Here is a 250,426-nt window from a genome sequence, read left to right as displayed (position 1 = left end):
CGCAATTTTAATTAATACTTCGAGGTACGTTTCCATTTTGTTTCAAAACAAAGAAATCGACGTACGAAAATAATCGAATTCCTTTCACGCTTTTCCATCAAGAGATGACCGAAGGAATCTACCGGAAATTAATCGGAATAGTTGCAAAAAAAAAAAATAGGGAATTAAGAGATTAGCAATCGTGGATCGAAACAAAAAGAATCGCTCGGTTCAGAATCCTTCGTTTTTGTGTGGTCACCAACTAAGAAGAGACATATAATCGACACATAATCGATATTCAATCACGACGACATGTTCGCCGTGAAACAGGCGGTTGGATCGCGTGATTCGAAAAATCCCACAGCTGAATTTTTTTCTCGAGTCTTGATCTTTCGCTTCCTATCCCGTCCGATTTCGTTTGCAAGAAAAACGTGTCAAATGAATGAATAAGAATAACAAAACCAATTTGTTCTAAATCGTTGGTATTTTGAAATCAACTTTTGATAAACTTTAAATTGAAATTAAATTAAGCTTCTTTTCTTTCATCACTGCGAATATTACATATTTGGAAATAATACGACTAATTAAAAAGTTGAACGATTCGAGTCTCCATTTCCACTGTTGCCCCGAAACGATAATAAATCCGAAAAATTTATCCTCTTCCATTGCCAATGATAGAGTCGAATCCGCTATTATCTCAGAAGATGCAAAATTGGTCTCATTTACTCGTAAAAACGTGCGCGCGACTCGACGAGAGGGGATCTCGTGTCGGCGAGGAATTTGAAAAGGCGCGTTCTCAAAGGCGCGTGGAGGCGCACGGGGAACCTCTTGATTGTATCTTCTTTTGTTACAAAGAGAGCAACCGTGTTCAAGTATTCTGTGAACGGAATCTATCGGGGGGAAGGAAATTTTTCCACCGAGACAGGCGCGGCCTCCAACCTACGGAAACTTTCACGGAATAAATTCTGTATCCATCCTCGAGACACCTTTCACTCCCGAAGATTGCCACGAACGCGGGGGGGAACACTTATTCCGTGTCTCGCTTCGTTACCGTTCCATGGCCCGTGGCAAACAGCATTTACCCAAATTGCGATTTATCGATCGTAAATTAATCGTGTGCGTCTTCCTCTGTGCACACGTGTCCATCCACTTTCTCCTGGAAGAATTCGTGTTTCGTTCGCGAGAAAGAAGAGTTGGAGGGAGATCTTCAAGAAGAGTGATGAACGAATAGTTTTAACGAAACGGTATTCGATTATAATTCGATTGAAACTGGAATGAATTCGATATTTCGATTGATAATAAAATTTAGTCAATCTTGAGCGAAGAATTGGAAAGATTTATATCCAAATTGCAAATCATCGCGATTAATAAAACGCGTCATCTCCGCATCATTTTCTTTTAAAATATGAGATCGTGTAATTGTTTTGATAATGATAAAATTCGATGGTTAAAAATTTAATAACTCTGATTGGTCTTCGATGAATCAACGGGGTGATAGAAATTTATTTATTATCGTAATTTATTTTCGAAATTTATATACGAAAAAATATAAAAATATAATCCTCGACACTGATTAAAGAAAATAACCACCACCATGATCATCCATGATCCAAGGATAGAAAAGATTTTGTTCTTCTTTTTCACAAAAGCCACAAGTATCGAAGGGAGGAAAACGAGAAAGGAATACTTGCAAAAATTAAAAATTAAAAATAATGTTTATTTAATCGTAGATAATAATAATCGTCGTCACATCTCGAAAACGAATGTCCTGTAAGGATCGTGGCGTGCGAAAGTCAAGAGGGGTGGGGAAAGACTAGAGGGGGTGGGATATCGTGGAAGCAAACAAAGCAAAGCGCATTTTCCAACTCGTCTTCCAGCCTCCCGCTCCAACCCTGCCTCCGTTTACGTTAAATCAAGCAATCAGCTAAAGTGCACCGCGTCGGTGGTTTCCACGAGAATGCCGATTCAACCGGATTAACTTTAATCCGAAGACGTCGATACCGCTATTCTTCCAAACGAGTCGAGAACGCGTCCCTTTCCACGAGACTTATAATATCGTTCACCTCGGCGGATGAAACTCGCCAAGGTACGCGTGACGTGTCTTTTTTCCCTTTCTTTCTCTTTTTCCTTTTTCTTTTCTTTCGATCCTTAAAAATATCCCGGAATTCGACGAGTGCGTCGAGGTCAACGAGTGAGAAAGAGATCACGAACGAACGAAAGGAAAAGAGGGAGAGTTCTCGTTGGATCGGATCCTCGAGATGTTGGTAAAGAATATGTGGTAAGGTTATAGAGATTGCACGATGAGAGGATGATAGAGTAAACAGTGAGATATAGGTAATTGGAAAATAGAAATGTTGGTGTTAGATTATTTGAGTTTTATCTTATTTTGTTACGTGTTATCGAGATCCCAAGATTCGAGATTAAATATCGTTATTGAAAAGTGTCCATCATTTTTTTTTTTAATGAAATCTATAGTTTACCAAATTTAAAAATTTTTCACTTAGTTTAAGAATCATTGCAAGATCGAGATAATCGTTATTTTTACGTGCTGTCAAATCTTCAAATTTTCTCATTCGCAAAATCGAAATTAAGAATACCGTGCGATGAAATTTTTATTTCGTTGTAGTCTCGATTAATTCCACTTGATATCCGGTTTTCTCATATATTAAACCGAGAATGTGAAATTTGTATCATTCATATAGATAGAAATAGACGTTCTTCCAGCATCCTGCTTTGCAATCGGATAGGAAGTGTTTACCGAAATCGAGTTGAATTTTCTTAACTTTTCATTAAAAAAAGAAAAATCATCGTTTTCCCACCAAATGTCGGTCAATGATCAACCCGTCCCTCCTCGGTGTCGATATTTTCACGGCCACCAACCTTAAATGCCAATTACTCAACTCCGCGAGCTCTTCCCTTGATGAAGACTCAAGTCCACCATTATCATCCCAAACGTTGCGCGAAATCTACGTAAACGTTCCCGTTTCTCTCTCTCTCTCTCTCTCTCTCTCTCTGCTCGACATCCATTACAATATTAAAAAAGAAGGTGGGAAGAAAGGAAGGAGAGAAAAGAAGAGGTAGGGGAGAGAAACGCACGGTCCAAGCGAGCGAGAAAGGAACTTGGAGAAATTAGAAAACCGCAGAACCGACAGACGAAACACAGGAAACAAACCGAGGCGATGGTTATCCCCTCCCTCCTCTGGGAAAAAGTTATCAGAGCACGTGAGAGAGAGGCAGAGGAATTTTCCACCCAAAGATCGGATCCAGACCGATTCATCGAGCCAAGTCTTCTTCTGGTCAAGTCCAGCCTCTTCTCACGAGGAAGAGAGAAAGTTGGAAAAACGGGGCCAGGCCAATAAATCCAGCCACCTTCAGCCAATGTCAACTGTGACAACCGATCCATCCCCGAGCATCCTGGGCCGGGTTCGAATCGAGCCGAAGGAGGGGGAAGAAGAAGTCTCTGGTGGAGTGGAGAGGTGCGGCTCAATGGCGAGGAAAGAAACGAGGAGAGAGGAGGGTGATAGCCGGTAGCACCGACAAAGCTGCGGTTTCCAATTTAGTAGCGCCACTTTATATACAGTTGGGCAAGGCTCAAACAGGAGGGACGGAAGAGGATGGTGAGGCCGTCCAATGCGGGAGGGGGTTGGTGGAAAAAGAGTGGCGAACAGACGAGGGACAGGGGGAGGGGTGAGGAAAGTGGTGGAACTTGTAAGGCGACGATGAAAGCCGGCAGCTTGAATGGCTCCCCGTGCCTTCGTCCTGATTGCCGTACGAATGTCTCGTCGCTTTCCATGGGTCATTGCTGCTTCCGCTGCTTGTGAAAGGAAAGGCGATGCGCCCCCCCCCCCCTCTTTGTTGACTCGCCCCAACCCAACTCGTGACGGTGGCTAAACGTTGCGCGTTTCCGGCCATTTGATATTTTATTATACAACGTTGCTCGCTGTTTATACGCTATCGATTGATTTTAGAGGTTTAGGAAGGAGGGGGAGGGAGGGGGAGGGTGAAGGGAAGGCTGCTCTTCCAGATATTAAAATTGTGTCGTGATTTAAGACATCCAGAATGGATTTTCTTAAATTCTTGGATCGAAAGTAGGATCGATTAGAAAGAGATTCGAGAGATTGAATCTGAATTAGAAAGAGGCAGAAAATGGTATCTAGACGTATAAATACACGTTTATTTGTTCCATTCTTGTTTTTAAGAGCAGCCAATAATACTTGGAATCAATAAGATTATTAAGGTTGAAAAGTGATTTACTGCCTCTTTTCTCCTCTTATATATATTTGTCCTATGGAGAATTATTAAAACGGGGGGGGGGGGGGGGGAATTTTAAAATCCAAAGAAACATTTGAACGATTTTTAATCACGTTTTGAAAGTTCGTCAATTAAATAGTAGCGCAAAGAAGTATCGAGCGAAAGGAGAGCATAATCGCTTGATAAACTCCCGTAAACGTCACATCCAAAATGGCTGCTCTTCACGCTCCACAGCGTTTAATTTTCCACCATCCTTTTATGCATACGGTATAAGAATATCAAAGGGGAAGAGATGAAAGTTATTAGAAACTTCTTCGAGAGGAAGAAGTAATTATAAGGATGGTTTAAAGCCGCGTGATCTCCCGTTTCGATGACTGTTCCCTGATATCTGCTGAAATTGCTGGAATGTAATCCAAAACTCGTGTACTGCATCCATTTCTCGCGTATGGAGAGAGAGAGAGAGAGAGAGAGGATAAGCTCTCTTGTGGACATTCGGATGTTGGAAAATCGACAGTATATTTCCATATTTCCTGAATTATATTCGCCGGATCGTGGAACTTGTGGAAAGTCAAGGCGACCTTAACTCCTTTTCATCGACGAGACACGCGTATCAAACGGAATTTAATTAATTAGGTAAACAAGAATTTTCATTCGTACGGCGCATTAATCCAGAGAAGGGTTAACCGGGATAACTGGTCGGCGAGCCGGTTTCAAAGCGACTTCGCGATGCGAGGAATGCTGTTCGGGATTTTCGCATACGTGGATCTTTGTTTGCGAAGGGGAAAAAGAAAAAATTAATTTCGTTGACTACTGAATTTCGGAGCGTTAGGGTCACCTCGTGAAATTAAATTTGAGATTAAATTCGTTATAGAACGGATGCGGAATTTTTAATTTAAAAGTTTAGGGAAACTGTGGAAGGAGGGAATGTTTTTGATATCTAGAAATTGGATATATAGAAACGAAGATTTGAAAATGTCAAAAATTGCAATTTCGTTGCAATCCGGCTTTCGACGATATTGAAGATTAAATTTAGAATGTAATTGTGTTTTAAAAAGTTTTGAAAAGAAAAGAAAAAGTAAACATACCTTTTATTCGAAAATTGGAAAAAGCATATTTTTAAAATCTAGAAATTTAGAGAAATCCTGATATTCACAACTCCTGCTTCCTCTTCTAAACATAAAATTTTGAAAATTCGATGATACGAGAATTTCTTCTTATCGAAGAAAATTCGATCGAAAAGCTGTTAAAAGGGAGATGCGTTTGCTTATGAATCGAACCAGCTCCAGCATAGGCGATAGAAGGGAACCTGTTTTCCCGGGACCATTATCAATAGAAAATCAAGCAAAGTAACTCGGTAAAAACAAGAGGGAAGGAGGCTCTGTCTATGTACACATTGGAAATTAACCAAAGTAAGCTATCATAACCACGTACCGTTTAGTATAGTTTACAGACACCCGATACAAAGCGTAATAAATACCCTTTGCTTCAGACAGGAAGTTAAATATTAATTAACGCAGCTGCGCTAATGGACCTTTGAATATAAACGAAAAGCCTAGAATCTGGTATCGTCACATCACACGCGCTTTCTTTCATTTCCACCGTGTCAAGTGCACGCGCTAAATGTTCCGTCTTCTTGCCGTCCTTTTCCAAAAAATTTTCCAAAATGTCTCACGCTCTCAACAATTAAATACAATACGAAATTCTCATAATTGAAATCAAACACGTATCTATCTATACATTATTTCTAATCTATGGTGTAAAATAAAATTACAAAGTTAAAGTTAAGAGTTGTGATGCACAGTTGAGAAATTGCATAGCGGATAATAGATGATAAAACGAGAATATTTTACTAAAAAAGAAGAAATATCAGGACGGTGTTCTTCTTCTCTGCTGTTTTTATCCGATCAAGGAAAAAGAAAAAAATAATTCGATACAATAATAGAAATAAAAGTTTTATCAGAAAATTTGACAGAAACAATTTGTTCCCGAAGCGAAGATTGGCGATAGGCTTACTTTACACGGTAACCTCGAAACAAAGATGGTGAAAGAGGGAAAGGGTGAAAAAGCTGGTTTGGAAGAAAGAAACGGGGGAAAAAGTTGGACTTCTCCGTGGGCTAACTTGATTTAAAAACACAAAGAATTCCCCTCGCTCGGGAAATAGACGAAGACGTGTTTTTCCCCGAGAAAACTCTCTCGTCCGCCTCCATCAGCGGCCGGTCCACCCTTTCGCCACCCTTCTTCTCCCCCACTTCCGGTTTTCCCCAACGTTCGCCCTTTTCTCCGAGTTCGAACCACCTCCTCGATACTTGGAGCACGCTTTCGCACCTTGCGACCGACTCCCAAGTTTTCCCGACCCTCTTTGAAACCTTGTTCGCTTCGAGCCACGTGGCGAAGAAAGGGTTCACGGCGGCATTTAATTCGTCGCATCATTCAACCGCGATTAAAGCGAGCAATAGTCAAGGTGAAACGTTTGGAAAACGTCTTTTATAGATTACTTTATCTAAGGATCCTTTTGCATGGGATTCTATCGACAAAATTAATGGATTTCTTTTATTTATTCAAGTGATTTCGAGAGGGTTATACAGATAAAAATCTGTTCGTGAGTATGTAACATTTTCAAATCCTTGATATCATTGGAGGATCGAAATTAGTCATAAGTTTTCTTTTCAAATTTTCCAATTCATAAAATATCTTTCTTTCGAAAACATTAATATCGAAGGATTATTTCACATCGAAGATTAAAAAATAATTCTTTGAGACTTTTATTTTAAATAAATCGTACAATTATTCAAATTACCAATTTCCTGCAACGAATACCTATCCAACTTCCATCGGGAACATCCTGCCCACTTTCACGGCAGTAAACAGCAACGTGTCCAGGCTGAAACACGATTAATGGAAACTTTCCTGGGAGAAACGGTTATTCATAGGATGGCAAATGTACGGAACGTGAGACAGGAACGAGGGTGGTGGCGTCGTAAAGTGGCATTCATCTGGGCCTATATGGCCAGACATCGGCCGATTGCAACGTCTGCGACCGGTTCTCCTATTCACGTACGGCTCATATTTAGGCAATAAAGTCAATCGATAAGATAACAGCAAATATACACGAACAGATCCAGAAAAATGAAGAATCTCCATTTTGCTTTATCTCGATTCTGTTTCCATTCTTCTTTTTTCTTTTTTTTTCTTTTTTTTTTTTCTTTTTTTTACCTACGAAACGATTTGCATCGAATGATGCAAGGTGATGACTCGATTGATGAATTCGAAGGAAATTTATGTGGATACAGTGGGGATTAAGAAGTTGAACGATTGGTTTAAGCTGGAAAAGTGACGTTTGATTAATCTTCGATCGAGCAAAGTGGGGAAAAAAAAAAGATCGATGTCCTATGAAGAAAGCCATTAAATTAATTGTAAATCAATTCGTTGCGTTATTAGGCAAGATTCAAATTATGGTTTGTATGTAAATTTAATCATTGAAATTGTTTACATTGCTCGCCTAAAACACGATACGAATAAATTGAAAGGATAAATTAATGAAACATAATGTTCGTATCGAATAACATTTGAATTTTATCGTAAAATTAATGCTATTGCTCATAATACGATATATGATCCATCTGCGAATTTCGAAATTCGAATTGAAAAACAAATCGTGTAATTTTAAAAATCCCTTTTGTTGGATTTTTTCAATAGAGATTATGAACGAAATATCTGTCCAAGTGTTTTTCATCTCTTCAACATTGTTGAAGATAAAAGTTGAATTTCGTAATTTTCGTAATTTAATATTTCAATATAAAAAATTTATTTATCCGCCATACAATTGCAACTCGTTCATAAGATGTCCAATTCACAGAATAATTTACAATCGAGCTAAAATTAAATGACTGACGCAATACCAATAATAACAATGATAACGACATGTCAATATGCCAATTTCGTCCTGTTTCCTCGAAACGTCATTCTCTTCGGAAAGATGGAAGCGATAGATAAAATAAGAAGGAATTCCGTTCGTAACGAAGCGTTAAACGACTTCCTTTCGGTCGATAAGTGACTTCTGTGATCGATTCTCTTCCGACTCATCGCTGCCATTATCTTCGATCAAGCACGGAATTCGGCCATCCCTTCATTCCCTCGACACCGTCGTTTCGTTTATATAAGGGAAGAATAAAAATAAAGGGTAAAATTTTCAATACGTTTCTTTTTATTAGTTGAATTACCTAGAATTTAAATATTTCGAATCGATACTTCTAAATATATAGAATCGAAATTTTAAATTTCAGCCAAAGTATAGATTTTACAAAGAACGAAGAGGAGGATATTAAAAGATCGCAGGCTATAAGAGTGTTTAATATTGAATCATCATTTCGGAAAATTGAAATTATGAAGCTGCAGACTCGTAGCGCAAAAGCTCGAACCTAAAAGCCCCGATCTTCGAAGATTAAAGCGAAGGAAAAATCTGAAGCTTAAAACTTCTAATCCCCAAAGTTTACGATGTTGAAAATTTAAGTCGAAAATGTTGCTCTTACCAAGCAAGTCATTTGTTTGAAGCAGTTACGCGATACAATTTGAGAAAACCGAGAATACACATTTTCGTTTCCCATTTCCGCCATTATCGTCGATCTTCCACGGATATTTTGGACGCCAAAGCTGTCGTGAACGATGGTTACTCACGTGAAACAATCCGAAAATCTACATAAATTTGGTCAATGATCACATTTACGTCATCGTTAATGGTAAGACGAGTTAGTTTAATGTCACTTGCAATATCTAGCTCGATTTTCGATATATTAAAAAATGATTCAAATAAAAATTAAATGGTTTCAAGAGTACAATACAATGTAATTACTTTTTTCTTAAGGTAAATGCGTAGAGATGATATGAAAGTTAACTTTCTTTTTTTAAATAGAACTATATACTTTTTAATATATAAATATGTGTAATACAATATTCTCCATAAAAAAGTATTAGACCATTTATATCAAAAGATTATTAGTTTCAGAGATATTTAATTATAATTAATTATCCAATAAACTAATAATTTTTTGATGTATATGATATAATACTTTTGTATAGAGAATGCTGAAATACATAAACTCATATATTAAAAAGCATATAATATCATTTAAAAAAATAAAGTTTACCTCCATGCATCTCTTATGCGTCAAGCCACAGAAAAATGAATTATATTAGAATATAGTACACTTGAAACCATATAACTTTTATTCGAAACATTTTTTAATATTATAAAAAATAAGCGAAACCTATATATTCCTCTATTCCTACATATTCCTAATATTCCTAATATTCCTGTATACTCTAATCCCATACTCCTTAATCCCATTAGAATTAAGTAAAATGTCAAAAAATGATAATATGGCAGAATAAAAAGGTAAGTATGAGGTAAGTATAAGGTAAGTATAAGTACATCAAATTTAAGAAAATTTCACATGCTACCTCTTCTAGAATTATATTCTCCTAATACAAAGTCGAAAAATTTGACAAAAATTTCCGTCTTTGAATTCCTGAAAAATTTCACGTGCTACCTCCTGTCCAATTATATTCTCCTAATACAAAGTCGAAAAATTTGACAAAAATTTCCGTCTTTGAATTCCTGAAAAATTTCACGTGCTACCTCCTGTCCAATTATATTCTCCTAATACAAAGTCGAAAAATTTGACAAAAATTTCCGTCTTTGAATTCCTGAAAAATTTCACGTGCTACCTCCTGTCCAATTATATTCTCCTAATACAAAGTCGAAAAATTTGACAAAAATTTCCGTCTTTGAATTCCTGAAAAATTTCACGTGCTACCTCCTGTCCAATTATTCTCCTAATACAAAGTCGAAAAATTTGACAAAAATTTTCATCTTTGAATTCCTGAAAAATTTCACGTGCTACCTCCTGTCCAATTATATTCTCCTAATACAAAGTCGAAAAATTTGACAAAAATTTTCATCTTTGAATTCCTGAAAAATTTCACGTGCTACCTCTTGTCCAATTATATTCTCCTAATACAAAGTCGAAAATTTGGTATTAGAGATTTTTGACCAAAATTACGACTTTTTATTAGGAGAATATGATAACTAAGGAGGTGGCACGATATCTTTTTGTAAATTATAATTAAATTTTATATACTTACCTGTGATATACTTACCTTCTTTTATACTTACCTCTCGTAGTCTTCATTTATTTTTTTAATAGTTTTTCAACAGTTTTCTTAAATCTAATAATACTTACCTCTTAATACTTACCATTTTTATATAGACTCTTTTTTGTTGAAAGATTTGACAAAAATTTCTATCTTTGAATTCCTGAAAAATTTCACGTGCTACCTCTTGTCCAATTATATTCTCCTAATACAAAGTCGAAAAATTTGACAAAAATTTCCATCTTTGAAAACCTGAAAAATTTCACGTGCTACCTCCTGTCCAATTATATTCTCCTAATACAAAGTCGAAAATTTGGTATTAGAGATTTTTGACCAAAATTACGACTTTTTATTAGGAGAATATGATAACTAAGGAGGTGGCACTCGAAATTTCTTTTAACAATCAATATTTCAAAGAATCTGGTTAAAATTTTCGACTTTTCATTAGGAGAATATGATAATTAAGGAGGTGGCACGATATCTTTTTGTAAATTATAATTAAATTTTATATACTTACCTGTGATATACTCACCTTTTTTTATACTTACCTCTCGTAGATTTCATTTATTTTTTTTAATAGTTTTTCAATAGTTTTCTTAAATCTAATAATACTTACCTCACAATACTTACCATTTTTGTACATACTCTTTTTTGTTGGAAGATTTGACAAAAATTTCCCTCTTTGAATTCCTGAAAAATTTCACGTGCTACCTCCCGTCCAATTATATTCTCCTAATACAAAGTCGAAAAATTTGACAAAAATTTTCATCTTTGAATTCCTGAAAAATTTCACGTGCTACCTCCTGTCCAATTATATTCTCCTAATACAAAGTCGAAAAATTTGACAAAAATTTCGATCTACCAATTCCTGAAAAATTTCACGTGCTACCTCCAGTCCAATTATATTCTCCTAATACAAAGTCGAAAATTTGGTATTAGAGATTTTTGACTAAAATTACGACTTTTTATTAGGAGAATATGATAACTAAGGAGGTGGCACTCGAAATTTCTTTTAACAAATCAATATTTGAAAGAATCTGGTTAAAAATTTGATTTTTCATTAGGAGAATATGATAACTCAGGAGGTGGCAGCAGAAATTCTTAAAATTCAATTTTTCAAAAATTTTGGCTAAAATTTTCGACATTGTATAAGGAGAATATAACTTGACAGGAGGTCGTACGAAAAATTTTTCCAAGAATTTCGGCAGTTCCTGGAAATGACGTCATATTCTGGGAAATTTCTAAAATTCTTGGAAATGACGTCAAATTCTTGGAAATTTCGGAATCTCTGAAAATTGTTAGTTTTACAATTTCTAACTAAAATTTTCGACTTTGTATCAGGAGAATATAACTTGACAGGAGGTCGTTCGAGAAATTTTTCCAAGAATTTCGGCAGTTCCTGGAAATGACGTCATATTCTTGGAAATTTCTAAAATTCCTAGAAATGACGTCAAATTCTTGGAAATTTCGGAATCTCTAAAAATTGTTAGTTTAGCAATTTTTAACTAAAATTTTCGACTTTGTATCAGGAGAATATAACTTGACAGGAGGTCGTTCGAGAAATTTTTCCAAGAATTTCGGCAGTTCCTGGAAATGACGTCATATTCTTGGAAATTTCTAAAATTCTTGGAAATGACGTCAAATTCTTGGAAATTTCGGAATCTCTGAAAATTGTTAGTTTTACAATTTCTAACTAAAATTTTCGACTTTGTATCAGGAGAATATAACTTGACAGGAGGTCGTTCGAGAAATTTTTCCAAGAATTTCGGCAGTTCCTGGAAATGACGTCATATTCTTGGAAATTTCTAAAATTCCTAGAAATGACGTCAAATTCTTGGAAATTTCGGAATCTCTAAAAATTGTTAGTTTTAGCAATTTCTAACTAAAATTTTGGACTTTGTATCAGGAGAATATAACTTGACAGGAGGTCGTTCGAGAAATTTTTCCAAGAATTTCGGCAGTTCCTGGAAATGACGTCATATTCTTGGAAATTTCTAAAATTCCTAGAAATGACGTCAAATTCTTGGAAATTTCGGAATCTCTAAAAATTATTAGTTTAGCAATTTCTAACTAAAATTTTCGACTTTGTATCAGGAGAATATAACTTGACAGGAGGTCGTTCGAGAAATTTTTCCAAGAATTTCGGCAGTTCCTGGAAATGACGTCATATTCTTGGAAATTTCTAAAATTCTTGGAAATGACGTCAAATTCTTGGAAATTTCGGAATCTCTGAAAATTGTTAGTTTTACAATTTCTAACTAAAATTTTCGACTTTGTATCAGGAGAATATAACTTGACAGGAGGTCGTTCGAGAAATTTTTCCAAGAATTTCGGCAGTTCCTGGAAATGACGTCATATTCTTGGAAATTTCTAAAATTCCTAGAAATGACGTCAAATTCTTGGAAATTTCGGAATCTCTAAAAATTATTAGTTTAGCAATTTCTAACTAAAATTTTGGACTTTGTATCAGGAGAATATAACTTGACAGGAGGTCGTTCGAGAAATTTTTCCAAGAATTTCGGCAGTTCCTGGAAATGACGTCATATTCTTGGAAATTTCTAAAATTCCTAGAAATGACGTCAAATTCTTGGAAATTTCGGAACCTCTAAAAATTGTTAGTTTTACAATTTCTAACTAAAATTTTCGACTTTGTATCAGGAGATTATAACTTGACAGGAGGTCGTTCGAGAAATTTTTCCAAGAATTTCGGCAGTTCCTGGAAATGACGTCATATTCTTGGAAATTTCTAAAATTCCTAGAAATGACGAAAATTCTTGGAAATTTCGGAATCTCTAAAAATTATTAGTTTAGCAATTTCTAACTAAAATTTTCGACTTTGTATCAGGAGAATATAACTTGACAGGAGGTCTTTCGAGAAATTTTTCCAAGAATTTCGGCAGTTCCTGGAAATGATGTCATATTCTTGGAAATTTCTAAAATTCTTGGAAATGACGTCAAATTCTTGGAAATTTCGGTATCTCTAAAAATTATTAGTTTAGCAATTTCTAACTAAAATTTTCGACTTTGTATCAGGAGAATATAACTTGACAGGAGGTCGTTCGAGAAATTTTTCCAAGAATTTCGGCAGTTCCTGGAAATGACGTCATATTCTTGGAAATTTCTAAAATTCTTGAAAATGACGTCAAATTCTTGGAAATTTCGGAATCTCTGAAAATTGTTAATTTTACAATTTCTAACTAAAATTTTCGATTTTGTATCAGGAGAATATAACTTGACAGGAGGTCGTTCGAGAAATTTTTCCAAGAATTTCGGCAGTTCTTGGAAATGACGTCATATTCTTGGAAATTTCTAAAATTCCTAGAAATGACGTCAAATTCTTGGAAATTTCAGAATCTCTAAAAATTATTAGTTTAGCAATTTCTAACTAAAATTTTCGACTTTGTATCAGGAGAATATAATTTGACAGGAGGTCGTTCGAGAAATTTTTCCAAGAATTTCGGCAGTTCCTGGAAATGACGTCATATTCTTGGAAATTTCTAAAATTCCTAGAAATGACGTCAAATTCTTGGAAATTTCGGAATCTCTAAAAATTGTTAGTTTTAGCAATTTCTAACTAAAATTTTCGACTTTGTATCAGGAGAATATAATTTGACAGGAGGTCGTTCGAGAAATTTTTCCAAGAATTTCGGCAGTTCCTGGAAATGACGTCATATTCTTGGAAATTTCTAAAATTCTTGGAAATGACGTCAAATTCTTGGAAATTTCGGAATCTCTGAAAATTGTTAATTTTACAATTTCTAACTAAAATTTTCGATTTTGTATCAGGAGAATATAACTTGACAGGAGGTCGTTCGAGAAATTTTTCCAAGAATTTCGGCAGTTCCTGGAAATGACGTCATATTCTTGGAAATTTCTAAAATTCCTAGAAATGACGTCAAATTCTTGGAAATTTCGGAATCTCTAGAAATTGTTAGTTTTAGCAATTTCTAACTGAAATTTTCGACTTTGTATCAGGAGAATATAACTTGACAGGAGGTCGTTCGAGAAATTTTTCCAAGAATTTCGGCAGTTCCTGGAAATGACGTCATATTCTTGGAAATTTCTAAAATTCTTGGAAATGACGTCAAATTCTTGGAAATTTCGGAACCTCTAAAAATTGTTAGTTTTACAATTTCTAACTAAAATTTTCGACTTTGTATCAGGAGAATATAACTTGACAGGAGGTCGTTCGAGAAATTTTTCCAAGAATTTCGGCAGTTCCTGGAAATGACGTCATATTCTTGGAAATTTCTAAAATTCCTAGAAATGACGTCAAATTCTTGGAAATTTCGGAATCTCTAAAAATTGTTAGTTTTACAATTTCTAACTAAAATTTTCGACTTTGTTTCAGGAGAATATAACTTGAGAGGAGGTCGTTCGAGAAATTTTTCCAAGAATTTCGGCAGTTCTTGGAAATGACGTCATATTCTTGGAAATTTCTAAAATTCTTGGAAATGACGTCAAATTCTTGGAAATTTCGGAATCTCTAAAAATTGTTAGTTTTACAATTTCTAACTAAAATTTTCGATTTTGTTTCAGGAGAATATAACTTGACAGGAGGTCGTTCGAGAAATTTTTCCAAGAATTTCGGCAGTTCCTGGAAATGACGTCATATTCTTGGAAATTTCTAAAATTCAAATTCTTGGAAATTTTTAAAATTTTTGAAAATGGCGTGAAATTCTTGGAAATTTCGAAATTTCTATTAATTATTAGTTTTGCAAGTTCTAACTATTAATTTCGACTTTTTATTAAGAGAATATGATGTGTAAATTTGTGGCACGCAATATTTTTCTTAAGAATTAATTTTTTGCAAATATTCTGGTTCAAATTTTCGATTTTTTATTAGGAGAATATGATAATTAAGAAGGTGGCATGCAAAATTTTTTTTAAAATTCTATTTTTCAAAGATTCTGGCTAAAATTTTCGATTTTTCATTAGGAGAATATGATGTGTAAAGAAGTGGCAGAAGAAATTTTTCTTAAAATTCAATTTTTTAATGATTCTGGCTAATATTTTCGATTTTTCATTAAGAGAGTATTGTAACTAAGGAGGTGAGACAGGAAATTTTTCGTGATATTCAATTTTTCAATGATTTTAGCTAAAATTTTCGAGTTTTTATTAACAGAATATGTTGTGTAAAGAGGCACTCGAAATTTTTCTATCTCCAGAAAATTGATGCCAGTGTGTTGATCACTCAATACCTTTAAACGGCTGAGAATCATCCGATTTCAAGGGAAAGAACTCTGTCAACTGTCCAGACAAAGGTGTATCTTGGAACGAGTCAATCCTACGTTTTTCCTTCGATCCTTGCCCTCTTCCGTTTCTATTCCCATTCCCTCTTACCTCTTTGCTTTTTCGTGCTAAAGGAATACTTTGCGACAAGTTGACGAATACCTCAATACTCGTTATCATTGGGTGCTTTGTAAAAAGATGTGATGTCATCGAATGGAATAAATTCGAAACGAGATATTACCAGATCATTTATTAAGTTCGCTTTGTATGAATTAAAATTTTTATTAGGCCGTGAAATATATATGAAATATGTATAGTCTTAAGGATTAAATAACGGAGTACTTTAATCCTCTAGAATCGAATATAAAGTAAATCCTAGCATTTCTAGAATCGAATGATTTGCATTATTTTTTTCGTGATAAATTGTTTTAATATCGAAAAATATTGAAGAGAATTGTTTAATTGTTTAATCGACGTGTAGCCTTAAATATTTCCCACGCAAAGATAATTAGATAATTTAGATAATTTTATAAAAAAAAAGATCACGTTTAATTAATTCGAGTCCCTAAAGATTAATCGATTATCGTAGAATTATTGTATAAATATTTGTTGTTGATCTTTCCCAGTAAGTAAAATATTTTTCGATTCAAGAACAATCTAACTTGTTCCGTTCCATGCATTCAAAATAACTGATTTACCGATACGAGAAGTTTTTACGAAGTTGAAAGAGAAGAGGGGTTGGAAAGTTGTTTCGATGAAGCTGGAGATAGTGTATGGAACACCTTTCACACTCGCTAGTAAATGACCATCCATCAATCGCTATTTCCGCAAGTTCTCGGTTAGCCATCGATCCCTTCATATACATAGACCCATCGTCCTATCACCGTATGTCCCTCGTGTCTAAGGCAACATCGGCAAGATAGCTTTACCAACATGTCCATCGACGTGTCCACGGCAAGAAAACACGTGTCTCCCTCTCTCTCTCTATCTCTCTCTCTCCTCTCGTCTCTCTCTTCTCTTTTGTACATCGTGTCGTCTCGATGCCTTTTTCATATTCAGTTTGCTAAACATTGTATGTTAAGAAAACGTGCACCTCGTTCTACCTTTAACGCTTTCTTGCCTCTACCTTTCGACTTTTAGAATGACGTCCACTGAAAATCAAGGAAATATCAAGGAACGTGAGTAAAATTTGCAGATTTATGTAAAAAAAAAAAAATAATAAAATTGTTAAAGTAGATAAAGATTTACTTTATTCTTCAAATATCACAATACGCAATATACTTTGAATATTTGAATATTTTATAGTTTCCTATATATAATTTTTGTATTAATTTTTTTATCTATCATACCATCATCTTACGTCCGATATTGATTAAAATAAAATATCTTTTCTTGGACAAAGTCATAAAGAATCTCTGTCTACTTGTTTCTTTTATTCCCTGAAGAAGAAGAAGAAGAAGAAAGAAAAAGAAGAAAAAAAAGATCTATTCTCAACACAACAATTCTCTTCCTCGAGACACCCTTCCCATCCAAATCAATTCCGCAAACGAGCGCCTCCGCAACAAACACTCCACAACCACACCTAAATATACGATTCAACCGACAATGGAAACCAAGCATCGACTTATCCACCCCCTCCTCCCTTCAACGACCACATCCCCGCAATCTCTCGGCGTGATACGAAGCGTGGAGGCAAACGGCAAGAAGCGAGATTGATGGCTCGGCCGGAAGTCTCCGCCGTCCCGGTTCCAGTGGCATTAAGTCGGCCTCGAGTCGCCCTTGGCATTTATATTCATCGGCAAGTTTGACTGCGGAATGGAGGTTTCCACGTACTCCTCGGCCAACCTCGAACGAAGATATCGGAAACGGGGGAGGCGGGGCCCATAATGGAATAGGCAAATCCTCGCCCCCATTCCTCCGCCCGTTGGCGAACGTCCACTCCAAGTTATAGCTCGGCTTTTATTTCCCTTACCATCGATCTCCATAAACTTGTGAAACGAGTTCCTTCGGCCGACCTCCTTCGAAATCGTTCCACCAACGCGAAACTGTTCGGTCCACGTTTAATTGCGTCTCCGTTCCATCCCTACGAATCTCTATAAATACGAATTTCAGAAATCGGTTGCTGTTCGTTTTTGGTATTGGTCGATTCGAGGATCGTCGAAAATGAAAATTTGGATTGAAAAGATACAAACAAAAGGGGAAAGTTACACGGAAGTTAATTTGGAAAGTGTTTTTGGTTTGGAAACGTTCGATAACAATTTGAACGGTTTTCGAAAACACGTGGTTCTCAAGGTATATGCAGTATTTTGCAGAGTTATAAATAGCAAGAATGGAAGGGAGGTATAGGTGAAGGTGTAACCAGAAGGTGAAACGCGATGGAATTCAGTATCTACGATACTGACCAGTATCTATGATAATGGGGACGGCCTGATAAAGTGTCTTTGATCAGGCGATACGTGTGTGTGCCAGTAAATAAATTCGAAATATCAATTTTAAAAAAAATATATTCCACGGCATTTTCAATAGAAAATAGATCGGTCCACGCATCCATATCGATTTTCTTATCGGATGCCGCGTTTCCATCTAATATCTACTAATATTAACGTGCATTATTCAACGACAAGTAACGAAACACCCGCAATTCCATTTGCCACCCGATCGAATGACGCGAATTTTCCCCGCGGTATGTATTGTTGGAAAGCGTGAAAGCACGCGTAAAAGACGAGGACGCCGGCGAATCCGAGAACTTTGCTCCGCTGCAAATCGACTTGTCACGAAATCCTATTGCCGCCCCCTGCATGTTTCCAGCGTTCTTCTCGTTTTCTTCTACCCCCCCACCTCCCCGTGAAACCCGATAAAACCTCGTTCGACGGCGTGCTCAAATTTTCGAGACGCTTAGCCCCGTGATCCTTGGCCCCGGATCAATCGGATTTTTCGTCCAACAAATTCGCTTTTACTCACCGTGATTATTATACTCGAGCATGCATACACGATAGAAATATGTTGAGATACGTATTTAAGATAAGGGTAAAGAATATTATACTTTTATATTATATGTATACGATTGGTTCGTTTTGAAGTTGGTTCGTTTCATTCCGATAACTCAATTAATAATAACTCAAAAAATAATAAAGAGGAAATCTATCGCGAAATCTATCGAGAATGTTTCAACTCGATAGCTCAATCGGTTGTCGAGATATGAACATTCCAAAGTTTCCATGGTAAGTAAGACAGCAGCAAAGATTACGAATGTGTCTACGATGATCTATTCCTGGAAATTATACGTTCGTATTACGTTCTTCCAGGAATCGTGGTATTTGTTGGGATAGGAAAAGGTGAAAGGAAGTACGAGCAAGAGATCCAGATCAATAACAAGGACGAAGATGGTAAACGATTAAAAATTACCTTTTTCTTTGCACGACGATATCTCAGGAACCGGAAGTCGTATCGAGATAAATCAAAAAAGATTTTAAAGAGGAAGGTTCCGCGCTTCTAACGATCGCCCACTCGTTGTTCGAGAGTTACTATCTTCGGAGTTACAGCGAGTTCAAAGTTTTTCGTAATTTTGATTGAGAATTTTAATTGAGTTTTAGGATTAATTTACGTGGCGATTGTATTTAAGGATAATTTAATCCACGAATATGTTAAAAAAGATACGCATTTTCATAAGAATTCGTTATGCGCGTATGAGAATATATTTTTATTTCCGTGACTGAGTAAAGAATAATGAATATTTCAAAGATAACGTTCTGTCATTAACCTCTTACGTGACTGGTTCGCAACTATCGCGTTACAAAAAAAAAGGAGGGGAATAATTAGAAGAAAAAAAGTAGATGAAGACGAGTTACGTGCTCCTTTTTTTAAAGGAAATACAATTTTCAATTATACCGTAATTCATAATTGAATTCGAATTTAATCTTTACCTCTCTTTCATTATTTTTCATTATTTCTTCTCTCAGATGATTTTTCACATTCTGTCAAGGATCTTAAATCTAAGATATATAACGTAAATGTACATGCAATACTTTCCTTTAAAACTCTTTCGCCAGATATATCTCCATTATAAACGACTATAAGCGCTAATAAAATCTCCCGCGAGAGAAGTTCGAACAAGAGAGTGAAATAATCGGTGAAGTTAAAAGTTTCAATTACAAGTGGAGGATCCTCGAAGGCCTCGAGTTGCATTTATAGTTCGGTAAAACCTAGACACGGTGTCAGATCCAAATGGGTTTTTCACGAGATATCGTGATGAAAATTCATAGGGGTGCAGGGTGGAATCTGCGTTACACGTCTGGGACGCGATGCAAAACGCGTGACGTGCGAAACGATGCTGGGAGCAAAAAGGGTTAAAGAAGGAACGTGACTTTTTTCCTTTGTGCAGGTTGCACGGGTATCGCGCAAGAATGCGCTTTAAAATTCAAATTCCCGTGAACCTGTCGCGAGCCTGTCCCCAGGAAAAACTAAAAGGAACTGTCGCGTTGCAAATAATGGAAAATAATATACCGTTTTACCTTCGCGAGGCTCCTTATCGCGAAAGCGTAATAAAAAGCATTATACTATCGTTTAAAAGTTTAGAATCACTTCTTTTAACATCCACGCCTCGTAAACGGCGAAGATATAAAAAATTTTTTAACTCGCTTTAACATTTATTTCCTTTATCCTTTAACATTTTATCGATATTCTCTACACACATACACCGTGTGAATTGTTGAGTCGTTATCGGGAATGTTTTCAGAAAATTGGACCGAACACCGATGAAATTATCTTTCTGAGATTGCTTTTGCGAAAAGTAGAACGTTATATCGTTCGAACGAAATATCGTTTTCTTCTTTCCATTCTTATTTTCGAATAATTTCAAATAATAAATATGATAATGGATAAATGTTATTTCAACAAATATTTGTAAGTAAAACAAATCATTCGTAGTCATTAACAATTTAAATCGACAAAAGATTCGCTTCATTTCGTTTTAATTATTATTAAAGGTATATAATCTTCTTCGCTTTCTTCGCTCTTAGAAAAGAAGAAAAGGAGAAGAAGAAGGATTTTCTAAGGAAGAGAGAAGAAACATCGTAACGTAATCAACGATGCAGAAGAAGATAGGTTCCTCGGGAAGGCAATAATGAAGGTTGGCTTTAATTGAATCCTTCCCAGGAAGTCCATAGAAGGCGTTAAACAAACTATCGGCATTCTAGCCACGTGGGAGTACGCGTTCGATGCTGGATCCACAATAAATCCTTTTCTTTCCTCGCGCAACCCACCCTTCCATCTTCCACCTTCCTCCATCTTTCTCTCCTCGAGCTTTTTTGTTTTGCCTTGCCAGCCTGTATCCGGCTGAGCTGCGACTGCCGGTTTCCGGTCTGAAATTTCCGGCTTTGCTTAAGAGCTAATAGCACAGCCAGGCGAGCTACGTTTTCCCTCCCCTACAACTGATCTATCTATCTATCCTTTCGATTCCTTGACGGATAATCGTTCTCCCGGCGCAATTAATCCCATCTTCGATCCACGAATTTCTGGGGAGGAGGGGGGAGAGGAAAAATCACCGACATTCGTCTCGTAAGAATTTTTAAGAATTGGATGTGACGGGTCGAAGAGATTTTTGAAAAAGGCGAAGCTCTAAAGTTGAAGAATGATCTCTTGACGATGGAATAAAATTGTCGAAGAGAATGAAATTCTGATTTGTATTGATTCTTAATTCGTTCAAATTTTTTTTTTTTTTTATTCTAAAACATGAAAAATATCGTTTTTTCGAAAATGTAGAAAGAAACTATCGAGGATAATTTAAACTCGTTTAAGAATTGAAACAAATTTTCTTTTACGATCGCGGTAGTTAATGGCTTCAAAAGTGCGGCGCGGCTAAGAGAAAACTTGTGTTTTCTTGAATCAAACTTTAAATTTTGATTCAAGACGAACAATTAAACTTTAAGTAAACTGAAGAAGTTGAGAAGCATTAAACAATAATTTCATCGAATAATCCTTTTATTCGAATAGAAGAATTCCCCTTCTAAATGAAACGTCCTGAATATCGTAATCCTGCCTGGATTAATTTCGAAACAACAGAATACAATAGTAATTGATACACTATCTCCCCCTTCGATATTATCGAAATCATCGAAATTATCGAACGCGATAGACATCTCGCGTTCAAGGACGTGAGAGACAAGGAGGAAGCCGAGGAGGAGGCAAAAGTGGATGGAGGCCAAGTTCGTTTGAATATTCGAACGCAACGGCGTCGATCAATAAATAGACGCAATTCCTAGAGAGGTATTCCTGCGGGAATTCCCTTCCAATCCAATCCTTCCTATCCATTACCGATTTCTATTCAAAACCACGTTCGACGAAACCCCCCTCCCCATCTCGCAACCGAAATGCACACGTGGCTCTTGTGTACCTGTCATTAGTGAATGCTAATGTCATTGTCACGTTCGACGTTGATCCCCGCCTACGGACAAATCTCGCCTTCCACCGCGAAACGATACCGAATCCCGATACCGTGTAATTTAATCATTCGCTAGATTCGTGGCAACGTGTAATTAACCTTCAAATAATATTATTGGGTCACGAGCGGGGTTCCAACTGATCGCGTTTGATACCGAGTTCTATATTTAAAAGCGGTGAGAATCGGTCTGATTGGTTCTCGTCTTCGCGCGCGAAATATGGAGATCGATATAATTAAGCCTTGGCTTAATGTTAAATGTTTATTTTTTATTTCTAATTTTTAGGAAAACAATATCTTTTCTTTTCTTTTTTTTTTTTTCCACCATGGCATCGTATCGATTGAATAGGTTATATAGTAGCCACGCTCGATAATAGTACGATAAATACATATGAGGATTAAGAAAAAAAAAAAAAAACAGGAAATATCATAATTTTGATTAATGAGATTACGGACATTAATCACATTCGGTGTGACCAAAAATTTATTCCAAATTTGCTCACCGTTTCCTAGACTAAAATAATATCCCTCGAGAAGAGTAAGTGACGAATAAGTAAAATTGACGAATTAAAAAGTAACTTTACACGAATATTAATCACACTATGAAAACGTCTGTGTATTCCACACGATAAATCGTATATACCTCCGAGGTATCTCAAGTTCCTCGAGATCACCCCTTTTTTGCACCAATCGACGCGAAAATAAAATATATATATATTTAAAAAAAAAAAAAAACGCAAGGAAAACTCTTCGTTCGTTAAAAATCAGAAAAGAAGAGATCGTAATTTCACGACAAATATTACGTCCAACCACCTTCCACCCCAATCAGCCCAGTTGCCCTAATCGATCCTCAGGAGCGGCCCTGTTGCCCAGCTTTCTTCCTCCCCCTCCCGATCAAGAGTCGTTCGTCCTGCAAACACGCCGAGACGAGGACAAATAGCATTTGCGAGGAGCCTCCATCTTCCTCGAGGATCTTCGATTCCGCTGATTCTTTTCCCGACCGGTGATCACAGCCCCGATATCACAGTCCTCCTCGTCGTGCCTCGCCGGCGTATCGTGCCACCGATCCACCTCGTCCGTTCTCGTGAATCTCTCGATGGTGGCCGGTTTCCAGTTCTGTTTCGTCACAAAGTGATCCAACGGATCGAGATACTCGATCTCTTGCTTCGTCTCCACGGTCTCCAAATGGGACTCGTTCTCCTCCTTCGCGAAATCGAATAGGCCGGCCATGTCCAACGTCACGTTCGTGTACGAGTCCAACAGATTCAGCTGCATCGAGTTGAGGACAACCTCGCCGGGTGGATACCTGTCCCCGTAACAATTTCGTAGGCATTCCTCGAACGTTCTGAATCGGAACGAGCTGTAATTCCAGGTGATGTCGACCACGGGTAGGACTTGGTCGGTTCTCACGAACGTGGACGAGTGTTCCGCGATGTCGCTCTCGTTCGAATCCCTCTTTTCTACCTCGAAAGGGATCGAGGTTAGAGCGTGGTTCTGTATCAGATTCGGGGAGGATGAAACGGTTCTCAGGTTGGTCAACAATATCTTGGAATTGGAGCTGGCGACGTTGAATGCCGTCCGGTCTTTGGGATACTGTTGCAGCATCTTGTCGGCCTCTTCGGACGGGGTGCTGGTGGCGTAGTAGTGGAAGATCGTGCACAGCTTCTTTGGATCTGCCTGCACAAGTTTATTCTGATAAATACACGCGTAGAATTTATTTGTCACGTTTTATATACGTCCCCAATGTTTGTTCGTTTCGTTATTCGAGGAAAATAGTACGTGTTCATGATTATAAAGCATGATTATAATAGAGAAAATTAACGAATTGTTGCGAGAATTTTAAATATATATAAATTTTGCTGTTGGACAAATTGTCGTGGAAAATCCCTAAGTCGTTTCAAAATTCGTGACAACGACGAGCAAAAGGAAAAACGCGAAAGGAAAGCGTAATAATAACCTCAAAAAGGATATTCGAACTACGAATCACACTTTCCTGGGAAATTAGAAAGAAGGAATACCGTATATACTGCGTGAGTTACGTACGATTAACATTTGGAGTTGAATGATGAGGGGAAATATGAGGATTACAGTGGCGAGGAGGGCGCAGATGCTTTCCATGATGAAGCTGACAAATCTTCCGTTTCTCTATGAAAATCCTAAGATCTCGACCGGTTTCTCAAACCGGGACGTCTTCATCGCTTCACAGCTTTCAACGTCGATGGAATTCATTGTTAGTTGTGCACTTTTTTTTTTCCTTTTTTTTTTTTTCTATTAATTATACAAAAATCCGTGGAACACCTGGTGCCATCGGACACCACGCGATACGAGATCGATTTTTTACAACGCGATACGAGACGAGAAAAAACCGTCATTTGTTTATGGAAATCTCGTTCGAATCGAGAACGAAGAATTTTGTAACCTCTCCGGACGTTTCGTTGACGTTTGTGAATTTAATACGGTACGTATATGGTGGAGTATCGTACGTTTTACGTTAAAAAATAAATCGATAATCGAATGAACGTTTGGAAAGGGAGGAGCAAGAAGAAAAAAAAAGGGGGAATATATTATAACGCGAGGAAGAACGGTGGACGGTAATAATTTTGATGAAAACACAGAATAAATAGCAACGATGTTCTGATAATATTGAAAAACGGTGATCACGGATGGATATCGGTGATTCACGAGGAAAAATTTCATTGCATTTCCATACGCGAGGGAAGAGAGGAATTTGTTTTTCTTTCTTTTTCCCCTCTCGCGTAGAATGTACTTGTACACTATGCTAATCTATGCCACGCTTTAATATCGCTTTGTGGGCTCCAACTTTGAAAAAACATTCCCCTCGTTCGTTCGTGAAAAACAGTCGAATATTGCGATTTCAGTAAGTATAAAGACATTTCAAAGTCTTTTGAAATTTCACCTTTACACCTCGTTCTCAATCTTTTCGAATCGATGTATTTTGTTTCATGACCCTATGCACGGACAATTATACTGTATAATTCCAACGTAACACAACATAAATCTCATCGACATCAATTTCACCACATCCCCTCGTTTCATTTCCTTTATTCATTTCCCCTATTTATTGCACGGTTATTCCTATTTCCATACACGTAGAATAAACAGAAGCGTTAAGCGTCAATCAGAGTGGAGTAATTTGAAGCGGTCCTCGCAGAGGATGGTGGAATCTCGGTGGCGCGTCAACCTCGAGCCCAGCCCATAATAGGATGCAATTTAGAAACGGTCGAAACAGACAATACCGCGTCCTTCGAAGCGTAAATCATCCACCACGGCGCGGGAACGAGGGTTGGCCGGGATTGGAGAACGGGTTAAAATGGAGGGTGGAGAGTGCATATCTTAATTACAATATTCCCACGAGCTGAGCACAGGAGTCTTGCCCGGTTGGCCGACCAACTTGGCCTTTCCGACCAGCCTCTAGGAATTTAATTAATTTGCCAGTGGCAAGCAGCCTTGCTCCTTGTCGCCGTTCTGAAATATTGTATCCTTCCCACCCTTTAAAACCCACCACCCCTCGAGTGCCTACGTGCCATCGCTTTTGCCTCACCTTTCTGTCTCTGTTTATTCTGTCCTCTCCCTCCTTCTCTCTTTCTCTCTTCCCTTTTTCTCTCTTCCCCCAACCACTTGGAGCCGAGCTCGTGTTCTTGCAACGCAACACGAGCACCCCTTAATTGTTCGGATATCATTGAATTTTATCCGGATATCGACGCGAGAAACTGGCGACGTGATACGAGACCTCCTTGGTTTCTCCTTGGAATTGGATATCTGCGAAACATTTTGCTTTTTTTTTATCATTGCTTTGATTTCTTTGTTATTTTTGTGTATGTGTGTGTGCGTGTGTGTGTGTGAGACTTTTGTTTCTTTTTCATGATGGATGGAAAGAAAATTTAAAGAAAAAAATCTTTTTAAAATAAACGAAAAATCTTAATTTTTTCTTCTGAAAATGCCATACGTTTCTGTAAACAATAATTGAGATCTAGATTATGATGCACATAATATACATATAATACACATTATGATATTTGATGAAACGAATCTATTTATATAAACTCTACAAATTTCCATTTAGAATCGAATATTATTTAATTTTTTTTTTTTTTCATTAATTTCTTGCACAATTTTCTTTTTTTTTTTTTTTTGTAAAATTCAAATAAATTCTTACAAAGATCATCAAAAATTTTAATAATCCTTAAATGTCTTTAAAATTCGCTGAAAAAAAGAAAATGGTTAATAAGCTTTCTTAACTGTTCCGTTAAAAAAGTTTATTCGGATAGCAGATAACGGGAAATTAAATAGGAATTCTATTTCATGTATAAAACGTGTAGAATGAAACGTTGTTAAACATTGTTCCTTTAGAATTAACATTACGTGAGAACCGAGTATAAGTCCACTGGTACTCAAGTGCTTTTTCTTTATTCAATCTAAACGTATCACCGGATCTATATCATCCAAATAATTATCATCCCTATTTTTGATCGTCTATATATATCATTATGATTTTAAAATTATTATATTCTTTCCATTATTTTTAACAAACTTAAACTATCATTGATTAAAAAAATAAAAATTTAATTTTGACGTTCGTAATTAATTAACGATTACTTCGAAATTATTATTTAAAATCAATGAAAAGATAAAAATTCATTTCAATTTCGATTATCGAACTGAATTTGAAATTTACTTTGAAAATGGAAATCAATGAAATTTATGAAAGTAAATTTTTAATTGAAATAGAATTGCTAGTCCGATTTAAATATTTTTAATGAAAAATATATAAAATTTAGGCCTATAGGAATTTTAAAATATTAATTAGAATTTTTTTAAAAAATATTCTATCTCTTCGATAAAATTCCAAAATCAAATACACGTATCCCAAAGGCATTAGTGAACCAATCGGTTGCTCGCTAATTAATAAATTTCCAGCGAATTTTTTTTTTTTCTTCGATTTGGATTGTGCATCCCTTGTTCGATATTCACCTATAACAACAGTGTATAACAAGTTTCGTGGCGTATTACGAAATAATTAATATCTCGAAAATGAAGTTACGCACCTATTAATAAATGAACTCTTATAGGAGAAATTCTTTCGATTTTACAACTAAATTCGCATAAATGCGTACGATTTAAAAATATCAAAAAACTCTTTTTACATTTCAAATATTATTTACTTAATTTAAGGTGTTATTTACGCAAATGAATTAACTAAACTTTATATACGATGTAACTTCAGCTTTTGAAGCTTTGAAAATTCGAGTTTTATTCACAACCAGTAATCATAATTCTATCAATTCTTCATTCCACCTGAGAGAATAGAGTAAACGAAAGACACGGAAAATAAAAGGATATCGAAAAGACCGATTAATTTCTCGGTTAATGCATCGATCATCGTTACGTCAATTTCAGATTATCTTGAGAAGACAAAACTTTCTTTCTTTTTCTACGAGATGGCCAAAACAGAATTCGAGAAAAAACAAGTCATTTAGTCGGGGTTCGAAAAAACTGGAGGTCCTGAAAGGGCTTAATCGAAGAAAGAATAGATCCGTGGATGGGCGAGAAACGACGAAAGATGGATGAAGAAAAAACGGCAACGAGCGAGGACGAAGGTGGCCATCCGCCTCATCTGCCGTTGAAAAGGTGAAAATCTTGATTTGAGTGAGCGCTTTAGATCGGGCGCGGTCCGGAAAACTCGTAAAAAAGCACCAAGAGAACGGGAGAAAATCCTTTGGCAAAGCCATTAACGATGATTTCTCCTAAGCCATCGAATCCCTCTTTCTTCCGTCAGTGTCTTCCAGTGTCAACTCCATTCCTCCAGGACTGGTCAAAGCGGCACCATTGACGTGTCGTGAAAAAGAAAGAGAGAATGGAAGAAAAAAATGAAGAGGACTGGGATGGAGAATGACGAAACTACTGACAACGAAGTAACGAAATAAGGGACTATGAAAGAAATGCAAAAGAAAAGATTAAAATATAGAAAAGAAGTGTTTCTATCAAGTGCTTCATTATCAATCGAGTTGATAAATGAAATGTATATAATTGTATGTATGGAAAATTTACATCATCGTTTATTGATTTATTTAACATATATATTACGTATATTTAATATTCGATGAAAATTACGATTTAAGCGATAAGTCGATTCTATATCAGGAACAGTCTTGTAATTGTATCATAAACAAGGTATCAGAAACATCTAATATTTAATGAGACGATGATTGCAGAAATTATATTTAATTCAATCAAAAAAATTGTTAAAATTGACAAATTTTAATAGACAGATTCATATTGATCAAGTTGAATTATTTACAAATTAAAAATTATATTCGTACTATAGCATAATGAAAATATTATCAATTTATGAGATTTTTTTATAAAATTGAATTTAAATATTTTAAATAAATAGACTATGTTAAGATTTTTAATTATAAATTAATAATTAATAATAGATTAAATAATAAGATATAATGCAAGACAATAAAATTAATCAAATATCAAAAGCGTATTTTGAGTGTATAAATTTTGAAGAATATATTTTGAAATATAAACAAAGAAAGCAAATAACAAGGAGAAAAGAAATAAAGTAGAAATAAAATAAAAATATTAAAATCAGCATCATCTTCAAAATGTCATAAATGAAATACATAGAAATATAAAGAAATTAGTGGAAAAAAAAAAAAGATAAAATAAGAATTGAAGATCAGCGCCATCTCTCGATTATTTTCAGAAGATTTTTAACATTGAACAGATAAGATATCAATTAAATATTGTTTCATTATATCTTTTTTAAAATTATAATATGTCTATATCTTATTCTAAATCAGATTAGTAATATTGAGAATAACATTAAAAATGTAAAGATAAAAAATATATTAAATGTTAAATCTATTCTGAACTTCATCTCACTTATTATTGTCTTCCGATAACAATTCAATGTTCTAATCTTCTCCTATGAAATACTTATTTTATCAATATTTTTGTAAATAAAAGATTCTAGCTCCCAATGTTTAACAAGGAAACATAACAAAAATTATCAATTATAACTTAATAATAATATGTAACACAATAACTTAATGTTAATTGACAATTTCGAGACGAAATATCTTTGTATTATAGAATCTATAAAAATCTTTTTTCATTTTTTTTTAATTATTCCGATCGTTTTATAATAATTGTATCAAGGCTAGGAATAAAAGTATTGAAACAAGAACTTCGAAATATATTTTCGAATGGAATCTAAATATATATATATATATATATATTCATATTATTCTACACAGGAATGTAGGTATAATAAAAAATGAGTGAAAATAAGAGAAAATAAAAGGCATTTTTTATAACTGATAAAGTTTTTACTAAATATCAAAAATATATCAACGAAACAATTAAATAACAATTTTAAAAAAAACATCTTCTAAATGATTTTTACTTTTCACAGCTTAATTTTATCCAATTGAAAATAAATAATATTAGCAAATTTCAATTAACCCTGAATGTAAATATTTCAACATACATCAGTTTAACTACTAAAATTAATATATTATATAAATTGGAATTTGTAACAAATAATAAAAAGAACATCTTGATTTAAATCGAATAGCAATTCATAAAAATAGTTATCATTTTGTAAGAATGTAATTATTATTACAGAATAACTAACAATACAAAAGTAGACGTAGCACTTATTTGCTGTGGCAATTATTTATATCAATAAAATATTTAATGATATTAAATATACTAAAATTAAAAAAAATTACTTTTTCAACTTTAAAATTTCAAATATAAAAATATTTCTAAAAAATAAGAATAATCCCAATGAAAAATAAAATTAAATTATTCCATTTACTAATTGAGAAATTTATAAGTATTATAAATATTTAATTGTATAGTATTTTATTGCTATGGTACACTTAAAATAAATTACATCATAACATCAGCCACAACATCTAACATATTATTGTATAATTAATTAGTATTCATTGTTCGATTTACAAGATGTTTTGTCTCAATCACACTGTTAACAATAACATGCCCAAACGATCGACGATCAGGCTTGACAACACAATTTAAAGGTAACTTTTACATTTTACTGTGTTCGTCCCGCGTCTACATATTGTCTTGTAAGTTACACAGTAAAATGAATGTTTACGCTGCGCGTTTATAACATAATATTAGCCATTGTAAATGATCTATATAAGAATATAAAAAAGTAAGGTCAGAAAAACACAACGAATGGTTTTTCTAACTAGTACGCATTCATCACAATTCTCAAACACACCCCAAATGTTGTGTCTCAATTACCATACTTGAATAATGTGTATTATAAAATTTCATGTATTACTGCAATATATGATCAAAAGAAATGCCTCTGTTTACGACCACGTATAGTAATTCCTGAGATATTAAAATATTATTGTACTGAAACATGATCTTAATAGTATAGACTCTATATGCTGCAACTTGCAGAATATTAATTTTATCTATTGGCAGCAAATATTAAATTAAACTTATATGTATGTTGAGATACTACTTTAAAAGTAGTTTACAAATATTATTCTTTCTTGTATACATTTATCTTGTACGCTATCTAATACCAAATTGACAAACAAAAATATTTTATTAAAAACAAAAATACTGTTCAATTGGTATATATATTACCAATCATTGAATACTTTTTTTCTGTAAATCGACTATCTTTATCATGAATTACTTCGTGTTTAAGCAGTTCGCTTTATAGTAGAAATTTCTACAAAGCCATATCACTTGCATTGTGAGTGCAATTAGCGCCTTATACGTAAATTCAATGAATTTACGTAAAGGAATGCATAAAGATATTTCATTATTTTTTATTGAACAACCCAAAAAATCTGTATTTTTCAGTTTGTAATGTATAATATAGTGATGTAATAACATCACTATATGCATCTCTGTGTTATTACAATGATACTTACATCTAAGACCTCATGTACGCATAATCGTGTTCACGTAAAGGAACGAATGTTTCTTTGATTGACTGTGGTGATGCCCAACGAAGGGCATAATGAGGACCACCAGCTTTATCATTTGTTCCAGACATTCGACTACCACCAAATGGTTGCTGGCCAACAACCGAACCTGTCGATTTATCATTAACGTAAAAATTACCAGCTGTATATTTAAATTCCTCAAGAGCTCTTCTCGCCCATTTTCTAAAAAATAATAAAATTTAATAAAATATAATATAAATATATTAAAACAAATTAGAATATTTACTCGTCTTGTGAAAATATCGATCCAGTTAAAGCATAAGGTGTTGATGATTCTACCAATTTCATCGTTTCGTCGAGATTTGAATCTTTATAAACATATATTGTTAATACAGGACCAAATATTTCTTCAGTCATTATCTTATCTTTAGGATTTTTTGTGACTACTATTGTTGGATCAATAAAATATCCAATCCTAATGAAAAAGATTAAAAAGAATTAAAAACGACATAAAGATATATATTTCATAAAATATATAAAATAGCTAAAAATAAAACATACGAATCATCATATTTTCCACCACCAATAATTTCTAAATTTGATGATTTTTTAGCATGTTCGATATAACTAGAAATTCTTTTAAACGCGATAGCATCTATAACAGCTCCGGTGAACACGGTAAAATCTCTGACATCGCCAATTTTAAGCGTGTCACGAATCGATAGAAGACCTTCCTTTATCTAGATAGTAACATTTAAAATTAAAAAACTTTACTTAAAAAAATTGAAATTGAAATTAAAATAATACGATATTTCTACCTGTGGCCATAATGATTCTGGAACGTACATTCTACTGCAAGCTGAACATTTTTGACCATTAAATTCAAAAGCGCTTTTTATGGTCCCATTAACAACTGATTCCACATCAGCGCTTGCATGCACAAAATGATAATTTTTGCCACCACATTCGCCTATTAATTTAGGATAGTTTTTATACTTTCCTAAATTTTTACCAACTTGTATCCATAAACGATTAAATGTTGGAACTGATCCAGTAAAATTAATTCCAGATAAATAAGGTGAAGCAGTTATGGTATCTCCAAAAACAGGACCTTCACATGGAATAAAATTGACTACACCTGGTGGTACACCAGCTTCTTTACATATCTTAAATATCCACCAATTAGAAAGTAAAGCTGTATCAGATGGCTTCCATAATACTGCATTACCCTACAAATATTTGATACAAAATTTTTATATATATGTTTATTATTAAACGTTTGTTGTACTTTAATTTGCAATATATATAAATTACTTATTTAATAAAACGCATAAAAATGAAATAATTAAAAAAAAAATGCAAACCATTAAAGCAGGTGTATAGCTAAGATTACCACCAATGGCAGTAAAGTTGAATGGTGATACTGCTGCAACAAAACCATCCATTCCTCTATATCTCATTGAATTTAGTGTTTCTTTAGAATTGGGTGAAATTGGTTGATATTTCATAGCTTCCTTAGCAAAATATCCATGCATTCTAAAAAAATCAATTAATTCTGCTGCACTATCAATTTCTGCTTGAATAACAGTTTTGCTCTGCCCAAGCATTGTAGCAGCATTTAATTGCTGTCTGTATTTTGTTGCCATCAAATCAGCTGCTCTTAACCAGATTTCTAAACGTTTCTCAAATGGATATTTTTCCCATTCACGTTGAGCTTTTACAGAAACATCTATTGCTTTTTTGACTAGATCAGCTGTTGCCCAATAATATTTTGCAATTTTTACTTTATGATTGTGTGGCTAAAACATATATCATAATTATATAACCATTAATCATATTATTATTTTGTCTATTTTGTAATCATTACATCGAACTTACCATAACTTGATATCTACATAAATCTGTTTTAATTTCTTCATTTCCAATAACCAAAGGTACTTCTTCACATTCATTACTCATTTTATCCAAAACCTTCTCTAATTCAGCCCTTTCTGGACTGCCTTTCTTATAACTAAGAATAGGTTCATTTTCCAAAGGAAATTCAATAGTATTTGATACTGGTATTATTGTCCCTAAACATCTTGTACTAACTCTGTTTATAAAAATATTAAATATATTATTTCCAATAATAATAATAATAAAAAATTAGATTTATTTTAAAATTAAAAACTTTTTTTAATCATTTTCATATAACTTATTTAAATATTCATAATATTTACAAATGTTCATATATGTTTAAATTTACTGATACAATAAAGATTATGAGAGAAAACACATATTAGCTTTTATGCTTAACTTGATATCATTTGTAAATATTTATCTATGTACTTTGTAGTAAGAGTTAAATCTATAATGCTATCTTTAATATATTAAGATTTTCATAAAAAATTTTCTTCTGTTTTAAAATAATAATAATAATAATAATAATAAATCATTATTCATAATAATTAATAATAAAACAAAAATAAATGATAAAGATAACAAAAAATGATAAATATAATACAGAAATATTAATTTTTATAATTATAATTATAATTATAATTATTTATTTTTATATGAATTATAATTTTTTAATTTAAAATTTTTAAATTTAATCATAAAATAATAAAAATTTATCCTTTATTAAATCTTTATTTAAAAAATATGAAGAATATATCACAAAAATAAAAAAAATTATTTTCAGAAAAAGAAAGATTCTTTTAACTTGCTTATATACCCCAACCAACACCATAGTTAGAATATTATGTAACACAATCTCAATGACCCATGTTATTAGTTATCATTGTATTACTAATTAAGCAAAAGAAAACTTGATAATAGAAATTGCTCTAATTGAATGAAATTAATGAAACTATAAAATAATTAAACAGATGAAATGAAATAAATCAATATAAAGATATGCTCGTGTTAATCATACAAAGGTTTCAAAGTAGAAATGTGTAATTTTCAATAATACGAACATTTTTTTAATATATCATGAAATGTTTTATTTTCATATTTGTTCGTATAAATTAATAAATATTTTTATTTCAAAAAATTATATCAAATTTTGAATTGAAACAAAATGAATAAAAATAATAAGAAAATAAGAAAATTATCATTGACAAGTATTTAGTCAACGCACAAAATTTCGCTGTAAAATTTGTAAGTAAGCGGTAAAATACATTCGTTATAGCAGATATACTGTCTGCTCCATGCATATGTATTGGTCTGTAAAAATATATTTCAAGGACACACATATATGTATAACGAATAAAAATATTACTTTATACACTGTTAATATATGATATAGTTCTTATATGAATATTTATAAATAATTTTATAAGAATCATTTTCAATAAAATGATTATAATCAATGCTTAGTTATATCATGTGTGATTATTTATATTGCTGATAAAATAAAATTAAAATTACAAAATATATGACAATAAGAAGATTTTTTGTAAATTTATATGTTCTGATATGTTAATTTGTCTAATCAGTATAGTTGATATTAAAAATCAAAAATAATTAATAAAATTGTAATCAAAACTTAACAAAATATACTTTTATTTAAAATAATTATTCAATATTATATTAAAATATTGAAAAATGATTTGCAAAAATAAATAAATAGATAAAAATATATTATCAGAAATTCTAATGGATGAACTATCAAAGAACACCTTTCACGTCCATTTTATAGTGGAAAATTCCAATGGAACCCGTAAAGTACTCTATCCTTTTCATAAACAAAGAGGTATGCGAACAGAGAAGATTAGACAAAGAAAACGAATCGGAGGACCAATAACACACCAATAAACTGACATCTACATATAAGCGCGCCCCTTCGTTTATATGATCGTTGCTACATAGTGTGTATGTCAATGCGTGAAAATAATCAATATATTATATTAGAATTTATATATATGCAATAAAGAAAAAAAACACTAACTATGAAATTTCGTTTCATCTATGTATATATACATATACATATTTCGCTAATCGTTTCACATTTAGCTACTCACTTTTGATTGTTAACTATTAATGCTTGACGGCAAAGATTCAACATTGTTTTTTTTTTCTTTTAATTTATATCTCTTGATAACTTTTTACATGAACACCTTTACCTTCGTCGTGTAAACTTTGAAAAACTATCAATAAAACTTATTCACTATAATCACCGTATAGACTGATCAGGATGCTGACCTGTCGAAACTACGAAAGTCGACAGTGGCAACCATCGAGCAAATAGTAAGCCAAACCTCCCCCCATATATACCCCACCCTCCAACAATTCGACTATATTCGAAACAGGGCCGTAATAATAATTCCGGAAAGTAGGACATCATTTAATTTTTGAATAAAAATATAATATAGCTATAAAAACATCAAAATATAAATTATAGATTAAATTATAGATTAAATCAAAATTAAATGATTTAATTAAAATTATAAATTAGTTAAGTGATTAACTAATAGATATTAATAAGATATTTTATTCGAAATTATTTTATAATGTTGAATCATATTAAAATAAATATGATTTTTTTATAAATATGAATTTATAAAAAAGTAAAATTTAATTATTTTGATTTATCAAAACGATTTTTTAAATGTTTATGTAAATATTTTATGGAATAGAGTATGAAATTTAAGGAAATAAAATAAATTTATTATTTCCATTCCTTTTTTTCTTATTTTCACTTAATATATATTATTTAAAATCTTCAAAAATTTGAAAAATAAAATATATGAAATAATATACCTCAAATATAACATTATTATCAATATATGAAATATTATAAAATATTATCAATTAATATATCAAACATTACCAAATATAAAATATATCATTGTGTAAAAAATTATACAAAAATAGATTTCATACTTTAAAATATAATATATTGCAAAAATTATCTTATAAAAATATCCTTACAATCAAAATGTTCAAATACATTACATAAAACTTATTCATAATTAAATGATTCATTGCATATTATAAAATGTAATGTAATCTCTTTTTTTAATTACTATAAATATAAAGATATCATGAAATTATTAGTGAAATAAAAGAATAATTCAATTTGTACAAATCATATTAATTTAATATTGCAATTATCTAAAATTACATAAGATATTGTCAGCAAGTAAACTCTTTTTAATTATCTTCTTGCTGCATTTGTAATTCACGCAATAATTGTGCTCTTTGTTTTTCTAATTCGTCTTCTGAAAGTTCATGATGCTCAGCATTTTCTGTTACTGATCCTTCACTATGAGCAGAAGCTCTTCTATGCTTTTCTTCTTTACGTTTTCTTTCCGGTGATTCTTCAGACGATGGAAGTCTCGAATGTGATCGCTAAATATAAAAAAGATTATATAGGATGTTGATATTTAATAATTATTTACTTTTAGAGAATTGATTCTATAAGCCAAAACAAATGTAAAAATTAATATAAAAAAATATCAGTTTAAAATTATTTTTTAAATTATAAATAAAGTTTATATATTTTTCTATTTTTAGCCTCTAAAATCAATCCAAAGGACGAATATATTATTCATATTATATATATTTTTTATATATTATTCATATTATATATAATTTTTATATTAAATTCAAATTTTAAATAACATAAATTTTAAATTTAAAAAACAATTATATTATAATAATATTATTTAAACTTACAGAATGACTACGACCTCTCTTCTTTTTACTCTTCTTTTTTTTTGACTTTCTAGTATCAGATTCAGAACTATCCGATTTACTAGGAATACTCGGTGATCGTGACTTATGTCTTTTTTTTTTCAAACCTTTATCACTACCTTCAGATTCCTAATAAACAAAAACATAATTTTGTACAACAAATATTCAAATTGTAAAAACATAATATAATATAATATATTTACACTGTGTGATCGTGATCGTGATTTTCGTTTCACTTTTTTTGTCTTTTTTTTTTTACTTCTGATGTGATGATGACTACAACTTTCTTCAAGTTCATGTTGATATTCTTTAAAAATTCTAACTCTTTCGCTTTCTAATGTTATTGCTTTGAAATCTGGTTCTTCTTCAATCTTATTTCTTATATCTTCCCATATCATTTGATAATCGACATTGAGAGTTTTTAGTAAATTTTTGAAACCAGTTTCTAATTTTTTAAATTTCCTAGTTTCTTCCTTTACACGTTCTTTTTCTCGGGCTTCAGCTTTTTCGAGTAACAAATTATATGTTAATTTTACATTGCCTGCATCTAATGTTGCAGATTTTCGATCTTCACATACAACAGTAGCAAACTCTTCAAAAGTAGTATTAACTTGCACTTCAAAATTTTTATCTTTTAGAATTTCTCTTATAATCTTCTTTTCGTCGTGAAATCTAGATTTTAAATCTTCAACATAAAATTTAAAAAGATCTAAAGGAGTTGATCCAGATTGTCCAAGCATAGCTGAAAATCTTAAATCAGCTGATAACATTGGGTACAATTCTACCCATAATGACATTGATGTTAATTTTCCTTGTTCATGAAGCTCATCCAATAAACTCTGTGAAATAATTATTTTTATTTAGAAAAAAATTACTTATAAATGTAATAAAAAGAATGTGTATAAAAAGAATTTCAAAATTTTGTATAACTTACTATAAATGCATCTCTATTTTTTCTTTCTTGTCGTTTTCTACGTTTTTTTTCATGTTCTTTTTCTTCTTCTTCATCTTTTTCTAATTGACGTATATGATTTTCAAAAACAAGCAATGCATCTTCTTTATCCATTTCTAATAAGTCTGCATCTTCTGCAAAAGCTGCATGTTGTAAAAGTAATGCTTGTGCCTCTTGCCAAGTAGTTCTATATGTAACATCAGTCATAGTATCTAAAACTTGAGCTAATCTTTTAGTATTTCTTTTCTTTAGTTGTTTTGCTTCTTCTTTTTCACGTTTAGCCAAATTAAAAATAACATCTTCATAAATGTCTCGACGATCTGAATCGCCTACAGCTCTCCACACTTCTAAATTACCAAACATTTCTTCACATTTGTAATATTTTGTTATACTTGTCATTCTATCATTTTCTAACAAAAATTGTTCCAAATCTTCCTTAGCTTTTTTCAATCTATTTTATAATTGAATAATTGTCATTGTTTTTTTTTTTTAATATATTTAATTGTTAACTTCATATAATATTACACAATGTTACTTACCTTAATCTTTCTTGCTCGCGTTCTTCTTTAAGTTTCTGTGTCTTATATGCATTGAATGCTTGTTTACGTTCATTTAATTTTTTCATTTGTGGATATCTAGGATCACTTTGAATTAATTTTACTGCTTGTTCCCATGTAGCATTTGATGGTACATCTCTTTCTCTTAATAATTCTTTAAATGCTTCAATTGCTTCTTTCTTATCTTTAAATTGCATTTTAGGTTCTGGAGTACTGGTGCGACTATCATTTGCTGATCCTTTTGCAGAATTGCTATCTTCATCTGGTTTTGCAGGTGGAGTAGGAATGTTTATTGCTGCAAGAGTTGCTGCCATTGCTTGTTCAATTGCAGACTTTCCTCCTGGTTCTGGTGTACTAGTTTGAGATGTATTTGCAATTGTAACATTTGGAGATAAATGTTGGATACCTGCAGGAACTATACTAAAAAAACAAAATGATAATTACATTTCAAACTTTTACTTTCTTCACTATTTTATGAAATTTTTTTTAAAATAAATAAAAATTTTACTAACGTATTTGTAGCACTTGCAACAACTGCTGCAGCTGCAGCTGCAGCTTCTTCAGCTGCAATTCTTGCTTTTAATTCTTCTAATTCTGTAGGAATAGTCCACCTAGATTCTTTAGTTGTTACATTATGATAATATACTTTTCCATTCTCTGATTTATATTCTTTCCAAGGGCATTGTGATAAAAGCAATTCACTTGGTGTTTTTAATTCATCTGGTTTTTCCCACAAAGATTGTTTTGTAACACTATTATAATAATACGTTCTTCCATCAGGAGCTTTATGTTCAGTCCAATCAGTCTTTTTTTCTGTTGCTGTAATAGGTTGAACATTTGATGTGGCTTCACTTGTTATAGGTGCTGGAGGTGGAATCCCTGGTGCTGTTATTTGAGGAGGTGCAGCTAAAATATAAATAATTATAGAATAAACATAGAATAATATGAAATAAAAAGCATATAGCTTTTAAAAATTGAATAAATATTCTTTCAAAGATATTGACCTATAACTCCAGCTTCAGGTGGAGGAGCAGCAGTAATTGGAAAACTGAAGCCTGGTGGAGGTATAGAAAACTGTGGAGGCATTATACCAGGTGGACCAGGTGGTAAACTAGGAGGAGGTATGAAAGGTGCAGTGGGCATAATAGGTGGTACAAAACTAGAAGCAATATTTGGAGTTGCTGGTGGAAATCCAGGTACTGCAGCAGGTGGAGGTATACCGTCATTTGAAGCCTGTAAGATATTACAATGTATATGTATAATGAGTTACATTCAAAATGAATTTTAAAATTTCTGAAAAAATATATATATTTTATAAATTATGTAAATTATAAAATTTATAATTTTTTTTTAAGTACTTTTTTTACAAATTTAAAACAATTTTTTATATATCATTAAATTCAAAATTATAATGATTTTTATATTTTTATATTTTTAATAAATATAAAATAAATATTTTTAACAAAATTATAATAATTTTAGTTTATAAATAAATTATTAATTTATATAAATTTTCTCTCTTTAAAACTAATACTAAGGTTAATAATTTAATATGTAAGATTAATTATTTTCATTTTATGTTTAATAATACCATACCATTTTTTAAAGAATAAAAGTATTCTTGTTTTAAATCAAATCATTGAAAATAGAATTATTGTAATTTTTTAAATTACAATAAATTAAAGTACGCAACAGTATCCTACTTCACATGTAAACTATGCTTACTAACTATATATTTATACGCAACACAATACATACAGAAACTGAATTTATATATATAGTGATTATCAATATTGACATATATGCATTAAAAATTACTATATAAAATTATATTGTAATTATATAATTATATATTTTAATTCAATAATTTGGTTTAATTTATATTTTTAATATCTAGTAAAAATACTACTAAAAAAAAATTAAAAATTTTTATAAATTATATGTTCACTCTCTATTATATATTTTATTTTAAGTCTGATTAAAATGATTTTCATATTTATATATGTATATTTTTTTTTCATTTTAATTGACTTAAAAAACTAAATAAATTTAAAAACAAATAAAATTTTATATAAAAATTATAAACTAAATACAAAATAAACTGATTTAAATATATTTATTCAAAAATAATTTCTGACAGTTCAATCTATCTACATTAACATCAATGACAATAACTGTACTACGTTATATATGTAATAGTTCTCATACAAAATTTTTAATATATCGTAATAAAAACGTATTATTTTGAAGCATTAAAGTGTTTTATATTTGTGTTTTATAATCGATGATTCATATATTTTTAAAATATGTTTTTTCAAACAATATAGAATAATGCTTTTAATTTTATTTAATTTTTGACATTTCTCAAGTTTAGTCCCAACCTTATTCCACGTAAACACGTCTATGGAAATTTATATAATTCAATAATAACGACACGATATCATAAAATTTTATCAAAATGTTTAAAAAATTTAAAGATAAACTTGCAGAAGAAATGAAACAATCGCCTGCCAGATTACAAGCAAGCATGCAACAACTAGCACAGGTTTGACATTTCATTTAAAATTAAAATAAATTATATAGAATATTTTAAAATTTACTTTATAAAATTAAATTAGTATATTTTTATTAAAAATAATATTTTTTAATAATTATATATACAAAATGTATTTTTATAAAAACAAAATATAAAAGTTTTATTAATGTAATCAAAATAAAATTTACATATGCATATATATTTTATATATTAACAAATGTATTTAATTTAGGCAGTTGTATCACCTGCTTTATCCAATAGTTCGGTACAAGAATTATCTGCATCTAATGACAATTTTAGTTTAACAGAAGAAGGAGATGGTAAGTTTTAATTTATTTTTTTTTTTTAAATTTAAACAAATTTTTATAAGAATTAATTGTTAATTTACAGAAACTCCTAAAAATAGTCCTGTCAAACATGGTTTTCAAAATGTAGATTTAATATCACCTATATCAAATTCCATAGGTATTTCAAGAAGATCATCAATTAGTAGTATTACTAGTGATACTTCATCTCTTTTTCCAATTTATGAAAGTCCTGCTAATTTATATCATTTACAGGTATTGTAAAATATCTTTAATTATAAAAGTAATAATTTAAAAGATGATTAATTAATGATTAGTATGTTAAATGTAATTGTAATTAATTATTAATTTTTTTTTTTTGTAGTCTGATATGGATCAATCTGCTAGTGAAATAGATGAAAATATAAATTCACAATTAGACAAAGTTACAAAAGATCAAATATATTCAGCATATCGAAAAGTACAAGCAAAATATCATAAATATCGTGGAAGATATACTGATTTAGCAACACATTATAAGGAATTAGAAAGGATAAAAAACAAATTAGAATCTGTTTTAGTAGAAACTCAAGATAAAGTATTAAGAAGAATAGCTGATTTAAAAGAACAATGTCAGTTAGAACAACAAGCAAAAGCTCATTTAGAAGAAGCATTGAGAAATGATATTGAAGAAAAAGATCATATAATTAATACATTAAATACAAAGGTAGTATTAAAAAAAATTAATAATTATTATATGCCATATTGTAATATTATATTCATTGCAGATTAAACTTTTGCAAACAACTGGACCAAATTTAGAAGCATTATCAGATACTGATCATAAAACAAATTTAAAAGATAATCTTATTGATCTAAGTACTGGATCATCAATTATTTCTGATGATCCAATCAATACTTTATTAGTCGAAAATACACAGTTAAAAGATAAATTAAAAAAATTAGAAAATGTTGTTCTCAAGTATAAGGAATCTTTGAAACGAAATAAAGAAAAATTTACTGAAGTATTAACAGAAAAAAATACATTAGAATCTGATTATGAAACATTAAAAATTTCATATGCAGAGAAAAATAAAGAATTAAATTATGCATGTACAGAAATTAAAAATTTAACAGATCAAATGGTTATTTTGAAAAAACGTGAAGAAGAATCTGTAATATCTTTAGCTGAAAATAAACTTTCAATACATAGAGAATTGGAAGATAAAGAAGAACAAATTAAAAAACTACAATTAGATTTGAAACATATGACAGAATCCAAAGAAAATTTAACTGAAATCATTAATAAATATAAATTCGAATTAGAAAAATTAAAACTAACATATAATATTCAAAATTCAGATTTAGAAAAAAAAGAAGTCATACAAGATATTTCAAATGGAAAATCAGAAGCTTTAAAATCAGTAGAACAAGAAATGCAACAAAAATTAATTAATTTGGAGGAAAAAATAGGCTTAAAATATCATGAAGAAGATTGTAATAAAGAAAATATAGAAAAAAGCACAAAAGTATATGATACTGAAATATGTCAAAATTTAAAATCTAAATTAGATGAAAAAGAAATTGAATTTCAAGAGATGAAAAATAAATTAGAAGAATTACAAAAGCTTACTAAAAAATATCAAACAGATAAAGAAGATTTGTATATTGAATTTTCTAACTACAAACTAAAATGTACAGAACTTCAAAATGAACAAGATGCACAAAGAATCATTGCTGAAGAAAAAACAAAAGAAGCAGAAACAACAATTGAAAAATTACAAGCCACTATACAAAGTCTTGATAAAGAATTAGAAAATATGAGAAATGCTTTAATTGATAGAGATAAAGTATGTGAAAATTATAATGCTAAAATACATGAATATGCAACAATGTTGGAAAAAATGAAAGAAAAATTATTAATCCAAGAAGCTGAAATGAAAATTCTTAAAGAAAAAATACAGGACAATACAGAAACAATTAAATTAAACTATGAATTAGAAAATAAAAATACTGAGTTATTAGGAGTATGTAAAGAACTTGAATCCTGTAAATCTACTATTTCTGATCTTAACAACAAACTTCAAACAAATAGTTCTAATATTGGTTTACTTTATGAAGAAAAAAATAATTTAATTAAAAATATTTTAAATTATAAAATTTTTGCTAAAAAATTAAAAGAAGATAATATATATATTAAAAGCAATATAATGAAATATTTTACAGAAGTCAATAATGAAATTTCTATCTTAAAAAATGAATTTGATGCTTTTTTAAAAACAAATAATATTATTCAAAATAATGTAGATTTCCAAATTAAATTGAAAGAATTTGAAGAACTTAAACAAAAATATGACCAATTACAAACTGAGTTAAAAGATACTATATGTTTAAAATCTAATTTAGAAATAAATTTGGAAAAATATAATAAGCAATTAAATGATATGTCCATAAAATTGGCGCAACAATGCGAAATTGATTTAAAAAATCGTAAACTTATAGCTGAAATTGATAATCTCAATTTCAAATTATATGATTTAAGAAATTTACCCGAACAAGTGAAATTATTAATGATAGAATCTAAATCTTTACAAGAAGAACTTAATAATGTCAATACTATGAATCAATTACTTTCAAATGAAATATATGATTTAAAAAATAAACTTCAGAAGGCAAATAATACTATAAAAAAATTAGAAGAATTGGAACAGAAATATATAGAAACCACAAAAACAGTTACATTATTAAAATCTGAAAACTCTAACTGCAATAAATTAGAAGAAAAAATAAATACTTTACAATTAGAAATTAAAGTTTTACATGAAAATTTACTTGAAAAAGAAGTAAAAATAAATACTTTAAATGAGGAATTGGAAAATAAAGAAAGCTGTTTAATTAATTTAAAAATTAAAGATGAAAATCATGAAAAAGAAATTATTGAACTTACAAATTCAAATAAAACTATACAACAAACAATACAAAACAAACTTTGTCAATTAAAAAAATTAAAAACTATCAAACAACAACAAGATATTACAATTCAAAATCTAAATGATGAAATTAATGAAATAAAAACTTTAAATATTAAATTATTAGAACAAGTAAAAACTTTGGAAAATGAAATGAATATGTTAAAATCTGAAAACTGCCAAATAGAAATATTAAAAAATAATAATGCAACTATTAGTTTTGAATTAGAACAATTAAAATTAATTCAAAATGAAATGAATTTAGAAAATAAAGATTTAAAAGATAAACAAAATGAATTTTTAAAGCATAATCAAGAATTAAGTGAATCTAATGAAAAATTAAAAGAAAAAATTACAAATTACGAAAAATATAATCAACAATTACAAAATGAAAATAAACAATTAGAAAAAGAAATTGAATCATATAAAATTTCTTTAAATGAACAAAAACAGCATATAGAAAACTTAAAAAATCAAATTGTATTATTAAATTCGGAATTACAATGTAACAATGAAAAATTGAATTTCCAAATCAAGGAATTAACATCACATAAAAAAAAAATAGAAGAGACTAAAGAATATCTAACAAAAGAAAATGAAAACTTACATAATGAAATAGATAAGTTAAATTTAACTTTAAAAAATAATAATGAAATAGAAGAAAAAAATAAAGAACTTTTAATGAAATTAGAATTTTCAAACGAAGAAGTTAAAAGATTAAAAGTTGTTGAAGAAGAAATTAATAATTTAAATTTAGAAATAAACAATTTAAATATAGTAAAAGCTAATTTAGAAGAGACACAATTTCAAAATAATGAATTAATTATTGAAAACCTATCTTTGAAAAATAAAACTACGGAATTGGAAAATGTAAATACAAAACTTCAATCTTATGTAAATAATTTAGAATCTAAGGTTTCCAATTTAAATCAAATAGAATGTGAAAATAATGAATTAAAAAATAAACTTGATACATTAACAACTACAAATAAGGAATTATTATTTGAAATACAGAATGAAAACATAGAAAAAAAACAATTAACTAAAGAAATAGATGAATTAAAAGTTATAATAGATGAAAAAGTAGCAGAATTAAAATTATTAGATACAAAAAATATGGAATTATTGAAAGAAATTGAGAGATTAAAATTTTCAACCACTGAAGAAGAAACAATGGCAGAAACAAAAAAATCAACAAATACAGTCAAACATTTAAAAGAAACAATTACTGAGTTACAAAATGAAATAAAAGTTCTTAGAGAATCAAATATTGCATTGAATGAAGAGATAAAAAATATAAATAGTAATAAAGTTGTAGATGACTTTTCCATACAAAAAAATGATAAATTAGAAGAAGAAAATAAAAAATTAGAAGCACAACTAGATGAAGCATTAATAACATTCCAAGCAAAAGAATTAGAAATGCAATTTATTAGTAATGAATTGAAAAATCAAGTAGATAATTTGAAACAAGAATTGAAAATAAATGAAGAAGAACAAAGTATGAGATTAAAACAATTAGTTAAGGAATTTCAAGCACAATTGCATGATAAGGAAGAAGAGCTACATGCTGCCTTAGAAAAACGTTTTGGTAAATTAAAAATTTATTCTATATTCAAAATTATATTTTTAATTATCTGATTAATAAGAATTCTATAATGATGGTAAATAAATTATATAATTAATATAATTATGACTATATAAAATTATTAATATATAATATATAAATATTATGCTATATTACTTTATTATATTATAAATAATAACATAAATAATAATATATTTCTTGTTTAGATCGCCAACAAAATTATGAATCAAATCTTATACAACAATACAAAGAACAATTAAAAGATTTTCAAATAGAATTGACAGCTAAATCTGAACAAATTGAGAATTTAATTTTAGAAAATAAAAATTTGATGTCACAAAAAGCAAAAGATATAAATCAGTTAATGGAAAAGATTACAATAATGAAGAAAGATCATACAGATGAAATTAAAGAAATAGAAAAAAAATGGAAATCAGTTATACAACAAAAAACTAATATATTGGAAGCAAAGCATGAGGAAGAAATTAATGAATTAACGCGAGAATGGCGAAATGAAAGAAGGGTTGGTTGAAATAAAATAATAAAAATATATAATATTTGATAATATCATGTTTTATATTTTATATTTTATCCACTTTAAAATTTCTTTTGTTTTTTGCTATTTATTTCAACATTATATATTACTTTTTTAATTTTCTATAACTTTATTTATATTTTTATTTATTTTTATTTATTTTTTTCCAGCCTGATATACAAACTGATTTAGTTGATAAGGTAAAATCTTTTACTCAATTTGTTTCATTCAATTAATTATATTTTAATATTGTAATATTGTAATATTGTTTCTTAATATGTAATTTAATTAAAATAAGGAACAAAAAATTAATTAATTAAAAATGAAATTTTATTTAGGAATTAGAAAGCACTTCACAAGTTGCAATGGCAGCTGTACAATCAAATACTGGTTCTTTCCACACACTTCAACAAACTCTAACAGCTCAAAGACGAGAATTAGCTGAACTTCGAAAATTAATGAAGTTAAGACATGATACATTAGAAGATTCAACAGAAATTGAATATCTCAGAAACATTTTATTTGAATACATGATGGGAAGAGAAACAATGGTGCTTGCTAGAGTGATTGCTGCAGTTGTCAAATTTGATCAAGAACAAACAGCAAAAATACTTAAAAAAGAAGAAGATAAGATGACATTGGTAAAAAATTTTTAAAATAAATCAAATTAAAAAACATTAATCTAAAGATTTATCTTTTTGAAAAAATATATTAAATTCAATAAAGACAAATTATTTTATTAATAAATATTTAAATGAAATTAATTTTTAAAAAATTTTTTTATCGATTTTGAATATTACATATTCAAGAAGTTTGATGTAAACTTTTATAAATATCTTATATGTGATTTTCTTATTTTAAATTTTAATCTTTTGATGTTTCAGCTTGGTTCTCTAGGTCTCACATAGTGCAAAATACTATATCTTTAAAAATTGTGTAAGTACTTTTGTATATTAGGTTGTAAGTATCTTGTATTTATTTATAGAATATATATTTTAAAAAGATCTATTCTGTCAATATAATATATGTTAAAGAAAAATATTGTAAAAAATTTTACAGAATTTACAGGTAAAAACATTAGATATGATTACTTTACTTCTTATTATATTTTATATATATACATATATATATATATAAAATTTTATTATAATAGAATTATAAATATTAATTGTTTGTCAATAAGCATGCTATTACTTATTAACTTTTATAACCATTTATAATAGAATAAAAAAATTATTGTTATAAGGTTGTTATAACTTTATAAATATTTTTTTTCTTATAATTTTTTATATAATAAAATGCAAACATGTCAAAAGTATATAATATTTTATAAATAGTTTAATTTGAAATATTTAATTTTATTATAAATAAGAATATCTTTAAAAATAATATTTGTATTGTACATAAATTATGTAATTAATAAATATTAATAAATAAAGTTAATTTAAAAATTAATAATAATAAATTTAATGTCAATTTTATTACAATTTTTTTTACAATTTTTAGAATATATATTATATTATACACTGTATACACACTATGCTAATTGGATATTTTGTACTCTTGCTTTAAAATAATCTATTTGATCAGAAACTGAAATTGACTTTTCAAGAAAAGTATTCTCATTTCCATTAGATGTAAATAGATGTGTACCTTTTTTTCCTAAAAGTATTCTTAAGGCTTTATTTCTTTTTGATAATTTTTCATAATATTCTATACCACCTTTAATATATTTATCATTAAGTGCAACCATTTTTTCATTGAGTTGGAGTTCTCTATAATAATGTTGTACATTACTTATTAATAACCAGAAAAAACCACTTGTAAATGTAGCAACACTCATACAAAAAATATTTTTGCCTCTTTGTTTCTTGGTAACATTTAATACTAAATACAGCAATTCATATATTATTATTCCCACTAATATATCTATAGATATATTAAATATTTTATATAACAAATAATTTTCTGTAACTGTTAAAATTTTACGAGCCATTAAAAATTTTTGGGCATCTTCTGAAAGTATTAATGATTTTTGAAATTCTTTATTAATTTCTGGATTCCAATCAACTTGTATATTTCGAAATGTTATGGCTTGTTCTGACATATTCTTAATATCATCATATTCAAAATTTATTGGAATTCCAATTATAGCACCATATTTTAAATTTGTTGTTCCAGCATGAAACATATTTATATCATAAACATTGAAAAGTTTAATTTTTTCACTTGTTGATTTTGGTATATGTAAATCATTTATTACTTCTTGAAATTTTTGTTGAATATCTTTTCGAACTGGTATTTCATTATTATTAAAACTATTATATAATTTGGTAAAATTAATAATTTTATATTCAACAAAATTCTTAATATTTTTTTTGTTTTTTTATACTTACTCATATCTACTTCTAAATTTCCTATAATAATCTAAAAACCAAGTTTGTGGAAGTGCTTGTGTAGATACAACAACAGATGCTATAACAACTTCTAAAAATTTTTTCATTATAAAATAGTTGATCTTTCACAGATTCTGAAATTAAAAAAATGAAATAATTGGTTTATAAATAAAAAATACAATAAATTATTATATTTATATATATATTTACACAAAAAATTTATAAATAAAAAAAGAATAAGTGAAATATATAATTAATTAATTCATAATTAAGAAAACCTTAGAATTAATTTTTATTTTATTTGTATTTAATATAACCTAAATATATCTAATGCAAAATTTTATATAACATTACATAATATATATAAAATAACAATTGATATAATAATAGAATATTTATAAAAGCTACAATATAATTTTTATAAAATATGCATAATAATAAAGTTCAAAAAAATTCGAATACGCACAATTTGAATTTAATTAGAAAATAATTCTTACATTATGATATAACAATTATATCATTTACGCTTTAATTTTTGTTGGCAACTATAAATAAAAATTAGAAATATGAAATTATATTTCTAAGAATTTATAAAAAAAATATTAATTTGTATCTTTATAATTATGTAAGTACTTAAATAACAAATAACAAATATTTAAATAAATATTTTTAACATATTAATAACATAGTGTATGCACATATATTTCACATTAATATATTATAGAAACTATTAAATAATGAAACTCTAATTTAATTTCATGTGTAAATTGTACATATATTAACATTGCTTACATGTATTATTTTGAATATTTATAATCCAATAGCAAGAACTGTTATATATTCAATACAAATATGAATTTACTAATAATTCCGTTGTGAATAAAAAAAAATTTAAACATGAATTTCAAGAACAGTTTGTTTTCTATGTTATTCAGTTTATGTTTCTTCGAGATGGATACCGGTACGTGTGTTATTTCACAATCTACGAGTGCACAACGAAAATTTTACCAATGGATACTCAAATGGATAAACGGACTGCATGCGCATGTTGATGAAGAAATGCGCGATATTCGACATTCTACAAAACTAGATGTATCAATATTAGCTACCTTTTTACAAGCGATCGGATTTAAATTGCTTTCGTTTGAAAAGTATAATGATCCACTTATCTTTAAAAAAAATGAAAATAATATGAAAATAGAACCTGAACAAGGAATTCTTAAAGTTGCAATCGAATGTGATATATCAAATATGAAAGCAGTGTTAGAATTAGGAGGAATTACATGTCAATGTCCTAATTCTGATCATATTAAGGATGCATCTTTTTGGACAATTAGTGGTACCGAACCTACTGGAAGTATCGTATGTTTTTAAAACATCTATTATAATTTTGATTTAATTTAATTATTATCTAAAAAATTTTCACTTTTGAAAATCAGTTTATAAAATTAAATTATAAACTTATAAGAATAATAAATTTTAAAATTAGAACATTCTGTAAAATATCTTAATATTCTTTTCAGGATAATATTGCACAAAAAGTAGAAGAAACTGGTAGTAATCTATTGCCTCGTTTATCAAAAGACGTTACACGAGTTTTGCGTGATGTATCATATAAATTATTTGATACAATCGTATACGAGCCGGATGTTAATCGCAATACAGATATAAATTTAAATAATTCACGCACAAATAATATATCTTACGAACGAAGAACTGCTCAGGATACTTCAAAAAAAAATGTTACGCGAAGTCATACACAACCGGAAATATGTTTTCGTACAAACAATATCAATTTAAATGTAAATATTTTATTTGTGATATTAAAATTTTTTTTTACTAATAATTTTGCAATATTAGAGTATTTTTGAGGATCAAAGTAAGAATACGAATCTCGAATCATCTGTAAGTCACACTACTTCTCAAAAAGGACCTATTCTTCAACGTCAAAAAACATGGGATATCGAAACCGGCAGTTTAGATGGAGAACCACGACCATCACCACCAAAACTCACGAGTTCTCCTGCTATACTTACTGAATTATCTAAGTCTTTAGGACAAATTTCCTTACAAAGCGAAATTGAGAATCCTAAAAATGTGACTGAATATATTTTAAGAGCACAACAAAACTTAGAAAAAGCTCTTAATGTTTTATTAATTAATAAACCGAAGACATCGATCGATTTATCGCCTTTTCAAGGTGATTATAATATATTAGATAAATATAATTTGGAAACAATAACTCTTTTTTAGATAATTATTAATAGATTTGTTTATCTTTATATTAGATAATGATGCTGCATCTGTAAAATCAGCACCGGCAAATACAGCTGCTATTATTAGTCCTTACAAATCAACTCGACCAAATTCAAATATCAAGTCTTTATCAAAATTAAGTCACGAGCAAAAAATAATTTCGGGAAATTTAGCACAAACCCCAAAAATTCAACCAACACTTTCTAAACCTCTTACTCGAAGAAATTTAAAACTTGAACAAGAGAATTCAAAATCCAAGGTTCGCCGTAATAGTTTTTATATTCCCTCACCTGCTAATTCTAATACTTCATTGCTAAAACCTTCAGACACAGGAAAAAAATTTTTGGAAAGCGGAAGATACAGCATGAGTAAAATAAATCTTACAATCAATTCTGATCTATCGAATAGGTATAAATGATGTTATTTATTTGTGTGAACTGATATATGATAGTTAAGCCGTATATCCTATTTTTTTTAAATTGCAGAAATTTAATAAGAACAAAAAAATTTACATCTCCCGAGCAAAAAAATAGTGCTTCATCAAATTTGGAAACGCTTAATACAACAAATAATCGTATTTCGATGATTAAACCACCTACAAAAATTTCAAAAACAACACCTATTAAAATAAAATCAATAAAATCGACAAACATAAATTCAGGAACTATAAAAAAATAAAATAAAAAAAATCAAGAATTAGTCTTATGAAATAATAAATTCTTTTTTTTTCATTTATATTATTTAATAGACAATTAGATAATTTTAATTTTATATTTACATCATTTTAAACGAAGATTTATTCAGATATTTTATTACTTTAGAATATTTAATTACTTTATAATATCTAAAAATATATATTGTTTCAAATAATTAAAGTATTTTATTTTTTAAAAAGAAATATTTTTTATACAAAGTAATTATTTATCTGAAATTTGTATTATTAAGTACTTTGAAAATGGCGGGCTTAAACATGCCATCTTGAAATATTGTAGATTATTTAGAATATCACAATTATATACCTAGTTAATTCAGAAATTTGATTCGGTATATGAAATATACGTATATATTAGAACTTTCACGTGATGTATTTAATATAATTGTAAATTTATAAACAGAAATTAATAGCAAGTAATTATGAAAAACATATTAAACATATCATTTTGATCGATAGTGATTTTTTGAAATTTTGTTTTTTTATTTGAATATTCTCTATATTGTGTTAATCGAAAAATATTTGGTATATTTCTATGTCAGTACTATAGTTGGACAATTGTGATTGGAGCATGCGCTGATATTCGTTTCTTTAGCTCTGAACGTGAAGTCGGCAGTAATCATTGTTCATGATTAGTTACATTACTGTGTAAGACTGTAGTGGCATGGTTTCAAGAGATTTCGTGATATGTGTATCGTGTGCGCGTACTGATGTATATTTAAATGCGCGGGACATTGAGACAAACTTTATACATAACATTTATTCTCTTTTTGATTGATAAATCGAGGAACTTGTTAACAAAAGCTTTTACTTGCTTATAAGACACTACGAAATTACATTTGTATACATATATATCATATATATACATACACATACATTTGTGCATGTGTATATACATACATGGTATCGTGTTTCATCGTTTCACGTTATACCCAATACTGGATATAAACATTTTTCAAGAATGATAGGTGTGTCAGTATATCAGGTATGTGAAATGAATAAAAATGATATTACATTGTTAAATGATATTACATTATAATGAGTATACTACGGTCTATGTTAGGAAAGAGTTATAATTATTACAACTAAATCAAACATCTGGATAGTTGTATGATTACAGGTGTATTATTTTGTATGAAATTTTTAAATCTATTTTATAATTCATATATATAAGTGATTTTAATGATCTAAATAAGACAATATATTTTAATCTTATATCGCGAAATTTTCGTTCATGGCAGCAAGTCGACATAATGGCGTCAATGCTCCCTTCGACTATAGATAACTGGATCTTACATTCCCTACCTTGCATGTCGCAATAAAACATTAAACGTGCCACGTGACCTTCTTCAATCACGCGGTATGTTCTAAAAGCCGGATTTGAACCTGCGCCTTGTAAAAGTTTTATTGCAATATATGACAAGTGGAAGAATAATCTGAAGATAAAATATTTGTAAATAATGCATATAGTAATGTTATACTTCACGTTTACAACATTAGATATAATAATAGTAACTTTATATTTATATTCAAATTTTTTGCGATAAAATATTAAATATTAATATGTCATTTTGAATTAAATATGAACTATGTGTAGGAATTTATAAATATAATTTTTGTAGATAATTTATTATTCACAGTAATATATTTTAAGATTATATATATTATAATATTTTTTAGTATCATAGTATATATAATATATTTTAATATTATAATATATATAATACTAAAATATATTATAACTTATACTATATAACCTTATTACATTATATATATATATATATTATTGTATATAAGAATATTATATTCTTGAATATTATATAAGTATTATTATTATAGTTTTTATGAAATAATTACATTATTTATATATTATACAACAATTATTGAATTATTGAATGTAAAAATAAATATGTTCATGATAATTATATATTATGATTATAATAATTCAATTTAAATTAATTAATTTTATTTCCAATTATTATATATTTTGAAAAATAACTTTGCAAATAATATTACATTTTTAATAATATATAGTTATTTAATTTATTTATATTATCAGTGTAATATATATACTAAAAAAAGTTTTTTTTTCAGGCAAATGTATGCTAGCATTAATAGCATATTATCAACACACCCGTTGCAGTTAAAGAATTAAAGAAGAAGTAAGCTTCAAAACTTACTTAAGATCCTGGGTGTGATTTTATTACATCTGACATAAAATGGCAGAGGAGTGCAATGATGTTAAATCTGCCGGTCCATCTTCACCAAGAAGTCCACAAAATAATAGTACAGGAGGAAAAAGCAGTCCTCATTCACCTAGACAACCAAGGCGTGTGAAGCTAACACAACAGCAATTGGACAGCATGACAAAGGACGAGCTAGCAGCCAAGTGGCATGAACAGGACTTATATGTGGAGTGTCTAGAGGCCCAGGCGGCAGCCCAGGAAGGTACTGAGATCACTTGAGTGAGACCATCTCACTCACCACATTTCTTAAGCGAATTTATGAATGCCAGAACACAACGGTTTCTTGTATGAAACAAGACTCTTATAGGGACGTTAAGATTAGGGATTAAGCATATTATTAGTACTGTGTTTAGGATAATAATAATAATTAATAATTAATAATAATAATAATAATAATAATAAAAATAAGTTTTTTATAAGTTCTAAAATTGAAAATTTTTCATTAAATAAGCAATATAATAATATAGATGAAATTTTTTAAAAATATTTTTTATCTATAAATAAATTATAGTTGTAGAAAATTTATGTATATATAAAGTAACATGCTATATATAAAGCATTGAATAGATCAATTTGGTAATAGACTCTAGTTAAAGGCTAGTGATATAGTAATATTGTAATATTTTGAAAACTACATTTGTGATGTGTAGTGTGGGCAATTAAATTAATGCCAATATGTACAGTGTTTGAAATTTTTTGGTGAGCAGAAGTGATGTGCGGTCATGTACACTGCATATACAAAAAATTTAATATAATATTATGCAAGTAATGCATAATTTTATTATTTGGTGTTAAGTTGCGCTACTATTGATATTAAAAATCACTTAATGCTAAAAGCAAAGTGCATATTGAAAAAAAGTGATATTGTGTGACAAGAAGAGATGACAATTTTCTGAATGTGTTTATTATAAATATATATAAATCATTTCTTTTACTCTAAGCACACACAGCTTACTGTTGATATGACCTCTTAAGTGACCGTGCGGTGTGCCACGTATAATTCTACAGTGTAGTAAAACACACTGCCAGATGCAGGACAGTGCGTGTGTGTTTGTGTGTACGTTGGATATCGAGTTTCCACTTTGCGAGGATTGAATGAAATACAACATCCTTGCTGGCTTTGAATATACCACTCAGAAGAGTAAAAACAGAGGTCCTATGTCATCCTTTGGCCCACAAAACTCTGTGCCAGGGGTGCGTGAATCTAAGTCTTGGTGAAGTACGAAACCTTTAATTGATGCAGTTATGATCTGAAATTCCAGCTGCTTTTTCCAATCCTAACAATTCTTATCCCAATCTACAATCTTTAATATCATTTTATATATATAGATATATCTGATAAAATTGAACAATTTTAATTATGTTCCTAGACAAACCATCCCTGTTTATTCCCATTATGAACGCAATTCATGCATGCATTTGTACCTGCACCATAACTTCCTGATGTCCAATCTGAAAAAAATACAAACCTGATCAAATAAGGCCAGGAGGTCATCTTGTGACAACATCTGTGTCTGCAACAAATAGTCTATCTATTTTCATGGAAGAAAAATAACGTCCACTCTTGGTCTCGGTGGAAGCACAGAGAATCTCACAAATGGCACGATGCAACGACTCCAAACTCAAAGTATGCGCTAATTAAAAATGTCAGTTGTCAGGCAATCAATGTCACATACATATAAGAACATATTTTATTTATGCGCACTTAGGGCAAAACAGTATGTAGTAGATTTTCACCACTATGCTTTATTTCACCAAGAATATACAATTGTGAAGTATCAAAAAAAAAAAAAAAAAGAAAGCTGTACAGAGTAGTCTGTACTATTATTCTAAATGTACATATATTTTAAGGTTTCAAGCTTTCTATGTGTCTCATAAATTTGCATATTTGCTATTAATTAAATAAATTATTAAAAATGAAAGATACATTATAAAAAAAATATAAAAGAAATCTTAAATTAGTAATTAGTTATAAAAACATAATTAAAATTTTTTAATAAATATCATTAATTTTATAAACTGATAACATCATAAAAAATAAAATCATAAAAATATTTTAAGTTAAAGTTATATTTTAAATTAAACAGATATATCTTCTTCAAATTCGAATAATCAATAATTTTTTTTAAGATTTTCATATGTCAACATACTTTTGTTACATATTTTTATATCTATTCATTATGATTAAATTATACATATATTTATGTACAATTTAATTTTATACTAATAATGATTAGAATAAATATAAAACAAATTAACGAAACACATAGATAGCTTTAAACAATAAAGTTTCAATTAAAAAAGAAAATGATATAACTATTTTTTTAGGTGACCTATCTTCATTGAGAGAATCTGAAAGCAAATACAGGCAACAACATGCAGAAGCATCTCATAGAGAGAAGATTTTAGTTAGAAGACTTGCTTCTAAAGAACAAGAATTACAAGAATATATTGTATGTAAATTTTATAGTTTTTCATAGATAAAATTTAATAAATAAAATCGGAAATTTTAATATATAATTTTTTTTTAGAATCAAATTGCCGAAATGAAAGCTGCTCATGCTCCGTCCGCTGTGGCATTAAGATCTGCTCTACTAGATCCTGCTGTTAATATTTTAATTCAGAAATTAAGACAAGAACTTGTTACAACTAAAGCTAAATTAGAGGACACTCAGAATGAGCTTAGTGCCTGGAAATTTACACCTGATAGGTAAATAATAATTTATATTTTTTAATAGAAATAAATAATAAATTGAGATTCTAATGTTTTCATAAATTAATTTTTTTTATAGCAATACAGGTAAAAGATTAATGGCAAAATGTAGATTGTTATATCAAGAAAATGAAGAATTAGGTCGTATGATCGCTAGTGGACGAATTGCTAAATTAGAAGGAGATCTTGCACTTCAAAGAAGTTTTAGTGAAGAAATGAAAAAATCACAATCAGGTTTTTATATTCTTTTTATTCATATATTAAATATGTTATATTTAAATTAATAAATATTTATAATAATAAATATTTTTTTTATATATTTTTGTTATAGAATTGGATGAATTTTTACAAGATTTAGATGAAGATGTCGAAGGAATGCAGAGCACAATTTATTTCTTACAACAAGAATTACGTAAAGCTCGTGAATCAGTAACATTATTACAGCAAGAAAATGTAGCATTGAAAGCAAATTCAAGTGAAAATAATTTAACAAATGGTTTGTCTCCTCATACACCACCAATTAAAAAAGAGGAATCAGAGGAAAATTCAATTTCAGAAACAAAGACTTTAAAATCTATAGAAGATAGTGATGTGTGCAAAGGTGCTAGGACTCCACCGTTATCATCGCAACGATCGCCGTGTGAGTTTTCAAATACTGAAAGAACAGAACGAATTGAACGAAAACCTAATCAAGCGGATCATAATGATGAAAGCTCAAGTGATTCGGCTGCTTTGATAATCAAAGTTGAGAATGAGGAATTAAGTGATAGGGAAGAAGAACATGAAGAAAATCGAAATAATAAAAGGATATTGCGAAGCAAAAGTCATAATAGAAATAACAATAAAACTAATGGGGAAGAGATGCTAACTAGAATAACTAGGGGTAGGGATAGGACCAAAAGGGACAAAAGTGCACCAGGTAGTGATGATGAAAGGACACATAAAAAAAAGAGAAGAGAGAGTATTCTTTCTCTTGATTATAATGAAGCTGATGATGATGCGTTAGTTTTAACTAATGGTGAGACGCTTCAAAGTGATCCAGAATGAACAATTTTCTAGAACAATTTTATACACAAACACTTGTTATATACAAATAAGGCTTAACGTGACTTAATATACAACATAAGTTGAATATAATATTTCATATTTAAAAGTTATAATACACTCACATCACGATAAATATTTCTAATGATTTTATATAATTTTTCGTAATATAAATTTGTAAATATATTTCATATTTGAATATTTTGAAGTCACGTTAATGCCGAAAAAATTGCACTTGATTACATATGATATGTTCACAAAATAATGTGGCGTTGGAATAAAGGGGTAGATAGTTAAAACTATATTTCTTTTTTCTTGCAATGAAATCGCATTAAATTCTTCAATAAGTATTCGTTATAAAAAATGCTTCAATGTTTTTAATGGCTTTTTTGTAAATTCGTTAAAACATTGATAGTAGTTCATCTTGTTAGATTTTTTGAAACAATTATAAGAAATATAAATAACAATAAAGTAATAATTAGGGCTATGCCTTTTCTTTATTATGTAAATACACAAATGTTAATATCTGGTACACGACGACGCACATACATAGATTTATATATGATTATGTGCGCAATAATTTGTATGTATGTACTATTTTTTTCATTGTGAGACATGCGTGTCAAAATTCGTTATTACATAAAATGTGCTTTTAATTATGTATAATAAAATTGAGGTCTATTTGTTAGATTTATTAAATACCTGTAAATTATATGAAATATAAAACAACATTAATTTCAGTAAAACTTGTAGATTAATCTTTTAGATTACAGAATATCATAATTATATATATTTTTTTTCAAAGACAAATATATAAAGTATTTACATTATTCTTTTAATTATTTATATAAAAAACATTTTTAATTGATTTCTTTGTAAAAATTAATTTTTCATTTTAATCCTTTTATAATTTTAGTGTGTAATATTCAATGAGTATATGTATGTTCTATTTGGAATATAATTTTTAAAAAACTATCCATGATTAAAATATAATTAATGCATAATTCAATTTGATATATCTATATAAAAATTTACTATTATTATTATTATATAATGTATAATTTATCAATTAAAAATTATTTTCTAACCTAGAAAAAAATAACAATACGTGATAGGTTTAACTCATCAATTTTTACAATTAAATATATCTAAAAATTAAATTAAAAATAAAATGAAATTATTTTTTTAATGTTATGTAAAATATCTTTAGTTTATTAATTGAATTATAAAAAGAGATAATAGTTATTAAATTTATTATTATAGTATTCATTTTTTTTTAATTATAAGAATATCTCATTAAAGATGCAGAGAATATTAATTAAAGAATTATTATTTTAGTATTTTATTCCCAATAGAAGAAACTGTGATGTAATAATTGCTATTTGTATATATGTAGTTAGTAGCCAAGCCATTTTTCGGCATTACTCGCATTTGCTTAAATGCATTCGTAAAGGTGCATAGTATAACTATAATTGCATATTGCTCTTACATTTTAGAATTTTGTGATATTAATATATAAGAATAATTTGATTTATTCGCATTTCAACAATGTTTGCAGTAAGACGTATTCTATTTTCTAATACAGTGTAAGTTTACGTTATTTTTCATTTATAATTATCATATATTGATATTATATAATTTCTAACCTATCATTCGTTTTTTCTTGTTATTAATATTAAATTTAATATTAAAATTTTTATTCGTATGATAATTGTAGATTTAATCGCTTATTAAAATCGTAAATATTATATATTTATATAAAAGATTAATATATATACTTGAAAATATAATAATGAAATTAAACTTTTGAACATATGATATAAATTTGTTTCTGATTATTTAATATAATATATATATGTATAATTCAATTTATGATCATTTTATGATCATTTATATTGAATTCAAGATACTATTTATATAATAATAGTTGTTAATCAAAAATTTATTAATGATATTCAAAATACATATATGATGCATCTGTCAAATTTGATAATATCGAATTATGTATAAAAAATTATAATTTTTTAAAAAAATATTGTTGAATAATATTCAATCATATTGTTAAATTATTTAAATTAATTATGATTATAAAAAAATCAATATAAATTTAGTTTGACCTTTGATATATAGATATATTAGATAAGTATCTTGTCAATATGACATTTGAATATCAGTATTTTTGAGATTCATATATATATATAATAAAACATATAATAAATATATGTTATATATGTTTTATATATATATATATTGCATATAATAAAACAACTATTAGTTGTTTTTTAATGTAAAAGATACAAAAATTATATAAGTTAAAAAATAAAAAAATAAATAATATAATGAATTATTATATATTATATTATAAATAATATTTATATTAATAATAAAAACAAAATTTTATGGATGTAATATTTTTTAAAAACTTAAATATACAAAATTTGTATATTTTATTTTTTTTATTTAATATTAATTATCATTATTAAAAATCAAACTTTTTTGTTTGTGTTTTAAAAACAGTTCTAATATTTATTTTTTATTTTTAGCAAAGATACATTTGTAAGAATTAAACATACACTTCCTGATTTACCATATGACTACAAAGCTTTGGAACCTATTATTTCCGCCGAAATTATGCAACTTCATCATTCAAAGCACCACGCGACTTATGTGAATAATTTAAATGCTGCCGAAGAAAAAATGAAAGAAGCTGTTGCCAAAGGTGATGTTAATACACAAGTTACATTAAGTTCTGCTATTAAATTTAATGGTGGTGGTCATTTGAATCATTCGATTTTTTGGAGCAATCTTTCCCCAAATGGCGGTAAACCAGACGGTAAATAGATTATTTGGATAAGATTAAAAATTGTTATATTATAATATATTTAATATTAATTTTATAAAGCGCATTTTATTACAGCTGCACTTCTCAAACAGATCGAAAAAGATTTTGGTAGCTTAGAGGAAATGAAAAAACGATTATCTGAAAATACCGTTGCAATTCAAGGGTCTGGTTGGGGTTGGCTTGGATATTGTCAAAAATCAAAATCTTTAAGCATAGCTACTTGTGCTAATCAAGACCCTTTGCAAGCTACAACTGGTTTAATACCACTTTTTGGTATTGATGTTTGGGAACACGCGTATTATTTACAATATAAAAATGTTCGACCCGATTATGTTAAAGCTATCTTTGATATCGTGAATTGGAATGATGTGAATTCTCGTTATAAGAAAGCTATTGGATCTTAGAGAATGAATATAATAGCATCAAAACTGATTTTTATTTAGTATGTGAATGTTTTTAAAAAATTAATTCCATATTTTTTATGTTTGCATTTGTCTTAAAAAGACATTTGTGATTTTGTACACATATTGTTTATATTGTACACATATCTAAATAAATATCTAAATATGTAATTTGAATAGTAATAAAATATACTAAAATATTATTGTTGTTTTAAAATAAAATAAAAAGTAATTAAATTTTTTTAAGAATTTAAGAAGTACTTCAATAAATGAAAAACAAAAAAATATCATTAATATATTTTATTAATTTAATTATTTCAAAAAATTATTGTTATATATAAAAAATAATATAAAACAATATTATAAAATATTAACTTTATATTTTTTAATTGTATATTAATTAATAAACCAATATATTAATAATACCAATATTAAATTGAAAAATTTTCGCGCTTAAATCGAAATGCGCTATTCAAATTACCATATATCGATTACTATCATATTGTAATGGGATCTGTTTTTATTTCATCAATTTATCAATAAACAGTACGTATTGAAAATCATGAACTATTATATTATTTTGTGAAAAGATATTAATGTTACATAATTAGTTGTTTGTACAAGCGAATGCTAAGAAAGAAGAAAAGATTTAACCCGCGCCTTTAATAATCGATTGGTTCAAATCGAATCGCATCACTTCGCGTCGCAACGTGTTCACACTATGTATCAAGGAACATCACGGAACTAGAACCAGTATGGCCGGAGGACCTCAGCTGTTTTCACGTCACTGCTTACATATCTAGTGAGTTAAACACATTCTTGTCATTTTAAGCATTCGCATTAATAGCTCATTCATTATAAACACATGAATATGACATTATCATTATAATCATTTTAAACTCATTGCAATATGTTATATATTGCGAATCTTTGACATTATCTATGCCATAAATTAATTCTTTAGTTTCTGTGTGCTTTGTTATTTAGAGTATACAGTAGTTATGTGTAATATTAGTCAGACAGCTATTTATTAAACTTTTTCAATGTTGTATTCTTTTAGTTTATTTAATGGTTTATTGTTAACATGGTAGTTTTATTATCGTGATAGTTCGAAAATATATTATATGAGAAATTATCTGAATTTTGTAACAGTTTTGATCGTCTATTAGTAGAATAAGCTTAAGATTCCTTAATATATATATATATATATATATATACATTTGATATTTAAAATAAAATTTCTTGTAAATATTTCATTACATAAAGATTTTGACATGAAATTTTTATCAGAAATTGAATTTTTTTTTATTATTTCTATAATATATTTTTTTATCACATTAACGAGAGTGTAAAAAAAAAATTAGTTCTATTTATTTTTAAGATACTTATGTGAATATTATATAAAAATTGAATGATATGCAGTATATAAACATAATTTTCTGTAATTTATTTCAAAACTAAATTGAGAAGTGAATCAAGAAATACGTTTACACAATGTTAGTGCATTACTAGAAATATTAATCGAAGATGGCGCTTTTGCCAAAATCAACATGATTTGTTTCTATCACAAAATTCATAAAACACAAAATCATCATATATTAAATTTTTATATAAATATATTGTATTATTATGAGAAAATTATACTATCTCTAAAGAAAGTTATTTTCAAAATTAAATTATATTTCGCAGAAAATTAATATTGAAAAGATAATGGAGTATAAATTAAATCTTTTTGGTGAATAAGTTCATTATAGACATGTATAATAGAAATAAATCAAAAATATATATTAATAAATTGATAGAATTCGAAATATAAATACTATATTGGTCTTCAGCAATCTAATCATGAAAAAGTTAAAATATTTAATAAATTTTTTTAAACATTTTTTATTTTTTTATATTTTTCTTAAATTATTTTTTTTAACACAAAAATATATTTTTTTGAAATACTTCAAGATAATATATTTAATATTGGAAAAGGAAAAAAAGAAATCTCGTATTTATAGAATCTGATGTTTTTGCTTTTTAATTAAAGAAATAGTTTAATAAATTTAATAAAGATAAGAAAATTTTTATTTTCCTCAATTAATAATTGATTTTATTAAGAATGATATGGATAAAAATATTAAGATTCTGTATTTAAAAATTCTGCTATTTAATTCACTATTATATTAATATCATAACACATATACAAAAGCAAAATTATTATTTTTCTTTAATTCTTATATATATATCTTTAAATATTATATATATATATCTTTTTTTGATTTGCACATAGATTGTCAGATATTAATTGTCATTATGTGTGTGCGTGTATTCATATGTATATGTAAGTGATTGTGCATATGTAAATAAAAATATGATTTCTTTATGTTATAATTTAATATGCATTAATTAAAAATATAATTTGATATAATGAGATTATAACGAAATTAATAATATGAAGACTGATACATAAAATTATGATATTGAATATTAAAAATGGAATATGTATTTATATATTCGTTAGAATTGATATTAAATAATTTGAAATTTGTAGAATCTATTTTGTTATATTAAAGATACTACATTTATAATACACAAAATATTAAATCACTTTTTGATAAAATAAAAGAAAACAAAATATGATGAATAATAAGTAATGAAAATTTGGATTATAATTATATAATAACAAATTATAAAATTTTAGTAAAACAACCACATTTCAAGAACCTTATGAAATAATATTATATAAAATTATTTAATATTATAAAAAAAAAATTTTATCAGATAATTTCGAAATAATATTAAAATATTTATTTTAATATAACATAAAAATATAAAATAATATTTCTTTTGATTAAAAAAAAATTGTTAACCAAAATAAGAATTTTCTTTATCAAAACATTTAAATCAATAAAATAATATAGATTTAAATTTAAAATTTTTAATTAAAAATTATATAATAATAGATAATAAATATATAATAGATGCATTGCATATCTATATTTTTAAATTTTCTCGATCGTATTAATAATTTAGCTATTATATCTATAAAACAAATAACAAATATACTTTCGGAAATGACTGTCGTGAATAGAAAGTGCAATTGTAACAAATTCGATCAGATCGATAATAACAGATAGCGAAAAATTTGTGATAAAATTTGAAATAAAAATACGTGGGTGCTATTGCCGACATTGTGGATATCTTTACTTATTGATTGCTCTGTAGAAATTGGCCGGCGCCGCCCGCGTCGCATCGGTCGATCGTCGCGTCGGCGTTGACGTCACTGTCCGTACCTATTGATTTTCTCCTCTAGACGCGATGCGATTGGTCCATAAACGGAGAAAGCGAACATATACGACCCTGGACCACGATGTCGATCGGCGTGCGCATAGCCGCCATATTATTTTCAACCACCTACCACTGTATTACCGGTTTCGATTCTAGTCCACTTTTCGAGGGCGAATTCCTATCGGGCAACCATATGCGCATACCTTCGTTGACTTCAGATCGATCATTCAAATATTTTTAATCGTAGATGCTTTTGCCATTTCATCGTCTTATATTGGAACGTCTAATCGGAAGATTTGATAGATTCGATAAAATTAGATAGACTCAAATATTATATTTTTCATATTGAATACATACATAAATGTAGTATGAAATACTTGATATAAACTGTAAAGGAATAGATTCCATAGCAATTTCTTGCAACTATTTCTCGTTTCCGAAATTGTATTTTATTGAATGCTTTTTTTGATAAAGAATTTTTTTTTAATATCATTGGTTAAATAATAGATAATTTTTTTCTTCAATTTTTTTATTTTATTCTTTAGAAATAGATAAATTAAATTTCTTTAATTTTTTTATTTAAGATTGATTATGAATTTTTACAAATATAATATTTTTCTGAATTGTTTACATTTTAGATATAATTTATAATTTAAATGAAAAATAACATTTTGTGCAACAATTTGATAAATGAAACATTATTAATGTATTTTTTGTTATTACATTGAAATGAAGATTTTGAATTTTAACACAATTAGCTAATAGTTAACAATATTATATTTTTGTAATTAATAAACTAACATTAAATGAGATTTCACATCTTTGAATATATGGTTTAATTTAATCACTTAAAAGTTATCCACTGCCCGATATGCTATTGCAGTGATTTTTTGAAATCTAATATTTCATGTTACTAATGATAATTAGAATTAATATTTTTAAAATCAATTTATTTTAATTACGAAAATATTTTTAGCATTAAGCATAAAATTATATAAAAAAGAAAATTAAAATAATTGCATTTTGGAAAAAATGTTATAACCATGGACTTATTTTTCTTTTTATTTCGATATTAATTTTCAGATTCATAATTATCTAGTATTCACAAATGGGATATTATAATTAATATGAATAGTTCTGTTTTTTTCAGGCAACAAATTATGAAAAATTAGGCAGATCTATTATTATATTAAATAAATTGCAATACAATTTTTTATTAGACATAAACTTTGATTCGAAATGAACTCGATTTATGTAATACAAACTCTTTTTCTAATTCTATTGTTCTTAGAAAGATCTTTAAAATTCTTAAGCAAAACCTATATAATATCAAGTATCATTTCAATGCCAAACGAGCAGAAATTTGATATGTAGTTTATGAAAGCGTGGGTTTGGCTACATATATATATATATATATATATATATATATGGGGTTGACTATATATATATATATAGTATAATGTCATTGATGGCAAAACTCATTTGGCGAAAACCTTCGTTTTATTTTCATGTTATGTATAATATGTTTCATATTATAATATTGCATTATTGTAAGATTATATGTTTGAAAATAATTTTAATACATCAAATTTTTGATACAAATAAAGAAGATAAGTAGATAGTAGTGTAATTCAAGTATAAAATAATATCGATTGCATTGAATTTATTGAAAATAAATTTCATTTCAAATATCGATAGATTTTTAGAATTTATTAATCTCTATTTCTATCTGTAGTATATATAAATAAATAGATAATATTAGATAATAGATAAATAATTATAATAAGAGATGAATATATAACATTTGTATTTCAGCTTATGTTTTATTTTTAACAGTTAATATGTATACTTTAATTATAAAGTTAAAATAATATAATTGTCTCTTTTTCTAAATTAAATAATAATCAAATATTTTATTTATAATTTATAATTTATTAGTTTTTTTAAATTTTAATATATATATATATATATATATATATATATTATAACAATAGAATATATAATTTGAAGACATTTAAAAATAAATGCTTTCAAAAAATAGTATTTTTAAATATTTAATTTAAGTATTTTTTGTAAGAATATTACAATTTTAATTATCTATTAAATTTAAGAAGATTATGATATAAATATAATTAAATATTTTATGCTTTGAATTGATATTTTCAGTTTATTTATTTATTTATTTATTTTTTTTTTTGAATAGTTTGAATTGCTTGTCATCCTTTTATTTGATAAAATGTAAGCGATCAAATTATTTAATTGTACAAAAAATTATAGAAGTATCAATTAAAGATATACCAATTATTCATAAAATGAGATATTTATATCAAAAGAACTTCATTCACATTTTAAATTTACAACCTATCTATAATTTTTTATTTCAGAGTACTCAAATAAACTCGAAGTCGCGTAAAAAATTCCCCTGAGAACACTCTTGTGCAAATAATCGATAGCATTTTCTTAATGTCATTTAATGACTATGTCTATAAAGTGTTATGTTTTATAAATTTCTTCTTATTGAATTATATATTACGATACATACATAGCTTAGGAAAACAATATTATTTCATGAAACAGAAATGAAAACAAAGATTAATCTATAAAATATATATTTTTCAAAATTTTTTTTATTCAAAAATGTAAAAAGAAAAAAGAATTAAATTCTTATATTTTGATAAAAAAAAATATTATTCTAATCATAAAAGTCAAATCAAATATTATTAATTAACAACTGAACGCGGTTTAGTGATAAAAGCAAATTAGAAAAACTAATTTTAATGAATCTCTTTAATCCTTAGATACTACAAGTTTAGACTGCGTTAACAAGGTCTTGTTTCCAATTTAGAAATCGCGTTCAGTTAAGAGAATTGTAATTTTACGTCAACAAAGTCTCTGGTTGCATTCTAAATATTCCACGCACATCTATAAAAAAGCTAAATTTTCAATCCTTCCTTCTTATACAAGATCATAAAAAATATCAATTCATTGGTGATTCAAATAGAAAAAAATCGATAAAACTTATATAAACATTGATGAGAATCTTTTTAGAATATAGAAGATGATTTATAATAATGAATGTTGATTTGTTTTATAGTTTTATAGTTGATAATTTCAATTAGAATTATTGTGCGAATGTCTTTTGATAAAGCATATTATTATTTCTTATTGTTCAGAGATATTTTGATAAATGAGTGATAAATGAATCTTATTATAAAAAAAAAAAAAGAAGAAAAAAGTTAAAAAATTAGTAAATTGTGTTTTTTAGATTTTATTATTGTCATAATTATCTATAATAATTTTTAATTAAAATTAGAGACAAATTTTTCAAATTTTCTTATTAATTTATTAATATGAGCAATATATTTTCTTCACGTAATTATTCAGAATAATTTTATGTATAAACATTATATGTTCATTGTTTCTATATAACATTCGAAATAACTTATTTATCAACAACTTTAAAATATCATATAAAATATTTATTCATAAAAATAAAATATAATTTTATTTAAAAAAAAATATATAATTGTACTCTGTAGTTGCATTGCAACTATGAAAACTATAAAAACGTACGAAAAATAAACATCACAACTATTCAGTTTTTTTTTATTTATTTTTTATATTCAAAGAAAATCGCAGTATTTGAATCATATGACTTGCATATGAGTTAAAAAAGAAAAGGAGGATAAAATTGTATGTCTGTTTCTACAAAATACTACTATTTGGAGTTTTTTTTTTTAGGAAGTTTCTAAAACTTTTCTTGTAAAAGTCATTTTATTAAATAGAACGACTTAAAATTCGAGCCACTGCCCCGGAAAAAAGAGCAAGATTCAAAGAAGTTAGCCAAAAGGAATAAATTAGAATCGGGGCAAGCCGAAGGGCTCAAAGGACACCCAATGGTAGGGGTATCGTAATTATCAGGTGACCGACACATGGCGCCGACGCGGTAACTCGGCCATCGGCTAATGGACGCCATGGGGGTAAGTGCGCAAGCGCTTCGGATTTGTTCGTCACTCGACGACCGACCGCCGACCGGAGGTGTCGCAGTGAGTCGTTCTCGAGCAGCAGGGTGGTTCGACAGTAAAGTGAGTGTATGTGTGTATGGGTGCGCGCGCGTTCATGCTCAGCCGTGAGCAATACAACCGTGTGGATGAATGCATTATAATGTCCGCGTATATATCCATTAAAAATTTCGAGGATCATCAAAATATAATCAATCCACTAACTGTTGTAATAGTGACCGTCGATTCGTGAGACTCGTGAGTGTCTTGATCGTTTCCACTGATTCAAAGTTTCATATTAAATATCGTCTGCTATTAGCGATTGTCATCGTTCTGCCAATTATCTAAATCAACAGTGAACATTTGAAGATTTCAAAAAAAGTCAACAGTTTACGGTTATTTCTAGCAGGAAACTAAAGGTAAGAACTATAAAAAGGTTTTCATCACAACGATCGATCGTGAAAATTTATATATATGCAATGGATGTTCTTTTATATACGTCCTGAGTTTTTGAATCAATGATTAGTTTTTACTTATACATTAAGAATTATTTGTACACAGAATATATTAGAAATATTCGTTAATAAATTACTTTCGCTACACAAATATCATTATATGACGACATTTTAGATAGCATATATGTATTTTATATGCTTAAATCTAAATTTCTGTGAAATGAATATTGCGTGTATAGCTGTTATGGTCTCGAATCTAGTACGGAAAGTTGAGAAATCGATAGTTATAATGTAGTAGAAATCGATGTATGTTGAAGTATTAGATAAATATATGGATATCATATTAAAATGATAATTCGATAAATATCGAGACATCAATTTTAATTAGTTAAAAGTAGGAACAAAAAGAGGAAGATTCATTTACTTTTATTACGAACATTTCACTTCTATTACGAAATTTGAGGTTACGTTGGGTGGGGAACGATGTTAATCTAATTGGAGATCGAAATGGATATTATAACGTCAATCATATTCAAATCAATTTTAGATGAACAAATTATAATAGATTCGAGTATTGGAATTAATAGAAAACTGAAATTTCGAATAGAGTTGCTGTATAACATGAACTCCGTGTTATTGATTGCACGGTGACTATGTTTTTACGTTCATCTCAGGAATATGGTTTTAGTAGTGTACATTTTCCTGAAATTGCATTATGTACTCTATTTCTGATGTTAATGCCTATATTTTTTTCAATATTTTCAATTCTTTTTTTTCAACTTCCGCGTAATAAAATTGTAAATCAAATAGCTATATGAGAAAAAGATTTTTCGATAATATATTATAATAAATTTTTTAATAATATATGTGTATAAGATACGTATAATCTGAAAATTGAAACACAAATAATGATTTATAATGCCAGAAATGGAATTAATCAATTACTAATTTTAAATTAATTAATTAATTATTACTTAAATTTATTATTTAATGTTAATTTAAAATTATTTTCTTTATTTTTGATTCTTTTGTTTATTAATGTTTAATCTAAATTTAGTTTAATAGTAATATAGATTTAGATCTATTTTCGTCATTTAACGTCAATCGATAATTGAGTAAAGAAGTTTAATATTAATTACTAACCTGCTGATTATTGCGTTTCACTACACAAACAAAGTTGAAATTTTCTCGTTGCTACTTTTCAGTAATTTTTAGAAACGTAAAGAATATTATAATTGTATCGAAATTATGTTTTTAAAATATGCAATTTAAAATATATAAATATCTTTATTTTTCATATAGTATTAATATTAATAGTATTAATATTTTTTTAACAAAGAATTCTGGCTTATTACATGCTACAGCAAAAAAGAATATTCAGAATTTTCAATAGATGATTTTTAGATACTTTTATATATTATTCAAAACAATTATTATTTATTCAAATAATTTGAATTTTCAATAAATACATATAAGAATAAAAATAGTATATACAAAATTAATATTTTATATTTAATAATATTAATTCTAAGTAATAATAATTGTATATTTTAATTAATTAATTATGAAAGCTGATTTCATACATTCAGTAATATTTATTCATAATATTCATTGTATCTTTTGAATTATTAAAAAATTAAATATATATTCGTGATATTATGCATTAGTATTCATAAAGTCAAATATATAACCTATTCATAATTTTTACAAAAATTTATATTTTTTTTAATTTCTAATCAAATAATTAAATTCGTTATACATATTAGAAAACAAAAAATTGAATTCTAAAAAAAATATATACATATAAGAAAAATTAAGAATTACAACGACTTAAACCGTAGATTGTAAAATCAAGTGAATCAGTGCAATGCTTATAGAGACATTTCAAGTGATTTGTGTCAATGGGTAGTCAGACGATAATTACAGTCTTTTCAATGTTTGACCGTGATTGATATCGATAAAAATGATATTTTTATTCTTATATTAAGAATATTATTAGATATTATTAGATATTTTATCCATTAAATTATAATGTTTATTCTTAATAATTTGTTTTCTTATATTATCATTTTTCATGTACAGCGAAATAGCTATTTCATTTAAATATTTTAAATTCAAACTATTGTATCATGACTATTTGAAATAATTATTAAAGTCAAAATGTATCATGACTTTGACTTTGTTTTTAAAATCTCTTAAAATTTAAAATTTAACTATAAAATTTTTGAATTGAATCTTTTTAATTTTTAGGTTAAAATTAAAAATTGATAATGAAAATTTATAGTTTTTTTTCTTTTATTTTTAATTGATATTTTTATAATCTAAACACGAATTTGTTTTGATGAACTCATTTACAGAAATGTAATTTTTTTTTTTATAAAAACTGTTACTTTTGCAATCATTGACATAATCTAATTTTAAATAGAATTGTTTCAAATTGATGACTTTTTTTTCGATTGAAATGTCACTTTCATTTATTCTTCGCATGAGATAATAGCAGAAAAATTTCCATCGAAATCCATCTTTAAAATATTATTGAAGAATCCTTTTGAAAGAAACTTTTACTATTTACACTTTTATATATTATAAACTTATGAATAATTAAATAAAAAAATAGATTAAATGAATTTTATTAGTTATTTTATTACTATTAAAAGATTAATTCTTAGAGAAAATAAAAAATTATTAATATATGTAAAATATTCAAAATATATTTATTGAAACTAAATAATAAAATAAAATTAAAACAATTTTTTAACAGTACATTAAAAACATTTACAGTATATCCTTGATTATATATGAGAATATATATTTTATGATTGTAAATAGATTAAAAATTCTTGTAAATAGATTAGTTTATTTTATATTTTAAGCAGAAAACATTTTGGTTTAAAAACAAATTTTAAAATAAAAGTTATATAGTTATTCGATTTTCATCAATTTTTATTAGAAAATTGATTAGTATCATAAAATATTTGATTAGATAAACTTGAATGATTTGAGAAGCAAAATTTTTATTTTTAAGTTTAATATAAATTCTTTTATGCTATAAAATTAATTTATGTTATATAATTATTCTCTTTCTGAAATAATTTCAATCAATAATTATTATCAATCAATAATTGATTGAAAAAGTATGAAGAATTTTAATGAAAATAATTTTAATTTCTCGTAAGAATAAATGAAATTAAACTTATAACTTTATTATAACTTTTACTATTGTAACTTTTATAGTTATAACTTTTACTATTATCTTTTCACAGACTATATTCCTAGAATTTATATAAATTATAATCTTATTGTTCAAGAGAATCTTTCTTTCTTTTTGTTATAATTCTATCATTTCATTCTTCTTTAATCATTTGTTCTGTTTAATGGTGTATTATCGAATAATATTATTTCGTTACAATTAATCAACAAGCATGCGGCTACTAGTGAATGGAATCTACTCTCGTGTTATTCTCCTTCCGCGTTGCCAGTCTCGCTAACGATGTTTCTTTATATTTCCACAGAAAGAAACGAGGAAAAAGTTAATCGCCAGCACCGCCGCCGTCGTGACCCGACGCTGAATTAAAAACGTAAAGAAAATGTCGTCGGTAAAGGTGGCGGTGAGGGTACGACCCTTCAATAATCGAGAAATCTCCCGCGAGGCACAATGCATCATCGAAATGTCCGGCAGCACTACTTGTAAGTATAATAAATCCTTGTCTATTGTTATCTTTTTACGTCGATGTTCACTCAAATTCTGTTTCTTTTCTCGATTTTGATATCATACCCTGATTATTATTTTTGATTTTTTCTTTTTTTTTTCTATTATAACAAGAATTATTAATATATATTATATTCGATAAAATAAACTTGTACTTATTCATTCGTTATTTGATTCGTTGTCCAATTGTCATCGTAATTGTGCACATTTAATGTAAATTTCTTATATATGTTTGAAATTTATAATACTTACATATTTGTCAGAAAATTGATTCGGCAGAAATAGTGAGGCGAAAATTCTTAATTCTCAATTGTGAAACTTTTCTATTCGATATTCGATACAATTTTTCATATAAATTCGATTGAATTGTTCACAAATTGAAATTGAGGAATTTTAGTTTTTTAAGTTTAAAATGTAAATAGATTGAAAAAAATTTAATATATAAATAATATAATAAATTCTTCAAGTGCGTTGACATCGTATCAATTCATCAATATAATAATTTTTGCAAAATTTAGAAAATTCTAAGGAATAATTTTATTTTTTGTCAATTTTTACATTGAAATTTTTTACTATTATTTTTTGTAGATATTGATTAAGAATAAAATCTATTGACATTATTTTATATAACTTAAGGACTTGAAAATAAAAGAAGAACGAATATTATAACTTATTTTTGCATTACCAATTTCCTGTTTTACGTGTTATAGCGATATTGAACCCCAAAGCACCACCGGGCAGCAAAGATTCGGTCAAGAGCTTCAATTACGATTATTCCTATTTTTCCATGGATGTAAGTACCTTTTATCGGGCAATATTCTTTTATTGAATATCGATAAAAAAATCAACTACTTATATTACCATTTGTTTTATCTTTGCTTTAAGAAAAAATATGTTATGAATACAGTTCACAATTAACAAAATCGATTATTTGATAAGTTTCTTACACTTAGTTAAAATTAGTAATCAATAAGATTAGAAATCGCTTTAAAAACAAATTTAATTTATATTTCTGTCTAATTATTTATATATATGTATTTACACAAATATTAATTATATAATATTAATTAAACAAATAATACATTAATTAATATTACTCATCAATAATTAACTATCATTTTTGAAAACAATTATTACTGTTTCAAATGATATCAGTTTAATTTTTAATAGAGTTAAAATTAATAGTAAGAAAACATAATATGAATGGACTATTTTCTCAATTACAGCCAAATGACGTAAATTATTCTTCACAACTTATGGTCTATAAGGATATCGGTGAAGAAATGTTGGAACATGCCTTCGAAGGTAAGTATGGAAGATTTCTGATCATCTATGGAGATTGATCAAGAATTTCTCAAATACTTTAGACATTATATACCCAAATTGTCGCATACCGCGGAATTTATGTCTAGGAACTGACACATATGTTTACATGCCATCGAGATAGGAATTAGTTGTTCGAATTCTCACACATACTTGACACATATTTACGAAATATGAATATATGTTATCGTACAAAGGATTGAACATATTATTTCATAATTTTTCTATTTGATTTAGGAAATAATAATTGAAATAAAAATTTTATTATATTATTATTTTGCAATACTCAAAAGTATGTATGATTCAAAAATACATGAAATCTTAGTAAATTTAAATATTTATATAAATAAATAAATAAGAATATTTAATTTTTGAACGAAAAAGAATTTCATTTTTAATTTGAAATAATCTTATTTGCACACAGGTTACAATGTCTGTATATTCGCATACGGACAAACTGGTGCAGGTAAATCGTATACTATGATGGGCAAACAAGAAGAGGGTCAAGAAGGAATAATACCTCAAATTTGCAAGGATCTTTTTAGAAAAATCAGTCGCAATTCAAATGAGTGCCTGAAATATTCAGTAGAAGTCAGTTATATGGAAATATACTGCGAAAGGGTACGGGATCTCTTGAATCCTAAGAACAAAGGAAATCTTCGGGTAAGAGAACACCCTCTACTTGGACCGTATGTTGAGGACTTGTCGAAATTGGCGGTGATGTCCTATCAAGACATTCATGATCTTATCGATGAAGGCAACAAAGCAAGGTACGTATATAAATGTAATAAAATTAATACTTAGTCATTAAAATTAATATCTTATAATTTTAATGAATATAATATATTACAATTATTTTCTAATTTTATTTTATTTTATTTTATTTTTTTTTTTTTGTTTCAGAACGGTAGCAGCTACAAATATGAATGAAACGTCTAGCAGATCTCACGCTGTATTTACGATATTTTTTACACAACAAAAACAAGACTCTGCGACTGGATTAGTGACAGAAAAAGTTAGCAAAATTTCGCTCGTCGATTTAGCAGGTTCCGAAAGGGCTGATTCTACTGGTGCAAAAGGTACAAGATTAAAAGAAGGTGCCAATATTAACAAAAGTTTAACAACCCTTGGAAAAGTCATCAGTGCTCTAGCTGAAATTGTAAGCATATATTTTTATCTTCTATATTTTATAATCTATATCTATTTTTTTATACTGTATATTTTTTTCTCTATAACTTTCTCTATAAGATTTATATTTATATTAATTTATATTAAAATATAAATTATTAATTAAAATATATTCTAAAAATGGGAGAAGGGGGAAAGAGTGGTGAGCATTATATGAAACATTTGCGTGACTAATAAATATTGTGTTCATGTTGAGTAATGAAAATATCATATGAAAATTGTACGATTTTATTCTTTCAAAGTTGTTTAGATATTTTAAAAATTTAACATTAACGAAATTCATCTTCTGTTTATTCAATTACTTTTACTATGGATTTATAGGCGGTAAGTTTACATATCCATGATCGATTTTATCTCATTTAGATATTAAATTAATAGTAATAATTACATAATATTTATTACTTATTTATATTTTTAAATATAGTGAATATTAATTATTTACATTTCTTTTTATAAAAAAAACAATAAATTATAAAGTATTAATTTTTTATCCTTCTAGGCGACTAAAAAGAAAAAGAAGGCTGATTTTATCCCTTATAGAGATTCTGTTCTAACGTGGCTATTGAGGGAGAATCTAGGAGGTAATTCTAAAACAGCGATGATTGCGGCAGTGAGTCCAGCAGACATCAATTACGATGAAACTCTTTCTACTTTACGGTATAATTATTAATTACTCTTTTAATTTTTTATTTTTATTAAGCTATTAAAAATTGTTACAATAATATATTCAAGTGAAATAAAATTGTTTATAATGTAAAGTTTTTTAAAAAATATCGTTTTTTAAAACTTTCGTGAATATGAATAAATTCATTTTCTTTATAAATAAATTTTTATAAAAAATTATATTTATAACTATTTTTATTACTTTTATATTTATTTCTATATTAATTCTACTTATTATTATTATTTTGATAAACTACAGATACGCAGACAGAGCGAAACAAATAGTTTGCAAGGCTGTTGTTAATGAAGACGCAAACGCAAAACTTATCAGGGAACTTAAAGAAGAGATTCAGAAGCTGCGAGAATTGCTGAAACAAGAGGGTATTGATGTGCAAGAAGGTGAGCCAATTTTTCCCTTAAATATAAATATAATAAAAGTTAAGTATCAGAGAATGACATACTTTTTTCCTACATATATTTATATATATATATATATATGTAAGAAAAAAGAATGTCTCGTATATATATATATGTATATGTATAATATTCTATGATAGACATATACAAAAAAAATTATTAATAATCAAATTGAAGGTTTAATAATTTAAAGGTTGTTCACATTTTTTTATATTTTCTGACATTTCTATAATAAAGATATTATATATTTTATATTGATATTTTTATAAAAAGTAGACAATTTATTAAAAAGAAAATAAATAAATAATAATATTAATTATGTACTAATTACTTTAATTACTAATTAAATAATGATTAATATAAATTATAAAAATAGTTATTATATTCTTTTTAATGGATCATTAACTTTTTTCTGTATAAAAAAAAAAGAAAAGAAAAGAAAAATCTACAATTTAATAAAATATTATACAATAATCATAGGAATAATTCTTTCCTATAAATATATATGTATATATTAAATATATATTCCTGTAAATATATATTTCCTATATTGTAAATATTTTAGCAAAATTATTTATATGAAAGAAGAAAGACATATTACCCTAATATAGGAAAAATAATGGAGAAATAATGATGAAATTTAAAAGAAAAAATAGAAAGAAACAAAAGAGAATAGAAAGGAAAAAGCAAATTGTAAAAAAAGTAGTGCGCGGTAGAAAAGCCACTATTTACATAGTATATTTTTTTTCTTTGTTTCCCCTGTGCTTGACGTAGGGCCAGATGGTAAAGTCACATATGAAAAGAAAGAATCTAGTAAGTAAAATTACCGACAATCCACACAGCGAAAAGTCTTATAAAAGCCAGACAATCGATCACTCTTCTACGCCTATTCTTTGAACGTCCGCTTAATTCACGGCCAAGTGCATAATGCGTGTCATCTATCTATCTATATCTATCTCTCTGTGTTTTTATCGATTTCCGACAAAATTCTCTTTTTACATTTGCTTCGCGAAACGCATTCTATTTTTTCCTTTGACATATGTATTTAACCCTGTGATAACCAGCGCCTAATAATTATTCATTGTTTTTTGTCTCTTGTAGGCGGCATAATTAGCGGCTTTTAGAATCAAACGCAATGTTTCTCAAGAAAGAATTAAAAGAAAAAAAAAAAAAAAATGAATTGAAGAGAAAGGATATATCGAGATACGATAAGAACATCTTTTAAAATCCAACATTAACAAAATATAATCGAGTCATTAGTAGATATTTTTACCTTTTAATATGCAGCAAACAATACTTTGTTATAATTAATTGTTTATTATATTATTATCATTTTAGATTATAGAAAAAACGAATTATTCAGAATTAGAAAAAAATCGATTTTGATTGGAAATTTGTTCAAAAATTATTATTATTTTTCTTAAGATAAAATTATAAGAAAAAAATCTTTTAAAAAATAATTAATTGAATAATTTGATCAAAATCGATTTATTATCATCATATATTTAGAAAAATCTTATTAGTGTTTCGAAATAATTAAAAAATATATATATATATATATATTTATTCTGCGTCGAGCGTCCACATACGAACTTAGACTTTATAGTTTTCATTGTCAAAATTCCTCTTCAGTAAAACATGTGTTATCTGCCTCGCTTATTATCCACTTAGATCCATCACTTTATTTCCGAATTAGCCGAAAGAAATTGCATGGCACTCGACAATGGACAACTTGTACGCATCTCGGACGCAGTGACACGAGCACCGTTTATTAAACATATCGAACAAGTTTAATAATATCACAAAAATTAAATAATAATATTTGACTGAGTGCTGCGCTTGATTTGTATAAATATATAGATTTTCGTTTATACATATATTGTAAAAATATTTTTCACGTGTAGAAAATATTTGTAGAAAGAATATTCAATTTTATTATTAGAAATTTTATATTAAATTCCATCTCTAATTTTTTTCAAAATGGATCTTCATTTTATATGTTCATCAAAAGATGGATGAGAAAACGGATTTTTCAACGTCTTTGTGAAATTAAATCCTGATATTTAAGAGAGAGAACAAGATTTATAACAATTTTGTATTTTTTAAATGTGGCTTGATTGCTATGCGATATTAACAACAGCTTTTATTTATGAAGGAAAGAATCTAAATTACATGTTCTACTTCCTTTTTTCTCTAAGGAATATTTTTCGCCGTGAAACATTCTTAAAAAATTTTCTCTTTCACTTAATGCCACTGCTTTAGTTATGGCTTTTGATGTTTCCGAGACGCGTGTTACGTTTCTGGCTGATTCGTCATTTTGATTTTTATTATCATATTCCTAATTTCTTATGCAATTCTGTGCTCTTCACAGGAGACGAAATTGTTCGAGTAGTCAAACGTGAGGACGATGCGAAGGAAACTCGACCTAGAATCCCGTCTCACACCACATCGACTATCGCTGAAGAAGCAGTAGATCAGTTGCAAGCTTCGGAAAAACTTATAGCTGGTAAAGAAGATATCACTTTCTTTTTTCATTAAAAGAAATAATAAGAATTGAAAACGAAAATATCTATTTTCTCCTTATTAGAACTGAATGAAACATGGGAAGAGAAGTTGAAACGAACCGAGCTGATTCGTTTGCAACGTGAAGCAGTGTTCGCTGAAATGGGAGTTGCTGTGAAAGAAGATGGTGTTACTGTTGGTGTGTTCTCTCCAAAAAAGACCCCTCATTTGGTGAATCTAAACGAGGATCCTATGATGTCTGAATGTTTGATTTATTACATCAAGGATGGCTTTACGCGTATCGGTAGTGCCGAAGCTAACATACCACAAGATATTCAGCTGTGTGGTCCTCATATATTAAGTGAACACTGCGTTTTCGAGAATCATGAGAGTATTATTACCTTAATGCCCAAAAAAGGGGCTTTAATTTATGTAAATGGACGCGAAGTCACTGAGCCGGTTATTTTGAAAACTGGATCTCGTGTTATTTTAGGAAAGAATCATGTGTTCAGATTCAATCATCCTGATCAAGGTATGTAGATTAAAATATTTTAATCTTTTTCACTCAATAGCATTCGTGTATTGATATTCATATTTGATATTCTGTAGCATTCACAGATGGGCAAATATTGGTCTCAATACTTTATAATAATTTTTACTAACTTTAATAAAATAAATATTTTATTGTTTTTATAGTTCGCGAACGAAGAGAAAAAGGATCTCCCGTTGAAACTCCTGGAAATGGAGAGACAGTTGACTGGAACTTTGCACAGATCGAATTGTTAGAAAAACAAGGAATCGATTTAAAGGCTGAAATGGAGAAAAGACTATTAGTTCTGGAAGAACAATTCCGTAAAGAAAAGGAAGAAGCAGATCAATTGTTTGAAGAACAAAGAAAAGTAAGTATAACTATTAATATTCTATAAATTAGCAGATATTCTATATAAGTATTTGTATTTTAATTTTTACATAGAGTTACGAAGCTCGAATAGATGCACTACAAAGACAAGTGGAGGAACAAAGCATGACAATGTCCATGTACAGCAGTTATACACCTGAAGATTTCAATAATATTGAAGAGGATATTTTCGGTAAGTAGATATATTGAATGATTTTTAAAATTATGATAAAATTATGATTTTTAAAATTATGATATATATTTTTCTTTCTTCTATTTTCTTATGATTATTAAAACTAATGTAACAATATAATTACATAAAATAAGGATTGTGGTTTGAAATGTTATAATTTCAAGTTATAATGATCTTTAACTGAACATTTCTCATAATTCTCATTTCTCATAAATGTATGAATGAATTACGATTATAGATAATTATAAATCTTTCGTTAAAAAATTTGAATTTGTAATGGGTTCATCTAAATCTTATATCCTAAACTTTTTTAGACAAATCCGATTAAAGGGAACACAGATTCCCATCATAATTTCAGCTTCATTCCATTACAAATTCTATCATTGTACGGATCTGTATGAGACGATCAGATGATGGTATGTAACGAATTATTATTTAATATAATATATTTTCTGAATGTACATTCATTATTCTATTTTATTTTAACTTATTAACTTGCGATGCACGCATGTAGTTAACCGATTAATATCACTATATTTTTTTTAATTTTATCGTTTTTAAAATTTTTATTTTTTTCCTTTTTCTTGAAAAAGATCGAATTGTTTACAATTTCGAAATATGTTTTTAGAAAAATCGCTTATTGCAAAATAAAATAGAAATGGTGTATCATCTGATCGTGGACAGAACGCCAGTGGTTTCTTTTAACGAAGGAACCGATATCCACGAAATGCTTGGCTTCTCTGACTGTTTTGCCTCGTAATGGCTTGCATTTCAGTCAACCCCTTGTTTGACGCAGAGAGCAACTGGACCGAGAGAGAATTCCAGCTGGCCGCTTGGGCCTTTCGCAAGTGGAAATATCATCAATTCACAAGTCTTCGAGATGATCTCTGGGGCAACGCTATATTCCTCAAAGAAGCTAACGCTATTTCTGTCGAACTCAAAAAGAAGGTACATTAGTGATTCATTCTCTGATGCATGAATGAATGAAAATCCACCTTTTATGTGATTCTTCTTTGATCATGAATCATCAATATTCATATTTTGCATCTTATCTATTTATCTATCTTTTGCATCGTATCTATTTTTTTAAAAGAAATTACGAGCATTTACTCAATCAATTCCGTGAAAAAAGGATTTATAAAATATTAAGAAATAAATTCTTTAATCGAATATTAGCAATAATATTGAATTAAATCATTAAAATTTTCAAAATTTTTGTTTTTTGAAATTTGACACTTGATGGACTTTTGCGTACCGCCTTTTTGATGTTCTAAAAATCAAAGAAAGATTATTTTGAAAATAATATTATGTATTCTACTTCTGTTTCTTTATCTTTTGTTGATTTAATTTTTAAATTATGTATTCATCGTTGATTTTTTTTAAGTCTCATTGTTATTCATTTTGCAATAATTTAATATATAATTTATCATTTCGTTGCTTATTTTTTTTTCATATATATTCTTATATTTATTTCAGATAATAAAAATTTTTTTAATTTATATTTTATATGTCATGTATTCTTCATAGGTACAATTCCAGTTTACTTTACTCACGGATACGCTTTATTCACCACTTCCACCGGATCTTTTGCCTGCTGTGGATGATGTTTTGGAAGAAGAGGAAAGACCGTTCCCACGTACTATAGTTGCTGTAGAGGTTCAAGATACAAAGAATGGCGCAACACATTATTGGACACTTGATAAACTTAGGTTTGTAATTACACATTTTATTTTAAATAAACCACCAGGTACTAAAAATGATAATTGTTTTCATAATCTCATTTTCTTTTTTCTAATATTTGAATGCGCTAAAAATAAAATGTTAGTTCCTTTATCGGTTTCTTTATTCTCGATTTTGCAATCAGAATATAGGTATGTTCAAACTATTTTAAATATTTGTTATGTGGAAAATAAAGATGGTCGATTAGAAGACCGATAAAGGTGCGGAATTGCGGATCGAGATATCATCGCTTTTAATCAGACGTGTGCTTGGATGAAAGCGCATAGGGACACTCGCGCAAATAATACATGTTAACTTGTAGACAGCGCTTGGAGTTGATGCGACACGTGTACAACGAGGACTCGAGCTCCAGCACTCCGGAGGCCAAAGAGGATATTTTCCAATGTCTAACAGCCTACTCTAATCCGAAGTTCTCACTCGCAAATCTTTTGCCTTCGAGGTTGGTGCTCGAACGCGTGAGACTCTTTCCTCTTTATCGTCACACGCTTCTCGCCCATCCTCTATTACTGTCAAATCTTTTATATACGGATATTTGTAAAATGTTGGTCTTAATTTTGTCTTATCACCGGATCTCTTTTATCTCAGTACACTATCTATTGATTTAAACAATTTCTCTCTTTCTTCCCCCTTCTCTGATTTTCTTTGACTTTTTCCTTTCTTTGACTGAACAAAATATATTCTGCTTTGCAACTGTGCTGGATTCAACAAAAACATAATATGGATTAAAAAACTGCATGATCAAACGTGTTTAGTTTGTTTAATATTAATGAATGAAACGGAATTAACCCTTCCATCTTGCAAAATTTTAAAATGGAATAATTTTTTTTTTTTAGTTTAGTTTTATTTCTATTGTTTTTTCTCCTTTTTTTTCTTTTAGTTAAGTTTCATTTAGTTCTTTTAATTTAAATTTTATCATATTAGTAATTGAAATTAGAGATATAATTTGTATAATACATATTAATTGAAAAATTTTGATTACGATTTTTATTAAAATAATAAACATTAAAATAGAAATCTAATTGAAGGGTTTAACTCCTGTACACGTTTTAATTGTGTCTCGCTGAACACGTGCGCTCCTCGCGGCTGAAATATTTTCACATTTTCGCTTCATAACTTCATTGTGCACATATCACTACAAATTACACAAAATATCATAGTTGAATAATTTTGACAAAATCACATAAAAAATTTTAGCTATTTGAACATATATTTTTATCTAGATACTCTATGAAAATATAGGTACATTAGGAATTTATGAAATATTATTATTAATATTTCAACGTTATTTTTTATATTAATTAGATTTGCATTTTTATGATATAATAAAAATGAGATGTAGAAATTCTCATATATGTACCTTTATTTAAACATCTTAAAAGTTTTTTATACGAATACATTCAAATGCACACCATTCATACGGTGTAGAATTATGTACGGAGTGTCCTTCACTGTGCTTCTCGACAATGTTTGACAATTATATCTTTATCTATAATTAAAAAATAAATGAAAGAATTAACAACGAGGATTCGATATTTTTATTTTTATATAGACAAAAACTGGAATTGATGCGTGAAATGTATCACAATGAAGCAGAATTATCTCCAACATCTCCAGATTTCAATATTGAATCCATAACCGGAGGTGATCCATTCTACGATCGTTTCCCTTGGTTCCGAATGGTTGGCAGGTTCGTGTTTTTCAAAATTATTATTATTATTTTGGAAAAAAATTATTACGAAAAATTATATTTTAATAATTCTTTGAGAAAAAAATCTTATTTAATTAATGAAAATATCTTTATATCTTTGTGGATCTTTTTTTTTTTATAAAAAGAAATATCAATTAGATTTCATTTTATTTTTAAAATCAGATTAAAAAATTAATAAAATTACTGTTTATCGCCATAGGTCCTTTATATATCTAAGCAATCTTATGTATCCTGTACCACTAATTCATAAAGTTGCAATAGTAAACGAAAAAGGAGATGTAAAAGGCTACTTGCGTGTGACTGTGCAAGCTGTTGTTGGTACGTAATCAGTGTCTGTATATCTTTTTTCTTATTAATTCTTATCTCAAGTTTATTTAATTCTCGAATTTATTTTCTTTGATGAAGAAAATTATTTATTTTTTATATTATATCATTAAGACAGGAAAACATTTTTAGTATGTATATTATAATTTAAAAAAAAAAAGATTCTGGCGTAGGATTTTCGTAACGAATCCTTGTTCTAGAAGAGGAAAACAATGAATATTCAAGTGGTGTCAGACAATCAGCTAGAATTTCCTTCGAAGATGACTTATTTGGCAATAATCAAAAGCAGAATAAACGCAACATCCTATTGACTCAGACTCTTGAGAAGAATCGACAGATCTTGTTGCATGAAGAACGTGTTGTAGAAGGTCATAACGAACAAAAGGAAATTAAAGATGAGGATGATATTGGTGATGCAGACAGCGGTAGAGGCGACAGTTCAGTTTCCAGCGATATGAAAGAAGAAGATTTGCCAGATCACTTACAACTCGGTTCCGAATTCACATTCAGGGTTACTGTGTTGCAAGCAATGGGTATTTCTACCGAATATGCTGACATTTTTTGTCAATTTAAGTATGTTTAATTTTATAATATATTAATAAAGATATTTTAAGTAAATTCATGATAGATAATTGATATATAATATAATATTTTATATATAGTTTCTTGCATCGACATGATGAAGCATTTTCAACGGAACCGGTTAAAAATACAGGAAAGGGTAATTCTCCTGGATTTTATCATGTACAAAATGTAAGTTAAATTTAAATTGAAAAATATTTAATATAAGATATTTTAATTATATTATATCTATTTTCCTTTTAATATTTATCATTTAGATTACGGTTACGGTAACAAAGTCATTTTTGGAATATTTAAAAACTCAGCCGATTGTCTTCGAAGTTTTTGGACATTATCAACAACATCCTTTGCATAAAGATGCCAAACTTGAATAGTAAGTATAAAACAAATCTTATTAAATATATATATTAATTTCAAATTATTATCACTTTTATTTCATACGTAAACTAACAAAATAAACTTATTTTATAGTGTAAGACAACCACCCAAGAGAATGCTTCCACCATCTATACCAATCAGCCAACCTGTACGTTCACCGAAATTTGGTAGCGTTTTACCATCTCCCAGTACATCACATGTACATGCGAAATACGATGTATTAGTTTGGTTCGAGATTTGCGAATTAGCGCCAAATGGTGAATACGTGCCCTCCGTGGTCGACCATAGTGATGATCTACCATGCCGTGGATTATTTTTGCTGCATCAAGGAATTCAACGTCGTATTCGAATTACTATTGTTCACGAACCAGCTTCTGAATTGCGATGGAAAGATGTTAGAGAGTTGGTTGTAGGGCGTATTAGAAACACTCCAGAACCAGAAGAAGAAGACAATGATTCGTCGGTACTCTCATTAGGTCTATTTCCTGGTGAATATTTAGAAGTACCCGGTGATGATAGATGCATGTTCAGATTTGAAGCAGCATGGGATAGTTCTCTTCATAATTCAGCCTTATTAAATAGAGTCACAGCATATGGAGAACAAATCTTTATGACCATTTCTGCATATCTCGAGGTATGTTTACCTTTTAATTGTATATAACTTAAAGGATTTATTCTCTAATTTATTACTATTATGATTTCTTATAGTTGGAAAATTGTGGAAGGCCGGCAATCATCACAAAAGACTTAAGCATGATTATTTATGGCAGAGACGCTAGAGTAGGACCACGTTCTCTAAAACATCTGTTCAGCGGAAGTTATCGCAATCAGGAAGCGAATAGGCTCAGTGGTGTTTACGAGTTGGTCCTGCGTCGTTCTTCGGAAGCAGGTAGCCCAGGTTTGTCTTGCTACCCTTAGCGTAGACCCCTCTTGAACCCTTCCCTCCTTCTGATATAATAGTCGCATTTTTGAAAATATTTCATTTTAAAAATTGCTATAGTACATAATTACTTAATCATTAATTATGATACTCGCAATGACTATTATATCATATTAACAAATTGGCAGTTTTCTTTATTATTTTTAAATTTAAATTTTTGAAAAGAAAAAAGAAAATTTTCAAAATCGACCGAAATGAAACATTCATTTTTTTTCTAACATTTTCTTTCATTCAGTACCTACCCCACTTTTGCAATTATTTTTTAGGTGTTCAGAGGCGACAACGTCGTGTATTAGATACCAGTTCTACATATGTTAGAGGAGAAGAAAATCTTCATGGATGGAGACCTCGAGGAGATAGTTTAATATTCGATCATCAATGGGAATTAGAAAAATTGACGAGATTAGAAGAAGTGGGGAAAGTAAGACATACATTACTATTACGAGAAAAACTTGGTATTGACAAAGTATCATTCTGCAATAAAATATCACATGATTTCACCAAAAGTGAAAAGGTAAAACTGTTTTATGATTCTTTCAATCTTAATTTTTATTAAATAATTGTTTAAGAAAATGTTAAAGATCAAACAAACGAAATTTTATTTATTATATCCAGGACGTTTGTAATATGATGGCGAAGGCAACAAACGAAACGCATGCTAGTCCGGTGAAATTGAAGCGTTCAACAAGTAAAGACATTTATGAACCTTGGGAGATGTCCGAAAGAGAAAAAGAATTAGCCTTGAAATGTATCAAACTTATTCAAGGTCGAATTCCAAATAAAGAACCCATTCTATTGTCCGATGTTTCACCTGGAGAAGATATGGCTGATATGTCGACATCCATGATGTCTTCGGTGATATCATCTTCGTCTCAAGAGTCAGTATACGAGAGAGCTAGTGATTACTTAGAGCAGGTAACCCTCCCCGCATGCCTGAGTGCTCCTGCTAGTAGCGGTTGTCCACGCTTCGTCGCATCATCGTACCTTGATGGCAAAAATAGATATTTATTTTTCGAAATTTAAAAAAAAATGATACTCTCTTTCTTCATTCACATTATAATCGAGTTGTATAACGTAAAATTTAATGCTAGTGAATTAAAAATGCTAAATTAAAAATTAAATATTAGTAATTTAACATAAAAAAAAAATTCGAGATATATCTTAAAAATAAAGAGTGAAGATAGCGAGGATTCAATTCAACTTGAAAGGCGATTTTGATCTTTTATATATGAATTTTAATAAATTCTCAATTTGTCTTCAAAATCAAAATTTAATTCACGTTCGCTTTTGAGAGTGATCAATAATCATTTGTCGCAAGTTCGGAGTAGCTTTGCTGAGTGAAAGTCGCGCTTCTAGCGCAATCAGCTTTTAAGAATCGCTTTTTGTCCATTTTGAAACATATTGATAAACGACGACTCGAAACTTTCGAGTCTAAGACAACCGCCAGTACAATTGGACACACGGTCAAGGTGATGCTGGAGTGTTACTTGCAGGCCGCTGGTATTATAGTATGGAGCAAGTCTAAGTCGTGCATCCTTAGGTTAAGTTCACCGGAAAGAGCTAGACTGCAGGAACTGCAGGAAAGTATATTAGCCAGTGAATCTGCTAGCCAATCATGTACTATTGCACCGGCTCCATTGGGTTCATCTTCTCCATCAAAGGAGAATTTAGTTCTCTACGTTCCAGAAGTCGAAGAAATACGTATCAGTCCAGTTATTGCTAGGAAAGGATATTTGAATGTTCTCGAGCACAAGACTAATGGTTGGAAGAAACGTTGGGTGGTATGCAAATTTTAAATAAATCATATATTTGTTTATTTCTAAAATTAATTATTATTAAAAATATTGTCATTTATTAGGCTGTGCGACGACCATATGTTTTAATCTTTCGAGAAGAAAAAGATCCAGTGGAAAGAGCTCTTATTAATTTAGCTACTGCTCAAGTTGAATATTCTGAAGATCAATTAGCTATGGTAAAAGTACCAAATACTTTCAGGTAAATTATTAATTATAAAATTATTCTTGGATGTAATTTATATTAGACACAAAAACTCATTATCACATTAGTATTATCTTTTGACAGTGTTGTTACAAAACATCGAGGATATTTATTGCAAACATTAGGAGACAAAGAGGTTTATGACTGGCTATATGCTATTAATCCTCTTCTTGCTGGTCAAATCAGGTAGGTTTATAATTTCAAATCATATTTAATATTAAAAATAGTTAGTTATTCTAAAGAAAAAGATTATTATTAACAAAATGTATTTAACAAATTTCATAGGTCAAAACTAGCGCGCAAAGGTCCGATGGCTACAAATTTGAATAATGCTTCACCTGTTGGTCTAGTTCCGCCAATAGATCAACAATCGAACCAAAATAAGTGAGTGGGCGACACGTTGGCCGAGGTAACGAGCGTCATTGCAAAAGCCTCTGAAAAGATGCTCTGCTGGTCACACTCGGCCTTCGAGTCCCATGATCTCTGTAGCTTTCGATTTTCGGTAGTCTTTGATTATTAAATCATTTCGAAAATGTACTAACGATTGACTACCAGCTTCGATAGCCGCCGATTAATATCTCATGACATCTAATTTAACTTTACTCGTCAGTCTTTTTACTCCTGACGATTGAATAGAAAAATGAAAATGAAAAAATTTTTTGAACATAAGGGCATGTTTGCCTTTCGATAAAAAAAAAAACAAAGAAAAAAAATGATTATACGTGTTCGAACTATATTGAAATTATTACTTTTGGAATCGCAAACTCTTTTTCCATAATCTCTCCGTTCATTTTGAATCACTTAGAAATGTATATAACGTTGATGAGACTCTACGAGCTTGCGATATTTATCTTACAATATATTCGAATTTTTCGATATTAGTCGGTCATACGAAGCGATTCTCTTTTAAGTGTGGAACGCATACAATGAAGAGTAACATATTTATGCCTAAATAAAAAATTCCTAAGACGATCATAGAAAATGAGGCAACAGATACACATTGTAGGTATACTCATTAAAGAGAAGATGTGGCGCGAGAGAAAGCAAGAAAGAGAGGGAGAGAACGAGAAGAAAAAAAAGGGCGATGTAACAAGAATTTCTGCGTGTTCATGACTGAGAAAAAGAAAGGAAGAAAGAAAAAGAAGGAAAAGAAAGAAAAAGGAAAAGAGATGACGAAGGGTGTGGATTATTTCGAACGAATTCTAAACAGTAATCGTTGAATAATAAATTGTTAGTAATTCGTTTATGTAATTATGTTTGTCTATTACGATCGTTATCGAAATAATCCTTTCTCCTCTTGTTTCGTGTTGTCATAATATTTACATTTTGCGCCTCGATTAATAAATATTTAACTCAAAATAAGATAACTGAAACCGAAACGAGTTTTGCAAATTCAAATTTTTATTCTTATTATATATAGGCTAGTATTCGAGCATAGGAATCGAAGAAAACTTTTTTCTGTTTCAACAGAGAAAGTTCTTAAATAACAATAATACGAATGATTTGCAGTATTATTTAGACAAAATGATAAGTCAAATATACTTTTAATTCAGTACAAATATCTATTAAAAATTTTTATGTCAGTATTAATTGCCGGCATAATCCCCATTATCGTTTAAGAAATTTTTCTTGAACGACTTCAACTGCATTCCAATTTTTCTACTATTCAAGCGAGATCTCAAAAACGATTATTAGCATATTCTGTTAAATAACAGATAAAGTGAAAAGTTTATAAATCTCGAAGCGGATTATTTTCTCAATCGTTTGTATGCAGTGGCTTACAAAAAAGTGAGCCCTGCTTCTGTTACCGTTTTTGATTACTAACTGTTGTAAAATCATAGTTTTATTTTGTTAATCATGTCATTTATAATTATCTATTGATAAAGAACAAAAAGCCATACTTGAATATATCATATGCATTCGGCGCTTTTAACCCTTTGAAGCAAAAATTTAGATAAAATGAATGAATATTATTAATCATTATCTTTTTTTGAATATATGAATTTTATTGCTAATTATATTTATAAATATAATTTATTCATTTTAATTTATATATTATATTTTAATAATAATTAATCATTAAATTATAATTCAAGAAACAGGCTGATTACTTATTTTTAATATGAAACATTTAATTAACATTGCCAAATATATATGTATATTTCACAATCGAAAATTTCTCCATACATAGTTACAAAATAACTCACAATATAATAATTATTTAGCACTGTATTATTAGGGGTGGTAATTATTCATTGTAATTATTTATTTATTAGAAAAAAATGTTAATTTAATTAAATTATATAACTATTACTAAAATAAATAAGGTTAATATATGATGCTATCATGACTATGTTTTTTTCGTTTCAGAACACCCCTAAAATTAAATTTAATTATATATTTATTTTATCGAAAAAAACTTCAATTCGATAATTTTAAATATTGTTAAAGTGACTTTATTAAGTAAACATATTTTATTGTTTCTAAAGAAGTGCAATGTTGATTAATTTTTAAAATTATTTTTCATTTTTTAAATTATATAAAAAACAATATTGTGCAATATTGAAGTTTTTTAATTAAATTCTTCTTTTTTATCAAAAAATAACATTTAGTATTATTAAATTGTTATTTGTGTCTGATAATACATCAAAGAGATACTAATAACGCAGAAACTATTATTTAAAATAGGAATAGTAGAAGGTATCTATGTATCATAAATGTAAAAGATAAATACAAAAGATGTAATATTCATAATATAACTCTCTTGGCAAAGTAAGCACATTAAAAATCTGAATTGAAGGTGAACTATGTATTACTATTTTCTAAGATATTCATTATATATTTAAAGAATAACTGTACTTTAATACAGACTTAGGATTAAAATAAAAGATTTACAAAATGTGCTTTTTCACAACAAAACAAAAATAAGCCATGCATAATTAAGATATTTTCTTTTTTTTTAATTTGTACGAAAAATCTATGAATTGTACAAGAACATAATATTTATATGTACGTATAATATATTTATAAATATTACTTATAATATGTGTAGCATTTATATTTTAGCATGTTATTTATGCATAATTTATTTGTTATACTATATACGACAAACTATGTAAGTAAAATGAAGCAAAAAAAAAAAATATTGCTTCAGGGGGTTAAAATCATAATTATTATTACGAAAGAAAAAAGAAATTGAATATTAAATATAAAAGAGACGAATTATAAAAAAATGGTCGAAAAAAAGAAGTCGAAAGTGAAAAAAGAAAAATGATGAGCGTTGCAAATAAACATACAAAACGCATCAATAAGATTAGTAATCATTGTTGTTATTAAAAGTCAAAATACAGAATTAAAGAGAAAAGGAAGAATTAAAAAGGAGAGAATGAAGAAGTGCGCACGAGAGAGAGAAAGAGAGAATGAGTGCGAAAGGATAGCGCGAAAGAATATGTTTGCTTATATCTTATACAGATAAAGTATATTATATAAATATATAAATAAATTTAATATTAACATAAACATTTTATCAAATGTCGATGATCATCTGAAGGCATATGAAAAAAGCTAACGATGATTTGATCTGTACCAAGTATGTAAGTTCATGTACTTGTTTATAAGATAACTAAAAACTCAATTACAAAAACGTTTCCGTTTTCGATCGTTTGCTATGAAAAAAACATGCATCGATGCTGTAACTTGTATTTATTATTATTATTATTATAATTATTCGATTTTCGCTAGGCTCACTGTAAGTGGTAACGTGTAATAAATCGGTCAATAAAAAGCTTACATGCTTAAAAATTTTTTTTTTATGATGTATTCCTGTTTTAAATTTAATATTTAAAGTAAAATTTCCTTTGTGGAAAATAAAAAATAAACTAGTATTTTTAATTAATTTTATTTAATCATTAAAAAACCCTGTACATTACAAATGAATTCATCAAAATAATTCCTAAATCTTTTTTTATCTCTATAATCATGTTTCGAATGAAAATTCATATTTTCAGTTAACTTTGTAAAAGCATCAGCTAATCTCTTTACAACTTGTTGATCTGATTGAGTAGATAAGATATTTTGTACAATTCGATTATATTCGTCCGGATAACATCGTATCAAATAATAAAGCGATGTACATACATTTGATATAAAATTCGAATCAATATGATGTGTTAATATAACAGTAATTAGTAACTGTAAAAAAAAGTATTAATTATAATAAAATTATATGATATTTAATTCTAATATTATAAAATTCAAAAACATTTAAGAATCTTACATTTAAAAATGGTGCCATTATTTGACTTTTTGGACAATTATCTTGAATATTTTGAAAAATTCGTTTTGTTAATATTTCAATTATATTACAACATAACATTGATACTTCTTGACCAAATGAAAATAAACCTAATTCTATTGATGCTAAAAGTGGTTGCAATAGTTCAGATGATAAATCAAGTACTTTTTGAGGACCATGTTTACAAAGAGACATTATCATTTGAAAATAGCTATAAGAAATTTTGATTTAAAATAATAATTTAATACAAGAATATTTTGAGACAATAATAATGACTATATATAACTTACTGTAAACATAAACATGGAAATTTTAATAAATCTGTAGTCATCATAGGCATAATTATAGTCAAACCATGCAAAAACACTGTTTTATCCTGCAATATATTCTCGCATAAAAGATTAGTTAAAAGCTTCATTAGTAACAAAATATCCTGATAACTATCTTCTTCTGCAGTTGAATCTATAGTTAAACGATTGATGTTACAACGCGTATAATTTTGTATTGCACTTAAATATATTTCAGATATTTGAATAACTTCAGTCTGGACAAATAAATATGTTTAAAATTATAATAGCAATATTATTTTACATGAATTATTAAAATAAAATATTTAAATTGAAAATGATCTTACTTCAGTAAGTCCACGAAGAACTGGTTCTGGTCCATTTGTACATTCAAAAAGTAATTCTAAGATTAATTGTACTATATCTTGATAATTATGATATAAAGATATTAAATTTGGTAATTCGCGTAATACAGATTGCATGTATTGATAGAGTAATCCTATTTCAGATCCTCGTGCACCTTGTGATACTCCTATAATATTAAAATATAACATTATAAGAATGCATTATATATATATATATATTATTTTATTATATATATATATAATCTTCTTATATTTTAAAATATCAAACATTAAATATTGATTAAAATTTACCAATGAAATATTCTAGAATATCTATAATTTGAATTTTAATCTCTTCTTGATGATAACACTGCAAAAAATTTTCATTAGAGGTAATTTGTTTGAATTTATTTAACAGTGGTTGCAAAGTCTGTATCCAATAAGATTGATCAATCTTATTCTGAACAGTAATAGCAACTTGAATTATTGCTTGCATTAAACCTCTTTTGACTACTTGTGGAAAGTCATGTTGTCCTTTTGTAGCTAAATTTATAATATGTCCAAATCGTTCAGACTTCAATACATAATTGGCTCTAAAATATATATATATATACATATATATGTGTGTGTATATAAGTGTGTTATAAAATGATATATACAAAACATAATAATTTTTTTTTATCAAACATGACATTACTTTTTTGGGCCACTAACGAGTGATATCAAGAGCTTTATAGTTTCATCCATTACTGCTGGTTCACTTTTAAAAGCATTAATATTAAATTCTATTTTTTCTAAAAGAAAATTCGTAGCCCACGATGCACCAGGAGTATTATCTCCAAAAGTATGTAAAAATGTAAGAGATATTTCAAGATAATGATATTCTATTGATAAAAGATAATGTAAAGACCATTTATTCAGAAACCAGATTATGGTACAACTTAATTCTGGACTTAATATACTGTTTGATAAAACAGACATTGCAGCTTTTTCTATGGCACATAGACGAAAAATACTTGCAACTAAACGAATTACATGATCTACTGATTCTATAGAAATATCGATAGGTGACGAAACATTTTCTGATGATGCTAAAAATTGTAGTGTAAGATTCATATCGACTTTTCCTTGCTGTACCTACAAAATAATCGTATATTATTTTTTATATAAATATGTTATTACGTTAAATAAAATATTAACTATGTTAAATTATATTAACTATATCAAATAATCATTATAAAACAAAAATTTCAACTTATATTACATATGTTCTATTCTTTTCATTTTATTTACACACCTGTTCCATATCATATGTCATTATTTCAGTAGGTATTAAAGCAAGTTCACCATCAGATTCCATGCAAAGTATATTACCTATCATGAGTACTAACCAATGTATATCTTCATATAATCTAGGTAAAGAATCATTTTTCATTGTATTAAATGATTCAACCTGTTCCACTAATTTATTTAAGTTTTCACGTAATTTAAAAATACGATCTTCAATTAATTGTGCCAATAATGGAAGAGTATAATTTGGAATTTGTCTACCAAAAATTCCTAAAATCAAATATATATTTTATAAAAATTTATATGTATATAAATATGTATAATTTTATATATGCATGCATAGGTACACACATGTAAAAATTTACCAATTATTTGTAAATGTTCTTTAAATTTATCTTTATCAGCAATTTCATTATCCAATTCTTCTTTTTCAAGATCTTTATCTTCAATAGTTCTTATACCTTCTGGAGGTGATAAATGACATCGAAGATATATACTAAATATTTGAATAAAAGTTTGTTTAAAAAATTCTGAAGAGAATAAATCTTTCTCAGATAAGATATACAACCATGTATCAAACAAAGCATCCAAAGCTTCAGTATATAAACATTCACCAATACTTAACTATAACAAATAAAACAATTTTATTAGTAATTGTTTAATAATCCTTTATTTTTTCATAGCAATAAAAAATATTTACTTACTGATTCTTCCTGTGCTGCATTTTCTAAAAACATATAAGTCAATCGTGACATTTGCTCCAAAAATGTTTTCAACATATCACTAGGTAAAGAACAAAATTTTTTTCGAAAAGATGTAAAAAGTTTTTTGATAATATTAGCAATTCCACTTGCTTCTTCATCAATAATATTAATGCTTGTGATAAATTTTAAAAATCTTTCCATATAATTAGTAAAATATTGCATTTCTATTTCTTTAAATTGCATTTCTGAACTACTCAAATTTGCCATTTGAATTAAACAAGTTCTTACATGATGAGCTAATTGTGGATTTTCTCGTATTTTCCAATATAATGTAAACATTAAATCTAATACAGCAGGAACTAACATTACATCTTGCCAATCTTTATCTATTTCTAAAGGTACACAATTTAATGATTCACGAACATCTTCTAGCACATCTTGTGCAATGGAATTAAGGAATTAAAAATCATAGTAAAAGAAATAATCTAAAAATGTCTTAAAAAATATAGAATATAATTTTTTTTATGAAAAGGATATTTGTATATTTTAATTGAACAAATGTCCATGTAAATATATTTTCCAAAATTGGGAGTAATTGTTTTAAAAATGTTATACTATCTTCTTGTAAATCTTTTTTTATTAATTCATCAACTACTCCAATACAAAACTTAAATATTCTTTTCAAATCACCAGTTTGAAATATTTTTTTTTCAATGAAATGTGTTTCCCATGTTAAACCTATATTTGTAGACTTGAAATTGATTACATATTCTTGAATTATAGCAGAAATAAGGTTGCATCCCAGAAGTTTCTAAAAATATTAATAAATAATACAACATATAATATTATAAAAGAATATAAATTTAACTGATTTTATTTACTCTTGGTAAATCACCAGTCATTATTAAATTTTCAACTTGTCCTAATATGGTATGTCGTGCTTGTCCAGAGTCATTTACACTACCTCTTTTAATTATAATTGCAATAACTTGCAAGATACATCCTTTGACATATGGAGGCAAATTTGGTTTGTTTATAACATAATTTAATAGATAATCTCTTACTGAAGAAATATTTGTTTGTGATAGTGAAGGCCATTCTCGTATTAATGCTATCTTTATTAAACCAACTGCTTCAAATATAATATAATCATTTGTATTAGATTCCAAAATTTGATTACAAAGTTCATAAGGAGATTTAAGTTTTCTAAAATTTAAAAAAACTTCCTCTGCAGAATGACGTTGTTCTGTTGAAATTAAATTTGGTGGTGCCTAAAAAATTATTAAAGTAATTATAAATATAATTATAAATATAAACACAATTATTAAATATTTTAAATAAAAATATATATATATTTTCCTAAACATAATGAAAGATATAAATAAGCATTTTTTAATAATTTTAAATTCAAATAAAATTATATTCTTAAATTATATTATTTATTAAATCAAAATATATATGAAAACATTTTGTATTATTTATATAATTCATTTTATTTACATATAATATAAATTATATATATTTACATATAATATATATATTTACATTATATAATATATAAAAATATATTAATAAAATTTCATAATAATAAAGTTAATTATAAGAATTATAATTAACAATAATATTTAATTACGTATGTTATGCTTATGTTTCAAAAAAATTTTATATTAAACACATGTACTTGCATTAAATATTTTTTAACATTTAAATACAATATTTATATATATAATCTTTTAAAAATTTAATGAATACATTTATTTATAACCTTCGAAAAAATTGTTTTATTGAATGTATACTTACCAATATTATTTGTGCAGCTTTTTCTAATTCATTTATTAACTGTTCTGCCATTTGTTCAAAAATATTAAAATTTTATAAAATAAAATAATGTTTGTAAACAAATTTGTACAAAAAACAACATTCGTTTAGTACTTCAGTCTGGCACAATTCTCACTAATATAAAACTTACTCAAGCGAATGTATTAAATTGAAATTATTGCGCATGTCTTTAATTTGAAAGTTTACTGTTTAATATATATAATAATTGTATACTGTGTGTAATATCTTCATGAAACTTTAGAAGGATTTAAAGGTTAAAATAAACATAAAAATGTCGGTTAAGACTCTGTTAATTTATAAGGAATTGAAGTTTGCATTAAATAAAATGAGAAATGCAACGACAATATAATAGAGACAAATCGATCTCACTTTATTTCCGACTTAATCCTATAAACTGATTCATGCTTAATTCTGTAAACTAATTCATAATATAAAGTCAATTAGTTATGTGTAAGTTATAAAAAATTTTTATATCAAGTATTTATATTTTATTTTTCATATAAATATAATATATTTATTTTTCTGAATTCTGATTTATTACTTGTAATGTAGAATTAATTTAAAAATATATAAGATAAAGCATATTTAAAAAAAAAAAATTAATTAAAAATACATTAAATTACAAAGAATAATGAATGTACATAATAATTTGTAATAGAATTTTTATTTATAATTTATAGTTTATAATCATTTTTTTATATTTTTAATAAACATACATATTATGAAATAATAACTATAAGATATATGTTACCATACATAATACAATAATATACAAAAGTTATTTACAATATCGATCTGCTTTCATTTTGCTTCTTCTATCTAATAAAGCTTCATGCAAATTTCCTTCACGTTTTGCTTTTTCTAATTTAGAATTATCCTCTTTACTTATTTTTAATTTTTTATCTTGGAACTTCTGAAATTTCTTTCTAAAATATTGTATTATTTTTTATTTTAATACTTATTAAAAATAAATTCTTATGATACTTTTTTTTGTGTTGTATAACTTACACATAATTCACTTCAACATCATGAAGAGAACCCTGTTCTTCTTTTGGAATATCTTTGTTTGGATCATGTGTCTTTTGTGTTATACTTCTTACAGTACAAAACTCAGAAGATCCAGCAGTCCTACTTTGACAAATAATATCATCTTCATCTGTAACTGACATGAAACAATTGTTGCTATTCAAAATAGCAAGTTTGTTATCCTAAAAGAATCAGATTTTTTTATAAAATATATAAAAAATATATAAACATTTGAAATCATAAAAAGATTATATTTTTGTTTTAGCATAAACAAATTAAATTATAAAATAAATCAAATTAAATTAAATAGATAATTATATAAATTAATAATGTATTCATTTATATATATTAAATACTTAATTATAATATCTATGTACAAAAAACTTAATTAACTTAAATTTACTTTATTTTTAATAATTTTATAGAAAAAATTCAATATGTATTTTATTACATTGTGACAAACATTTACATTGAATAATTACCTGAAATATTGGTTCCCACTGTTCAATCATACCTACTGCATCACTTCTTCCAACAACAATACCTTTTTTATCAACACCTAAATATTTTCCATAACCAGATTTCAATGCAACTTTAGTTTCACCTATTGGAAAAGCTGTTAAAATCTCTTCTGGTGAAGGTCCTTCACCTTCATTATGAGGTGCACCTAAAGTAAATAATCCATTATCTAAAGCTTTCATGTAAATATGATTTCCAAATTCAATTGCTACAGTTCCTGTGACTTCTGACACTTGTGTAGTTTTCCACCAACCACCTATAACATTTACGTATAATTTCATAATAATGATATAAAAATATATATATAATATTATGATAAATACCATGAATTATAGTATCTTTATCTTCTGAAGTAATAATATGTTCCTTCTCTTGTTTTTTCAATTTTCGTTTTTTTGTTCTATAAAAAAATAGACAAAAAATTATTTTGTAAATATTGAAATAAATAGGTTAAGTGATATTTATTTATACCTTTTTTTTTCACCTTTCAAAACAAGTTTTCCAGATCTCACTTTATCATATTCTGACATTTTTGCCTTTTTTTTATTTGAATGTAATTTAAGCTTATTAATAATTTTCTAGTTTCAACTATTGTATATAAAATAACAAAATATTTTCATAAATCAAAAAAATTATATTAAATTGTATTATATATACAATTACATACACAAAATTATATATGCAAATATTGCATATAATATACTAAATAATAATATTAATTTAAATTATAACGATTATATTAATGTCACTTTCATATTTTATATTTACCTTCAGACGAACGAAGAAAACAAATATCTAAAATTATATTTTTTACTAGTTATATTTCTTATCTGTATGTTTCCATAGTGTTTCCTAAAATTATAGTAATTAATCGTTCGCTGTGCAAATTTATTTTTTATTAAAATTTATTTATTTATTTATTTGAAATAATTTATGAATTAAATTTATTTTTCACACAATTATACAAATTTTTAATATTAATATTTATTTTACATATGTAATTGTTATTTCTAAAGAAAATAAATTAAATAACAATATATATATATTTATGCAATTTATAGAAGTAAAAGTATAAAAATTGGTATATATTGATAAATATTCAGATTTATCATATGCATAAAATATTATTTCTGAAGTAATTACATAAATAATGAATTGTAAGATACAATTTCAAATATAAGGTGTAATGATTTATACATTACATTAGTGTTTTTTTTAATTTTAAAACTTATTATAATTTATACATTTATAAATGTTATATCATTTACTATATATACATTTGAAATCATAAAAAATAAAAATATTAAATATTATTATTTATATATTTTAATACTAAAAATTACAATATTACAATGAGTCATATTCAAGCGCACAATATAAAAGTGCAAATGCGATATTTTTTAGAGATTCGATTCACATACATATTAAATATGCAGAATATAAAATTCAGTTTGGTTGTTATATTTTAAATAGAATATAAATATATAATTCTTTTTATTAAAATTGAGATTAAAAACGAAGATCATTTCATAAATATCAGATCAAAACATCATACTATCGGGATGTTACAAAATTCGTAAAAATATATGTATACATATTTTATAGATATTATTTTATGAGCATTATAAAATAAAATTAAAACATTTTTATGAAAATTACGATCTATATATGGTAAAATTACATACAAGACTTGAAATATAATTTTATTTTATTCAGTAAGTACCGAATCAGAAAATTAAATTGTGGCACATTTCGAAATGTAATAGTAATAGTAGTAATGACAAATATACTTCATTTTGATTATATAAAAGTTGAATTAGAGTAAATAGAAAAGAATTATATTTGGTTTTATATTGCATTATATTGAATAATTGATTTTGATCAATATTAGGAAATTTCTTGTTAATATTTGACAAATGTAGCATTAAAATATTTTAAATGGAATATTAAGTTTAATATGAAATTCATTCATATATTGTCACAATTTTTAAATTTGAAAATGTTTGCAAATATTTAAATATATATATGTTATGTTAAGATTTTATATAATTATATTAAAAATTTTATAAAAAATTTAAATCAATAAATTAAATAAAAACATATTGTAAATAGTCTTATTTTTTATAGATATTTTTTTTTTGTTACAAAAAAATTGTTACATAAAAATACCTTAATTAAAAAGTTGATTGAATATTATAATTTAATATTTAATAGTAATTTTTTAAATTTTGAATATATTTTTCTTTTTATTGTGATATTATTAATCACAAATGAATTTTTGATATTAATAATATAAATCTTCCTCTTAGTAGAGGAATGAAAATAAGATAAAATAAACTCTTTTTTATTTTGTTTCTTACTTTTTAAAACAAGGTATTCATGACATAAAATTTTTGTTATAGAAGGCACCATATTCGATATCGATATTTTATTTCCAATATTGATCGATATCAAATGTGAACCTTACTTATTGTGCAGTATTATAATCTTATAAAAATCAATTATTGGTACGTCTAGGAATTGGATACCGAAGTACTAAAACGCTGTCTGCTGATATAATTGGTAATACATTGTCACAATGATGATTTACTAAATGACTAACACTATCGAAAACGCGATCTTTTGTGCGAACCTAGAATTGAAATAAATCATATATATTCTTATATTCTTTCCTTTATAAATATATATAAAATTTTTCATAATATTAATTTTCGAAATGCTTACTATGCCTTCTGGATCAATTAGTAATAAATGTTTTGGTGTACTATTATTCATACCAGTAAGAACATATTGTCCAGGCGAACCTTGAGATTCTCTCACTAAAAAGTCACCATCCTATCAAATAGATATAAAGAAATATTATATATTATTGTAATATTTTATAATATAATAATATTATAATATTATATAATACAATATAAATACAAATATTAATACAAAAAAAAAGTTTATTTGATATTTACTCTTGTTAGCATTGATTCTGCTTCAGCACGACTAACGCTACCATGAAACCATATTTCTTGTTTTAATTGTTGCTTTTGAGAATGTGGACTTAATTTATTCATATCTGATATTGCAGAACTGAATGGTTCTATAAAATAATATTCTATATAATATAAACTTATACTATACATTTGAATAGATAAACATATTATATTTTAAATTCCTTACGCATATCAAACACATCGAAAAGTGATGTTTGATCACGTTGACTTTCTCTGGTAGCTGCTATAACACTATCATTTACATAGTTATGTTCAGGAGGAATATTGAAATTTGTTGAAGTTCCATCAGAATTCAGATCAATTAAGTTACCAGTTTCTACAGTTATATCATAAATCATAATAATAATAAAATACATCATAAATTATAATAAAATATAGAAAAATAAATATTACCTGCCCATTGTTGATGATGTCTATCAGAATTGATAGAAAATGTATCATGTAAACCAGAATTTTGTACATTGCTTCGTGACACATGATTTTGAACAGAATGATGATGTTTCAAATTGGGTAAAGTTGATGCTGAAGTTGGTAAAGGTGGAACTGGTGGAGGACCAATATCTGGTGGTACTTTACCTGGCAGATCATTATAATAATCTCTGTCTGCTTCTCGTATACCATTTAATATAGGACTATATCATAAAAAAAGAATATATTAAATAAATTATAAGATAAGATTAATTTTATAACAATTATTTACTATTCATAATTACTGTAATGAAGCTGGTTTTGTAAGAAATTCTTTAAATCGTAATTCAAAAGCTTGTCCAATAGTAGATATAACATCTTGTGCTAGTCCTCCACCACATTCTAATACATAACAAGCACGCCATTCTTGCATATTTTTAGCAACATATGCAACAAAATCCAATATTTCCTACCAAAAAACATAATAATTAATTTATACTTTGTAATTATAATATAATTAATAATTAATAATTGTTAAAATAAATAAAAAATTAATGCTATATTATATATAATTTACCGTATCTCCACCTGAAGCAAAAGATATACGTGGCATTTCATGTTTGGCAATAATATGTCCATTTTCTATATTAGTCAAAGCTAAACTGCAGCTACTAATAGTTAAATTTATTGTAGCACCTGTATGTTCCATGCGAGGTTTATCTGCTATTGCTCTTAACACTTTCCTATCCACCTTTAAATTTAAATTATTAAGAGTTCTAAATTACAATTATAAAAATAAATAATAATTTTAATAATAAAATTAATAATGAATACCCTTCTTTTTTTATCTGCAGATTTTAAACCAGCTGCTTCACAAACTCTGTTTATACATTCTCTAAAAAAATATTAATACAATATAATATATGAATTTATTATATATAAAATTTTCCTACATAGAATAAATATAATTTAAAAATATTTTAAAAACTTACTTGGCAACACAAGATCTTGTTTCAAAATCTAAACTTTTCATAGATGTATATACTTCTAAACATCCTATATACTGAAAATCATATAATATAATAATATTTATCATTTATAAAATTAGTTATAGAATTATTCATTATAAAACATATTTATTATAGAAAAATGAAAACTTACTTTAACAGTATAAGTAATTCCTTCTTTACTCACTAAATGATCAGGGTGTAACCATCCTCTAGCTGGTTTACTTATAAAACTACTACCTCCAGTTGCCATTTCTAAATTCTATACACATATGTATACATTATAACTATAACATAAATATTTTAGATATTATATAAACCATTCAGTTTTTAATTTTCTTAATTTGTTATAATTAAATATAGAAATAATATAGAAAGAATTATTTCAAGCATATGTATGCATGTAATTTTTATTCAAAGTTAATACTGAAATCAATATATCTTTTCAATTAAAAAATGTAAATATATTATATATTGCAAATTTTTGTTATTTATAATACTTGTTATTTTTTAATACTTTAAAATTATAGCAATTTGACAACAATTATTATATAATATAAAAAATATAAATAACATTATTTTATATCAAACTTGAATTAAAATATATTTGTAATAATTAAATATGAATAATTAAAAAATTTGATTAATTAATTAAATAAAAAAAATTTTTATTACTGTACATATGATTTACCAGGAAATGAGATCATACCTTACAAACGATTACTGGAATCATATGTCTACAATGCAATATTTTACTGATTATGCATACATTTTACTGATTATTTTGTAAAAATCTTTTAATCACTATATAAATTTAAAAATATTAAAATAAATCCGTATTGGTTAGCATTTCTTGCTATACCAAACTTAAAAGATATATTTACTACCTTACAAAATTCCATTAATGCTAAACATAAATTACCGATAATTTAACTATGAAATTTCCTTTATCACCGACTGAACTAATCTACTGGACACAAACAACATACAAAATAGTTTTAACTTCAATGCATTTTTTTATCTCATGCTTCAGAAACACTAAGCTCTCTTACATTTCGTGTCATTCTTTATTACCGACATTACCGATTCAATTCAAAATAAGATAATAACATTAATAATAATTCGAAATGAAACTTATAAAATTATAAATAAGAAATAGAATAAATATTTTATTATTTAAAATAGATCGAATATGATTTGTTAAGATTTTAATTAATAGGCAAAAAAAAAACAATAAAATCAATTAGATATAGGATTTGTTTCTTAAGTGTATCAATTTTACAGAACAAAATAGACAAGGGAAATAAATAGTGGAAAAAGGAGAGAGATAGGGTAAAATTTCGGATATTTTCATTTTTAGAGTAAATGAAATAAAAATATAAATAAAGAGAATAAATAGGAGAAGGATAGAAATAAGATAATAATTGATAGTCAACTCCATCTCTTGATAAAGGATATCTTTTCAAAGAATTATCTTTTTAAAAATACTCAACAGATGGTAGTGATTTTTAATTCTTATTCCATTTTATTTTTATTTTTGAAAAAATATCTTTTATATTCAAGAGATGGCGCTGATTATTAATTCTTATTCTATCATTTCCTTTTCTTATCTATATTTGAATTTCATTTATACTCTAAAGATGGTGCTGATTTCTTAATTTTTACTATATCTCTGTTTCTGTTCATTCTCTCATTATTTATTCTTTTTATATTTATTTTATAAAATTTATGCGTGTGAAAGATGATTCTAATATTTGATTAAATTTTATTATTTTTTTTGTCTAACTTATTGATTAAAAATCTTAACAGAGTTTATCCAATTCAATTTTTTACATATATATAGATATGTATTTTTGTATTTTTATATGTTATTAATTTTATTTCAAAAAAATATAAATTTATATACAAAATTATAAATTTTAATTTAAAAAGAATAAAAATATTTATATTGCATAAATAAATATTTAATTTTATTTTATATATCATATTTTTATTTAAGAACATTAAAATATTTTTAAGAAAAGAAAAGAAATTTTAGTATATATTTATTATATATAAGATATATCATAACATTTTAGGCAATGTTTAATCATGTTAAATATGATTTTTTTATTTATTTTTATTAATAAAAACAATAATTTTGAATATAAAATAAAAAATAGGTTAGGTTTAAAAGAGAAGATGTATGTAACTTGTTAATATTGTGAATTCTAAAGTTTCATACTGGAAAGTCATGTATGTAGATATTTGTTTCATTGAAGTGATAATTTTATAATGAATCATTTTTATTATTTATTAATATATAGATATTTGTATATTATTTTATAAAAATACTATGAAAAGAATAAAACTAAAATTAAAAAACCCAAATCCATTATTTGAATGTTGGTTAGAAGAATGGAGAAAAGAAGCTGCATCCAGAAATTCCGATTTGCAATATCATTTTTCGAAAGCACTCGCTGCGCTGAAAAAATATCCCCTGCCATTAAAGTCTGGAAAAGATTGTATAATATTGCAACATTTTGGAAAAAAATTATGTTCGATGTTAGATAGAAAACTCGAAGAATACAAAGCTCAGAATTCAGATTTAATAAATGATTATACTTGTGAATATTGCAACCACAAGGAACAAAATATAGTTAAAAGAAAATGTAAAGTTCAAACAACTACAGATGAAGATTTTGTACATCAACGAGTAAATATATTTATATATTTTTTAAATATAAATATAATTAAATAAATTTATACATTAATAAGGTAAACTTAATTCATCTTTTATTTTAAGACAGAATTAATAACATTTAATAATATAAATTTATTGTCATGGAATATAGAAAATTATGCTGTTTTATTGATTTTATATAAGAAATTTCAAGATTCTTGTTCAGGTATATTTTAAAAAATATTTTTAATTTTTGCATAAATAATTTTTTATTTATAAATAATATACTTATATTTTATTTAATGTTAAAATTTCTTAGAATATGTTACTGAAATAGATTTATTATCTGAAATAGAAGAATTATGTGGTTTTGCAACAAAGACTTCAATTTTAGATTTAGTTGAAAAAAATTTAATTTCCATGATATCTGATCATGAACCAATTAGGTAATGATGATTATCGAATTTGTATATAACATAAATTATTAACTATTAAAAACAATATAATTTGTTTAGGTATAATCTTACAGAACATGGTATAAATGTTTCAAGAAAGATATGTGAAGTTACAAGCATTGATGCAAAATCAATAAATTCTTTTGAAGTATTAAGTAAAATTCAAACATTTTTAGAGACATTGATTATAGAAAATTTAGGACTTCCAACAAATAATTCGGATGAAAATATTGAAAGGGAATGTTCTAAAGATATACAAAATAAAGATTTAAATTTAGAACTTCCAACAAATAAACTAAATATTGATAATACTAAAGTACAAAAAGAATGTTCTAAAAGTACACAGGATAAGGACTCAAATAAATTTTCAAAAATATATAAATCCAAATCTGCAGAATGTATTATTATAGAAAATCATGAAGAGAAATCTGATAAGAATTTTGAAAAGCAAATATCTAAAAGAAATAATGATCTTGTAGAAAATATACAAGAAAAAACAAAAAATTTACAAGATAAAAATCATGTGGATAATTTAGAAAATAAAACAGATTCTATTGATAATTTTCAAAAAAACGTTTATTTAGAATCAAGCAAATTTGATATAATATTATTAGTAGATACTCAAGAAACTTCTGGGTATGTTTCATTTTATTGAATTCTAATTTAATAAAAAAATTAATAAAAAAATTTAAAGATATGATTTTAATAATTTTAATATAGTGGTAAGACAAAACCTCAACATGATGATACTATAAAGGAACTAACACAACTTGATGTATTATTTGAAATACGTCATTTAAAAGTTGGTGATTTTGCATGGATTGCTAGATGTAGAAGAAAAAAAATTGAGTTAATTTTACCTTATATAGTGGAAAGAAAACGGATAGATGATTTGAGTGCAAGTATTATAGATGGAAGATTTCATGAACAGAAAGTAATATTATAATGAAATTATATTTATATTTACATATTTTTATATTATTTATAATTAAATATAAAATTATCTTATATAGTACAGACTAAAACAATCTGGAATTACAAATCTCATCTATATAATAGAGGATCATGAGAAGAGCCAAAGATTGGCAATACCATATTCATCTTTGATGCAAGCTTCTATTAATACTCTGATACAAGATGATTTTTCTCTAAAATATACTAAGAACCATAAAGACTCTATGTTTTATTTATCATCATTAACTAGAATTTTAATTAAAACTTTTAAAGTAATATTTCTTTTACAGATTCTGATATTTTAATTTATTTATTAATTTAATTTTAATTATCTCAAAGAAAAAACTTTTCTAGGACAAGAATTTAATAGGTTGCAAAAAAGAAATTATTAAAGAAACAAATGTTAAATTACTTCCTTCAAATATTTCAAATAACATTTATAATCTCATGGAATTTGAGGAATTTAATAAAGCAGCATCTAAACACAAGGTATATAAATGCATATCAAATTTATATGATATATATTTCTCTGATAATTATATTGAAATATTAAATTTTTTAGGTGTTTAAAATAAATGAAATGTTTATCCGCCAATTATTACAATTAAAAGGAATGTCTGTAGATAAAGCTTTAGCAATTGTAGAACATTATCCAACTCCACGATTGCTAATTGATGCTTTACATAACCCTGACTGCAATGGAGAATTGTTATTAGCAAATATTCAATTTGGTAATAGAAAACGTCTTATAGGATCAGCAATTAGTAAAACAATTTATCAATTATATACAAAAAAACATTTTAATTAATGAATGAAATTTTATATAAATAGAACAATTATTAAATATTCTCTAATTTATGTCTGTTTTACATTTTTTTAATTTTTATTATTAACTTTTAATAAGTTGACTTATCAATTATACCAGTCTTTTTTGCGAAATTTATTGTATGTTAAACAATAAATACTTATTTTTTATTTTAGTTTTTTTACAAATATTTTATCTATCATTTGTTTTATTTAAAAATATTTATAGATATATGAATTTCTAATATTATTCTTTATAACATATCAATCTTAATTAGAATAACATCTATTTATTGAGGATACATAAGTAACTTAAGTAATGTGCATGAAATTAATATTAACACATATGTAGTATAAATATAATTGATATCGATTAAATAATTTTTTTATAGTAGTAAGAATTTCATTTACATATATAATAAAATCGCTTTTACAATTAGGAAGCGAAATATCAAATTGTTGATAAATTATAATATTAGAACATATGAATACATATTTTCGTATGTATGAGTAATGAAAATTACTCTCTTAATGATAAAAACATCATGAAATATGACATACATGTTTTAATTGTCTTGAAATTAAAAAATTATAAATTATTAGCTCTCATTTATATTATTATTATAGTGACATATTTTTATTAATTTTACGTACTATTCCGAAACTTTCAATTTTCATTTCGTATAATCCCGCTGCTGTTAATATACATGGTTTATTGGATCTAATTTGCATTATATGAAGCACTTTTTGAACTTTCATTGGTATTTTGTACCATTCAGAATCATATCTATAGTGAAATTCATAAATTTAGACTATTTTCAGCTTTCTTTATTATATAAATATAATATAAAAAACTTACATTTTATCAGCCAATTTTGAGCTTTGATTGAGTAACATTTCTCCAGGTAGACTAATAGCATATAAATGAAATTGTTGAGCCATAACGTAAATAATAGCCCTGATAGCTTCTTCAGGTCGATCTAAAAATACAACTATCTAAAAAATAAAGGTATTAATATATTTATTGTCATTTTTTTAATAATTATTCATTCAAATAATTTTATTACAAAATATAAATCTGAAAAATCTCTTATTGTAAAAAAAATAAATATAATAAATGTATTCTTACTTCAACACACGTCACGCTAATAATCATTATATTTAATCCCATCTGGATCAAATATAAATTTCTACAACACTTCTCGAGTACATCGTAAAGTCTTGAAATGAGACAAATAAAACTTTTAGTTTGAATTAAATTATTTGTTATTAATTATTAATTTTAAATAATTGGTACAGACTGAAGACATTTATAATGCATTATCACGCATTGTTTGAATTCTTCGTATTCAATGCTGCTTATGTTAGGTCCATTTTTTTCAATGGTATGAATTTTTGTTAATTTTTGAATCTGATATCTGTATGTATTTATAATAACATTATTATTTAAAATTATCAACATTAATAATATCTAACATTAATAAATACAGGTATATTCAAGTTATAAAAGAGATATAAGTTATATATTTATTTTTTCATTATACGTTGTTTAATACCACGTTGAATAATATTTACCCACATGCTGCAAACAATCCACAAGCATGGTAAATAATAGAAATGTATAACGAATCTACTGAGATTATTATTATCACAATAATAGCCGCAGAACAAGATAAATGCACATACACAATATAAAAATATTCATAATTGTCTAGAATTATGTAATTAACATTAAATATATTTTGTCGTGGTCGGGTTTCATTTAACGGTAAAATAATATCCAGAATGGGATTACATAAAGGAAGAGAGAGAAATATTACGAGAAAAGTTAATAAACTTTCTGAAAGAAATATTTTTGTTATTGTATATTGAATTAATATTATGTAAAATACGTATGAGAAATTACTCCTATGATCACTTACTCCTGTACAGGAGTGCAAGTTTACTACCATATTGAGTAAATTTGTCTAGCATGATTAATTCTTCTTTTGATTCTAATGATTTCCAATCTTGCGCCAAAGAGTAAAATAATTTTTTAAACTATAATATATTTAATTATTATGTATATATAATTGCAAATTTTTTCTATAAAATGATTTTTTTACCTGCATTTTGTTAGAATAGATGTTTAATATTTTTATCATGCTGATAATTACTGTAATTACTTGAGGTATATTCTGAATGATGTTATCGAAATCCTTATTACTTATAGCCTCCCATAATTGTATAGACTATCAAATCGTGAATTCCAATCGTGTAACAATATTACCTGATTATTTGCTTTATTTAAAGATTGTTAATTGCGAGATATTTTCTCACATTACTTTTTCTTATTTTTTTATTCATTAATTAATAATTATTAAAAAATGATATAATATGTTTGTCTTACCGTTGGACAAAGAAAGCTCATGCAAACGGAGATTATCATGATTATTATAATTATACTAATATTATTATTTTGATACGGATTTATTCCACAGATCGTTAAATATAATTTGAGCGTTTTATAATATGCAATATCGAATGCGTTATATTCTTGTTCGTTGTTTTTCTGTAACACTGAACATTGTCATTTAGATTAAAAATTTTATTTAATCATTTACAAAAAAAAGATAACTGTTTAATATTGAGAAAAATTATATATCATAATAAAATAAAATATTTCAACTCAATTCCAATGCGATTTCTCGAACGAATAAAATGTTTATAATATCGAATAGCTAAAGTTACCATAAAAATTATGATATACTATTCATTTTTCTCTTACTATTTAGATTTACGAATTTTTGAAACAGGAAAACTATTCAGGAAATCTATTGCAATTAATGTGGCAGCACACTGTTGATAAAACTGTTTCGATAAAAAGTTTCGTCTAAGCTCTTTTTTATAGAACCATAGAAAATAGGAATTATTGAAATTTGTTCCATGTACACTCAAATTATTTACATTTATAATTAATTCAACATTCCGTATCGATGAAAACGTGCAATTTTCATTGTACAGGTATGTATTAAGATATCGTTTTTAAAGTATGATATTATTACTTCGTAGATAAGAAAATAATAGCAGTGTCTAAGGCTCAATCAATCAATTGTGTTGGAAATCAATGACTGTGATTACTTTAAAATATTGATCTCGATAATTGAAATATAATGTTAGCGAAAATTTTTCAATCAAAATCTTTGAAGTCTTTTGAATTTTTAAACAAAAACTATGTAATACGTTTTCATTCAAGATAAATTTCATTTACTGTGTGGTAGATATTCGTGTTATACATTGTTATATATAAACTAAACTATTATGACAATAGTATGATAATAGATATAAAAATAAAACATTATAATTGATAATTGCAAATCAATGTTGTTGTTGAGAAACTCAAATAATATTCGAAAATATGTGCAAAAAATATTCCAAAGAAGATCCTTCAAAAAAGTTTTTAAAGGACGTGAAAAATATATCAAATAAAAATTGTACTTATTGAGAAAAATATTATAAAATGTGAATTATATATCTATATATAATAATTTTTTCAATTTTAATTTAAAAAATTTTTGGAAAAAAGAAAATAAAACAAGAATGTTATTATCTTGTAAGAATAATTACATAATGATTTTAATTAAATTATATTCATTTAACATATATTTGGGTAAGTTTGTAATACAATTTATTATAATTTATTATTAAAATACTATCCATATCGTATAGAAAATATGATTAAATAACTTTAAAAAAAATCATTTTAACTTTTCAACAATATATATATTAACAATACATATTTGTTCTACTATTCTTGATCAATCTAGATACAAAATGAAGTCATGAACTAAATATTTTCGACGTATTATGTATACTCATTTCTTTAGTGACATTAACATCGTGAAATATGACATGCAAGTTTTAAACGTCTTAAAATAAAAATGATCGTATAAATGTTAATAAATATAAAGTTATAAGTAATAATTCTATAATTATTACATACTATTCCGAAATTTTCCATATTCATTTCGTACAATCCGCCCGCTGTCAATGAACACGGCTTTTTACTCCTTATTTGCATCATGTGGAGTACTTTCTGAATTTTTACTGGTATTCCATACCATGTAGAGCTATATCTGTTATATTATATCAAAAAAAGTAAAAGAAAAAAGATTATACATATATGATTATACATCTACAATTGTATGTATACATACGTAAACACATACATATTATTTGCCAATTCTGTACAATGATCCAAAAGTACCTGTCCAGGTAAACTAATTACAAACAAATGAAATTGCTCAGCTCCAAGAAATACAGCAGTTCTAATCGCTTCTTCCGGTCTATCTAGATTTACGACTGTCTGAAAAATAAAACTATTCATTAGATAAGATTTTTTTCTTATTCTTTAATTTCTTTTCGTTCTCTTTAGATTTTTTTCTTTACTTGGACAGCTGTCACGCTTATACCCATCATATTTAATCCAACCTGAATTAAATAACTATTTCGACTGCTCTCGTTCAGAATATTATAAAACCTCAAAATGTGACGAAAAAAACTAATTAGTCGGGTTCAAGAAGAAGTATTTGACAATATATTAATTAATATGAATTGTGTATAATTTGAGAAATACAAACTGAATGGCTTTATCGTGAGTGGTTATGCAATTTTTAAGCTGTTCATACGTGTAATTTTCTGAAATAATTCTGTCATTGAATAGATTCGGATATCTGGTCGCTTCTTGAACTTTATACCTGTATGTGTACGATAAGATTTAGAAAAAGTAAATATAAATTTAAATAGAGATTAGTGGATATTACGTTATTTACCCACACATCGCAAACATTCCGCTGCTGTGATGAATTATAATCATGTACAATGAATCTATAGTAACTATGATCATCACAACAATGACAGATCCCCAAGCTAACTGCAAATATATGTAAAAAAAATAGTCATTATGGTTAAAGATCAAATAATTAACTCTAAATAATTGCTGTCTCGATCGAGTTTCGTTTAATGGATGAACAATATCCAGAAGAGGAAAGATCAGTGGTACGAGTAAAAATAATACCATGAAGGATAACAATGTATCTGAAAAGATAAAAGATAAAAGATCCACTTATTTGCCGATTTTTTTTTCTAAATTACATAAATAACTAAGAATCAAGAGAGAAAAGATTAAAATGCAAAAACTTACTTCGATACAACTGTGCCATTTTACTACCTTTTATGGTGATTTCTTCGAGAACATGAAATTGATTATTTAACTCAAACTTTTCCCATTCTTTTGTTATAAATTCAAACAATTTTTTAAACTATAACGCAATACATGTTCAGTTAAGATGTGAATTTGAAACACTTAAAAAAAATTAAGTTGAATGATATTAATTTCACGTACATTTTCTCTGTTGAAATGAATATTCAGAAGTTTAACGACACTCGTTGCAGCCGCGATCAAATGGGGCAGACACTCGATCACTGCGTCCATATTTTTATCACATAATGACGTGTATAATTCTAATGACTAATGAATTCCAGGTCCCGATCGTTTAACAACATTACCTGATTACTTACTTTATTTCGTAGAATTCATTCAATTTAATTTTTACGTTTCACCTAAAGAATATTTCTAAACTATTCAATATAACATTCTTACCGTTGGAATAAGAATGCCAGAAATACTAGTCACCATTGCAATTACAATAATATTTCTGAATCCGTCTCTTTGGCGTGGATCTTGTCCCAAAAATTTCATGTATTTCTCGAGCAGTTTATAATAAGGAATATCAAATATATTGGTACATTTATTTCTGGTCTTCTGAAATACTGAATAACTTAAATTTAAATATATTTTTAAAAGTTATTTAATTTGTTGACATATTTCAGATGTATTTCAAAAAAGTGATTGGTGTAATATTAAAAGTGAAAATTTTCATTTATAAAAAGTTAAATATCTTAATCTTTTCTAGGTATAAATTTTATCTTCTTCTCTTACCGTCCATATTTTCAGGTATGCAACTGATACAGAAACGATATCGTATCAAGAGGATGAACGTCTTTCTTTTCGAAATGAAAGAAATCAATTTGATGAATGCAATTATACTAGACATTTGATGATATATGACTCGATGCGTGTAACCAGTTATTAAGCATAATTTTGAATCTTATACGACAAGTACGCATCATTACCCATTTAAATTAATCGACGTTGGGTATAATTGTATCGTAGATAAGAAAATGATAGTTCTCTACGGTTATATTGGCGTCTGCCACTTATACTGAAAATCGAACATCTATGATTATCCTGAAATATTGATTGCTATGGCTGCGCTATACAATATGGCATTCGTTAAACAATTGGTAACAGACAAAAAGATTTTCAAATTACTGTGTATTGAAATTATTAAATTCTAAAAGAAAAAAAAAAATCATTGTATCTCTGCTTGCAATGTGTTTCAATAATATTAACTTTTTCTACTTCTAGGTGTGGACTCTCTTTGTCAAAATCAGTGGAACATTGTTATTTGCGAAATGTGGATAATATAGAGAGTTTTATAAAAATATTTGTAAAATATATTTATCCTCATTCACGTTGTTGTATCATTTTTCCTTGTTAAAATTTTACAATTTTATTCGTGGTTCTTTATTAATGGAATGAAAAAATTTTGTGAAAAAAATGATAATTATTTTGGTAAGATCAACAGATCAATTTTTTATCCAAAAAATTTGAAGATTGGAGATTCCTGAGGTAATTTCAAGCAACATTTTTCTTTGCAACAACATTGTTAATTATATTTATTACTATTCACATCCTTATTTAATTTGGATAAAAAATATAATATATTTAATCGTAATATATTTTCGATATAAATAACGTAGAATTTCATTATTTCAGCGACATTATCATTGTGAAATACGACATGCACGTTTTAAACGTCTTGAAAAGAAAAAGATTGTAAGTAATAATTGATATAATAGAATTATTTTAATTTTATATTCATACGTACTATTCCGAAATTTTCTATGTTCATTTCATACAATCCTCCTGCCGACAACGTACATAATTTCTTACTTCTTATTTGCATTACGTAGAGTACTTTTTGAATCCGTACAGGTGCTCTATACCATATGGAACTGTATCTGTTATAATATCATTACATTAATACTTGTTACTGTTAGAATAATTTGATATTTATATTTTTGCATGGAATGAACACGTACATATTATTTGAAAACTCAGAGCAATGATCCAAGAGTACTTGTCCAGGTAAACTGAGTACGAATAAATGGAATTGATTAGCCCCGCAGAATACAGCGCTTCTAATTGCTTCCTCTGGTCTATCCAAATTTACGACTGCCTGTAAAATATTGTACGTATATTGATAATATTTTCTAGATTGTTTGATTTTATTGATTAAATTGATTTTTACTTGAACAGCTGTCGCGCTTATGGCCAACATATTTAATCCAACTTGAATAAGATAACTGTTTCGATTACTTTCATTCAGAATATTATAGAACCTCAAAATTATAACGTATGAATGAATTAGTTATTATTTTTACATTATTATTTGAAACGTGCATTTTATTGTTATTTGATAAATACAAACTGGATAGCTTCATCGTGCGTGATCACGCAATTCTTGATTTGTTCGTATGTGTAATTATTTGAAACAATTTCATTGAGTGATTTCGCATTTCTTGTTACTTTTTGTACTTGGTATCTTTACAAAAATAGACATACAATAATGAGTACTTATAATGAGAATTATTAGATTATTCATGCATTTGTATATTTTGTTTTAGCTTGATTACCCGCAAACTGTAAATAATCCGCTGCAATGATGAATTATAAGAATCAATAACGAATCTACGGCAACTATGGTTACTACAACCATGATTGATCCCCAAGCAAGTTGCAAATATACATAGAAAAAATAATTGTCATCGTTAAAAAATAAATAATTAACTTTCAGCAGTTGTTGCCGTGGTCGAGTTTCATTTAATGGAAGAACGATGTCCAATATGGGAGAAAGTAATGGAATCAATAGGAACAATACTAGAGCTGTCAATAATGCACCTAAAAAATATATATGATGATTTATGAGCAAAACATTACTAAGGAAAATTCGTTATTTAATTATACTAATTAGAAACTAATCAATTGATCAACATTCTTAATTTCGGAATCAAAAGTATATTCTAAATTTTCAGAAACTAAATAATTAATCTTAATAAATCTGATTCTGGCATAATTGACAAATTAAAAATCTAGAAAACTATAATATACTTCGGTATAATTGCGCCATTTTGTTTCCTTGTATAACAGTATTATCAAGAATGTGCAATTCATTATTTAATTTCAGCTTGTCCCATTCACTTGCCACAAATTGAAATAATTTATCAAACTAGAAAAAATATATTATTCTAAAAAAATTCTTTTGTATAATTAAAAAATTACTTACGTTTTCTCTATAGAAATATATATTCAATATTTTAACGGCGCTAATGGTAGCTGCGATAAAATGTGGTAGACCCTCGATCACTGCGTCCATATTCTTGTCACATAACGATGTGTATAATTCTATTGACTAACGATTACAAATTTCAATTGTTTAACGTTACCTTTATTTCATTACGTAGAATTCACTCGTTTTAGTTTCTTCATTTTTATAAAAGATTTCCTTACCGTTGGAACAATATTGCTTGAAATACTAATCACCACCACTGTTACTATACAATTTCTGAATTTACTCTTTAAACGCGGATCTTGTCCCAAAAGTTGAAAATATTTCTCGACCATTTTATAGTAAGGAATGTCAAATATTTCGGGATACTGTCTTTCGGTTTTCTGAAATACTGAGTAACTTGAATTTAAATTCATATCATAAAAGTTACTCTTTACCGAACTATTTTAAATATAACGAAAAAAAATGATATTAACATAATATCAATGTATTTTTAATTTGTAAAAAGTTAAATATTTCAATCGTGATATAAATTATATTTGTTCCTCTTACTATCCATATTTCCAGTATTTATTGTAGAAACAATCGTCGTTTCAAAGGGATGAATCTTCTTCCTTCGAGAATGGAAGAAATCAATCTGATAAATGTAATTAAATTCGACATTTGATGATACTCTATGTATCTAACTGTATATATAATTTTTAAGTATAATTTCGACTCGTTTCCTTATACGACAGGTATACATTATTGCATACTTAATCGACATTGTGCGACAATTGTATTATAGATAAGAAAATGACAATTTCACGGTTGTATTGATGCCTGCCACTTATGTTGAAAATCGAACATGTATTATTATCCTGAAATATTGATTGCTATGGCTGCAATATGGCATTCGCTAAACATTCGGTGATAGAGAAAAGATTTTCAAATTACTGTGTACTGAAAATTATTAAATTCTAAAAAAATCATCTCTAAGTAGTAGTGTTCCAATAATACTAATTTCTTCGACTTCCAAATATGAGTTCTCTTTGTTGGATTCAATGGAATATTGTTATTTGTAAAATGTGGATAGTATAGGTAACAAAAAGTATTACAAAAGTATTTCTAAAACTATCATTTCTCATCTTGTTAAAATTTGAAAATTCTATTTTAGGTTCATCATAAGTGAAACGAATTTTATGAAATGTTGGTCAATTCGTTATTTTGATATGATTTTCTTATGGTAAGATATAATCTTTTTTTATACGTTGAAATATTATAGCATTTTGTTTTATTCATATGATTTTGATAAAGTCATTTATATTATTTAACAATATAATACTAATATATACTATATTATTATTTAACAATATAATAACTATGTTATTACTATTATTCACATCCTTTGGATTTATTTACTTTGGATAGAAAATATAATATATTTACTCGTAATATATTTTAGATAACGTAGACTCATTATTTCAGCGACATTATCATTGTGAAATACGACATGCACGTTTTAAACGTCTTGAAAAGAAAAAGATTGTAAGTAATAATTGATATAATACAATTATTTTAATTTTATATTCATACGTACTATTCCGAAATTTTCTATGTTCATTTCATACAATCCTCCTGCCGACAACGTACATAATTTCTTACTTCTTATTTGCATTACGTAGAGTACTTTTTGAATCCGCACAGGTGCTCTATACCATATGGAACTGTATCTGTTATAATATCATTACATTAATACTTGTTACTGTTAGAATAATTTGATATTTATATTTTTGCATGGAATGAACACGTACATATTATTTGAAAACTCAGAGCAATGATCCAAGAGTACTTGTCCAGGTAAACTGAGTACGAATAAATGGAATTGATTAGCCCCGCAGAATACAGCGCTTCTAATTGCTTCCTCTGGTCTATCCAAATTTACGACTGCCTGTAAAATATTGTACGTATATTGATAATATTTTCTAGATTGTTTGATTTTATTGATTAAATTGATTTTTACTTGAACAGCTGTCGCGCTTATGGCCAACATATTTAATCCAACTTGAATAAGATAACTGTTTCGATTACTTTCATTCAGAATATTATAGAACCTCAAAATTATAACGTATGAATGAATTAGTTATTTTTACATTATTATTTGAAACGTGTATTTTATTGTTATTTGATAAATACAAACTGGATGGCTTCATCGTGCATGATCACGCAATTCTTGATTTGTTCGTACGTATAATTATTTAAAACAGTTCCATTAAACGATTTCGCATTCTTTATTACTTTTTGCACTTGGTATCTGTATTTATAATGAGAAATATTTTTTAAAAAAAAATATAACATTATTTATATATTTATATGTTTTTTGTAGCATGATCATATTTACCCGCAAACTGTAAATAATCCGCTGCAGTGATGAATTATAAGAATCAATAATGAATCTACGGCAACTGAAGTCACCACAACTATAATTGATCCCCAAGCAAGTTGCAAATATACGTAGAAAAAATAATCGTCATCGTTAAAAAATAAATAATTAACTTTGAGAAGTTGTTGTCGCGATCGAGTTTCATTTAGTGGAAGAAATACATCTAATGTAGGAGAAATTAATGGAATCAATAAGAACAATACTAAAGCTGTTAATAGTGCACCTAAAAAGTATATACTTAATAATTTACAAAATTTACAAGATATTAATAAAAATGGTGTTATTTAATAATTATGCTAGTTAAAAGCAAAATTCATCAACTTCGAATTAAAAATTATTAATTAATTCTAATTCAATATCAAACATGTATCTAATTTTTTCAAAGTAATTTGTCAGAAATTAAATAATTAAACTTGACAGCATTTACGATCAATTTTGCTTCTGGTACAATTCACAAATTAAAAATCTAGAAAATTATAATGTACTGCGATATAAGTGCGCTGTTTTGTTTCCTCGTATGATAGTTTTATCGAGAACATGCAATTCATTATTTAATTTCAGCTTGTCCCACTCATTTGTCACAAATTGAAATAATTTATCGAACTAGAAAATAATATATTTTTTGAAAAAATATATTATTCTAAAAAAATTCTTTTGTATAATTAAAAAATTACTTACGTTTTCTCTATAGAAATATATATTTAATATTTTTACAGCGCTAATGGTAGCTGCGATGAAATGTGGCAAACCCTCGATCACTGCGTCCATATTCTTGTCACATAACGACGTATATAACTCTATTGACTAATGATTACAAGTTTCAATTGTTTAACGTTACCTTTATTATGTAGAATTCACTCGATTCACTTTCACACTCATTTCTATAAAATGTTCAACGTGATTTCCTTACCGTTGGAACAATATTGCCTGAAATACTAATCACCACCACTGTTACTATAAAATTTCTGAATTCATTCTTTAAACGCGGATCTTGTCCCAAAAGTTGAAAATATTTCTCGACCATTTTATAATAAGGAATGTCAAATATATCGGGACACTGTCTTCCGGTTTTCTGAAATACTAAATGTCTTAAATTTAAATTAATTTCACTATAATTCGTAATTGAGTTATTTTAAATGTCAGAAGTATAATTAATATAAAATTAATAACGTTATTTAAAACAATAATTAGGAAACTAAAAAAAAAAAAAAAAAAAAAGAAACAAAATTATTTTGTTATATTCTGCTCTGTTTTTTTTTCTTACTATTCATATTTCTAAGTTCATAACTTGAAACTAATCTGAAAGACTGAATGTTATTTTTTTTCTTTAAGTCAATTTGACGAATGTAAATCTAAAATTATGTTTCGATGATTCGATAGTATACGGTAGTATATAATTGTAGAATAGCAATATCGATAATAACATATAAGTATGTAAAATTGCAGAAATAACATATGACTGCAAATCAGTCACTTATCAATTCATATTATAGAATAATTTTTAAACTATGACATTGTCTACAGACTCTGTATTGCAGACAAGAAAATAGCTTGATAATTGATGTCCGGCAGTTAACTTTGGAAAGAAGATCTATGATTATACTAAAATATTGATTACGCTTGTTACAGTATGAAGTTTACTACTACGTACAATGACAGAAGATTTTCCAATAATTTTCCACTTAAATTTGACGAACGAATTCTTAAAAAATAAATTTATTCGCAGTATGTATTTGTTCTCGGTGTTTTCAATAACAATATCTACTGCCGATGATTCTCATTTCGTTTCGAAGAAAATGTATATAAACTTTGTTCTTTCAGATTTCGTTAAAATTATTAATTATAATATATTTTTATGATAATATTCAATCTCATGAAAATTCAATTATAATTAATCAATATCAATAATATTAAAATATTAAATTCGAGAATATGATTGTTATAAATATATTCAACATATAAATGATTATACTAAATACATACATATTATTTTCAAATTCAGCAGAAAGATCCAGAAGTATCTGTCCAGGTAAGCTAAATAGAAATAATTGAAATTGATTAACTTAAACAAAATAAAAAATTCTGTATTGCTTGTTCCAGGTTTATTTAAATTTTAATATAATAATAAACCGTTAGCTGAAAAATCAAGAAATTGATTATACAGAAGTTTTTTTTTTCCAACTTCTATCGATTATCATTTACAGAATTGTCTTTACTTGAACAGCTGTCGAATTTATGCGAAACATAATAGTTAATCCAACCTTAATCAGGTAACTACTTTTACTACTGTCATTTATAATGTTGTAGAACCTCAAAATGGAACGAAATAATGTTAGTCATTAATAATTAAATGATAATGTATTTTATTATTTTTGTATACGAACCATATGGCTTCGTTATGCGTAATCACGCAATCCTTGAATTTTTTATAAGTATAACTTGTGGAAATAATTTCGTCAATCGAAGAATTTGATTTTGTTGTTGCTTTTTTGATTTGATATTTATATTTAATTACAATAATTTAAGACAGAATAAGAGAAATGATTTCAAAGCATTTACATGAAATTTTGTTGTAGAAATATGTTCAAAATGTACATTCAATAAAATGCAAAATATCCAAAGAAAAATATTGATTATAGTATTTAAAATTGCAATGGATAATATATATAATTTTATAAAACTTTATGGATCAATATTTACTTTATATCATTTTGATTAAAATAAAAAAAATTTTTTCCTAATTCACTGAAAGTGGAATGACGCTATGAAATATTAGTCAATTCATTATTTTCGTAAGATCTGTAATATCCTTTATACATTACAATATTACAATATTTTATTCATTTGCAACATTTGTCTTTTTGATAAAGTTTTTTATACTATTTAATATTAATAATGTACATGTTAATTATTTCTACTACTATTCGTATCCTCAATTAATCTGGACAGAGAGTATAATAAGATTTAGTTGTATATTTTCCAAATATCGTAGAATCATTATTTCAACGACATTATCATCGTGAAGTATGACATACACGTTTTAAAAGTCTTGAAATAAAATTAAATAATAATTAACAAAATATGTATTATTATAATATTTTTATCATATATTACATACTATTCCGAAGTTTTCGATATTCATATCATACAATCCACCTGCAGTTAATGCACATAATTTTTTACTTCTTATTTGCATCATATAAAGCATTTTCTGAATTTCCAATGATGTTCCATACCACGTGGAACCATATCTGTTTTAATATCGGTCAAACAATAAATTCGAGTTACCGATTATTATAATTATTTAGTATATTAAATACATACATAGCATTTGCAAAATCAGCACAATGATCCAAAAGCATTTGTCCAGGTAGACTGAGCAAAAATAAATGAAATTGATTAGCTCCAAAAAATACAGCACTTCTAATTGCTACATCCGGTCTGTCTAAATTTATAACTGTCTGAAAGATAAAAGTAATTAATTAAATAAAACTTTCTACAGTTTGTATGTATCGTTATATATTATAATTATATTTACTTGAACGGCTGTCGTACTCATACCCAACATATTTAATCCAACCTGAATTAAGTAACTATACTGACAGTTTTCATTCAAAATATTATAAAACCTCGAAGTGCAATGAAAAAAGCAATTTAATGCGATAATTATTTGCTAGTATATCATAGTTTAATATTAATTAATGAATACGCACTCTATAACTTCGTTATGCATGATTACACAAGCTCTAAATTTTTCATACGACGTTCGTTCTCGTTCGTTCTCAGAAAACGCATCTTTAGAAATTAAATTCGAATTCATCGTTGCTTCTAAAACTTGGACTCTGTATTTATGAAAAAATTGACAGCGAAAATCACGAGATTTATCATAAGAAGATTTGTACTATTTCGAATAATTTTATGTTTATTTGCATTACGATATATACCCACACACCGCAAACAATCCGCTATTAAAATGGATTATAAGAATGTAGAACCAGTCAGCAGCGATAATTGTCAGTACGACAATAATTGATCCCCAAGCTAATTGTAAGTATACGTAAAAAAAATAGTTATCAGTGTCGAAAATGATATAGTTAACTCTGAGTAGTTGTTGTCGAGATCGAGTTTGATTTAATGGATGAACAATGTCCAGAATAGGAGAAACTAATGGAACTAGCAAGAACAAAATTAGAAAAGAAAATAAGGTATCTGGAAAAAGACAGGTTTATTTTTGTAAAATTTGAACGAAAACAATTAAGTTCGAAAATAAAGATAATAATAATACTTACTTCGATACAATTGTGCCATTCTTTTGCCTTGCATGATTGTTTCATCAAGAGCACTCAATTCATATGTTGATTTTAGTTGTTGCCATTTTTTTGTCACAAAATGAAGCAATATGTCATACTATGAAATAATATGATTTACAATCATTTATTTTATAGAAATTTGTGGAAAAATAATAAATTCACCTACATTTTGTCTGTTGAAATGTAAATTTAATAATTTAACGGCACTAATTGAAGATGCAATAAAATGCGGTATACACTCAATCACACCGTCCATATCCTTGTTACGTAACGATGTATATAATTCAAGCGTCTAATAATTCAATTTATAACATTATTTGATTATTTATTTTATCTCATAGAATTTATTTTATTTCGTCTCATTCTTTTTTTTAGAATATTATTTGTATTTTTCTTACCGTTGGAATGATAATACTTGCAATACTAATTACCAATATAAATACAATAATATTTCTAGATTCCTTTTTTTGGCGTGGATCTTGTCCCAAAAATCGTATGTATTTCTCCATCATTTTATAATAAGGAATATCATATATTTCATTATGCTGTTTTTTAATTTTCTGAAATACTGAAAGTTCTAAAGGTAAATTTAAAATATTATTTATCATTAAATTGTTCCAAATACAAATGAAAATGATTAATATAACATTAATGTTACAATATTCAAAGCAAGATAAATTTCTTTTTTAATCTTAATCTTCAATGCTATTTTTTCTTACTATCCATGACAGCAACGTTGCAACTTGTACGACCAGTATGAAGTAAACGTCTTTAAATGAATCTATGGTGATCTAAATCTATGCGTATTTTTCTTTCTAAAACTGTAAAAATCAATCTGACGAATGCAATTGAACACGATACTTGGTGTTACTGAAAATGACTACGAATCATTCACTTACTTGACACATATAGATTAAAGTATAATTTTCCAGACGAGGGAACAATTGTTTCGTACATAAGAAAATTCTTTTTCCAATAACTTTACGGCATCCGTTTATGCAATAAAATTAAGATATATGATTGTCTTGAAATATTGATTTATATTTAGTAGCTTCAATAAGGTTCGATAGTAATTCGATAATAAACCGAAGATTATCATATCACTGTATTGAATTCTTATAAATTCTAAAAATATCTTTGTATTTCTGTTTGTAACATTTTGTAGTAAATGCAATTGTATCCGACTTCTAACTAAGAATTTTTGTAACTAAAGAAAGTATCTAAGATAATTATTTTTAGAATATAAATACTTATTGTAACTTTACAAAAATGATAATTGTTTGATTTGATCTACTTAACGCTTTTATCGTCTATTCTTTCATCTTAATTGAAACAGTGAATATATTTGCGACACAAAGTGAAGTTTTGGTAAGATATTTAATCTTTCGTTTAAATACAACATATAACAAATGTAATTTGATAGTTTTATTCTTATATTCAATAATATAATTTAAACTATTCAATACATACATCTATATTAGCAATATACAATCATATTTATTTTGTTCTAAAAATTTTTGTTAAATCTGAATGTGACTTGATGTTTTACATGGATAATATTATTTCAACGACAATATCATAGTGATGTATGACATGCACGTTTTTAGAGCCTCGAAATAAATATAATAATAATTAATATTTGTTAATACATATTATTATATATATTATATATTGCAATACATACTGTTCCAAAGTTCTCCATATTCATTTCGTATAATCCACATGCCGTTAATGAACATGGCTTGTTACATCTTATTTGCATCACATAAAACATTTTTTGAACTTCTATTGGCATATTATACCATGCGGACATAAATCTGTCATAATATCAACAGAGTTATATTTGTATCCTTAATCATTTACATTCTATATAAGAAGTACATGCAGTACATACATATTACTTGTTAGATTAGAATAATGATTCAAAAGTATTTGTCCAGGTATACTAAGAATAAATAAATGAAATTGGGCAGCTATAAGAAATACAGTGCTTTTAATTGCCACCTCCAATTTATCTAAATTTAAAACTATCTGAAAAATAAAACTATTCATTAGATAAAATCTTTTCTTATCTCTTTTTGATTTTTCAGATTGGTCTTTACTTGTACAGCTGACATGCTTGTTCCTATTATATTTGATCCAACTAAAAAGAAATAAGTATTTCGACTGCTCTCATCTAAAATATCGAAAAACCTAAAAATATTATGAAAAAAATTAGATATATTCAATAATTAATTTATAACTTGTTATTCTTAATTATTTAATAAATACGAACTGAATAGCTTCATTGTGTACGATTAAACAATTTTTAAATTGTTCGTATATACGTATATTGGAAAAAGCTTCTTCGGTAAATATTTTTTGAATCTGATATCTAATGAAAGCAAGAAAATGATTAAAATTTGTATAATATTAAACACGAGAAGATTAATAATGTGTTTCTTATAATAATATTTACCCACATACTGTAAACATTCCACTATTATGATGAATTATAAGAATATACAACCAATCAAAAATAATTATGATTATCACACAAACAAATGAGCTCCAAACTAATTGAAAGTATACGTAAAAATAATAATCTTCGTGGTTGAAGATCAGGTAATTAACTTTATATAATTGTTGTCTTGGTCGAGTTTCATTTAAAGGATAAACAATGTCCAAAATAGGAAAAATTAATGGTACAGAAAAGAAAATTACCATAGCGACCAATAATGTATCTGAAAAGTATACATAGTATACTTTATTATTATATAGATTATATTCAAAAAATAAAAATATTTTAAATAGATAAATACATTTGGATTTCAAAAATGATATCGTACTTCGATATATTTGTGCCATTTTATTGCCTTGCATGACGATTTCTTCCAAGACTCGTATTTCATTGTTTAATTTCAACTGATGCCATTGTTTTGCCACAAATGTAAATAATTTTTTGAACTATAAAATATAATATTTTATACTAAATACGATATTTATATAATTAGATATTTGTTTTTCAAGTTGGATTAAATATGCTGGATATTCACATACGTTTTCACTGTTGTTATATATATTTTGTAGTTTAAACATAGCAACTACGCATACACCTAAAGGCGGTAAGCATTCAAGCATAGCATCTATATTTTTTGCACATAATGATGTGTATATTGCGAATATCTAATGAATTTCATTTCGATTATTTAATAAAATTACCTTATTATTTTATTACATGCATTTTTTCAAATTCATTTTTCTTATTATTTTTTCTAAAATATTCAATATTGTTTTCTTACCAATGGCAGAGTAACGCTTATAATGGAAATCACCACTAAAATTATAATAGTATTTCTAAGTGGATATAATCCTGATAATGTTAACCATTTCTTCAATGATTTGTAATAAGGAATCTCAAATATATCAAGACACTGTCCTCCATATATCTGAAATACTAAATGCTGTAAATTCAGATTATTTTTCGAAAAAATCATTTCTTATAATATGTTTATATATAATATAAATATATATTGAAATAATATAAAAATACAACAAATATAACATTGAATGTGATTCAATGTTTTTTCTTACTATGCACATTTGCAGTATTGTAAAATTATAGAAACACTTGTTCCAAAAGCAATATTTTCTTGAATATCCTTCTTTTCAGAGAGGAAGAGATCAATCTGATAAATGCAGTTACATTCAATGTACGATAATGTTCGATATGTGTAACAATAGGTATTACGAATAATTGCAAATCATTTCCTTGTAAGACACATATGTATTATTGTACCCTTATTAAATTAACTTATGCAACAATTGTTTCGTAGATAAGAAAATGACTGTTCGAAACAGCTGTCATTTATGCTTAAAATCGAAGATCCATGATTACCTTGAAATATTGATTGCCTTACTTGCAATATGGTGTTTACTAAACGGCCAGTGATAGAGAGAAAGTTTTCAAATTACTATATATTGAAAATTATTAAATTCTAAAAAAATCGTATTTCTGTGTTCAATAATACTAATTGCTTGGATTTTTAACTACGAATTCTCTTTTTCAGAATCAGTGAAACATTGTTGTTTGCGAAATATAAATAATACATATAATTTTATAAAACATTGTCAGATCAACATTCACTTTACATCATTTTAATTTGCTAAGATAAAAAAAATTCTTTTTGTAGTTTACTGAAAGTGGAATGGCGTTATGAAATGTTCGTAGTCAATTCGTTATTTTGGTAAGATCTATAATATTTTTTATACATTACAATATTACAGCATTTCGTTTTATTTCTGTGTTTCATAAAATTTGTTATGATGCTTTAATATTGACAATACATATTAATTATTTTTACTATTATTCGTATTCTCATTAATATGGATAAGAAATATAATAGATTTAGTTGTGTACAGTATAGTTTTCCGTAATATCGTAGAATCATTATTTCAATGACATTATCATCGTGAAGTATGATATACACGTTTTAAAAGTCTTGAAATAAAAATTAAATAATAATTAACAAAATATGTATTATTATAATATCATTATCATATATACATACTATTCCGAAGTTTTCGATATTCATATCATACAATCCACCTGCAGTTAATGCACATAATTTTTTACTTCTTATTTGCATCATATAAAGCATTTTCTGAATTTCCAATGATGTTCCATACCACGTAGAATCATATCTATTTTAATATTAATCAAATATTAAATTCGAGTTATTTTAAATTATAAAATTTTTATGATTATTTAGTACATATACAATAAATACATACATAATATTTGCAAAATCAGCACAATGATCCAAAAGTACTTGTCCAGGTAGACTGAGCAAAAACAAATGAAACTGATCGGCAGCAAAAAATACAGCACTTCTAATTGCTACATCCGGTCTGTCTAAATTTATAACTGTCTGAAAGATAAAAGTAATTAATTAAATAAAACTTTCTACAGTTTGTATGTATCGTTATTTATATATATATATATATATTATATTATATTTACTTGAACGGCTGTCGTACTCATACCCAACATATTTAATCCAACTTGAATTAAGTAACTATACTGACAGCTTTCATTCAAAATATTGTAAAACCTGAAAGTGTAATGAAAAAAACAATTTAATGCGATAATTATTTGCTAGTATATCATAGTTTAATATTAATTAATGAATACGCACTCTATAACTTCGTTATGCATGATTACACAAGCTCTAAATTTTTCATATGACGAGTTCTCAGAAAACGCATCTTTAGAAACTAAATTCGAATTCATCGTTGCTTCTAAAACTTGGACTCTGTATTTATGAAAAAATTGGCAGCGAAAATCACGAGATTTATCATAAGAAGATTTGTACTATTTCGAATATTTTACGTTTATTTGCATTACGATATATACCCACACACCGCAAACAATCCGCTATTAAAATGGATTATAAGAATATAGAACCAATCAGCAGCGATTATAGTCAGTACGAGAATAATTGATCCCCAAGCTAATTGTAAGTATACGTAAAAAAAATAGTCATTAGTGTCAAAAATGATGTAATTAACTCTAAGTAGTTGTTGTCGAAATCGAGTTTGATTTAATGGATGAACAATGTCCAGAATAGGAGAAACTAATGGAACTAGCAAGAACAAAATTAGAAAAGAAAATAAGGTATCTGGAAAAAGACAGGTTTATTTTTGTAAAATTTGAACGAAAACAATTAAGTTCGAAAATAAAGATAATAATAATACTTACTTCGATACAATTGTGCCATTCTTTTGCCTTGCATGATTGTTTCATCAAGAGCGCTCAATTCATATGTTGATTTTAGTTGTTGCCATTTTTTTGTCACAAAATGGAGCAATATGTCATACTATGAAATAATATGATTTACAATCATTTGTTTTATAAAAATTTGTTGAAAAATAATAAATTCACCTACATTTTGTCTGTTGAAATGTAAATTTAATAATTTAACGGCACTATTCGAAGATGCAAATAAATGTGGTATACATTCAATCACACCGTCCATATCTTTGTTACGTAACGATACATATAATTCAAGCGTCTAATAATTCAATTTATAACATTATCTGATTATTTATTTTATCTCATAGAATTTATTCTATTTCATCTCATTCTTTTTTTTAGAATATTATTTGTATTTTTCTTACCGTTGGAATGATAATACTTGCAATACTAATTACCAATATAAATACAATAATATTTCTAGATTCCTTTTTTTGGCGTGGATCTTGTCCCAAAAATCGTATGTATTTCTCCATCATTTTATAATAAGGAATATCATATATTTCATTATGCTGTTTTTCACTTTTCTGAAATACTGAAAGTCCTGAAGATAAATTTAAAATATTATTTATCATTAAATTGTTTCAAATACAGATGAAAATGATTAGTATTGTAACATTAATGTTACAATATTTAAAGGAAGATAAGTTTCTTTTCTAATTTTAATCTTCAATGCGATTTTTTCTTACTATCCATGATTCCAAAGCAGCAATGTTGCAACTTGTACAACCATGAAGTAAACGTCTTTAAATGAATCTATATGGTCTAAATCTATGCGTATTTTTCTTTCTAAAACTGTAAAAATCAATCTGACGAATGCAATTGAACACGATACTTGATGTTACTGAAAATGACTACGAATCATTCACTTACTTGACACATATAGATTAAAGTATAATTTTCCAGACGAGGGAACAATTGTTTCGTACATAAGAAAATTCTTTTTCCAATAACTTTACGGCATCCGTTTATGCAATAAAATTAAGGTATATGATTGTCTTGAAATATTGATTTATATTTAGTAGTTTCAATAAGGTATTCGATAGTAGACCATAGATTATTATATCACTCTATTGAATTCTTATAAATTTTAAAAATATCTTTGTATTTCTATTTATAGTATTTTCTAGTAGAGTTAGAATTGCTTCGATTTTCAACTATGAATTTTTTTAACCAAATATATAATTTTTATCATTGAATACAATTGTAAATCATGCAAGTATATATTAAGATATCATTTGATAATATTGATAATATTGAAGTACAAGATATTGTGAATAAAATAAAATGTCCATATAAAAATGTCATTTAAATTGGAAATGGAAAATCTACGATTATCATGAGATATTAATCACGTACAATAGATATTCATTGAATAATGCTAGACAGTAAATTTTCAAATAATTTTTTGAAATCTTTTACATTCTTAAAAAGAATTATAAAAAAGATATCGTTCCCAGTAATGTTTTTTAACACTAATAATTTCTTCACTTCGTTTAACTAATGTTTTGTTTGTTAAATTAAATTTATCACAATTGCAAGATTAAAATCATGAAAATTACAATATAATAATAATCTTTATATATGTATAAATGATCATAGATCGGAACATTATTGTTTTAATAAGAAAGAAGATATTAAAAATCTCTTATTTAAATATATTACAAATATAGTCATATAATAATAATAATTAATCGAAAAAGTGTTTGTATAATAATGTTAGTTATATAATATGGACATTAAAAATAATTCATCATTTATTTGATTAAAATATATTTTTTTTTTCTGTTTCAGCTTTCCTTGCGTATTAATTCATAACGAATTATGTTAGTATATAAATATTCGCAAGAATGCTAGAAAATCCAGTGAAATAAAATGAAGATCATAACTTTGGTAATGATTATATTAATTTTATTTGCACGTTTAATATAAATTACTTAACATCAAGTAAAACATCATGTGATGAAACTCTTCAATTATTTAACGTTATATTACTTTAGCGACAGCATCATAGTAAAGTACGATATACAAGCTTTGAAAGTCTTGGAATGAAAAGATTATAAAAATTAAATTTAATTAATAATAATTATGATATATATACGAGTATTATATTACATACTGTTCCAAAATTTTCCATATTCAATTCATATAATCCGTATACCGTTAATGCGCATGATTTTTTACTTCTCATTAGTATTATGTTAAACATTTTTTGAATTTTTACTGGTAATTTGTACCACATAGAACAATATCTGTTGAAATGTCGATGAAACATTATCTTTTTACATATAATTTATAATATATATTATTTGTGTTTTGTAGGATTTTATATTACGTATACATACATTGTATTCGTAAGTTCGGCACAATGATTGAGAAGTATCTGTCCAGGTAAGCTAAGCACAAATAAATGAAATTGATTGGCTCCACAAAATACAGCATTTCTGATTGCTTCTTGTGGTCTGGTATCTAAATTTACGGCTAACTGAAAATATAAAATTATTATTTCGATTAAAGCTTTTCTAATTTTGTTGTGTTTTCGTTTTCTGAATTTTTTTAGAAGATTGTCTTTACTTGAAAAGCTGTCGTGCTTATACCCATTATATTTATTCCAATCTGAAGCAAATAACTCAGTTGGCTACTATTATTTAGAATATTATAAAACCTAAAAATAAAAAATTAGTAATGTTCTTTAATTATTTGATAATTTTTTACAATTGATCGATTATTCGATAAATACTAACTTGATTGCTTTATTGTGCTTGATCACGCAATTTTCTAATTCTTTATACGAGCACTTTTCAGTATTAGGGAATATTGTCAAATATTTTATTGTTTCTTGGATTTCGTGACTGAATTTATAATCAGGAATTAGAAATAGTTAGGAAAAATAATCACGATTCAATTTCCTCTGATATCTGATATTTACCTACACACAGCGAACAATCCACATACATGATGAATTATAATTATATACAAAGAATCTACGGTAATTACGATCATCACGATAACAATTGCACCCCAAGCTAATTGTAAATACACATAGAAAAAGTAATCATCAGCGTTAAAAACCATGTAATTGACTCTAAGTAGTTGTTGTCGTGATCGAGTTTGATTTAATGTATCAATCATATCCAGAACAGGGAAATACATAGGGACAAGTAAAAACAATATCAAAAAAGACAATAAAGTATCTGGAAAAAATATAATTGAATGCAAATGCAAAAGAATAAATTCATGTGTAAAATTTTCTAAAATTAAAAAATTAAAACGATAGCTTACTGCGATATAAGTGCGCTATTTTACTACCCTGAATAGTGATTTCTTCTAGAATATGCACTTCATTTAATTTCAGTTCCTCCCATTCTTTCACCACAAATTTTAATAGTTTATTAAACTATAAATACAAATATATTTTTTTAGATTTTGTATATATATATATATATATATATATATATATATATATATATAAAGAAAATTTTTATTATGTGGTAATATATTCACATACATTTTCTCTGTTGAAGTGTATATTCAATATTTTAACAACACTGCTCATACTTGCGCATAAATTCGGCAAACATTCCATTACTGCATCCGTATTCTTGTCACGTATCGATACATATATTTCAAATGTCTAACATATTCCAGATTCCGAGTGTTTAACAATATTACCTAATTATTTACTTTGTTTTACGCGTAATTTGTTATATTCATATTTTTTATTTTATAATTGGTATAACGTTCATGTTTTCCTTACCGTTGGTATAAATATAGCTATCATGCTAATCAACATAATAATTGTAATAATATTTCTATATTTATATTCTTGATATGGATCTTGTCCCAAAAATTGTAAATATTTTTTAAGAACTTTATAATAAGGAATGTCGAATATATTAGAATATCTAATCTCTCTCTCTCTTCTTGTTTTCTGAAATACTTTAAATTTAAATTAATTCCATGAAAAATTTATTTTTTGATCAACTATTTTAAATATTATATAAATATTAATTAAGATTATGTTAATTAAAGTAAATATATCTCGATAACTTGTATCTTTTTATCTTACTATCCATATTTCCAAATTTTTTGAACAAAGATGTATAAGCAAATCTAGTGTATACATATAGCAACATATAGAACAGTTTTAACAGAACTGTCGAGAAAAATAAAAAAAAATTCTTTATAAAGTCAGGATAGAAAATAATGTATAGTGAATTGATAATATGGTAAAAGAAAGTTATAGGTCTTTTTTGCTCTATAGCAGTGCTGTTATTCGCTTCGATTATTGTAACAAACGATAATTGTCCTTTCTGGGTAAATATATATTATTATATCATTATATCAGAAATTTATGTGATAGCTATCGTTGTCCTTTCTAGACAATATATTATTGTATGTCATATCAGAAATTTATATGATATGTAGAGATAAAAATTATGAAAAGTGATAAATTATCACTGCTTAGAACTTTCAGACCCAGTAACTCAGAATGTGAAAGCTGTTACTTCTCTTTCTTAAATCGATATTCTAATTTGTTGAAAAATTCAGTGATTGACAAATCAACAAAATCTTTTGAATTAAGAAAAAAAAAAGGAAAAAAAATAATAATATTTCACTTACCCGAGCTTTAATAACTTATCAGAAGTTATTATTTGTGAGCATGACAATTTAATTTATCCTTATTTTTATACAAAAATCTTCTTAAGAAAAAAGTTTTGTATTTTGAAAAAGTGATAGCTTCTCTCTTTTTATATATTATCAATAAAATTAAAAAATTTGAAATTTATATAAATTATATTTATTATAAAAATCGATCGATCTTCAAGTTAAATGTATTCAAAATAACAATGTGATGTTGATAGTGAAATAATTAAATTTAAATATTAAATTTACAGATATGGTCACATTTAATTGAAATACAATATTCAAAGCAGATTTAAAGAATCAAATTTAAAAATAAATCTAAAATTTTACGAAATCTTTTGATAATTCAGAGGAAAAATTTCTATATTTCTAGATAATAAAAGTAAGTATAATATTTAAAAGTAATATAATTATGTTAAATATTTTTTAAAAAATGCAATATTATTTTCATGTTTTAATAATAATAGTATCGAAGACATAAGATTTATATATTTATTGTATATATGCTTTATTTATGTGAAAATTTATTTGATATATCGTATTTTGACACATACATATTTAATATTGTAATACAATATAAAGTAAATATGCATTATCACATCCATATAAATAATTGATTCTTAGGTCAATGCCTTTTCATTAAAAATCAGAATCAGCAAGAGAAAATCATTTTAATAACGAATCAGTCTTGTAAAGATAGGAAAATAGTAAAGTACGACATACATGTTTTCAATGCCTTGAAATATTAAAGAATATTGATTATAGATCATTATTATTTATGCTATATAATGAAATAATTATATATCAATATTTTATATATTATTACGTACTATTCCAAAATTCTCGATATTCAATTCCAATATTCCTCCTGCAGTTAATTTACATGGTTTACTAGATTTTATTTGTATTATATGAAATATTTTTTGAATATTTGGAGGCATTCGGTACCATGTTGTACAGTATCTATTATAAAAGTAATATTAATATTATATAAAAATTAATATAAATGCGAATAAAAATATTAATTAATTATGAAATTGATAATTTTTTAAAATGATTAAAATATATATTTTAATAATTAGGAACATACATATTACTGGCTAATTTTGAACTTTGATCCGCAATCACTTGTCCAGTTAGAGTAATAATAAATAAATGAAATTGTATAGCCATAAGAAATAAACTAATTCTGAAAGCTTCTTCAGGTTTATGCAGATACATAACGATCTAATAAAAAATGTTAAGTATGTTTAACATTCCATGTGTTAATGTTTATTGTAAAATAAACATTATAATAAAATAATTAATAATTCTTACTTGTACAGCTGTTATGCTAATGCCGATTATACTTAATAATATTTGAAAGAAATAATTATTACGACTGCTTTTATTCATTATCTCGAAAAATCTTGAAATATAACAAAAAAAAATGAATAAAATGAAGTTAACTTTATATAATTGATTATTTTACTAACTTGTAGGCTTTGTTATGCGTGATCACACATTGTCTGAACAGTTCATTTCATTTATGTTTATGTCATTGCATTCTGTTGCTTTCGCAATCTGATACCTATATATATTTTTACAGTTTATAACAGTTTTTTACAGTTATATATTTATTTACAGTTTATAAATATTTTATGTTAAAGCAAATCTGCACAAATTCAATTAATGGAAATAATTTAAAAAAGAGATCATTTTTATAATTTTTTATAAATAATGTACCGAAATAGAATCTTATGAAATTATTCTTTACAATATAATATTATCCACAAAAAGTATTTCTCTCATATTATTTTACTTACCCGCATATAGCAAATAAACCGGAAGCATGATGTATGATAAGCATATATAATGAATCTATAGTGACAGTAATCATTATAATTACAAATGAACTCCAAACTGAATGGAAATAAATAGGATAAAAGTATTGATCTTCTTTTATAAAATATTTCATTTTAAATATTTGTAATTGTTGGCGAGTTTCATTAAGCGGGAAAACAACATCCAAAAACGAAGGAAACAATGGAAGTAATAAAAATAGTAGCAAAGCTGACAATAAAACATCTAAAAATAATATTAATAGCAATCAAAAAGTTATTATATTTAAGAAAATTTATATTATATTATATTAAATTTATATTATATTTATTATGTTTAAGAAAATTAATATGTAGAAATATCTTAATATGTAGGATGTATAAAATTCATTTAAAAATGATCTATCACAATTACTTTTATATATTTCGGCAAATTTATTTCCCTGTTTAGTAAATTCATCAAGAATACACGTTTGATTTCTATCATTTTCCATTTCCCATTCTTCTGACATGAAATCGAACAGTTTATCAAACTGAAAAATATATTTGTATTCTGTGATTTTTGTTTTCACCATATAATTTTTCACGAAATTAAATAAATAAATACATTTTTCTTATTAATTCTATGATTTAGCAATTTTATTGCACAACTTATTGTTGCAAATACTATAGGTATAATTTCCATCAAAGCATTCAAGTTCTTTTCTACAATTGATGTGTAAACTTGTAACAGCTATCGAATAGAAAATTTTTATTATATTATGATATTATTCAGTTAAATTAAATTATATTTATAACATGTTTTTATCTATTTCATAAAAATTTGTATATTTAAGCAATTGCAATCTTTTCACTTACCCCTGGAATTAAAAAACTTATTAAACTGCATATCATCACATTTGTATTAAATTCCTTGTTCCATCGTGATTGATTTGGATATTGTCCCAAGAACTTTAAATATTTTTTAAAAGTTTTATAATAAGAAATATCAAATACAGTGCTTTTGTATTTTCCATTTTTCTGGAACACTAAATAATATATGTAATATATAGATATATAGAGTTATTATTAGTTGAATAAATACAATATTTCTTTTGCAATTTCATAAAAATTATTTTCATTTCAAAATTATTATATAATAACTTCTAAATTATAATACTAATTATATTTTATTATTATTGTTGTTAATTTTAATATAGAAATAATCTATGTTTCTAATGAAATATTTATTTTCTTTATAATTTAATTTTGTTATATTCGTATTATATTCATAATTATAAACTTTATATCATAAAATAAAATAATAAGATGTATATTGAATTGATTTCATACTATTAGAATTTTTTTAGCTATAGTAAAAACTTGAATTGACAAAAAAATGTATAGCCGTAGATGTTTATCTAATACCGATCTACTAAGAATGGTTTATAAAAATTTTTCTTTATAAAGTTAAAGTGAATGTAGTGTTATAAAATTTTAAAAAATTTTATATATTTTTAACGAGGATAGTTATCATGATTGACAAAGTAAATGTAACGCCATATTTTTGTTTCCCATCATAAGTCATCGTTATATGCAGCTATTTATTATGTAATTTTCTATACTACAGTATTATTTAAAAAAGTGTAATGTAGATAAAACTTTTGATTGACGTTTAAATTTTTTCAAACCTTATTTTGAATTGTAGAATAATATTTGTAATTGGATTTAATAACAAAAAAAACAAATATTTTTTATGAATATTTCAAAATAATTTCAAACAATAATAAAATTTTTATGTTGTAAATTCTGAATTTGTAATTGTAAAAAAATTCCGTAATATAAGATTTCTAATAGTGTGTTTTCAAGAAAAATTTTTTTATTTATCTCAAGAAAAACTTTTTATTTATTTAAAATAAATTTACAAAAATATTTTAATAATTTAATTTTTTTAATAATTTTATAAAAAAAATAATTTAAATGTATTATTTTTAATATAATTTTTTAAAATTATTAATATTTTTATAGCAACGGTAGATATTTTAAATAAAATTTCATTATTTCGATTATATATATAATATTAGTATGAAATAAAAGAAAAGAATATTATTTAAAAATTTTTATTGTATTAATACATTTTCATTACAAAAAAGTAATATTTCCTATAAAATATTTAAATATTCCCACACTTTATATATCATTTTATTTTCAAAAGATGTCACTGTAATAACATACAATAACTGTAACCTTAGTATATTGTGGTTACGAGTTACCTATCCAGTATCGAACTCTGCATTGCAAGTTTCAGTTACAAACGTACTCGGGGTTTGTTGTTCATTCGCTTGGTGTGTTGTATGTGTTTATATTGGTTTTCTGTGTAAAAACTACAAAATTTTCATAATGAGTGCTGAAGAAGAAGTTTTACGAATCCAAAAGAAATTGAACAAGATGTCGAGCGGTGACGGGACGGTGAGTAAGTGAGTAAAATATAGTTGTGTATCCCACTCGGCATATTGGAGGCTTAATAAAGCTCTTTTCCAATATTATAAAGTACGATTATATTATAACGTGTAAATGTGAATAAATATAAATCTATTATCATTCGAATTTTTTCTGAAAAAATAAAAGTTTATTCGTAAGAATATTTTATTGACACAAACATACGATATTAACTGTAGTTTTACAATGTATTATAGAGATTTAATATCTGGTACACTAATTTTAATGCGTTCATAAAACATTGCCAAAGTTAGATCATTTTTTTATTATAAAAGTTTACCAAAATATATGCTATAAATCTTTTTATTCATATGAGCATTGAATATGTAATTAAAATCTTTAATTACATTAATTCAATATAAATAAAAATATTTTATAATTCGATTGTTTATATTAAATATCGTTTAAAAAGTTGTTATAATTTATATCATTGAATGAAGTTGTTTATACATGTTTTAATGATAAAGACATAATAATAATATATTCATTATATAAAAAATGATAATATGATAAAATATAGTATTTTGAGTTTAAATTAATTATATTAATACTGTAAGTTTGGAAAATTATTTAAATATAATATATTTACATGCAGTTATGATTATAAAAAATGATTATACATTATGATTATACGTTGTGAAAAATATACGAATGAATCATATGTATTTTGTATTTTTTTATATTAAAAAAAAAGTTTTTTCATTACAGGGACAAGAACAAGCATTGGAATTACTTAAAATATTACAAAAATTGCCAGTTGATTTAGAACTGTTGACAAAGACGCGAATTGGAATGACAGTAAATGCATTAAGAAAATCAAGTAGAGATGAAGAAGTTATATCATTATCTAAAACACTTATTAAAAACTGGAAAAAATTCTTATCTGGTAAAAAAATAAATTTATATGAGTAAAATATTATAAGTATAATAAATTTTAATAAATAATTATATAAAATAAAATTACATATTATAACTTTTTTTTCTAGGATCTAATAAAGAAAAAGATTCTACTTCTTCAAGTAGTTCGAAGAAAAAAGATGATAAATCAGAAAAAAATAAAGACGATGGAGATCAAAAAAAAGATAAAGATAATGCAGATGGAAGTGATGTCAAAATGAAAGAAGAAAAACCTCATAAAGATAATCAGAGAAAACAATCAACATTTCCTGCTCCTACAACAACAGATGCTGTAAGACTTAAATGTAGGGAATTGCTGGCAGCAGCTCTAAGAGTAGATGGAAACACAATTGAAGGCTGTGCTACTCCTGAAGAATTAGCAGAAGAATTAGAAGAAGCAATTTATGCAGAATTTAAAAATACTGATAATAGATATAAAAATAGGGTAAACTTTTATTTTTTAAATATATTTTTGTATTTTATCATAAATATAATTTAATTATATGTTTTATTGTCTAGGTGCGAAGTAGAGTTGCTAATTTACGTGATATAAAAAATCCTAATCTTCGAACGAATTTTATTGCTGGTGCTATTACACCTGCTAGGCTTGCTGTTATGACTGCAGAAGAAATGGCAAGCGATGAAATAAAACAATTAAGAGAACAGTTTAAAAAAGAGGCAATCAATGATGCACAACTTGCTACAGTGCAAGGAACGAAAACTGATCTATTAAAATGTGGAAAGTGCAAAAAACGAAATTGTACTTACAATCAAGTGCAAACGCGTTCAGCTGATGAACCTATGACTACTTTTGTGTTATGTAATGAATGCGGAAATCGATGGAAGTTTTGCTAAATATTTTTACTTTCCATAATTTTTTCTGATTGTGAAAAAAATGGAAAGAAAAATGTATTTCGTTCAAGACTTATCTATTAATAATTATTATTAGAGTTAAAAGTCACTGAAAATATATTTACCATTCACAGATTGCATTATACACTTAGTGTGATTTTAATCTTTTAAAATATTCAATTTTTATTCTATTGTATATACTGGCATTGTCATTTATAAAATCTCAGCTTTAAAAAACTCAGCTTTATCAAATTATCAAAAAGTTATCAATTATTAAATTAAATAGATTACTTTTAATATTTTTTTCTTGTTTTAAGACCAGCAGTCTTTGCTGCTAAAGACCTTAATTTGTGAATGAAATTAAATATTTGACTTTGAATTGTATGAGTTTATATCTTATCTGTGAAGAATTCAAAATTGTGGGTACACTTCTGAAATACATATATGTAATTATAATGTAGTATTTTTGGAACCCTTTTTAATAATATAATATAATAGTCAAAATTAAGTTAAAATATTAAAAATGTGATATACATTGTGAATATAAAAATTTTATTTCTAAAATTTTGTATAGTTTGAAAAATTCATGATTTAATAGATTGAATAACAACTGTATTCAATTTTTTCCGATTGATTTTATTATATTCTTGATAGTTTTTATAAGTCACCGTTAGAGACCGCCACAGGATTTCGATGTTTCTAGCAATTTAGACTTAACGGTTTACGCACTGCGCGTATACTAATTTCTAACCTAATATCAATGTCATTTGTGTTATTCTATGTTCATGTAGTATAACATTTATATAGTATATTTTCTAATGCTTTCTAAATCATTTATGAATTATTAGTAAGATCAAATAAAAAAATGAAGTTACGTGATTTTATCTACGTTAAAAGATAACGTATAAATATATAATAACAGCTTTACTATAATGATATAATTTTCAAATAATGTCTTTTGAAATTAATAGAAGATTCGAAAAATATCAACAATAGCATAAGCAATGTTTTCTAATACCTGTACATAATGTTTGTATATAATAATTATTGACTTGTTTAAAATATTTTATGACGTAACAAAAATAATTCATTAAAGAATTAGTTAAAATATAAAGTGAATGATTTCTAATAGTCACTATGTGTGGAGACGCCCATATCAAAGAGCAATGGCAACTTTTACAAAGTCTTCGATCTATTGTAGAAGGATTGTTAGTTGATGGTGTTTTAAACGTATGGAATGTTTATGGTGGTTTAAATCGTCTTCACAATGTAATGGAACGGATATTCAAACATGGCTGTCGAATATTTAATCGAAATGTAAGATAATATTTTCTTTACATCGTTTTTACAATTCTATGATTTATTTATATTTGTAATTTGTAATATTTAATTATATTTTATTTCTTTCTTTGTATTATTTCACAAAATAGAATCTTTTTCTAAAAAGGTAATATAATTCTATTCTCTGTTATAATTATTTGTTTACATTGACTATGACATTAATTTTTTTGTTGAGAATGTTTCATTGTTTATATCTCTAGCAATCTTGACGTTTTTATTTATTTTTAATATATTTTTATTTACATATAAAATAATAAATAATGTAATATTAATATTGAAAAAAAAATAAAAATTAATAAAATATATTAGGGAGAACCAGATTGTTGGATTTTTATTCAAGGATTAAATTGGCTACAGCCCTCTGTTGCATTGTCACCTATTGTTTCTGATACAGAAGATTATCTCTCAAATTTACCAACTCGAATCATAGCACATAAAGATATGTTATGGTTGTACAAAAGGTAATTATAAGAAATATCATTTGAATTTTTTTAATATTTTATAATAAATATTTTCATTTAATATGCTGAAATAAATTAATGAGACATTCATATTATAAATTTATACATAATTCAATAATTATTATAATTATAATATAATTTAATTATTATAATATAGTTTGGAAAATCATTCTTTGTCACACAAACTTTCATGGCTTTTGTCTGATAAGGAACATTTATTTTCTTGTTTTGAACCATGGGCATTTTTATGTCAAGAAAATTTAGCTGAAGCTACATTATTATGTTTAAGAGCAGTTGAAAGAAATCAACCTACATTACTTACAGAAATTGATCCATCCTTGGTAAGTAAAACAAATTTTATTTTCTATTGTTGTCTTTATATGATTTCTTGTATGATATTTTGATTATTTTTTTACTTAATATATTTTTTTTTTTAGTTTTTGCCTTCTTGGATTGCTCCTAAAATAAATCAAAAAAAGCATCGTAGATCTTCTTCATATCCAATAAATTTTTCAACCATAAATTTTAATGCAAGAGATAAAACTGTACATGTTGAAAAATGTCAATTAGAATCATTAAAAATAGCTTCAGATAATAATATGCAACATGATGTTAAATCTGATGAAAAAATTCAAGATAAAATATCAGATTCTAAAGAAATTAATGATATACCTTTAAAAAGTTGGAGTAGTCTTTCAGCATTAACTAAAAATTGTATAACTCTAGAAAAAAATGTTTCTATATCTTCATCATATATGGCAAATAATAGTTCACATAAAAATCATGATTCTCAAACATCTTCTGTTGAATTATCAAAAATAATTAATGTAAATTATGCTGAATTAAAACATTCAACATCAACAGTTATAGATAATAAATTACTTATAAAACCAAGAACTCCCATAAGGAAAATGAAAAATAAAACTAAAATGAAAGAAACTCAATATATAAAAAAATCTAGTGAAGATTCTGATACATTGAATAATGAAGATGTATCAATAAATACAGTAAAGGAATATCGAATTCCATCTCTTATATCAAATGAAACAAGTTCAAATATGTATAATACAAATTCTACTGAAATAGAAATATCACAAAAACCAAGAAGAAAAACTTCTTTTTTACCAGGATCAGCACCTGAATTCATTAATCCATGGAATTTAGAAATTGAAGGACAAAAAGATATAAGAACACCAAAGAAAACTTTCATGGAAGATGGTGGGAGCAGTGTTCAACCTATGGCAATAGGATATTTTCCATGTCCAATAGAAGGTCAAAGTTTAACAAATTTCTTAGCATCTGCACAATTTTCTAGAGCAAATGCTGAATTGGATAGAGAAAACGCACATTTCAGTATTTCTGAGGCCATGATAGCTGCCATTGAACAAGTAAAATGTAATAGACAATGGCGTCTTATGGAAGAAGCAATTGAAGAAAGCGATGAAGAAATAAATAGCTTAAAACAAAGAATACGATTAAGACGCCGTCAACGACAAGAAGAGCGATGTAAAAAAAGGACGTGGAATCGTGAGTTATTAAGCGATGGCAAAACGGATACGACTACGACTGATCAAAGTGTTAGTCCATTATCAACCTCGTCTGATACTCCATCAGAAAATATATCCACTGATGACATAGAGGATTTAGAAGTGGATGACGAGCGAAATGCAATAAAACTTAAGAATGCTGGGATTTCCATATCTATGGCATCCTTATATTCTGATGCAGATTTATATCAATCATCCCCTGCTCATGAAACGGAATCAACATTAACAGAAAGTAGCATGTCTGCAGAAGGAGTAGCTTTATCACTTCTTAGCAAATTTAGTGAAAAACAATTACCGAGAGCAAGCGAATTACAATGGCTGGTTTCTGAAATAGATGTACCACAAAGATTATTACCATTACCAAAAAGTTGGCCAATTAATCCAGATGATGCGGAAAATTCACAATCAATTCCTTTGCGCGGAACTACAGATTGGGCTCCACCAAGGCCTCAAATTATTTTTACATCACATCCTCCACCAGTGTAAGTTTATAAATTTAAAATATATATATAAAATTAAAATATATTGTATAATTTTTCAATTAAATTTGATATTTCTTAGGCGACGCACTCTTATAGCTAAACAGAATTATAAATGTGCAGGATGTGGAATGAAAGTTGCGATAAAATATGCAAATAAATTTCGTTATTGTGAGTATTTAGGTAGATATTTCTGTACTGGATGTCATACCAATCAAGTAGCATTAATACCAGGAAAGATTTTATCTAAATGGGATTTTAATAGGTAAAAAACTAATGTTATTCATATATTTATATAAAATTATTAATATTATAATTATTAATTATTTTTCCATTTAGATATCCTGTATCAAACTTTTCATATAGATTATTGGATCAAATGACATCAGATCCATTATTTCAAATAAATGACTTGAATCCATTGTTATATAGACGTATAAAACAATTAGCCAAGACAAGACTATTACGTTCACAATTATTTTTTTTTAAAGATTTTCTATTTACCTGTCGATTCGCAACAAGGTATTTATTATTTCTTTTTTAATTATTTTAAAAAATAATATTAAAATAATATTAAAATTTATTATTTTTTTTTTTTTTAGTGTTCAAGATATATTAAAAAAGGAACCAAATTATATAATAAGCGAACCTCATATATATTCTATTCAAGATCTGATGCATGTTAAGTACGGTATTTTACCAATGAGACTACAAGAATTAGTTCAAATGTGTAATATGCATATTATGGGCTGTGAGGTAATGTTAAAATTGATTTAGATTAAATATGCATATCAATAAGAATTGATCTTACTTTTAGTTATGCCAAGCTAGGGGATTTGTATGTGAATTATGTTATTCCAAAGATGTCATATTTCCATGGGAATTCTCAAAAGTTAATAGATGTGAAATGTGCGGTGCATGTTTTCATAACGAATGTAAGCAAAATTTTAATAAGATAGATTGTCCGCGCTGCATTCGTTTACGTGCTAGACGAATATCTAGAGAACAATTTTGACATATAGCAAAATTGTTTTGCATCATATCTTTACCTATGAGTATCAAATGTATAATTTAAAATTTATTTAAATCAGATATAAAAAGTTTATAAAAAATCAGATATTCCCAAATTTGGTTTTTATTTAGTTCATATTTAATATATAATAAAATTGTTAAATAATAAGTAAATTTGAATTACAAAATTATCAAATAATTTATCAAATATTATATTGTTAATTATATATAAAATACAGAAAAAATATTGCTTGAAATTTGGAAATATAGTATTTTATACAAAAATTTATTTAATACGGGAAATATAGTAAAGACTGAGAAAAAAATGTGATATTTAAAATAATTGTAACTTTATTTTTAAATTTATCTATTATTTTACGTACTTCATATATTATTTATCCATCAATTATTACGTATTTTGTTATCAGAAAAATGGAGATAATTTATGACTTATTTATAAAATTTTTAATTTAAATAATATAAATTATTTCATTGTTAAAAAATAATGTAAATATGTACCATGTTATTTGAAGTATTTATATTTTGTTTTTATTTTTTAACTATGAATCTTAATTATTTAGACTTTTAAGATAATTTAATAAAATTAAAAATAACTTATTGCATGTTACAAATAATAATTGTAAAATGGCAATAACATTTTAAGTATAATGATTTATAAAAATGTTACCTTTGTACTGGAAAAAATACAATAGTCATAAATGCTGTACCTGGTTCCCGTCATGATTGAAAGTATGCATTGTTTATTTATAAATAAAGTTGTTAATACGATCGGAGTTTATAATAAAATATCAAAATTTAATGTTGTTTTATTTTCTAAAAATATTTTTGATATGTCTTTTTTGAATATTATATTTTATATTAGGTACTAATATAATAAAAAAGAATATACAAAAAATTAAAAATCTTTTTTGATTTTATTAAATTACATTTTGTTTACAATGGTTCACATACACACATCTTACAAAATAATAGATAATAATACATTTATTGCTGGTACAAAAATATAATGATATTATGTACACCACCTAATTTCAATAAGTCCTAGAACCGTACAATATTTCTATATGATAAATTTTTATTGTAAAGGAATCACTTTAAATTTGACCTAATAATTGTTAAAAATATGTACACATCGATAATTGTGATCTATATGTACAATTACTCTCTTGATATAACATATATTTTTCTAAGAAAAGTCCTAGATAATAATCCTTTTCTAATTGCTAGGTAATGTAACTTGTATAAATATTGTTTATGAGAAAATTTTGACGAGTTTGACGATTATACCAAATATTTGAATATATTTATATCACAGGTGGTATTTTGTATATATATATATATATATATATATATATATATGCATATATATATATATGTATATATATATATATAAATGCCATATTTATTAATAGGCACAAGTAGTTACTATGACACGAGTAAAGTTCAAAAAAATAGATCACTTCATTATACTTGTATTGTATGCAACTAATTAAGATAATGAATAAATATGATGTCATATATAATGACATGTAATGAAAAATTAATTCTTCTATAAATTACATATATATATTTATATATTTAAACTTATTAATTTCATGCAATTTGTTGATACAAAATATTTAAATTTGTTTAATTTTTATAAGAAAGAAATAATTTTTTTTTGATATTATTAATTTTATACTGTGTAATGAGCAAAAACGTATTATATTCATCGGTATGTAACTATCCTTAGGAGCATACAATTTATCAGTCTATAAAATGCAATAACAATGCATAACAATACGCCACAACCTATACGACTCATTAAAATATGAGCGCCGCATAATTCATTAATTTCATTTATTAATATTTGTATGTACGTATTCATTGAATCAAAGGCATCATATAATAGCATTATATATAAGTAAAAAATTATGAGTAAAAGATTCATTTTTAATCTTTACATGCATAAAACTATTTTGACGATATTAATTTTTTTTTATGAGAATTTTTATAGAATATAAAAATGTGACGCTAAAATAAATTTTTCAACAAAAAAAAAAAAAAAAAAAATTAACTTACAAATACTGTTGTAGATAGAGATTACTAATGTTGTATAAATAATTAAAAAAAGAAAAAAAAGAAAAAAGAAAAAGAGAAAAAAAAATTATAATATTTTTCGGTCCTTTTGGATATATATTAAATTCAAACTGAGCTTCACAGTCGTTTGATTTTTTGTGGTGCATAGATAATAGATAATTTAAAGATTTACTTATTATGATTTCATTATGACATAAATTAACAGTTATCTTGATTTATAAATTAACGCTCAGTGATCATTTTAATTCTTCGCAAATTTTATTACAGACTACCTATCAATGATTAGGCAATCTTGCATACTGTCAACTATATTTCCTTATTTAAATTATTTATATATCTAAAGTATCTTTTAATGGCAGCTTTGCTACTTCAAAAAATATCCTGAAATGAAAATTATTTGTAAGTTTCAATATTATTTGAAATATTATTTTGTTGTATATAATTATGTAAATGTTAAACGAAATATTTATATACTTACTTATGACTGTACTTGTTACGTACAGTAGTAAGAGTTTCTTTTCGATGTAATCCTTGGTTTAAAAGATGTACGATATCTCGTATGTCATCAACTTTATATCCACTATAATATTCTAGAGTTGAAGTCCACCCTCCTAAATCTTTCATTCGTAATGCAAGTAAAAGTGCAGCTGCAGCTATTTTACTATCACTAATTCTTATCGTCGAGTAATCCATTAATGAATACTCCAAAATATATCGAGCTAAAGTTAATGTTGGCATTGAAACTTTTGCACACTGTTTAAAAATAATTTGAATATTAATTTCGTAATATTCATATTATCGTAATATGAAAAAAACATATATATATTTAAAAAAATATATTATTTACATAACTTACCCTGGCATATCGTCTAAGAAATCGATAAGAGAGAGGTATGCCAAGATCAAAATCAACTACTTTTAATATACTCATTTCCATTCTAATTAATGCTCTTTGCTTATAAGCACCATCACATATATACAAAAAATCTTCCACCATTGGAGGAATTCTTTCCTATAAAAATCATCACATAAATAAATAAAGAACAAACTTCGAAAAAATTTAATTTTTTTTAAAGTAAAAATTGTACATTTAATTTTGATACTAACATCATATTTACTTGCTATGAAAAGACTTGCAGCACCTAACAATTGTAATGTTTCTTTTACAACAGTTACTTTTGTCAAATATAGATCAACTAATTTCACAGCCAAATATAAAGTTTCATGATTGAGTTCAAAAGATTCTTGAACTTCTACCATCCAATCAACTAGTAAGGCTCTCATCCATGGCGAAAGACATACTTGTCTTTCCATATAATCTCCAATAGGAAATAAATGTTCCCTACTTTTTAAGTAATTAAAAATATCCATGGCATAATGAGAGACTTGAAATGGATCCAACCAATTTTCTGCATCAAAATCCCACTGAACTCCTTCTGGCAATATTTGTTCAGGAGCAGCATCTAATTGAGCTGCTGACCTTTCTTGAGTTTTTGCAGGTACTTGAGGCTCATTTGATTCATTTCCTACTTCTGTTTTTTCAGGTTCCTCAGGCTATTTAAATATTTAAATATTAAAAATTACATAATTTAAAAAATATTATATTTAATATATTTTAATAAATTTTATCATATAATATTACTATTCACCTGAATATTACTTCTTCTGGACTTCTTTGTACTATCATCTGTTATTTCTTCTAATGCACTTACATACAAAGAACTGTCCTCTGACTTTTCTAAATCTAAACTACGTCTAACATTTAAAATTTTACTAGGTATTTCAGTTTTTTCTTCGTCCTTTTTTATCGGTTTTACACGAGGCACTGGCTTTGGTTTCTGAGGTATTACCTCTGGTTTAATTACACCTTTTTCGAGCGTTCTAATAGAACTTGTCTGAGTGAAGGATTTTATTTGAGTAACTGTTGTTTTTTTTACTGCTTTCTTTGGTTCTTGTGTTTGATGTGTACCCAATGTTTTTCCAATTGCCTATTATTTTATGTGCATTATTATTTAATATCATAAAAAATGAAAAAATTAAAATAAAAAATAAAAAAATGACAAACATTGGTAATATTTCCTAATGCAGATCTTTTTGTAGTTTTTTCCTTTGGTGGTGATGCTTCTGCTTTCCTTTTCACACGAGATTCTTTACCATTAGCAGGTGCTTTAAGTAAAACATTATTTAATGCAGAATTTTGACTTCTTGTAGTTATTCCTTTTCTTATTACATTAGTACCACTTTGTTTATTTTGCACATTTAAAATTTTTGATGGTGCCATTCTCATAAATTCTTGAAATTAAAAAATTTGATTTTTTTCTTCTAAAAAAGAAAAAAATATATTAAATTTAATTTATTTCACTATATTATAAAAAATGCAATCAACAACTGTTTCATTATCAAAAAAAAAAATTTTACTAAATATTAGTGAAAATGTTTGACCATTTCTTATTAAAAATTAATAGTATTGTGCTTAAAATAATAAATATAAAAAATAATTTTAATTAAAAATTAGTTTATTATTTTTATAAAAGACGAAAAAATATGTAAAATTATTCTAAAATTATCACATTTCACTATGTATTTATTAGAACAATATTTCAATCTTAATCTTTTTAAAAAAAATCTAACATTTTACAATAAAACATATAATTTTATTAGTAATATATCGAATATTATATATTCTTTATAGAATTATAAAGAAAATTATATTTTAAATTTAATAATTTAACAAATTTGTTACTTGATTTGCTAATTAATATAATTTTGTAATATTTTAGCGAATGTTTTATTAATTTTCTTAAAAATTAAATAAATTTTCTGTGACAAATTAAAAGAAATTTATCATTTTTTCTAGACAAATTTTGATTCTTAAATTCAAGAAATGTGTTTGTGGTTAAAAAAGGCGGGAATATACAGCAAGAATATACCGTTAAACTAAATTCGAGGACATGATTTCACTGTTGTTCAAAATCATTAACATAGATTTTGAAAGTAATAGCACAAGAGAAAATAACAAAATATATAGAAGTGATTGATTCGTTGCAACTGCCATAAACACACGCGATCACGAAGAAAGTGGTCCAAAATTTCACTAATTTATACGAAACGAAAGTTTAAAGTTTTTATATAGAAAATTATTTCCAGATAGTAAATGAGATATTCTGATTTACTTGGAAGCTATTGGAAGAATTATAATTTGATGTGCTCTGGTTCAAGGATGTTTCTCATTTATAAAATTCTTTCGCCACCGATACGTTACTGTACAGCTCATTTGTATGTCGTCAGAGCAACTGAAGTTGACGCCGTTCAAAATATCACAGTTATTGTTAGTACTTTCTCTGATTGGTTGTGCTCTGATTCATAACAACCAATCAGAGATGTAGAAATAATGAACACCACCTATCGGCAAAATAAGTATTATACTTACATCATTGAATACAGTTTCGATTGTTTAAACCGTATAAGTTTTTTATATTTTGTGCAATTAATGACTTATAAGAATTTTAATAAATTTTTATTATAGAGCATGCTTAATTGCAAATTATATTTTATATAACTTTAAATAAAAAATAGTATTATTTTATTAATTAAAAATTTACATACTTGATTTGCAATAAAATTATACAATATGTGTACCAATTTGTTAATAAATAAACATATATAGGATACATATACATAATTTTATAATTATTTACAATATTAAATGATATATTTTTAGTATGAAAAATCAATACAAATATATTGAATTTAATATTTTTAATAAAGAATTAAAATTAACCTTTGACCTGTATTAAGTCGTTTACTTTAAAGCAAACATTAGCATGCTTAAAACTTCAGCTAGAAATCTAAATTAATCATATAATTATAAAAGTATCGCAAAAAGTATTTCATACTTTCAGTGTTCAATAACCTAACTGAATATGACTTTTGTTTTGATATTGTGAAATTTTGTTACATACCGAATATTTATCATATATTCTCTTTATACGTGTATATCTTCTCGTATTCTCTGAACTTTAGTTTCATTGGTCTGTAATTTTATGAACGAGAATGCAAAGTGAACGTTTTATTGTTAAGTTTATAACAGTGAATAATTGTTTTGCCTATTTACCGGATACTTGGCTACGTAAATTGGAAACTAAGGTTGGTGCTTTGTTCTTATAATCAATCAAGAACTGTCTATCGTAAAACATATATTACACTGATTATACATGTAATGATAGAAAATTTAATACGTCAATTGGAACTTAACTTCGTTGCATTTTAGATATCTTAATACGTCACTAGATGTCGAGATTAATTTTTTCTTCGAGATTAAGTTGATAAAGAAGATTTCGTTAATATATTTCAATAATTGTATATTTATATTTCAGTTTTTAATAATAATATCGTTGCTTTATTATAAATTATAATTAAAAAGTTTGTTGTTAATTTCATTAATAATTTTATCTATTGTTTCTATTATCATTTTATGATAAGAAAGAGAATTGATTGTGTGTATTATAGATAGAATAAACTTAATATTTAATGCATTTTTTTTGCATTAAGATACAAATCTTATTATTTTAAATATTTTTAATTAATAGATTAGAGAGAAGATAAAAAGTTAATCATATATTAGAGCTATCTCTTGAACGCATATTTTTCAGAATAGTATAGACAAAGAAAAAAAATAGTGAAAAAAAAACAGAGATATGGCAAAAATATTAAAATCAGTATTATCTCTAGAATGGGGCAAATGAAATATATAAAAAAGGATAGGAAATAATAGAAAGAAGATAAAAAAATAAGAATAAACTGTCAGCACCATCTTTTGAGAATCATAGATATTTTTTTTAAAGATATTCAAAAGATGGCGTTGATTTTTAATTCTTCTATTTCTATTATACTTTTTTTTTTATCATTGAAGAGTTATTTTTAGTATTTAAAAGATAGCGCCAATAGTCCGTTCTTATTCTCTTTGTATTTTTTTTCTACTATTTTTTATTCCTTCTTTAGGTATTTCTTTTGCGGCATTCTGAAGATGGCGCTTAATATTTTTATCGTATCTTTATCCTTACTATTTCTTTTCCTTCTTATTAATTATATTGTTTTTTTTTTAAATCTTATGCGAATTTACGATCCATTTTTTATATGTTACAAGTATATGTATATCTTATACATAACATAAGGTATGTAAATATATTTATAGAATTAATATATTGGGATGTTTTTGGAGGGTTGATTCTCTAGAAGCTAGAACAAAAGTTGATATTAAAGCTTTATTAAATTAAAAGCAATTCACGTTAGATGAAGAAAAAAAAATTTGAAAAATATAAGAAAAAAAATCTAACAAATTGTAACAAAAATGCTTTATTCGCTTATTGGTTGAAATATCTTATAAATTTTTTTTACAGGAAAATATAATCAAAGTAATTCACAAAGATAAAACGCATTACATGTCATGTAACGTAAGGCCGAATCTTAATGAAAATTTATGCATTGGCACAACTTTTGCAAGAAGTTTGAACATTGAAGAAGGTGACGAAGTAATTGTATCGTTCGTGAAAGATGTTCCAATTTTAATAAAAATAAATGTCGCACCTCTCACCACGAACGATAGAGAAATTTTGGTAGGTTTCAGAAAATGTTGAAACAAAATTTTACTTTTCTTTACTGATAATCGTGTACAATAAAATCAGGATATTTTTTATCAGGAATTACAAATAGAAAAGGTACAATCTACATTGCTTAGTCAAATACGAGTGGTAGCAGAAGGTCAACCGATCGTAGCTTGGGTTTCAAGATTTTCTTACGTAACCTTAATCGTAGGCAAGTTGTTATATCGAGATTTGATTTACATTATTTTCTTCATTTTCTCTTCTATTTCAAAAAAAAAAAAAAAAAAAATCGAATACCATCGTTTCCTCTTTACAGAATCGCTGGAACCATCAGTGAAATGTGGCAAACTCGAACAATTTTCGGAGATACACGTCATTGCCGATACGGCAATGAATAAAAAGGATGACGATTCGAATGAAAATGGCAAGAAACCATCTCATATAGCGAACAATTTGCTTTCGGCTTTCAAAAAATTTTTACCGATTACGAATGATCGAAATTCGATCGAGAAAAGGGAAGACGAATCGATCAGAAATTACGAATTGTTGCATAGTTTTTGCAACAGAAAATTACCCACGATATATCGTGTCCATCCAATGCCTAAAATGGATACGATCGAAGGGAATATCTTCGACGAGATTGCGCGTTGTCCTTATCACGTGTTCATTCCGAGTGATCAAGCGCCAGAATTTTTGGAAAATTTTGGGATAGCTCGTATAAAAAAAGTTCCAGAGGACAAGCAATACGTGAACATAACCAACACGAATTTCCTTGTAAAAGACGAGTCCCCTGTCCCAAATCTTTTTACAGAATTGGTAGTAAGGGTATATACGTTGGAAGACTTGTTAGAGAAAACGAGCACGTTGAACGAGGAACATTTTAACGTTAATTTACGTCATAAGTGCGTGTATGTGTCGGACAGTTTGAGAATCAGTTTGAACTTAAAAGTAGGTGCAAAGGTGAGCTTGACGTTGATGGATAGAACTGAAATATCTGTACCGTCCTCCCTCGAACTGTTTTCGTGGAAAGATTCGATGAAACATTTCGAGGATTACGTTAAAAAGTATTCCCTTCATAATAAATTGTTGATTAACTCTTGTGCCGTTATTGTAATGGATAACGGGAGTTCTTGTATAGTGAAAATTTCACCGGAGGATTGCAAGTTTGCCGTGATCGACGAGGCCACTTTAAGGGATACGAGGGTGCGTGCGAGGTCGGTGGAGGAAAAGGATCAGTTTCGAGTGTTTGACAAATTGGATCAAGAATATTCTCGTTTAGAAAAAACGTATACGAGGTAATTTCTTTTTTTTCTATATGTCTTGTTTCACGATAAATTTTAAATAGTAATAATTTTATCAATAGAAAGTTATCAACGAGGAGGGATTGTTTAATAAAGAGAGATAGAATTTGAAAAGTGTTTGACCAAAGATGATATAATAAATACTTTTGAAATGACAAAGTTATAAAATTGATCATTAACGAAAATAACAAAGTTTTAGAAAGCAAAGAAATATAATTATTACGATCATATGTATACACAATAAAGGAGTACAATTATGAATATTGTTCTTCGTGTAAAGAAAAGTGTAATTGTACTTTTCATTTAAAAGTTTAAATTCTAAAATCTCTTTTTATTTTAATATTTTTTGTATTTTGCTGATAGAAATATTGTTTTTTTTTTTTTGTTTCAGTCACTTGACTACAGTTTTAACGGAATGCCAACTAGCGTTAGATCTCAGTCTAGGCCTAGAAACACAATTACCTTTCGAATACAATCCTGAAAACATTTTAATTTGTGGCGTGGCTGGTTCGGGTAAGACTGCCGTTTGCAAAATAATCGAGGACATTATGCGAAGTCCACCGTATTTCGTGCACACTCACACGATTGATTGTAGATCGTTAAAAGGTAAATTATTACATACAATGCAAAATCACAAATGATAAAGAATATCTTAAGACGCTTAAGTATCGTTAATTTTTCGTAGGGAAGAAAGTAGAAATGTTACAAAAAATTATTATGGCTGCTCTGTCCGAATGTGTCTATTATCAACCTTCGATAATATTTCTGGACGATATAGAATCCATAACGAATGCATCGATGAACGACGAAGAGAATACACCAGATGCTATAAACGCTGCCAGGTATTTTTCTTTCTTTCTTTTTTTTCTTTTTTTAGATAAAGTTAAAAAAAATCAATAGAAATTTCTTGCTGTCAGGATAACAGATATGTTGAGTAACACGGTGATGCAATATCAAGAATCATATCAAGTGTCAATAATTGCGACGTGTGCAAGTGTTAACAAGATAGGTCAGAAATTAAGACCGGCTAGAGGTTGTCACTTTTTTAGGACCGTTTTATCTATTCCTAATCTGGAAAAGGTATTTGGTCGATTGCTTTTTTTATCCATAATTTTTTGTGAAAAAATTAAATTTTCATACATGTCAAAAAATTATTAAACAACTAAATCGAGAAAATTATACAACATACTTGTGACTATTAATAGATAGTTGTAATTAGAAAAGAAAATAGGCAACGTTTAATTTAGATTTATCGCTCTATTGGAAAATCATCGAATTTAATAAATGAGATGATTGTTTTTAATATAACAATTATAACGATTGTGTATTACTCAATTAGGCGGATAGAATCAATATTTTGCAATTAATGCTCGGAGATAAGTTGTACACGCCTGGAGACGTGAATTGGGATTACTATGGAAACAAGACCGAGGGGTGGGTGTTTCAAGACCTCGTGGATATGGCTAAGAAAGCTACGTTCGCTGCTTGGAAGCGTCACGGTAATAAAATCTACCATAATTACATGCACTAAATTTCAATGCTCCATTACACAGCGAGCCACGAAATTATAAAAAGAAAATGTTTGCAAAAGTGCTTTTGATACTTTTTCTTTTGCAATATTTGCTTCACACACAAACAAATAATAAATAAGATTTATTGTAAACAAATAAAAGATACATACCTTCTTGGATTGTGTACCTTTTTCTTATTAATATTCTTTTTTTCAATGATGTACTTTTTAACATTATTTTTTTAACATTAAATACTTTTTTATACGTAAGATGCATCTAAGCCTCTCATCGTGATCGAAGAAGAGGACATGGAGGTCGCCCTGAAGAATTACACACCGATGTCTCTACAAGGCGTGCAATTGTACAAAGGCACGGGTCACGTTTGGTCGGATATCGGTGGCCTGGCCGACGTGAAAAGATCTCTGGTAGAGATTTTACAGTGGCCGTTGAAGTATCCTGAGATATTCAAGAATGCCCCTATTAAACTGCAGAATGGCATTTTATTATACGGCATGCCGGGAACAGGGAAAACGATGCTTGCCAAAGCGATTGCCAACGAATGCGGTGTTAATTTGATCAGCATTAAAGTACGAACAATTTTTTTATTTTTGATCAACTCTATAATTCTAATTCGTCAATAAATCGCGTATAAATATCCAGGGCCCGGAATTGTTGTCGAAATACATCGGTGTTAGCGAGGAGTCTGTTAGAAACGTATTCGAGAGGTGAGGGAAACGACGATAAACATCAAAATATACATTTGAAATTTATGATGATATTTGCAGAGCTCTCCGTGCCAAACCGTGTGTCTTGTTTTTCGACGAATTCGACAGTCTCGCTCCAAGGTAAGCATCTAAGGTTCTAAGGTGACAAAATAAATTGAATCGATCGTTAAATCACAAACAAATTTATTCCAGACGAGGTCACGATAGTACCGGTGTCACCGACAGAGTGGTGAACCAATTATTAACCCAAATGGACGGAGTCGAGGATAGAGAAGGTGTTGCGGTTGTGGCAGCCTCTTCAAGGCCAGATTTATTGGATCCGGCTCTGTTGAGACCCGGACGTCTCGACAAAGCGTTGCACTGCCCTCTTCCGGACCAGGCACGTAACTTTTTCTATATGAAAACTCGTATAAAAAAAGTGTGAGTTTCGGATCACTTGAAATTAATTATCGAATCAAACAGGCGGACAGAGAGGAAATTTTGGTCGCTCTCTGCAAAAGACAGAAAATAGACACTGCAGGATTGGATTTAAAAGAACTGGCGACGCTCACTTCAGGCTTCACAGGTGCGGATTTGAATGCCGTGCTGACCCAAGCCAGGTTATCAGCCTTGGAGTACGCGATTGCGAACGTTTCCGTGAGTAAAATTATTCTTCTTTTAAAATTAACAGCTCACAGCATAATAATGTATTTCTCTCCTTTTCAAAACCTATTATTCAATTTCTCGTGGAAGCAAACGGAATCGGTGTACACCGCGCTGTGGAGGAAAGAACGGCGTTCGTAACGACCGCCCGTTTTGTATCTCCTCTCTCTTCTGTAAATAATGAAAAGCATTTTGGCGCGACTCCGGCCGAGAATCATTTGTAAGGGAGCTTCCGAAGTAAGATAGTGCGTAATGATGATAATATCGTTAGGTGTATACTCTCTCTCTCCCACCCTCGCCTCTGTATATAGAGTGTCGAGCCAGCTAGGTTGATAGGTGTGGTGCGATATAACTGAGGAAACGTAGACCAGGTTTATTAGCGCACGCTGCCGAGAGCACCAGCCATCCCCCCATCTCGCTCCACTTCATCCTGCCCTACGCCTCGCTGAACGTCGAGGGTGTTATTATCTTATGCGTTATAATGATACACGGTTTAGGGCCTGCAGCGGTCCTGTAAAATCGAAAGGCAGACACCCTCCCAGGGTTGGATCCACCCTGTTTGGATCACGCGATCGAACGTTTCGCGACGAATTCCACGGTCGTGGAGTAATGGGATATTTTCTTTTTAATTTTTTTAATATCTACAATGCCATAGATTACGTTATTTTCCGTTTTAATTGAGAATAAAAGTGGAATAAAATGAAGTTACCGATATTTGGATTTCGATGGATAGGATATCGGATCGATGATGTAGGAGATCATTTTTGAAAAAAAAAAAAAAAATATGTTTTATATCAGGTTCAAATGTAAAAAGCTTGGTCGTTCGATATCCACGTTTTCGACAATCGTCTTAACGGGCGCGAGTATCGAGTGCGTGATAGGGATTAGAGCCATTAATTAACTTCGTAGGGAGAAAACGAAGTTACCTAGCGGCACTTGCCTACCGGAAGAACACGAATATCCAAACTGTACGTCTAATTAGCGAGCGAGTTTCCTGAGCGCGACGCGTTTCGAGAGGAACGCGTCTCACTGATAAGCGATAACGCCTATAGGCAGACGACTTACAGCCTGTTCCTCGCTTAACCTACCAATTAATGGCCTTGTCTTCTCACCTTGGTTCCAGAACGGAAAGATCGAGGCGGAGGACATTAAGGTTTCTCAGACACATTTAATCGATTCCATCAACTCTACCCATCCCTCTTTATCTCGTGCCGAAAAAGAGAAGTACAAGAGGATGTAAGTATTTCCTCGCGAAAGATGATAATTTTAATAAGATTTTGTATAACTTTGCCGCTATTTCATAATTATTAGCTACGCCAAATTTGCGAAGAGTGACAATTTCATGGAAGATATAACGAAGAATCAGAAGGCTACTTTGGCATGAATGGTGAGATTTATGTTTCATTTATGGCGAACGAATCGAAAAAAAAAAAAAAAAAAAATCGATATTCGGAAAGGATGTACACCTCTGTAATTATTTTATTAGTGAAAATTTTTCATTTTTATCCATGTATATTGATAAGCAATAAAAGATTCCAAAGAAGTATAATCTTATTGTTCAAAATGAATCTTCGATAAATGAACTTTCAATATAGTTTTATTTAGTAGTAATTTTCATAAATCGAAAATACCTAATCACGTAAAATTCTTATAAACAAAGATCTTTGGAATTAATTCTTATCATTTACTTTGTTTTTTTATTATATTCTGTTTCAAACTTTTTAAACCTTTAAAAAGAGACTCTTTTTACATCCCTTCGAAGAATCAAAATCCTAAACTAATATTCCACAATTCTTCAAATTATTTCTTCCCCCATTCAACTTTAACAAACAAACGAACACAAACCTACTCAATATCTTAATATTTTCCAGACGCAACTTCGAATGATAAACACGGAAGCATTATCCATCTATCGAAAATGATTTTCCACGATCCTTGGAACCCAGAATGCCGTCTCGTGAAAGAGAAGGCCGTGGCGTCTCGTGTCCTGCCCTAACTTTTGTTTTATCGCGCGTATATATACGCGAGACTTGAGATCCGCGGAGCGAACACGGGGATGGAGGGGTTCCCCGAGTTTTCCTCGTTATAACCGTGCATAAGCGTAATCCGGATGCCTTCTTCGCTCTCTCAAGAAACTCGCAGCCTCCTGGTCGTTGCACGCCATGCTGGAAGCTTAACAGCGCGGGTACAGAACTTTTCGTATTAATAATCGGTATAATAATTAGTATTTTCATGCGCGACTTAGCAGGAAGGACGTGGCCGCATGCGAGGCGGGGAACGAGGCACGAGGTGAAAGGGGCGAGAGGGAGAGAGAGAAAGAGAACGAGGCAACCGAGAGAACTTCGGTGGATCTTGATTTTAAGTTCCAGGCGAAGGAGGCGCATATTTCACCGCGCTAATGTCCCGCCAGATAAACTACAATATTAGCTGCCTTCGCCCGTGATTTAATTTAACTTTGCCCCGGCGCGACATCCGCCTCTAGCTTTCGGCTGCCTCCCGCTTCGGCCTGGTTAACCGCCCCCTCCCGCTCGGCCACCCTCGACATGTGTTTCTGGTTTATAGTTTTCGAGGCCTGCGGATAAGCGGATTCCGAAGAAATTACGCGCTCGTTCGAAATAATAAACGAGGTTTTCCGATTTTTCGATCGATGAAAGAATATTTTTTTTTTTTTTTTTTTTTTTTTTCAAAAGGAAGAATCGACTTCGTTTTCCTTTTGGGAAAATATTCGTCCTTTCTCGCGTCTCGTGAAATTCGAGTGTTTGGAAGAATTTCACTCGCGAAGAATTAATCTTTCGTCTAAGTGAGATTTGATATCGCATTTGATCGAGACATATTAGAGAAATGGAAATATGAACAATTCGTCGTTGCTGCGACGAAAAAATTGAGCGTCTCGGTTAAAGTCCGAGTGAAAGACGTTTCCATTGCTCCATGCCATTCATCAGAAGACACATTACGCGACACAGAGAGCCGGTGAACGCGGAGGCAAACAAACTTGCACTCGCGATTATTCGGGGAAGAATTAGGATGGCATTCATTCCTGTTGGAAATCATGTTGGCATTGTCGCCGTGTCCTTTCGAAAGCCTTTACGTTCCTTCTTCTTCTTCTTCTTCTTCTTCGAAGTCGTCGTCGTGACGTTTTCTTCTTCTTCTTCTTCCTCCTCCTCCTCCTCCTCCTCCTCCTCCTCCTCCTCCTCAAGACGCCCTCGACGTCGAAGAAAAGTAGCGATGGATAGAGGGTGGATGGAAGAGAGGGACGGAGAGTGAAGTTTTCGAATGTCAAGGTAACGAGATTAGCACGACGAGAAACGGTAATCAGGAATAAAAATGCTACGACCGACGGCATTTACGCTAACTAATCTCCTTCAGGAGGCGAGGAGGCGCTAACGGAGTTAGGACCAGCCAGCCAGCCCCGCGTTTCCACGAGATTTTCGCCGCTCGGCCGGCTTGTTAGCCGGATAATTGGCCATTTTTATGCTAAGCAGACCCGCAGCTGTTACGCTACCCCCCATTCTCGTTTACGCTTTTCTTCTAGCCTCTCTTACCTCCGATTGATCGTCCCTGGTTTTGTCTTCTCCGTCTTCTACGAAAGGAGAATTTGTCTCTTCGTTGCAATTTTTACGAATTAAGATATATATCGCAATTTTTCAATGATTCTAAATCTCAAACTCTATTCAAATTTAATTTCTTCCAAATCATTTTTTGTTAATTCGAGGTTCTTTATAGGGTAAAAAAAATGGCAAAGGATATCTTCGATATCTTTTCGATAACCTCTGATCGAGTGACAAACTTATTTCGTAGAATCCCTTTTAAAATCGTACGTTTTGCGTGCCCCTTCCTTACACCATCGGTCCCCTTTCTCTCTATCTCGCGGCCGGTACACGATAAGGGGGTAACGGCGGTCTGTGGTAAGACGATTATCGAATCGTGGAAATACATTTCTCTGGTCAAAGTATCAGCAGCCCACCTTTGTGCTGGAAACATTCGCGACGAAAGGATTCGGATACTCGCGATTGTTTCTATTCCACAAAGCGAAATTAAAGAGAAGTGCATCGAAATGCAGAGACGAATAAAAATGTGATGCCATCGTTTTCAGAGATAGAACAGTTAATTTGGGCTCACTTTTCAAGGATTGATTCTAGATATTGAATAACGAAAAAAGTAATAATTAAGTGAACTTACAAATAAAATTTTTAACTTTCGATATGTTACCTCAATTTTTATTTTAACAATTGACGACGACAACCGTGACAATAATCTTTCCAAAAAAAAAAAGTAATCGCATTATAATTCTATGAAATTCCGTTTTCCATCCGCTAAAATTTCAAAATTAAAGGAATCCATCCAGAAAAGATTGAAATTTCGCGAGGAGGTGGTCGTCGAATGCACAGACGAATCGACGACGATACGAAACAATTTGGCGGCTGCGTTTCGATCCCGGAATTACATGAGCAGGCAGGGCGGGAGGAGTTTGGCGTTGCAAAAATATAGGATGGAAATGCAGAACAAGGAGGCAAAATCCATCTAGTGATTTCACAGGCAATTATGCCGTGGCGGCGCGTTGGCTGGGTTACTCTTATTTAACGCCAATGTGCGCCGAGAGCACGCTTCAACGCCCTTGCACCGCGATCCCATTTGCGCGAAATTGTCAATGATAGAATGGCAGATTGAAAACTCGACATTCAGCTTACCCCCTTTTCCGCCACGTTCTCGCCTTTTTCCAACTAGTCCAGATCTATCCTTCCTTCGCCTCCATCTTTCTTTCTGAATTCTTCTGAATTCACGAGGAATCGCGAATTTTCTTTGTTTCGCGATGTGGTGATATTCAATTGATGTGGATCTTAACGTATTTTTGAATTAATATTATATTGTAGAAGAGTCGAAGAAGAATCGATGATTAAATTTAATTGATGTTTTCAGAGAGAAACGAAACTGAAACGAAGTGCGTTGTAAAAATTGGCACATGGTCGGAGAGGGAAAAATCTAAAGTCGTGCTTAGAGAAGAAACGTTCTTCGGCAAACACGGGAGTTTCGAGGTGGGGGTGAAATCATCGGGACGCGAGAGAGTTTCTCTAATAATAAATTGCACTCGATACGTGGTCGATCTCTCGAAAGTGTCGAGGATATCTCTCCGTGTCGGTTGAATCGAATGAAAAGAAAGCAGCGATAACTCGATTATCGGAGACCCGGATAAATAGATGGTGGCCAATGCGCTTTTACCAGCAACGACTCGTCGTCCACTCGAGCACACATAGTCAGGAAGCGTGTGTTACGAGACTGTCCATCGTTTCCGTTTCTATTGTTACCAACGTTTCTCGTTGAAATTACAATTATCGCATTCTCTTTAGATTCGTAACGATTTCTGATACAATTTCCTAACTTGTATTATTTATACGAAAATTTAACACGCTACAACTCTCAAGATAACGATTTTTAATCGATGGATGAAAGATCGGTAGAAGCGTGAAACTAATCTTGCTCTTTAAAACGTTTATCCCGATACGACTTTCGGTTCCCGAGATATCGTCGTTTAAAGAGAAGGTAATTTTTAATCATTTACCTTAAATCCGATTAAATCATATCTTAAAATTAGGAAAAATTTGGACCGCTATAATTCCGAAGATAATAGTTCCCGGTCAACAAATGAAAGACGATTAGAAGCGCGGAATCTTGCTCTTTAAAATTGCCTTTTTCATTTATCCCGATTTCCGAGATATCGTCGTGTGAAGACAAGGGTAATTTTTAATCCCCGTTTACTATCCCCGTCCTTGTCGCTTATTCGGACAGACAAGTGACAGACTTGGAAGTAGCACACATTTCCAAGAAAAAAATATAGGCGTCCATTCGTTATCTCTCGCATTGCCTCAAGTATTATGATAACTTCTAATCCTTGAGATATCAGGATGAATCAATAGCATTAGGTTTCCTCTATTTTCTCAACGTGTTTTGATGATGAAATCTTATAATCTTTTGACAGATTGATTTTTAACACTCGTTACAATGTTAATTTATCGTAAAAATCCATTCGTCATTCAATTTTTCCTACCACTCTTCTCTATTCATCTCTAACGAAAAACAAAGCTATACAAACACGAAACGGAAAGATATTCATGGTAGAGATAGTATACCACGTCACTCCCCTCCTTGGACCGCTCTTCCGCTGAAGGGTAGCCGATCCAGAGTGGATCCTTTGACGAGGACAGTGAACGCCGCTGTTGTGGGCGCAGCTTTCGGCCACGCTCTCTCTCTCTCTCGGCCACGATATTTACGGGGCGTTGAGGCGTGGGTAACGCTGTTTGCCGCAATTTCTTGTTTCCATTAGGTTGGCCGGCCTGCGGGCTAAATTCCACCCTCGCAGGCCCACCCACCCTTCCTGCGGGCTGGGTTGCGCAACTTCGACGGCGGCGCGGGGCGAAACGACAGGCCACCACTGTGAACGAGGGAGGGGTGGAGGGATCAGGCGACGAGCAGGAGGGAAATGGTGCACACAGAGAGGCCTTGGCTTCCACTGTGCGCGATCAAATGACGCGCGCCAGCGCCCACAATAACGGCCTCTTCACGCTTCGCTCCGATCCTATTCCAATCCAGGCCTCGAACCCCTCTCTCTGGTTACCGTTCCACGATCGAGGATCGAGAATCACAAACTTATGGTGCAAACTCGTGGCCGCGGGACGGTTTCACTCGTAATCCCTGTATTCGTACGTTGCACAAGATTTTTCTTCAATTTTGAACTCGTGGATTTGTGTTTCGATTCGTGGTTTTTAAGGAAAATTTGGGGATTTAATATTTTAATAAATTTTCAATAATATTTAAAGAGGAAGTTTCTAAAAAAAGATTTCTACGTTAATTTATCCGAAGAATATCTTAATTTCCTCTATGAGTATAGTATATTTCAATTGTCAAATTAACGATTTCACAATTCGTACCCTTCACAATGTTTCCAATTTTACTCACTTTGCACACTGTGTTCTGCACCAACGACAACAACAACAACAACAACGCGGCTCAACGACAGGATTCTATTAAACGTTCTTGAGAGGGGGGAAGCGGCGGAAGAGAAAAGGGCGACAGAGGGGGATGGTGGATATAAAGTGATTCGCGGCAATTAATCCGCCTGTAAATGATAGCGTTTTCATTTTCGCTGATGCCTTGCCGCCATGGCTCGGAGAATAATAATCTATCTTAAATAACCTGCGGGGTTGAAGGAGCTTCTCCATCGCTCGGGCTTCGTTGCAAGATGCTCCAGCTGAAGTAAATGGCGAAAGCTAAAGTAATCTCGGCCAAGAATTCAATTACCGTGGATGGTTGAGGAAGGGGGGAGAGATTTAAAAACAGAAATTATATCCGTCGTCGATGGTATTAGACGGCGGAGTTAGAGAATATTTATTTTCATCGAATAAATTTTACTTGTGATCAATGAAAAGAGGGGAGGAACGAGCAATTTTCTCGATCTCTTTGAGTAAATTTTTCCAATTTTTATTCAATGTTAAAACAGAGTTTTTACAATGCGCGGGAATTTCAAGTTACGAAAAGATTTTACGTGAAACTATATTTTTAAGTAGGAATTTTTAAGTAGTATAGGTACTTCATATAGCGTCCATCGAAATTTCAGATTCCTTTCAGATCTCTTTGGGCTTCTATCTTTTCATTGGGACGCGTAAATATATTGATTTTACAACATCTGATTTATTTTTTTTTTTTAACGTTGATGATACATATTCTAATTAAGTATTAAATTAATTGATCGCTGTAAACGTAAATTGTTGGGAGGATCTTTCAACGAGAAAGGGATCATTTCTTCTTATTTTAAACGTGAAAAATTCAAAAATGTTCGCTCGAGAATTTTATATTTTAAAATTCATGGAGAGAAGATTCTTAGAAGTATAAAATAAGATTGACGAGTGCGTGCCTCGTATTCGTTTCGTTTCGAATAAAATAGCTATAATATGGAAAGTGGCTCTAAACGATTTCAAAGGCAATAACGTCTTGAACTTATCCATACGATGCCTGACATCGAGCGCAAAGCGCCAATAACGCGAATAAATCGATTAATAAATACGTAATACGGCTCACACTCGCCAATCATTATCGTTTCTCCAACGATTCACTTTAAATAATTCAATCATAGATATGCAAATGGCAGAGCAGCCGGCAATCGGTAGCTTCCTGCAACTGCTCTCCTGACCGACAAATTTCTCGAAAACGATAAAAAATTATTCGATTCTTTCAATCATCTTTCCAAATAATCACGAATAAATCCAAAAATCCAACGAACAATATTCCTCTCGTATCAAATAATCAACAATAACACTTATTAAAAATTTAAATTTCTCGAAAAAATATCACAAGAAGTATACGACGAAGTTGCAACGAGTTGCGATGTAAGATTATTCAAATAAAAAAAAAAAAAGACAGGAGAAACTTTCAGAGGGATGAAGGAAATCGACGAATATGGAAGGAAGGGAAAAGAAAAGAAAAGAAAAGAGAAGAAAAGAAAAAAAAAAGAAAGAAAGGAAAAAGTACCACTCACTCGCGGTGATACGTAGACGACGCGTCGCGCAAATTATTTTTCACCGGGTGGCAACCGTCCCCGATAAAGGCTCAGGAATCCATGCACCAATGGATATGCAACGGAGGCAAAATATAATGCAACGTTCGCTTCTCTCTTCTCTCCGCTCTTCTATTTCCCCGTATCCAACAAAGGAAGGATTTGTCGCGAAGCGAAGCTCCGCCGCCGACAAAACCTTACCCGTGCCCCCCCCCCTCCCCCTCCCCCTCCGCCTCTCCTCCCCCTGTTTTCGCAACCCCCTCCTTCACCTGCCTATTCGTATTCGCTTTGTAAAGCTTTTAGCCCATTACGAGGACCGGCTCGTGTGTACGCGTTCGCCTCGTCGATTGATGTAATGCTATTCTTGCCATATTTATGCTTCCTTCGAATGTTTTTTCCACACGCTGTACGAAGAGAAATATCGTTCTGTTTATTATTACCGATATCATCGAACGTAGCGAACAGCGAGCAAATATATCAATGTTACGCGATGATGATCAAGGATCACCTCGTCTCGGATTGTAATTGACTCAAGAAACGATTGGCAAGGATCGAAGGTGGCAGGAAAAAGAATGCGCCGCAATATTTCGGTTTCGAAATATCAATTTGAAACAGGCACCGGGGTATAGGTATATGCGTCATGCTTTCCACCGGCCATTATGGTCGGCTTTCCATTTTTATTTATATTTACCGCCGCGCGAGCCAGCCCATCCCCGCGATTTTATATATACCGTCGTTCCACGGGTCAACCCGTGCACAGGGAAACGAGAGGGAAAGCCATCGAGGCTGGGGAGGAGACTGGGTGAAAGGGGTGAGAGAAGGATGGAAGATTTCGTTGCCGATATTTTACGACATTTTGTTTCCAATCCGAAGGTAGAAGGTGTCGGGGCATCAACCGGCATCGGGCCTTATTCGACTTTTATGGCGTTAAATCGTGATGAAGTGTCCACGAAATTGCCTCCTCTCTGCCGACCTTTTTTTCTCTTTCTCCCTCTCTTCCTTCCTTCCTTCCTTCGACACGTATACGCGATTCTTTCCTCGAAACTGGATCCTTCGTTCGATCCTTCTTCGATTTATTCTTTCTATCTTCAAGATTTAGAAAAGTCGAAGCTGAAGTTGAGTTAAATGAGTTAGAGACAATTTTTCCATTTTCGAAGATAATGGAATTGGACACGAAGATTTTTCTTAGAGCGAGGAAGAGGCACAGGAGAAAATTCGAAGGTAATGGTATCGACACGATTCCGAAACGCGTCCCGTTCAATTTTTTCGCTCTGTTACACGACTACCGGAGTCGTTCGATCATCGACCAATCTTTATGGAAACAGATTACGTTTTAAAAGGCAGCGCCGTTCTCGAGGTTACGGCGGCCACAGTTTATCACCGTGCTTCGCCCCGAAACCTCGGCCGCTCCTCGAACACGTCACATCCCACGAGAAACTGGTAAAATACTAGCCGGGGACAACATTTCACGGATGGATCTCCATGACCCGGGACCCGATAGGATCGTCGCATTTCCCGTGGACGCTCATATATAAGGCGAACTTATGCCGGGCGTAAATTCCCCTGGTATTGGGCCGTGGCCTATCTTATCACGGCCGCGCTTTTCCAACACGCCGATAGACCATGCTCAGACATTATGCGAAATTGAAAAACCGAGAGCAGGCGGCCACCCGTTGCCAGGGCGGACTTCCGGTCAACACGATCAACCGTGTGGGTGATCCTCGCGGGGGAGGGGAAAATCGATAAATTGATTTGCCTGCGGAGATCGCTGACAGAGGCGTTGTTCAATATTTCTTCACCAAAATCGAGACCAGTCGAAGATTTCTTGGAATAAATTTAAGAGTTTACGTTTCAAATATATCGTTTCAAAGAATACGTTACGCGTTAAAAGTAAAAAGGATATTTTATTTGAAACAGAATAGAAATTTCTCGCAACTAAAATCCTCGTGACTAAAGAAACGAAGAAATACATTTATCGTCACATCTTTCACATCTGGCAAAGTTTCAAGAACAATTGGAAAGAAGCGCGATTGCAACTCGAAGTCGACATACCTCGACATTAAACTGGCGAGTGGAGGGGGAGGGGGAGGCTGAAGCCCGAAAACCCTTGGATTGTCTGCGCCACGGCCTGAAATAACAATAACCCCATTCACCGTGGTGGCATTTGACAGTGGGGTCGGAAACAATGAAACAATCAAACCCGCCCCTCCGCGAGGCTTTCCGAGAAGAGGCCGGAAGTCAACAGTGCCGGACAATACCCAGCCGGCGTCTCACTACCGTTCCTAATTAACCAAGTTCGCCAACTTGGGTTTGGCCGGATTTGGCCGACCCTTGACGCATAATTATCGCACCTAGTCCTAATATCGTTCTCCACGGATTCTCGGTTGCCTCGTTTAAGACCGATCCCTGTCACCCAGTTCCCAAGAGGAATATTAGACACGGCCTAGTTCGTACGTTGCCGTTCGAATATTTGTCCTGGCGAGAGATTTTTGAAATTTTTGAACATCGCACTTCGGAATATAACTTCTTACGAACGAATCATCATTATCCAATTAATTTCGAATTTATTCGAAAGCAAGAACGATATATATATATATATATATATATTGAGAAATATTTTAGAAACAGAAACACGTGTCTCTCTGTGCACGAGTATGAACAATCCTTTATGTATGTAGAGTTCATCAGATTATGATAGTTTAGATAAAAAGGGAAAGAGAGAGAGAGAGAGAGAGGTAGGAAAAAGGGGGACGAAGAAAAAGACACTGGCGCTATTAACAAACTTCTCACCCTCTTCCACCACGTTGCATCCTTCTCTCTCTCTCTCTCTCTCTCTCTCTCTCTCTCTCTCACCCTCTGTTTCATTGCATTTTATTATTCGCATAATCGGATCTGGTACGGCGATAGCGCCGGTGATTTCGGGTTTGTCTACGGTAACGCAGTTGTCGGTTCGACAATGCCATCCCTGAATGCCTCATTGTCTGCCGGGACCGACGCCCACTCAAAACTTCCACTCGCGCCATCGCCGCCCGTCATTTTCCGCAATCAAACGATTCGTGCGATGCGCCCGTGCACCCTCTCGCGCGCCTCTCCTACAAAAGCGCTTATATAATTGCGCACCGACGCAATTAAAAGTCTATCGACGTTGTGTCTTCTTTGCCCGTCCTCCTCGTTCCCTTTCGCGGATCGAACGAAAGAGTAAGAAGAATTCCTTGGGGGGGGAAAAAAATTTTTTTACTACAACGCGTGGAGGTAGGAATTTTTAGAAATTTCTTCACTATTTTCTGGTGTAAGTTTTTTTTTTTTATTGTATCGTGTACCTGATTCTTATATAATAAGGAAAGTTTTCGAATTATTATTAAAGAGAGTTATTCTTCAATTTTTCTTCTAGAGTTTGTTTCGACGAGTAATAAGAAAGTATATATATATATGTAAGGTTGGAAAGTAAACGTTTCAATATAATTTCTTTCCTGAGTCTTTCGATCGAATTGAAACGATACGCGTTTTTTTTAGGAAGACTGGTAAACTTTCTAATCCGACGAGTGAACAAAAATTTTTAAAAAATTGAACTAAAGCTAATTACACAATTTTTCTAAAACTATCTATCGTCTACGAGCACTACTCCAAATTCATTCCGCACTGTTTCTATACCGGAAGGAAGAACGTAGAGTTCCGACTTCCACAAGAAAAATCTATCGCTTCTTAGTGTTTCTCTTGTAGAGGCTGGGGATGGTCGTCTTCCAGTGTGCCAGAGTAGAAGTTTTCCACGGTGTCGTGCAAAGGGTGGAAGAGGGTGGATTGGGGCGTCGACTACTGGCTGGCCAAAGGAGTCTAGGCGCCTCTCCATTAGTATGCGCGGAAGTGCTGCTCGCTCGATTGTGGGAGGTATTGTCGGGGAAGAATGTCCTCGTTGCCGAGGCTCTGTACAGGCAGAGGCTGCCTTTGCCGTAAGGAGGCACGAATCCAAGTCAAATGTAATCACTTTCGAATCGGAACACCCACCGCGCATTTCGAATCTACGTCGGTTCTTCGAGGCTTCCGGTCGTTCCCCGTGCTCTTCTTCGGACTTTAACAGTCGACGATTTCGCCAGAAATTATTCTCCTCTTTGTATTTTTCCTATTATTGCACCCCCCTTCAAGGATCGTAAAGGAAAGAATAATTTATGAAAATTTTATACGCGAATGATAACTTCTTCTTTGATTCGTGTTACACTTTATGATGTAAATGTAAATTCGAGCAGCGTGAAATTATAAAATTTGCTCAAGTGTAATGCAACAATTGTATGAAAAAAGAAAAAGAATGTAAAATGAGCTCCTTTATATTTTTACAGTAATTGTTAATATTTTACGATATATCGTAAAACTTAGTTATAACACTTAATTATAAACGAATAGAAACAATACTGGTTGGATAAAATTCTATTCAAAAGTAAGGAACGAGGTGAAAAGTGGAAAAAGGGATCGTTTTTCCTCTTTCTCCGGGGGCAAGCGAAGAATTATGGAACAGTGGTGGGATTCGCCGGCGCGAACAGAGAACGTTCTCTGGCTCTCCATTCTCCTGTTATCTTGCCACGAAGAAAGCGTGATTGCCTTTATGGGGGAAGAAAGGGTCCTTCGCGGTGGCGATAATGTCCTCGCGGCGACGGTGGAGGCGTCGCTATCAGAAATAAAACACGACGCAACGGAGGGGTGGGTCGAGGGTCGAAGGGGAGGCGTGGAGGTTACTCCTTCTCAGATTTTCCCCTACCGATTCCTTCTCCTTCGTGTAACCTCCGATTAGTTGTACGAATACGTGGAGGAGATACGTGGTGGAGAGATGGGTTTCTTCTGATCGATCCCGTGCTTCTGTGTCAAGGACCAGCTCACGTACGAATGGTCTGTGTTGGGCGAGGATCGCCATTCTAATTGTAAATAAATAAAGTAAAGAGAGTATATATATATATACGTATATATAAAGTAACTTGGAGGATGGAACAAATTTCTCACTTGTGATAAAATTAAACGATCCTGGTTGAAGAAGATGGAGAATATGGGGATCGTGGAGATGATTATTAATAATAAAAAAAGATACAGAAGAAACGAGAAATTCGTATCGTTTGCGAAATATTTTTTAAAAAAAATTTGAAATTTCGATGCTGGAAAAACATTTTACACACCGTTACACAAATGAAACAACGAGCTTCGATTAAGATTCAATTTATTTACAAACGCGTTATGTTACAGCAAATAATTAACAATGATGATTACGTCGTCGTAATTTCAGCGACATGATTAATGGAAAACTCGAGTCGAGCTACACGAATCGCTACACTCCGTTTCCTTTCTCTCTCGTTTGCAACGTTTGGTAGAAATAAAACGTGTGGTAGCCGAGGAACAGTACGTGTAATATCGAAGAAGATACGTTTTTCTATATATCCGTTTACAGATACGCTTTACATTATATTTCTTTTTTTTTTTTTTTTTTTTTGTATTTTTTTTTCATCGTCCATTCGTTCTACAATCGTTACGATATTTTTTTTTCTTCTTTTTTTTTTTTTTATTTTAAACTGTATACAATTTCTAGATACGGGAGGTGAAAAGTATGCCAGGGAGGGAGAATTAGTTTCCATTCTGATCGGTAGTGAGGCTCGATCGTCGCCGGTTGATATCGAAAAATTTTGCCCACGAAAAATACGTGCCTCGCGCGGCAAAACAAGTGTATAAAATTTCGAATATACGGTTGCGCGTCGATTGCGAAAAATCAGCTGCAATAAAACTGCGAGGAACGAAGAGGGTGAGGAGGGGAGGGGAGGGGAGAGTGCGAACGAATTCAACAATCCGTGGACAGAATGGCGCGTCTGCAAACAATTTGCTCGAATTGAACGTTTTATTATTACCGGCCAATCGTTTAAAGCTTCACAGTAACAAATTACAGATTCGCATATTTCTCTACTATTCCAGAAAAAAAAAAAAAATCTTGCATTCTATTTTTCATTCTGCCGCGTGTATTTTTTTTTTTTTTTTTTTTTTCCGTATAAGGTGATTATGAGAGAGATACGACAAGTTAAATCGATAATATTTTTTTTTTTTTTTAAACAGATTTCAAAGAGAGTGCACACTTAAAGATTATCGTGAAATTTTGTCTCGAACTCGATAACTTTTAAGAGTTAGAATGCCCCGATCGAAATCAATTTTACCTTTACCGTTTGATAAAATATTATATACAAATTTCTTGTATAGATAGAACTCTTTTCGAAACGAATCCATTCGAACAAGAATTCTTCCCACCAATTGCTCAGATTATAACTCAGTTGAAGAGGAATTCTCAATCAAGTAATCGTTTCGCGAACGAAAATGCAAAATATAAAATATTCAATTGATTCTATTATTCCAAATAATACAATCTCAATTAGAATTCGTAATAATTTTACGAATTATTAAAAAAAAATTTCATTCCAAAAAGAGTTCCACCGTATTAATTTTCTTCAACGAAAAAAGGAAAGGGGGAAAAAAAAAAAGAAAACAAAACAACAACAATAACAAAACCATGAACAACGCAGGAAAAAACTTTTATCACGGATATCACAAGATTTCTTCGCGAAAGCACGAAAAAAATAATCGAACACGATGATGATTCATCGTATTCGCTCTCCTCTCTCTCTCTCTCTCCCTCACAATCGTCGCGCGTCCACGATCCACCAATTACAACGCGATGTAACAAGCACACAAGTGTGTATGTAACGAAAAGCAAGCGACAAAGGGAAATCTATAAAAAAAAAAAAAAAAAAAATAAAAAAAGAAAGAGAGAACGTTTTGAAATATCGTGGAGAGAGTTGCAGTATCGATGCGCGACGCAATAAAATCATCTCGCGAGGGGGTGGTATAACGCGTATACAGGCCCGCATCTACGTTAGCATTCAGAAACGGTTGGCTTATTTCGCATGGCCGCGCCCCAAAGAAGAGATTTGCCTCCACTCGAAGAGGGGTTTTATTTTTTTTCTTTCTTTTTTCTCCCTCTCTCTCTGTCTCCTACCTCTCGTACGGGGCTCTTTTCTGTCCTCCCTGTGGCTCGCTTTGGCTCGCGTGCGCGGTAATATGTGCCACGGAGAGGGTTGGTTATCTCATCAAAATTGGACTCTTCTCTTGCATCCCTGTACACGCTTTGCCGGAAAAGACCCTTTCGCCGCTCGCTCATTCTCTCTCTCTTTTTCTCTCTCTTTGTAGGATTCCGGCCGTGGCGAGTTATCGATTCGGCTTTGCGGTATCCACCGCCGGATACGTGTTTCGCGAATTTTCCTTCCGAAACGAATTTTTCTTTTCGTTCGACACCATTTTTTTTTTGGAATTCCACCGCGAAGAAGAAAGCTGGAAAGGGCGTTCGATCAGGACGCACGCTCGACTTCCGATGGAAGAAGGCTCACCAGGACCGAAGCTTGTCGAGTTCACTCGACACTTGCGATTCCTCCTCCTCCTCCTCCTCCTCCTCCTCCTTGTTATTTATGTACAATCGTAAAAAACGGGACGCGCTAAGTAGGCTGCTCGAATTATCACACAACGCAACAGGTTACGAAACGATCGACGATTGTTCTCTAGTTTCCCCGGATTCTGAAAACTTGTAAACTCATGCGAGAGTCACTTCATCCACGATCATTATCCACGATTGAATCTCGCGTTATGTACACGAATGTCCGCCCAGCATCCCTTCACGAGTCGTAATTCAAATTTCCTTCCGACATTCGACGATCACTGTACATTCCCGATATGGATGCTCCTCGATCTGGCCAAGGACAAGGAATTCCTTTGCTGTTCCTCCTGCTGGAACTGGACCTCGTCCTCTTTGGCCGGCGCGTTCAAGTTGGTGACGGTCGCCTGGGGGATGGGCGAGAGCATCGGCGGCACCCTCCACCAGTCGGTGCTGGGCCATCCAGGTGGTACCAGGTTCCCCCGGAAGTTTAAGTCCGGGAGAACCGGAAGCGGTCTTCATATGACGTGGCCACGATGCTGGCTGCCCAAGTTCGTGCTGGACGACGTTAAATTTTGGACCGAGAACGCGCTCTCCACCTTCGTCGTGGTCGTCGTCGTGGTCGTCGACGCGGTAGTCGTAGGCGCGGTGTTACCTATCTTCTCGTTTTGATCGGCGAGGGAGGAGGAAGAGGACGAGGAGAATCGATCCTGCGATCTGTCCTCCTGATGCCTGTCCACCGACGACGAGAAACCGTCCTCTTCCAATTTTCTGTATCGCGCCTCTTCCCTGCTCGAATCCGAGGGAAAAGCATCGTCTTCCGGTTTGCCAGGGCTTGGGAACGGCCTTTCGTCCAATTTGGCGGGCAGGTAAGGCCTCTTCGGCTCTTTGGGCGGACTCGGGCATCCGCAGTTGGGCTGGAGACAGGTCGCCGTCGATAAACCGGGCCAGGACATGGCCTGGTGGCTGGAGTAGAAGGTGCCACCTCCGTAGAGAGCTTGGAGGGCGAGATCAGCGGCCAGTTTCCCGCCGTTGAATTCTTCTCCCAATTTGTGTTGAATGGGGTAGAGAGGATACGGAAATGGCGGGAAGAAACGGGGAATCTTGAGATCCTCGTGGCTCATCAACGTGTGGTGCGACGGGGGCGCCAAAGGTGGCAGGAGGCTTCTCGATATGTTGCCCAGGGATTCACCCGAGGACATCAACGGTGATATCGAGAAGCCGAATTTGTTCTCCTTCTTCACCAAGGATTTCGGCTTCCTGCGGGGCCTGTACTTGTAATCTGGATGCTCCTTCATGTGGAGGGCTCTGAAACGAGAATATTTATTTTTTTTTTTTATTCGAATCGACAGATTAACACGAAATATTCGATATTAGGATTGAATCAATCTTTCTTGAGCGAAATTTTCGATATTCCAGTAGTCGCTGTAAATCTATCTAAATCTGGTTCTTGCAGCGTTCAGAAGGGTCTTGATTTGTCTTCGAGCGATTCAGGGGTGGCCTAATCGAATAATTTTGGCATGCGACAGTAGTTTTCCGAGGGGATCGTGATCTCCGCTACACGTTGGATGGGAACGAAAATGCAAGAATCGTGGAAGAAGAATTCTCTCGATTTTCATTCGATTACGCGCACATACTTAAACGATCCTGAAACTCCCTGAAGAATTTGAACGAACGAATCACCCACTCGATCAAAAAATAAATTTTCTTCCATGCTGGAGGAGCGAAAAAGTATATCTTTGGACATACATAGACAATGATCTACCCGCGTCCTATCTACCTTCGATAATCCAACGGTGTCTCGTTATCGCGCGAAGAATCGCGCGAGACGAGACGAGACAGTGGAGAATTCGGTAAACTTTGCTCTCGACACCGTTATCCGGCACACAAAGGGACGTATTATCGTGGCACATCAGGATACACGATACGGGGCACCATGGGTATATTTGTGGTAAAATATCTTGTACACACACACACACACACACACACACCGTCTCGAGGCGCGGTCGACGCGTTTTGTGTCGAGGGGGGGAGAGGCGGGGAGGACTCGAGAGAGGGGAAGGGAGGAGAGAGTCAGAGTATCTCGTCGGTATCTTGGTCGCATAATACTCCATTATGTACCCAAGAGGCGCACAAACGCAGTCCTTATTTATGCTTCGCCTCGTGGAGATAAAAGAAAAGCGGGCGAGATAGGTGTTTCACGGGCGGGAAACCAACTTTTTTGTGTAGAGGTGGGCGGGCGTTTCGCGACCGGGATGCCACGCACAATGCTCGAATTACTTAGTCTCGTTGTCTCGTCGAGAGGGATTATATTTTCCCTTCGATTTCTATTCGCCTCCTCGATTAATAATAGTCGGTTTCGGTAGCGTGGCGAGGGTGTAGCACACGATGCTCGTTAACCGATTATGGGGTTGAAGTGTTATTTCACGAGATCGGGGGTATCGGTGTTGAATTAATGCGAAAGTATTAGATTTAGATGCATTCGATGTTTCGAACGAAGTATGCGTGAATACTACTTTCTCTTTTGCTACAGAACTTTATTATTATCTTTATATCTTCTCGCTCATTGCTTACATCGTCAAAATTTTCGAGGAATGATTTTTCGAATAAGAAATTCGCACGTACAAAATGAAAATAGAATTATTTCAATTGTAAAATTTGTAACGAGTAATTCATTGGATATTTAATTATATGCTTCTACCAAACATGTCAAAATAAATATAAAAATACCAAAAAATTCCGCATGCTACAATGCTACGATAAAGTGTGCAATAAGCTACAAAAAAAGAAAGAAAAAAGGAAACCATCGTCATCTTATTCCATCTTTCGAGACGACGTGCATTCTCGGATAAAAGAAACGGCAACGGTAAAAATTTGGCGGAGAAAATCGTCGATTCGAAAACTCGAGGGGGGGGGGGGAAAGGGAAGGAGAGGAGGGAGGGAGAATTTTCCAGCTCGAACGAAATCCAAAATTTCGGTTGCTCGCGGCGAGAGTGACGCAGCGGAATAATAATTCCGGGACAATGTGTTCCGGCAGATAGCACAAAGCGTAAATCAGCATAAACATCGGTAAAGCCCCGCCGACAATAATTCAGCATAAATGCATAAACATCGGGCGTAATCTTTACAATTCGCTGGGAGCCCTCCACCACCACAATCGCGGCGGCCGTGCACACGAACACGGGACGCGTTTTGGTAGAAACGCGTTTCACCAGCGCCATACCACTTCCAACGGCGCGATAAACAACGCGTTATATCATATCGGTGAACATAAGCCGCGCGGTAGTCGAGCACGCGGCCGCAAACAAGAAACAATAACAATTAGTCACGATTGTCTGCCGGCGGGTACGCGAGAATGTCGTTAATGTAAACGATTCGTCATAAATGTGATTGTGCTCCGCGAACGACGACGCTTTCTCGATGTCGGTCTTCCCGATCCGCGTAACCGAATATTCGTTAATAACCATCTGATCGATCATTGTTCGCCATTGTGTGCAGTGTTTTTACAACGAATAATTGCAAGATTCTGTGCGCGTGTGTGTTGTGTTGCGTATTTAAAAAATTTTCGTCAAGGAGGTGATTTCGTTAACGGTATTGGGAGATTGGGTATCGAAATATCGCGTATTTCGTCTTGTTGATTCTTAATTGGATTCGTTATCGTTGAGCGGAACGCGAGTTTTTAGAACGCAATACCAGAATTTTCGTAAGCGTGGTGCGCGTTGAAATTTTAAACGAAAAGTTGAATCAAATTTTCTTCAACAATAACACAATCTCGATAAAGTCGATTAATTTTATAATAATAAACTTTGATTGAAACCACCTTCTCCCAAACCACCTTTTTGCCTCGCCTCACCTTACACCTTACGCACCAGATTGATTCCGAATGTTGGCGTCACCCTTGGATGCACTGGCATTTTCCTTCCCTCTCTAGTTTTCCTCTGGCTTCCTCGGGAATGGGGTATACGCCGGTAGGAAATTCACGGGAGGAGGAAAAGAGGGTCGAGGAGGAGGGAGTCGGCAGGACAGGGAGCAGCAGTGGCAGCGGCACAGCCAACGGGCGGGCGAGGGGGGAGGGAGGCTAGGGGCCGGCAGAGGAGCCGCGCAAATCCTTTTAAATCCACACAATTGCGACAATGGGGCTTTATTTGTTATCTCGGGGGCCACATTGTGAGTCGCCGTGAACGAACGGACAGATTACGTCGGGCCAGTGACGGCTTGGCTCGAAGGGAACCCGTTCCCTAGCGGGAGCGTGAGGGCTCGAAAGGGAACGACTTTTATCGGGCCCTCTCCCCTTTATTTTACGACCGTTTCCCGGACCCGGTTACCAGAGTCGTCAGCGACGCTGCCAGAAAAGCGGATTCGCCGTTACACGTCTCTGCCTCGAAATTTCCCTCCCCACCTTCCATTTCCCTCCGTCCCTTCGTATCCTCGAGGATACGCTCTCCTCGGGACGAATATCGAGGCTTGATGTCGAGGTTTTCGAATTTTTTGAATTTTTTTTTTTTTTTCCTCACCGATTTAACTATATTATTACGCTTATGGGACGGAAGAATGATTTCTCGGGGGAAAAGGAAACTTCGTATCGTGAGATACGAAAAATTCGTTTGTATACGAGAGAGAGAGAGAGAGAGAGAGAGAGAGATAAGATTGTATTTTTGTTTCTTAATTTCTTTTTTTTCTTTCTTTTTTTTTTTTTTTTTTTGAATTCACAGGTAGATCCGTTTCGAGAGGAGAGGAACAATCGGGTATAATTATAGAGCAAGGGGAACAATATCGGTCCATTTTTGAAAAATATTTGAACAATATGTATGTTCAGACGGGACAATATTTTTCGTCTGGCGATCGAAAAAAAGCAATAGAAAAAAAAAAAAAAAGGAAAAAAAGGAATCGAATCACCTGGTGACACGGACGGACCTTGCGCCACTGCGAAACTTCGTAATTCCTTTTATTCGATCACGGCCACGGAGAGAAAAGAGGATTCCGTGTTACATTCCGTCGATGAAATTCGAGACCGATCGATCCTTCTCTTTCGTCCACTTTTTCTACATTTTATCTAACCCCTTTCCCTCCCCTCCTTTTTCGAAACCGATCTAGAAAAATAAAAAGATAGGATACGCGGATACTTGACGGATTGGACGAAGAGAGAGAGAGAGAGAGAGAGAGAGAGAGAGAGAGAGAGAGAAGCGATTTTATTATTCTATTATTTATTTTACGAGCTTCATCGTCGCCGCGGCCGATTTCGCGAGTTTATATTCAACCCTCTCCTATCAATTCGCTATTCCGACAATTTTTGCTTTGAAAAATGCCGTGATAGAGCTCGATTCTGTCATCAACAATTCCCGCCCATCGTACTTTTAAATTAATCCTCCTTTCAACGTGTTCCCCCGCCTCCCTTGTATTTCACCCTTATTGTTTTTTAACTGAATCGCTTTTATCTCTCTCGTTCTTTATTGTTTTTCCCAAGCCTTAATACCTCCGTTAATGCTAGAAATTTATATCGAGAATTTAGAGGAATGTTTTTTTAAAAAGCTTAGCTTAGCTTCTAAATTATACCGTAATACCTTTATAATTTTTGCCTTTTAGTTTCTCGTTGGTGGTCAGTTTAGCGTGTTTAAATTATTTCGAATTATTCTTTTTTATTTTAAATTCAAATGTATTTAAATCATGGCAATTTTAATAAGACCATTACGCGCGTAATTAATTTACCATTAATTAAACCAGAGAATGAAAAGTTATTCTAAATTATTAAATATACATTTTTTTTTCCTTTTTTTTTTTTTTTTTTTTTTACCAACATTTAATTTACCGTCCAAAGTAGTTTCGTAGTAATAAATTATTCACTACGCTTAAGATGTTCAGAATAAATCTTCTCCAGGATAATAAATTTAAAGTAGCAATCTCTTCCTCGTTAATCTCCTCGAAGAATGAAACAAATACGATAAAAATATCGTATATTCGATCGTGAAGTTTCTCTCGAGACCTGTTCATCGGTTACAGCGCGGGCTAAATAAACTCATAACAATGATTAAATATTCAGGGTCGGTAATAAAGAGGCTGTCCCCTCCACCTCCATAAATACCACTTCGTTCACCCTATTCCACCCCTTGGCTTAGCGCAGCACGCCCTTAGCTTTAGCAACAATGTACCGTATTATGAACTACGCGGGGTCCCTCCCCCCCCCTCCCCCTTCCACGTTTTTCATCTCCACCCTTCACGGTTATTGCAGATACGCCTCGATGCGATAATTTCTCTCGGCCACTCGTGACTAAAGAGCAATTAGCACGCGGGAGAGAAAAAAAATCCTTGGCTTGATTGATCGGAAACGATAAACGGAAGGGAAGAAATTTCGATTATTCTATTTTTGAACTCTTGAATGAAAATTCGAACTTTTGAAATTTAAAACTCATTATAATTTTTAATTTCGATTCGAGGTGATTAAATTAAGATATCATTCGTTCAAGAAGAGATCGATCGAGGTAAGGCGAGTTATTATTTACTTTTAAAGTGAAATTCTTACCTTAACCTTTTAGCCTCGTCGATGAAAGGCCGCTTCTCGCTCTCGCTGAGCAGTTTCCATTCGGCGCCAAGCCTCTTCGAAATCTCGGAATTATGCATCTTGGGATTTTCCTGGGCCATTTTCCGTCGCTGCCCTCGTGACCACACCATAAACGCGTTCATCGGACGCTTGATGTGCTCGTTATGCAACGTTTTCGACGACATCTCGACCGCTACTCTTCCAATCTCTCACGATCCTCTCAATCGACCCCCTCTTACTGGACCCCCCGTCTAATTACTATCTTTCGTAGGTGTCATGGTTTCGCATTCTTTTTCGCAACAATTTCTTATTTCACCTCGTGCTCGTGTATCGTGCCGTCATCGTCAAAATCGTCGAAACGATCGCGTATCTCGACGAAAATACCGCTCGACGCATCTTCCTCCACCCTCCCCGTTCGATCACGTGGCCCGGTCAAAGTCAACAATTTGCACACGCCCCCCCTCTCTCTCCCTCCTTCCACCATTCAATCCTCGAACGAACAAAGGAAAGAAACAATTCGCGAAGAATTTCTCCTCGAAATTTTTTTCTTTTTTCGAAAATTCACTCACCCCTTCCCTCCCTTCAAAACTCACACGAAGGTATTATTAATCTTCCGATCATCCTCCTCGTCCCGTCAATCTCACTCACAGTCATCATCCTTCAACGTCAATTCCTCCTCGCTTCTTCCTCCAAACCGTTCGAGCAGAACCTTCTCCCTCCTCCCTTCGAGGCCCTCTTCCATTCTCTCCTTCCGATCCCCTCGATCAGAATCGTCCAGTTCCAGCTGTGGTGCAACACGGATGGAGCACGGGCGAAGAGGCACAGGAGCACCGCCGCGGTGTGAGAAGCTGTGTGATTGATACCGTGGCGAGGACTGGCAAGGATCCGTCAGGACCCTCTCTGACGTCGAGTCTGGGACGCAGGGAGGAGGAATCGGGAGCGCGGCGAGTCCCGTGGGAGACGCGGGGAGACAAGGATCGGCCAACCAGGGATGTTTCTCCTCTCCCACCACGTTCCACGGCTAATGGACACCCACGATTGGCTCCCCCGTCGACATGGCGGACGGTGGATACAGCCGCGTTCAACAGGTGGAGGTGTGCTGTCTCCCCGTCCCTTTTCCACCACGGCCCTTCCCCCTCTCTCTCTCTCTCTCGCTCTCGCGCGCGCCCATCGCAGCCAGGCACTGCGTCGTCTGTCGCCCGGATTATCGTAACTGTCGCTTTTCTTTTCCTCTTCTCGATCTTCTGGTCAACTCGCGTCCGGCCGACATTGAGACAATGTCGGGGCCGGAATTGATTCTCATCTCCATGGACGCGTAAGTGGAACAGGTCTGCCACGGGGCGGACGTATCCTGGACGAATTCTGGAACAGGAGGAATTCGAGGGAATGGTATTAAAAAAAATATGATATCGTAATATCGTTACGATGAGAACTCGTCGTTGTTAAATAATTATGGAGATTGATGTATACAATTTTTATCCAAATGGAAATGAGTAACGATATTATTTCTTCGTAAATATCTTGGGAAAAGATAGAGTTGTAGATAGAGTTGGAAATTTTTCCCTCGCGTTTCTCTCTCTCTCTCTCTCTCTCTCTGCGCCATGGAGAGAGGAGAGAATTTTTCTCTCGCTTTGTTCGCTTGTTGTAAGGGCGTGAAGCGTGAGCGGGCCATTTCTCGAAATAAATGTTATCAGTGGCTGCAATGTCTTGCAGGAAGAGACGGGACGGAGGAGGGGCTGAAGACGTCTCTCCGGTGATAAGGCGATAAAGAGAGGCGGTATAAAACGAGACAAGAGGGCTGTGTGTGTTAGTGGCAACGTCTCGGCGAATTCCAACCTCTGTGAAGAAAACGGCTCGGTGCCATCGAATTTCCGGCAGGTTCTTCCCCGAAATATTCATCTGTCATCTGGGGGGTGAAGAAGGGGTGGTGGTGGGTGGTCTGCGCGAGGAGGGAGAGGATGAAATAATGAAATGCACGACTATTTCTTAATAACAACATCTCTTTCGTCGGTCTTATTTTTCTTTTTCTTTTTTTTTTCTTTTTTTTTTTTTTTTTCAGAATCGTTCCTGTAACGAGATGAGAGATTGGAAAGAAATTTGGTTAGTTAGGGGAAACGTGGAGCGGGGAAAGAGTGGGCACGAACGAGGGTTCGAATTATCGAAGGCAATCAACCGTTTGTTCTGTTATTAACTCGATCATAAATTCGCTACACGATGGTGAATGAATCGGCACGCTCTCGGCTGTCATTCTGCCGGCGTTCCTTTATCACCCCTCGTTACACATCCTCCGTCATTCGCAGGGCGTGAACGCGATTTTTATCGGTCATCGACGAGAAGAAAGGAACCTCGAAAAGGGGAACCGTGCTCCCTTTTCACACTCGACGTTGTACGAAACCCTTATCTCTACGCTGACACTTTCAATTAGTCCGTATCGCTGGTAAACATCGCGTTTCTTTTTTCTTTCTTTCTTTCTTTTTTCTTTCTTTCTTTCTTTTTTTTTTTGCGGATTGTCCCGAAAATTCACCGGTCATCGAATATATCATTCAACAAATTTTTAAAGTGTGAAATTGAAATTCGTTTTTCAATATTTCCTTTTTTTTTTTTTTTTTTCCTTCAATTCACTCAAAATTCTACATTCGTGAATAATATAATTATGCGTGGAAAATATACGTGAAACGCAATGCCGTAAAATAATATCGACAACCGTTTCACATTCCACAACGAGCCGCAATTCGAGTCGATTCATTAGATAGCCTATACACTGGGGAATGTAACTTCACTTACCTAGAAAAATCCTTCGATCCCCAGAGATTTGTAGGCAGAAAATAGTAGGGAGAGGGGTCTCAAGAGTGGGGGATGTTAAGTGACTTTTTGCACGCCCGCTTCTCTGTCTCGATTTCGCGAAGGCACGACGACGATCAGAGAGGGGGAGGGAATTTCTCTCTATCGGTGCTCGTTTTCTCTCTCTCTCTCTCTCCATCCGTCTCACCTTCCGTTATCGTCTCGCTCTTCCGCACGCGACCACTGATTATACCATTCATCGCGCGCCGTGGTCCGAAAGAGGGTTGCAAGCGGGCTCGTAAACGTCGCCCCCCCTTCCATCGTGTGCCCACTTCGGCCCCGCAGACTGCTACGGCCCTGAATGCCCCCTCATCAATGAAACAATCCAGCTTCCCCACCGGCCCGTCGCCGACGGCTCCTTAATTCCGAGATATTCCTCCTTCTTCGATCGAGCGAGCGTTTCATATTTCTTTCCACGCTTCGATATCGAAACTGATTCCTTTTAGTTTCCCTTCCAACTCGTTTTTTTCGAAGCGAAATCGAATTGAATTAAACGTTTGATATGTTTTCAAATTACTTTTCTTATTCTTCTACAACAGGCGATAGCAGTCAGTATATATATATATATATATAATTGTGAAAGGCAGGCCTGCTTCGAGCAACGTCTTATCAATCCCCGGGAAGATAATGCAAGGGGATAGATACGACGTTTTCGAACTTCCAAAATGGCTTATCGAGAAGCTTTACTAGATAATCTAGAATACATAAAAAAAAAGAAAAAGAATATCGTTCACTTTGCTTTATCGTACGTAAAGCGTTTCGAATTATCGTATCTTGACCTTGATTTTCGTATCGAACGTATCGAACGCACACGTTCCTCGAGAAATATATTCGCCTTGGATATACTGTTCTTGGCTGCGATGATTGGCTCGAAGGGAGATCTCGTGGAGGGCATCGTTGCTGAAGCGACAACAAAAACGGTGGCCCGCGTAAGAGTGACGCGCGCGGAGGTGGGAAGCGGGGGGAGGGGGCATGGGTGCGTCGAAAAGCTCGCTGATTACTCCATTGTCGGCCCGGTTGTTTCAGTTAATCGCCACGCCTCGTGCCGTTTTGTTGTCCTTTTATCGCGCCGCTCTGCCAGCTGCACCCGGCTGGATAGAGGGTTGCATCGTGGAATTTCAAGGAAACGACGAGCCCTCCCCCCTCCTCAACTTTCTCCATCTCCATCTCCTTGAAATTATTTGTATTTCCGATAGGAGGACGGATTTGAAGATTGGACGAACGATATGTTTATTCTCGAAATCGAAGGCGGACGAATAATGTAACAATATAATGTGTGGCGTCTAGATTGAGGGGTATCAAACGGGGAGAGAAAATTCGTCGAATTTTCTAATTCACTTCTCGAAAACTTTGGAACACGAAGAAAAGTCGAGAGATCGAAACAGATCTATTAATAACACTAAATCTTCATTGCAAATCATCTAATGTCTAATCAAAAACGAAGAAGAAGATTTTCATTCAAATTTTCATTCCCTTAATATTAAATCCGAAAGACAATCTCGAACAACATCTTCCTCGCCCGGGTAGATATCGTTTTCTCGCGAACGAAGGGGGGGAGCAGGCAGATGAAGGCCAGTCGGAGGCAGCAAGGATCGAAAAGATAAAAGAGAGAGCCGCGAAGGGGCGTTCCCCGTAAACGAGACTCGATTGTCCGTATCGCGCGGTACTAGCGTTCCTCGAGGCCCCCCCTCCCTTGGTAAAATCGAATTCCACTTTGTTTGACCGAATATATATATATATATATATATACGGCGTATTCGGTATTCAGCGTGCGGCCGCACGGCCCAGGCGTCGCCGTATCAAAATAGAGCGCGCTACAATAACTTATTCGGCCGAACAAAATCCTGTGGAAGGGTAGTATTTTATGGAGTCCCGTTCGGGTTACATACGATGAATACATCGACGGTGGCGGGGACCGACCTCGTCGTATGTGACTCGAATGTATCATAAACGGAGAGGGGGGAGGAGGAGGGTGAGCCACCCCCTTGCACCGTCTAGGCGCGCGTATACTAATCTCGCCTCGTTTGGTTCAGAACCAGATCTCGTCTCAGGATCTTTGATGTTCAGCAACGTGTGATGGTCATGGAGTATCATTGTTGTTAAGTTGGGCTTAAGTTAAGTTCGATATTTCGAAGGGCTCGTCGATAAGTATTAAACGTGTCGTTTCGTATCTACGTAGAATTTTAAAAAGGAAAAAATAATTCTTCCATTTTTTTTCTTCCGTATCGAAAAGAAAACAGAAAAAATCTTGTCACATAGTGTTTTATCAAGAAAGTTGTCTCATTGCATAATATATATATATGTATCACAAACGACTGGCTCGGCTGATTTTCAAGCAACCCTCAAACAAATCGAGTCAAGTCTTTGTCAGCTTCTCCTTCGCGTTACCATTATTCTGTAAGGAAGACACTATGCCGCTTCTGAAAGGAGCCCGCGTTTTATCGTCAAGAGCCAACGCGGCGCGTATTTTTATTCGAATCGATTCCACTTTCGTTCGGTTCGAGAGAAAAGGGAAAATTGTATCTCCTTGCGAGATACCAGGTTCCTCCGATATTCATTCCTAACATTCCGCGATATTCATTCGGCGGAGTGATAGATAACCAGAGGAGGGACGCGGCGGTGGATTATCAATCATAATCGGAAAATAATTATCCACGGCCGACGAGTTTCGTGGTAGTCGGCCGAATGGAAGGTCGGCTCGGATGGTAAAACGGCACCTGAATCGCCGCTAATTGTGAGGAATGGTCCCGCGTCGATCGCTGATTCGACAGGCGATATATATATATCGGCCTCGAGTGAGCTCGTTCGACGTTAGAAGACATCGAGAGGACGACCCTTCGACGCGAATTTGGCCCAAAGGATTGGAAAATTGCCGCGAGTCAATTTTATTTCTCGAATAATTTTTACCGGACGATAATTTGTTTCACGATTACGTTAACTTAAATAACATACTTTCTCACCAATATTTTCGACGATAAAAAAGTATTATTAAGCCTGTTTTCTTCCTTTTTTCGAGTAATTTCAAAATTGAAATCTACGTTTAAACAACTACTCGTCACAAATTTTTATCACACCCCAGTGAGAGAATATCGTGGAAATATTTTCCCTTCCATTTGAAAATTACAAAATCTCAAAATCTCGTTTCCTTAAACTTAACTGATTCTCGTTTGGCGGCAAAGGATCCTCGATCGAATTCCTCGGCATTGTGATGGGACAACGCGGCGGAGAGGAGGAGCGGCGGAAAATAAACGACGGGGCGAGGGAACGATTAAACGTCCGTCCTACGTCCATCAATATGGCAAGCCGGCCAAGACGTTCCCCGAGATTGGCCAGGTTTTGCACGCGACCGGCAAAGATATCCGCGCGCCAATACCGGACAATGCCGGACTGTCGGCATTATGGGGGACATTGTCGTGGGCTTGATATGAGCCCTGTTGCCTCGGGTATACAAGCTGCAATATCGTGGCCGCCTCTCCATCCCCCTCTCCCTTTCGCTCGTCGAGATACAGAGGATCGGTTTGCTCGGAAAAGAGCGGACTTGTTTCTTACCAGGGAACCGTTTTGTCGCCGAATTACCAGCTTCCATCCATACCAGCGAAGCTTAAATTTTTTTAATTCCGTTCAATTTGAATATAAGACAGGTATTTTTATTGTAATTCGAGAAATTTTGGAACGATCGTGACAGGATATTTTTCAATTTTAGAGATCGGACGAAATATATAAAGGATGTATAACGCGGGCGAAGGAATTTGATGGAAATTCAATCGGTGTTTTTTCTCGCGTTAATTAATCTGTTTTCGTTAATAGTGTGCTCGTATACTCGTTCGAAATTGATGGATTGATTGGCTCGATCGCTTGTGTGTACGTACGCACGTACGTACAACACAGGGCTTGGTGGCGTGGATCGTTGGATGCAAATCTTTTTGCCGGGGCGTGTGAATAAGCCCTTTATCTGCGTGACCCTGTACACACATTATGTGCCAGCGAGAAGTGGTTGTCTGCGACCGGTTTGTCGCGACAACGGCCCTTTTTCCAATTATCGATTCGATCGGCCCTTTCCTTTCTGACTTCGTGCACTGGTGGAAAAAAAAAAAAAAGAAATAAAAGAGCGAGAGAGAGAGAGAGAGAGAGAGAGATCCACAATGGCCGAAAATGTACATTACATTCACGCGGATCGTCCCTTGGTTACCCACCGCACAATAAAATCGAAATTAAACCCGTGATACATTGTTCGGCCACGGTTTAAAATGGAACGCATTTTCCGCGATTCGAGGAATTCAATGGGAGGGCAGTTGAATGGCCAATTAAATCGAAAAAAAAACTCGGCATTTCGAGCGAAACACTGGCCTTTTCCTTCTTTTTTTTTTTTTTTTTTTTTCTTTTCTTCTTTTCCATTTTCCGTCACGCTCCTTTTCATTCGATTCGAACGTTTCCAAATGTGTTTATAATTTATTCCGATTGCTATTTTTATTTTTCTTTTTTTCCCTTCTTTTTTATTGGCACTTCACAACGTTGCACAAAAGCTGTTGAACGAGATTGAAGATGGTGCGATTTTTATCTCTGTATAGATAGAGGTGATTAAATATGGAAAGATAGATTGAATCTTCTCCGAATTTTCCGACCAGCTGTTCAAAATTATACGTTTCGAACATTGCAACGTTAAAGTCGAAAATTGGCCTCTTTTACGAAATAATTTCTTCAATCGCGAGAGAATTTTAATTTTCTATCGGAGAAAAATTAAAAAAACTCGATGTATTTCGCGTTTTGTTTTGACAAACACGATTGTTCTAACGAAATTCGAAAGCAAGTTCGCAACAGCAGCAGCATTCGATAATACGTGGTCACGTACTAGAAAACTCCTGAAAACTCTTCCGTCTCCCCTCTGTAATCGTCGTTCCTTCCCTTCGCCTTGCTCTTGTGTAATCGATTTGCGGAAGTGGCGATAAGTAAAACGTTATCGCGAGTCCTTCTGTGGGAAAGATAAACGGTCGAGCAGCTTGTCTTTCTTTCTTATAAAAAGAACCGAGGCAAAGGACGATCGCCGTCAACCATGCCGTTATTTCCGTGAACACGTTATTTCGATCGCGTTCGCTATCTAAACTCTGTTCAGAATGTTCGTCACGGAGAATCATTTTCTAAGTTGGAATTTTCGAATTTTAAAAAAAAATTATAATACACAAAATTACAATACAATTTTCACAATTCGTATTTTCTTTCCGAATAATTAAATAAAAATACCAAACGTGACAATTTTTGGACACAATTGCAATCGAGGTATGATTCGTCCAAAGTGAATGAATAATAAACGATTATTGGTGCAAAGCGAGTTAACGCATTACTTTGAATTATTTCTCACATTGCATTAAATTGCATTAAATTACGAATAATATCATTAGATTTAATAGTTTCAAACTCGAAAGGTGGTATTTCGATTCGTCAGTCAGGGGCCATTGTTAATCAAGGGCCACACGGATGCTGAATGCCCGCAAACGAGAAGGATCTTTAATATTAGTTAGCAGAGGCGGAAGAAGGGTAAACAATCGATCTAACAACCGTAGTTCGACCACCAATCGCGATCGAGTTGGCGTGAAAGGGGTGAAAAAGAGCGGGCACCTTCTTCCAGTCAGGGCTTATTCGTTATCCGTCTCGACCAAGAGAAATGAAAGTTACATAAAAGTAGTGAACTCCTCGGGATAAAATGGAGGGATGGAATGAAGGCGATCAATTTTTCCTACGCAACAACTGCTCTCAGATCGTGATCAGATCGTGTATTAAATTTATTCTTTTTAACGTAAAGAATTGATGAAAGAAGAAAATACTGTTCGTTTTACCGCGCGAGTTCAACAAAAGTGCAACAGGAGTTCGAAGGTGAAATTTACTTTTAAGGGGAAGACGATAAGTTTCAACAATTCGACTCCTCCATCGAGATAACATCGTGCAGATCTTAAATTTTGTCCTCGTTATTCGCTTATCGTTTTCATTATTTCATTCCCCATCTCCACTCCTGTTCTCGTCTCCATTCCCCGCCGCGTCAATTCGGCAAATCTTTCGGCAAATCTTCTTTCCTCTCGATTCTCATCGAAATCCGTTTGCCTTTCATTCTTTGGGAAATAACGCGTTCCTTTGCCCCGGCGGGGGTAAGCTGGTCGCGTTATCCGCAGCACTTCCTTTTCTCCACGATACGCGGAGACAATTTTATATTATTGCATTATATTCCATTGGGGGGCTCTCTGTGAAAATTGCCTCTTCCGAAGATTATCGTATTATCTGGCCGTACAAGTGGCCGTTTTTTCCGACAGGAGATACTCGAGGGAATATCCGGTTAGTTCATTCACGGGTTCCCGATCGAACGATAATTAGGTTTCTTAACGGCGATCGTTAGAATTTTTGAGAAAAAATCGGGATAAAAAAAAACCTAGATTTTTGTCTCGATACTTTACGATGAAAAAAGAAAGAAAGATTTTTTTTCCTCTAAAAAAAAGAATACTCGAAGTAAATGGTGTTCGAATGGTATTATTACACGATTTACAGAGTTGGATTTATTAGAGTTGACCGTATAATGCCGCGCGATAATTTACAGCAATCGATGGGGCAGATTTTAATCAGGGCGGAATTATAAATGCGTTTAACACGGGACTTGCCGCCCGATTACGGGCGGAACGGTGACGATTTTATAGTCAATTATAACGAGGATTATTGGCCGAGGATTTATTCGCGCGAAAATGAAAATGGTATTCATGAATCGTTCGACAATCCGCGGAATAAGGCGGAGCGCAATTAACTGCCGAAGAACGCGCGAAAGCGAACGTCTACGACAGCTCCATTTCCCGTTATCCCCGGGATACCTTAACTTACGATAATGCTTAAGCTGAAGTAGAAGAATCTGTCTTATTATAATCTACGGCCGCGATAATTGCATCCTGAAATCCTTGGAAATTTTTCGACAAAGAAATTTTCTTCGTTCGTATTGAAAATTTCAATGATTTTTTTTTTAATAATAAGCAAAGGAAAAATTACGAATGTAATCGAATTGAACAATTTTGAAACGAAATACTTGAAATAATCGTGAACTCTTGAAGATTAACAACTATATAATTTGTATCGTTTTAAAATCAATCGTTTCGAGCACGATACGTAAGAGAGGATTGCAACGACAAGAACAAGAATTTTATTACCGCCGCTTCTGCATATCTTATTTTGCTAAAATTGCGGAGGACCGTTTGAATCGGGTTTTGGGAAATAACGAAGAAAAAAGGGAGGAAGGTGTAGAGAGCGCGAAGAAAGAGACGAGGGTTGATAGTACGGCGAGTAGATAAAGTTGGCACATCGAATAAGAGAAACTGGCTGCGTATATAAATGCTGCCTGTGGATCGTGCGGCAGACACGAACGCGGAAATGAAGCAAATCGGTAGATACGATACGGAACATTAGAGCCGTTATCTAATAGCGGACGTTCAGAAATTACTTGAGCCTTGTATGTGCCATTTAACTGGTGTTATTACTAAAATTTTTACAAGTCGCGAATTTATATAAATTGTCAATGTTAGATATAAAGAAGTCTCTTATATAAAGAAGAAAAAAAATAGAAGGCTGATAAAAGATAGCTGATTGTACATCAATTTCGTAAATGTTCATTCTTTTATCATTATAATTGATTCCTTGTTTTTTTCAGAGTAGAATCAATCTTCTATTTTTCTTCATACGTCCTTCATTCGTTACTCGGAAGTATTTCCATGATGTTGAATTTCTTTTCAACAATCAATACTTTGTAGTTTCTTAACAAGAATTGATATCATTAATTCCGAAGCTTCTGTAATATCGACGAACGTAAAGTTATCGACATCGCGTATAAACGTTTTTATAAGTAATTCCTTTTTTACAGGAATCCCCTTTACGAATAGTCGATATTACCGACGAATCCAGCGATTCTACACTATCAACAGCGAGCAAAGAAGTTGAAACGAATAATGTCCCTATAAACTATATCCATAGAAATATCCATAGAAAAAAATACAAATCAATTTATTCGCAATTTATCTTCCAACGATGTGTCGCTTAAAAAAACAACCAACAGCACAATAAATAAATAAATACATCCATCGAAACAATTCGAAAAACTCCATCCGAAGTATCAAAATGTTTTTTCGTGGCGCAAATTCAAAGCAAATCATCCAAAGAGTCAAATGTGTCGGGGTTGAAACAAAGATACAACCAGCGTACAATCACCCCAAGTACATCGCGGAAAAACAGGATCAAAACTCGCGATATAATCCGCGCATTAATTGTAATACCACAATCGCGTCAATTTACGACATAACGAGTCCGAGTGGCGTTTCACAAATTGCACGTGTTAAAGGTTTTGCACGATGGAGTCTCTCGAAAGTCGAATGTCGACATTTTTTATTTTTCTTTCGAACGGGCCAGACCACCGTGTCAGTGTGCCGATGTGCTTAATTGGCTCGTTATATTAATTGAATTTCATTACACGCCAGGCGGACAATCGCTCGGCGCCGGATTTAAATGCACGCTCGAGCGGGTCGCGCTTATACACGGTTGCGCAGCGCGCGCGCACGAAACGCACGCCAAAACGGCGTTTCACGGCCGTTTGTCGACGCGACGATTCAAAAAACGCAGATAATTCAACCGTTATAAAACGGCGCAGATTGCTCTGAAAATATTTTTCCGACCGAAACAACGTTTCGCCCGCGGGATTTCACCGTCGAGATTCAGCCGCTAATTAAAACCGATTTCGAAACACCGTGACCAGGATACGGATCGCCGCTGGTGCAATCGTTTCGATTCGCTCGTTGTCCTCGCACTCTCGCTTTTTTTGTTTTTTTTTTCTTTCCCCCCCCCCCCCCTTCTTTTTTTTTCATTCGAACATCGCCGATGAACCAATGTCTTTGACGAGCTGTGAACGGATACTTTGTTCCTGTTATTGAAATTTTATCGAGGCTCGCTAGTGAAAATTTTCAGACACAATAATAAATTATCCTGCGACGAGCACATTACATTTGACTTTGATTTGTAAAATTAGATACTGGCTCGTCGATCCCCAACCAACATCAAGGGCGAAACGCGGTTCTTGCCAAAACCGATTCGAGATATTATTCTCTTTCGAAACTTGTCGAAGTGTGAACCGTATTTTTCCCCCGGTGTCCAATCTCGAAGGATCGCAGGGGAGGTGTAGGAGGAGGAGAGGGCGCGTGAACTGCGAAAACCGCGGCGCGCCGCCGTTTCTCTCGCTTCAATGCAACGTGCCACCTTCGAGCGTTTTCTCGAAATTGATTTATGCCCCTGACAGCCGACGCGGCCATTGTGCGCGGCCGGCCTGTGTCGTTGTCCATTCAAACAAATTGACCACCGGCGGACCGGCCGCGCGCATTGTCGCTCCATTGAACAATCCGCGGGGCGAAAAAGGGAGAAAAATGGCGATGCGCCTCGGCCAGATGCCCGGGGAAAAAGTGGCAAACCTCGATTGTCCTCTGTCTTATGATGGATCTCCTCGGGCTCGTGAATCTTTAACGCGATTCCTCGCGATAAGTTTCGTAAGGCCGATAGTTTTCTCGTTTAGAAGGAGGGGTGGAATTCGAAATTGTTTCGAGGTGTTGCGCTCGAGCGCGTTGTATCGGATGATTGACATGATTCTGAAAATAGAGATTGAATCGGGTCGGGAGCGACGCGTTCATTCGATTTTGAAGGATTTCCGAGCGATCGTTTTTTGTTTTTTTTTTTTTTTTTTGGATACGATTTGTGCGTTTGATAATTTTGATGCGCGATTATTGCGCGATGTTCGATCGCAAAATAACTCGTATTCGAAATCTTCCGAATCGGTTCGAGCTTTTTTCCTTCTCTCGTTATTATTCTTCTGATCGATGTGATTCTTCATCCTTCGATTCCCTGAATTTTCATTATTTTCTAATCCTTAATGTACGAAGATTGCGCACGAAGGAAATAAAGAGAGTGAAAAATAACGAATGATCTTTTCAGACTAACGAGAGAATGAAGGGGCTTTCGTTCGATTTCGAGCGACGAACCGCAGGAATCGCGTCCAATTCTCCCTCTTAATTAGCGTAACGTGATTAAAACCGACATGACGCGGCACCACGCGTTTTTTTTTCTTTTTTTTTTCCAACGTCGGTTGTCCACCATTCTGTTCCAAACGAGCGGCCCTGGAACGGCCGTTTTTGTCCCTGTGCTCGCGAGGAACGCGGATTCCAGGGGCCAGTTTCACCCGGGGCTCTCTGCGATTGGACGGCGCAGCTGACGAAAACAAAAAGAAAAGTTGCCGATGCCGACCGCCCAGCGTGGCCGAACCACGCGCGCCAAACTGATTCTCCTTGCACGTGGTCGCTGGCCGCCATATTGGTCTGTCGCCTTCGACAAGTTGGCCGAAAGAAAGGCTTACTTAGGCGTGCTCGTTAGCCGGCTCGTTCGAGCGTGAAAACGTTGAATCGAACGTTGGCGCAATCTTTTTTTTTCTCGTGTTCGGGCAAAAATAGATTCGTCTGGTATAAGGAAATATTCATTGTTTACCAATTATCGAACGAGTTATCCGCCAACACTCCCCGTAATTGTAAAATTAACGAGAAACATTGTTCCGAACAATCCCTTCCGTTCCACCTTGTCAATGAATAATTCGAGTTATCGGTACAACTTTGAAACTCATCTATTCCACGATTTTCCTTCCAATCTTCCATTCTTCGTCCACTCGAATAAGTAAGTAGATCGTCCAACATTCCTCTCCACTTTCCATAATCAGTTTTTTTTTTCCCACTCCTCCAGTTTTTCCATTGGATTTTCGAATCCAATCGTCCAGGTTTCTCTCTCTCTCTCTCTCTCTTTCATCGACCAACAATCTTTTTCTTTTCCCGGTCGGAGGAGAAGTCGACAAAAGAACATCGCGGCGAACTCAAGATGGCGAAAGTTGGAGAGAGGGACAAGATCCCCGTGGTTATATAGGTTTGGGGCGAAGCAGAGCTTCTCTCTCTCTCTCTCTCTCTTCTTGAGTAACCTTCACCTCCTCGGGCAGCATTGTTGCCACGAGCAGGAGAGACAAAATGAACCCGATTGTTAGTCCAGGAGGCATCATAATGAACGCCCATTCACGGGGAGACACCAAATGAGCTCCCGCGTCTTGTCCCGCGGCTTTGTCCACGATACTTTTAATTCTCTGCTCACCCCTTTGTCTTCCTCCCAGAAGGCAGCTCCTAGGCTCGACCCGCTATTTTTCTTCCTTTCCTCCGCCCTGTTAATGCATCCCGTGTCTCGGCGAAACACTCTCTCTCTCTCTCTCTCTCCTCCCTTTCTTCCTTGATTCTTCTTCGCTACTGTTCTCGCTACCTCTTATTTTTCGTCCACATCTGTCCATCTGTCCTCTGAATTTATACGTTTCTTTTTTCGTGCTTCTTGCATTTACATTATTATCATCTCTCTCGAGATTCGTTTCTCGAATCCTTCCCTTCTTCTTTAGGGAGAGATGTAAGATCAGGAACGAAGAAAAGATTTAATTCCAAGTCAGTTTGCTTCGAAATCTTCGAAAGATTTCTGCGGTTCTAGCCTATTGTTTTTAATTGCACATACGTCGAGCATATTCTTTTTTTGGATGGAATAGTAAGAAGTTTAAATAACATTTTATATAATTCTTTAAAATTAAACCACATTACAATTACTTGCTAACAATCCAAATGAAAAGAAACCTAGAATCCTTGAGAGACAGAGAGAGAGAGAGAGAGAGTGTGTAAAAGGCGCCTCGTCTTCCTCGACTCGGTTTACTTTCTATTTGTACACGCCGCCATTGTGGCAGCGTTTTGTCGCCCGGTTCCACGGCTTGCTCCTTGCCACGAGACCGTGCGAGAAAGGAGAATGAAAATATTATTGCTCGATCCGCGCGCGCGTCATGCATAAATGCATCGATCCGTAGTCTTCCTCCTCTCCGTCTCCTCTCGCGTCGTCTCTCGCGGCAGCAAGCGGCTGTACAAACAACGATATCCACAATGCTCGAGTTACAAGCAACGGATTAGTAATCGTGCTCTGTCTTGCTCGCTTCTTTCTTCGCGTTACGTATATTATACGATTATACTCTCTGGGTGAATGTCCTTTTCGAAAGAGAGAGAGAGAGAGAGAGAGAGGAATCCTTTTCGATCGGAAGAAGCTGCGTCACGCGGATCATCCGATCGAAACGAAGCATACGGTCGATTCTTGAGAATTGTGGGGACGAGGGAAGTTATCGTTCGAGCGAATAAGGAGAATCTCCGGGGTGAGTTTAATTCGTTAAATTCGGGATTCTTTTCGAGTTTTCGAAGGAAACGCTCGCCTCTTTTGGAAGTTGTAACGGGATTTGTGATTATTAGGGAAAGAATTGTTCGTACGTACTGGATCTTTGTTGGAGATTTAATATCAAATTAGAGACACGCACGCAGGTGTGAAACACGAACCCCCTTTATTTTCCACAACCCTCAAATTGCACCCTGTCTTCGAGCCAAAAAAGAAAGAAAGAAAGAGGGAGAGGAAAGAATCTTCCCTTCGACGCGCAACGTGCGTTTTTTTTTCTTCCGTCAGCCCTCCGTTCGTGTTGCGCCACTAAGTTGATGGACGTGAAGGAAGAAAGGGAAGAAAAAGTGTCATGAATCCGAAAGTTTCGACCGGTGAGAAGGGACTTTTCCCCGTTCACCGTGGCTAATCGCATAAAATCGAATGGAAAGTGATCGATACAGGGTGCACGAACAACCGTGAATTCCTCCTCTCGCTTTCGTCCGTGGCGTATAGTGCGAGAAACGATCGAGACCTCAACAAATTGACATTGTTCCCACAATGGCTAATAAATTGTTTTTCACGGTGTTATTCCTTCGTTCAACGCGTGCAAAGGTGTTGGGAACCTTTCACGGCTCATCGGTTTCCCTGTCGCATCGTGGCCTTCGTAAAAACTGGTGTCTACGTTCAATAAAGGGACATTTCGAGAGCCTATCAAAACGTAGTAGAGAAAAAACAAAGTAGACGTACTTTCAAGAATTTTCAATTGATAGATCGGAAGAAAGAAAAAAAATTTCAGATCCAAGTTATTAGAGTTATTATCCAAATTTGAGACGTTATTATTTACACTTGAACGATCGATTTCCAACGACGCTGTATAATAAGATCCCTTCCTCTCGAAACTGTCCACGCGATTGGATTAATCCAATTCGCCTCAATTTCCTCCCTTTCGACGACATCTCAACCGTCCACGTTTCGACCAGTACATTTCGATCGAAAGAAAGAAAATAAATCAATAAATTCCTCGCAGAGACTCTCAAAGAATTTGAGGGAACAACTCCTCTCCAAATTTCGCGTCACTCGATTCTCTCCTCCTTCCCTCTTCTTTCGTTGTTCTCGTTGTCTTTTACCTCGTCGAAAAGGGGACGAGAAGGAAGAGTCCCTTCCTCCTCCTCCTCCTCCTCCTCTCCTCGGCGTGTGAAAATGTGTAGTCACGTTGTTATATTGGCTCGCGACGGCAGGTTCGCGCTCGTAGGCCGCGTCTCGCCGCTTCCACAACGTGATTAATTCTATTTACCTGCGGCCGGTGCACCGGCGGATACGCCCGCGGTATAATTTATCAGTTTGTCGGGCCTCATTGTCGCCCGTACGCCTCGTTGCTAATAGTCGGCCATTCAGGAATCGAGGGAAGCCATCTATTCTTATTACGGCCGCCGTTGTCCGAAACAAGCGGCCAAGACAAGCGGCCTCCTTTTCCTTCCTTTTCTCCCGACTGTCCCCTTTCGATCCTATCCTCGTTCGGGGGGTGGGTGGGTGAGCTCGTTGATATGGAAGAAGTGAAATTTGTTGGTTTTGGATATCGAGAACGAAAGTATTCGTGGGAAAGTGTATTTGGATATTCGTCTTTCTAATCTAATAAAAAGGATAAAGTTTCAATCTTTCGATTTCGTTTGTTGGATACAATGAATATTTGGAATATGAAATATGTGAAAGCAATGGGATATAAAGTAACTCGTTCCTTTCTTCGATTTCGTATTGTCGAACGAATGTTAATTAAAGTTACAAAACGTTAAAAGAATTTAAGGAAAAGTTTGGAAGATTGAATCTGTAACGGAAAATGTTGCGTTTCCAGGGGAAACAGGAAGCGATTGGGCGCAGCCTCTCACGTAAGGGGACGTTTCAACTCCTATTCCCGACACTTACCCCGTAAACAGAAGCCCATAATCGATTAGGACTCGCACGTATGACCATGGGAAGATTTAGTGGCTGAAACAGATGGGGAGTTTCGGACGATGTCACCCTTGTCTCCGGTAGTCATTAGCCCGGGCTATTGTTAATACCTGGCTAGACGCGAGGGGGGGCTCGGATGGGTATCGATACAAATCGATACTCACGGTTGATCGACTCCTAGCTCGGTTTTAGGGGAGTATTTATCCGTTCTGTTCACACTCGAGACACAATATATATATATATATATATTTTACCATCGCGGTAAAATTGGAATATTCGTGGAGAAATATTCGTATCTCGAAAAAACTTTATTCAACGTTCCCTTCTTCGATCGATTACAAACAAAATTGCGTACGCGATACTCCACAGCGATTATCCTGCACGCTGTTTCCAAGCCGCTGTTTCCTTTCAGTAACGCGATATCTCTGATAATCGAGAGACAATCGTAAACTTTACGATCCATTGTTCTCTGCGATTCTCTCTCTCTCTCTCTCTTTCTCTTTTTGTAAGAAATCCAATCCATCAAAAAGATTCTCGATAAAATCGAGGGAACGAGAAATGGATTCTAATTCGCATTCGAGGAAACGACGACAGCGCCTTTAACGGTGTAACTTTCAATTACTCTATTGCCCCGTTCGCCTTGGCGAGTATTATCCTTGCCGCGCGTGCGCCCTCGCGAACAAAGGGAAGGAGAAAAATACACGTATCGCACGCACCGTGTACAGAGAAGAGCGCCTCTTCTTTCTCTCCTCGCCCCTTTTATTTCTCCTCTCCCGTATATATCACATTCGTCGTCGTTGGCGCGCTCCAACCCGCTACTTTGCCATTATGATCCGCAGCCTCGTTTCGACGTATGCGCCCGTCCAGAATGCGCATTGAATCCTGGAGGCCGAGGAGAAAAGGAAGGCGCCCCTTCCCCCCGCCCCTCCGCCCATTCAACCGTTCCCGCGATTTTTCCTCGAAGCGCAACTCCCTCCGCGGGGAATTCCTCCGAGGTCAGAGGCCATCCATCCAATCGTGAACCGAAACCGGTGTCGTCCGGAATAATAATAATCACGCGGCGGAATCCCAGGCGAATTAATCGCGAAGTTTCGGCGACGGGAAGAAAGGCGGGATCGGGAACAAAAAAAAGAGAGGGGGGGAGGAAAAGGAGGAGCAAACGAAGCTCGACACGTAGCGTAGTAGATTCTCGAAACGGAGGAGAGGGGGGGAGAGGTATGATACGTATGAGTCGAGGTTGAGTAACTAGCGGGTAGAAGAGGAGGAGGAGGAGGAGGAGGAGGATGGTTTTTGTCCCGGGGAAAAGTATCGCGATATAGATTTTCTTGGAAAGATCGCGAGGAAAGATTTTGTTCGGAATTCTGAGAGGGGAAGGAAGGTGTTCTTTTTCTTTCTTTTTCTTTTTTTTTTGGATATTTGGTCGGACAATTATTGCCACTCGTCGTAACTGAAAATTAAAGGAGTCGTTGTAAAGGAGTCGTTCGGTGATGGATCGATAGTAATAATAAGAATAATAAGGATAAACGTATAATAATACGATTCATTATTTATGCATTTTAATTAGGATAAAGCAACTTTATCCTAGAAATTTTTTAACTACCTTACTTTTCCAACTTTTATTTTTAATTAGTTGAAATTCTGAAGCTGTTCAATATTTCTCAAGAATTCCTCGAACGAGTCAAAACGAATCTTATTCGATCGAACAGTTTGTACAGATTTTCGGAAAAAGAGCGTCGTTTCGATTCAAAGTTGTTCCACACCCTCCTCCCTCGATCCATCGCATTCTTTCTCACGGATTCCTGATTGGAAGCAACGAAGCGTGTGTCGCGGGAGAATATGATTTAAGACGCGACTCGTTCGAGCGGATAGAAAAGCAACCGGCGAAGGATGACCGTGCAGAAAGGATACGCGCGAGGATACGATGAAGAGACGATGACGAGATGGAAGGGCCCGGCGGCTTAATGAAGAATTCGGCGCACTCCTGGCTGCCCTCCAGGTGCTGCTGCCATCGAAGAATCACCGAATCGATTTATCCCTGAATCGATCTAATCATCGTAGCTACGCCTCTCGACTTCGATGCCTGATTAACGCGGCCAACGCGCATTGTCCGCAGTCACCGCCGCGTCGGTAATTACGCGTTTGCGATTGTCGATCCTTTCTCACGTCTATCTCGTCACGTCCATCTATCCTCGTGACTCTACTCGTTTGTGGATAAATATTTACTCGTTTCGAAGGATTTTCTTCTCCCTTTTTTCTAGTATTCTCTAGAAGGATCACGGGATAGAAAGCCAAGAGAAGAGGATTGTCTCCCCAACACCCGTCTCAATCGCAATTTATTCGTTCCACGAGTAATCGCGCTTTTATACGCGGCATCCTTGATCTGCATAAAATCATCGCCGCTTGTGTACCGTCCGTGAAAAATTACCGAAACACGCGACACGGCCCATTCTTCCGCCCTGGAACCTCTATATCCGTGTACTTATAACAGAACCATCCCTCCCCCCACACATTTTTCCATCTTTTTCCCCTTCCATCCCCCCTCCTCTCTCTCTCCTTTCCTTCCAACGCGGTAATTTATCACCGCTCATAACAAGCAGCCGCAAGTTTGTACATATTTCGCATCCAACCACCCACCCCCTACGTCCCCCCTGTCAACCTTCCTCCTGTCTCACCCCCTTTTCTCTCCACTCCTTGTATCCCACAAAGGAAACGTGGAGCAGTGGGACAAAGACAGAGAGATCTGGGGAATCTGGGCCGAGGGATGCGGAGGGTGGCCGAGTAAAGACGTTATTATTTATATACGCCGCATTATATATGTATGTGTGTGTGTATATATATATATATATCAGGCGAAGAATATTGTTCAAGTCGCTGTGTCCCGCGCATACATTACATTAGGGAGGAGGAGGAGGAGGAGGAGGAGGAGAGAAGGGTGAAAAGGAGAGCAGCCCTTGGAGCTTTTATTACCGCGACCACTTATTTGTTAACATAATATACACATTACGGGGGCGGCACGCGCCGCCCTGACTTTCGTTTCGACGAGTTTCTTCTTTTCGATTCCAGATACTCGGCTCGTGGATGCAGAGAGAGGGGGTGGATGGCTTTTAGACACGGTGGACGATTTTTTCGTGAATTCGTGCTCGCCCCTCCAGAGAGAGGGTTGCAACCCCCCTCCCCCCTCCCCCCCCGTGCGTTCGTGTGTTTCTAATAGGGAGTGGCCAAGGAACGGAGGCATTTGTTATTTTCTCCCTTTAATTGCATTCGAGACGACGTTTTAAAAACGATCAGCCGTTATCAGTCGAAACGTGATAATAACTCGTGCACGCATTCTGTAGATTTTATTTCGATGTATCGAATTCGTAGGTTATTTAATTTATTTAATTTGCGCTCGACCCGTTTCGCGAGGCGAGCTATTCGGTAGTAATCGTGGGCACAGTTCAAGTCCCGGATAACCGTTGCGGTATTTATATCTCGACCCGTTTGGTGGGGTTAATTTCGAGGGATTGTAAATCGGGATCAGAAATTTTCTTTTTCTCGAGAATAAAGCGAGAATCGATCAATCGTGATTGCAAGGTATAACGTTGATCCTTGGAAAATGAATTCGAGGATTTTTTTTACAGATGTCAAGGTCCATTATCCAAGATTAGTAGCTTATTCGCTCGAGGCGGTAACAGAGGACGCTCGTATACGCTGAATTATCATCTTCGCAGCCGCAGCGTCTACTAAGCCACGGACTATAACTTACGATATAAACCTTGCTCAGCTGATCATCTTCCCTCTATTACCGACCAAAAGGCCGCGTCCCGCCATTAATAAATCGGTAATAATACACTTGTTCCATTATCTGCGGTGGACACGGTTCTTAAACACGACGGTTACAAGGATTTATAACGCATCAAATATTACCGTTTAAACAACGTTACGTTTCTATTCCGAAAAATTGGAATGATAAGAGAATATTTATTATTCGCTCATTTTTCGAGAATCAAAACCTCGAAAAACTTCCATTCCAGTAGAATTTCCATTTTAAAAATTTCCTTTTCACAGAAATACAAAAATCTTCCACTTCCATTTAACGGAAACCGACTAGCAACACCGTAGAATTTCGTTTTTTTAATTTGCAAATATTTGCAATTATATACACATAAAATAGGAAATCGATTTAAGAAAATCGGAATCTTCGTTCCAAAAAAAAAAAAAAAAAAAGAAAAAAATTTATTCATTTTCCACGAAGGAGCAAAGGAGTTTCGAATCGGATCCCTTCGACAAACGCGTTGTTTTTCATCGAGGAAGCACGATGATCAGAACGGAGGGAAAAATAAACGCACTGGGAGAGGAGAAAAAAAAAAAAAGAAAGAAAGAGCGCAGTGCACATTGCAACACGGCAACGATTCCCGTTCGTGGTGGAGGGCGCGGCTCTTCTTGCCCTCGGATTTTTCCCCGTGGGGGAGGGAAGGTGGCTCGTATCGGTGATACGAGCAGCTTGAAAGGCCTGGCTCTCGATTAGCGTCCGTGCACCAAACAGTGACCCGAGCACGCGAGTGGACCCTTTTGAAAAGTGGAACGGTTATCCCCGGAATGTAGGCGCTCTCGAGATTCCAGGCTGAAAGGCAAAGCCGCGGGTAAGCCGCTTTGTAGCCTTAACCGTGGCCGCTTAAGAGGGTGGAAGTATATTATGGGCAATATTACGGATGAATGCTGGCCAGTGCGAGAAACAGCCACTTCGGGCGATAATCTCGTTACGTGAACACACGTTTGTGCGATTCTCGTCGTCGAAACGGATAAATAAAAATGGGGAATTTGGATTCTTTTTCCCTTCCTTTCCTCTTTTCTTTTTTGAACGAAACAAGAATATTATTATTTCTTTCGAGCAAGTTTTTCAACGTAAATGTATTCGCCGAGCTCGTCCATTTCTCTTTCCACGAATTTGGAATTTCGATTTGGAATTTTTCGCGAGACGAGAATTATGTAGCGGGGATATATATATATAAAATTTTGAAAAATTTCGATTACCTTAAAGCATCTTTTAACACGCGAAAAATTAATGTTGGAAATAGATAAAGATGATTGAACGCGATATTACAATAAATAAGAGAAAATTGAAACGATATCGGATAAAGAAAGGAATAATCTGTGGGCGAAAAGAAACAGGGGAGGGGTCGAGGCTGCGGTTGGTCTGATGGCTGATTACAAGGACGTAAACGTGGCCATAAGTGAATCGTGGATGTGATTATCCGAGAAATATTGTTAGGAGGGCGACAAAAGGCGAGGGGTGAGGCGCGAGGGAAGGGTTGGCTGATAGCGGTGGCTGTGATTGGTGCGATTGTTCCTAAGAATCGCGGTGGCTTAAAGCGATCGGGAGCGAGCTGCTTCGAACAGAGTTTCTCGAAATTATTACGGGCTTAATGAGGATTTACAGAGCGCGACTGTCGTTCCTCCTCCCCCTAATTCTAATTAACGAGCATTTACGGGAAAACGGGGACACTGATGAGCCCCTTCGCGTACAAGTTTACGGGGCGAATCCTTCAAAATTTGCCACCGGATCCTCTTATCATCGGATTATCGAGTTTACCAACCATATTTTACGTCCCAACGAATTATTATCCCGAGCGAAATTAAAGAGAATCGCTTCCCCCTCCTCCCCCTTCAACGAAATATAAATTTCTCGAAAGAACGAATCTTTCTCCCCAATCGTAGATAATAATCGCGAAACAATTCTTTCTTTTCCCCTTTCTTTTCTTCCCGTCATCCACCACCTCTTCTAATCTGGATCGTCGCTCGAATACCATCGACCATCGACGGGGAGGAAGAGCGGAAGAGGAAGGCGGTGGCTGTCCAAGCAGATGCTGCCGTATCCCTCGCCCCCCCCCCCCCCTATTCACGGGTCCCACGTGTAACACGCGTACGAAACGCTTTAATGCGACGCAATAATATGGTAATAAAGCTTGCATACGATTCTCGTCGGGAATCCTCGAACCCCTTTTCCGTTTCGGCCTATAAATCGGCCGGTGACGCTTGGGGCGGTTCCACGACGACGATCGTGCCCGGATCGATCCTTCCTTCTCTTTCTTTCTTTTTTCAAGGGTGATAGTGGTAGCGGCGGTATAGACAATCGTGGGCCTATAAATTCACGTCGTAAAGATGTCCGTAGTCTTGTAGGAAACGGGGTGAAAATGGGCGCGCACGATACAACGGCATCGATCTCATTGTCCGAGGGCGCGATTTACGAGTTCTTTTCTCCATTTTTTTTTTCTTTCTTTCTTTCTTTCTCCTCCCCTTCCTACTCTCGATCATTTTATTCGGCCGTGCCAATCGAACGTTTCGAGTCGACGGTGAGGTCTCTATTTCGCCTCTGTCATAAATATAGAGGCGCAATTGTGATCCGTGCGTGGATTCTGCGATAATGCGGAAAGAGAGAGAGAAGACTTACACTTTTGTAGGCAGGGCAAAGAGGAGGATTAATGCGTTCGGGATCGAGGAGGAAACACGCGTTCCTTACTTCGAGGCGTGGAGGAAACGCCTCGGCAACGGTACAAAGACGTTTCTTCAACGGAATTTGAGATCGCGATTTAATAATAATTCGATTTGACAATTCCGATATAACAATAATTTCTATAGGATTTACAAATCGTGTATTAATCCTCGCATTAATATTCACAATTCCAACACTTTCCTCTCCCCCTCCCCCTGGAGATTTCGAATCCCCCAGTCAATTGATCGCAAATTCTCTTTCCAATCTTGGAGAACTCGCAAGGGGGAACTCGCCCCTCCGCCTTAAAATAAAAATCAATCTCCAGATCTCTCTCTCTCTCTCTCTCTCTCCCTCTCTCGATTTCGAATTATATCCCTTGCCTGCAATGTTAAACAGCTCTTAAACGGATCCTCCTTGCGGAGGATGCTGGAAAATTCGAGGCGAGAGAAGGGAGGGAGGGCGCCCGGTAAAAGGTGTGCACTTCGAAATCGAGCCAATATTTATGTAACAGAATCGTGTATATCGACACCTCCTTGCTCGTAAAGTAAACACAACTTGGGGGGGGAGATATCCGCGAGGCAGATAGTCGTGAGAGGCGAGAAAGAAGAGGAGGAGGAGGAGGAAGAAGGGTGGCGAAGGGTGGACGAAGAGCATTATGAGAATCTATGAGAATGGGTGAGAAGGGGGGAGGGCTCGAAACTGGAGGGCACCTCGCGAAGGGACCACGACGGGGGGAAGATGGTGTCGGTGGTTGGAACACAATACCGCGTTCAAATTAAATTTAAAGTGTCATACGAGATGCCGCCATTGTGCGCCACGAAAATGGCCAGGTTTCGGGGATCTTTTGGGGCGGATCGTTAGATTATGTCGGATCGAAACGAAAACGATTCGTATTCGTCGTGATTTTTGTGAATATTCGAGATTAATTCTTCGAACGAAGAAACGAAACGAAACGATCCTCCACGTGAAAGAAAAAGAGAGGAGGTGAGATAAATTGGAAAAGTAGAAATTTAAAAATTTTACATACGTAGAAATTAATAATAATAAACAAAGGTCGAAGTAATTATTCTCGTTGGATGGAATAATTTTCAATAAACGCTCTCGAGCCACCACCTCCTTTAATTAACATCCCCCCGATTCGCAGTGGCACAATGTGGAGGACAATTGTAACACAACACACGGGGCGAACACTCGGTCAATACGCGGAGCAATCTCGCGTAAAGAAAGCGATCAAGAAAAGGGTCCGCGAGATAAAGGATCAGTCTGGAAGACAACGGGAGAGGAGGAGAGGAGAATCGAGAAGAAAAAGAGGAAGAAGAAGAAAAGGATCTTTTCGAGGAAGACATTAGGTCCCGAGTTTTTTAACGACGTTTCAACTTCTTCCACGAGTTTTTCCACGACAAAGGCTCGAGCCCGGGAATGCGGATATAAAAAAACTGCGATCTGCGAAGCGGGGAGAACGGTGTTACGAGATTAAATCGATTGCGCCCTTTGATCTTGGAAACGATTACGAGACGCGTGAAGAAGAAAAAGAAGAAGAAGAAGAAGAAATTGTTTCCCGCCAGGTGACATTTTCTCGTACAGAGGGGAAAAACGATTTAATCCAGTAAGTAGTTATTACTCTCGTCTGGAAGTCGTGATGCAACTTCTGTTTCATGGTTGTTGTAAATTAAAGAAGTTCGGGAAAGAAGCAGTGAGGAGAAGGGTGGAAGGATCGTTGAGCGAAAAAGGAACGGATTGCATCTGCCGATGAAATTAACAAAAACTAATTTGTAACGCGAACTATTATTATTTCATTCCAAGGATAGGAATCTGATTTGTTCGTTCCTTCTTTTCTGCCTTCCTTAAATTTAAAAATATCCAAAATATTTCGCTTACAATGTATCATTACGCGGATACATCTGAAACAAGAATTCGAGGAATCAATCTAATTGATTCTGATCCTTAATTAATCCTGATTTGAATTACCGAGTTGCTCTCCCTTTTGTCATTCTCGATCACCGACTCACCACCGACTTACTCGGTCAAGCTATGCGACACAAACGAGACGTCACATTGGCGACACACTCTTCTTACTTGAGTTGATAAATACAGACTGGAATACATTCACCTGTCCGCGAGTTCCTATTCCAGGAATAGCCTTCTCTAGTATCGGTATCGACGGTGTGGGTCAAAGACACCGGCACCGGTGTTGTCCGAAGCACGAGGCACACCTGCGATAATAACAGCTAGCGGGAGAGAATGTTTCGCGCGCAAAGTGCATCGAACTCGCGTGCACGCACGGCCGTGCACAGACGGCGAAAAAGAGTAAGGGGGGAGGGAGAGGAAAGGAAAAAAAAAGGAGGAGAAGAAGAAGAAGAAAGAAAGGAAAAGGAAAAAGAAAGAAAGAAAGAAAGAAAGAAAGAAAGAAAGAAAAAGTGGGAACAAGAGAAACGTAGCGGTGTGTGGGTGGGCGGGAGAGACACAGAGGGACACAGGGAAACAGGACAGAGAAGGCCTGGGGTAGACAAAGGGTGAATGGAGAGAGAAGAAAAGGGGGAGACAAAAGACAAAAAGAATTCAGCAGCAGAGGAGAGAAGCGAGCGAACGAGCGAGCGAGCGATGGAGGGGAGGGAGAGTGGAAACGCAAGACTCGGCTGCAGGTGAAAGAGGGTTGTCAAGGAGGGGGAGGGAGGGAAGAGCAGCAGGAAAATGAAGAGTGGGTGGTGGAGGGACGGGAGGAAAGAGAGAGAGAGGGAGAGGGAGGGGGGAAGGGGCGGGGAGGGAAAAAAAAAAAAAACACAGGCACTGGAAAAAGTTTTCCACGGATAAAGAGAGCGAGTCGCGGGCGGCACTTGTGTCAATTGCCGGTCGCTGTTAGCTTAACATTTCCATTGTTCCTGAAAAGGAGCGTGGCTCGAGTGCTATTTGCTTTCAGATGAGGACGGGGCGCACTTCTAATTTCACTGAACAGAAAGCGTGTGTCCCGCTTTTCCACGCCCTTCACCCCGCTTTTGTGTTCCTCTCTTATCCTTGCACAGTTTTTCGCGGAAACGAAAATCGGCACGGATGCGTGCGGCCAATGTTCCGTACTCAACGACGACATCTCGCGGCGAGATGCCGAGGGGCAGAAAGATTCGAAACGAGTCACGTGTCTTTTCGCCAGTTGTCGACGCTGTAAATGTCGTTTGCGCTCTTTGTCCCCGTGAGGACGTAATGCAAAGCTTTTTCTCTCTTCTCTCCTTCTCTTTTTGAACGCTATTTTTTTTTTTTTTTTTTTTTTTTTTTCCGTATTTTCGAGCTGACGAATCGTTATACCTACCCGCTGAATCCATAAAGATGCTCGACAGAACGACCATTGCATTCGTGACGTTTAGGGATATAAAGTCCCGATGCGAAGTGGAGAACGCGTTTCGAGAGCGCGTTTATCAATCGTATCAATGAAAGGAGAAAAGCCTTTCACCGGTTTGGAACTTCGTGTGAGACGTTTTCTTTCGAGACACTTTCATACTTTCGTGCTCATTCCTTCCTTCATTTTTTTTTTTTTTTCTCACAAATCTATCATCCATCTCATGTCACAAGATCAATCGTGTTGCCTGAGTTGTAACATCGTTGAATCGCAGAAACCGTCGTTGGAGAATTTCTCTCACAGTGTGTGTACATCGGCCGAATTTACAACTCGATAATTCAGGCCTGGAGCTATTGGCATCCGTAAATCCTGTCCCGCATCCTTGGGAATACTTGGGATCCTTGGGTCCAAGTCTCTTCCTGAAACAGAGAACGGTTCGTTGCGTTCGAATATCGAGGTCTCCTCCTCGGATCGACGGAACCGAGATCCAACGATCATCCTCGAGCAACGCGTTTTCGAGGAGCAAACAAGAGGCGCGACAAAACCGGAAACAGCTCGAGGTTTCGTTACATTTCGAACGGAGGACGCGCCGTTTCTATGGTTCTGCGAGCTTTTGTTGACATCACAAGCGCGCCGGCTTGTCTCCCGAGGGATCTTATGGGATTTCTCGAGGATCTCGAAGGTCTTCTCGCGCGCGCGTCGAGAAGTTACAGAAACGCGCGTTGAATGCGCTCGGCACGCGGATTATACGGAGGAGCGCGTGTTGCTGGCATGTATAGAAACGAATGAGTACATTTCGGGCGAGTTTACGCCTGCGAGTTCCAGCCTGCCGGCTCGAGGGTGCTCCTATATATATCCTCCCCTCCCTCCTCCGCGACTAGCGCGCTTCGATATGCAATCGCTTGCACCTTGCAGGATAGGGAGGAGAGTTTCGAGGGCTGCTTATGGGGATGATACGAAATTGAGAATTTCGTGTCGTATCCGGTTCGTATTTGGTGTGATGGTTTAAGAATTTTGGGAGGGATCTAGTCTTGGCGAGGGGTAAAGGACAAGATGAAAATGGATGTTGGATTTTTTTGAAGAAGAATCGGTGGAGAGTAACGACATAAGAAATAAAGAATAACGGTTAATACGGAGAAGTGGATCGTTTCCTTGTTTGACAGATCGTGTGCCTTTATTTCAGAGAATTTGAGGGGTTGAAAGAGAAAATAAGGGAGGAGGGGAGGTGTGTTATCGGTATGCATGGGAATGGAAGTGTTTGAACAGAGTTTCGAAAGGAAAATAGATTCTAAAAAATCAACGACCGCCATTAAGAGCAGCCATCCTCCAACTGAGCGTATCGTAAACCATTCAAAAAGTAAACTTAATCACGGTATCCTTGTCACCCTTCGCTCGTGATAGGCTCTCGAGATGGCCGAGGCGCTTCGGTGGCAAAGGAAATATGTCGAACGCTGTTCAAGCATTCGCCACCCTTTGAAAACGCGCGATGTGTTCTTACTCGTCACGATGTGCACCGTACGAAAATACAATATGGAATACGCGCGCGAGAAAAAACCGGTGGGGAACCGTGCGCCTCTCTATTTGCCATTCGTGCCTGAACAAATACTGGCCTTGCCACATGCCACGCATCCGGCATGCACACTCGGCTACATGTTAAATGCAAACATTTATTATCAATCGAATTAAAGGGGTCGTTCTCGCGCCCGTTTCCTTCCCCATCCCTCCTTGTTTTTAAGCTTTTCGAAAGGATGGATGTCTCTGTTCATACTCTGCTTTTCTTTTTCTTTTTTTTTTGAGATTCGCGTAATTTTCACACATATAATTTTTAATTAAACAAGATAACATATATTTATGCGATTATCCCCGTTTCAAGATCTACGAATTTTAATTAATCAATTTATCTCTCCAATTGTCGACAATTGACATTTACATAAACAGAAGATGGAAGAAGCAAACGTTTGGAAAATATCCGCACGAGAGAAATAACGGTTAAGCAGCGTTGAGAAACGTTGACAGTTGGGATCATATTGCCAGGTCCACCCTTCCGGTTCCCCCGTAATCCATTACGCGAATGGGGCTCACCCTCGCCACTCACCACCGCAAGAAGGTTAACAGCGATCCAACAGCGTTTCACGGATGACAGCGCGTTGTCGTGGCGTATTAGCGGGCGCGCGTCGCGGCTCATTGCAAGACGATCGTGCTAATGGGGGGGGGGAGGCCAGAAGTCACTCGTCGCCACGTGCACAGCCGACGAGCAGCACGCTTCGTTCCTTAAAATTTCGACGATGAAACAGAATTAATCTCGAAAGCTGGTTCATACAATTTTTATTCCCCGAATATCCGTCCTTATATAATACGAGGAGGTATCGAGAATTGATCGAAGTTATTGGATCTTCGAGAGAGAGAGAAAAGGCAAGAGGGGAGGGACGAGAAAAATTTGTACGCTTCAAAGATAAGGAAAGAGGTATAACGTATAACGATCCTGCTATCGAGAAGAAGATCGTCCGATAGAGCAGGTATTCAGGTGATTACAATCCACACCCACGCAGGATGACACGCTGCGCCCATTTTACAGTGTGAACGCTAATCGGAATACGCATACACGGACGGAGTAGGGGCATTAGACACGTGCACGAGTGGCCGCGCGTAGTGGAACCTGGTTGGTGGGTACAATCGCGATATGAATTACACGGAGCAGCCGTGAAGAATGCGGATGCAACATCTTTATACTTGGATCGTGGCTGGGAAACGAGCGGGCCGCGATTCATCATTCCCAATCTGGATTATTCATTGTACAGGCTAATTCTGATTCCGATTCTGGGGATCAGATTGAATTCTTGAATCGTATCTATCTACGCTCGTATCGTATCGTCGTTGCGTTTAATTTTTTCAAAGAAACGAAAAATTGTCGAAGAAAAATCGTGGAAGAATTTCCCTTCCCTCTTTCTTCAGGATTTTTTTTTCTTCTTTTAGCCTAAGTAAGCGATAAAATTTCTTTTTCTAGAAATGAATGATAAATCTTTTCTAGAGAAATTTCTTACATTTCTTACGAGGAAATGGAAATTTTATGGAAGATGAACAAAATCATCCGGCTTTTTCGATCCACTGTTTCCATCCACTTTTCTCTTTCTTCCTCCATTCTCCTTTTTTTATTTTTATTTATTTACTTTTTTTTTTACTCGAAAAGAAGAAAAAAACCGCGCGATATTAACAAATGTTAATCCCATGAAACCGGTGACAAGCGTATTGTCGAGAAAGCCGATTCGTCGTTTACCGGATCGTTGTCGAAAAGGGGTTCTCTCGACGTACACTTTTGTCGGCGATCAGTGAGCAGGAAACCGTGCTGTTACCTTGACGATGCCTCGGCGAAAAGGAACGAGGGGAATACATATTCCTCGGGCTCGAAAATCGTGCTCGCCTGCGAGAGGCCGGAAAATGGAAACGGAAGATTTGATATACCAGCAACTCCACCTCGATAACGTATGCATTTAAGAGCCCATCATCTTTTGACGAACGCTTTTTTTTAATTGGTCAAAAAAAAAAAGAAACAACAAATTCGTGGACCTCTCTCCACGAAACAAACTTTAATATTTCATTCGTCCAGTTCAATTCGATTTCTTCGAACTTCAAGATTTCTTCGAAAACATCCAAGTACATATTAATTTTATCAAAAACCTTTTCGAACCAAAATCGAATCATCTTGATGTCGGCTCTAGTGTCGAAGCTAGCTCCTCCATCGAATTTTTAATTCCAATTAATCCGTAAAATGTAAAACCGTCTCGAAACCTACGAGCAAAACAAGATGGGAAGTGAAATATTGATGCGATGACGGATTAAATCGGGGCTCGAAGAAGCTCGATAAAAAACAAGAGACGCGTAGACGAGCGTCATTCCTTTTCGGTCGATCGATTAAACAAACCTGATGAATTATGCGGAAGCTCTCCCCGGACAGCTTCGTCCCCTCGCCCTCCTCTCCCCCCGTTCCTTCGTTGTCTCTATCCATCTATATATACATACATAAATATATATATATATATATACACGACGGCGGACGACAATCGACAAAAACTGACGGCGGAACGAGCGGCCATTGTAGATCGCGGAGTGGAGACAGTAAACAGCCATTGTACGTGGCACAATGTGTTGCTTCGATTCCTTTTTGCGCCGCAATCCTATACCTGTTTCCCTTCGATCCACCTCCTACTTCCTTCCTTTCTTCGTGATCCTTTTCTGATAACGCGTGCCTTCCCCCGTTGCCTGCTCGACCGGTCAAATTATTTGGTCAAACCAAGAGGTCTAATGGAGCGAGCCCAGTTGGCCCTTCTCGCCCGCCCTCTGTCTACGTGTCGTAATTAGAGCGGGGCGGTTAGTATAGTTGGGATAGTTGTGGGGATGGATTAATCGTTTGATTAATCGAGATGTTCGGTCGGTCGGTGATATACGCAATTGTTGAACTTTAATGAGCGACGTTTTAGGTTAGAATCTAGTTGGAAAGTGAATTAAAATTCGTTGCGTCAGGGGAATGGATCTGGTCTAATCAGACGTGCGCAAGGGATATTCCTTACTCAACTCACTGCCTCGTATCGCGTTTTTCCATTTTAATTTTTTAAACATCTTCGTTTAAAGGGAAAAAAGAGGAAGCTCTTCGAAACGCTTCGATTCGAAATTTTTTTTTTTAAATCCATGGCATCTCGATTCTTCTCTGCCGATTTGGAAGAAAATAGGGATTTCAACGAGGTTAAAAAAAAAAAAAAAAGTTAAGGGCACCGTTAATCTCGAAAATCGTGAAATTAAATTTTCGAACAAGAGGGTGGGAAGGGTGGACTCTTTGAAACGCATAAAAATCACAGGATCAAAACACACACTCGAGAAGAGGGACGTTAAGGGCGGCGGTGTCACTCGGCGGGATCACGAACAACCATTCGTTATCCTTGCACAATGGCCCGTACAATGGGGACTGGTTTTCGCGCACGCTTATGACGTATTATGGGAGAAAAGCGGAAACGTATGTTTTACCCCAGTTTTCCCTCCGTTTAGCGGCGTTTAGTTCGCTCCACTGGCTCGTATTTATTTTTTCTCCACCCCACCCTCTCTCTCTCTCTCTTCCTCCAGTATCTGTTGCAGCTGAAAATCTCACCCTGTCTCGCTCCCACCAGCCTTTGACTCGGCCTGAGAACGAGCAGCTCCGACTCGTGGCCGCTGACATTTATCATTCGAGGCTACACGCCAACGTTTGGTATCGTTGCAGGCCTCGATATTATGCCTGTTAACGTAATGCCATTATCTGGCCATTGTTCGACGAGAAGGGGAGGAGGTTGATGGGCAAGGAGACCGGGGGGCTAATTTGCGAAGAATCAGAACCGTTCGTTGCGACAGATTTTTCCGATATAATTTCGATAATTTAATTTTCGAAAATTTTACATTATTTTACCCTTCTCTTTTTTTTCTTTTTAAAAAAAATGTCTTTTTCCTCGTTCCATTCGCAATTCCAAAAATTCGTTGAAATAGAGGAGGATTCTTACCATCCTCTTCCACTCCTTCGATCGTTCTTTCCTACATTCTCAAAAGAATGTGCATTCGCAAAGGAGAAAAGACGTCGGAGAAGCGAAGGAAGCTTACCAACCCGGAAGCAAGGTATGTCTATCCGCGATCTAATGACCTTTGGACAATGAGGGAAGGGTAGGAGGAGAGAAAGGCTTCTTGCCCCGTGTCAATTAACGGGGAACGGCGACGAAAGGCGCAGCACGAAAGAGTTTCGGCTCGTTTCAACGAAGTTCCAGGCCTCCGGTGGAGAAGGAGAGGAGGAGAAGAGAGAGAGAGAGAGAAAAGGGGCAGAAAAGACGTGGAACAATGGAAGGCAGCGCGGCGGTACAAGCCACTAATTATAAATCCATTGTTACGCTCATTTTTTCGCCTGGCGTCCTTCCTGCCCTCTCTGCCGGAGGAACGAAAAACGAGACGGGGAAAGAGAGAGGGCCATTCTCTGTGCCGCCTGGTAGCCGTCGTAATGCCGCCATTGTCTCGCCATTGTCGCGACATTGTCGCACGATAAAGCGCGAAGACAAAGCCGATCCACAAAGGTCCTGCCTCGCGTAACAAGCCGTCTTTGTCTTTCCACCTTCGTCTTCGTCCTTCCTTCTCCTTCCTGCAAACGGGCGGTGGCTGCTCATCGAACCCAGCCTATTTTCTACCAGTTACTTCCGCCTCCGCTTTTTCCTTTCCCCGCAGCGGACGTTGCTACGCTCCACGGGGCGTTGCTCCCTTCGTCACTTCGTATTGGAACAGATATTAACCGGATAGAGATTTTAATTGAACAGCTAGTAATCTCCTTTTTTTTTTCAATGTAATTAAAGATCGTCACGAACGTTCGATCATTTCGATACAGAGAGAATCGTAACCATGTATCAAACGAATACGAAAATCGAAATGGTATTATTAGGATTATTGGATTCTACGATTCGTAACATACTTTGTCAACATTCAATTTACCGTGAACTTTCCTTCCTTATAAAAAAAGGTTCTTAAATTTTAATCTATTCTAGAATTATTCTTGGAAAAAAAAAAAAAAAGGAAGACGGATGAACCAGCCTCTCTCAACGATTTGTCTCCGTAAACCAGTTTCGCACGATCGATCGTTCCGATATAAAAGATAAGTTTACGGGACACGAGAGAGAGAGAGAGAGAGAGAGAGTGGAAGGGAGTGGGAGGGATATCAGTAATGGTAGACATCGTCCTCTGCCTCCGAGAGGAGAGGCTGCTTGCTACCCCACGTTCCCTATCAGCCCGATAACGAGTTAGTAGCGTTCGTAGTGTTGTATGGTTGGCTTCAATGTGCCGCGACAATGTAGCCAACGTTCAGGCATTCAGCGGTAGACAATGGCGGGAACATAATGTCATAATGGAGCGGGGTGCCCGCCAGGACCCACCAAGAACAGTGCGGGGTGAAGGGACGATGGGAGAGAGAGAGAGAGAGAGAGAGATGTATAGGAAACGAAACGAGACGGACGAGGAGGAGACGAGAGAATGGTCGATCCTCTCTCGGCAAGAATAACCAAAGTGGAGAAAAAGGGTTGCTGGAACGAGGGATGGATGGAGCGAAAGAAAGAAAGGAAGGAAGAAGAAAAAAAAGAAACCGAGTTTTATTAATTATTCCTCTATTGGGAATGCTCGTCCTCGAGATTTGTGGAAACGAATAATTGAAGAAAATTTTGACGAGCAAGCTCTTGAGAAAAAGAGTTTGCCATAATATTAATTTAAAGTTATTCTGAATACCGACGTATCACACTTTACAACTCTCTCTCTTCAACGCGATCTTATTACAATCCCGTACGGATATTAGAGTCTCTCCACCGAGAGAGATGCCCGTCTAATTGTCATTGTCGTTAGGTAAACCACCCTCGCCCTGTCGAAGGCCGATAAGAGGCAGCCACCGGCTGCCTACACCTACCGGCCATTAATGATTCACCTTGGCCAACCCCGACCCCCCTCGGCGTCGCCGCTGTGCTCTCGATCGTCTCGATGGAAATCGGGGCCAACTATAAAAGCGGGCTGAAATCGCGCGGCGACGGCGACGGCGTCGACCGCGGGATCCGATTCTATAGGCGTTTCGTTCGTATAGGGGGGGGGGAGGGGGTTGGATTGCTATATAGTCGGCGTGTTACCGGTATAAAATGGGGGATGATTAAAATAACGAGGCTGCGAGCGAGGGTGTCCTCCAGAGATCCCCTGCTAGTCAGCTAGGAGGGGGAGGGGGTTGAGTGAGTCGCGTTTGCGAATCGAGGTGGCGATGGGGGGTTGATATTGTGCTGAAACAATGTGGCGCCCGACGCCCCTTTCGGTGTGCTACCTCGTGCTACCGGCGAGCACGACATCAATTGACGCCCTTGCACCGACTCTAAACCTCTCTTCGAGGCTGGAGAGGATGGATAAGGAGGATGGATGTAGGTTGCGTCAATGGTCAACCTCCAGCCGCGGGCCTGAAACGCGGCGGTGGAAAGTCTTGAGAGACACGAGGGGCTGGTTTCGAACTGGTTCTTTTTTTTTTTTTTTCCTCTGAGTTTTAGAGACGAGTGTCTTTCAAGTGTCTTTTTCTTCTTTTTTTAAGTATATTCGATTGAAGGGAGAATATATATATATAATTGTTTTTAAAACGATATTCGTATCGTTGGATTGCCAAGGTTACTTTTAAATTGAACTCTTGTGATTTAGATAATGTTTCAAAATGTAAATGTAAATATTTCGATCGAAATGGTTTAGTTAGGAGATTTCTCTGAATAATTTCGAAGTGTTCCGTGACGATCATATGATTAAAGATCTCGAGAAATCTTCGTGGACGAGCCTTATCGTAGATGCGATAGGTTTCTTCGTCGTCCCCTCGAGTGTAGGCGAGCAGGATAGTAGGTTATATTCCCGAGCCATTTCTCTCGTGGAAAGTCTCATTACAGCTCGTTGAGACGGATGAATCTCGGTTATACGACTGCGAAAACCATCTAGGTCGTAAATAGATTAAATTCGACACCCTGAAATTCATCCAGGCTATGTGATAATCTGTGACGTGGCTGGCTCACAAGTGGCTCAACATTTAACCGGAATAAAAATCGATCGATCCGTTGCGATATTTCCATTCATTTCCATCATCTCTCTCACGTACAATCATATTCTTCTTGCACGTTAGCCACGTTACGCGACTCTCCAAACGTGCGTTTCTATCGTAATTACAAAAAATGAAATTTCTGCCTCGACCACATCCAACTTACAGCCACTTACTTACGCTACGCTTTAAATCTAACCTCTTTTTTCAACCTCAACGCTCCACCAGAATCAATATTCCAAACCGCACGCAACACCCCCATTCACCCTCGCGTGCATCCGACGCGGATCATCAACGAAAAACACCGTGTCCAGAAAATCTTGAAAGCCGAACCACGGTTAGCCGAGTCTCGCGTCAAGTATCCGGGGGTGGCATTTCTCTTCGGGGAACGTCTCATTACGCGCTGCGAGACGAATGGATCTCGTTACGATTACGGTGACGGAAGAGAAAGGGAGCAAGGAAGAGAGAGAGAGAGAGAGAGAGCAAAATCGTCGTCGGTCGCCTCTAACAGAATGGACGACGAGCGACGTAACCAACGTTATATTTTTTTTTCCTTCTTCTTCTTGCTCCTCCTCCTCCTCCTCCACCCCTGTTGTGCCAACTGACAGAGGCCCAACGGTGGCGGCGGGCAAGAAGGGAGAAGAAGAGAGATCGGTCGCGTATAGGGGTGGCGGCGACACAGGGTGGGACGAGGGGGAAGGAGAAATAATTTAAAAGCTGAATTGAATTTTTCGTCCTCGGAGTCTTTCGTTGGGGCATTGGGAGGCGGACAATGGCTCAATGGCGATGTATCAAGGAAAGTCGACTCGCGGGAGAGGGCAGCATTGTATCGGCCTTTCCTCGTCCCTCCCTCCCTCCCCTCCCTCTATCCGGCCGGCACACATTCACCCAAACATGGACGCTTTCACTGCCTTCTTGCTTCCTCGGTTCCTCGATGCAGGTCCACTCTCGTTGCACCCACCTCCTCTCTCCTATGACCGCGTGATCCTATACCACGTCCGGATATAGCCGACCGTTCGTGATACACCGTCGGGATAGAGAGTGCGTGTATTGCATGCGTTGGTGTTCGTAGGTGGTATAACTGGTAACTGCATAATATCCTGATAACTGTATAATGTTCCAGGACATTGGTCTGATTCTATTACCGAGTTGGAGATAGGAGGACTTGTCGTCAGAATCACGAAATTGTCGAGGAAGAGTTGATTCAAGCTTGGTAGTAGGATTGCTGGTGTTTCGATAGGGTATTAAGATTGGAAGGTAAGATGTATTATCTCGAAGGCGATCCATCCATCCATCTCTCTTTTACGAGTGTCTTTCGATATCGTCACACGCGTTAATTATTACATCGATTTTCTCATCAATTTTGTTTTTCCTGTTCGTGTCGAGGGAAAAAAAGGGAGGACATATTAAACGTAAAAACGTTCGAATCCGTGAAATTGGCAGCGAAGTTCATCAAGATTGTGTGTTTGTTTAAAATTTCACAATTTCGTTGTTCCATTCGAGAGAGAGTCCATCCCCTTTAATCAGAGATCCACGACGAACAACGGGTAAAAAAAGTTCAGACCTCCTCGCGAGATTCGAGAATTCGAATAAATACCGCCACTACATCCTGCGATTCTTCTTCGCTTGCTGACGGAACTCGCAAGCCTCCCCTTCCCTTCCGCCCTTACGAGGCGAGGGGAGGGAAAGGGCCATTCGTCTTCGTAGAACAAAGTGCGGCGATCTACTTTCCTCGGCGTCGAATGCGAATCCGATGCAAATCCCACGATGCTGGATCACGACAATGGGATATGGTAATGCCCTCCCACGCGTCGATTCAACCACTCGATCGACTCGACCGACGCGTGCGCCCGTGAGAAGGCCGTGTTTGTTGCGAGAGAACTCGATATACGCGAGCATACGCGAGCATTGGTAATAATGGAGCGATGAAGATCGCCGATACGCGTTCAAATTAATGCAATCTTATGGATTTACTTGGCAGTTTCTTGTTAAAAGAAAAAAAAAAGAAAAAGAAGAAGTAGCGAATTTGATAAGAATCTGTCGACAAGGATATATAAAAGGAATAAGTTCGAGTTAGAAATATCGAAGCGAAGAATAATCGAAAAGATTCTTGGCAATCTAATTATTATATATATATAGATATAAAGGTAAGGAACGAGATAAAATTTCAATCGTACCAGAAGAACTTAATCAATTTATCATTTTTCGAGTTCGTAGTACAATCGTATCCGCCATTAAAAAATTCCACGCGAGAGCAAGGAACCGGGTGGAGAAAATTCCGCCGATTTAATTAACAGTTTCTCCGACGTATTAGCGCCGCGTATCACCGGGGGGAACAAAGGGCGCGAAAGAATTAGAGGGGGGTGGCATAACTTTTCATTCGATACACACGCGCGAGCACACCAACACCGCGCCCCCCCCCCCGCTTTTTCATCCCTTTATCTCGTCCTCTCCATCCTCTTCTTTCCCTCTTCTTCCCTGGACGCCGTCTCGCGCCCGCGCGAACAGGCGAGAGATCCGGCCACGGAAACGTACAAAGGGTGGAGACAAAGGGAAGCGCCGCCCTCGAGATACTAGAACAATGGTGGCCGAACAATGGGCCGATGCTGGAAATTTAACCGATGATCGAAAGTGTCCCAACCCGCCTCCGAATGCTATTTTCCATCCACCCCTCCCCCTCTCCCCTCGATAATAATAATAATAATGAATGCTTTCTTTCGCCCACTTCTTCCTCGTCTCCCACTCCCTTTCCTTTCTCTCTCCGGCAGGGAATTAATTAGTCCACGGGAAACTAATAGGTCTTGGATGAACGTGGATGAACGCGTGCCCGTCGAGTTGAGCGGGGCGAAAGAATTTATCGCGCCCCTGCTCCTTTTATTATTTTCGAAGCAAATACGATTGTTTCTTGGGGTGAATTTTTTGATGAGCGAACGAAGCTTTTTTGGGAGGGAGGAGTAGAATCGTCGAAGCTCTGATTCTTCTCGAGGGTGTAACTTGTTGAGGTCGACGAGCCATTCACGAGGATTGATTGATTTAGACTTCTACGTCATTTAACGATGCGTTTGAAAATCGATATCGATAAAAAAAAAAAAAAAAAAAAAGGCGGGTGCCTCGAAACCATCGAGGGGGCAAACAAGGCGCGAACTCTCTTCTCTTTAAGGATCGCGGAACTTTTTCTTTGAAAAGGCGAATTTTTATTCTCCAAAGTGGAGAGAGAGAGAGAGAGAGAGAAAATAAACAGAAAGGCGAGCCGGATGTTACGATAGTCGAGTATCGGTAGCCGGTCAATCCCTTGAAAAGAGTCAGTTTAATGGAGATCGAGTGTTTATGAGAGGGCTCGGGCGAGAGAGGGTCCAGAGAGACAGAGGGAGAGCGCGGATGAAGGAAGGAGGATACGCGTGGCAAAGTTGCCCGCCGAACCGGAACTCGAGAGCATACCCCCGCGTTGCTCCTGTACCGGCTGGTCCGAGCAGAGTCCGATAAAAACTGTCAAACCACCACCACATTCGACTCCTCCCACGTGAAAAAACTCAGCTTGGGCGCCTGCACTACCTTTGTTCCTCCATTCTTTGCTTTTCGGATGAATCCAAGCCTGGATTATATATAGGAGAAGTTAAAACTTCTTTTCGAGGATACGGTGTTTTTCAATTTGAGTTGAGTTTGAGAATGTTCGAGCGTTCGATGTCTCGTTTCTTCCCACAAAGAGAAAAAGATGTCTCTGTAAGATATAGAAAATAATAATTTTTCGAAGCATTTTGTGGAAATAAAAAGATCCGAATTGCAAATTTTTCAAAAGGCCACCGAAAAGGGCGACGAAATGATCAATCCTCCTCCTCCTCCTCCCCCCCCCTCCCCCTCCGCCAAACGAACCATAAACCAACCCCCTCCCCACGAGGAATTCTCTTCTATAGGGGGAGGGGAATCCCAGGAGGAATCGGATGGAAGAAAGCGGCTTGGAAATCAACCGCGGTCTCGTTACTTCGAACAGGGAAGCGTAGGTCTCGGGTGAAAGGGAGCACACCCCTCGTCGTCGTGATTCCTAATCAGAGATAGGTCCACCGCAACGACGAAGAGGACGAAGAAGAAGAGGAGGAGGAGCAGGAGCAGGAGATCTCCGCTAGAGACACTCTTCCATCCAAGAAGTTCCACGACGACTTTGGCAACGACTAGCACGCGAACGACAAAGCGGCGACAATGCTGGCAGGAAGACGGCTGGCAGGGAGAGGACCCGGGCCACCCCCGTGACACGGCACAAAGCGGCGCGCGACGTGTGCTCGTTGTACGGGCGCGTTTGTACAAATGTAAAGGCGGGCAGGCGAACACGTGAAATCGATTTCAAGCAAATAATCGGATACTCGGTTCAGGGGCGGTTACGAGACTACGCTTTGCATCCACGTATCGCCTCTACGTGTGTATACGCACGTGTGTGTGTGTGTGTGTGTATACACACGCGGCGGATATCCGTATACGCGGAGTGGCGTGGGTGGCGGCGGAGGAGAAGGTTGGAGGAGAGAAGAGAAGTCGGATCTGGTCGGAGGAGAAGGGGAGGGAAGGCAGAAAACGGTGGAGGAAGAAGAAGAAGTAGGAGGAGGAGGAGGAGCGTAGTCGCATAATTCAGAATCGACAAAGCGGCAGATTATGGAAATAGAGTCCCCGAGTCGGAGACAGAGTTCTCTCTCCTCCCGGATCCCTTCACCCTCTCCGTCTCTCCACCTTTCTTCTCCTCCACCTACGAACACCGTCTCTCTCTCTCTCTCTCTTTGCCGCGTTCGAACCCGTACCACGGTTGCCATGGCTACCATTGTGCCACGCTCTCTTCCACCTCCACCTTCACTCCACCTTCCCAAACTCCCCCCCCCCCCTATTCCTCTCCACCTACTCACCCGTCCAACACAGCGCCTCCACCACGACCAACCTTTCCCCCTCTCCCGCCAACGACTACAGCGCCACCGTCCCCGCCCCCCTCTTAGCCACCCAACAACCGATCCAGCAACCCCACCGTGTGTACCTCATCTCTCTAACGACTTGTTGTTAATGTTGTATCAACTCACCCTGCAAACAGGCCCCTCTCTCTCTCTTTCTCTCTCTCTCTCTCTCTCTCTCTCTCTCCCCCCCGCCTCTCTCTCTTCTCTTCGAGGCTCCTTCTCGGACCCACGGTATCTCTTACCCTCCACGCGTCTTCTCCCCTCCTCCCCTTTTCTTCTCTCTCCTTCGACCACCCTTCCCTCTTCCTCCTCCTCCTCCTCCTCCTCCCTCGATCCACCGCTGTGTGTCTGTAAAACCCGACCAGCCGCCGATGTGTACGCCGCCCGCTCGCTCGCAAGTCGAGCGTGTGTGGGCGAGGGGTGCGCGGGGGAGGGGAGGGGGAGGAGGGGAGGGTGGCGTACTTTTCAGAAGGCGTAACTGGTGTTCGGATTTTTCAGGCGTCAGGTTCTTCTTCTGCCTCCCCCTCCGGACAAGTTTTCGGAGGGGGGAGGGTGTTTTGTAGTGTCGTATTATTCCGTTACGAGGCAAACGGAGTTTTTTTGGAGTTGGAAACTGCTGCGCTCCTCTCTGTTTCCGGAAACGAGGGATGGGTTACTCGCGGGTTACTCGGAAGCGTGTCTAAAAAGGAGTTTTTTTTACAGGGGAAAGGTATTCAAGGTGATATTCGAATCACGAGGATACACATGGGATATACGTAGTAGATTCGTTTTTATCTTCCAATTCCTGTTTTCATTAATTTCTCCTGTAACCTTCTGTATTCTCCTCCTGTAATCCTTCCTATCACGAGGATTCACGTTTTTCTTTCCCCCTCCCCCCCCCCCCACGAAACGGGGGAAACTTTGAAGTTTTATGAAAGGAATTTTCTTCCTTTCTTTTTTTTCAACGAAACTTTTTTCTTTTTTTTTTTGTCTCTACGACATCGATCCCTCGCGCAATTTCGCGGTGGGAATAATTTATCAAGCGATCGAAACGAGGACAGGAAACGATTGGAATGATTTTGCGATACGCGACCTCTTCTCTACAAAATCGGAAACAGGAGAGAGAGAGAGAGAGAGAGAGAGAGAAAAGGTCACGACATGTCGATATAATTAATGATCTGCCCGTGGTTGTTTTATCCGGGACAAAAAGGGAAATGATTCTTTTTCGAGCCGGAAAAACATCGTTTACCGGGATGACGTCGCCAAAGAGATTCCGCACGTGCGAGTACGTTCATACGAATTTCCAAATCTTGTTTCTCGTTTTCGATCATTTGACCTTGGTTATAATCGGTCGAAATTATATACCCACAATTAACATGCTCCACCTCGAGTCAAATCCTCGCCGTCCATCCAATCCATCCAATATATTCATTTCCTCTTCTTCGATTCTAAACCGATCATCGATTTGTCGCGGCGAATGAAACGATCCCCCCCCCCCCCCCCGCCTCGTTTCTTCGACTAATTTCAAGCAGCCGATGATGCATCGATGCATCATCGACTCGTATCCGAACGTATAATGGCGGCAATGTGCATGGACAATGAGCGCGGTTAAGACGGAGGCGAACGAAAGGCGGAGAGAAACGGAGAGAGAGAGAGAGAGAGAGAGAGAGAGAGGGAAAGGGAGAAAGACGCGTAACGGCGTCGTCGTCGGCGTTGCATTATATAATGACACAGAACGGATTAATCCTAGCGGCGGCGTCGCGGCGGCAACTCGGCCAGCATAATAGATATGCTCTTTCTTTGTTTCGTGCGCTCATAATGGCCGCGCCTCGCAAGAAAACGCGGAACACGGAGCATTATGCACTCCGCCGAGACGAACGAGAATAAACCGGGCCCTGAATGCCTCTCTGAGTTTGTTTCCTTTCCTATTCCTCCCTCCCTGCCACCCCCCCTCCTCCCCGCCGCCTACTCCTTTCTTTCTTTCTTTCTTTCTTTCTTTCTTTCTTTCTTTCTTTCTTTTCTCTCCTTTCTCCGCGGCTCTTTCTTTCCTTTCTCCGCTCCGCTCTTTCTTATCCCCTTCACCCCCTTCTCGCCGCCTCCACCCCTTTCGCCGTCCCCGTTTTCCAGCAAGATGCGGCGTGGGGAGGGGGGTGATCTCGCTTTTGTCCATCTTTGTCTCCGTCTTCCAGAGAAGTGATCGGTATACGGTACGGATATTTCGAGATCGGCCGATTTTTACAAAAGTGGAGTAACGGCGATTATAACGTTCTTTTTTTTTTTTTTTTATTTTTACATCTACGCGTTCAAAGGAGGATTTGTAATATACAAATCGATCGAGTTCGTGTGAATATTTGATCATTCGATTATTTCCTCGAACGTTCGTTTCTCGTACGTGCGAGAATATATATTGTGAAGAACTGGAAGAAAAAAAAAAAGTTGCATATCAAAGTCACCTGTCACGCGAGTATTTAGTATTCGAGTAAAATAGATAGGTAAGGGTAGCGGGAGATAAATCGCAGAAAGGGTCGCGTTCCAAGTAGGAGAGAGGAAAGGTGAGGTGGAATAAATAAAGGATCGAAGTGGTCCCACACACGAACATTATGCTCCTTTGCACGCGTACATTCACGAGGATCCAAGGTTCAAAGGACGATCTTCTTAACGACCGTATCAATTCGCATTTTCTCCCATTCAAGGCGGCTCCTAATCCTCGACACGATGCCCCGACGTTTCTGGATCCTGATACAGGACTTTTATGCCTAGTCTCTCTCTCTCTCTCTCTCGTCGTCGTCGTCGTCGTCGTGGTCGTCGTCTGAGCTATATCTGAGACGGGTGACATAAATCGTCGCGACCGTCGACTTACTTCGAAACGCGGTGTTGGATCGGTCGTGAATATAAGTGAGTATCGTTTTAAGGATGTGCAAAGTTTGGGAGTTTCGTTTGAAGAGTGTATTAGCGTACAGCTCGATTTCCTAAGTTTTCTCGAGGGAATAAAAGAAAGAGATTAGAAATTAAGGAAGAATTAAAATTGTTCGCAGCTCGACGGTGAAAATGTGTGCGAGATATATATATTGAAAGTTGTTTGAGAGTTGCGCGATATAGTGGGGTATTAAGTGTAGAGTTTCCTCGATAAGAAATAATCGAAGGAAGCGTACGTTAATCGAGAAGAAAAAAGAAAAAGGAAAAAATAGAAATCGGAGTTAGAATGCGAGGATAGAAGGAAGAAGAAATGTGAAAGTAAATGAGCACAGGTATTAATTAATTCTACATCCGTATAAATAATAAGAATTGTTATTATTGAGAAAGAATGAAGAAATAAATCATAATAATTTGTAAACTGGTTATTGAAAAAAATAATTGATAGAAACATTAATCTAACATGGAGTTTAATGGAATTTTAAATTAACTTCGATGAATTTAGTTATAAATTAGTTATAAGTTAAAGGTTAAAGGAAGAATAAATTGCTATGATTAAGAAACCTGTAAGTGAAGTCAATTTCGAATTGAATTCCGCGCGAAAGAAATCTGTTTTCAATATCAAAGGAATTAATTGGAAACAAGTTGGACGAACAATATGAGAGAAGTAGCAATGCGTTTTATATTTGCGGGCTTTCAAGAATTTTAATTAGGAACGGGATAAAAAAGGCGAGTTCTTTCTTTTTTTTCTTTTCTTTTTTCTTTTTTTTTTTCTTTTTTTTTTTTTTAGTTTCCATGCGTGTCACTGATAGAATCGATCCATTCAATGCGTCGAAAATTAACATGAAAATTACCTTTGGTGAACACTTTGTCCCACCACTCATTATCGAGTCTACAATAGCGTTTCAGTTATTGCATTTCAATTATTTCACAACAACGCTAATTATATTCCCAACAATGAAACGTCATTAGTAATAATATAATTACACGCTATTATTCATCGTATTATGTAGAATTATATTTAGACAAATTTCCAAGAATCTAACACGTTCCAATTACAAATTATTCTCATGAATTCTTCTTTATTTTTTTTTTTTTTTTTTCTTTATCATTTTTATCGCGAAGGAAAAAAAATTTGTCGATCGATAATGTTAACGGTAATACATATTAGAACACGAATTTACACGAACGAGATTGAAAAGTTGGTGGTAATCTTGAAAATTTGAGAAGAGAAATTATATATATAAAAAGAGGAATTCCATCTTATCGATAAAAGCCAAAATTCAAAAACCAAAGTTTCGCGTAAAGTAAAGCCAAGAGCCTCGAATAATTCCTCGAGCAAACCCCTTGACCGATTTTATTTCGCCAACAGACGCAATCATCGAGTGCCCGCTCTCGATTCGTTGAAAAAAAGGTAGCAAGGAGGTTGCCGCCAGAACGGGTTCAACAATTTTCAACAAACTTGCCGAATCCACGCGTAAGTCGTGGAAACAGTTTCAGTCCGTTTGTCCGGTTGAAAGGTATGCAGGGCTGAAAGCCAACTTGGACCACACCATCGGACCACTCGTTCGCTGTTAACTCGCAGAAATGATCCGGAAGCGGAAGGAGGGAGAGAGAGAGAGAGAGAGAGAGAGCAGAATCTGGAAGAGCTTTTGTCGGTCGTTATGCGAACGAGCCCGTACAACTTTCCGCTCCTCGACTCGCCGGCTTCCGATAGCGCGTCGCGAATGGGAACGATTCTCCTCGAGAAGGATCAAGCTTGCTTCCAGAATGCCTCGTAAACAGCTTAATCGAGTGGCTCTAAGGGGTGGAAAAGTATGGAGAGACATCTAGTTTTTCCACTTGTTTATAAGAATAAGAATTTTGGCGATTGTCGGAGGAGGAAAGGAATTGAATTAAAATAAGAGTGTCTGGGTATAAGAATTTTATTTAACGGAGTTTGGAGACGGAATAAAAAAATATATAGAGATATTCGTGGCAGAAAGATGGGAAAAATATATTTATCACGAATGAAATTTTCCGCCAAGAAAGAAAATATTCGTGAAAAACAAAGGGGTAGAGGGAAAGTAAAGAGGGAAAAGCGGTGCAAATTACAATCAACGATCCCCCTCCAACAATGTGGAAAGCGCGTCGCGAAAATAGGCGCGGACAATAGGCGACAAGGCGGCAAAGGATAATTAGCGGAATTTCTCCGAAAATTCTCAAGCTCTCCGAATACACACACACACCGCACATATATATATATATATATACACATCTCGTGCTACGCGCGCAGAAACCTGCGCGAGGAAACGCGGGGAACGCAAGAATCCCAGACCGTGTGGAATTAGGTTTCTCTACCGCGACTCGTGGCCGGATGTATCCAGGATAATGGTTAATTACACGTCCGCTTCAACGAGACGATTCACTCAGATGGCGGACGATGGAGAAAAACGGTGGTTGCTCGTGCACGTGCCACTTTTCCTTTCCCTCCCCTCCCCCTCCCCCTCCCTCCCCTTCAGGTTTTCCTTTCACCCCTTGTCGCCATTTAAGTCGACAAAAATATGTAAATCCGCCGTTCATAAACCCATATATAAAACCATTATATTCGCGAACGAGGCTGGGGAAGGGGAAGGGAAGCGAGAAAGGAACGAAAGGACAAACGCGCATTTGCCCCGGCGCTCTCTTCTCGAAGCACCAGAAACACCAGACTTTCTTTCTTTCTTTCTTTCGTCGCATGTCCATTGTCCGGGAGGACGAAACTTCCTCCGTTTCGAGAATTCCCGTTCTCGGCTACGTTACGTCTCTCCCTCCCCCCCTCCTCTCCACCCGCGTCACGAAAATGCCGGATTCGTTCGCGCCAACGCGCCAACGCGATAACCGCGGCGTTGTTACCTTCCCCTCCTCCCTCCCTCTTGCTCCCCCCTGCTCGAGGTAAATGAATCTTGGATCATTCGAAGGGAGGGGAGGCGAGGGTGAGAAGGGGCGTAAGACGGAAGGGAAGGGTGCACGTTGACGGGGTGAGGGGGTGTTGCAAACGCGTATCACAATACAGAAGCGGGGACACAATGGCCGGTTTTGTCGGCGGCGAATTGTTTCGTTCGATGCGAAATACGACATACATTTTATGTTATATTTCGTGCAATCGGGGGAGGGAGGGACGGGGGTTCGCGCATGCACCACGGGGGAGGGCACGGAGGGAAGGAACAATGGGAAGGGGGGGACGGGCGCCCCGGACAAAGCTATTGAAATAAGGACGAGGAGGGGGAGGGGATTGTGTTACATTGAAAAATTACATCGCTCGGATTCGCGGTCGGATTCGTGCTTTCTTTCTTTCTTTCTTTCTTTCTTTCTTTCATTTCGACGAACGTTTGTTGGAACCGTTCCGTAGAACCGTGTCTTTGCCGTGTCTTTTCACGCGATGGTTAGAAGGCGAAGGGCGAGAATTAATTGTCGGGGTGGGATTCATTTACTTTTTTTTTCCACCCGTTTTCCTAGGTTCTTTCTGGAAATATTGGAACAAGCGTGAAAGAAGTATAGAGACATTACATTCGTTACATTCGACACGAATAAAGTAATCTTCGTTCTTACTTTCAAATTTAATACGTGCGTGCGGGGATAGAGTTAGGCAAAGTAGAATGGAAAACAAGGTATCTTGCGCGTGCAAGGGGTGGTTATGAGAAGAATGAGAATTTGGACGAGGGTTGAGAAGGGAAGGCAAGGGTGTGGCGTGGACGATAGACAGGTCCGGATCGAATCTGCATGCCAAAACCACGGATCTCCCTCGGATGCCTGCGATGTCGAGTACGATCCGCGGTGGTGGGCTTCTCTCCTTTGCCTCGGCGCACTCAGCCGAGCGTCGTGTGCAAGGGATGAAGTTTGTCGCGTGCTCGATAGAGAATAATTCCATTCAACGAATTTTCCGACTGACCGACCGCAAGCCAAAGGGATCTCTCCGGGATCCGTTTCGAGGAACCGCACCGGAAAGTATTTGAAAATTCGTGTAATTCCGTGGCTTCCGCCCGGCTGCCGCCCCCCCCTCCGCCTCATTCGGCCATCTTTGTTCATCCTTTCTAATATCTCCCAATTCTTTATCCTTCACAATTTTTTTTTTTTTTTTTTTTGCTTGCAAATAATCCGAATTGTCTCGTCTCCTCGTTGGAACGTGGACGATGAATTTTGCGGATATCGAAAGTATCGTTGCGAACTTTTCTCTTCGAAAGTTGACGATATAATGATAATGGAGAAGAACAGGCGAGGGTGAAAGTTTCGTATCGAACATCCTTCGAGTCGAACGTTAGAAGTTTCGGTGAAGAGATTCTACCGATAGATAGATTTGTATTCTCGTAATATCTCGAGCGACAAAAATCGTTTCCATTTTCTCCATTCAAAGAAACACGGGGATATCTTCCTCTTTCGTCCTACACATTCTTCTCCTCCTGACGACGAGCGGAAGCAGCAAGAAACGAGAGGAGAACAAGAGGAGAACACCCACCTCGAGCAAGAACATCGACACCTCGCCACAAGCAGAAAGAGCACCCTGCCCCCGACTTATTAAGTCGAAAAGTTGCGCGCCATACCCTCCCTCCTCCCCCAAAAGCTGAGCCACGACCGACTTCCCCTTTTGCTCGCCGGTTGGCCGCCTTATCGCTGCTTCGCTTTCAATTTATTACCACTCGGCAAATAATTACCGACAAGAGGAGAGGAACGGCGGCGACGAAACGCCGTCCTCCTCCTCCTCCTCCTCGACGTTTCTCCGCGAATAACGCGGCGTAGTAGTCTCGGAGCCTTATTGAGGCGGAGGAATGTATTCAACGGCGGGGGAGGGGGAGGTGAGGTGAGCCGTTAGAGAAAGGAGGGCGAAAGGAACGAAAGGAGGGGGAGACGAAAGTCATTCAGGTGCGAGTTAATAAAAAAGCATTTCGAAATACGGATGCCAAGTGGCTGACGAAACCGACGTTTCTTCAAAACCTTCTTCTTCCACGTTCCAGGGATCCTCCTTCCTTGCTCACCGATGCGGCCGCGACCGATATTTTCCTCTCCCCCTTCTTCTTTTTCTTCTTCTTTTTCTTCTTCTTCTTAGGACGCGGATGGTGCTCGCTGGGACGTGAATCGGCTCGCTGCGAAAAGGAGAAAGCCATCCAGACGACTACCACGACGACGCCCCTTTGCTCCGTGTCGGATGTCGGGGGAAAACGTGGTTTTAAACGTGATCTGTTGGCGTGGAAGAGGACAAGGTCGGGAGGAGGAAGAATTTCTTTCGTATCCTTGTAATTCCTTCTTTTTCTTTCCATTTCGGGAACGATCATCGACGAGGTTTATTATATATTCAATTTCCTTTCCGTGGCGCGGCGAAACACGAGGGGAAACTTTCATCGGGATATCGGTGACGAAAATGGCGGTAACAAATTAGAAAAGTTAATTAATTAACACTACGTCCACAGTGGTAGTACGAATCCACGGTAACTACCCTCCTTCCCCCGCCCTTTCGTAGTCGTAAAACGCGGCCATCGGACGATCATCAACGGGGATCGACTATTTTCTTTTCGCAATCGGAACGGTTTCATCAACCGTTTCGTTGTTAATCGTAAACTACACCCTTAACAATCCCGCGCGGACGTATTTCCATAATAAATCACGAATTCTAGAATCACAATGGCATCCCGATACAATGCGCGTCGAAGGGCGGCAACATTCGGCCTCGCTCTCTCTCTCTCCCTCTCTCCCTCTTTCGTTCGACCCACCCCCTCCCTCCTGAACGCGAGGCCATTGTGCGGCCTCGTTTTAATTATTATATTCCACGAAAATACTTTCTACCCCCGGTGGTAGGGCGGCCTGTTATCCTCACCTCATCCTCCTCCCCCAACGATTATTTCAAACGCGTAACCTGGCGCGCACCCGTAACGTCTGTTTCCTTCCGAACGGTGAAACCTTCCTTAAATAATATCATAATACACCGACGGCGGAAAATAAACCGAATTGTTTCCCTAATTGCATTCTATACCCGCGTTTTCTTTTTTACCCCACCCCACGGCCCACAATGCCTCATTATTACACATTGAATATTATACGCTTATTCAACCCGTTTCGCCATTGGGATTTCGCCATTGTCCACCCTACCTCCCACACCCCCGCCGATATAACCGCGATAACACGGCCGTACCAGCAACAAAACCTGCCTGCGAGGTGAATGTGTGTGCGTATAAAAAAGTGAGAGAGGAAAAAAAAAAGGAGAGAAAGAAAGAAAGAAAAAGGGCGGAGGAGGAGGAGGAGAGAAAGAGAATAAGGATCGGCCGATAAAGGAAACGTTATACGTGTAACTGAATGAAAATAATTCAAAGAAGCGTGTGCAATACCGGTATCGTATTGGTACAAGCTTGCATCGACATGTTGACGATCGCATTTATTATTAAACTAAGTAAAATTGCTAAGTGAAAGAGGAATTTGCGTCGAGAAGAACCTTTCCTTGAGTTCAGGAGATAATGTTGAACAAGTCAAAAAAAAATATCGAATAATCGAGATATGAGAAGCGAGGGGGGGTTTTCGGGCGAAGAGGAGAGCGACAACAAGAGGAAGGAGAGGGACGTAAGGAAGGCGCAACAAGGGGAGAGAATTTTGCGCGACTCGCAAGAGAGAAAAGGGGTGGAAGAAAGGGAGAGAATCGGGAGAGAAGGGCGACGGAAATTTCTCGTCGTGGCGGAAAAACGTGCGAGCATTATGTGCACGCACTCTCTCTCTCTCTCTCTCTCTCTCCGTCCAGAGATCCGAGGTTCCGCGCCTCGAGAAGACTTGGAGAGAGCGAAAATTCGGTATTTTCGTTTCCCCGCGTTTTTCACCTTCCTAAGCTGCCGTGCGCGTGTCGTATCCGACGAAATTCTCGGCGTGCATGCACGCCGCGGGAACAATGGAGAGCTGCGCTCTTCACGATGAATCGTGGAACGTTTCGACGCGAATTAAAGGAACGGGGCGGGGTTGTTGGGATTAACAGAGGGTGTTTGCGATAATAGTTTCTAGAGCGATCTTTTTCTTTTTTTGAAGGGAGAGGAGGAAGGGAAGCGCGTTGGAACGTTCTTTCTTCTCTTCTCGTTATATTCGATGGATTACGCGTATTATACTCGCGTGTAAACGTTTTTCGAGCTATTTATATTTTTTGAAGCAATTAGAACGGGAGTTGTGTTAAAATATATTGAATAATTCGTGTTAACTCTTCGAATTGGACAGAAGCTTTTGACGAAAGCTTGTGACGTCGATGCATGCGAAGAAAGGAAAATGTGTCCATCGACATTGGCTTCGATTGTACGTAAAATTTATGCGAGATAGAATAACTCGATTCGATAAGGATTTAATTACAGTTTGACAGTTTTATAATACGATTAATTTTGTACGAGAATAGGACAAGAATTTTTATAAGTTTAAAGAACACATTGTTTAAAATTTACTTTTGAAAAGCACACATCACAGTTCTAAGAATATTTTAAAGATTGGACTCGATAAAATTATACGTGCGATCATCATCCCACTATACACGATTTCTCCATTTTTAACCTCTACACCCCCAAGTAAGCAAAGAAAAATTACAAGAATTGAATGAAATATTACCATAGAGAGAGTTCCATCTTCTTTTTCTTCGAGAACGGAACCACCGTCTCGAAAGAAACGACGAGCTCGACAAAATTTCGTTCTCGATCCACTTTCGCTCGAACGTTTCAAACACGACCCCCGAAACGTTGCGCCGCAGAAGGCGTGTAGCCCGAAGTGGTCGGGCGAGCCTTGGATCCCATCCCCGGGCTTAGGCTGCACCGGGCGACCACGCGCCTAATTTATTGAAATAACGCTAATTTATCGCGTATCCCGCGGCCGATCCAGGCCTTCCAGGAATCCACGAAATCTATCGAACCGGGTCCCCCACCCCACGCGTAATATACACGCTTCTCGCGCGCTCGTCGAGAATTAACTCGGCGTGACGCCCCCGGTCGCCCTTATCGTCGTCTCTATATAATTCTTCCGGAGTGGCCATTACGGGCCACAGGTGCGCACCGCTGTGTCCCAATCCACCTCTTTCTTTCGGCCGATCGACTGCGTTTTCGCGTGATTAAACGCGATTCCCGTTGCCACCCGATCCTCGGAATAGAAATTTTCAACTTTTACTCCGGTTTATAGCGTTTTTTATTTTTATTTTTTTTTTTTTCTCGATTCTGAGAATGGAAATTTTGAGAGGTGGAATCAGTGTAGGAAAAGAATTTTTATATATCGTGTTTCTCTGATTAATTTTTTTGGGAGAGATGTAGAATATTTTGTGGATCTTTTTTTTTTCTCGATTCTGAGAATGGAAATTTTGAGAGGTGGAATCAGTGTAGGAAAAGAATTTTGTATATCGTGTTTCTCTGGTTAATTTTTTTGGAGGGAGGTGTAGAGTATTTTATAGATTGGATTTTTTTTTTTGGATTCTGAATTTTGTGGTTTTTTGGGATGAATATTTTATAGTTTGTGTTTCTTTGATGTGTGAATATTTTGTGACTTGATCTTCTTTTTTTTAGGGGTGGAATATAAATGGAAGAAAGATTTTGCGTATTTTTCTGCTTTTTTGATGCTTTTCTTTAAGATTGATAGAACACTTAGTAAGATCGATTTCTTTCGGAATATGGAAAGTAAATAAATATTGAAAAGAAAGTTGTCGAAGAGGAGACGTAACACGTCCCGCATCTAATTCTACAGAGCGTGTTTTTCAACTACTGCAAATTTCAATTCCCCTTCTAAAAAAGGAAAAGAAGAGAAGTACGGTGAATGGAAAATATATTAGCACGAATTATTACGCGCAAACTTTGTTTAACTTTGCTCAACTCCTTCTCCATTTGCATCGCGATAAAACGAGCGCCCGTTCACGCCGTGCCGTCACATTCTGCAACATTCTGCCACATTCTTGCGAAATGATTAGTGATCAGTCAACAGTATAAACTTGGCGTCGGTTGGCGCGTGCATCGCGAGTGACTGCGTGGGGTGCGAAAAAGGAAATGAGATGCGCGCGAGGAAAATTATTCACTTTGCAGGAGACAGCGCGAGAGCGGTGCGATCTCCGGTTGTTGAGAACGACAAGAGAGAAAGAAGAGAGAGAGGGTATAAAACGCGAATCGAACAAAGAAGCGCGAAAATAAACGAATGTCGATAAAAGAGAGCAAAGAAAAAAGAAAAAAATATCGATACACGTTACACGCCAAAGTGTTCCCTAAAAGGGAAACGAAATGAAAATAAAACGAGATCCGTTCGAGGGATGGAGGAAACGAAAAAATCAACCGGGTGGAAAGGAACAACGGCAAACAGTGGAGCAAACAGCCGTTAACTGTTTGGAGGGAGAGAGAGGAAGGAAGAAAAGAGATGGAAGGAAAAGGCGGAGTGAAAATTAAAAATCTACCCCCTCTAGGAAGGGAAGAAAGGTGAGGAACTCGGTGACGCGTCGCGACAAAGGAACAGAAGCTTTCGTTCGAGCCGAGGAGGAGAATTAAAAATTGGGATGGAATTAAAGGAGTGTAGGGGAGAGAGAGAGAGGCTCGATGGGAGGAAATAAGGCGGTTTTAATTTAGTGTCCGAGTGCACGCGGCCTCGGTATAAATATTTTTATTTATCCGTGGGGGCATCGTGTTGCATCGTGTCGAGCGTGTGGTGGTGGCGCGTCCGCGGAAATAAGCCGGTAATTTACGTCCACGAGGCGGCCACGAGGTTGCCCCCGGTGGGAATTTTCGGCCGATTTATGGGATTCCACCCGACTCGAGTGCGTGGAATTAAAGAACACATTGTGGCCGCCGCACGTTGCACCGGATACTCGATAAAAACGCGGATTATAGGGGTGGGGCGCGACGCTTTTCTTTAAACACGGTTTATAGAAAGTTTCGACGTCTATATACGACGTCTATTCGTCGATTATCCTTATTACGAATAGACGGCAACGCGTGTTCGGGAAAAAATTTCTTCTTCCTCGCATTTCGAGGCGTTCTTTTTTTCTTTCTTTCTTTCTTTCTTTCGATTATATTATAGGATTTTACACAGGTTACACAGGTTGGAATCGAAAGATTGTGGACGCTTGTTTCTCTCCTTTTTTTAATTATTGGCAAGGAATTATTGATTGGCGAACCGAGTGGAATTAATTGGAGTGAGTTGTTCCTCCCGTGAGAAGAAGAAGATTTGGAGAATCTTTTATTTATTAAAGCTTGACCGTTTATTCATCATTTAACCTTTCTCTCTCTTACCAATTCGTATATAATAATGTACCCACTGAAGGAAACAATAAATTTCACTCTAGAAGAAAGTAGAAAGAAAAGTAGAAAACTCTCGCACAACGAACGATCGAAAGAGATGTTTTACGTCTCCTTACGTAATTATTTTATTTTTTATTAAAATCAATACTCAGTGAATCGGCCTATGCCTCCGCGGATCGTTGCCACCGTTATTCTCACCTGCCTGCTCCCTCCCTCCTTTCTCCGCCTGTTAATCCCGTGTTCGACAGGGTTTCGCCAGAATTTCCAGCTAATAACGCGCTCGCGCTCGTTATCGCGTCACACGTGCATCGGCACGTAAGGGAAGGCACACGTGCGCACGCTCGCCGTCTACCCTTTGAATGTGCGCTCGCCGTTTCGCCGCTCGAAAATTGTTTATAACCGAGGGGGGGGGGGGGAAGGAGGAGGGCGGCGTCGAGGTTGGCGCGAAGAGGGAAATAATCCAACCGGCGTGTTTCGCCTCGGCAAAGGTGTCAACACCGACTCGCTCGCGGTCATTCGCTTCGTTGAAAAGGGGGAGAGGCGAGGGGAGAAGGAAAGGAAAAGGGGGGGGGGAAGAGGCGGGTTTCGAGGTGCAAATTAGGTAATTGTAAGTCGGGAATAACAACGCGATGCAATTGTTACATCGCGTTCCTTTGACGCAATTATCGATATCCTTTTGTCAATCGCCGCGCCACGTTCACAGGTTTTCTAGCTTTGGTAGGTGAAAATAAGGTGCGAACCTATTTGGAAATAGAAATTTTTTTTTTTGGAGAGACGCGAGTGCGTCGTTAGCGTCCTTTTGGAACCAGTTTTTTGTTTAGCCTCGTGTTTCGTGAGCGAGATTTAAATTATATCCTCGGTGTATCTCGGCACGACGAGGATAAATCAATCGCGACAAAATGGAAAATCACAAAATGGAACTTGGAGAGAGAGAGAGAGAAAAAAATTTTGTCCCGGCCAAAAGTAAAGATTGGAGAAATCGTGACGTTGAAATTGCTTTTCGATTTATCCCGATATCTCGATCGGTTGCCGAGATATAAGCGGTCAAAGTTTTGCATAGTGCTTGAAATAGCGGAGAGATTATGAATGGCCGCGACCCAGTGACCCGGCTTTTTTTCCTGGAAATGCGTACTACGTCCTTCCAGGAATCCGCGTACCACGTTTTTCCAGGAATCGCGTCTGTCACTTGTCTCGACTTTGGGGATAGGTCAGTGAGAGGAGGTGCGAGCGAGAGGTCCGAGTAAACGATTAAAAAATTACCTTTTTCTTTGCACGACGATATCTCGGCAACCGGAAATCGTATCGGGATAAATCAAAAAGCGTTTCAAAGGGCAAGGATCAGCGCTTCTAACGATCTTTCACTTGTTGATCGAGGATCGTTATCTTCGAAGTAACAACGGTTCAAACTTGTCCTAATTTCAATAGGAGTTTAAACGGGTTTTGGGTAAACGGTTTTCTAGAAATTAACTTTTCTTTGAACGATGATATCTCGTGAACCGGAAGTCGTATTGAAACAAACGAGAAAGCATTTGAAAGAGCGTAGTTATGCGTTTCCAATGATCTTTCGTCCATTGATCGGGAATTATTATCCTCGAAGTTATAACGGTTTAAATTTTTCCTTAATTTTAATACGATCCTAATCGAGTTTTAAGATAAATTACGCGATAAATACATTCGTTTTTGAAATAATATCGCTCGTAACGATATCGTTAATGGTGTATTGCGTTCTCTACGATCGATTTAGAAAGTTCATTGGTTGAAACAAGTTGGATCTACTACTATTAGAAATATCTTGAACATGTTGAAAGTTATAATTCAAAAAGAAAAAAAAAAATCAATACGAATTTCTCTTCCGGTATTCATAGAGGAGAAAACTAAACGTTGAGCTACCTGCTTGGTGCTCTTTTGTGACTCGATCCTCATTGTAGTCGCCCTGGAAAAACGCTCGATGATTCCATTTCGATCAGTGACACATTGGGGACCCCCCTGGTCACGATCGATCGAGTTTCTTTTTTCCTCATTCAATTGCCCTGAATACGTATCCAGCTCGAGAAACGACAAACAGGGGGTTCAGAGAGGACGTACATAGAATATTATTTCCTTGTTCCCTTTTTTTTTTTTTTTTTCTTCATCTTTTCTGCCATAGAACCCTTTTCCTATCCAAGGCTCCAATTCTCGAGACAAACAATCCACTCTAAGCTCGTATCGGGATTTACTTTTCCCCTGTGCGAAAACAGGCAAAGAAACTTGGCTTCTTACAGTATGCTCGACATACTCTTGATCAAATTCTCTCAGCTAATCTTGTTATAGCGATGGATGGATTTGTGAAATCGTTTGACTCATTCGAACACAAGAAGAAAATTGTTTTTCCTTTCATAGACGTACGATATTTTATTATCATCTTGCAATTAGAATCGAACAGAAGCAGAACGATAAATCGAGATCTTATCGAAATCGTACGATTTAATATGTACGAATTAAGAGTGATTGTTATAAGATATTCCTTTTGCTATGTACTATTCAATACGTCTTTCGTTCAAGCTTTTCAGACAGATGTTCGAAGTCAAAAAAAAAAAAAAAAAGGAATAAAATTATTTCATTATACCGATATCTCAATACCTCTATAATTCTTTAAAGTCTTTTTTCATTTTCTTCTTCAAATCGCCAAGTTCCAAGTCATCTTTCGTTCAACTAATCTCCTCCCCTCCTCCCCCTTCCTCGCTTCCCAACCAATCAATTTAAAATTAATCGAGAAGCGGAATAAACACTTTCATCGGATTCCCCATAATCATCTGAACGAGGTATTACCAATTGTTCGCGAATCAATCAGAAAGAGACGAGCGAAAGAAAAAAAGAAAAGAGGAGAAAAAGAAAGAAAGAAAGAAAGAAGGAGAACGAAAGAGGAGAGGAGAAAGGAAACGAATGCAGGAGGTGGGTAGAAGAGGAGGGGGGGGGGGGTGAACCGATCGAAAGATTGTTTAGCGGAACGCGAAGAACGAACGAATCGAAGATGGATGTAGCGCGCGCGAATACGTTTACTGGCTGCGTTCATTAATCAGGAAAGCCCCTTTTGCATCCGCCAGTGCCATAGAGATATCGATTGCCTCGGTTCAACGGGCTCTACACAGCTACTTAGTCCGCCTAGAAGCACCTCGAGCTTGTCGACAGTGCGCGCCGGATTTCCAATAAACGTCATTAACACTCGTCAAGCCGTGCAGGAATCTGCGCGTTTACGACGCGTAAAACTCGGCGATCGACGATGAAAATTAACTGCGAGCCGAGGGAAGCAGAATTTTTCGGCCGTCAAAGGCTTCTCTTTTTTCTTTTCCTTTTTTTTTTTTTTTAGTCACGCTGCCGTTCCGTTTGCTACGAAGTAGAAATTACGGATTGTTTGTTTGGGCGAGAAATTTGTTAAATTTGTAAAGATGTAGTTCGTTTATCGATTCTGATTTAATACGTTTGATTTTTAGAGTTATTTTGAAGCTTTTGTCATTTCATTCGCCCAATTTTTTTTTTTTTTTTTTTTTAGAGCAAGTAAATTTTTCAGATCGTTTCGAAATTATCGTATCAGTTTTATAATTTTAAAAATTGTGAATCCTAATACTTTTAATTTAGTAATTTTTTCTCAATAAGATTACAAATTTTTTTTTTTTAGATAAGAGGAAGTAATATTTACACGCAATACGTAATAAATATAAATTATTTATTCGCAAGAGGATAAATTTTACAATTCACATATTTACATATTTCATTTTCGATTAATTAAGCATCACGCATACAGCGCGTAATTATACATTTCTCCCTGTATTCCATTTCGATCGAAGTTACAACAACTCCGCAACAACATCCACTCGTCCAACAAAAGCCACCATTAAGAGTTTCGAACACAATAAAAATCCCCAAGAAAAATTCCGTTCTTGGTGAAAAGGGTTACAAGGTCTGCAAGTGTTCGATCCAAGACCCATCGATCGCATAAGTGGCAGGACAATCTTCTCGGACGTTTCTCCGCGAATCGGTTCGATGTCCCTCCTCCCTCCCAACCCCCTCTGTGTCCGTAGTTTTGCATTATCCCCATTACTGCTGATTCACACGTCGCCTTTGTCGTCTTTGTGCGGGGCGACAATGCGGGACCGGGGCTCTCTCTCTCTCTCTCTCTCCTCTCTCCACCACTCTTTTTCACGCGCTTAGAAAACACGAATGGGCCACAACACACCGAGGCCGGATGACAAACGACGCCATGGCTGTACCTCATCGACCTGATATAATATGCGACTTGGATCCTGGATCCTCCTCCTGGCCACTACGAGCACTCTTCTGCGCCTTTTTTATATTTTTTCTTCCTGTTTCACGAGTGTCTCGGCCTCGAATTAATTGTAATTAGCGGCGTTTGTGCCACGACGGGCCGAGGACGTGCCCCTTGAGGCTCGAACGGTTAAGTGGCGACGCTTAGGTCGGTTGAATTCCGATTTAGAATGGTTGGTTATTATTATTATTATTATTTTCTTTTTTTTTCTTTTTTTAGGTTGTTGAATAATCAATGAGGATTTAGTCACGGTGATAATGGTAAGTGACTTTTAAGAATTCTAAAATATCACGAGGTTTATTTAGGATTTAGAAATTCGTGCACAGATTTTCGCGATATTTTAAAATCTTAAAAGGCACTGTTACGTATTATTATGGATAATATATGAAGTTGGAATGTTTCAGGGCGTGACATGGACATATTAAGGATATCTTGTACAGAAATGTTGATCGAATTAAACATTATTAGTCGGCTAAGTAAGGTGGGTAAGTATATTTATTCTAATATATTGAGTGTCTCGCGTAACTGAGCAATATCTTGCTCGTTTTTCGATATATTAAAAAGTGTGTCAAATAAAAGGTTAAATGGTTTCAAGAGAACTACAATACAATGTAATTACTTTTTTCTTGAGGTAATCGCGTAGAGATGATACGAAAGTTAACTTTCTTTTTTTAAATAGAACTATATACTTTTTAATATACAAATATGTGTATACGTACAATATTCTCTACAAAAAAGGACCATTAATATCAAAAGATTATTAGTTTTAGAGATATTTAATTATAATTGATTATCTCATATACTAATAATTTTTTGATATATATATATATGGTATAATACTTTTGTATAGAATGCTGAAATACATAATCTCGTATATTAAAAAGCATATAATACCATTTAAAAAATTAAAGTTTACTTCCATACATCTCTTATGCGTCAAGCCACAGAGAAATGAATTATATCAGAACATAGTACACTTGAAACCGTATAACTTCTATTTGAAACATTTTTTAATATTATAAAAAATAAGCGAAACCTACACATTTCTATATACACATTCCTAACATTCCTAATATTCCTGTATACTCCAATATATCCTTAATCCCATAGAATTAAGTAAAATGTCAAAAAATGATAATATGGCAGAATAAAAAGGTAAGTATGAGGTAAGTATAAGGTAAGTACATTAAATTTAAGAAAATTTCACATGTTACTTCTTCTAGAATTATATTCTCCTAATACAAAGTCGAAAAATTGGCAAAAATTTCGATCTACGAATTCCTGAAAAATTTCACGTGCTACCTCCTGTCCAATTATATTCTCCTAATACAAAGTCGAAAAATTGGCAAAAATTTCGATCTACGAATTCCTGAAAAATTTCACGTGCTACCTCCTGTCCAATTATATTCTCCTAATACAAAGTCGAAAAATTGGCAAAAATTTCGATCTACGAATTCCTGAAAAATTTCACGTGCTACCTCCTGTCCAATTATATTCTCCTAATACAAAGTCGAAAAATTGGCAAAAATTTCCATCTTTGAATCCCTGAAAAATTTTAAGTACTACCTCCTGTCCAATTATATTCTCCTAATACAAAGTCGAAAAATTTGACAAAAATTTCGATCTATGAATTCCTGAAAAATTTCACGTGCTACCTCCTGTCCAATTATATTCTCCTAATACAAAGTCGAAAATTTGGTATCAGAAATTTTTGACCAAAATTACGACTTTTCATTAGGAGAATATGATAACTAAGGAGGTGGCACGATATTTTTCTGTAAATTATAATTAAATTTTATATACCTACCTGTGATATACTTACCTTTTTTATACTTACCTCTCGTAGCATTTTTTTATTTTTTTTAATCGTTTTTTCAACAGTTTTCTTAAATCTAATTATACTTACCTTTTTTATACTTACCTTTTTTGTTGTAGTGGTTTTTTGTAGTTTATTGCGGTATATAGCAGGTGTCTCACATAACTTTATATTTGAAATATTTGGTTTGTTTTTGATAGTATTAAAAAATACTTCTATAAAAAATTAATTCGTTTCAAGGAGGCTATATTTTAATATATTTTATTTTTTTGTAATTTAACGCATAAAGAATATATGACATCAACTTTGCTTTTTGAAATAGAATCATATATCTTTTAATACCAAGTGAATGCATCTTAAATTTCCTGTAAAAAATTATTAAACTATATAAGTCGAAAAATTCTTAGCTCAAGAAATATTTAATAATAATTAAATATTTCCGAAACTAATAATTTTTGGCTAATAATAGTTAAATAATTTCTTTACGGAATATATAGTTGCATCTACTTATGCATTAAAAAATATATTATCCTATTTAAAAAAATAAATTTGACTTGTTTTTTACGCGTTAACTTAGAAAAAAATAATTATATCATGTTATGCCTTCCTTGAAATCATTTGTCTAAATTATTTTTTAATAGTTACAAAGACAAACGAAATATTCCAAATGATAAAGTTACATGGAAAACCCGATATATCCTTTACTGCACAGCTAGTCATCTGAAACTAATCGATTAAATGATTAATTGATTAAATTTAACAACGAATAGTTCAACAAATGTAAAAATGTTTCATACGAGCATGGCATAATCGATATACTATACACCATGCTCTTACGATGATCTTAAAATTTTTTATTTTGTTTTATCTTACCTAATCCAAAAAAAAAACTCACCGTATATTAATTAAAAGCAACGTTACACCTCTCCACAATGACCAATCGCACCGATTCCACTCGAATTAGATCCGAGAATCGATCGGTCGATCCTTTGAAGCGGTGCCGTCGATTTTCGGATTCCAACGTGGAATGAAAGCCTGTGGACGGCGAATAACACCGGTGGCCTCCGCTAGACACCCACTGGGAGTTATTAAACGATCCACAATGCTTGTTGCCTCGTCACCCATCTCCACAGCACCTTCAGAAGCCGTAATCAAATTCGTCGGCCGATAATTCGACGCTCGGTCCGCGGTGAAACGAAGACCAATCGTTTCGACCAGTCTCGCTGGTCACGTTCCACCCGTCCTCTTTTGTTGGACCCTGCGAAAATGAGCTTCTGTTTCTGGTACGCGGCAAGGCTACGCGCAATCGTCTCGATAGCCGATCAGAGGAATCATCGCTGCTAAATTAACGGAGGATCACCGCTGGAGGCGAGATCGACGATTGTTTAACCGGTGGTCGTTTCTTCCGAGGGGTATGATCGACACTCTCGAATCGAAAGATTGGATTGATAACGAACACTCACGCGCGCATTCGTGATATTTGCGAATAATTTCTCTAATATTTTTGAAGATCGAGGAAGAGATTTTAACGAAAATGGAGATGTTAATAAAGCGATTCTGTAAACCTTTTCTTAAAACTTTCTCAAATATATCGAGATCTCGTTAGAATTAAAAATATACAAAGATTCGCATCCGACTTGAAAAAGAAAATAAAAATAAATCAAAAGAAAGAGCGAAAAAGAGAGAAGAAAAATAAATTAATCGTTCCCCTCCCCCGATCCACGAGGGTGTCAGCCAGCTTCCGCCGGTTCGAGCCCAAACCGCTACAGCATACGGTTATAGCAAGCAGTACAGGTGGTCTTGCCGGCCAATTTCCAAGCCGGAATCTCCGACAATCGAGTATCGTTAAACGCTGGATTCGATCGTCATCCTACGAGTTTCTTTAGCGCGGCCTCGTTTCGTGCTCCTCCCTTCGCCTATAATGACACCCACCCCCTTCTCCATCTCTCTCTCCTGTCCACCTCTTCTCCCCGCCCCGATCGTCTTCCATCTCGCCTCGTTCATTCTCTTCTCGCTCGGAGCCGATCGTGACTCTGCGCTACGATTGTTCGACGTTCGATCGCTCCCAGGTGGCCGGCCACTACAAAACGGATACGCGTTTACGCGATTACATCGACGAAAGAAAGGAAGACACCGAGGTGGAGGAGAAAGTTCCCATTCCGCGTTCCCTTCAAGGCGCGGTTCTTCTCTTCTTCGCGAGAGAGGGAGAGGGAGAGAGGTCCTTTTTCCAGCCGCTAATGGAACAGAAAGGGGGCGAAGGGGAGATGGTTAGCGAGAAAATGAAGATGGAAGGTGGTTTCGTTGCGAGCGCGAGTGGTGAAAATTATTCTCGGGAGGAGGAACTAATTTCTTTGTGTGTTGTGTCGTTCAAGAGGTTGTTCGCGAATTTGTGAGAAAACTGGGTGAGATATTCCCAGGAGTCGAGGGAGTTTCTTTTCTTTCTTTTTTTTTTTTTTTTTTTTTCAGAGAGTAATTGGAATAATCGTGTTGGAGATGTTGGAGAGAGTGATTCTTCTTGGAAAGCGTCATCTGATCCGGTTAAAAGTAATGGAGGAAAGTAAGGAAGATATCGAGCGAGGTTAATGTTTAATCGGAAAAATGACACTTTGTCAAAAGAATCGTTAAAATTTGAATTTGAAAGGAGTTGAAAGGTTTCTTTGGTTAAGGGATGAAAAAAAAAAAAAATAGTAGTCTTCGTGTGTTGGAGGATGATAAAACTAGGGGATAGAGAAAGAAGCGTTTCGAATTCAATGAATGACGATTCATAACTGTTATCTGGATCCCACAGATCGGCTCAGCCGTTGATATGTGGTTGGATATAACGAAACAAAAGTTTGGTTTTACGAGCTGTTCTTTTCACGAAAGGGGTTGCTTTCATAATCGAAAAGAGAGAGAGAGAGAGAAAAGAAGTTTATAAAAATCATTTTGAAAAGAATTTATACAGAATTTTTCATCGCATGAATTATACACGCCTTTCCTTTTTTTCCTGAAGCTTCAATACAATAATGAATCTTTTTTTATTAATTTTATTCTAACGAAGAGTTTCGAGAAATGTATAAAACAAAATAGTTTTTATCCTTTGATTTGTTTTTAAACTTACCCTCTAATTTTATAAGTCTCATTTTCATTATACATTATTCCGGATTAACTAAGTCAGTTTGATGGACAGTCACGTGCGAGGCATCAATCCCTCTTCCCACTCCTTCATCCCTCGGCGAAACGATCCTTCGAGGATGACTCACTGCGTCGCGATGTCGATTCGTGGTTAATCGACTCGACAATCGATCGTTTACGCGACGGAACGACGATCAATAATCGAGTCGACAGTTAAAAAAAAAAAGAAAAAACAGAAATGTAAGTAATGAAAAGTTTCATTTGAAACTTTGATAAAAATACGCGAAAACGATTTATTCTCCGTCATAATATGACGACTGTATAAGTTTAAAAAATTAATTTAAAGAAAGAACAATTTGAAAAATCGAAAAATATATATAAAAAGAATTCTCTAAATAAAATCTCCTTTCTTCGTTTTCTAAATTTCCCTCCTGAATTGTACAAACTGTATCTTTCATCGAGGCCTGTTGAGCGAGACTCGGCTTCCAAGGTAAAATAATCTGATCGATTAATAAATTCAACGATCGAAATTTCTCTCTCTTTTTTCTTATCCAGGCATTAATTTCCATTTAAATGGACACCGAATTAAGATACGAGGGCCGAAAAATACGAAAGGAAACAGGGGAATGGGGAGACCAACTTGAAGAGACCTTCGCTCGCGTGGAATGCAGCTGCACAATGCAACAACATCGATACCGTGTTGTACACAATCTCGGATCGGTATCGATGCGATCCGTGCGTGGAACAGGACCCACCTAACAGGCGATAGATTTCGCCCGATACGATCGGGATGGAATTAATTCTTGTCCCCGAGGAGAATGATACCTGTCCATGCTCAACGGATCAAAATTCCTCGTGAATTTTCGTTTCTCGATTCAACGAATTCTCTCTTAATTTTGCTTGATTTCGATAATTTGAATAATATCCAAATAAAATATAATATCGATACATTTGCTTTCATATTGTATACATTTTATATATATACATATAATAAACATCCATATTCCAAACATATTTAATTCTTAATTATTTCATTGCCTACCAATTTACGTATTCCTTCTATATTTTTGTGTTTCCTTCTTCCCTCCAAAATGGCTTCCAATTGAGGAAAGAAAAAGTACGCGCTACTTCCTCGCGAATATATTTCCTTAAAGCGACAATGGGAACCGTTTTAATTCCCTCTATGAAAATTATCATCCTGCCATAATCTTCTCTTGAAGGGGTCGCGGAAGAAGGCGGAAAATCGTATCGCGTGATAAAAGAAGGCTGGGCACCGAAGGCGTCCACGTATGAGCATCCGTGCAGCGGGAGGCCACGACCAGGTGTACGGGTGTGAATAGGCCACCGGCTAATTTACATACACCGACGCGCAGCCTTCTCGATGACCTGGAATTCCCGGCAACAAAGCTTCTTCGTTTTATCCGGCGGGTGTATCTTGCCAGCATCGAAAAAGAAGAAGAAGGGAATTCACTACCTGTTAGCTTCAATGAGAAAGCAGGGAGGGAGGAGGCAACAAGTTCCTCTGTACTCTCTCTCTCTCTCTCTCTTTCTCGTATCAAATTCTTATTTGTATACATTATACATTAATTTTCCAAGCGAAGTACGCTCGAAGTAAAACTCTTTCGTGAACGAGATCAAAGTTTGGCCAAATTTGATTTATTTCGATATAATTTTTCGTAAGATGTAAAATGTAGGTTCGATGTTCTCGGTTCAAAGTCTACGGCAAGCCTTCATTCAAAAATATTCAGACAAATAATTTGTTATAAATAATTGGAATATCAAAAAAATCACGAAACTTCGAAATTTCACGAATTGGGAAATAAGAAGTTGCTTTCTTCTTCTCTTCTCATTTCTTGGAGATCTTCTTGGAAAGTTGGTTAAACAAAACCCCCGACTACGAACTTCTTGCCACGCGGATATCATGGGCGGCAAAGCGCGCCTGCGCTTGCAAATGTTTGCACAGTTACGAGGCGCAGTTACAGGGAACAGGGACGATTGACTCGCATAAACACAACCGAGGGAGGAAGGATCGGCCGGCTGCTCGAAATAATTGCAGGGCAAACAATCCGCCGGCCGGCTCGCTTTGGACCGAGATTAGGCGATAATTCGTCGAGTATGCCTAGGGAATTATTGCGGCACCGTGCCGATATCTAGTCGTTTCCCGTCTGGTTGTTTAGGGAATTAAGTGGTGCCGATGTTTTTAGTTCTCTAGAACTGGGTTAATCGCGTTTCACGTGTGGAGACCGATGTAAGGACGGGAAAAATCGATGATTCTTGATGAAAGTAGAACGGGCAAGGTTTTTTACGATTTCACTTGTGCAAAGATTGAAATGTTTGATTAGATTGAATGGACGAGAGACAAGTTTGTGTTGGATGGAAAAATAAGGATGGAAGGAAAAGGGTTGTGTCTTTGATACGCGCGATAAAAGAAGACTTTCGTGGTAAGTCGAGTGTATATATAATTTTAATACTGCTTTTGAATACTTTTTATATTTCTTCAGAGATCAAGTGTCTACAGAATATTTGAATCTACGTTTTCCATACCCGGGATGCCTCTACCCCCTCCCGCCCGTGAAATCTTCACATTTGCATAATTTTCAACGCCAAAGTTGAACGAAGAAACCTTAATTACCGGCAAATGGTCTCTTCCAAGACTTCTTTTGACAAAAAATCCTCCACCTAATTAAGGATGGATTTCACTTGCTTACGCTATCTCGTTATTCCACTCCTTTTCACCGCATCGATTAAAAAATCAGGGGGGGAAGGAAGGAGGAAGAAGGAGAGGGAAAAAAGAGAGAGAACGAGGTCTTTAAGAATCCGACCTACTCTATTTTGTACAGGGTGATTCACGTTGAGTGCGTATCTCGGGGAATGAATCTACGAATGATCGGAAAAAATTCAGAAATCAGGAAAAGTTAACGGTTTGCAAATTTTTGTGATTCTAAAAAATTAGAGAACAGTATCATATATATCCACGATCTAATAAAGAAGCAATTCCCTGAAATACGATCGTCTAATTATGGACCACCCCTGTACACCTCGTTTCTAAAACCTGCCGATGTAATTTCTCCGCGCTCCCCGACGAAGGAAAACGCAAAGAGGAGAAAAGGCAAAGGAGCGGAATAAGGTGGGAAGGAAAAGGAGGTATCGAGCCCGATTCTCGAGTGTTGGAACGACGAGCCTGCCTTCGTGAACAATGATGAACGATTAATTATAGAGGGGGCGGGATCGGTTGTGTAAAATGCGCATTCGAGCCAATCGAGGAATTACGCGAGCAAAAGGGGCGCCGCTTTGTTAAATCGCGGCTGACGACTCGTTTCTGCTAGGGTGACGATTGAAAATACTTTGCCAATGGGCTTGCAAGCCTCGTCGAGAAACGAGAAACGCTGCGTAGGTCAGGTTTCTCGGGGCGAGAAGATTGATTCGATTCGATGAAATGGGGCGGTTAAGAGACGATGATTTGCTGACTGGATGTTTGGAAATTATTCCATTTTAACAATTTTATAATTAGCCAAGCTGATGGTGTATATCATGCGTATAAGGTTGGATCTCGTTTGATATAAGACGAAAGTGAAGATTTTGATAACTTATTGGAACGCATGAAGGTAAAGTTTAATTACAAAGTAGCTTTGGATTGGACCTGGTTTGACTTGGTTTGATGAAGGAGGATGGTAATTTTTTTGAATTATTCGTAGTTAGTAATTGTGTGTAAGTCTAATTAGCCAAGTTGATGGTGTATGATCGTGAGGATGAAGTAAGTGAATTGTGTGCGAGGCTTGGGTTGGATCTGGTTTGAGTTTGTTTGATATAAGACGAAAGTGAAGATTTTGATAACTTATTGGAACGCATGAAGGTAAAGTTTAATTACAAAGTAGCTTTGGATTGGACCTGGTTTGACTTGGTTTGATGAAGGAGGATGGTAATTTTTTTGAATTATTCGTAGTTAGTAATTGTGTGTACATCGTGAGGATGAAATAAGTGAATTGTGTGCGAGGCTTGGGTTGGATCTGGTTTGACTTCGTTTGATATAAGACGAAAGTGAAGATTTTGATAATTATTATTGGAAGGTTTAAAAAATTTAATTACAAAGTAGTTTTGGATTGGATCTGGTTTGACTCGGTTTGATGATTGAGTAAATGCAGAGTGTTATATTAATTTTCTTCAAGTTATTCATAATTTGTCAAATCATTATTACGAAATTCTTTCTACCATTGTACCATTGTCACAAACTTTCGAGTTAATACGATACATCGGTTTGCTCAACGATCTTCCAATCGAAAACATGAAATCGGAAACTTATAAAATTTACAAATTTAAATTTAAATTTTCTCTCGACATCTTATAACCCTGTATATAAAATTAAAAATAAAGAAGAATAAAACGCAGCCTTAATAATCTCTAATAAATATTATTTAAAGAACGTTGATACGTAATAAATAAAATTCCCGTGATTACCTCCATTCCTTTCTACATTTTCCACGTTGGAAGGTTAACCCCGATCTAACGCGATATCCACTCGAAATCCATCCATTCCCAACGTCTCCCTTTTCATTGCCACGCGATCTCGAAAGTAATTAATCCTTTCAGAAGGGAAGTGAAACGATTCGACGAGCGATCCTCGGTTTTATGAAACGCATCGCGTTGAGGTAAAATCGTCGACCGGAAGTAGATGTGCGTCGACTTGGCTACGGTGAAGAGGAACACGAGGGGAGGGGAGTGGGGGAGGGAGGCTCGAAATTCCAACTGCGAAGCTACGCTAATGAAGCCGTGAGGTGGTGGACGGCCGATTTACATTCCGGTTAAGTGATTTAAGGCAAACCGGCGAAAGCCACTCGTTCGGATCTCGTAGATTGCTCGTCGCTCTATAATGAATTTAATGAGAAAACGTCTGTGGGACCGCCTTTTGAATTCTGGGTAGCGGAAACGCGACCTCCTGTCGCTTCTCGTCGATCCGCGCGACTGACAGCACGTATAATTAGTAGTTAAATTATTCGACGAATTCGGTAGTCGATTTCTAAACAATCGTATACCTGTCTCTTTCGTCCAGATGATTTTTCGAAGGAGGTGCACGTTCCTCGTCGAGAAATTGTTACAAAAAATTGCGTATATTAATTATTATTCGTTTTAATTAGATACATCCGCGACGAGGGATAATAATTAATTGTTTGCGTTCAGGATTTAAAAAAAGTAGTCAAGCGTCGTATTAAAATCCTATTCATAAAGAAAATTCTCAATCGAATGAAACACCTTTTTCCATAAAAATTTCTCCCGTGCGCACGTCTCGTTTCAAACCAGAGGATTCCTCCGCCAGAGATGAAGACCTCCTGGCAAGCGGCCCACGATCAAAAAAAAAAAAAAAAAAAGTAAGAAGAAAAAAAACCCATCCTTTTCATTCCCCGCGAAACAAAAAACTCTCCTCTCACACCTTCACTCACCCTTAACAACACCTTACACGGTCCATTTAAAAGTGAAACGAGGAACAAAAGGCTTCCCTCGTGGCAGAAGAAACGGGTCCCTGTATCATCGGTTGATCCATCATCATCGGCCCAAGATCGAAAGAATCGCCAGAAAAGCCACAAAAAACGTTGGATCGCTTTCGATCGAAATCGAGGGATAACCGGCCAATGTCTGGGCCCGTCATTCCACGTCCACGGTGAAGACGAAAAACCGGGGGTCCACGCCGGGCATTCCAAAGTCAGCAGGTACTAATGAAGTCGTGAGATGTTCGCCCTCAGAGGGACGGCGCGGTTGAACGTCCTCTCTCGAGGGGGAGGGGGAGGCAGCCTTTGCGGATGATTTAGATTCCACCTAAACGATCTGTCTAACCGAGGTGAGGGCCCGTCAGTCCTGGGCTCCGCCTCGAGTTCATCGCTGCTCACCCGCTATAATGGATTTAATGAGAAGGTAGCCACCTCTGAAATCGTCGTTCCTCCTCCTCCTCCTCCTCCTCGAGGGCCGCGTGTCCTTTGCGGTCGCGTAAACAGGTCGCATAATGGGTTTCTCTGAGGAGGGCAGAAACAATGGCGGTTGGCGGGGACACTCGAGGGGATAATGAAGCTGGAAGGAAATTGTCAGACGTGAGTAAGAATTGGTAATTATTATTATTATTATTATTATTATTATTATTCGTTGGGTCGAGACGCTACTGGTCACGTTTCTTCTTCTTCTTCTTTTTCTTCGTCTTCCTGTTCTGACGAAGATGACGCACGTATCTTTTCAATCAGCTTGGTTTCTTTTTATCTCTGCGACACGGGCGAACAACTTTGGAACCGTGGTTTCAGTGCCTCGGCTCGCAGGAAGGAAGGGAATTCTGGATCCTGCAATTATTCGATTTGATGAATTTTCATTCTTCTTCTGGTTTATGTTTGAATGCTCGTGAATTTTAAACAAACAAATATCAAAATCGATTCGAATTAATTATATCCCAAGAATCCTGATTACTGAAACGGCACCCGATCGTTCAAATTCGGATTAAAAAAAAAAAAAAAAAATGGAAGATTTTTAAGAATTTGAAAATTTTCACGTAGACGATTTCACGCGCGCATAAAAGTTTCCCAGGAATTGGACGTTTCTTTTATCGAGCGCCGAAATCATTTCGGGAAGAGGTGTTTCAGGGGTGTCGCCAGAGGTGCGAGCCGCATGAATGGGCTCGAGATCTTCGAACGGCGATCGCAGCTGTCGAACTTCGACAATGAGGCCTTCTTCCTTCTAAAACCTTCCTCCACCTCGTCGTTTTCCATCGCACCTCGGCCAACCTCGGCGTGTCGAATTTCGATAGACGACCAGCTACTCTGCTCCTGGCCTGGCTTTGTTTTCGGGGATTTTCGAGGCTTTTCAAACGCGGGTTCTTCGGATTTTTCGCGGCCGAATCCCTCCCCTCTCTCCATTGTTCGACGCATTGAATCGGGGGGCCAAACGTGTTTTCCACGGGGATCCATTGAATCGATCTACTAACATTATGGGACGCGAAAATTTCGTAATCCCGTCTCCCATTGGAAACTTTCTCATAATGAGAATTTTTCAATTTTATTATTGTATTATTACCCGCAACTTGGTCTACCAGTTGTAATAATTCATCTTTGTCTCGAAATTTCAACTTTTTCATTTTAACTCAATTGGAACAAATGGAAGGTAAGAAAGACGAAATTCTAAAATTCGAACTGGGAATGTAGAGAAATAGGAGGGGGAAAAATGAAAGTGGAAAAATTAGCCAGGAGAGGAAGAAAATAAATAATGATCGACGTGATACCGTGATACATTGTACGATCAATCTTCGAAGGATAATACTTAACGTTTATTTTTGCTTTTTTTCACTTACAGTACAATATTTATAGATTATTTCTGCCGCTTTAAAGTCGTAATACTTGAATAATCGGTACACTTTAAGAGGTTTATCGTAACGATACAAGTAAAAAGATTACAGCGGGTCACGGACATTTCACGAAAGCGCATCTCATTTCTATTATTCTTTCGTTCCCTCTCCTATCATCTCTGTTCCACCTCTCGCGAAACGTCTACAAAAGTTCTCTCTCTCTCTCTCTCACACACACACACACGCACACACGCGCGCGCAAACTCTCACTCTTTCTCCCGTGAAATCGTTCGATCGAATGTGCACGTGAGTTACATGGAAACGAAACAAGGAGGAAAAAAAAAACGAACTCGAGAAAGTACTTTGCAAGCATTTTCTTCGCGGAAGAACAAACGAAAAATGAAAACAAATAATAATAATAATAATAATAATAATAATAGATAGATAGATAGACAGATAGATAGATAGATAATAATAGATAAGGAGATAAGGAAGAACAATACTTGAAAGATTTTTCTTTTTTTTAAGTAAGTTTCCTTTGATCACCGGTTATCAAATTTCGTTTGCACGTTTTCAGCTCGACGTAAACCAAGTAAAAAATAATAATAATAATTGTGATGATAATAATAATAATAATAATAATAATTATTACAATAATAGTAATAATAATAATAATAATAATAAAATTCTCTCGAGTAATAAATAGCTAAAAAAAAAAAAAAAAAAATCGAAACGGAAAGATCCGTTTAACCGAGCGTTTATTCGTTTACAATTAACGAAGAATCTCATCACATGCCGTGTCTTCTAATCTTTTAAATATACTGAACGACGAAGAAAAGGAAGAAATTTTTTTCTCCCTCCCCTTTTCCCACTTTTTTCCCTCGATTAAAAAGGATGGAGCGAAACGAGAAAACGTTTGGGAAGGGGAAACGCGTCGACGACGACGACGACGACGACGCGTATTCTTTCGACGAATCAAAGGGATCTATGTACAGTGATTACGAATCAAACGACCGCGCGAAAAACACGTTCTCCTTTTGGCTGTTCCGAAACTCTTATTCCGATCTGTGTGTATCAGGTTGGCGCGCACGAAATATTTCTTCTGGATAAAAGATTTTTCTCTGAAAGATCTCGTGTCGTTTATGGTCAATTTCCAAATATTCATTTGCCGATAGGAATTTATCGAATCTTCTTCACGCTTTTTATTCACAATCTATTCTAAGTTTCAAAGTTACTCTAAGAAACGCAAATTGGATAAAAAGTTATAGTAGACAAAGCGTGTATTTTTAACATTCTTTTTCTTTCAAGTCGAAATTGAAAACTATCCTACTCGTTTCTTCGGCAAAAGTCGAATCGATTAAAAAAATTTAAAGAATAACAATATTGAAAACCTTCAACCTTTTATCCAAAATAAAATATTTGCTCAAGGATGTCTTGATCATTTTTTGACGTGTCGCAATTAGATTTTCAATATACATAACTTGTAATAAAACTCCTCCTCTTTGATAATTGATCACACGAAACAAAATTAAAAAAAAAGAAGAAGAAGAAAATTTCACACGCACCAATCCAACATATAATTCGTTCGAAACGAAACACCGCAGGATTGGCAATCTAACACTACTATATTCATTAGAATATCTCGACTCGATCGAGATTCTAATTCACCTCGATGCTCAAATCTGTCGAAAGGGATGAATCGTTTCAATTATACGTAACGTGCATATAAACTGTAAACCTCTAAAACTCCGACGGATAGAGACCGCGGATAAGTTATTTATATAGGGGATAAGTTTAAATTTTCATTTTTATTAACAAAATTGTACGAACGAAGAAAAATATAAAGGACAAAAATCCGTTTTCACTCTCTCGAGATATTCACGTGAAAAACACGTGAAAAAAACATTCGAATTTGCATCGAATATTACGTTACATTTCAATCGCGTTCGTTGGAAAAAATTTTTAACATTTCTCTTTTTTTAAATCTCTTATAAATTTTCCGCGGTCTACCGAATTTCGAAGCTTGGCTCGGCGAGTGAAAAGGAAAGGGTGCGAAGGAAAACCGTTTTCGAGCGTCGTGCGCGATATAATAATCCTTGCTACACTATTTACACGGGAACTATGTACAATTTCTTTATAATTTCCACCTCGAGGATGGAAGAAGAACCCTATTTATCCGAGATAAATAAATCGTCACGCGTCGAAACTCGACGAATGGGGATGGCTAGAACACGGAGAGTATCGACTTTCGTTGTTGCTTTCAACGATTCCCGAATTGGATCGTTGACGGTCCTGGTTTCACCTCACCATCTACAGGTGGATCTATTCGTGGTGATCCAATTTGAATTTTCCTCGGATCCAAAGGAAGATGGATCTGTTTTTAACCACACGTCTGCTTCTCGACTGTCCGCGTGAACATCTCAGAGAGATCTCGTTCTTGGAATTTATCAAGCGATTAAACTTGTAATCGATGATCCACTCTTTCTTTTTTTTTTTTCTTTCTCTTTCATCGATCGAAATTTGATGTTTTATTTATCGTTGAAAGGAAAAATTGTTTGTCCTCTGCGATGTCGAAATCGATAGAAAATATAATTCAATAGACGTGTTGTTATAAATTTAACGCAATAAAATCTTGTTCAAAATTTTTTTCTACCTATATTCACCCACTGTTTCATTTCCCGAGGCTAATTCATTCAATTCCTTTTCTATTTTATCAGAGTATAATTAAATTACTTATAATTTATTTACAATCCGATGAGTAGACAAAGGATTAAATAAATTAAGAATTCCGATAAAACTGTTGCAATGATCGTAGTAATTAAATTTAGATAAATATGTGAATCGTGTAAAATTGTACG

At 33.1% G+C, this 250,426-nt stretch overlaps 27 protein-coding genes and 2 long non-coding RNA genes across 85 annotated transcripts; 11 read left to right on the top strand and 18 right to left on the bottom strand.

The window, feature by feature from the left end:
* Window positions 1–22,296: 22,296 nt before the first annotated feature.
* On the bottom strand, window positions 22,297–25,744 carry LOC105734993 (uncharacterized). Of its 3 annotated transcripts, none has more exons than XM_012484469.3 (2): window positions 25,611–25,744; window positions 22,297–23,725 (listed from the first exon to the last, which is right to left on the bottom strand). In XM_012484469.3, the coding sequence occupies exon 2, from the start codon at window positions 23,651–23,653 to the stop codon at window positions 22,943–22,945; it is 711 nt and encodes a 236-aa protein (XP_012339923.2). In that variant the 5' UTR covers window positions 23,654–23,725; window positions 25,611–25,744; the 3' UTR covers window positions 22,297–22,942. The 3 variants fall into 3 exon arrangements, with proteins under 3 accessions (XP_012339923.2, XP_086773214.1, XP_086773215.1); XM_086917088.1 differs by lacking the exon at window positions 25,611–25,744 and adding an exon at window positions 24,092–24,495; XM_086917089.1 differs by lacking the exon at window positions 25,611–25,744 and adding an exon at window positions 24,092–24,399 and having other exon boundaries at window positions 22,297–23,721.
* Window positions 24,416–25,991, top strand: LOC147656096 (uncharacterized). The gene is made up of 3 exons (XR_015295058.1): window positions 24,416–24,506; window positions 24,579–24,926; window positions 25,163–25,991. It is a non-coding gene; the product is annotated as an uncharacterized LOC147656096 (long non-coding RNA).
* On the bottom strand, window positions 25,687–35,265 carry P5CDh1 (delta-1-Pyrroline-5-carboxylate dehydrogenase 1). Of its 2 annotated transcripts, XM_086917087.1 has the most exons (8): window positions 35,031–35,262; window positions 32,902–33,115; window positions 32,388–32,822; window positions 31,842–32,252; window positions 31,585–31,763; window positions 31,310–31,498; window positions 31,009–31,245; window positions 25,687–25,828 (listed from the first exon to the last, which is right to left on the bottom strand). In XM_086917087.1, exons 1-7 carry the CDS (start codon window positions 35,072–35,074, stop codon window positions 31,011–31,013), a joined length of 1,707 nt encoding a protein of 568 aa, XP_086773213.1. In that variant the 5' UTR covers window positions 35,075–35,262; the 3' UTR covers window positions 25,687–25,828; window positions 31,009–31,010. The 2 variants fall into 2 exon arrangements, with proteins under 2 accessions (XP_086773213.1, XP_003692263.4); XM_003692215.4 differs by lacking the exon at window positions 25,687–25,828 and having other exon boundaries at window positions 29,934–31,245; window positions 35,031–35,265.
* Window positions 35,266–36,087: 822 nt separating this feature from the next.
* Prp40 (pre-mRNA processing factor 40) lies at window positions 36,088–39,968 on the bottom strand. Its single transcript, XM_031915528.2, has 8 exons — window positions 39,811–39,968; window positions 39,219–39,447; window positions 38,727–39,120; window positions 38,197–38,634; window positions 37,640–38,108; window positions 36,909–37,544; window positions 36,688–36,834; window positions 36,088–36,360 (listed from the first exon to the last, which is right to left on the bottom strand). Exons 1-8 carry the CDS (start codon window positions 39,811–39,813, stop codon window positions 36,163–36,165), a joined length of 2,514 nt encoding a protein of 837 aa, XP_031771388.2. The 5' UTR covers window positions 39,814–39,968; the 3' UTR covers window positions 36,088–36,162.
* A 424-nt stretch (window positions 39,969–40,392) lies between these two features.
* Window positions 40,393–47,193, top strand: LOC100866217 (uncharacterized). Its single transcript, XM_031915527.2, has 9 exons — window positions 40,393–40,759; window positions 40,983–41,070; window positions 41,141–41,310; window positions 41,420–41,761; window positions 41,823–45,594; window positions 45,798–46,114; window positions 46,297–46,326; window positions 46,465–46,767; window positions 47,011–47,193. The coding sequence occupies exons 1-9, from the start codon at window positions 40,673–40,675 to the stop codon at window positions 47,032–47,034; spliced, it is 5,133 nt and encodes a 1,710-aa protein (XP_031771387.2). The 5' UTR covers window positions 40,393–40,672; the 3' UTR covers window positions 47,035–47,193.
* A 394-nt stretch (window positions 47,194–47,587) lies between these two features.
* LOC105734991 (transmembrane protein 177) lies at window positions 47,588–49,755 on the bottom strand. 4 transcript variants are annotated; one of them, XM_012484460.3, is made up of 3 exons: window positions 49,315–49,755; window positions 48,523–48,656; window positions 47,588–48,444 (listed from the first exon to the last, which is right to left on the bottom strand). In XM_012484460.3, exons 2-3 carry the CDS (start codon window positions 48,627–48,629, stop codon window positions 47,664–47,666), a joined length of 888 nt encoding a protein of 295 aa, XP_012339914.3. In that variant the 5' UTR covers window positions 48,630–48,656; window positions 49,315–49,755; the 3' UTR covers window positions 47,588–47,663. The 4 variants fall into 4 exon arrangements, with proteins under 4 accessions (XP_012339914.3, XP_086773209.1, XP_086773208.1 ...); XM_086917083.1 differs by having other exon boundaries at window positions 49,020–49,321; XM_086917082.1 differs by lacking the exon at window positions 49,315–49,755 and adding an exon at window positions 48,989–49,254.
* LOC100866449 (uncharacterized) lies at window positions 49,420–51,648 on the top strand. Of its 2 annotated transcripts, XM_086917077.1 has the most exons (6): window positions 49,420–49,884; window positions 50,046–50,324; window positions 50,383–50,722; window positions 50,811–51,037; window positions 51,105–51,186; window positions 51,264–51,648. In XM_086917077.1, the coding sequence occupies exons 1-5, from the start codon at window positions 49,420–49,422 to the stop codon at window positions 51,144–51,146; spliced, it is 1,353 nt and encodes a 450-aa protein (XP_086773203.1). In that variant the 3' UTR covers window positions 51,147–51,186; window positions 51,264–51,648. The 2 variants fall into 2 exon arrangements, with proteins under 2 accessions (XP_086773203.1, XP_003692266.2); XM_003692218.4 differs by having other exon boundaries at window positions 50,811–51,186.
* A 388-nt stretch (window positions 51,649–52,036) lies between these two features.
* On the top strand, window positions 52,037–58,239 carry fl(2)d (Pre-mRNA-splicing regulator female-lethal(2)D). Of its 2 annotated transcripts, XM_012484455.3 has the most exons (6): window positions 52,037–52,475; window positions 53,585–53,938; window positions 56,065–56,189; window positions 56,268–56,446; window positions 56,529–56,683; window positions 56,781–58,239. In XM_012484455.3, the coding sequence occupies exons 2-6, from the start codon at window positions 53,710–53,712 to the stop codon at window positions 57,494–57,496; spliced, it is 1,404 nt and encodes a 467-aa protein (XP_012339909.1). In that variant the 5' UTR covers window positions 52,037–52,475; window positions 53,585–53,709; the 3' UTR covers window positions 57,497–58,239. The 2 variants fall into 2 exon arrangements, with proteins under 2 accessions (XP_012339909.1, XP_012339913.1); XM_012484459.3 differs by lacking the exons at window positions 52,037–52,475; window positions 53,585–53,938 and adding an exon at window positions 55,196–55,363.
* Window positions 58,240–58,368: 129 nt separating this feature from the next.
* Window positions 58,369–60,939, top strand: Sod2 (superoxide dismutase 2). The gene is made up of 3 exons (XM_003692220.4): window positions 58,369–59,079; window positions 60,037–60,326; window positions 60,411–60,939. Exons 1-3 carry the CDS (start codon window positions 59,042–59,044, stop codon window positions 60,737–60,739), a joined length of 657 nt encoding a protein of 218 aa, XP_003692268.1. The 5' UTR covers window positions 58,369–59,041; the 3' UTR covers window positions 60,740–60,939.
* Window positions 60,940–61,347: 408 nt separating this feature from the next.
* unc-104 (kinesin family member unc-104) lies at window positions 61,348–89,375 on the top strand. 14 transcript variants are annotated; one of them, XM_086917062.1, is made up of 30 exons: window positions 61,348–61,538; window positions 71,981–72,155; window positions 72,888–72,970; window positions 73,404–73,482; window positions 73,925–74,270; window positions 74,404–74,659; window positions 75,188–75,345; window positions 75,611–75,750; window positions 76,543–76,581; window positions 78,140–78,274; window positions 78,356–78,802; window positions 78,967–79,169; window positions 79,244–79,361; window positions 80,137–80,309; window positions 80,889–81,070; window positions 81,403–81,540; window positions 82,651–82,788; window positions 83,009–83,127; window positions 83,334–83,706; window positions 83,796–83,886; window positions 83,973–84,088; window positions 84,187–84,727; window positions 84,802–84,991; window positions 85,300–85,547; window positions 85,649–85,948; window positions 86,527–86,814; window positions 86,892–87,028; window positions 87,116–87,217; window positions 87,317–87,415; window positions 88,038–89,375. In XM_086917062.1, exons 2-30 carry the CDS (start codon window positions 72,056–72,058, stop codon window positions 88,048–88,050), a joined length of 5,352 nt encoding a protein of 1,783 aa, XP_086773188.1. In that variant the 5' UTR covers window positions 61,348–61,538; window positions 71,981–72,055; the 3' UTR covers window positions 88,051–89,375. The 14 variants fall into 14 exon arrangements, with proteins under 14 accessions (XP_086773188.1, XP_086773197.1, XP_086773195.1 ...); XM_086917069.1 differs by lacking the exon at window positions 61,348–61,538 and adding an exon at window positions 68,025–68,432 and having other exon boundaries at window positions 80,158–80,309; window positions 85,649–85,911; window positions 86,574–86,814; XM_086917066.1 differs by lacking the exon at window positions 61,348–61,538 and adding an exon at window positions 68,025–68,432 and having other exon boundaries at window positions 83,337–83,706; window positions 85,649–85,911; window positions 86,574–86,814.
* A 1,538-nt stretch (window positions 89,376–90,913) lies between these two features.
* Window positions 90,914–96,264, bottom strand: LOC100867039 (exportin-4). The gene is made up of 12 exons (XM_012484439.3): window positions 95,751–96,264; window positions 94,832–95,221; window positions 94,488–94,761; window positions 93,951–94,390; window positions 93,612–93,870; window positions 93,254–93,516; window positions 92,654–93,093; window positions 92,269–92,549; window positions 91,960–92,144; window positions 91,616–91,869; window positions 91,308–91,536; window positions 90,914–91,222 (listed from the first exon to the last, which is right to left on the bottom strand). The coding sequence occupies exons 1-12, from the start codon at window positions 95,799–95,801 to the stop codon at window positions 90,929–90,931; spliced, it is 3,360 nt and encodes a 1,119-aa protein (XP_012339893.2). The 5' UTR covers window positions 95,802–96,264; the 3' UTR covers window positions 90,914–90,928.
* Window positions 96,265–96,434: 170 nt separating this feature from the next.
* On the bottom strand, window positions 96,435–98,245 carry FRG1 (FSHD region gene 1). Of its 2 annotated transcripts, none has more exons than XM_086917085.1 (6): window positions 98,103–98,245; window positions 97,806–97,922; window positions 97,658–97,734; window positions 97,298–97,590; window positions 96,798–96,997; window positions 96,435–96,715 (listed from the first exon to the last, which is right to left on the bottom strand). In XM_086917085.1, exons 2-6 carry the CDS (start codon window positions 97,862–97,864, stop codon window positions 96,568–96,570), a joined length of 777 nt encoding a protein of 258 aa, XP_086773211.1. In that variant the 5' UTR covers window positions 97,865–97,922; window positions 98,103–98,245; the 3' UTR covers window positions 96,435–96,567. The 2 variants fall into 2 exon arrangements, with proteins under 2 accessions (XP_086773211.1, XP_086773212.1); XM_086917086.1 differs by having other exon boundaries at window positions 98,002–98,123.
* Window positions 98,246–99,434: 1,189 nt separating this feature from the next.
* On the bottom strand, window positions 99,435–102,842 carry Shc (SHC-adaptor protein). 7 transcript variants are annotated; one of them, XM_012484489.3, is made up of 11 exons: window positions 102,677–102,842; window positions 101,909–102,041; window positions 101,740–101,810; window positions 101,582–101,642; window positions 101,325–101,498; window positions 101,053–101,216; window positions 100,733–100,971; window positions 100,506–100,655; window positions 100,298–100,425; window positions 100,059–100,169; window positions 99,435–99,966 (listed from the first exon to the last, which is right to left on the bottom strand). In XM_012484489.3, the coding sequence occupies exons 2-11, from the start codon at window positions 102,005–102,007 to the stop codon at window positions 99,832–99,834; spliced, it is 1,332 nt and encodes a 443-aa protein (XP_012339943.1). In that variant the 5' UTR covers window positions 102,008–102,041; window positions 102,677–102,842; the 3' UTR covers window positions 99,435–99,831. The 7 variants fall into 7 exon arrangements, with proteins under 7 accessions (XP_012339943.1, XP_012339945.1, XP_003692272.1 ...); XM_012484491.3 differs by having other exon boundaries at window positions 101,909–102,016; window positions 102,677–102,829; XM_003692224.4 differs by having other exon boundaries at window positions 101,909–102,016; window positions 102,642–102,765.
* A 529-nt stretch (window positions 102,843–103,371) lies between these two features.
* On the top strand, window positions 103,372–106,805 carry mus81 (mus81 structure-specific endonuclease subunit). Of its 3 annotated transcripts, none has more exons than XM_031915479.2 (9): window positions 103,372–103,989; window positions 104,148–104,449; window positions 104,540–104,642; window positions 104,736–104,862; window positions 104,932–105,507; window positions 105,592–105,805; window positions 105,885–106,097; window positions 106,180–106,314; window positions 106,388–106,805. In XM_031915479.2, the coding sequence occupies exons 2-9, from the start codon at window positions 104,297–104,299 to the stop codon at window positions 106,631–106,633; spliced, it is 1,767 nt and encodes a 588-aa protein (XP_031771339.1). In that variant the 5' UTR covers window positions 103,372–103,989; window positions 104,148–104,296; the 3' UTR covers window positions 106,634–106,805. The 3 variants fall into 3 exon arrangements, with proteins under 3 accessions (XP_031771339.1, XP_031771338.1, XP_031771337.1); XM_031915478.2 differs by having other exon boundaries at window positions 104,061–104,449; XM_031915477.2 differs by having other exon boundaries at window positions 103,372–104,449.
* Or105 (odorant receptor 105) lies at window positions 106,607–109,682 on the bottom strand. The gene is made up of 10 exons (XM_031915491.2): window positions 109,397–109,682; window positions 109,019–109,188; window positions 108,735–108,860; window positions 108,552–108,669; window positions 108,205–108,469; window positions 107,931–108,047; window positions 107,759–107,849; window positions 107,489–107,625; window positions 107,284–107,416; window positions 106,607–107,203 (listed from the first exon to the last, which is right to left on the bottom strand). Coding segments are annotated over exons 1-10 (1,212 nt in total). The 5' UTR covers window positions 109,398–109,682; the 3' UTR covers window positions 106,607–107,149.
* Window positions 109,683–110,369: 687 nt separating this feature from the next.
* LOC116414074 (uncharacterized) lies at window positions 110,370–112,763 on the bottom strand. Of its 2 annotated transcripts, XM_031915481.2 has the most exons (10): window positions 112,610–112,763; window positions 112,271–112,440; window positions 112,013–112,138; window positions 111,812–111,929; window positions 111,441–111,705; window positions 111,249–111,365; window positions 111,058–111,148; window positions 110,838–110,974; window positions 110,612–110,744; window positions 110,370–110,537 (listed from the first exon to the last, which is right to left on the bottom strand). In XM_031915481.2, exons 1-10 carry the CDS (start codon window positions 112,722–112,724, stop codon window positions 110,484–110,486), a joined length of 1,326 nt encoding a protein of 441 aa, XP_031771341.2. In that variant the 5' UTR covers window positions 112,725–112,763; the 3' UTR covers window positions 110,370–110,483. The 2 variants fall into 2 exon arrangements, with proteins under 2 accessions (XP_031771341.2, XP_031771340.2); XM_031915480.2 differs by having other exon boundaries at window positions 110,370–110,744.
* A 459-nt stretch (window positions 112,764–113,222) lies between these two features.
* Window positions 113,223–114,547, top strand: LOC147656095 (uncharacterized). Its single transcript, XR_015295057.1, has 4 exons — window positions 113,223–113,362; window positions 113,510–113,569; window positions 113,855–113,984; window positions 114,421–114,547. It is a non-coding gene; the product is annotated as an uncharacterized LOC147656095 (long non-coding RNA).
* On the bottom strand, window positions 113,415–115,830 carry LOC100863505 (uncharacterized). Of its 3 annotated transcripts, XM_086917046.1 has the most exons (10): window positions 115,635–115,830; window positions 115,304–115,473; window positions 115,080–115,205; window positions 114,905–115,022; window positions 114,430–114,694; window positions 114,225–114,338; window positions 114,045–114,135; window positions 113,836–113,972; window positions 113,622–113,754; window positions 113,415–113,551 (listed from the first exon to the last, which is right to left on the bottom strand). In XM_086917046.1, exons 1-10 carry the CDS (start codon window positions 115,639–115,641, stop codon window positions 113,501–113,503), a joined length of 1,212 nt encoding a protein of 403 aa, XP_086773172.1. In that variant the 5' UTR covers window positions 115,642–115,830; the 3' UTR covers window positions 113,415–113,500. The 3 variants fall into 3 exon arrangements, with proteins under 3 accessions (XP_086773172.1, XP_086773173.1, XP_086773171.1); XM_086917047.1 differs by lacking the exon at window positions 115,635–115,830 and having other exon boundaries at window positions 114,430–114,732; window positions 114,895–115,022; window positions 115,304–115,595; XM_086917045.1 differs by lacking the exon at window positions 115,635–115,830 and having other exon boundaries at window positions 115,304–115,595.
* Window positions 115,831–116,340: 510 nt separating this feature from the next.
* Window positions 116,341–118,920, bottom strand: LOC100872045 (uncharacterized). Of its 4 annotated transcripts, none has more exons than XM_086917051.1 (10): window positions 118,769–118,920; window positions 118,415–118,584; window positions 118,183–118,308; window positions 117,990–118,107; window positions 117,463–117,727; window positions 117,262–117,375; window positions 117,085–117,175; window positions 116,876–117,012; window positions 116,662–116,794; window positions 116,341–116,591 (listed from the first exon to the last, which is right to left on the bottom strand). In XM_086917051.1, exons 1-10 carry the CDS (start codon window positions 118,773–118,775, stop codon window positions 116,541–116,543), a joined length of 1,212 nt encoding a protein of 403 aa, XP_086773177.1. In that variant the 5' UTR covers window positions 118,776–118,920; the 3' UTR covers window positions 116,341–116,540. The 4 variants fall into 4 exon arrangements, with proteins under 4 accessions (XP_086773177.1, XP_086773179.1, XP_086773178.1 ...); XM_086917053.1 differs by having other exon boundaries at window positions 118,415–118,576; window positions 118,769–118,912; XM_086917052.1 differs by having other exon boundaries at window positions 118,415–118,592; window positions 118,769–118,893.
* Window positions 118,921–119,106: 186 nt separating this feature from the next.
* Window positions 119,107–138,758, top strand: TfIIS (RNA polymerase II elongation factor). 4 transcript variants are annotated; one of them, XM_086917060.1, is made up of 9 exons: window positions 119,107–119,229; window positions 119,326–119,533; window positions 119,605–119,774; window positions 129,403–129,501; window positions 129,931–129,999; window positions 132,507–132,637; window positions 137,262–137,439; window positions 137,540–137,895; window positions 137,970–138,758. In XM_086917060.1, the coding sequence occupies exons 7-9, from the start codon at window positions 137,346–137,348 to the stop codon at window positions 138,303–138,305; spliced, it is 786 nt and encodes a 261-aa protein (XP_086773186.1). In that variant the 5' UTR covers window positions 119,107–119,229; window positions 119,326–119,533; window positions 119,605–119,774; window positions 129,403–129,501; window positions 129,931–129,999; window positions 132,507–132,637; window positions 137,262–137,345; the 3' UTR covers window positions 138,306–138,758. The 4 variants fall into 4 exon arrangements, with proteins under 4 accessions (XP_086773186.1, XP_086773185.1, XP_012339897.1 ...); XM_086917059.1 differs by having other exon boundaries at window positions 119,130–119,533; XM_012484443.3 differs by lacking the exons at window positions 119,107–119,229; window positions 119,326–119,533; window positions 119,605–119,774; ... (1 more) ...; window positions 129,931–129,999; window positions 132,507–132,637 and adding an exon at window positions 136,283–136,531.
* LOC116415452 (uncharacterized) lies at window positions 119,893–123,176 on the bottom strand. 4 transcript variants are annotated; one of them, XM_086917041.1, is made up of 10 exons: window positions 122,534–123,176; window positions 122,213–122,391; window positions 121,981–122,106; window positions 121,794–121,911; window positions 121,449–121,713; window positions 121,218–121,346; window positions 121,043–121,133; window positions 120,829–120,965; window positions 120,623–120,755; window positions 119,893–120,552 (listed from the first exon to the last, which is right to left on the bottom strand). In XM_086917041.1, the coding sequence occupies exons 1-10, from the start codon at window positions 122,538–122,540 to the stop codon at window positions 120,502–120,504; spliced, it is 1,236 nt and encodes a 411-aa protein (XP_086773167.1). In that variant the 5' UTR covers window positions 122,541–123,176; the 3' UTR covers window positions 119,893–120,501. The 4 variants fall into 4 exon arrangements, with proteins under 4 accessions (XP_086773167.1, XP_086773168.1, XP_086773166.1 ...); XM_086917042.1 differs by having other exon boundaries at window positions 122,213–122,382; XM_086917040.1 differs by having other exon boundaries at window positions 122,213–122,635; window positions 122,714–123,176.
* LOC100872285 (uncharacterized) lies at window positions 123,201–125,613 on the bottom strand. Of its 5 annotated transcripts, none has more exons than XM_086917048.1 (10): window positions 125,388–125,613; window positions 125,096–125,257; window positions 124,854–124,979; window positions 124,616–124,760; window positions 124,273–124,537; window positions 124,090–124,188; window positions 123,917–124,007; window positions 123,709–123,845; window positions 123,499–123,631; window positions 123,201–123,424 (listed from the first exon to the last, which is right to left on the bottom strand). In XM_086917048.1, the coding sequence occupies exons 1-10, from the start codon at window positions 125,394–125,396 to the stop codon at window positions 123,374–123,376; spliced, it is 1,218 nt and encodes a 405-aa protein (XP_086773174.1). In that variant the 5' UTR covers window positions 125,397–125,613; the 3' UTR covers window positions 123,201–123,373. The 5 variants fall into 5 exon arrangements, with proteins under 5 accessions (XP_086773174.1, XP_086773175.1, XP_031771346.2 ...); XM_086917049.1 differs by having other exon boundaries at window positions 124,273–124,558; window positions 124,643–124,760; XM_031915486.2 differs by having other exon boundaries at window positions 125,096–125,242.
* Window positions 126,055–128,799, bottom strand: LOC116414075 (odorant receptor 13a-like). 4 transcript variants are annotated; one of them, XM_086917039.1, is made up of 10 exons: window positions 128,482–128,799; window positions 127,974–128,143; window positions 127,742–127,867; window positions 127,555–127,672; window positions 127,210–127,306; window positions 126,992–127,108; window positions 126,817–126,907; window positions 126,588–126,724; window positions 126,365–126,497; window positions 126,055–126,294 (listed from the first exon to the last, which is right to left on the bottom strand). In XM_086917039.1, the coding sequence occupies exons 1-10, from the start codon at window positions 128,537–128,539 to the stop codon at window positions 126,244–126,246; spliced, it is 1,098 nt and encodes a 365-aa protein (XP_086773165.1). In that variant the 5' UTR covers window positions 128,540–128,799; the 3' UTR covers window positions 126,055–126,243. The 4 variants fall into 4 exon arrangements, with proteins under 4 accessions (XP_086773165.1, XP_086773162.1, XP_086773163.1 ...); XM_086917036.1 differs by having other exon boundaries at window positions 126,056–126,294; window positions 127,210–127,474; window positions 128,482–128,795; XM_086917037.1 differs by lacking the exon at window positions 128,482–128,799 and adding an exon at window positions 128,298–128,471 and having other exon boundaries at window positions 126,056–126,294; window positions 127,210–127,474; window positions 127,974–128,152.
* Window positions 129,518–132,259, bottom strand: LOC100864541 (uncharacterized). Of its 2 annotated transcripts, none has more exons than XM_086917057.1 (9): window positions 131,366–132,259; window positions 131,117–131,280; window positions 130,891–131,005; window positions 130,538–130,802; window positions 130,353–130,460; window positions 130,183–130,273; window positions 129,954–130,093; window positions 129,728–129,860; window positions 129,518–129,650 (listed from the first exon to the last, which is right to left on the bottom strand). In XM_086917057.1, the coding sequence occupies exons 2-9, from the start codon at window positions 131,192–131,194 to the stop codon at window positions 129,600–129,602; spliced, it is 981 nt and encodes a 326-aa protein (XP_086773183.1). In that variant the 5' UTR covers window positions 131,195–131,280; window positions 131,366–132,259; the 3' UTR covers window positions 129,518–129,599. The 2 variants fall into 2 exon arrangements, with proteins under 2 accessions (XP_086773183.1, XP_086773182.1); XM_086917056.1 differs by having other exon boundaries at window positions 131,117–131,242; window positions 131,366–131,401.
* Window positions 132,747–135,480, bottom strand: LOC116414077 (uncharacterized). The gene is given in 11 exon segments (XM_086917055.1): window positions 132,747–132,991; window positions 133,086–133,218; window positions 133,346–133,482; window positions 133,573–133,663; window positions 133,731–133,774; window positions 133,777–133,825; window positions 134,061–134,322; window positions 134,491–134,608; window positions 134,683–134,808; window positions 134,934–135,103; window positions 135,408–135,480. Coding segments are annotated over 11 exon segments (1,185 nt in total). The 5' UTR covers window positions 135,409–135,480; the 3' UTR covers window positions 132,747–132,937.
* A 157-nt stretch (window positions 138,759–138,915) lies between the features above and the next one.
* Window positions 138,916–143,961, top strand: Rubicon (run domain Beclin-1-interacting and cysteine-rich domain-containing protein rubicon). 2 transcript variants are annotated; one of them, XM_031915458.2, is made up of 9 exons: window positions 138,916–139,322; window positions 139,435–139,619; window positions 139,953–140,104; window positions 140,262–140,445; window positions 140,542–142,133; window positions 142,213–142,395; window positions 142,470–142,652; window positions 142,733–142,886; window positions 142,948–143,961. In XM_031915458.2, the coding sequence occupies exons 1-9, from the start codon at window positions 139,307–139,309 to the stop codon at window positions 143,143–143,145; spliced, it is 2,847 nt and encodes a 948-aa protein (XP_031771318.1). In that variant the 5' UTR covers window positions 138,916–139,306; the 3' UTR covers window positions 143,146–143,961. The 2 variants fall into 2 exon arrangements, with proteins under 2 accessions (XP_031771318.1, XP_012339895.1); XM_012484441.3 differs by having other exon boundaries at window positions 138,916–139,331.
* A 96-nt stretch (window positions 143,962–144,057) lies between these two features.
* Window positions 144,058–149,491, bottom strand: CycB3 (cyclin B3). Of its 4 annotated transcripts, XM_086917032.1 has the most exons (9): window positions 149,356–149,491; window positions 149,204–149,274; window positions 148,415–148,643; window positions 147,307–147,563; window positions 146,891–147,229; window positions 146,349–146,795; window positions 146,098–146,253; window positions 145,720–145,994; window positions 144,058–145,622 (listed from the first exon to the last, which is right to left on the bottom strand). In XM_086917032.1, the coding sequence occupies exons 4-9, from the start codon at window positions 147,526–147,528 to the stop codon at window positions 145,571–145,573; spliced, it is 1,491 nt and encodes a 496-aa protein (XP_086773158.1). In that variant the 5' UTR covers window positions 147,529–147,563; window positions 148,415–148,643; window positions 149,204–149,274; window positions 149,356–149,491; the 3' UTR covers window positions 144,058–145,570. The 4 variants fall into 4 exon arrangements, with proteins under 4 accessions (XP_086773158.1, XP_086773160.1, XP_031771320.2 ...); XM_086917034.1 differs by lacking the exon at window positions 148,415–148,643; XM_031915460.2 differs by lacking the exon at window positions 149,356–149,491 and having other exon boundaries at window positions 149,204–149,344.
* Window positions 149,253–159,973, top strand: Pex1 (peroxisomal biogenesis factor 1). Of its 3 annotated transcripts, XR_015295056.1 has the most exons (17): window positions 149,253–149,387; window positions 150,641–150,856; window positions 150,941–151,055; window positions 151,161–152,139; window positions 152,537–152,751; window positions 152,831–152,987; window positions 153,063–153,225; window positions 153,485–153,644; window positions 153,927–154,243; window positions 154,317–154,381; window positions 154,442–154,501; window positions 154,574–154,760; window positions 154,844–155,017; window positions 156,147–156,259; window positions 156,335–156,410; window positions 156,895–157,208; window positions 159,941–159,973. XR_015295056.1 is itself a non-coding variant. In XM_086917030.1 (16 exons), exons 1-15 carry the CDS (start codon window positions 149,295–149,297, stop codon window positions 156,405–156,407), a joined length of 3,087 nt encoding a protein of 1,028 aa, XP_086773156.1. In that variant the 5' UTR covers window positions 149,253–149,294; the 3' UTR covers window positions 156,408–156,410; window positions 156,895–159,231. The 3 variants fall into 3 exon arrangements, 2 of the variants coding, with proteins under 2 accessions (XP_086773156.1, XP_086773155.1); XM_086917030.1 differs by lacking the exon at window positions 159,941–159,973 and having other exon boundaries at window positions 156,895–159,231; XM_086917029.1 differs by lacking the exons at window positions 156,895–157,208; window positions 159,941–159,973 and having other exon boundaries at window positions 156,335–156,572.
* Window positions 159,974–171,527: 11,554 nt separating this feature from the next.
* Window positions 171,528–177,729, bottom strand: LOC100872761 (uncharacterized). The gene is made up of 2 exons (XM_031915518.2): window positions 177,527–177,729; window positions 171,528–172,317 (listed from the first exon to the last, which is right to left on the bottom strand). Exons 1-2 carry the CDS (start codon window positions 177,727–177,729, stop codon window positions 171,528–171,530), a joined length of 993 nt encoding a protein of 330 aa, XP_031771378.1.
* Window positions 177,730–250,426: the final 72,697 nt, after the last annotated feature.

This window comes from Apis florea, unplaced genomic scaffold (genome assembly GCF_048593485.1).
Source record: "Apis florea isolate Af1SG1 unplaced genomic scaffold, ASM4859348v1 contig_3811_pilon, whole genome shotgun sequence".
Taxonomy (NCBI): domain Eukaryota; kingdom Metazoa; phylum Arthropoda; class Insecta; order Hymenoptera; family Apidae; genus Apis; species Apis florea.
Note: the sequence above shows the minus strand (reverse complement) of the source record. Positions and strands in the feature narration are given on the sequence as shown.

What these genes read in the sequence shown, in the direction of transcription:
- LOC105734993 (XM_086917088.1), bottom strand. Translation starts at nt 24,166, where the DNA reads ATGGAAAGCATCTGCGCCCTCCTCGCCACTGTAATCCTCATATTTCCC. An exon ending in TTCAACTCCAAATGTTAATC is followed by an intron (nt 23,726 to 24,091) that starts GTACGTAACTCA and finishes AAACTTGTGCAG; the next exon opens with GCAGATCCAAAGAAGCTGTG.
- P5CDh1 (XM_003692215.4), bottom strand. Translation starts at nt 35,074, where the DNA reads ATGTTGAATCTTTGCCGTCAAGCATTAATAGTTAACAATCAAAA. An exon ending in TTAATAGTTAACAATCAAAA is followed by an intron (nt 33,116 to 35,030) that starts GTGAGTAGCTAA and finishes TTTTATAAACAG; the next exon opens with AGTTAGTACAAGATGTTTAG. An exon ending in GGTGGAAAATATGATGATTC is followed by an intron (nt 31,499 to 31,584) that starts GTATGTTTTATT and finishes CTTTTTCATTAG; the next exon opens with GATTGGATATTTTATTGATC.
- Prp40 (XM_031915528.2), bottom strand. An exon ending in ACCTGAAGCTGGAGTTATAG is followed by an intron (nt 39,121 to 39,218) that starts GTCAATATCTTT and finishes TTTATATTTTAG; the next exon opens with CTGCACCTCCTCAAATAACA. An exon ending in GTTGCAAGTGCTACAAATAC is followed by an intron (nt 38,635 to 38,726) that starts GTTAGTAAAATT and finishes TTGTTTTTTTAG; the next exon opens with TATAGTTCCTGCAGGTATCC.
- LOC100866217 (XM_031915527.2), top strand. Translation starts at nt 40,673, where the DNA reads ATGTTTAAAAAATTTAAAGATAAACTTGCAGAAGAAATGAAACAATCG. An exon ending in TGCCTTAGAAAAACGTTTTG is followed by an intron (nt 45,595 to 45,797) that starts GTAAATTAAAAA and finishes TTTCTTGTTTAG; the next exon opens with ATCGCCAACAAAATTATGAA. An exon ending in AATGGCGAAATGAAAGAAGG is followed by an intron (nt 46,115 to 46,296) that starts GTTGGTTGAAAT and finishes ATTTTTTTCCAG; the next exon opens with CCTGATATACAAACTGATTT.
- LOC105734991 (XM_012484460.3), bottom strand. Translation starts at nt 48,629, where the DNA reads ATGAAAAAATTTTTAGAAGTTGTTATAGCATCTGTTGTTGTATCTACA. An exon ending in AAATTTAGAAGTAGATATGA is followed by an intron (nt 48,445 to 48,522) that starts GTAAGTATAAAA and finishes ATTATATAATAG; the next exon opens with TTTTAATAATAATGAAATAC.
- LOC100866449 (XM_003692218.4), top strand. Translation starts at nt 49,420, where the DNA reads ATGAATTTCAAGAACAGTTTGTTTTCTATGTTATTCAGTTTATGTTTC. An exon ending in CCGAACCTACTGGAAGTATC is followed by an intron (nt 49,885 to 50,045) that starts GTATGTTTTTAA and finishes TATTCTTTTCAG; the next exon opens with GATAATATTGCACAAAAAGT. An exon ending in AATTCTGATCTATCGAATAG is followed by an intron (nt 51,187 to 51,263) that starts GTATAAATGATG and finishes TTTAAATTGCAG; the next exon opens with AAATTTAATAAGAACAAAAA.
- Sod2 (XM_003692220.4), top strand. Translation starts at nt 59,042, where the DNA reads ATGTTTGCAGTAAGACGTATTCTATTTTCTAATACAGT. An exon ending in ATTCTATTTTCTAATACAGT is followed by an intron (nt 59,080 to 60,036) that starts GTAAGTTTACGT and finishes TTTTATTTTTAG; the next exon opens with CAAAGATACATTTGTAAGAA. An exon ending in AAATGGCGGTAAACCAGACG is followed by an intron (nt 60,327 to 60,410) that starts GTAAATAGATTA and finishes ATTTTATTACAG; the next exon opens with CTGCACTTCTCAAACAGATC.
- unc-104 (XM_086917062.1), top strand. Translation starts at nt 72,056, where the DNA reads ATGTCGTCGGTAAAGGTGGCGGTGAGGGTACGACCCTTCAATAATCGA. An exon ending in CTGTCGAACTCAAAAAGAAG is followed by an intron (nt 80,310 to 80,888) that starts GTACATTAGTGA and finishes TATTCTTCATAG; the next exon opens with GTACAATTCCAGTTTACTTT. An exon ending in CCATTTCTGCATATCTCGAG is followed by an intron (nt 84,728 to 84,801) that starts GTATGTTTACCT and finishes GATTTCTTATAG; the next exon opens with TTGGAAAATTGTGGAAGGCC.
- LOC100867039 (XM_012484439.3), bottom strand. Translation starts at nt 95,801, where the DNA reads ATGGCAGAACAGTTAATAAATGAATTAGAAAAAGCTGCACAAATAATA. An exon ending in ATGCAGCACAGGAAGAATCA is followed by an intron (nt 93,871 to 93,950) that starts GTAAGTAAATAT and finishes TATTTGTTATAG; the next exon opens with TTAAGTATTGGTGAATGTTT. An exon ending in TTCTTCGTGGACTTACTGAA is followed by an intron (nt 91,870 to 91,959) that starts GTAAGATCATTT and finishes TTATTTGTCCAG; the next exon opens with ACTGAAGTTATTCAAATATC.
- FRG1 (XM_086917085.1), bottom strand. Translation starts at nt 97,864, where the DNA reads ATGTCAGAATATGATAAAGTGAGATCTGGAAAACTTGTTTTGAAAGGT. An exon ending in TTGAAAGGTGAAAAAAAAAG is followed by an intron (nt 97,735 to 97,805) that starts GTATAAATAAAT and finishes ATTTTTTTATAG; the next exon opens with AACAAAAAAACGAAAATTGA. An exon ending in AGTGGGAACCAATATTTCAG is followed by an intron (nt 96,998 to 97,297) that starts GTAATTATTCAA and finishes TGATTCTTTTAG; the next exon opens with GATAACAAACTTGCTATTTT.
- Shc (XM_031915514.2), bottom strand. Translation starts at nt 102,487, where the DNA reads ATGATTCCAGTAATCGTTTGTAAG. An exon ending in TTGCTTCAGGTGGAGATACG is followed by an intron (nt 101,217 to 101,324) that starts GTAAATTATATA and finishes GTTTTTTGGTAG; the next exon opens with GAAATATTGGATTTTGTTGC. An exon ending in CAGAATCAATGCTAACAAGA is followed by an intron (nt 100,170 to 100,297) that starts GTAAATATCAAA and finishes TCTATTTGATAG; the next exon opens with GATGGTGACTTTTTAGTGAG.
- mus81 (XM_031915478.2), top strand. Translation starts at nt 104,090, where the DNA reads ATGAAAAGAATAAAACTAAAATTAAAAAACCCAAATCCATTATTTGAA. An exon ending in AAGATTTTGTACATCAACGA is followed by an intron (nt 104,450 to 104,539) that starts GTAAATATATTT and finishes TTTTATTTTAAG; the next exon opens with ACAGAATTAATAACATTTAA. An exon ending in TCTGATCATGAACCAATTAG is followed by an intron (nt 104,863 to 104,931) that starts GTAATGATGATT and finishes TAATTTGTTTAG; the next exon opens with GTATAATCTTACAGAACATG.
- Or105 (XM_031915491.2), bottom strand. An exon ending in ACTTGCACTCCTGTACAGGA is followed by an intron (nt 108,470 to 108,551) that starts GTAAGTGATCAT and finishes TATTTCTTTCAG; the next exon opens with AAAGTTTATTAACTTTTCTC. An exon ending in TTAGCGTGACGTGTGTTGAA is followed by an intron (nt 107,626 to 107,758) that starts GTAAGAATACAT and finishes TTTATTTTTTAG; the next exon opens with ATAGTTGTATTTTTAGATCG.
- LOC116414074 (XM_031915480.2), bottom strand. Translation starts at nt 112,724, where the DNA reads ATGTCTAGTATAATTGCATTCATCAAATTGATTTCTTTCATTTCGAAA. An exon ending in CATACCTGAAAATATGGACG is followed by an intron (nt 112,441 to 112,609) that starts GTAAGAGAAGAA and finishes TAAGTTATTCAG; the next exon opens with TATTTCAGAAGACCAGAAAT. An exon ending in ACTCACGATAAAGCCATTCA is followed by an intron (nt 111,149 to 111,248) that starts GTTTGTATTTCT and finishes TCACATTTTGAG; the next exon opens with GTTTTATAATATTCTGAACG.
- LOC100863505 (XM_086917047.1), bottom strand. Translation starts at nt 115,498, where the DNA reads ATGAATTTAAATTCAAGTTACTCAGTATTTCAGAAAACCGAAAGACAG. An exon ending in TATATTTCTATAGAGAAAAC is followed by an intron (nt 115,023 to 115,079) that starts GTAAGTAATTTT and finishes TATTTTTTCTAG; the next exon opens with TTTGATAAATTATTTCAATT. An exon ending in TTATACCGAAGTATATTATA is followed by an intron (nt 114,733 to 114,894) that starts GTTTTCTAGATT and finishes AATTTTCCTTAG; the next exon opens with TAATGTTTTGCTCATAAATC.
- LOC100872045 (XM_086917051.1), bottom strand. An exon ending in TAAGCGCGACAGCTGTTCAA is followed by an intron (nt 117,013 to 117,084) that starts GTAAAAATCAAT and finishes AATATTTTACAG; the next exon opens with GCAGTCGTAAATTTGGATAG. An exon ending in ACATAGAAAATTTCGGAATA is followed by an intron (nt 116,592 to 116,661) that starts GTACGTATGAAT and finishes TTTCTTTTCAAG; the next exon opens with ACGTTTAAAACGTGCATGTC.
- LOC116415452 (XM_086917040.1), bottom strand. Translation starts at nt 122,422, where the DNA reads ATGATAAATAATATTTTAAATTTACCTTTAGAACTTTCAGTATTTCAG. An exon ending in GGATTGTTTGCGGTGTGTGG is followed by an intron (nt 121,347 to 121,448) that starts GTATATATCGTA and finishes TCATAAATACAG; the next exon opens with AGTCCAAGTTTTAGAAGCAA. An exon ending in ATATCGAAAACTTCGGAATA is followed by an intron (nt 120,553 to 120,622) that starts GTATGTAATATA and finishes TTTTATTTCAAG; the next exon opens with ACTTTTAAAACGTGTATGTC.
- LOC100872285 (XM_086917048.1), bottom strand. An exon ending in TAAGCGTTACTCTGCCATTG is followed by an intron (nt 124,980 to 125,095) that starts GTAAGAAAACAA and finishes GAAATTCATTAG; the next exon opens with ATATTCGCAATATACACATC. An exon ending in GGAATGTTTACAGTATGTGG is followed by an intron (nt 124,189 to 124,272) that starts GTAAATATTATT and finishes TGCTTTCATTAG; the next exon opens with ATATCAGATTCAAAAAATAT.
- LOC116414075 (XM_086917036.1), bottom strand. Translation starts at nt 128,539, where the DNA reads ATGTACGAAACAATTGTTCCCTCGTCTGGAAAATTATACTTTAATCTA. An exon ending in CTTTAATCTATATGTGTCAA is followed by an intron (nt 128,144 to 128,481) that starts GTAAGTGAATGA and finishes CAGGACTTTCAG; the next exon opens with TATTTCAGAAAAGTGAAAAA. An exon ending in GCTGATTTTGCAAATATTAT is followed by an intron (nt 126,498 to 126,587) that starts GTATGTATTTAT and finishes ATATTAAAATAG; the next exon opens with ATATGATTCTACGTGGTATG.
- LOC100864541 (XM_086917056.1), bottom strand. Translation starts at nt 131,401, where the DNA reads ATGTTGATTAGCATGATAGCTATATTTATACCAACG. An exon ending in TAGCTATATTTATACCAACG is followed by an intron (nt 131,243 to 131,365) that starts GTAAGGAAAACA and finishes GGAATATGTTAG; the next exon opens with ACATTTGAAATATATGTATC. An exon ending in GCCGAACTTACGAATACAAT is followed by an intron (nt 129,861 to 129,953) that starts GTATGTATACGT and finishes ACATTTCAACAG; the next exon opens with ATATTGTTCTATGTGGTACA.
- TfIIS (XM_012484442.3), top strand. Translation starts at nt 136,455, where the DNA reads ATGAGTGCTGAAGAAGAAGTTTTACGAATCCAAAAGAAATTGAACAAG. An exon ending in CTGGAAAAAATTCTTATCTG is followed by an intron (nt 137,440 to 137,539) that starts GTAAAAAAATAA and finishes TTTTTTTTCTAG; the next exon opens with GATCTAATAAAGAAAAAGAT. An exon ending in ATAATAGATATAAAAATAGG is followed by an intron (nt 137,896 to 137,969) that starts GTAAACTTTTAT and finishes TTTATTGTCTAG; the next exon opens with GTGCGAAGTAGAGTTGCTAA.
- Rubicon (XM_031915458.2), top strand. An exon ending in TCTAAATGGGATTTTAATAG is followed by an intron (nt 142,396 to 142,469) that starts GTAAAAAACTAA and finishes TTTTCCATTTAG; the next exon opens with ATATCCTGTATCAAACTTTT. An exon ending in TGCATATTATGGGCTGTGAG is followed by an intron (nt 142,887 to 142,947) that starts GTAATGTTAAAA and finishes TCTTACTTTTAG; the next exon opens with TTATGCCAAGCTAGGGGATT.
- CycB3 (XM_086917032.1), bottom strand. Translation starts at nt 147,528, where the DNA reads ATGAGAATGGCACCATCAAAAATTTTAAATGTGCAAAATAAACAAAGT. An exon ending in CCAGAAGAAGTAATATTCAG is followed by an intron (nt 146,796 to 146,890) that starts GTGAATAGTAAT and finishes ATATTTAAATAG; the next exon opens with CCTGAGGAACCTGAAAAAAC. An exon ending in TCATAGCAAGTAAATATGAT is followed by an intron (nt 146,254 to 146,348) that starts GTTAGTATCAAA and finishes TGATTTTTATAG; the next exon opens with GAAAGAATTCCTCCAATGGT.
- Pex1 (XM_086917030.1), top strand. Translation starts at nt 149,295, where the DNA reads ATGCAAAGTGAACGTTTTATTGTTAAGTTTATAACAGTGAATAATTGT. An exon ending in GATGCTATAAACGCTGCCAG is followed by an intron (nt 152,988 to 153,062) that starts GTATTTTTCTTT and finishes TCTTGCTGTCAG; the next exon opens with GATAACAGATATGTTGAGTA. An exon ending in TTCGACAGTCTCGCTCCAAG is followed by an intron (nt 154,502 to 154,573) that starts GTAAGCATCTAA and finishes AATTTATTCCAG; the next exon opens with ACGAGGTCACGATAGTACCG.
- LOC100872761 (XM_031915518.2), bottom strand. Translation starts at nt 177,729, where the DNA reads ATGTCGTCGAAAACGTTGCATAACGAGCACATCAAGCGTCCGATGAAC. An exon ending in GACGAGGCTAAAAGGTTAAG is followed by an intron (nt 172,318 to 177,526) that starts GTAAGAATTTCA and finishes TTCTCGTTTCAG; the next exon opens with AGCCCTCCACATGAAGGAGC.